General features: G+C 40.7%; 9 protein-coding genes across 13 annotated transcripts; 8 read left to right on the forward strand and 1 right to left on the reverse strand.

Annotated features, from left to right (window-relative positions):
* The first annotated feature begins 9,007 nt into the window (after positions 1–9,007).
* LOC117258533 (aspartate aminotransferase, mitochondrial) lies at positions 9,008–19,322 on the forward strand. Its single transcript, XM_033629541.2, has 10 exons — positions 9,008–9,183; positions 13,502–13,658; positions 14,202–14,330; positions 14,428–14,487; positions 14,573–14,734; positions 15,255–15,359; positions 15,568–15,718; positions 16,574–16,739; positions 16,924–17,074; positions 17,949–19,322. The coding sequence occupies exons 1-10, from the start codon at positions 9,023–9,025 to the stop codon at positions 18,069–18,071; spliced, it is 1,365 nt and encodes a 454-aa protein (XP_033485432.2). The 5' UTR covers positions 9,008–9,022; the 3' UTR covers positions 18,072–19,322.
* A 1,960-nt stretch (positions 19,323–21,282) lies between these two features.
* Positions 21,283–34,782, forward strand: slc38a7 (solute carrier family 38 member 7). Its single transcript, XM_033622136.2, has 12 exons — positions 21,283–21,371; positions 23,589–24,027; positions 24,539–24,592; positions 25,685–25,829; positions 27,403–27,547; positions 27,643–27,741; positions 27,913–27,970; positions 28,089–28,203; positions 29,430–29,577; positions 30,086–30,285; positions 30,380–30,431; positions 31,819–34,782. The coding sequence occupies exons 2-12, from the start codon at positions 23,773–23,775 to the stop codon at positions 31,919–31,921; spliced, it is 1,374 nt and encodes a 457-aa protein (XP_033478027.2). The 5' UTR covers positions 21,283–21,371; positions 23,589–23,772; the 3' UTR covers positions 31,922–34,782.
* On the reverse strand, positions 34,634–40,397 carry LOC117254112 (lysosomal protective protein). The gene is made up of 11 exons (XM_033622124.2): positions 40,103–40,397; positions 38,722–38,833; positions 38,496–38,633; positions 38,264–38,422; positions 37,637–37,728; positions 37,279–37,363; positions 37,032–37,184; positions 36,802–36,947; positions 35,919–36,081; positions 35,742–35,831; positions 34,634–35,633 (listed from the first exon to the last, which is right to left on the reverse strand). The coding sequence occupies exons 1-11, from the start codon at positions 40,270–40,272 to the stop codon at positions 35,550–35,552; spliced, it is 1,392 nt and encodes a 463-aa protein (XP_033478015.1). The 5' UTR covers positions 40,273–40,397; the 3' UTR covers positions 34,634–35,549.
* Positions 40,398–41,804: 1,407 nt separating this feature from the next.
* LOC117251317 (transcription factor E2F5-like) lies at positions 41,805–47,847 on the forward strand. Of its 2 annotated transcripts, none has more exons than XM_033617516.2 (10): positions 41,805–42,037; positions 42,488–42,650; positions 43,724–43,833; positions 43,942–44,097; positions 44,272–44,315; positions 44,469–44,533; positions 44,631–44,934; positions 47,305–47,352; positions 47,466–47,510; positions 47,615–47,847. In XM_033617516.2, the coding sequence occupies exons 2-10, from the start codon at positions 42,492–42,494 to the stop codon at positions 47,728–47,730; spliced, it is 1,047 nt and encodes a 348-aa protein (XP_033473407.1). In that variant the 5' UTR covers positions 41,805–42,037; positions 42,488–42,491; the 3' UTR covers positions 47,731–47,847. The 2 variants fall into 2 exon arrangements, with proteins under 2 accessions (XP_033473407.1, XP_033473399.1); XM_033617508.2 differs by having other exon boundaries at positions 41,806–42,037; positions 42,491–42,650.
* Positions 47,848–50,137: 2,290 nt separating this feature from the next.
* On the forward strand, positions 50,138–55,121 carry LOC117252109 (dynein regulatory complex subunit 4-like). The gene is made up of 11 exons (XM_033618801.2): positions 50,138–50,307; positions 50,705–50,800; positions 52,405–52,602; positions 52,744–52,944; positions 53,066–53,120; positions 53,205–53,410; positions 53,780–53,935; positions 54,096–54,176; positions 54,327–54,536; positions 54,625–54,690; positions 54,799–55,121. The coding sequence occupies exons 1-11, from the start codon at positions 50,305–50,307 to the stop codon at positions 54,886–54,888; spliced, it is 1,362 nt and encodes a 453-aa protein (XP_033474692.1). The 5' UTR covers positions 50,138–50,304; the 3' UTR covers positions 54,889–55,121.
* A 1,093-nt stretch (positions 55,122–56,214) lies between these two features.
* Positions 56,215–79,274, forward strand: LOC117259150 (stereocilin). The gene is made up of 30 exons (XM_033630394.2): positions 56,215–56,292; positions 56,689–56,850; positions 56,951–58,084; positions 58,902–58,926; positions 59,042–59,612; positions 59,760–60,647; positions 60,738–60,800; positions 60,894–61,019; positions 61,251–61,417; positions 61,494–61,680; positions 63,160–63,275; positions 65,018–65,150; positions 65,250–65,432; positions 65,806–65,844; positions 65,927–66,103; positions 67,587–67,730; positions 70,400–70,458; positions 70,619–70,742; positions 70,874–70,956; positions 71,041–71,176; positions 71,649–71,851; positions 73,504–73,594; positions 73,684–73,855; positions 73,967–74,136; positions 74,979–75,134; positions 75,959–76,101; positions 76,499–76,647; positions 76,876–76,973; positions 78,762–78,909; positions 79,114–79,274. Exons 2-30 carry the CDS (start codon positions 56,751–56,753, stop codon positions 79,191–79,193), a joined length of 5,865 nt encoding a protein of 1,954 aa, XP_033486285.2. The 5' UTR covers positions 56,215–56,292; positions 56,689–56,750; the 3' UTR covers positions 79,194–79,274.
* A 4,710-nt stretch (positions 79,275–83,984) lies between these two features.
* Positions 83,985–185,326, forward strand: furina (furin (paired basic amino acid cleaving enzyme) a). 4 transcript variants are annotated; one of them, XM_033623006.2, is made up of 16 exons: positions 83,985–84,161; positions 92,544–92,868; positions 134,852–134,950; positions 145,766–145,861; positions 148,478–148,606; positions 148,872–148,948; positions 159,202–159,290; positions 167,262–167,434; positions 168,675–168,887; positions 172,880–172,980; positions 174,964–175,067; positions 175,318–175,435; positions 179,989–180,168; positions 180,255–180,379; positions 182,305–182,427; positions 183,577–185,326. In XM_033623006.2, exons 2-16 carry the CDS (start codon positions 92,659–92,661, stop codon positions 184,182–184,184), a joined length of 2,445 nt encoding a protein of 814 aa, XP_033478897.1. In that variant the 5' UTR covers positions 83,985–84,161; positions 92,544–92,658; the 3' UTR covers positions 184,185–185,326. The 4 variants fall into 4 exon arrangements, with proteins under 4 accessions (XP_033478897.1, XP_033480558.1, XP_033479695.1 ...); XM_033624667.2 differs by lacking the exon at positions 83,985–84,161 and adding an exon at positions 84,572–84,708; XM_033623804.2 differs by lacking the exon at positions 83,985–84,161 and adding an exon at positions 87,859–87,987.
* Positions 185,327–194,663: 9,337 nt separating this feature from the next.
* fes (FES proto-oncogene, tyrosine kinase) lies at positions 194,664–221,094 on the forward strand. Its single transcript, XM_033621780.2, has 18 exons — positions 194,664–195,044; positions 196,191–196,364; positions 197,601–197,697; positions 197,859–198,042; positions 201,335–201,472; positions 201,565–201,684; positions 201,859–201,981; positions 204,696–204,891; positions 206,496–206,576; positions 209,114–209,323; positions 209,664–209,786; positions 210,724–210,777; positions 213,721–213,839; positions 213,925–214,019; positions 214,233–214,356; positions 219,186–219,343; positions 219,479–219,601; positions 220,781–221,094. Exons 1-18 carry the CDS (start codon positions 194,820–194,822, stop codon positions 220,921–220,923), a joined length of 2,487 nt encoding a protein of 828 aa, XP_033477671.1. The 5' UTR covers positions 194,664–194,819; the 3' UTR covers positions 220,924–221,094.
* Positions 221,095–245,168: 24,074 nt separating this feature from the next.
* Positions 245,169–251,345, forward strand: rhcga (Rh family, C glycoprotein a). Its single transcript, XM_033630821.2, has 11 exons — positions 245,169–245,479; positions 246,206–246,398; positions 247,306–247,456; positions 247,565–247,712; positions 247,891–248,057; positions 248,151–248,288; positions 249,255–249,391; positions 249,615–249,739; positions 250,053–250,126; positions 250,239–250,312; positions 250,402–251,345. The coding sequence occupies exons 1-11, from the start codon at positions 245,251–245,253 to the stop codon at positions 250,433–250,435; spliced, it is 1,470 nt and encodes a 489-aa protein (XP_033486712.1). The 5' UTR covers positions 245,169–245,250; the 3' UTR covers positions 250,436–251,345.
* The last annotated feature ends 24,623 nt before the right edge of the window (positions 251,346–275,968 follow it).

Here is a 275,968-nt window from a genome sequence, read left to right on the forward strand (position 1 = left end):
CTACCTCTTGAAGCTCATGGAGAGAATGCCAAGAGTGTGCAAAGCAGTAATCAGAGCAAAGGGTGGCTATTTTGAAGAAACTAGAATATAAAACATGTTTTCAGTTATTTCACCTTTTTTTGTTAAGTACATAATAATGTGTTCATTCATAGTTTTGATGCCTTCAGTGAGAATTTACAATGTAAATAGTCATGAAAATAAAGAAAACGCATTGAATGAGAAGGTGTGTCCAAACTTTTGGCCTGTACTGTAGATATAAACGGCTCATTCTAAGGTAATGAAAACAAACGATAGTGATTATACACCAAAAAAACAAAACAAAACAAAAAAAACAAGAAAAAAACAACAACATCATATTATATTCAATTTCTGCCAATATATCCTCTTAAATCCTACATACTGGACCTTTAATAAAAGAGGGACATTTCACTTTGGCTTTTTAATAAAGATATTTTGATATATCATATATATACACAGGAGTTCAGGGTCCTGGGCTGCAGTCAAATGGTCAAAAAAATTACATTATATGTCTTTTCCTAAACACTTCTCCTTGATCTCGATGGAAAACGTCATGAGGTCAAGGAAAGATATGACAGAGAATTCATAAGGACTTTGGAGAAGACAGCCACGGTGCTGAGAGAATTCAGCTGCACTTGCACTAATTATGCCACTGCAGATGTTATCAATGTGGGTCTGATGTGATGAAACTGCAATGTTCCAAAGATAAACTACTAAAAGCATGTCGTCATTGTCTAGGTTTTCATACATGGTTTCTATACACATTATTTTCTGTTTTCTTTTAAAACCTGTTGATTTTATGATTTGTCTGATTTGCTCTGTGTAGCACTCTGTAACTTGGAGCTTTAAAAAGTGCTCTTTAAGTAAAGATTATATTATTATTCTGCCCTGTGTGTTCTTACCATAAGGTTTTATGTATTCATAAACATGGACAACCCAGTGAAAAATATGACTTCATTACTGAGGTTGGAATTAAAATTTAAAAAGGATTACGGGCTACCACTAACAAAAGTGAAACAAAACAGTTGTCACATTGAGAATGGTTGCTCATGTTCACCTTCCTTGATTGACATGTATCCTAATAAGTATGAATGTACGGAAATAACTTTATGCATAATGTTGCATATCATTTGCCCCCATCTTCTCTCCAGGAGATATTTGAGGAGACAGTGACGAAGCAGGGCCTTAAAATCACTACTGACTCAAACCATATCCTTCATAAGGAGTGTGAGTTAATGCCTTCAGGCAGAAGGTATAGGTTACCAAACTGTAAGAACAGGTCTAAATTTTCACAAGACCCACTATCAATCAAACCACTAAACAGTAGGAGATGAAGAGTGTGTGTATGAGGGTGTTGGTGTGAGGGGAGGGGTTGTGCATCTGCAGTTACTATATGTGGGGCATTTATGCAATAATTTTGTAGAGGACCTTTGTGGAATCACTTCAGGTAGGTGTGCAACATGTGCCTCTAGGGCAGGGGTGTCAAACACACGGCCCGTGGGCCAGAACCAGAGGCTTCAGAGGCTTTTCCACCCTGACCAGAATACAGTTCTCTGATATAACAATAAAAGATTATTGTGACAATGTTTTGTCAAAGGATGAACGTTTACAGATTTAATTCTTTACACAAAAAAGGGAAAATATTGGAGCTGATGGTACTTACAGGTTATTGTGTGATGGTTTTGTTGGTCTGGTCCATCTGAGATCAAACTGGGCTGTATGTGGCCCATTAACTAAAATGAGTTTGACGCTCCTGCTCCAGGGCATCGTGTAATACTCTTGGGGTGTATGGATCTGGGGGTGATACTGTATGTTAATTGTAATTTCATTGTACATGTGTGTGGCTGTGTTGCCTGTGTTCTCTCAGATGTCCAAGACAAATTTCTCCTAAGGGAGACAATGAAGGCTAATCTTAATCTTAGATAAAATTGCATGACTGAACATGTGTGAGAGCTGCTGTTGAAAACAAAGTGAACAAGATGACATGAACCACAGTGACTGCTTTCGGATGCATACTAATATTCCCCTATTATTCTGAATATGACAATATTCTGAATTTGATGTGGATCATGTAAACAGTATATTCTGTTTAGATATTTTGAACTTTGCCCTTTTCTGAATTTAACATTTTCCGATTAAGACGTGTGGGACATGCTGCTATCATTTGGGTTTTAATAGCATTCTTTGGATATGTGTCCAGCACATTCAGAATATGCATCTCAACTCCTCCTCTTGCCTGTTTACGGTCAGTGTTAAGAACAAAACAGGGAGGCTGTGTTCACATGGGCAAACAAATTGGTGGACAACTTTGAAAAAATCCTGTTTTGATGCATAAACGAGAAATGTCACAAGCTGCTTAGTGGCTCCACTTTTTTTCATATTTTGACATGATAAACGACATGTTAGAGCGTGTTAATGCACAGCTGCATGTAAACACAAGTATTAGTGGAATAATCATTTTCAGTAGCCATGTAAACAGCTTAGTGGGAAAATTGTCTTTTTGTGCAAATAAAAAGGGCAAAAACCAGAACATTTTGTGCATGTAAACGTGTCAGTGAGGGACAGCAAAGACAACACTGTTGTAGAACAGAATCCAGCATATGCCCACACTGTCAAGTGTTATTACTGTAAGCGATATATGAAATAACATGTTTTGTCACAGAACCTATTAACCCATAACCGTCACATGAGTGGGTGGAAAAAATAACATTTACATAATGTACTGTGTGTTTGAAAATAGGAAATCATCACATAAACAGAAGGCTGAATAAGGGGTTGTATTTTTTTTCACAAGAAGCAGTAACAGTAACAGTGAGGACACACTCTGGCACACATATACTGTACAATGGGTATTAAAGAAGCCTGTTCACCCCTTCGTTAAGCTGTGAGACGTCACTCAGCATTACAGTCAGTAACACTTTGCTCTTATCAGTTTTTAGTCTTTTTCTGCTGCGCTTTCATTTTAATGCTTCTCTCAGCTCTGCTCTGTTTGCTCCTCAGCCTCCTCTTGCTCTTGTTATCATGCTGTCATTGTTTCTTCTTTCCACAGAGTAGTTTAAGGACAAATGTAGAATGAATGAGACACAATACAGCTACAACCTAGCCGACTATTAAGGACACAAAGGTGGAAACACAGCACGTTGCTCAACATGTTACTGAGTAAACAATACAAAAAGGTACATTTCATTTCATCTCTACTTCACAAACAATTGTTTTTGAACAAAGCATGTGTGAATGTGAGCTCCCTCTGACACGATGGGTTTGTTAGAAACACCCATATCTCCTCCACACACTGGCAGTCCTACATACAAGCCAAATGTGTGTCCTGCTCTGTCACTCTGTTGGGGTGCCAGTGAGTCCGAGCCTGTCTTGTTGCAAGAAATTGTTTCATGGACTTCCAGGCTCTGATGTTATTCCAGGTTGCTGTTCCCTCCACACAAATTGAGCGACAGTCAGGTTGCTGTTGTAAACTAGTATAACTCTGAAAGCAAAAACATGCCTGGCATCTTCACAAAAAGGTCCAGTAGGATTTAGGGAGATATATTGGCAGAAATTGAATTTAATGTAATAAGTATGTTTTCTTTAGTGTATAATCACCTGGAAATAAGAATCATTGTGGTTTTTTTTACCTTAGAATGAGCTGTTTATATTAAGATAGAGAGCAGGACCTCACCTACAAAGATACTACCATGTTTGTACAGTAGCCCAGAACGGACAAACCAAATACTGGCTCTAGATAGGGCCACCCATGTTTCCTCATCGGCCACATGGCTTCCAACCCTTGCAAAATGAGAGCATCGGAAAAACACAAATGTTTTTAACATGAAACTGCTTTATTCAGTGTTTTTACTGGTTTAAATCACAGTGTCCATTTCTTTTGGAGAGGAAGAGACCTCTGTGGATAATTCAGCTCCCAGTTGAAACCTTCTGAACAATGAACACTTAAGGAATTCAAACCAGGAAATGTTTCAGCTGGCTGCAATCTGCAATCCTCGCCACTAGATGTCACTAAATACCCCTAAATCTTACATACTGGACCTTTAATGCAGCGGGAGCCCCTTAACATCAGGCGAGGCACACTTACACATTACACGAAGTGATTATGATTTGGATTATGATTAATGGCAATGAGTGTGTGTGTGAGTGTGTGTGTGTGTGTGTGTGTGTTTTATGATTGTAATCTGAGTGTGTTTCTAACACAAATCCTCATTCTTCATCTAATATGTTAACTAAAAAGACAGAATTACTACACAAGAAGCAACAAGAGCTGGTGAGTTATGTGGCGTAAAATGCAGAGAAAGTCTCCATCTGGTGGTAAGGTGGAGGTACCAGTGCTCCGGCAAACAGGAACAGCAAATAGGTAATGGTGATAGTTTGTGACAGTCTGACATCTTAGTCAAAACACTTCTTCAGCAGGTACAATTTAGCATTTGATTTTCCTTGTCTTGTAATGGCAACACATACTCAAATATTTACATGCAGGTGGACTGTCAATGTGGCATTAATGCAAATGAACTAGAAAAGTCTCCATGATGAACCAGGCAAAGGCTACTGACAGATGAACACACAGGGACCTGTTATAAAGCAGCTGCTGTTCAGAAGATGATGTATTGTGATGGCTATGGTGTAACACTGCCCTCAAGTGGACAATTATAGTAACTGCAGAATGCTGCTGCCTGGGACAGGCATCATTTCTGCAACTGAGCAGACAATAAAAAAGTAGCTATCATCACCACCATAAATGTTATGTTTTTCAAGAACAGGTACGTCACCTGTAAAGCAGACATGCTGGTAACCTTTTGTCATATTATCATTTAAAAGATCACCGTCAGATTTGAAACTTAAATGGATGAATGTCAGCTTCATTGGACTTTTTTGTTTGTCCAATTTAGAGAGATTTAGTCCGATGGTCACTTGTGACAGTTCTTGCAGCAGTTGCTCATACTGTATGTTTAGCTAAAAACAAGACCCCATCTGTTGGCTGACAATTTTACCATTAAAGGGATAATTTGGCTGTTTTGCAGTGGGGTTGTATAGGGTACTTATCCATAGTCATTGTATTACATACAGTAGATGTCTGGCGCCATGCCCCCACTTTTGAGAAGCTGACACGGAAGCTAAGCAATACTGCTGTGGACAGGGGGAACAGAAAACATATTTAGCAACTTAAAAAAATCCCACTTAAAAAATCTATAGCCTAACAATTTTAATATACACTATATTTGGATTGTTTTTACTGCTTTACCTTTCCACCAGACAGCCTGTTCCGACAGAGAAATCTTTAACAGCTTTAGTTCATTACATCTATGATCTCGTCAAAGCCACCAGACTCCATTGAAAAAAAGAGTAATTTTGGCTTGCTGAATACAGGAGCTGCTGGAATCAGTCAGTGTTATTGTGTGACTTTGGTGAATCCAAACTAACCCTTTTAAATACCAAAGTCACACAATAACATAAACAAAATAACTGTTCCTGTTAACAGTGGACCAGCAGATCCTGTGTTCACTGATGTTAAATCACTCCAAAGAGACTGATATAATGGCTTCATTTCTCCACTGTAAATTGCTGTCTGGTGGTTAGATACGGCAGTGAAAATATTCTAAACATAGCGTACTCTTAAACTGATATTGATTTTTTAGGTGGCTAAACATGTTTTGCTGCTGGCCGTGTCTACAGCAGTAAATTGCTTAGCTCCTGCCTGCCTCTCCAAACTGGGTCCATGAATTACGTCTACTGTAATATACTGACTTTAGATAAGGATCTCATACAAGGGGTTTATCCTGAACTGCCACACTGAGGTGTAGTCTTACTATCTACCACTATCTTTAAAGGGGCACTAAACCCTATATCAGATTTCACATATAAATACTGTAAAACATGTTGGAATGCAATATCTTGTTGACCAAACAGTGGCTTGCTGGCTGTTGCTACGTATTGCTGTTTAGTACCTTCTCCAATGAATAACTGATAAAAAGCACACTTGGCAGCCTGGATCCACATCTTAGAGACCATGATACCTCTATACCTCAATGGATAATTTGACTTTGGACCATTTCTGTTGTTGTGTGCTTCCTCGATCTTCTGATATTCACGGCAGGTTCTTTCTACATGTTTACTCAGAGGACAATAGTGACAAGTTTCAGGCCCTTTTACTTGAATTTAAAATGTTGCATGTGAGATTAAGATTAAGAGGGGTTGTATCCATAGTCATGGTATTACGTACAGTAGATGTCAGTCAGCATGCTCCCAATTTAGAGAGCAGACAGGAGTTCAACATGGAGGCTAAGGAATCAATTGTAGTCAACAGGGTCAACAACAAAACATATTTTAACCACTTAAAAAAAGTTCTACCAAAAAAATGTCAAATGAGTTTAAGCGTACACTGTATTTTGAATATTTTTACTGCTCTACCTTGTTGTCAGACAAGGTAGAGGAGATTTCCAAATGAAGCTGTTATATATAGCTGCTGGCAGGCTACCACTGCCTCCAACAGTTATTTTGTTTGTGTTGTTGTGTGACTTTGGTGTTACAAAGGGTGAGTTCAGATTCACCAAAGTCTAAAAATAACACAAACCAACTGACTGAAGCAGTGATAGATCAGCAACTCCCATGTTTAGCAAGATAAAATTACTGTTTTGTGAATGACTTTGACAAGAGCATAGCAGCGAACTTAAAACGACGGAAAGGTAAAATGACGAAAATACTCTCAATGTCCTCCTGAGACCTGAACTTTTGTTTGGTATACTTTTTGGTATAATGTCTCCTAGCTATTTGGGATCAGTAGGACCCGATAAGTATAAAAACTAAATATTGTAAACAATAATATAGTCCTGATATCCTCAAACAACACGATAATAAAGTCCTAATGTCTTCAAAAAAGTACTTCCTAATTAAGTGTCTTTGCTTGTTACTGTTGCTAAAATTGGTCAAATTTGTGGCCATATCAAACTAGTTTCAAGTTTCAACCAGAACATGTGATCAGGTTTTGGACCTTGTCCACTTTTGTGTCGGGATCAGTTGCAGACTTTCTTGGAAGAGATGGCTGCCATCTTGTTTTTACATGGATTAGTGTAATGCGGTTTTACTACCACTAGATGGCACAAAAAAGTGTCCACGAATGAGGACAACAAGTCTAAATTAGGTGGCTAACATAGGTTTTGTTGCTGACCCCAATTCACTACTGTGCGTTCACACCAAATGCGATGGACGCGATGAACGCCACAAGTTTCCATTCAAAATCAATGTATATGACGCGATGACACGCGATGTCACTTCGGGCGACGTGTTTCAGGCAATAAGAGTGACGCAATGAAGCGATGATGCGTCCATTGCCTCATCGCGTGTGTCGCTTGAAGTTGAAAAATTTCAACTTTTCAAGCTACATCGCGTGACGCTGTGCCGCGACATCCAATCAGCGTTGATATCCAGGGCCAACAGGTCCTCAAACTGGGCCAGCGTCAGCCTGAAGTACCGCTGGAAATGACCGTCATCCAGACGCAGCTCTTGCAGGAGGTGATGATATTCACCCAGCTGTGTGCATTTCTGGAGGATTGATTTGATTTTGATTTTTTAGACGTTTATTTAGTTCAAGCAAAAAGATACATTTTACCACTTAAATCCTACAATAAGTTTTTTTAAGAAAACAAATCCATCATACATGACATAGGGCAATATGTATACACACTCAAATTCATGTATGCACACTCATGTTTACAAAATAGAACAATAATAATTGTGAATAATACAGACCCACACCTTTAGAAGTGTTAAAAGTGGGCTATTTCTAACAGCTTTTTGGATGTATTACAATTTCCTATTTTCCACAGATCTTTGCATTCCCAATTTTTATATTTTTTCTTATCTCTTAACAGATAGTCCCTTGTCAATGTAAGACTTAGATTTGTTGTGGATTCTGTTGACAATAAAAAATTCTTAAAAACCATCACATTTCTACTCCTCCATATGGCTTCTTTAACACAATTAATCACCGCCCACCATCTATCCCACTTTTTTCTATCACTGTTTTGCAACACACCATACAAAACATCAGATTCAGTGGGCACTCTGTATAGCTCTGTTAGCCACACCCTAAAGGAGGCCCAAACTTCCTGAGTGAAGCTACATGACCAGAACACACGCGACACATTTTCTTCACCCCCACAGCCAACTCTTGGACTCAAAGAGCTCGCAGAGCACCTTCTTCTCTTTAAAAATTCCCTAGTTGGCAGGCACTTGTGTACTAGGCTACTTGCCATGTTATATCTTTATATTCATTTAAAAGAAACTGTGCATTAACATTTTTCCACATTTGCATTTCTGGAGGATATTGTGAACCCAGACACGGCGGCGTTTGGGTCTCCGATCCAAATCAGATGTCCACAACAGATAAAGAGCAGCTATGGTAGTTAACTCAGCCATGGTTGACGAGAAAATAGCGGGAGGTGAAGAAAATTGCGGGAGGAGGGTTGCGTCATCGCGATTGAAGCGATGAAGCGATGATCAAAAAGGGGACACTTGTGATCAAGCGACGTGATACTGGCGTTACGGGCGATGCCATCGCGTCCATCGCGTTTGGTGTGAACGCACAGCTAGAGTTTAACTGTTGGAGGGACTCCAGCCTTCAATCCCATCCCTTTAATGTAAACAGGAATAAATTGTAAAAATTATTCGAGACTTTTTTGTGTTGATATGCACCCAGAACGTTGTCCTTTCTTACTTCAGGACCTTCTATGATATAATTGTACATATTTATTTATGGAATATTCTATGACATTTTTTATGTTATCCAACTAAGCCTTGCACGTTGGAAATGTCTTGGACATTTTGTTGTATTTCTATTGTAGGTTATTTTCTCCTATGTGACTTTTATCCTGGCCGCTCCCTCCTCTGCTGCCCCCTCCACACCACACCAGTGGGGATTACTGGTCAGATTATCATCTCAGCTCTGCTCCATGTGTCTCCACTGTACTGATCGTTGGCCCCTCTGACGTCAGCACGTCGTCAAATGGTAGCGTCGTGGTCGTGCCTGCCCTTCACATCCGTCCACATCCTACGAGGCTCTGCTCCCAAGCGCAGCACCACGATGGCCCTGCTCAAGTCAAACAAGGTGATCTACTGTCTGGGGAACATTTCCCCGTCCCTGGGAGTGCTGTCCACCCGCAACAGGTAAACAACAAGAATAGCCTACCCTTAAAGCTAACGACTGTAAAGACATTTACATACTATTGTCTTGATCCATGTTAGCAGCTAGCCTTCATATAGTTACAGCTAACGTTATACTGAGCAGCAAAGCATTCGTTATTTTAATGTTAACGTTAACAGTTCTATCAGTCATCACCGTGACGCTGCACTGCTCTGTAATTACTTTAGTCTCACCTGGTGGCTAGCTAACAGGGGTCAAATGATTCCAATAGGCCCCTGATGTTAGCCTCTGCTAGAGCTAACGTTAACAGTTAGCGTTAATGCCCATATGCAGGTAACCGCTACAGACTCCTGTTTTATGACTTGATAACCTAACAGGTCAGCACCTGTTGTGCTAGACGTTCTCTCCCATTAACACTGACTTGACCTCAGAGGGTAACTCGGCGCTGCTGTCAGTGAAGCTTGCTAACGTTACTGATGAAAGTCACGTTGGTGTGTCAGCGGCAGTTGTTAGCTGTTAGAAGTCCAGTGTGTAGGTGAGATTAACAACGCCAGAGAGGTTGAAATAGTTTAAATTAGTTATAGTAACATGTCTTATAAATTGGCTTGTATTTTCTTTGTTTTTGTTTCAAAGGAAACTTTGTAAATGATTTACACGATCGCGAAGGCTTCAGCTGTCAAATCCCTCGCACAGTTTGAGCTTAGCGACTTGTCGTAGTTGAAGAAGTCGTGCCAGCTGATTGGCTGTCCAGGTCCGCCTGTGATCGCTGATTGGCTTTCCTGTCCCGCCTTTGATCGCTGATTGGCTAATATCTAGCGGTGAAGCTCATTTTGTCAGCGATGTCCTTTCAGGGTCTGCTTGGAGGGCAAAGTCGTTTAGATCTACCGCAGCGCCTTTGTATAAATAAAATAGTTCACATGCAGCCTCCATAAATGTAGACATTGTCTTCAGGCGTTGTGTCCTTGTCTTTGTTCAGCCTCTTCTTCTTTCTCCGCAGGTGTAACTGTGGGTTTCGTTTTGCTAGCTGGTGCTATCATATTCCTGTCTGTGTGGGTGTATTTCAGAGTTTCCGTTCATCGTGCCGTGTCATGTTCATGCACATTGGTCTGGTTTCAGAGAATAATTAACTGACAATAGGGTTTCCCCCCACACCACTTGCAACCAGACGTTTTTGTTTTTTGTCAGACAGTAGTATCAAGAGCAGTTGGTGGTGCAGGAACACCCGTGTAAACTCAGTAATCCTGCACCACTTGGTAAAATAAGCCTTTGGTCTATTGATCACTGATAAGTTGTCAGTCACTGGGATGTTTATATAAACTCTGATGTTCAGCTGTTCAAAGGTTCCCTGTGTGGTTCTCAGAATGATAATGCTGGAACCCATGATGCCCTATACAGCAGGATTCCCAAACTCACCATTTTGTTTGTGTTGAAAATAAAACTACACAAGTAGTAAAATAATGGCAGTCGCTATTGTTTCCAAAAATGCGCATCATTTTGTCGCCTCATTAATGTTCTCATATGTACCCATAAACATTACATTACTGTCTTTGTTAAATCTACTCACAGTTTGCTGCTTACTATATTACACTATGCTGAACTGCACTGCACTGAAAAGAGGACATCTTATGAATGTTAGATTCAGGAAGTATGAAGCATAGTAGAACAGCATTTACAACACAACTGCACCACAAACTACAAAATGCAACAAAAAGTAATACCTCTGAGACACAGTGTAAACATTACAAGCTTCACCAAGGCAGTTTTCATTCAGGGTGTTATTGTTCTGCCTTGTAAAGTGTTGCTCCAATTGTGTTGTGTCCTGCCTGTAGTACCAGAGCCTCAGGATCACCACACCCCATTGTATTTGAATTAATAGTTGCGAGGCCTGACTAAGCAGCACCTACATTATTTGACCCCATTCAGTTCACACTCCTTTATTTTTTATGCAGTGCAGTAGTGTGATCTATTTTATCTTATTGGCAAGGCTTTGGAGACGCTTGCCCTTTGCAAAGTGTTCAGGCCTAAATTTAGCTGCACAGTTTAGAGGCTTCACAAAGTAGAGGAAACCTGAGACAATGTGAGCAGCAGTGCAGTAACAGTTGTAACAGGCAACAACCCTCATGTTTCAAGAAGACATGTGACATAATATATTTAATTTCATAATCTAAAGAACAAAAGATGAGTATTGAATCGGTAAGAATCCGAGATGACACAGTAGCCAGATATCCAGTAGCAAAGCAACCAATAATGCACTGATTTAATCAGATCTTCATCACACAAAAGGTATTTATTGATCTGCTAAAGATCACTTTGGTTGATTACCTTTTTACTTCAATTTACATTTCATACTGTTAACTCTTGTAATGAAATCTTTGAGCTGTAGTTACTATGTACTTGTATGCATTTCTTTCATCTTATCTGCCCCCACATTGGAATTGTGCAATCCACTATCACTGATTATAGACCTTCATTCTGAGTGATTGTTGCATACTATTTGTTTATTTGACAGGGGCAATGCACAGCTTCTTGGCTGTATCAGAGTAAGCTATAAACTCATTTACATCTGTAGTCCCTGTGCAGGAAGCAGAAAATAACATCTCTGTTACTATAACAAGTAGAAATGCTTGCAGAGATAATCACTGCATTCATCTTTGCTTTGTTGGCATGTGTAAACATCAGAGATATCTTAAGTAGATTTCACCTGTGATTGTATTTTCAATGCAGAATGCACATTAAGCACAGATGACTCAGCTTGTGTTTGCAACACTACCACTACATGTATGATGATATTCCTTCCAACAAGTTTTGGATATTTTTGCCTGATCTGCCTGCCTTTCCACTTCCACAAATTTCATTTGATCTAGAAACTCTGTTTTAAGAATTTTCTTCATTATTTATGATGGATAGATGCTTTATAGAGATGGAGGGATGAAGGGCCTGTGATCCTGTTGAGGTTTTCTCGTTGGACATGACACCTACACAGGTGTGTGTGGACATTCAGCTAGACACATTTAAAAAAAACAGTCATTCCAATTTAAATTGGAGTGGTCATTGTTTGTTTCAGAGCTTGATGTGTGTAGGCATACTTTCATGAATTTTATTAGGGTGTGTTGTATGTAATATGTCTGAAGTGTATCTAATACACTGACACAGCCTGCACTACTGTCATGCGCACAATGAGCTGTAGACTGTCAGTCTGAGGTCAAGAAGTCAGAGGGCATGTGCTTTTTACATTTGATAGGCAACTTGCATTTGCTGTTTTTTTGCTCCAAGTCTTTTTATTTATATTTGTACATAGAGAAATAGTGTACAAAGTACATAAATTCAAAGGCATTGATGATTAGAAATAATACATAATACGCCCCATCCCTGCAACAATATTACTGTACCATTCGACAACCTAGTATTGATTGAGTTTGTATGCAACCACTTGTATTACATGCATCACGTACATATCGTACATATTTTATATGAATAAATAAAAGTGATACAGTTAGAATAATAAGAAAAATAATAATAATTAATTAAAACAAAACAGCATGATAAACAAGTAAAAGAAAATCGTAAACAAAAGAAAATCTGCATTTGCTGTTTTTAATGTAGGTTTACTTTCTTGTTTGCCTTTACCAAAAAAAATAAAAGTCTTCAGTATGTGACCTAATGATTAATCAGTCAGGAGTATTTTGTCACACTAGACTAATATGAACAAATCAATAAAAATACAAAGAAGTGAACAAGCGGTAGGCCAAATAAATGAAAGTTTTTTTTAAAAGGATTGTAAATATTGCCAAAAGCATAAAGAAAGATATCAGAAATAACCAATAAAATTAGCACGCTTGTTTGTAACATTTTCGTAAATGACATGCATGTTTATCACACTATAGAGAACCTTGCTGGGTGGTGGGAATAGTCACTTGGTGAACAAGGGAGTTTGTGTTTGTGTTTTAGATCCGTATTAACCATTACTCCTGTTTTTGGACTCTGGACCCTCTGAATGGATTATGTTTGTTTCATGAAACCTGTGCCCACTGAGCATGTGTCGTTCATGTGTCTCTACGTCAGTGTGGTATCCACAGGTCACATGAGGAGTTAAGCTCGGGCATTAGGCCCACAGCATGTTACATGAACAAGGCTAATATGTCCATTACATTAGTGTGACCAGTGTCACGTAAGGCCATGGAAACTTAGGAAGCAGCTCATTTCCTGACCTTGTAAGGGTGCACTCGTGTTTTGGTTTATGAGGTAAATTCAGAGCAGCAGTGCACACAGATGAACTCTCTGTCCCTTCAGTGTTTTTCATCACATCCACATCAATATTCATCTAATTTGGTATCTTTGCAGCTCATGGTGGGGTGGAGTGCAGATGGGTCCCCCCGATCCCATCCTGGGGGTGACTGAAGCCTTCAAGAGGGACACCAACCCCAAGAAGATGAACCTGGGAGTGGGAGCCTACAGGGATGACCAGGGCAAACCCTTTGTGCTCAGCTGTGTCCGCAAGGTATAACTGTCACCAGTCCCTACAGTGAATGCACTAATGCTACGTTTTCCTCATGTTACACACACCTGCAGTGATTTTATTTTCCACATGCAATACCAAGGTTACCATTCACTTAAGTTAGGAAATCTGTTATATCATTGAGTTTTAAAGTCTCATAATAATGAACTCAAAGAGAGCCACAGTACTCCTATTTAGGGACTTGCATGGTTTACATTTTCATCAGCTGCTTGAAGGGTTAAAGGTTGTTACTGGTCAGGGTCTTTCTAATGGGTGCATTGTTGCTTTGTCATCTGAGCTCAGCCTCTGAACTCCCTTGGGAACATCACTTCTGAACATTTTAGCATTCAGTGTATTTTGGGGCAAAACACACGTTAATCATTAGGAGAATTTTTGCCTTGCCACAGTGAGAAGGTGTGTATATGTTTGATTAGTGTCTCAACAAAATGTTAAGAAAATCATAGATGTTTAATGTGCAAATATCAGTCAAGAAAATCACAGTAGTTTTTGTTTAACACCTTTTGGTTTTCACACTATCCTTTCTAGGCAGAGGCTATGATTGCAGCCAAACAGCTGGATAAGGAGTACCTGCCCATTGGCGGTTTGGGGGAGTTTTCCAAGGCCTGCGCCCAGCTTGCTCTCGGTGCTGAAAATGAGGTCTTGAAGAGCGGCAGGGTAAGTTGGGTTGTAAACTACTCCAAACTAAATGAAATTAAAATTGGTTGAACAGTTTGAAGTCAAAATCACTGCAGCAGTTCTCTTTTCCCAACAGAGCATCACTGTCCAGACCATCTCTGGAACTGGATCTCTGCGCATTGGAGCCAACTTTTTGGTGAGTTCCCCTTGTAGTCGTCACTTACCACAAACATAAATTTCAGTCACACTGGTTATCTGACCATATCTTTACTATGTCACAGTCTCGATTCCATGGAGGTCCTCGTGATGTGTACCTGCCCAAACCCTCCTGGGGAAACCACACACCCATCTTCAGAGATGCTGGCATGCAGCTCAAAGCATACAGATACTACGAGCCAGCCACCTGTGGCTTTGACTTCAAGGGAGCTCTTGATGACATTTCGGTAAGACGGTAATGATGAACTGCCTGGGGGGGCGTCGAGGGATATTTGTGATAGCATGGCCCTTAGGGAAAATATTTTTGTTGAATAAGTCCATTTTTGCATCTTTTTTATGTACTCTTAAATCTTAAGTTCATTCAAGACACAGTCACAGAGTAGTGTTCTTTTTTTGTAGAATTGTGGTTGATTGTAAGTTTAATTAGCAACAGAGGTGTTGACCATTACAATTGACGACACCTGTTCTGTGGTTTATTTTTCATTTGTGTGTTATTACTTCAACTGTATTTATGTTATCGCCACCAGGAAGAACTTTGTGCCTCCATTTTTGTTTATAATCAAAATATTATGAGAGGCGACGGCTGATATTGAAAGGCTAGTAATCTCAGAGTTAATTCGATTTTGGTTAGAGTCAGTAATGTATTGAGTTGTGTGTCTGGCAGCCAGTGCTGTGGTGAAAACATTTTCAGCTAAGAAAGTTTATGCTGTAAGTTTACAAACCAAAACCTTTTTGTGTGTGTCACAGAAAATCCCAGAGCACAGTGTGATCATGTTGCACGCTTGCGCCCACAACCCCACTGGTGTCGACCCCAGACCTGAGCAGTGGAAGGAGATTTCTGACATTGTGAAGGCGAGTGTTCATCATCTCAGTAAAGCTCTGTAAAATGCTTACAATGACATTTTGATGAAATATCAGCGCACACATTTATTTATCTCAAAATCAGGAAATCTTTGACAGTTCAAAAGCCACAGCTGATAAGCACTGTAACTGATCCCGCTGTTATCACTTGAAGTATTATTAACAGGTTGTCTGTGTGCCTTTGTTTTTCACCTTATAGAAAAAAAAGCTGCTCGTGTTCTTTGACATGGCTTATCAGGGCTTTGCAAGCGGAGACATTGATCGTGATGCCTGGGCTGTTCGCTACTTCATTGAGCAGGGCCACAACATTCTGCTGTCCCAGTCCTTCGCCAAGAACATGGGGCTCTATGGTCAGTCAGAATTCACTACAAAGTCTTCTTGAATAAATATTAATTAAAATCACATGGCAGATAACAGCACTGACATGAGATAGAACATGTTATTAAAATTTCATCATGTAAAAAAATAGAAATATTACTGGTAAGTTTAACTAGTGCTGAGTAAAGTCTGCTAAAATCTGGGTATATGTCATAATACAAAGAATCTGCTGAAATAAGAGGTGATTAAATTATTCATATGCTCTACTATACATTGATTCATGGAAGCCAGGATGACCGAGGGCAGGTCTGAATGTGACATAGTAACCGATAATGTGAACTGTAGCTTGAGTTTTACCACTGCCTAGTGGTGAAAGGTAGTTAGTGAAACAAATATATATCCAGACTTTCACAGCACTGAATATGATTACATTATAATGTCAGACAAATTAGTTAATTTACACGTTCTCTAAAGCAGTCATCTAGTAAATAGTCATTTAAGAGTAGGTGTTTTTGCTCAGAGTGGTTTCTTCACCAAAACAATGTCTCAGTATGCGAACACAGTGATGCGTCATATTATTAAGACACACTAACAGTGAGATCTCATTCAGATGAAAAATTCTGTTTTGAGAACTGAAATCTGACTAAAGCGAATAATAAAAATTACATGTTTCACATTTTACAAAGACACGTTCTTGATATTTACATATACTATAGAGATGTATTGAGTCCTTCATCATTATATTGTTCTTTAAGTATGAGTTAAGCCTTGATGCAACTGAGACTGAAGGGGTTAAATTGTCAGTTTCAGCGGATTAACACAACTTTCCTGTTTCATAGAGATGACCCAGTCAGACTAACAATCAATGTGTATGTTGGTATTCACAGGTGAGCGTGTGGGAGGCTTCACTGTGGTGTGTACTGACGCAGAAGAGGCAAAGAGGGTGGAGTCTCAGCTTAAGATCCTCATCAGACCCATTTACTCCAACCCACCAATGAACGGCGCCAGAATTGCAGCAACCATCCTCAACACACCAGATCTGCGCACACTGTGGTATGTATATATTCTGTAGTTGCATGTATACACACGTTGCCTGAACTGAATGTTTAGTTTGGACATTTGTAAAAACATTTCAGGTTTAAGTCTCCAAGTCTCTCTTTTATGTTCACCAAACTGTTTAAGATTTATTCCAAAATCCATTTATTGATCTGTCTGACCCGGCTGTCATTCGTCCCAGGCTGGAGGAGGTCCATGGTATGGCTAACCGCATCATTAAGATGAGAGAAATGCTGGTGTCTGGTCTGAAAAAGGAGGGCTCCACCCACAACTGGCAGCACGTCATCGATCAGATCGGGATGTTCTGCTTCACAGGCCTCAAACCCGATCAGGTACACATACACACAGTTTGCCTTTGATAGTTGACAGTAGAAAACAACAGACAAAAAAATATGTATAATGAATGACTATTGATCAAAGCAACAACAAACTGTGTGCAAGAATCACATTATTTTTATTATTTTTATTTAAGTGCATGGCATCAGATATTTAGGAACCAGTCAACACTTCTCTTCTCACAGGTTATTTACCGCATTCCCTGAAAACTGCAGTTATTAGGTCACTCTTAAAAGTGTTTCATATGAATTACAGGCCCCTGTAAAACATCATGTTTTTAATTGAAATAATTGAAGAGGCTGTTTTTGGTCCTAAAAATTGGTAAGGTTTTTTTCAGTCAGGATTTCGACCACAGCACAGAGACTGCTCTTGTTAAGGTCTCTTTAGTGACATCCCCTTAAACACAGACAGTAAAAAAAGTTTTAGTCTTGGTATTATTACTCATTATAACTCATTCAACATGGTCGAAAGGAACATATTACCAGACAGACTGGAAAACTGGGTGTTAAACTGGTTTTAATCCAATATGATAGACAGGACCTGCCTTTTGAACTACCATGTGACTGTACAAAAATGACGGAGTTCCCCAAGGCTCAATTTTTGGGCCTTATCTGTTTAACCTCTACATGCTCCCACCAGCCCAGTTTATGAAAAAACAACAAAATATCTTACCTTAATTATGCAAAAGAACTTATGACTTAGCAGGATTTAGAAGAACATGTTCATGCTTCCATCTTCAGTGGGCCCAACGACCATAACAGTGTCTTTACAGGTGTCTTTACGAGATACGAGAGAGAACAAAGCTTAGTGGGAATGTTTGTTCGTAAATTACAGACGTGGATTCTGAGATGTGATTTATCTTTCCTCCAGGTTGAGCGCCTGACAAAGGAGTTTTCAGTGTACATGACCAAGGATGGCAGAATTTCCATGGCAGGCGTGACCTCTGGGAACGTTGGCTACCTGGCACAGGGGATCCATGCAGTCACCAAGTAGAGTTTGTCCTGCTGGGAGAGCTACGAAATCAAAGCAGCAGTGTTCAAGAGGAGCTTTAAGCGTCACCTGTTTTCTGTCTGCTCCATTCCACCTGTTAGAAAAGAGCTCAGAGTTTAGTTAGACAGTTTCTTGATTGGATTTCATCTTGAATTCAGCTTGGAACGGTTGCTGCTGTCAAACGGTTTAGTTTCTGGTTACCTTTTTTTTTTGTTTTACATTTCACTAAACAGGCTCCCCTGCCAAATTCTAAGACATGTTTTTCCGCACTACTGATGGATCATCCTTCCTTATTTATTATATGGAATCAACTGTTGGCTGTACATTAGTGTTCTCATAAATGTGTGCTGTGGGCCCACTCACTCACAGGAACCAGCATCGGGGTAATGTTAGACTGTGCATTAGTTTCTCAGACAAATGGAGATCATTGTTGCAATCCGAAAGACTCTAGAAAATGTGAGTTCTTTTTTTTTTTCTTAATTTTTAATGACGAAGTCGTAGCACTTTATAAGTTGTAAGGCACTGTTTGAGTTTCAATATTAGGTTGGCATCCTGTTTTTATTTTTAATCAGGTAATCAGTTCACTATCATGCTAATCTGTTGCCGTTAATCTAAACTAATCAGTCATCATTTCATTATTATATCTGTTTGGAGTGTGCCTAGCTATCTCCCTTGTATTCAGTACTTTTCCAGTGGAAATTTGTGAATCACCTTTTGGTTTTAATAGTTGGTGGCTTTCTTTCAGTCTTCTTTTTTAACCCCAGATATAAACAAGCACACAAGCCAAACACAATTATTCTCAGCAAAGAGAAGTGGTCAATACTTTGTATTACACTATACAATACTTTTGATTCAACAGTGGAGATGTCTTTCCCCCCATATTCCATCACAGGCCCAAAATCCATCCCCTCATTCTTTAAATTTTATTTCAGTCATGAAGTCTGTATTTGTTACAAGTACAGACGTGTGGTTGACATAGATGTATGATGTACATGATCGGGGTGAACATGAATATATATATGCACATGCTGCTCATTCACTCAGATGGTCATTCACATCCTGGTGTGCTGTATGTGTACAGTGTATGAATCTATTCATCATCAAAACAGCATTTAGAAATGTGGGGTCTTTTCCCCAGTCTGCTCATACGTCTGAAGTCTCTGGCACTTCGCCTCCATGTTTTGCATTCTGTCATGAAATAATGGATCATTGGACATGTACCTTATTGAACAAACATTAAATCATCATACATGAGTGATCTTTTCTATTGTGTTCTTTAAATAGTTTTTTCCCTCCTGAAGTGATCAGTTAACATTAATCTTTAACAACAGTTTACCCATCTTTCCATGCTTATTAATGCTGTGTGATGGTTTCATATACATGTGTTAGTTATATCACAGTGGGTATACATGAAGATATAAAGATCATCCTAACTGACAAGAGGTGTTGGTGAGAACATGTAATGTTTACAGTGCATCTGGTCTATGGAGGCAAATAAGAGAAAAAAGTATTTGGATTTTAACACCTAAATACCTAATACTGAAAATCAAACACTGCTGAATCCAGACACTAGGAAACATTTTACTTTAAACACATGTATAATGTTCTCATTTCACCTCTTTGAAAGTTCTTGATTTGCAATTTTGAGAGATGGATTTGAATGCTTTGTCTTTCAATGGTCACAAATTCAGATCAAAAAATTAAAACTTCAGAATTAAAAATAAATAAAGTATTCATATTGCTCAATTTCAATTGATCAAATTCAGATCTAAAAATTCAAGTTTAAAATTTTCAAATAGCAACATCCAGGCTACCCAGCCTACCCTGTTGTGGGCAGCCCAGATGTTGCTATTTTAAATTATTCATTTTGAGTTTTTGGATGTGATTTGACCATTTGAAATTGTGCAACCAAATCTTTTTTTTTTTTTTTTTGTTAATATTTGAATCTGAAGATTTGAACATTGCAAAAAAAGTCAAATTCATGAGAATACATCCAGATACACAGTATTCAAAGTAAAATATTTCAATGGTATGAATTCAGTGGTGTTTGAATCGGGTTTGAATTCCATTATTAAGCAATAAGTAGCTGTTTAAAATCCAAATACTCATGTCTCTTATTAGCTTCCATACTGGACCTGCTGCATGACTGGATTAACCCACTAATATTAAGGGTCCTCAGGGCAATAATGAGGTGTGGGCCCTTAAATATTGACATGGGTCCCCTTCACAAAACAGGGTTGAAAGATAACATTTAACGTATTGCATTAAATGTTAAAACCTTACAACTTCATATCCATATATTTTCAAGATAGATAGATAGATACTTTATCAATCCCAAGGGAAATTAAGGCACCCAGTAGCTTTTTACACAACACATACAAAAACACAGATACACATATGGATGGAGAAAATAGGTAAAAAGAAAAATCTATAAAGAAACCATAAGAATAAAAAACAGCAGTGAAATGATAGTCTAGTCCCAGGACTACAACAGAGAGCTGTTGCTACAGTAGATATGCTTATGATGGTGCTGCAAATTTGATGTTGACAGAGCAGGTATTGCAGTGTAAGGTGATTAAAATGTAAGAGCAGTAATGAATACTTTGCTATAGATGATATGAATAAATATGAAGATAAATATATGTACAGATACCAGTGCAGATACAGATTTATTCTAGAATGTGCTTAAAAGATAAAAAATTAAAGACTGTATTAAATAAGGAATGTTGGAAAATATAAAGTATAAAAAGTACAGAAGGTGAAATATGTAATGGTAGCAGAAGATGGATAGTTAATTAAATATAAATACAAATAAGGTGTAAATATCTCAATGCAAATTGTGCAAAGTTAACATAACCAATACTCAGTGACAGCCCAGCAAAAAATGTTACCAAATATAATTTTGTTTATGTCATCATCTGACACATTTCTTTTAATGAATAAGTCATTTTTTTCAATCATGTTTTTGTAAATTTCAGATATTATTCTGTTGTTAAAATGGCATTACATTTGTTTAGAATTCGAAATTCAAAGTTCAGGACTTGAGACTCGAGTGCAACGACTTGAGACTAACCTGTGTGACTACTTTAACAATGACTCTGTCACACCTGTCCTATTTGCCCCTGCTAAATTGAGGCGGAGTCGTATGAACACAGAAAACTACAATACCCACAATTCCAAACATCAAGAGGAAGACCCAGAATTCCAGTCACGTGACGAAGTGTCACATGCTCCTCTGCACTCTATGGGCTGCCAAAACACAGACGGGCTCTGTCATATCCTGGAGGCTGATAATCACTGAAGGTACTGTTCCTCTCAGTCGGCATTTTATCTTCCTCACAGCGTTAAACAGCGACGAAATACAGCGTCTTTAAACGATGTGTAGAAATTTAATTGTCCGGTTCGTTTGGTAAAAAATTAGCTTGTTTGTATTGTGTATTCAGCTATGTGTAACGTTTGCTAGCTAGCTATTGTGTGACAGAGTAACAAAGGGGTTGACTGCGTTCACCAATGTTATTGTTGCGTTTATGAAAAGAAAAGGAATAATCTAATCACATTAAAAGGTGTGGTGTTTAACCTGTAACGTTATCTGGTGCCGGTGTGGCAGCTGAGGGTGTGTTTGTGTGAGATAAAGTTAAGCTAGCAGTGAATTAAACTGAGGTCAGCTGGACAGTGTCAGCACCCTGGTCCCAGTAAGGTTGGTTTGACTTCTACTTCTGTGGTCTCTGTAGACATTGTTTAAGCTTATTGGTTATTTAATGAGAGTTTCACATGACATGCTTTAAGTATCTGCCAAATTATCTTTATTGTTTGAGATATATGTCTGTTTCCCGTCTCATTGTTGGTGTTAACATTACATGATCTTGTTATAGCATATGCCACTAAATACAGTGACTTAAGAGAAGTGTCACTGTCTTTGAAACTAACTAACTAACTAACTAACTAAATAGATAAAATCTAATTACCTCTATCTAGTTTGGCTTTTATACGAGGCTCAATCCTCTTGTGTTTTATTCCTAAGACCACATGCATATCAGTATTAATGGCAGCCAGCATTAAAGGGACATTGTCTAGTCTTTTACAGGTCCCTTATGCGCTGTAATCAGATTATTAAATTGAAGTGAGAGTCTGACTTTAAAGTGTCCATTATGTCTTTCTTTGTGTGAAGGTATGCATTCCTCAAACTGTTAAATTGGTTATCAGGTCACCCACTATGATCCTGACTACGCTCTTCCTTGTTTGTTATCAGGAGATAAGATGGAAACTATTTAGGAAATGGCTCATCAAAACTTTGCATTGTTGGCCCCCCGGGAACCTTTTGAAATACTCAAAAAGACCATGTGGGTCAATAGTAATGTAGGCTTCATGTTAACCAAGAGTTTGAAGGGATAGTTCAGATCTTTTAAAGTGGGTTTATAAGGAGTACTTATCCATAGACCCTATATTACATTACATACAGCATATGTCAGCCAGGATGCCCCCAGTTTGGAGAAGCAGGCTGGAATCCAACATGGAAGCTACGCCATCTGCTATTGTGGAGGGTCCAGCAGCAACGTGTATTTCAGCCAAAAATGTGCCACCTAAAATAGTTTAAGTTTACACTATATATATTGAATATTGTCAGTGCTTAACCTGGCTGTCAGACAGTGATTTCCAACTGGACAATGAAGCGGTTATATTGCTTTCTTCAAAGCTAGAGTCCATTTTGTTTGTGTTATTGTGTGACTTTGGTGATTTAAAGGGTTTGTTCAGATTCACCAAAGTCACACAATAACACAAACTAACTAACTGATCGAAGCAGCGGTAGACCAACAGCTAACATTACCATGTACAGTGAGCTGAGCAGAGTCTGGTGGCTTTGACGAGAGCAAAGATGGGGACTGAAGGTGTTAACCTCTTCCCCAGTGGAATGGGCTGTCTGATGAAAAGGTAAAGTGGTGAAAATACTGTCCGTATAGCGTACACTTTAATTCGTATTGATGTTTTTAGATGGGACTTTTTTTTTAATTTCTTTTGTTGCTGCCCACCATCCACAGCAGTACATCGCTTAGTTTCTGTGTCAGATTCCAGCTTGCTTCTCAAAAACAAAGCGCTCCGACTGACATCTACTGTATGTGATTCACTGATGGTTAGTACCACATACAACCCCACTTCAAAAGATCCAATCTATCTCTTTAACAGCCATCTGTTGCACAATGGAGACAAAAATGTCTAACCTACCTTGACTTTTGACATTATATTTAGTAAGGTTAATTGTTAAGTAAGAATTACAGTTCAGTCACCAGTGATAAGAAAAAGAATTTGCTTGGGAACTAAAGTTTCTTCCACGAATACAGAGAATAGGTACTGTGCTGAGAAGGACTCCTGTGCTTGACATTTGTTCATGATAGCCGGATCCAAACACTGAGAGCTACTTAACACTCATTTACTCCGTATGGTGATATGATATCAGCACTATGCATGCCCAAGTTTTATTTACCAATGCAAGTGTTTCTAAATGCAAACAATATTTCATTACAGATAACTGAATGGCTCCACCATCAAACTGACACGGGTGATAACTTTGAGAAACATCAGCTGCCTCCTGACTGGGACTTAAGAGACTGGACATTTCTGATCAGCATAGATCAGACTGGGATCCAGAGAGGTGGAGACTAATTTTCTGGGGAGCGTGCGGCTTGGCAGAGCTACAGCCTGTTGACTAATGGCGATTAACACTGATGTCGAGGACTGGGGCGCAGTTGGGAGTAATGACTCCGGGGAAAGGGCGTGGCTCTTGCAGAGCCCCAGCGTGGATTCTGTCCGGCATCTTGAGACAGACACAGATAGGAGCGGGGGGGTGTCGTCTTGGGCAGCGGTCTTTATTGTAGTGAATGCAGCACTGGGAGCCGGTCTGCTCAATTTCCCTGCAGCCTTCAGTATGGCAGGAGGAGTGACTGCAGGAGTTATGCTTCAAATGGTGAGGAGATCCCAGTGAGGCAATAAATACTGTATGTCCCTTTTACAGGCCCTTGACCCCACTGCATGGAGCACGTCCGCAAACATTTGGTGTAATATGAGGAATTGGGCAGCAACCCACAATTCTGTTGATTAATGAGTGTGCAAAATGTCAGCAACAAATGTTTATCACATGTTAGAGACCAAAGGAATGTCTTAAAATTATTCACTATGACTACCACCATATACCTGCATTAAACATAACAGGGAGAAGTGTTTGACGTTAAGAGAAGCTGAAAGGAAAAAACGTGTTTCACTTCATTATTGACTAAATCTACTGTGGGATTATCTGTATTAAAGTTTCAGACAGAACCTGGCTTCAACATGTCTGCACACTACTTGACACAGAATTCTAAAGCTGACTACTGCTGACAGTATGAGTGTATTTCTGCGTTCTTGTGACCAACATAAAAATGCCTATAGATGATATTGTCGGGAACTCTAACGTGATGCTTCCTGTTTCTTTGTTTCAGTTTATGCTGATCTTCATAATCAGTGGACTGGTGATCCTGGGCTACTGCTCCCAGGTACGTGTCACTACAGGACTGTCAGATTCTGCCCTCCTCAAAGTCTTTATTCCCATCACTCACAGCTCCACTTGTTTCTCTTTCATTTTTTCCAACATGTTCTCCAGCCCTCTAAATCTGACTACATTTCTTTCACACCAGTATTTTTTTCTTCAGCGGCCTTGTGTAATAACTTTGTTCTGTGGTCATATTTTTGAGCAAATGAAGTGCATTGCACAACAGTCCAAGACTTTCATTTCCGGATGGCTCAGATTTGTGCTAACATGTTAAAACACAGTGACACAAGAGTCCACCTTTGAGTTATTTCAGTTGTTGTGACTGAGAAACGTGCAGAATATTGCTTTAATGTACAAAAAATCAGCCACATTCTGCAGCAGGGTGAATTTTGTGTTAAAGCATGAGGTACCGCAAGAGTCATTGACTCCATCTGTGTAGCTGACTGACTACACTCAATGGCCTTAAAGTAAAACCACCCCTTACTCAATAATCATGCTTTAAACTGAGGATGAATACAGTCAGCAGTGAGGCTTCTGCTGCAGGTTTACTTGGTGAGTTCAGAACACCTGTTTAGACGCTACTGAATTGATTCTGAATAGCTTGAAAAATGGCAGTAATGGATCAGTGTGTTCAGCTGGTGTACAAAAAAGTCAGTTGTCCCTACTGGAAAATGTGAAATTGACTTAGGACAAATATACATGTAACGTTTATCCTTTGTCTCATACCTTATATGGACTTTTGCTTTAATCTCCATTCATGCTGTGTTAAAACTGCATTAAAAGCAGAGCTTGCCAAATTTAAAACCATGTGTTATAGCAGCAGCAGATTATTTTTTACACTTGTCAGCAAAGAAAAGCAGAATGAACCTACTGTGGGCAGATGATTGACACAATGTCAGAATTCGTCATGATGCTGGTGGTGTTTTAACATTGTGGCAGAATGTTTTATTGACTCAGCATTAGGGCTGAACGATACGTGGAAACGATGATGATGTTTAACACACTGGACAGTGACTAAATAACTAGACCACTGTTCCAACACATTCCCTGCTGAATCCATATGTCTAGCCATTAATGATCTGTCTGGTTTCTTCAGGTCAGTAATGAAAGCACCTATCAGGAGGTTGTGCGGGCCACCTGTGGGAAAGTGACAGGAGTCCTATGTGAAGTGGCCATTGCTGTGTACACCTTTGGCACTTGTATTGCGTTCTTTATTGTCATTGGAGACCAGCTGGATCGCTGTAAGTATATTCACACTGATAAAGTGACTCACCCACCAAGCTGCTCTGTTTCTGTCCCATTTTATGAGATTGGTTTGACAATCTTTAATCTTAGTTTTTATTTTTCTTAAAACGATCAGTGTGTATCAATTACTCCCCCTATCTTACCATAAATTTGGAAAGAAAACTCTTTTCTCTTATGGCTCCACGTTGAATGAAGAGTCCAAAGCTGAGAAAATTCTTGATGAAGTAAACAGAGGCCGTCTTTAATAACAGCAAAACTATAGCAAAACATCAGTTTACAAACTCTCACACAACTTGTGCAGTATAATCCATTTCTCATTTATCCAGTTGTATGCTCAGTACTTCCCAAACGCATGCATTTTTGCTAAAACCTTACTGTTTAAAACACGAGTGGCGTGCCTGGGCATGTGTGTGTTTGAGGTCTGCATGGGCAGAGTTCAAACACAGCACTTGCTCAGGTGCTTGTTAGTTTTGCTGCTGTCAAAGCTGGACCCCTATCACTTTATCAAGAATTTTCTCTATTTTTGGATTCTTCATTCACTGTGGAGCCATGCAAGAAAAAAAAAGTCTTCTTCACGATTTCAAGACGGCATGTAGTGAGAAATTGATATAAGGTTCCTGCAGATCCTTAAAAAGTCCCAAAGGGCACCGAATTCATTAATGTAAAAATAATTAATTGATATTAAAATGTCCTATATCAATCCATCAAAGTCTTAAAATGCTCAGACATGGGAAGTACAATTTTATGAATCCTTTTTATCTGACATTGCTTTGTGAAATCTCAATGATTGGTTGCGTGTATTTTTTTAATCAGTTTGTTTTTTTATGGAATGCCTCTTGCATTAACGTCACACAGATCAGTATAGTTGAACCAACAACCCTCAAATTTTGTTTTTGGGCTGGATGCTCAGAGCATATGGGCCACTGTCTGTTAGCTACCTGGCACCATACCGCAGACGACATGGAGAAGTGCACCTTCAATGAAAATTGGCTATTTTACTGGCCTTAACCTGTAGCAACCCTGAATATACAAATGATCACTTTGTAGTCAAAGCATTCCTTTAGGTATATGTAATCGTCATAGTCATTGATCAGTCACCCCAGTTACAAGGACTTTGTCATTTTTGTCCCACATTAAGCTGTGACCTGTGTGTTGGAACAAAGGAAGACGTCTACTCGTATGTTGATAACCTTTATTTGTGCCATCACTGAAGGGCAAAGAGCACCAAGGATGACACCACTCAGCCTTTTCGCTCAGTAAATGTGATCCTCATGTGACTCACTCTTACATTTCCTTACGCTGAGATGCTGACAGTGTAGAAATCCTACTCCAGCCTGTCTCTGAAAGTAGTCCAGGACCTTCCACCTCCTTTGGTCTTGATAATTAAGGAATTGAGTAGTTGTGACTTTAATTATCTACATTGCTAAATCTTTTCCATGTGTCCACCAGTTTGGAGATCATTTCCACTGTGGCACTTTCCACTTTAACCCAGCGTACTTTATACTGCCTCCTTCTGTCTGTCTGTCTGCCCTCGTAAACGTCTTATGCAATTCCTGTTTTTTGTTACAGTGATGGATGCAGTGAATGTTGACACAGCTGATCCAGTCAGTGGCAATTGGTACACTGACCGCAAGTTTACCATCTGTGTTACTGCATTTCTGATTATTCTTCCTCTCTCCATCCCCAAAGAGATTGGCTTTCAGAAATATGCGAGGTACAAAACTTTCACTCAGCTTATTTTCTCACTGAAGATTAAAAACACTTTTCTTTGCACAATGATCAGATCTGAGTTGTTATTTTTCATTTTAGCGCACTGAGTGTGATGGGAACCTGGTATGTGACCATCGTGGTCATCATTAAGTACATCTGGCCAAGTAAAAATATGACTCCGAGCCACATTCCTGACGGGTGAGCTCTGCACACACTTCATTATGCTACTCTTACCCTATGCAGCCAACAGCTTTTTCAGAACGTTTCAGTAATTATTTAAGCACTGTCCACCCACTCATTCATGCAGAAACATCTGCATCCTCGTCGTCATGCTTTGCTTGAGTGGCTAAATTGTTGTGTTTGTTACAGTTCTGCTTCCTGGACTGCAGTTTTCAATGCAATGCCCACCATTTGCTTTGGTTTCCAGGTATCTCTTCATTTGGTATCATTTGAGATCATAAAACTATATGCCTTTCTTGCAAACAGAAATTGATATAAATGCAATATTTTTGTCTCATCTTCTTTCTCCTGACGTCTCTCTGCAGTGCCACGTCAGCTGTGTGCCGGTGTTCAACAGCATGCGCAGAAAAGAGATTAAACCTTGGGGAATTGTGGTCACTTTTAGCATGATCATCTGCCTCTTCGTCTACACAGGGACAGGTATTGTTAAGCTGTGCACTTATTACTCATTAACCAGACCCAAGAGGAGTGTGCAGATTTTGTTGCAGTTTTCAGCTGTGATAGCCGTGGCCGGAGGCATTATGTTTTCGGGTTGTCCATCCATCTATTGCATTCTTGTGAACGTGATATCATAAGAACACCTTGAGGGAATTTCTTCAAATTTTGCAAATTTGCACAAACGTCTACTTTGACTCACCGTGACCTCACATAACATGTTTTTGGCCATAACTTGAGAATGTATGCACTAATTCTTCATACGAATGTCAAACAGGATATAATGATGAAGTGGCGACATTTTATTATTCAAAAGGTCAAAGGTCAGCTTCACGGTGACATCATCATGTTCTGCAAAAACACTTTTCTGGCCATTGTTCAATGCCATATCTCAGGAACAGAAGGGGAGACATTTGGTCAGATACTGAATTGGTTACACTAATCTTGGGTGTCCACCTTGAAAGTCTGCTGATTGTATAGATCTTCTGTGCTGCCAAGGGGACAGTGGGTGTGAAGCATCCATGTTTTCACAGACATTGATCCAAGCTGTAAGTGCAGCTTTACTTGGATCACAGAGGCATAAAACTGTGAGGTGTTAATTCCTCATTGTAAATCTGAATTCTCCAGGTGTAAATTCTGTGTGGGCCCCTATTACTTTGAAAACAGTCATTGTAAACTGTCTGTATTAGTGAGATATCTGTTTCAAAATCCCCACGTTATAACAGGCTCGAGATCATGTACTGTAGCCACTTAGATTGTTGTCTCGTCCCGTGGATCAGATATGAAGTTGTTCCTGATCTTTAACATGTCACCGGTCGGACTGTTTCAGAGTATTTACATGTCAGCTTAGATTATGCTGACAGCACAAGACACCTACTGTGGCACTGTTACGAGTCAGATGGCTCGACTTGCTGTCAATACTTAAAAGTATTTCACTGCTGGAAAGATGGTGTTTTCATAAAACTGGGCTGTCTATGTAGTAGAAAGGCGAAAATACTTTTGAAATCGGTGCTACGTGACCAGAGGAAAGAGGAAAAGGCTAAGGCATTTGCTTTTGCTCTTGTAGCTGGGAGATAAACAGGGAAAGCAGGGTGCTGGCAAGATGGAAGGAAATTTACCACAGATCATTTACACACACTACCCACATTGTTATGATACAAAGCTGTTTGAAAATTGGCAAACTATCCCTTTAAATGCTTGTGATTCATCAGGTGTCTGTGGCTTCCTGACATTTGGCTCCAATGTCAGTCAGGATGTGTTGATGTCGTACCCTCCGGATGATATTGCTGTGGCCATCGCGAGAGCTTTTATTGTCATCTGTGTCATCACCTCCTACCCCATCTTACACTTCTGTGGCAGGTAAGATCCAGTGAAAATATGCATGTTTTATTTCCACGCTTCTGGTCTCACTGTTGTTAGGATTTTTTTCATTGCACACGCCTAAAAAGACTGTTGTGTAATGAATATTTCCACTTATACTGCAGAGATGTGTAGCTACAGCCTCACGTTACCTTATGCCTACCATACATTAGAGGACATTGCAAAGGCTCTGAAAATACTTTAAAAAGACTAAAGTCTGACACCCTCTCATATCTAAATTTAGTCACAGACTAAAAGATTTTTCAAATATGTGGGATCTTGCAGTGTCACTATTTGCAAGACTACAACTAGATGCCTTTTGAGGTTATTTCAGTACACAGTGAGATAAACAGATTTAATAAAGAGCACTGGTATTGGATCAGCCCTGTAAGTACTACAACATGGGATCAGTGCATCCCCAGTGTGTGTGACAAAAACAGCTGTACTGATTTTACAGTTGATGTAGCATTTCCTCACTGCGCTCTGGTGTAATCATGTGACCTTCCAGGGCAGTCATAGAAGGACTTTGGCTGCGTTTTCAAGGCGAGCAGGTGGAGGTGTGTGTGCGCCGTGAGCAGAGGAGGAGAATCCTGCAGACACTGGTGTGGTTTACTGTCACCCTTGTCCTCGCCCTCTTCATCCCAGATATTGGTCGGGTGATCTCGCTGATCGGAGGATTGGCAGCCTGCTTTATCTTTGTCTTCCCAGGTAACACTTCCCTCACAGTTTGCAAGATTTCAGATTTCTGCATATGTCTAATGTCGCACTGAACTGTCCGTCCAATGTCTCTTTAACTTGACAGGTTTGTGTTTGATGCAAGCCAAGCTGTCAGAGACAGATAGCCGAACTGCAAGGTGAGATGCTGCTTACTCCCAGTGTGGGGGAGGAGTTAACTACATGTAGTTCAGTTACTAGTTAAACCACGATTAGCATAGTTGGGTGGCAGTTTAACTTCATTGAAGTCTGAGTAGCTTTTTCAATTCTTTACTACTGTGAGTCATGTAGTTTGTTTAGTTAAGTTAATTATAGACTACATATTTATAGTATTCTCATGAAGTTTTTTGCCATACAGTATGATACAATGCTACAGCTTTTTGGTCACAGTTGTCATTTCATGACAATCAGTTGCCACGTAACTAAAGTTGACTGAATACTATGCATTCCCCTAAAGGTTTAGCATTTTGCCTGATTCCACTCCAACTATTGCTCCCTATCCTCTCCATAAAACACGTCCTTGGGCAGCTGAGGGGAGGATTGACCTGTCCTGGTCCCTAAATCAAACACACCGACACTTTGCTCACTTCTTTGTCAGTTCAGTTGCACCTTTATGTAACAATATGAGATTTCATTACATCATGATTATTTCCCGTGATGTAGTTGAACTACTTTTCCAATCTAATCTGACTTCAGCAAGCTAAAAAAATTTGGGAGTAGTTACAATGTAGATTAACCACTTTTCATTGGCAAGTAGCTGATATTTTGGTAAACTTTGGTTTTCATGTAGCTTCCTGGATGCTGCTTATTCCTGGATGTCTTTCAGTTTCTTCTAAACTGATTAGATTGTAGTGCACAGCAGAGCAACAAGGCCATTAGCTGTAACCCCACAAGAGGCCTTAGAGTGTGAAGTTTGCGCTCTCTTTAACTGGAGTGGTCCTTGAGTGCTGCATTGTGGCTGCCCCTTTGCTACTATACAGTAAGGAGGGGTCAAACACAGAGGATAATTTCTTAACAGGGATTAATGGAGATGCATTATCATACTTTGGCCATTTGGGTGCTGAAAACCATCAAAACAAGCTACCACAATATCACCAGCTTATGGAGTTGTCATGTTTATCCAAACAACTGACTGTAAGACATTCAGCAGACAAATTAACGTAGCTCTCGTAGAGCTGCAATGATAAATTGATTGATTAGAAAATTAATCTGCAACTATTTTGATATTAAATCAATTGTTTGAAGCATTTCTTGGGCAAAAATGCCTAATGTTCTCTGGCTCCAGTTTTATAACAGCGTAAACTCTATATTGTTGAGTTTTGGTTAGTTGTTGGAATAATCAGCAGATTAATTAATAATGAAAATGTTAGTTACTGCCCTAAAAGAAACTTAAACACTTGAATCTGCACAGTTGGGTGTTGTTTTTTGTAATTTTGGCTCTATCACTGAAAATATGTTTCATGCAGATTAAAGTAAACTTATGTCCTTGATGAGAAAGCTTCTTTAACGTCGGTCTCTCTGTTACAGTTGGCATGGATTGGTGATCTTCGGTGTTGTCATGGTTACGATTGGAGCTTTCATCTTTGGTCTCACCACGTCCAACTCCATCTATAAAGACATTGTCAGCTAAAAGGAACAGATTTATCAGCAGTGTTTAAGATGGGGGGGGGGGGGGCGGGGCGGGGCGTAGTCCTGTGCTGCTATACTGAACTATGATGGAGAAGCATCTCATGACACTCATTTTACAAAATCAACTCCGGCATGTCACACCCCTGCCCCATACTGAGTTAAAGCTCCACAGCTCTGTACTCAGTCAGGTAGTAGTCAGAGCCACCCCACAATGCCAAATGACTTCAGACACTTTGCCTTTTATTTAATGTACAGTTTAATTTGCATGTTTTTACGATGGTTTTAACTTGCAGTGAAAACCGTTTGACTGTTCAGGGGCACCGAGGGGCCTCCCCCATCTCTGGATCCGGTATGGGTGACACATTACTGTCCTGTTTACAAGAGCCAAAGGACTTTGTATAAAAAGGTCTACGATCAAATTGATTTTAACAATGAAATTGTACCAATTTGTGTATTTTAACTTGCATGTCAAAGTAAATGATTCTTATTGAAAAAGACATGCAGTGGTTTTCAGGTCTCATCCAGGTCCAGACTATGTTGCCACTGCTGATAGTTTGACCACAAATTAATAACTCAGTCTCAAATGGAATATTCAAGTGAGTGATACAATTGCACGCAAAATCATTAATGAGTGTTGGACAGTTCAAATCTTACTGATTTGTTAACTTTCAGTCAGTACCTCCTAAACGAGCTGGAAAAAGTGAGCTGTTCAACTGTTTGGGCAATGAACGCTAACTGTATTTATGGTTGCAATGATATCAGTATTTTAATGGTACAATAACTGTCTCAGAAAATATCATTCTCATGGTGTCACTGTATATGGTATTATCATTATAATCAGTTATGATTATAAATTATAAAAGGAATAAAAACACGGGATTGTTTTGGTTGAAAAACACTTTTAACACTTTATTATAGTTTAAAATTGAAACCTTTTTTAATGGAAGTCTGAAAAATGTCTGACAGGCAGTTGAGGAGGAAAGGAGATGTTCACCACAGGTTAGATAGTCTGTGTGGCATCCATCAGTTTTCATACCATGGTATACGGTAAATCAGTTAACCGCTGCAACCCTAATTGGACTTATGAGGGGTTTTTTTTAAATATATTTTCTAAAGTTAGCAGTATGATGATCATTTTTAATTGGCTTTGGGGTGAAATCATATTTTTTGTGCTGTTGCTGTACAAAGTTACATTCATTTAAGTCTGAAGGCCGTTAAAAAGGCCAGTCAGTTAAATGTGCAGAACAGTTAATGGGTTAAAAGGCAGCTATGTGCCTCCCCAAACACTGCACAGACCTGCAGAGTGCCCAAGCAGAGCACCACCTCCACAGTGAGGATATGAAAAGTCAAACTCCTCCAAGAGTGCCGGTTCCTCACAGAGTGTGTTTCAAAATGATACTGTCTTTATGAATGTATGAAAAGAACAGATGTAACAAACTACACAGAATTCAGTTTGCACATAATTTCCTAAAAACAGCTGGACTTGTTAATGAGGCTACAGACAGCTTCACTGTCAGTGAGGACAAGCCAACCAGTCAAACCGGGTGTGAAGTTTTATCTACTTGAATCACAAGACTGCAGACTTTGTTTTGAGCTTGAGTATGAGAGGTTAGACATAATCTCTCTTTTTAAAACCTAAAACTAAAGTGTGAGCATTTGTTTTATATGCCCCAATGTTCAAGACCTGGTCTATTCAACACTAATTTAAGATGTTTATAATACATGACAATTAAGTTGCATTAAAGGTATACTATGCAGGATTGTCTGTCACTGCTTGTGAACATGCTGGCCTGTGAAAGTGAAAGTAAAAGCGAACCCCAGATTCACTCTCGTTTGGCATTCACCTCCCTATGTTTTGCTTTTTGCCTGCTGCTTCCAGTCTGGCACCTGGTTGCTACCATTTTATAAAGTCCCAACCTCACCTGAGTGCTGTGGGGTAACAAGCCCATAAACACCCTGAACACAGAAAAGTAAAATACAGGCAGAGGGCAGAGACTCTGCAGAAAAATACACGCCACACGCTTCTAATGGTTCACAAGTGATGAGCGAGAGGGATTGTTTCTATACATTGTTTTTCAGAAAATCCTGCATAGTGTATCTTTAAATAATTTCATTACACGTAATTGTTTTTTCAACCGAGCTTCAGACGCAGCTGATGTACATTTAAAATAAGGAATGTGTTCAGAGGTTACAATGAAGTGGTAATCAAGACCTATCCGAGTGGATTTAATTCCTGGTTTTACATTTATTTAATTAAGGACATTAAGGACAGTAAAGGTAAAAGGGATTTTTTATTTTTTTTACTCTGCTCATGGAAGATCAATTACATTGTGTTAGTCATACTGTTAGACTGGATATATTTACAGTATACTTTAAGGAAGGGAAAGAAACCACAGTCATAACAGGAATGCTGTCTGTGGCCATTACGAAACTGGTTATTATTTTGTTAATGTCTTGAAATCACTGTTGCAATACAAATTGTTTTTATGTTTTTTTTTGGTGTTTGTGTTGAAGCATTTGTGTCAAATGTTTATTTTTTTTCTTATCTTTTTGGTGCTACAGACAAGAGTTAATGTGGTCATGAGTGAATGTCAGGTGCATTTATGGTTTCTGTCACTGATTTACTGTGTTTTCAGGCTGAGGATGTACAAGGCATTTGTTAATCAGAAATCGTGTGTCCCTGTTGTCTCGTACAGAAAGCTGACTTGCACACATGAAGTTCATGGCAAGTTTTATTGAAAGTAACAGAGCACTCTGTGATGCTCCAATAAATTAACTACAATCAAGGAATGTGAATAAATCTGACAATCCAAGTGTCACTGGCTGTTTAAAACATTTAATAAAGAGACAAACGCAAGTGAAGTTGCAGTTTTGATCGAGACAGTTTGAGCATCAATTAAGATTAGAACAATCACCATGTATTACACACATACAATGAAAACACCAAGACTCAGCTTTACATCAGTGCCACAGGAAAAAGCCTCCATTGATCATATTAAGTGCAGTCTTAAGTATCTGGAGAAGGACAGTGTCTGTTGGCTTTTTGTTTTGCACATTAAATATGAAATGAAACTGAGGTCAAAGTTCTGACTTTATGAAGGGGTTTCACTTCTACTTGGGGTGAACAGTGAAGGATTTGTGCCTTGTTTTATACACATGTAGTTCCCCAGTTTCAGGACAATGCAGTAGCACAAACAAGACGACAAGGCCACCAAAACTTTAAGGCTAAACAGAAAGTCGTTAACAGGCCACATCACTCAGAACCTCCATCTAACTGAGCAGGGGCTTTTTACTTACTGAAAACCAGACTTAAGGCACATGTTCCACATTTAAAATGAAGATACTGTATAAAAAGGGTTCCTACATATAAGCCCAATATAGATGCCAACATCCTCAAACGTTGTACTTCAATTGTTCACTTTCAAATCTGATCTAAAGCCAACAACAAATAGTATGTCTCTCTCCAAACACTCAGATTTCACTGAAGGTCATTCATTAACAAAACAGAGGATAAGAATAAGTTCCCTCACAGTCCCTTTACCTCCAAACTCATCTTCCCTGAGAAAAAAATGTACCATCTAACAAGTGATGAGTGCAGGTATATCCCATACAGCAGTCTCCATCATGGCTCAGTATGAGCCATTTGTTAGGAAAGACTGGAACATGTGGAAAGCTGGACCCGGAGCCCACTGAGGAACCATGTGACCTGCACCCTGAAACACAGAGGACAGTGGTATTTCACTGCAATGCAACCATATCTCACACGTGAAAAGGGGCAACCATGCTTCTAATTAGACACTAAACATCACGCTGGTGGTTACCTTGACTGTCAGGAAAGTGATGTTTCCGAACTGTTGGTAGAAACCAGCAATCTGGTCATCATAAAGCCAGGTCTTGTACCTAGTGGTTGCCTGAGAAAAACAAGAGGTGCGTCTGGTTGTAGTTTGAGGGGAGGAAAAAATGTGTGTTTTTATTATTCCCAAAATGAAAGTTCTTACCTTCATGCCAAGGTCTTCCACAAACCACTGGTCTCCCAGGAAGTTGCAGGCCATGTCAGTGTCTCCGTTGTAGACGAGCGCCCTCAGGCCCAGAGAGAGCAGCTTTAGATACACCTCCTTCACTGTTGGGTACAGGTTGGTGTAGTGCTCCCCAACGACATCACTCCGATGAAATTAAAAAAAAAACAATAATTTATTATAATCATTATCAACATGCCCCTGACGTCCTATCTAACCCACACAGAAAAGAGGGAAAAGGCTTCAGATATGAATTACCATCACTCTAATTTCAAAATTTTAAGGTCCAGTGTGTAAGATTTAGGGGCATTAGTGGTGTCAAGCAGTGTGGATTGCAGATTGCAAACAGCTCCAACTTCTCCCAGTTAGATTTCCCCCAGTGTTGATTGTTGATCGGGAGCTGAGTTATCTGCAGAGGTCTCCTCCTCTCCAAAACAAAAACAGACCAGCTGATTGCAACCAGCTACAGTGGCATGGCTAAAACATGAAGGTCCAGTGCAGTGTGTAGGGCCACCGAACGGCTCCTCTGCGGCAAGAGCGTCAGAAGAACATGAAGCTGCTTTATTTCGCGTCTCTACTGGTTTAAATCAACTTGTATGTCTGTTTTAACAATAGAGGAGACCCCTGCAGATAATTTGGCTCCTGCTTAAAAGCCTTCTGAACAATGAACACTGAGGGAATTCTAATTCAGGAGAAGTTTCAGTTGGTTAAAATGTGCAATCTTCACTTCTACACACTACTAGATCTCCCAAAATCTTAATGGGGACCAATACTTTCAATAAGGAGCTAGTGATACACTGGAATCACAGCTCCCTTCTGATAAAATTCACGGTGGCATCACATTCATTATTTAGCTGTTACACACCTGCAGATGTCCCAGGGTGGCAGTGTATCTGGAATGTGTAAAGCTTTCCTCACGTCGCCTCTGTTCAGCCAGTTCATCTGAGCCGTACTGTTGATGCAGGGAGGGACTTCACCCAGAGACACAGAGGAGGGTGTTCCATCTGAAACCTTTATTTAAGATTTTTATCATTAAAGCTACGACACATTAAGAAGAATTTGAAGCACAGGCACATGGGCAAACAAAACACTCACCTCGTGGATGTGAGAGTGTTTTCTGTACTTCCTAAACAGGTGAGTCATGGTCCTCTCGTAGCTTCTGTAGGACCTTCTGCCACCCTCACAATCCAAGTAAAGGGCATACTCATTGAGTCCGCTGTTATACACAATGCCAAAGGCCACCATCACCTGAAGGGAGACAAGGACAAAGTCAAATCTAAACGAGTCATCCAGTAGTACCAAACATGCCCAGCTGAATATTGAAGAAACAGTGCACACATACCAGAGTCGTGCACATGTCTGAACTGGAGTTGTAGAAGTTGCAGGTTCCCTTGTCACAGCAATTTATGTTCAGGTCACGCCACAAACTGCACATAAAACATCGTGTCAAATGACAACCACTGCATCAGCTGCATTTGAGTGATTTATAACCTCTGTTAGTAGCTAGGGACCGTCCCTATATCACCTGTTACACTGAATTCTCTGGCAGAATTAAAAACGTTTGTGTGTCATTTCATACTGAAGGTTATATGTGCATCATTGCTGACTGAACCAGGGTAACACTAACATCTGATGACATTGCTTTTTGACTTTATTCCCTCAAAGTAAACAAACTTCCTCTACAGCAAAGTGCCACTTACTCTTCTCCAAAGAGTCCGTGGTAGTAACCAAAGTAGATCAGAGACTGGTCATTGAGAGCAAAGCTGCTGAGGCCATTTCCCACTGCAAAGCCCTGAAAAGAAACACATGTTCAAGATAAATACTACAAGTTAAAACTTCACTTCTGTTTAACTGCAAATGTCTTTTCTGAGTTTCACAAAATAACATCTCTTCCTTCATGAAACTGCATTCTGCTGGTGGTGGTGCTGATACTGAGCAGTTGATGGTGCTATTGAGCTAAACGTCTGAGGCTGAAGGGAAGTTTAAGTAGTCAGATCTATTACTTAAGAGTTGCAACAACAGTGTAGAAATACTGTTACAAGTAAAAGGCAAACAAACATTCACATACAAAAGCATTAAAATACTTGAAGCACCAAAAGTTAAATTGTTTGTAATACAGAAATAAAACCTAATCTAAATAATCTGGAATCTGTCTGATTAAATGATCAGATAAATGTAGTGGAGTAAAAAAGTACAATATTTTCCTCTGAAACATAGAAAGTACAGAGTTTCAGAAAATTTAAATACTCTAATTAAAGTACCTAAAAACTGTATGTACTTAAGTATACTTGGTTGCCTTCCACCACTGGGTGCATGAAACATCTCACCTTGAAGTTGATTTTGGCGGTTCCAGTAGCCACGCGCAGGCTGAGTGTTGGTGCATAAATTCCACCGTAACTTTCGCCAAAGATGAAGAACTCATTCTGAGTGAAGTTTGGGAACTTGGTGAAGAAACTCTGCAGGGCTTTGTAGTTATCATCAGCGACCTAAGAGAAGAACACATGAAACGGAAAGCCCTTCTTCACATTTCAAAGTGAGCCTGTCAGTTACTGAACTCACCTGGTCATCATCGGTGGTGTATTTCTGGTCATCAGAGTAGGAATATCCCACTCCTGCAGGAGATTCCAGGTACAGCACATTGGCGATCTTGTTCCAGCTGAAATTGTTCTCATACAGTGTGGCCCCATTATCATTTACCTGAAAAGGTGAAAAGGAAAAATGCCTATTCATAGTCACATGTTACTCAGTGAACAGGTGTAGTTGTGCACAAACTTAGCTTGCTCACATGAAATGGTCCGTTCTCTGACAGGAAACCATCCAGTGAGCTGCAGCCTGGGCCTCCATTCAGCCAGAGCACCAGAGGGTCTTTGACCGGGTCCCTCTGAGAAGTCACAAACCTGCAGGAGATCAGGACCAGGGTTAAATGACACTGACAGGTCATACACCTGGTGGGGTCTAAATGTCTAAGACCACTAGCCAAGAAAACTTAAATGAATTTCAGAATATTGTCTTTATGAACTGTCTCTGCTTTCGTTTTCTCACTCTTCTTTAGAGTCCACGAAAGTCACTACTCTTGGTCTCCTAGTAGTTGTTGCAAAGCTTTGAGGTGTGTATCCTGCTGCAGTATAAATCCTTCCCCACACAGATGCAAACCAAAGGTGTCTCTGATTGATGCAGTGGTACTTCTCCTCAGTCAGGGTGTAGTCAGTTCTGTGCTTGTGTCCAACTCTAGAGTAGGCAGAACACCCCCAGACTTAAATATTCTTGCCACCATGTTTTAGCGTTGGTTTGATACACTGCGGTATCATTCTCTCTCCTGTGTCCTTACATACACCCCTCTGTTACTGCCATACATTTCAAACTTGGATTCAGCAGTAAATAGGAGTTTCTGGCCCACCCCAAATGTTTGGCCTTGTTTCCCCTCCTGAGAAGTGGTCCAGAATCTGCTACTCATCCTGCGAGACAACAAGATGTCCTTTTTTTTTGGACAGTACTGTTGCAGTTAGGTGTCTTAAGGTTTCTTTTGGTCTTCCTGATTGTACTTTGGATACAATTAAACCCTGTAAGCAAAACATTTTAGAGCTCTGTGCACTGCCCCCTTAGACATCTTTAGTCTTATCATTATTTGACACTGTAAAAGCCGGTCTCTACTCTGGATATCAAGTTGACTTCAGATGCCTTGTTTCCCAATATCACAATGCTGTTTGGTGAGGAATGACCTGCTGAAAACTTGAGGCACAGCCATATTTTTAACAGTTGAATGCTGGCTGCATTGAATTATTTAACAAGCCTCAGATGAGTGGCTCTAACCCACCTGGGTACCATTTGAACACATGCTCCAAAGGAGGGGATACAATTCAAGGAAATCTGACCTTTTATGTAGTTATGAAGTTTATCAATGCAAAAAAATGCTTAAATGTCACTGCTGATCTAGAAATGTTGCAGGACCATTTTACATGTGTGTTACATGTGCTTTTCAGTGTTTCCGAACCCTAAAACTTTCTGATTATTTCAAAGCTGGCGTGAAAATAGATTTTCAATGTGGTCTCAGACTTCTGGACCCCACTGTACCTCCACACCTGACAAAGTCCGGCTGAATTTGGGTGGAGCATGTAGGTGAGGCTTGTTGAGAAGCTGCAGAAAGCCAGTCGTTGACTGTTTCTTACCAATAATGTAGGAACTTCCCGGGCCGTGCCTGGAGGTATCCCGACCACTGTCGATAGTTGGGTTTGAACGCCATACCTGGCAGGTGAGTGACCTCATCAGGAGCGTACTGAGCCCGCGAGCCGAGCTGAAACACGGCCAGCAAACACACCAACAAGCCTCCAGCCGACATCACTGAACCGCACTGACTTCTTATGACAGAGATAACTTCACGCGACACGACACGGCAGAGACAAGTTACACCAACTTCCTCAACGGCTGTTTCGCGTGAAGAAGACAAACCCGCACGTCATATGACTACTGCCGCGGGCCACGTGACCAGCGCGTGACTCTACACGGAAGTCCTCAACCACAAAACACAAGCAGGTGTGAATTGTAATCAGTTTATCACATTTTTAAAAAAGAAAATGAAAACATTTTTATATGACAAACATATTACACTAAAGCAACACAAATAAAAAGCAAAGACAATGATAAAGACATTTTATATTATTTGTTTTTACAAAGGCAGTGTTTCTCCATTTACATTATATTTTCCCTTGAGAATAATTACTTTTTCCATCAAATATATAACCCATTTGTTTAAAGGTTATTCATGTAATACAGATGGCATCACTTTCCAAAACTGTTGAACCCCTAAAATTTTTTTTTGTTTTTAAAAAGCAAATCAGCCTGAAAAAATGTTTGTTCTTCAGAATAAAATCTATTGAGGAGTTTAGGAGGAGGCTCCTTGATTAACAACTGCACAATGCAGATAACTCCCTCATGGCAAGACCACCAGCCATGGGCTCCAAAACAGCCCTGCTTCACATGGTTTTGTTCATTTCATGAAAGGAACAGTGTGTAAAATTTAGGGGGATTTAGTGGCATCTAGCAGTGAAGACTGCAGATTGCAACCAGCCAAAACTTCTCCTGGTTCGAATTCCCTCAGTGTTCATTGTTCAGGACGTTTTTACTGGGAGCTGAATTATCCACAGAGGTCTCTCCCACTCCAAAAAACAGACCCAGGGATTTAAACTGGTAAAAACACAGAATAAAGCACTTTCATGTTACAAATCCATGTATTTCAGATGCAATTTGGCATGTCACCGCGGGCGGCTACACCAACACATGGTAATGTGTGGTCACCTTTTTTCTCAGATAACATAAGATCCAGACGTTCAGGAGGTTTTCACAGGAAGCCAAATTATCCACAATGTTTTTTTCCTCTCCAAAACAACCCGGTGATTTAAACCGCTAGAAACATGGAATAAAGCAGTTTTAAAGGGGGCTGCAAAAATGAAAATGGCCGGATTTAGAGCCAGTGTTTGGTTTGTTGGTTCTGGGCTATTGTGCAACTTGGCAAACAAGGATCTGCTCCCAATGAAGACATAAAAAGCTCATTCTATGGGACTAAAAACACAAAGAGTATACACTAAAGAAACATACTTATTTTATTATATTTCATTTCTGCCAATGTATCCCCCTAAAGCCCACACACTGAACCATAAATTGCATGTTTATTGAACAATGTTATTGAACTAGTTTTAAAGTTCAATGTAGATGGAATACATTTTTTTTATCAAGAAAGAAAGGAAAAACATTCCGTTAATAACTCTTTAAAAGTGCCCTTTAAACTTTTGGTATCACTTTAACAAGAAAGGATTTTATTGTGGTCGTGCCAAAGTGGACTTTTATTTTGAAGGCAGGCACACACAGCTACCGGAAAAAGTACGCGCCCCTTACTCCACTACAGTAGGGGTTGGCTATCAGTGAAGTTGGGACGCTGCTATAAACATTCGGCTCTAGATTTAGAATAAACTGTGGATAAATGTTTCTGCTCGCCAAAACCTATATCTCGAGTTAAAATATCGTTGGTTGTCGTCGTCTGAACTGCAAACGTTAGCTTAGTATCGTCGGTAGCGACTGTTTGTACCGTTGTTCCCGAAAACACCAAGGTAAAAACACTTTATCTCGTCATTTTCTTGTTTGTCGCTTAAGTTATGTGGACAGCATGTTTGTTTGTATTAGCGTCCCGTCGAAAATCTAAAAGTTATTAAAAAGTGAAAGAAAGAAAAAACTAACTACACACGGATGAGAATATACACAACATTTTAGTGTTTCCGGAAGAAACCTTTCAAAATAAATTTGCGCTATAGCGAAACGAACAGTGGTATACGAAAAGACGCAAACTACATGACAAAGTTTGTCTTCCCCAAAGTGTTCCTTTCACAATATCTAATTAACTCCACATTAACCTACAAACGAGGGCTCATAGGGAAACCCTGACAAGATTTTATTTCGAAGTAAAGGTGTTTCCAGTTGTGTGGAGCGGGCTCTGTGCAGCTGATTCAAATGGCACAGCTCAGGGAGGCTCCCGAGTTCATTTGTTTTCCTCTCACGTCCAGCAGAATGGATCCTGAAGGTAGCCCACACAGTGCAGATGAAGAGACCGCCACCCCAGACCAGATCCCCAAATACCAGAGGAGTATGAGGAGCCTTCATATGCTCGCCACGAAGTTTCTGGTCTTGTTACAAGAAGCTGATGGCGGTGTGCTGGACCTCAAAGACGTGAGTGACCTGACACCAGTATAACAAACATTGATCCCATCACTGGAGATGTTTCATCATATTGGGACACTTAATAAGATGACACTTTAATATTTCTTTTAAACTGTTGAATATAATATAGCTGTTCTGGTCCAGGAGTGCACACACATACCCAATGAATGTATTTAGTAGGAATCATAAAACAGAAAATACATACACATACAGTCAAACCTACAGAATACCTTCCAAATAATGGTTAAATGTAACTTAAAATTTTTATGTTTTGCCAATGCCCACAGTGCACACTGAGGAATAATATTACTGATGTTACCCAATTTAACAAGCACCAACCAGGAGGAGATCCAAAATGACCACAACGAGACCTGAAAGAGATGAAAATGAACAGCAGAGAGACAGAAAATAACTACAGAAATGGGCAAAGCAGCACCAAAAAGACAAAAAAAAATACATCGTAGAGATCCGAATGACTGCACAGTGCACACAACAACCACAATGAGACACAAAATTACAATGAAAGACACAATGAAATTACCTCAAAAAGACACAAAATAACCACAAGGATAAACAGAATGATCACAAATAGACAAAAAACACCATATAGTCAGTGTGTCTTGCTCCTATGTAAGAGAGGTGGTGGGGCCCTCTACATATTGGTTCCCAGGGGCCCATGCTCTCATAATCCGCCCATGGACTTGTGGTTCTTTATTGTTTCTGTTCACTTTACTAAATGTGAAAAAAAGAAGTTTAGTTTTTTTTTTTAAATTTTATTTTAAGTCACATTCCAATTAAAACCCAAAAAAGAGTAACTATTTACGCTGTATTTAATTCATATAGCAGAGGCTGATTTTTCTGAAGGAGCTGAAAAGTGAAAGTAATACACTGACAATTGACAAATACCACAAACAACCCCACTTAGAAAACCTGAGCTATCCCTTTAGTATTGTCTGGAAGTGATGTCTGAGTGTTCCGGTACAGTTGGCTGAGACACCCAGATCATAGACTCTGTGGACATTTATGAAACAAATCCCCATAGGATGACGAGGCTCAGTGGGCTTTTTTTTGTGTTCTTTCAGGCTGTCAAGCTCCTGGCTGTCGCACAGAAAAGGCGAATCTATGACATCACAAATGTGCTGGAGGGTGTTGGTCTCATTGTGAAAATCTCCAAGAGCGTTGTGAAGTGGAAGTAAGTTTCCAACCCTGCTTTGTGTGTACACATTTCAATATGCATGTGTGTTAGGAGTGTGGTGCAAAATATGTTTTACAATATAATGCATATCTTTTTCTAAATAAGGGGTGCGGTGCCAGGAGAAACTGCACACATGTTAACCAACAGAGTGATGGAGTTGAGGGCTGAGCTGAAAGACTTGGAGCAGAAGGAGTGTATGTTGGACCAGCAGAGATTCTGGGTAGAACAGAGCATCAGGAACACAAGGGAGGACTGCAGTGAATATCCTTTTTATGAAGCCACAGCAAAGTGCGCAGAAATATACTGTGTGTGCTTGTTGGAAATGTTTCACTCTTCCTGCTTTAACAGTAAAATGTAAACTGAAAATGAGATGTCAGACATTATTTTGAGCAGATTAAATGTGGTATTTCAAGTTGAACCTTAACTCACATTAACTCTGACCTATGTGAATCATGACGACATCTGCAACTGCTTCAGTGGTAAGTTACAGTTATTCTGTACTTTCTGTTACAGCATAGTTGGTTCAATATAAAGGCAAAAAGAACCACAAGCATTTATTTTTACTTTTAATATATAAAGAACAGACTACATTATTGTCATCTGAAAGAATTTTGACTCTCTTCTCCCTCCAGGCCATACTCTCTTGGCAGTACGAGCACCGCCTGGCACACAGCTAGATGTTCCCATTCCCAAAGCTGTAAGTTCTGCATCACTGGAACCCACTGCCGTTTTTCTTTTCTGCTTTCATTAATTCAGATGGGATGATTTTGTGTGTGAATACATCTTTCTTTCAGGTTCAGGACAGCCCAGCAAAGTACCAGATCCATCTAAAAAGTATTAATGGACCGATTGATGTCGTACTTCTTAACAAACTCTCTGTCAGCTCTGTTCCTGTCGTACTGCCTGTCCCACCACCTGAAGAACTTTTACGGAACGCCAAACCAGTCATACCCACTTTAGATGAGACGGGAAGCAGTATCGCACCTTGTCAGGTTTCAGCTGACACCGGACATGGCACCAAATCTACAATGTCGGCCATGGAGGACATGCAGCACCTTCAGTCATCGTCATTAAAAAACAGACCGGATTCATCTAAATGTGAGTGTTTTAGTTTGAACGCTTTCTGAAGTGTGTTTTTGTTGAAATAGAATCCTAAATTTAGTTTTAGCTTGATACTCAACCCCTTGCCAGATTGATTTTAAAAATGGGGAAATTAATATGAAGTTTAAAATAATTTGTTTAAGACACTTATCAGGTGTACTACTTGACCAAGGTTATTGTAGTTGACTAAAACTAAACTAAAATTAGGTGTAAAGAAACATTTAAGTTACCTGAAGTAAAAATAGCTAGACTTAAGAAAAAAATGAAAACCAACTGAAACAATACTGTGTACTTACGAAACTGAACTAAAATAATATACAGGAAATCTTGTAGGTTTTAGACTTTGGCTGGTACATTTACACAGGGTATTAAGATGCGTCCACGGTGATCGGATCACAAGTAGACAGCTCAAAGTACAGGTGTAAATGCACCAAATGAGTCGTCAGTGCGTTTTGAGATCCAGTCGCTCAGAGCACATTCAGAGGTGGTCTGGGCAGCATGTGGCCAAATTCTGTGTGTGTACACTAATGTGTCCTTAGCCACAGTGAAGGACTGCCTACTCAGCTCACGTCTTTGCTTATCTGACACCCCACTGGAAAAGAAAACTTTCATTAATGCAGTTGCACCGATGAAGAGTTGAAGCACTGTCTCTGGTGCCACTCCTCTTGCGGTGAATGGTCAGTTCACTGTCTGCCTGGTTAATGTGAGTTCACAAAGCAGCAGCTGTTAACTGGTCTCAACAAACTCACACCAACATTGAATCTGCTCAACTCTGTCGTTAAACCCATTAATAACAGTTAAGCCCAGTTCAGACCAAAGATTTGCGACATGACGAGTTGAAACATGCAACTACTTGCAATGTGCCATTCTGTAATGTTCTAAAAACCTGCCCGTTCACACCAATGCAACTAGAAAACTAGACAGAGTATCATCTCTATGCAGCAACTCTCTGTACTTCTGTTTTGATTTCCAGTTTTTCAGGATTATTTTGTGGCTGAATATAATTTGTAGCTAAAACCAGTCGCTGGCGATTTGACCAGCAGCGTTGCAGTTGACACCATCGGTCAGTTTGAGTCGAGCTCAGACAGCCAGTTTACACCGCTGCAACTTTTCTCTGAAATGTTCTAAACCAGTTTCGTCTCGTCCCGAATCTTTGGTCTGCACTTGGCTTTAGGCAACATTGGCCCTGTGATACTAAAAGTTAGCCCTGTCACTGCATGCGTGCGTGCATGTGTGTGGCCAAGGGGTAGTCTTACCAACTGTCCCCAGCATGGAGCACATGCTCCCACAGCAGTTGTCTCCTGGTAGTGCTTATCTCATGTTAAACTGACAGAGAGCAGGGCAGGGAGGGGCTGCAAATCAATACGCCACAAGCAGCTCTATAATTTAATATGATTTAATTTATTCATTTTAAATAATAAAGGCTTTAAAGGTGTGTGCATAACATGACTAACTTCCCATTGGTTAAAACAACACATTTGATCTTTGCAAATAGAATGATTCACATTTGCAAACAGAGCAGAGAAGTGAGATCACAAGTGGTCATACATGTGGAGAAACACTCCAGAGCCAGTTTGCACAGACTGATTTAGAATGGTCCACTTCTGATTGGCTCATACAAGATGCATAATAATAGAGAATTGGAAATGACGTCATTATATTCTGGGTGGTAGCATCCATACTTTAGGACACGCTTTTTCAACAGAAACAAAAAACAAGAACAGAAAGTGACAAAGCAGCGTTCTGAGTAACTTATTAATAACTTGCAGAGACGTGCAATAATCTAATTTCAACCTTCTCTTCCCCTCTCTGTCTCTCTGTGTCCCTCACACAGCAAGCAGCTTTAATGTCAGTGCTGCTGCGCTCAGGCTTACCATTATTTGGCTTTTGACCAGGAAAATATGTCAAAGTCTGCCATATTTAAATCTCTCTAGTCATGTCCCACAATGCTTTGTGTTGCTCACTACCACTCTTGTCAAGATCCTGTTCTCTGAACAAGGCAGAAACAGGGTCTTTGTTAATGTGGTCAAATTTGTAAATGCAAGCATCAGGAGGCACCGTTGCATACGTTTGAGACGTGGATGTCTGCGTTACTTTGAGTCAGTTGACTACTGGTAAACTGGCTTTTTAATATCTCTTTTACTTCTTATCTGAGCTCTGTGGAAGAGATAACACAAAAGTCAGGCTCTTCCTTCACTGACTGATAACAGTTTATCGTTAATATACCACAGTGGTTTCTGCGGTGTCTTTCCTTGTCTTCAGTTTTTTTCTTGCATGCTTACACAATAATATGTTCATGCCTCCTGCATGTTTCTCTCAGTGCTGCAGGCTTTTACATTGACATTTAAAAATCTATTTTCCCCCCAGCACAAGCTTTATCAAAACAACTGCAGGAGCTACTACGCCCAACCAAAGGTAGAGCCTGTATTGTTTTTGTGTCTCTGAATTATTTATGTTCATTAAATTCTTGTCAGTTTATTTGAATGTATACAAATGTATGATTAATTATGTGTTACCTCATGTTGTAGAAATGATAAGTGCAGATCGAATCAGAGAGCTTATTGCCTCTGAAGGTAAGTGAACTTTATTTTATGACTTCATATTAATTATGTTTATATCTGTCATAAATTATTTGTAGTATGTTTGTATTAATCACGTCTTCACCTTTATTCTACAGTTTTTTCTCCGCTCGTCCGTCTGTCTCCACCCCCATCGGAACATGAATATGCCTACAATCTGGACGACAGTGAAGGCCTCTGTGACCTCTTTGATGTCCCGATGGTCAATGTTTGACCGTGACCTCCTGCATTAAGGACTTCAAAAGTAAATATTTTACTCCAGAAATGTACATAGCTGTCTGTTTTTAAATAGGTATTTGATTGCAACAAATAATAAACGAATGATTTTGAATACCACGTCCATCTCATTCATATACTGGGGAGCAAATATTCTTAAAACAACCTGTAATGGGGAAAACTTGTGCTAACAATGCTAACAAGGCAAAAAATGTGTTACTACTGCCAAGAACATTTCTCATCCACGGCTATCACGGGAGTCTGGATCATCTCCAAGGTCTTCATCTTTACCCCTGGACACCCTGAGTCTCCTTGCATAAAGCATGCCAAGTGGGAAGGACTGATGCTTCTCAAACCATGACAGTGCACAAATCATACATTCATTTATGTCTTAATACATTTCCACCACTGCCTTGCAATATAATAAAAAAGATGCATCATGATTAATTTCAACATTTCAGACAATCCATCCAGTATGTGCTGAGATATTTCAGTCAGGACCATCTTTAGAGCCAGCTAAAAAAAACAACCTCTTGTACATGTGTATTCTAGATGGGCTATAAGTATACTGAATGCCCTGCAGTCTGAGGAGGGGGGGGGTCACCTCTGCAGTTCAGGCTGGTCTTATGAAGGAGCCAAACAGCTGGGTTTCTCTCCCTGTAGGTGTAGCACTGCACCACTGCATGCATACATTAAAAGGTAGAGCACCAGAGTGAGGGTGTGAGGTACCCAAATACAGAACAATAAGGTGAAATGAAATTCATACATCACTTAGTACATGTGAATTTTGCAGTGTAAGTTAATTGCTGCAGATGAAAATCAATGAAATGTGAAAAGGTTTTACAATCCTCCAGGAATAATGAAGTAAAACTTTATGTGTCATCTATGTATTTTGGGAAATCTCTACATTAAGTCATTGTATTTCTGTTTGGGTATTTAATTCATATCTGAAATATATTGTTTCTCTGCACACAAGTCTTTGAACCTACAGTCTATGCCCATCAAAGCGCCTTTTCCTGATGTCATCTGTCTTTGTAGCTCCTAACAAAACAAGCCATTTATAATAGTGTAGCACAGATGATGATTTATTCATTTTATCAGAAGCAATAATCTATACTCTATAAATCAGGGTATCACAGCCATAGATATTTAGGTGACACAACATTACTAATAGCCCAGGGTGCTGGTACTGTACACACACAACCAGTGGGTGTTTGTCTCGTACAAAAACAAAAGTTACATTGATTTAAAAATTAAATTTAATGTCATTTTAGTGAATTGGTTGCTCAAAGCTGGTTAAATGTACATGTGGAATAGGAGGAATCAGAAGCATTGATCAGCAAAATGTACTTAAAACATAATGGAAAAGTACTTGTTCTGCAAAGAATATTATAAATGGTTTATAATACACCATAATAGTTGTCTGCAGCCATAAGGCCATTTAAAAATGTTTATTATTGGACAGTATTAGCCAGCAACTCAAAGGTTTTCTATAAAGAAATACATTATTACAACTGTGTCTCATTCTTAACTTTTTATACACCAGCTTCCACTTACAGGTGCCGACCACAGTCTGTTGTGCCCCCAGGAAGAGTTGTAGTTGTTGACAGAAATTAGTGAACATTTACAACTGCTTACAACTACATTTTAATATGTTATAAACCTTAAAGGGTAACAACACCATTTTCAAAATTCATGTGTTACTCCTATGGTCCAAGACAGTCCAAAAATATAAGTAAACATTAACAACTCTCTCCCAAATCCAAAAACTAGAGTGCTAAAACTCAGCTTTGTTTTGTCACAGGGTATTAAGTGTGGAGCTGCTCTGTAGACAATCAATTGGTAAAGATGTTCTAGATGACACTGAGAGCACCCAGGGGAGTGTTCTGAGTAGATGGGTACATTTTCTGTTTCAGAACTGTGAACATTACAATAGAATAAAGCTCATCTGGGTATAGAAAAGAAAGCAAAATTTTGATGGGTTTATAAAATCAGGCTCCCAGTTATTTTCTATGGTGAAGCTCCAGACTTTATACCCAATGACATCACATGTTTAAGACTTATTTCTCTGGTTTTTGGTTTTCATGTTAACAAATATTGATTGAACTTTTCTAGGCTATGGAAATAACATACCGGGATTCTTAATTTGGGTGGTGTTCCCCTTTAAAGTGTGATCTGAAAACCAATATACCTGGCAAATAAATATAGTGTCGTAAAATGTAGCCTACAATATTGCTGTATTCTACGGCTCTGAGACTACTCTGCCTTACTCTGCCTCTGATTGGCTTAGCCTGATATTCCAGCGTAAATCTAACCAATCAAGCCTCTGAAGGCATGAGTACTAGCCAATCAGAGAGAGATAAGGGCGGGTCAAGTCTTTGCCATCCTAGGTAAAAAAAAATCGTTCACATTGTAAAGACCGCGTGCTTGTGTTACTATGACAACGCTTGTTTGAGACTGTTGACTTGAGACAGAGTTCAACACTGAGTGTGCTAACTGCCGTGCTAACGCTAGCTCCTCCAAACGGTTGAAACATTGCCTGTCTTTCCGTGTTGCCTGCACAGTGAATACGATGGTGAGCAAAGCTTTATTTGAATCAGACCATTACATCCATGAGCCGACTACAATAAATAGCTAACGTTAGTTGTTAGCTAGCTATTAGCTTAACGTTAGCTAATAGCTTAGTTAGTTATTTAGAAGCTAACGGTTGGTGTACGAATTTGGTGTTTTAAGTTTGACACCTCGTCTCCTCAGTTTGTGCGTCTCGTGTTTTATCATTATCGTCTCCAGTTTGGGATCAATAAAGTACTATCTATCTATCTATCTATCTATCTATCTATCTATCTGTTACATTTATGAGAGGCACAGACAAATGATAGCTGCTTCCTCACAATAATGACGTTAAAGAAAAATGCTAGGTTGCTAGAATGAAGTAGTTTTAACTTGTTTCTACTATGTTGACTTTTGTACAGCCACCCAAAAAGAAAGACTCAAGTAAAAAGCCTGCAAAGGCAAGGACACCAGTACTGATAGATGGCCGCACCAAGGAGGAGATGTCCAAGGAGCAGGTCAGAGCTGGAGTGTGGTGTGTGTTTGAAAGTGTGGAGTGATGGAGGAGGAAAGAAAAGTTTCCTGCTCAATGATCTGTACATTAATGGGCTTCAGTAAACACCAGGTAACTGGGAAATCCCAAAGGAAAGGTTTAAACAAAAGTGGTTAAAATCAATGCAGCAGAGGCAGAGATATCCTAACTTTCAGTTCCTAATATGTGTTAACAGTAGTAATAATAATAATAATAATAATAAGCCTAATAATAATAATAATAATAATAATAATCATGCATCTAATTTAAAAGGCCAGTGTGAAGGATTTATGGGGATATATTTGAAGAAATGGAATTAATATAAAAATATGAAAAGATTTCTAGTGTATAGTCCTCTGCAGATAAAAATTGTTGTGTTCTCCTTAACTTAGAAGGAACTGTTTATATCTGCATAGGGAGTGGGTCTTTGTTTATGGAGATAACCATGTTGCACCATCACGTTTCTACAGTAGTCCACAACAGTCAAACCAAACACCAGCTCCAGATAGGGCCATTTGTAATGTTAAATTGCTTTATTCCATGTTTCTAGCGGTTTAAATCATTTTGGAGAGGAAGAAACCATTGTGAATAATTCGGCCTCCGGTGAAAACCTCCTGAACGTTGGGATCTTATGTTATCTGAGAAAAAAGGTGACCACACATTAGTGTGTGTTGGTGTAGCCACCCGTAGTGACATGCCAAATTGCGTTGAAAATACATGATTTTTAACATGAAACTGCCTTATTCAGAGTTTTTACTGGTTTAAATCACTGGGTTTGGTTGTTTTGGAAAGGAAGAGACCTCTGCAGATGATTTGGCTCACTGTAAAGTCCTCCTGAATGTCTGGATCAGAAAAAGGTAAGCACATATTAAGGAGTTAGCACACAATAGCATGTTGTGGGCGAGCTGCCCGTCTCTCAGACATTGAAGATACTCTGGTTTGTGCTGGAACTGCTTTATTCAGTGTTATTGCGGTTCTAATCACCTTGTCCATTTGTTCTGGAGAGGATGTGACCACTTTGGATAATTCAGCTCCTGATAAAAACCTTCTGAGCATGGAACACTGAAGGAATTCTGGTCGGTAGAAGTTTTTAGCTGGTTGCAATCTGCATTTCACTGCTAGATGCCACCAAATCCCCCTAAATTTTGCACACTTCACTTATAAAAGGCACCTTTCAAAACACCCAAGATTACTCTAAATACAACCACATGCCAACAAGTTAAAAAACAACAACACACTGGATACTGCCTGACTGTCTAATCTTTCCCTCTCTACCTGCTAAAATGCCTGTCAAGCCCAACCTCCCCAGTTTTTAATGAAGCCCTTTTCTTATAAATTGGTGTTCTTTAAACCCATGCTCAAATAGCCCTGAAGACATAATCAGGGCTATTTTCTCAGACTTTTCTCCAGAGCCACAGAAGACATTATGATTTCACAGGCTGAGTGGTGCCCCCTGTGAACATTAAATAGGACTTTGACATGGACAATGATTAGAGTGCCCTGTTAGGATAAATGAGGCAGTAAGGTTTATTGTCGTCGACATTGTCAGGCTCAGATATGCCCACACAAAAATTCAATTTTGTATTTCAGATGGAAGAGCACATTGTGCGTCTTCGAGAGGAGCTGGACAGAGAGAGGGAGGAGAGAAACTACTTTCAGCTGGAGAGGGACAAGATCCACACCTTTTGGGAGATTACAGACAGAGAACTAGAGAATTTTAAAGCTGAACTGAAAAAAGCTGAAAAGGACATTGAAGAGGATGAGGAGCGCCACCAAGTAGAAATCAAGGTAACGTTGATATACAGACGTTTGGGTTTTTTTTTCACGGATACTAGCAGTAATTTGTCATTTGTTAAGCAGAGATTATCCATGGACAGATATGGCAGAATGAACATTATATTGTACATTTGATTATCTTTTCCTCACTAGGTGTATAAGCAGAAGATGAAGCACCTCCTGTGTGAACACCACAACATGATATCTGAGTTGAAAGCAGATGGTTTAGTCTCCACTCAGGTGGTACAGAAAGAACAAGAACAATTAGAAACTGAGCTTCATAAGGACATGAGGGCCATTGTGGTCAACACGGAGAAGCTAGACATTGAAGACCTCATCAAGGAGCATGAACTGGTTTGTAGTATTTTAATTCTACACTTAAAGATCTGTGTATTTAATGTTTTGCTTTGCTCTGATAATTTCCAACGAGTAAACGTCAATGCTACAAACATCAGTTTGGTTGTTATCTCAACAGAAACATAATGAAGAAATGACTAAAAGAAGGAACAGCTTTGAGAAGCAGCTCGCAGGTAAAAAAAAATCTGAGTTGAATTTAACACCCAGTAATGTCAGAAACTAAATCGGGCCCATGATTTGTGTCACTATTTGAGTAGAAACTAAGGCCAAGTATCAGAAGAAGATGGAGTTGGTGCAGCAAGAGCTGGACATTCAGAGGAAAAATGGGATCAAGGAGTTTGAGCTACGTTGGAACAGCCACAACAACAATCTTATAGAAGAGCACAACAAAGCTCTCAGTGATCTCAGGGAACAATCTGTTAATAACATGCAACAGCATTTGGATAAGAACGATTCAAACAGGGTAAAAGTACACACATTCAGCATTCTTCTTAGGTTGACACCAAAGAAATTTCAGATATTTTTAGGCCTGCAACTCATAATTCATTTCATCATTGAAGAGCCTGTTAATTATTTTTTCATGTAATTTATACAGTGTTTAGTCTAAAATGTGGGTAAAATGGTGATGTTTTTGAATTGCATGTTTTGATTTATAATCAATTTGTTATTCTATTCAAAATAATATGATGCATAGAAAAGTCTTTGATAATTTTTATAATTTCCATCAATGCCCCAAAATTGTTGACAGTCATTTTATTAATTGTTGCAACAGTAGTTCTGATCCGGATATGTGTTTTTTATCTCATGGCATGTTTTTATTGTCTTTTCTTAGAAACAAATTGAAGAGATAAAGAAAATAACAGAGGAGAAAGAAAACAAGCGAGCTCGTGCTTTGCAGGATAACGAAAGTCTCGAAGAGCATCTCAGGAAAGTCCAGAAGGAAAGCGCTGATATTGAGAAAAGATTGAGATTCTACAGACCTGAAAAGGTTTTTTTTTTTAAACTGAGTTTACTGTTGCAACTTTGTGCACTTATATTTGTTGCTACCTCTGCCTTGATTGGTGCCTTGCATAGTGTGTGTCTTCGTAACTGACATGTAGCGTACTGTATATCAGCACAAGGTCATTTTATGACACTGTTCTTGACAGTATGACAAAGAAAGCGCCAAACAAAAGAAGGTTGATGTTTTGAAACGGGATTGTGAGGAGCTGGAGCAGAAATTCAGAAAGGTAAAAGCTTGCACTGTGTCATGTTGCTCAAATGTTAGCTTGATTTCATGTGCACCTTGGATGTGAGCCAGATGCGTCGTGTACTTGTCGGCATTTATGTCAGTGGTTTAGCATTTGCCTTTCATATGTGTGCGTGCACATGTCACACAGGTTCAGCAGGAGAGGGACGAGCTGTACGAGACGTTCACAGAGAATATTCAAAAGGTGCAGCATAAAGCAGGTGTGAAGAGCACACAGCTGGAAGGGAAGGTGAAAGGCCTGACAGACCTTCTGGAGAAGAGGCAGGCTCAACTCTCCTCGGTGCTTTCTGCCTCCAACATGGACCAAACTGCCTTTGATGGGGTCACTCACAAAATTGAGGTGAATTCTCTTTAAAGTAGTGTGTATTTTACACATGTTGCTGTGCTGTTTGTACAAGGTCATAAGAGAAACTTGTTTTTGCTTGTAGGAAAAACTTGACTCCAGTAATAACACCATCAGGAACCTGCAGTATAAAAAAGCTCTAATTTCGCAGGTTGGTAATTTTTTTTATTTCCTGAAAATGCTGTCATGTATTTATCTAACTAATTATGATGTTCATTAATTGTTTGTCATAATATTCATACTTGTGTGTATGTGGCAGGCCCAGAAGGATTTGCTGCTGTTCTATGACGCAAAGCAAAGGGCTCTTGGTGTCCCTGTGGAGGAACTGTGTGTAAAGAAAGCGCTTTGAGAACAGTCTCCCTGGGAAAAGGACTTGGATCTTGGGATTTTTCCCCAAAACAAAGGTTCCCCTCAGATTTAATGGATAAACCAATTCAGTTGCTGAGAAACTGTGTTATTTAAACATGGATGCTACTATTTATAAAACATGCCTAATGTGAATTATTGTATTGGAGAGTGATGTGTGTTGTGCTTTTTTTATTAAAAATTTTAAAAATAAAGGTTTTGTGCAAGTAAAATAAAGTCTTAAGCTCTGATTTCAATAAATTATGGCAAAGACCAACTGATAATTTGAGGTATTAATCATTTCATATTTCCATTGAGAGATAGTGGCGGAAAGTTGGACTCAAACCAACTATTACAATCTCAACAGCTAGTTTCACCAGCTGATTTCTGCCATACCTGAGTTTCCAGCAGAGAGAGGAGGAACGTATGGTGTGGATCCAGTTTCTCATTGAATATTCCTGTGGTGAATTGAGCCCTGCTGCACTGAGTGATCGCTGTTCCCTGCGGTATCAATAATACAGGAGGAAGTTATTGTCCCTGTGCAGGCCACAGTATCATACAGCTCGAGCATGTGGAGGGAGGGGGTGGTCCTTTCACTCAGCCCTCTTGGGTTTCAGGGCCTGCAGACAGTGGTCTGACTCAGGGGAGCCGGCTGCCGTGCCCTTGCACAGGGCTCAATTGTAAGTCTGCCTGGCCGAGGGATAAATGTGTCTAAACACTGACAGCCTGCACAGTCTCTGCTGGGCCGGCCCCGTCAGTAAGACTACACCCCCAACAAACCCAGAGTCACAAGATGAGTCCCAGCTGAGAGATGGCTCAATGGGGAATCAGTCAGTGGGAGACATGGGACAGTTAGAGAGAATGGGATAGATAACCTGGGTGTGATTAACATGATCCCGATTTTCACCTTGTTTGAGCACCTAGCTGAGTGTTGTGACCTTCCTGTATGATGGCCCAAAATACTGGGAACACATAAAGGAATATATTGTACACCCAAATACAGGAGGTGACCTTAAAGACTGAGAGACAACTTATTTTAAGGGATTATGTACACCCAAACTTAATCACGCTGCTCTCTCCTCATATCCTGCACACTGTCATAGAAAACAGCTGACCAACATGCTGTAGCATAGCAAGATAACTCATGAAATATGAAGCCAGGTATCAAACCTAAACCCCAGAGACAGAAAAGCAAGTGCCTCAAACAGCTAGAAGCAAAGAGAGAGAGGACGCAGGTGGGAGGGGTGCAGGAGGAGTAAGTGAAAGGTAGAGAAAGGCAGAGTGATGGTGAAACAGAGAGTGCCACCCAGAAAGAGGTCAGCTCTGAGTGTGGTGACACCGCTGAGTAAGAGATGCTAGTAAAAGCCTGAAAAGGATACCTAAAGCAATGAATGGACTGTAACTGCTGGTGAGTTCTAGATTTCTTTTTATCCATTGTTTCACTTTTGTGAGTGACCACTGACCTTTCATATGCTTTTAATAGGAACAGGCGTATTCTCTGTTACACACGTAAAACTGTGATCTCTTTAAGAACTGTGTATTTAACCTCATAACTTTGGTCACTCTTTTCAGCACTGCATACGGACCTACCTTTGTAGTCTCTTAGTTTTTTATAGGTTAACTACATTACTGATGCTTGTTTTAGCAACCTAGCAGTGAGAGTGATAAGGTGATGTGGTGGCCAGTCATTAAGGTTTAATATCCCCTCTCTGTTGAGATACTTTACTCCTTGAGTCTGACCCATCGCTGAAATAAGAAAGGAACACAGCATCTGTTTAAACACAGGATTTTGTGGAATCAATAGGAGCCTGAAAGCCTGACGAGAAAGATGTGACACCACCGTGTCACTGTGCATGCTGCCATGAGATGAAGATGGCAGAGAAAGGGCCAGGGATGGCCACTCTTATATTCACCAGCATCATAGTTTGTGCTGTTTTAATGGGACAAGGATCCCCTGAGAAGACAGGTGAGTGCACCACCAGAATACGTCCCTAAATTAAATATTTTATTACTACATGTTCATAACATGATCCCAGCTCAAGCTGTCTCTGATGGGACTTTTCTAGGAGGCGGTAAAGAGGACCAAAGAGATGCCATTCTTAGGGAGATCATTTCTAAGTGGAGTACAGGAAGTAGTTGGAATCCTCAGAAAGCTTCCCCAGAAACAAACAAGGACCAGTCTATGCACCCTTGGGTGAGGAATATCATGGGGAGCCTAAAAACACTAGGTCTGCTCCCCAGCAAGAACCTGCCGTCATTGAACAAGCCAATTGACAGGCACCGTCTCTCTGGCTTTCTCTACAACATCTCTATGTACCTCCAAGAGATGGGTGCGGAGCTGGAGGAGGCACCTGCAGAGCCAGATGAGGAGCAGCTCTGGGAGAAGGTGCTACATTACTTTCTCCAGTCTGAAGGGAGTGCTGCAATGAACCAGTGGAATGGCCGGGTGCCACCCCGACCCAGCGTCAGAGTGCAGGACTGGTTTTTGTCCCTGAGGGGCAGCCCTCACTGGGACTGGCTTCTGGGGCTGCTGCAGAGTCTGATCAGTCTATTAGAGCGTCAGCCCCATAGGCCCCTCTTAACTTTCTTATCTCAGAACTGGAGGACAGTGAGTGCTGTGTTTGAAGCTGCACTTCAGGCTTTGCTCAGTGGGACCTATGGTCAGGCCAGTGCAGGCCTGCAGGGCTTCATCTGTGCTCTAAAGGGTCGTAGTGACTGCGCCTTCAGTGTAAGTTGGCTTCAGCAGCTGCTGCGTTTCCTAGAAACACGCAACTGGAAGCCTGTGGTCAGTTTACACCCAGCAGGGGAAGGTGCTGAACACAGTAGGAGCTCGAATGCATTTGGACGTCTAAAGCCATTCAGCTTGCCTCCTGAGGCCATGAGGCAGGATGGGTTGTCTAGGAATGTGTCTCTGGAGGATGCGATGGCCGCAGAGGATGATCCAGACTCCATGCAGAGTTTCCTTCTGCAGGCGTTATCGCGTTCAGGTGGAGGAGAGCGAGGTGGTCACATGGCACAGAAAAATCTAGCTCTGGTGCAGAGTTTGGACGGGCTGAGGAGGGGCCTACTGCACAGAGTGGGTAGTTCTGTCTACGGTAACCTGAGGAAGAAAGTGTCACGAGTTACCATGGCGCTGCTTGATGATGTCAGCAGCCTGGTGGATGTGCCACAGCCCAACACTCGGAGCCGGTGCTCAGTTGGTGAGTATGTAGAGCAGATCAACTCGGGCTGTTTGCACAATCATAATAGATATGTACATTAAATATGTATAGATATTGAATGAATGTATGTAACGTGGAAAATATGATCACTTTTATTTGTATTTATTTATTTACTTTTTATTTTTTGTGAAATGCTTTGGCAGAACATATCTTTGTTCATGCCAATAAAGCTATTTGAATTGATAAGAACTACATTAGACAATAAGCTGAGTTACAAACTTGGCTCATCCCACGGAAAAACAGGTGTCATTCAGTGTTGCACGCAGTCATACACACAATCTGATTATTGCGAAAGAGGATCCTCCAGCTATAGTTCACCTGTCAGATGCTGCTTTATGTAGATATACTCTCACATTCAGACGCCTTACTTCAGAGGATAAACCTGTGAATAGCAAGCATACTACAAGTGTGTATATATTATAGGTAAAGAAGTAAATCATACATTCTTCAGCTTGTATTTAGTGATATTCACAGAGTAAAACCCTTTTTAAAAGCCTGAGCTGCATCAATTTGGCCCTGGTTTCACCTGTAGGATACAGTAGAGACAGTGACAGTGACTGACACTGCTTTAAAATCTTTATAATCATCCTGGCTGGTGAAAGCATCTCTTGTTAGCCCAGCTAATCTCTTTATCCTCTCACTGATGTCGGTAACATTATATCTTGGGCATTGTTAGCTGAGCTGCACCGTTGCATCAGACATGGTTGTGAACTGCAGGGGCTCCCAGTTGCTTTTTACCACCACTTGTTCACTTTGATTTCCTGGTAATATTTGCTTTTCTTTTGTCTTTCTGAAGGTGACCTGAGACAACTGATCTTATGGTGAGATATGTTAGGAATATGGCTCAATATGTCAATGCAGCCTGCATATTTGGTAGTACATTAGCAGCAAAAGCAGACTGACATTTCTACCTTTGTTCTGTCCCCGTATATGTAGGGGGATAAGACATAATGTGACGTGGAACACTCAGGCTTTGGGTGTTAGCTCCCAGGGTCTCCCAAGTTCGCTACCATTCCTGTCCTGCCCCTCCACCGAAGCAGATGAACTAAGATCACGACTAAAATCAGGCCACTCATCTCCAAAAACAGGCCCCTCTACACAAACAATCTCCAAACAAAAACGCCTTCATGACCAACGCTCCCAGCTCAACCAGCCACAATCAGGGAGAACGAGCGAGAGCAACAACCAGCAGAGAGAGATGGAGTTCTCCAGCTCTATAGAAATTCTGGAGGCTGTGTGTAATGAAACCATCCCAGGCTTGACAGGCGTCTCCAACTTCACCGTGTTTCTCTACTGTAAACTGTTTGAGGGGGAAAATGGGTCAGTTAATCCTGCAGAGGCCCAGCTGGGGCTTGACCTGCATGCCACATGCTCTGATGCAGCTTGGTACCTGTCTGCTGCTGAGGATGACTTCCTTTGGGTTCATGTCTGCAGTGAGTACTTTGCACATGAATTCAACAACACCGTGTGTGCCAACTCCTCTTTCTGGCTGCAGAGAGCACATCAGGTAATGGGTCGATTTCTGTTGCGTATTTTGAGAACTTTTTGCTTAGTATTTGTGGCATGGCAAGGCATACCAAGGACCTGCACGGATACCATCATATTTAAGTTTCTTCTACTTCATTTTAATTTATTCTGTCTTTATCATTTGCAGGCTGCAGGGGCAAAGGACTACCATTTTTTTAACCTGACGAATATAGATGACCTGTGTGTGCAGCTGACAGGTGAGACGGTAGAAAGTCCGGTACTTGATGAGAACTGTCTGGCCCAGTTAGGCAGCAGATTGCTCAGTGCCCAGGCTTTCCGACACTGCTTCCTTCCCAACAACTCCGCCCTGATCTCAGCTCTGTGCGGCAGAGAGTCCCCTGACTCACACCAGTCTTTGCCAGAGGGCAGCTGGGCCGCAGCGTACTGCTCAAAAATACACAACTTCTCCCATGTTGAAACCACTGAGGAGACTTGCCAGTATACTACGTGGGCTGTGCATCATTTCACCAACTTTTCTCTCCTGGAGCTCTGCGGGCAGACACATGGATTGAGGGAGTACATTTGTCTAAATGTCACTCTCTACAATCGGCTGTTAAGGTCAATACCCCAGCTTGCTGATATCTGTGATGACCTGCAGGCAGAACTGGAGGGCAGGAAGTGCCTCCTGCAGAGGTTTTTTGACATGCTTCCAGCGCCGTATGAGTTTGACACTTCGCAGCTGTGTGTGGATCCGGCTCCACTGCTGGTGGAAGCTCTACACAAGCTGAGTGTGTGTGAGGTGGAGGGAGGGGAGCGTGAAGGGTTTTTAGTGATGCTGGGATACGTGTTGCGAGTCCTGGACTTCATGGTGGGCCTCTCTTCGGGTCTGGAAGAGGGGGAGAGAGAAGCGAGACAAGGTTTGGGTCAAGCCATCCTCCTCTCCAGTCTCCTTGACAACACCTCCTGGGCCGAACTGCAGCCAGAGGCCTCCATGAGCGTCCTTCACACTGTCGGAGTCTTCCTCCGCAGGGAGCAAAACACCACTCTCAAAGAGGACCTTCTTAGCTGCTTCAGCGTAAGATAGCTGACTGACACACTCGCACACAAACACATTCACCCACACACAGAGCAGAGAGTGAGTGACTTGTTTTTGCTTTCACATCAGCCTGTCCTGTGGGACCTCATTCAACGGGATGACAACTCATCTGCTCTGAGGTTTCTGCTGCAGGTACAGGCCTGTGCAGCTGCATTCACAGTTTAACTTTCATGAGAGATCAGCTCACTGAGCTTTATATTTAGGTGATGCACTTTATCTCACCAGGAGTACCTCCAGATGCCAAGAGACAGCATCCGCACTCTGGTGATGTCTGCTGAAAAAGATGCTGTTAAGAGATTTCTCTCCCATATGCATCAAAGTTGGGACCAGCTACAAGTTGAAACTGACCAGGTGTGTTCTCCAACTCCTAACAACACACTGAGTATATCATTATTGACAGTTTTTATTAAGCTAATTGTGCAGGTAAAATCCCTCAACCATCTGTTGACTACAGTTCTACTCTGTTGCGCTCTGTTGTGCTGTATCTATTTTTTTAATCCGTATCACAACCCATGCATAGTTAAAGAGGGCCAAATTGAATGCACATCAGTTTCTATGCTGCTCTTTTGTTTTCTTTGTCAGGCATCTCAAAAAGAGTTGCAGGCCATGGAAACAATGACCGCTGCTTTCATCCATAAGTTCTCCCGAGTGACCCCAGAGCTGTTCGTGGACCTGTCTCAGTTCATTCCCTTCATGTCTGTCTCTGACATTATGAGCTTCCCAGCCTCCCTGATAGTCAACGACAGTGTGTGAGTCACTGACACAAGAGACAGTTCTGATATATCATAATGTCCTGATGGTAACAGCTTCTGTTTTGCTCTTTAGGTTGACAGCCATTCGTGACCACAGCTCAGGGATGAAGTCACTGCAGAAAAAGGCCTTTGTAAAAAGACTCCTGCAGTCGAGTGTGGTGGGTGATGTCCCTACGTGGCCACCATACTTTCTCAGTTCCATCCTTCCACTTCTGCCTTACCTCCCAGTCAGTCATTTTCAGCAGCTGACATCACAGCAGGTTAGAGACCCTTTCACTAATTAAAAAAATCTCCACAAAACTGTTGTATCTCTTTCACAGATGACCTAGTGTGGTCGTCACTGCCACCAATGTGTGAATGTGACATGTAGTGTGAAAGTGCTTTGAGTGTCAAAAGAATAGAAAGGTGCTATATCAGTATAAGTCCATTTACTATAATGCTATCTGACACCAAAAATAAGTTCTGTAAAATATTTTGGCTGCATTTTGAGGACTGTATAGTTTTTTGCCCTGAGAAATTTACCCATTTTTGCCCCCCTTAAAAAAACTGCTTGGGCAGGAAGTCATTTTTAGGGTCCAATATCTTAAGTAAAAATAACCCCTAGATCCATGAAACTTGATGCGGGGCACAGACAAAACAGTGTGTCATAGATCCAAATCATTTAAAAGCAACAAGTAGATGTCATATTTATCATAACTGGCCCTTGAAAATGGGGGAAAAGGGTTTTAAGGCCCCAGGCAGCAACCTAAAGTATGTACATATGGACATTTAAATACTTCCAGCTAAAATACAGTATTTTATTGATGTTATACCAAAGTTCAGGGGCTGTAACATAAACAGAATGTGATATATGGCAAGTATGACAAGTAAAAGTTGCCTTTTTGAGGTACCAAAATGGCAATGTGGACATATTCCTAGGAACCATGAAAATCTGTGTGAAAAACGGGTTTATATGTGGTTATTTTGTCTGTGAAGTTACAAGTCCCTTTCATGTTGTCGTCATGTTTCGATTAATCAGATACAAGGCTTACTATGCCCAAACGACTGAAAACATTCCCAGGGGCAAAAAGCTATACAATTCTCAAAATATTCATGTTCTTCCTTCTCTTTCAGAGTTCAGGACTTTGATTTCTAACCATTGTGTTTCACATTGCAACTGTTTTACCTGATTCTATTCTATCTACCCGGTCACTGATGAGATTGTTGTTCACAGTGATTATTCTGTACTGTTTTTATTGTGCTGTGGTTCAAATGTGTCTGTAATCTCGACGACATTGGAAATGAGGGAAACCTCAATGTCCTTCGAGACTAAATAAAGGTTTGAATTGAATTGAATTGAATTGAAAAATTACATTTTTACAGAACTTATTTGTTTGTCTCAAATAGCATACACATAAGGTTTGAACAAAACCTAAAACGTAAACACAAACCTCTATCTGATTTGACACGTGATCCAAAGCCATACATTGGAGCTCTTACACAATGTATGTAGAGAAAAAAAGAGAGAACCTAAATCAATCAGAAACACTTCAACACAGGTCACAATGACCACAGCATATATATATATTTAAAAAAGTGAATCATATGCTATGCTCTTCATAGTCATCAGATCTCAGCACAGTTATACCCTTATGGGAGATTTTGGAGAATTGCTCTTGACCATCATCAGACACCAGATGATCACCTCACCTCGTTAAATCTTCAGCCTTCTTCAACATTTTATCTGTTGTCTCCTTTAGCTGACTCCTCTAGCAGAGTTGCTAGGCAACGGCAGCCTGGATGGTGTAAGGGGGCGCCATGTGCTCCGGACCCTCTTCAGCAAGAGGAAGAATCTGACTAGTGATAACATACTGAGGTGGGACCCACATACTTGATCTTTATGTGTGTTTTTCTATCTTTCATTTCATTTCACTTACTCCATTATGTTTCCACGGAGATGGTTCATTTACAGAGCATCAGTCCTGTGCTCGGTGTTGCTCTGTGTTTGGCCATGGTACTGCATTTAAAGTTTGATCATCTGAGGACATACTTGACGTACTGGATGTGTTGCTGTTGACAAGACTCCAGAGATTATTTCTTGGCATCAATGAGCATGACTAATTATACTGATGAGTTCAGTCATAGTTTGTTTAGGTATTGATGTATGGTGCTCTATCAGGTATGGAAAAGCTCATCAGTTCTCTCTCCTCATTTCCTGTCTGTCTCTATTATGTTGCTATAGGGGAGAGCAGGGTGAGCTGAGCCTGTTTTTACTTGAGGTATCTTTAAAGTGCAGGTATGACAGTAATGTCTCCAATTAAAATATGTACATAATATTTCAGGACATGGTGCATCTCTTGGAATAATCACTTTGAATCTGAAATAAATGATTTTCAAAATACGACTTTCCAAAAAAGAGCTCTCTTGGCTCAACTTGCCCCTGATGAGGGGTAAGTTGATCCTAGGGAGAGGATAAGTTGAGCCACATGGGCATAAATCTTATACCCTGTTCTTTTTACTTCGCCCAGTTGTGTCAAACACATGTATTGCTTTAAAGTCATCTTGTTGACATTGTCACCTGAAATATGGACTTCCCATTCTGTACTCTCTGACTGCTATGTCCAAATCCACAAGAGGAGTTTGTCTGTCTTCTTTTTAAAGAAACATGGCACGATGCTTTTTGATCTAAAATTCAAAATGTCACATGTCTTTTTTGTGATCAAATGTAAGAATGCAATGTAGAATTATGGTAAACCAATACTTGAGTAATAGTCATAGGTAGGCCACTGTGGTCAAATACCACCAGACACACAGAGGCAAACCTTTTTCTGCAGTACGAGACACGTCAGGTGCATCAGTTTTTGAGGCAACAGGCAACAACCCAAGTCATCTAATACCACCGGATTGTTAGTGGACGTCGGTGTCAGACTGTCGGTGGATGTCGGCGTCAGATACGAATGCAGAGAGGAACATGTACATATACATGTCATGAGCAGAGACCTCAATCTCCTGTGAAAACAGCAAAGACACAGTGCATGTGACAAGCATCAATTGACCTGCCGTCCGTGAACGTCCAAAACAGACACAGACGGGTTTCTAGCGTGTCATATTTTGACCTGTATGTCAGCTGACAAAGCAGCAGTATTTGACGAGTTGGGATGTAACATGTTGACGTTTTAAACCACCTCCGCCATCTAAACAAACTTGTATCATCTAGCAGTTTAGAGCTCACATCAGGCTGACAGTACAGCCTTATATTGTAACACCCTAAAGCAATAACACACGTGAGATTTTTTCGAACATGTCTGTAAATGTTCAAACACAAGAATCATTATTCCTTGAACATAAAAAAATCACTTTGAATGATAAAAACAGCTTTTTGAACTTATATGTTCTCACCACTCATTCCATGGGTCCCTCTCCATCACAAGGTGAGTAAACTGGATGACTCTTAAATAATTTGTGGTCACATGACCAGTTTTTTCTATGATTGCCTAGAGACAAGGGGTGGCTCAACTTCCCCACAGGCTCAAATCACCCTGCTCTCCCCTACAATAAAGGCAAAAATGAAGAGTGGAGGATGCGATGGCCGCAGTGGCAGCTAATATCCTTTTGCAGGTTAGGAGTCCTCACATGTTACCTGGATCCAGTGGACCTGGGTTCATTTCTTCAGGACTCAGCTGTGTCCTCGGCTCTCTGGCAACAGCTGGCTCAGTGCATGTCCAAGGGGTTCATTAGTGCCAGCGGCAGGGTAAGCAGCACTTGTTCTCTAGTCCACTACAGAAAATCTGCTTTAAACCACTGACATCCTCAATGTCTGACTAACTGTGTTTAACGGTTTCATGGACAGCTGTCCTCCTGGTTGATACCAGCCGTTGAGAGCCTGAATGTCAGCAACGTCACTCCCACAGAGATGTCTGCCCTCAGCGGTCTTCTGCCCCAGCTAGGAGCTTCCTTCTTGCTGTCGCTCTCCTCACAACAACTCCTGGAAATCCTCTCACAGCCAGGATTACACAGATACTCCCCTGCACAGGTCAGCGGGAAATTGTTCTTCTTTCCACATGTGACTTCTTGTCATTCTTATCTTGGGCAAAGTTAATAAATGTTCTCCACAATTTTGCAGTGTTAGATATTATGTAGTTAACTGTAAAAGTTAAGTTTGATTAAAAGAAACGTCATTAGTTTTTACCTCCAAGATGCTGCATTGAACCATGAAGCATCACCCCTTTTTACCAAAAAGAAAAGCTAACCTTGACTGCTGTGTGGATTTTTGTAATAACTGTACATAAAATAAATTAGCTACAAAATTTCTAGAGAAATCAAGAGGATACACTTTGATGAATTATGTGACCTTTACCCAAAAAAACACTTGTATATTTTTGGTAATTTTTCAATACTTTCCTCAGGCTTTTCAAATGTTATCCAAGATTTCAGAGGACGCCACTGTAAGTAGACATTTTCAAAAATAGCTTTTGCTGAATTTCAGCCAACTGCACTTTCATCACTGTGCTTCTTTCTCCCTGCCAGCTCACCATGGAAAAACTGTGCAGACTGAAGCCGTTACTTGCCGGTCTCTCCCCTGCTGTGCTCTCAGACCTCCAGTGGCCTGAGATTGGTGAAGCTGCCCACTGCCAGTGCTGGAGGACATTGCTAACTGAGCTTAAGCCCGGCCATAGAGCCATACTATACAATGCAGTGCAGGAGGTGATGGTGCTATTATCTGTTTTCAGTACAACACTTATCACTTCTCTCATCTTTTCATCCCTCCTTATAACTAGCTGTGGCTCACATTGTTCTCACATAATGTGTTGATTGACACAGTGGAGGTGGAGAGGTTCATTTTTTACTCTTACAGATAAAACCTCTGGGAAAATATCACATTTGGTAAAAACAAAAAACCGAGTTACTTTAGTGCAGCTAATCCGGGCACTATGAGTTTCTATTATAGCAAGTGCTCATTTCACATGCAGAAACCTGCTTTGTGTTGCCTTTACAGGGAAATTTTGCCACCTTTTATGCTAATATCTTAACAGTGTTGATGGTAAAATACTCAGTGTGTGCTATATTGACTGAGAAAGCCAAGTTCTCTTGCCAGGATGCATTGCGTCCAAGCTTCTGACTCCCTTAGCTTCTAGCCTGCTAACCCATAGATTTTACTTTGTTGGCAAAATCATAGTGTAGCTGAGGTTATTAATTGGGCATATACTTCTGCAAACATGGAGGCTGCATAGTCTAAACTAGCATGAGCCAAGACGTTAATTATTTTTCACATTGTCCATGTCAGTGCATGACTGCTTCAGTCCTTCATGATAAAAGCCTAATTTAAATTACAGTATTTTGCTAAGAGGTAATAAAAATAGACAATAATATTGTTAGGTGATAAAAATACTCACTTAACTGTTATCTGTCCTCCTGGCCCTGCTGGTTGTTTTTTCCAGTTCATCTTCAGGATCCTGAAGAAGTTCTCCAGCACACCTTTGTCCAAGTGAGGAGTAAAACTTTAATGCATAGTAAAGCTCACACAGGCTCTCACACTCAGCGGCTCATGCTGGTTGGCAACAGCATCCAACAAAAACTCCCCCGCTGAAATTTATTGCAGCAGGATGATTCAGTTTCTGTTGGCATCTGCAGGCATTTTGAGAAAAGGAACCACCAGTCGGTGTTTGTTCTCAGCAGCTCAGGTTCGGGAGGGTCCCCATCATCTCCTCGGTTTCTCTCCGCTGCATTTTTTCAACCGTGTACTCTGGCTCAAATGAATAGGGCTGAATATTGAAGTCAGCCAAAACACTCTAAAATGTATCCTCATCAGTAACATCGTCACAATTAACTTATCTTTTTGGATGCCATTTTTGCTGTTGAATACAGCTAGTTTGCAATACAAGCGAAGAAAACAAGTATGTTTGTGAGTGGAATCTAGAGCATGGCCCCAGCTACCCAGAGTGAAAACCAGCCTGTAGTTTTTCCTGCATCCAACTATGTCACTGTCATGTAAAATGACCGCTCTGTATGCAGACAAAACAACAGATTTTGCAGCTGTGAACTCAGCACACTGAGAAATTTATGACTTAAATTGACTTTATTTACTATCACCACTGACTGGACATCCACATAAAAGGTGGCAAATTTACCCTTTAAGAGCTTCAAGGTTTAGATTTACTATGTTTTTGTTGTTGTTATGTGTCAGCAGGCTCTACACTTGCAGAACATCACTCAGCAGGTAAACTGTCTATTACCATTCATCCCCTTGAGGAAGCTGACGGAAACCTTAGATGGGGAAACAATCCTGAGAAATATCAGCCTGTACAGAGACATATGCTGGTCACCACAGCAGGTGCACATTTTATTTTAACCTACCTTTGTGTGCTGTTTAACAATGCATTGATATGACAACAATAGGTTTGCAGTTCTCTGACTAAAGAAGAAAATGTTACCAGCTTCGGTCTTTGGTCCCATTAATCTGCAACTCATTGGATATGCTTCACATGAGCCTTTCAGGATATTAATACTCCACACGCATCAGCTGCCATCAAGCTAATTAGTTTGGATGTAGTACAATGGTGTGGAGGAGTGTAGCATAAATTAATAATGGCTACCTTAAAGGGATTTTGTCACAGCCAAGAGTGTATTTCACCTCCTGCTCTCAGCCTAACAAGACCTGAGTCAAATCAACAAAGATTGCCCTTTTCAGTTGGTAGCTGCACTGAAGCCTTTGGTGGCACAGAATACCAAACCTAAAATATTGTACTTAAATCACCCTAAAGTTGTTTCAATACCCCGTGTTAGTTGTGTGTGATTTAAATATTCAACTCAGTCCAACTCCCAACTTATCAAATACCAACACTTGGTCAGTCGACCTCAGCATCAGACACCAGCGCACCAAGGCACTTTTAGAAACAGTATGAGACACAACGGGTGAGAGCATTTTTTGACACTTAGGGCAACAAAGATAGTATAAAGAGTAACAAAGTCCTCATCTGGCAGGTGGGAGAGGAGGTGGATGAATCAAACAAACTCCGGACCTTCACTAGGAAGACTGCTGTTTGTGTCCTGTGTAAGACAAAAAGTCAGTGTAATCATGGGTGGATAATGAAACAATGGGCCCTTAGACACTGATATGCAAAGGGCCCCACCACATCTCCTACACTGGAGCAAGACACACAGATGGTTGTAGTGGTTTTACATCCTTTTATAGTCATATTTTGTGCAGTTCTTTTGCATCTTTTTGTGTCTCTTTGGGGTGATTTTGAGTCTTCTTCTGGTTGGCACATGTTAATTTGAGTGACATTTTGCAAGGCCCATTCTGTAATCCATTCATGAATGGAGTTATGTACAACATAGTGTGCTAGTATGTGTAGCATGCTATGCTACTGACGTTACATTACGTTAGTAACAAATGTACTCATTGTAAACCATACCATGGTGTATATTTCTAAATCTTACCATGTACTTTTGTTGCCTAAACCTAAGAAAGTAAACTTAAAAGTTTTTTTTTTCCTACCTTCTAAGTTGTTGTTTTTGATAGACTATATGCATTTAAGGAGCAGGAACTGTACATTTCTGGTGAAAATGGAAGTTTATTTTTGACAAGACACGATGCATGTAACGAGCGTCCAAAACTGACGCTGGAGTGTACCTAGGGCGTCATAGTTTGATGCCGAGGGCAACTGACTAAAAGATGATATTTGATGAGTTGTGAGTGAAAATGTGTTGAAATATTAATAAAATCCTTATATAGTCAGTTTGAGAAATATTTTGTGAGATTGGAGTGTCATGTGTAATGTATAATTTTAAGCAACATGCCTGTGCTGTTCCTCAAATCAATCATGCAGACAGTTATGACTTTAAGTGAATTTGGTTTTGACCTAAAACAGATGCCACTGTACACATATACAATATAATATGTGGTACAGTCATGTCAGTGTTGTACCACCGATGTTGCATTCCAGATCCAGTCTGGAGATTTTTCAGTGTGTAAGGGAGGTGAACTGCTTTTTGAGAAAACTTATAGTTTTAATGTTCATTACACACTTAAGTATAACACAGTTGGATTAAACAAACTGTGTAAGAGTATGCAATCGGTCTGATGCTCAACTCCTGTTTTATCTACCTATACAATTCTGAGATGTTTTGTGTACAGTACTTCATTCTTGGTCTGAGAGTGGCACAAAAGGGAAGCTTTAAAATGGAAAGAGTTGATCCTCTGGGAAACTGTAATGTTTTGGCCAAATGCTGGCATTAAAGGAAGAGTGAAGGGATCATCCAAAATATGAGTGGACAACAGGATCCATCATCTGTGATACAGTATCTAGGATGCCAAATATAAGGAGTATCAACTTGCACAGAAATTTGACCGTAACGTGATTTTTCACCCATCTTTTAAGCATCACCCATGTTTGAGCCACAGTAGTGATGTTCTGATTTCTTACCACAGATGGTATCAAATGTTTGAAAAGTTGTATCCCAAATCATAAACTATCTTCAAAGTGCAAACATGACAACTGTACATGTTTATTTAGACATACAAGAATTCTGTGGTTACAACAATTTGAATACTAAAATCTGTTACTAAAAAATAAAAATTTACAATTGCAGAAATGTATTTGAAAATCCAGCACCACCCAATCAAAGGAAAAGAACAAGAAGGCCATGCTGTCCTTCACCACTGGGTCTCATGAATCTATGTTCAGTGCCAATGATCTTAATGGTGCCAAAAGTATCAAAACATCCTCTGAAACTTCTCTCACACAGCGTAGCCAAATTTTTTTCGTAGTATGTTCACTATATTTTAATACTCGCACACTTTTGTCAAAATATACCAAAGTATGAGTGTGAGTAGTGAGAAAACAAACTTGTCAAAAGAGGCTTAGATATGTAAAAATAAATAAATATACTGGAAAATAGTAACTAAAATTTAATTTAGCACCTTTGATTAAAATGTCATTTGTTTTAAAGTATGCAGTCAAAATGCTGAGACTGACACTTTTTTTTTTGTCTCTACAGGCTCAGCTTTTGTTCAAAATGATCCACAAATTTAAAAACATTACCAGCAACATGGTAAGGTAAGTTGGATTTATTGCTCCAGAGCATTCAGATCTATAATTTCAATCATTAAGTAATTTTACCTGCAAACTGAACTAAAGACTCAGAACCTGCAGTCATTTCCAGGTGAGATACTCACTCAATAAACAATTTAAATAACGACCTCTCTCTTGCTTGTAGGGATCTGGGTCATATTGCTGGTGGAATGAGTTGTGACTTCCTGAGGCTTTGGAGCAACGATACAGATTTTGCAGAGCTCCTCCAGTTTGTTAGTGAGCTGCCTGGAGGCATGAGACCTGCTCTGGTGAGGAACACATGCTCAAACCCTCCTGATACCCTTAACCCTTCTGATATGCAGCCATGATTCATTAGTTTGTTGTTGTGATTCTGTAGCAAATTCTAACAAGTTCAGATGTGTTTTGGCTGTGTTACCAGCGAAAATGTATTGTAGACGAACTGAGGAAACAACCGGAATTCGACCTCAGTGCTTTGAGCTCTGGGTTTGCTGCAACTTTACCGTAAGTATCTTGTTATTAAAGGTCATTATTTCTCTGTTTATCCAAAGATAACTACATTTATACCTCTGCTCTGGTCTTTTCCAGTGTGACGATGATAGAGGGCTTCTCTAATGCCTCCTTCAGAGCCATTCTGAGCCACATTCAGGCACACTTTGCTGAGTTCCTCAGACTGCCACATTACAAGCAGACAAATTTGGCAGAGAAAGCTGTAACTGAGCTGGTAAAACACCAACATGACCAATACAAATGCTGTGTTTATTGCATATCAGGAGTTGACACATTGCTGTATGTTGTATGTAGAAAAGTGTGACTAGAAACCAGCTGCTGTGTGTAATTAAGAAACATCTTTAAGTGAAAATAGAAATCATAAATTAACCTCAGGGTGATTAAGATGATAAAAACCCTGAGCATCAGAGCACACTGGAACTTAGATTCGCTATTTCTGGTTAAATTAAGTCAGGGCCCGCATCAGTGATGGTGACTCATGTATTTGATTTGTATTATCACATTAATGGGGCAGAAAGAGCAAACTCTATTTGTTGGTTCAGGCTTCTCAAGTGAGCACATAAGAGAAACAGATAAAGATAGGGATTCAGAACATAACCTGCTCAGCTGCTTTTCACTCCAGTGAATCCATATTAGTGTGAAATCCCTATAATCCAGGCCCACTGACTGTCTGTGGTGCTCTGCAGGGCTCCTCTCAGACTGATGGGGAGATTGATGGCACCACTCTGGACATCCTGGGGCCTTTACTGCCTTTCTTGGACCGGGACAGTTTGGCTCTGGTGGACAGAGGAGCTCTGGTTCTGCGGCTGGAGGATATGAGAAGTTTCTGCCTTCCTAAAGAGGCTCTGAGAGATATTAGTGCCCTGCTCACTCAGAAAGACCTATTTGGGTAAAAAGAAACACATTTACTGTAGAAAACATGACATGTCCTGGATATGACACCTGGATCAATACTATGTTGAGAGCTTAATTTAAATAGTTATTTTAATAAAGGAATTTATTGGCTGCACACATATAACCAAAAACAGTTGGGAATTTGCAAAGCATTTAAAATGTTATTAATATATATATATATATATATATATATATATATATATATATATTTTATAACAACTATATGACATGTATCTTTCAAAAATATTTTGACAAGTAATTTAACTCAATAAAACAGGAAACTGGAAAGACTTTGATTTCTTAATAATGCCAATAACTATATTTTTCAGCTACACACATACAACCAAACAGACCAGACAAAAGTAATGATTCGGTTTCACAAAATTAAATGTTTCTTCCTGTGTTTAATCATCAGCCAGTCTATAATGGATTAACAGAGTGCTGCAGGGATTACATTTATGTAGGGTTAGGGTTAGACTGGATTTTTCCACATGATTTTGAATTATTGTAGAATGTGGGAAACAAGTTTATGATACTTATGATTTGTTCAGCAACAGAATCTCCACAAATGAACATTGCTTTTATCATTTTTGAAGCGTGAATGCAATCCCCAGAGCTAAAAAGCAAATGTTAGGCTATAAACAAACTACACCACAGTCGCATGACTTAATGTTCCCACCACATCGAGGCTGTAAAGCTGTGCTCGGCATGATGGCGTTCTGTAGTCTTATTTAGCCACTTGTTAGCAACCGCCTTTTTTGAGATACATAACAGCCTCTAAATTCATGAGTGTGGTATTTACTGACGTATTTTATGTGGTTGAACAAAATGGAAAAAATCACTTCAGCTTGTGTCAACGACAGACCTTATTTCAGGCAGCTTAAACCGTTCACTAACCCACTGACTTTGAGACGAGAATTGTAGGTGCTAAAATCATTTCCATTATTAGGGCTCATTCCTGTATAGCACTGTGTGCCTGACAACAAAGGTTGATTTGGGCATGGCGCTTGAATGCCTGGAAATGTTCTAAACTCTAAACTCATGTCTCTAACAACACTAAGCGTCTACAGGTAGTGGCTCTGTGAGGCTGTACAGTGGAGCTTTGAGCTAAATGCTAACACGAGTATGCTAACATGCTCACAATGACAGTGCTAACTTGCTAATGTTTGCCATGTTCACTGTCTCAGTTTGGTGTGTAAGCATGCTAACATTTACTAACTAGCGGTCAACTCAAAGTCCGGCTGAGGCTGCTGGGAATGTGTTTAGTTTTGTAGGCAATTGGTCAAAAACCAGATGGACAAATTTATATTTCAATCCAATGATGGTGCTAGATGAAAATTTAAAAGATACCAACTTTATTTAAGCTCATCCTGAAGGGAACATGAAGATCTGTGTCAGATTTTATGGCAATCCACCCCACAGATGTTGAGATATTTCAGTCTGGACCAAAGTGATGGACAACTCGATACTGCTTCTCGTATAAGTAAATGATTTATAAGTTGTTTTAAAAAGACAGCCTCAACACCTGTTAGTGCAGAGTGGTAGAATAGGCTGTGGTCTGAATTCATAAAATGCCTGAAAGCAAAACATGCAAGCAGTAAGACATAAAGCAGCAATGATGGTAAGATGTGTGTGCTTGTTTGCCAGGGAGCCATCTAAATGGCAGGTTGGGGATGTGGAACATTTGGGCAGGCTGGTGTTTTCTCTGTCAACAAAGCAGATAAACTCCATCCCACTGGTAAGCACCCAGATGCATTTACCTAAGGAAATATTTGATTTCATTGCACTTTCCTGACAAGCCTAATAATACGTGTTTCCCCTGTGCAGACAGTGTTGAATAAAGACACGGTGGAGCAGGTCCTGGTGGGTCAAAGTCGCTGGGAAGACAGCATGGTGGGTGCAGTCTGTGTTACTCAGTGTATGGACCAGCATCGCCAGAGACAGCAGACTCAGAGTCTCATTCGAGGGATTGTCAAAGCACGGAGCAGACGAGCAAAAGGTTCAGTAAATGCTTCCTATAACTCACAGAGCCATGGTGATACTGTGTCTAACGCTGCGTTAGTTTATATTCATATCAGTGTGCTGAATTCACTGGCATCTCTCCGAGCAGTGCCAGTTCCAAGCTGTGCAGACATCAGAGGGACGTTCCCTTCAGCTTGGACCTCCACTCAGCTCAGCCGTATGTCACCAGAGGATCTGAAACAGTGTTTAGAAGTTTTTGCTCAGGACGCTTCAATGAGCTCAGAGCAGCGCCGGGCACTGTGGGTGAAACTAAGACAGGTCAGTAAAACTGTGAAAAGCCACGGGAAGTTTAGAGTTTGTCTCAGATCATTATCTCACTCAGAGTCTGGCTTGTAGTGCAGCAGTACTGTCCAACTCCCAGTTAGGATCTTGTTCCCATCAGGCATATCTAAACATCAGAGCACAGTTCTTGGTAAAAATGCATCATCCCCAAAAATGTAAGAAAAAGAATTGATTTGTGGTGCCTGAGAATTACTCTTTTTTTTGTGGCAGGCAGCAGCGGAGTATGGTAGTTAGTTTATGCTATTATGACAGGCCCTTGAGCCTGATTTTGCATCTAAACTAGCAACTGTATATTGTATCGTCTTGTATCATCGTATTGTATCAACATACATATCACCCAGCAATCATTATTGCAAATTTGTATATGACAAAAATACCAAATTAAATTTAAAAAAAATGATGCATTTAATTGAATATTTTTATAGTTTATTTATAGTTTTTATAGTTTATGTAGAATAAACATAATTTTGTTAAAGATTGCAACTAACTTTTGTGCAATCCATGACGGAGATGGGTTCACCTTTCTGAGGGCGTATATAGCAGATGTCACCATTTTTATTTTAATATGAGCTCTTTTTTGAACACGTGCATATATCTGAGGTGGCAATCTGAATCACTTGTAAGGGCCAGTTCTCGGTCTAACACATTGTTGGACAGCGTGCTCTCTCTACAAGCCCCCCTATATTTATATATAGTCTATATTTATGCCCCTGGCAGGCAGTCACATCCTTGCTGATACTCTCTAACCCTGACAGAGAAGGACAGCTGAGTAAAACATATAGTGTTTTAACATCAACATAATTCTTCACTCAATCCAGTCCTTCAGTCCAGTGAGAGAGCTGAGAGCAGATCAGGTGCTGGCTCTGGGCCCAGTGGTGACTGAGATGGGAGAACGAGAGCTGCACGACGCCACTCTCACTGATCTGGGTGTGTTGGCACATCTGGGGACGCTGACAGACTGGAGCCCTAAAAAGGTTTTAAATTTTTCATTTTGATGTAAGACTTAAAGTAAATGAAAGGATCTCCTCCTGAAGACTTTAAACATGCCCATTAGTGCGTGTTTAAAGGAATACTTCACCACAAGATGATGATTTGTATATCAGTTACTCACCCTGCCTTACCTTGAAGTTGTGAAGAAAACCTTGTTTTTCTGGCATACCTCCACAGCGAACGAAAAATCCCAAAACAGAGAAAACACTTGATGAATTAAAGTAAAAGAGGTCCAAGTCAAAGTCCGATGCAAATCTCATTTATCCAGTCGTACACTCAGTACTTCCCAACCACATGCATTTTCTCTAAAACCTTACTATTTAAAAGACTTCCGCATCAACAGTCTTACCCATGGACAAGTAGCATGCCTGGGTAAGCGCCTGCGTTTGAAGTCTGCTCAATGGAGTGTATGAGCAGAGTTTAAAGGCACGCGCTTTCCCAGGTGCATTACTCATATGCAGAAGTGTTTTTGATATTAAGGTTTTAGTGAAAATGCATGTGTTTGCAACGTACTGAGCATACGACTGGATAAATTAGACATGTATTATACTGCACAAGTTTTGTGAGTGTTTGTAAACAGATGTTTTGGTTCAGTTTTGCTGTTGTTAAACACGGTCCCCAATGACTTTAATTCATCAAGAGTTTTCTCCATTTTTGGATTCTTCCTTCACCGTGGAGGTCTGAGAGAAAAAACAAGTTTTATTCACAAATTCACCATAACACAGGGCGAGTAATTAATATACATCTGATCAGCTTGTGGATGGAGTGTTCCTTTAATGTCTCAATTATTTATTTATTTTTTTCCCAGATGAGAGCAGTAATTTTAGGAGTGATGCGGAAACGCAAACTGAAAGTGGAGCAGTTATCAGCTGTTGATCTGGCAACCTTTGGCCATCTGATGTGTGGTCTGTATCCCTCAGAGATGAAAAAACTGAACCCCTACAACCTCAGGTCAGTCAAAAACCTAACGTATAAACTTCCTCCATCGCCATCAAAATAATTTTGACATAAATAGAATACAGGTAAATGACATCAAAACAAAGACAAGCATCCACAAAGATGGACATATACAGTCCAAATGGTTTGACAAACATTGCTAATTTGTATACAAGGTAGTACTTACATTATATGCTGACATACAAGTACTTAGCAGCAGTGAAAACAGAGCCTTAACAGAATTACTTGCTTTGGGGTTTCAGAGAGTAAATACTTGATTTCACATCCACCTGCTAACAGATGCTAACTAACAGGAGGCTGGTGCACATTTCCTAGCAGCACAACCCTCATAAAACATACTGCATACTCCCGAAGGAGGATAAGGTCCTAAATCTTTTTCCTCACACTGCAGTATGGCTGTCCTGTTCCTACGGGAGACATCCCTTCCATGCACGGAGCAGCAGATGGAGGCGTTGACAAGCCTTTTGTCCAGACCTGAGGCCTTTGGTCAAGTCAGTGCTTGGGGACCAGAAGTTTTCACTGAAATTGGGACACTGGCAGGTACAGTAGAACATAACATCCCCGGGGGTATAAACTTTTTGTGATCACTTTTTTCCAAAGAGTGAGTAGGGTGGGAGGAGGAAACGGCAGGTCTTGGATGGATAGGTACAATTAAAAACACCCTTGAGGGCATAAAACCTTTATACTTCCTGCCTTATACTTACTACCTTTATACTGATATAGGGAACATTAATTATCTGACTCAACAGCGTTTGTGTCTCTGTCCAGTGGGCCTGGAGGACATGGTGCTGTCAGCTCTGGTACAAGAACAAGTGGAGGGAATCACCCCTGAAGCCATCACACTGATGTCACCAAAAAAGATGGCAGTGAGTTTCACCCATATCTTTAGGGCTAACCTAAAGAACAATGTTTAGCCTCAGAGGTACATCCGTAGAAAAATAATCTCATTGTATTTCCTAGGGGTACAACTATGGACTGTTTCAGTGCTATTCTGTTGCTAGGGCAACAGCTTCTGTCCCTGTTTACTTCCTGTCAGCTACCAAGGAAAGAATAAAAGAAGGAACAGTGACAGTGTTGGAGAAGTCAGACTTTAGTGTCAGTTCTATTGGAGTCAATGGGACAGGCACTGCAAATCACACTTAAACCCGTCATATCTTTGTTGTTTCATCTTTAACTGAAAAATCCTTTAACCAGATGTCGTCATGACTGTTACGTCTTTTCTATTTTCTTTGTCAGCCCCTGCATTTACAAACACTCCAACAGGAAATACAAAGAAACCCATTTAGAGTCTCTAAGCAGCACCAATGACAAATGTGGCGAATTTGTTTGAATTTGAGTTATATTACTTTCACTTCTACAACAATTATAGTCTCATTAGATGTAAAAGAAAGTCATCATTAGGCCTTCTTCATGAACAGCAATCTGACATGATACAGTAGAAAAGGCACAGGTGTGACAAATAATGACATTAATGTCAGTTGAATTCCAATTAGCTGCCTCAGTTTCAGGGTTCTTGTACTGTGCATACTGGCTGACTGTCACACTGTCATGACTCACTGGGACACTTGAACAGAACAGAGCCATTGTAGATGTTATTATTAAAACCTGGGCTTTGTTTTTACCATGACATGTCAAATTTTTTTTGCTGTGAAAAAAGATGTAACAATTGTGAACAGATGTTTTATTTCAGTTTTTTTATCGTAAAATTAGCTGCTTTCATCAACTTTGTGGTTTTCTGAAAATGATAAAGTTTTCTTTTTCAAACAGGGAATTTGTAGATGAGGCAACCAAATTTTATATATTTTTCCTCACAATAAGTGCTATATATGTATATACAAATGTATATATATATATATATATATATATATATATATATATATATATATATATATATATATATACTTTTTAGATTATTTTTTTTGTCGGACATGTTTTAGAAATTTTGTTAATTTTTTAGGACATTTAAGAAAATAAATTGTCTTTGTCATGAAATGGCACACACATTTATATTTCTCCTTTACCTGTAGTGCTATTTATCAATCTAGATTGTTATGGTGTGAGTTGCAGAGTGTTGGCAATATGGAGATGTCTGCCTTCCCTCAAATGTAATGGAGGCAGAAGCACCAAAAACATTTGAAAACCTAAACAGTGACGCCTCTTTCCAGAAATCATGACCGAATACTCAAGATAATCCACAGACTATGTTGTGAGCAGTTTGATGTAGGAACTATTTTCTTTATATCAAACCACACCTGCCAATAATATCACTGCGCAGAAGGAAGCGTGTATCTACTGCTAGTTCACTTAGCACCACTGAGCTAGCTAACAGTACAGCTCGGCTACAGAGGACGCTATTAATATTTACAGCTCACACTGTCACAGGCACAAGCATCTCGTCCATGAATAGATGCATGTGTCCTTCCTCAGAGTGATACAGTTTATATAAATACATATATACTGTCTGACTTGACTATATGTCATACCAATGTAAAGAAACCATAGTATGGTATATTTTATGGTACATCTGTTCAATAATCATAAGAAAATTAAAAATATATGTCAGGGCGACAAAATACATGCAGAGTGCGTCCTCTCATATGACAAGGTGTGCTGTAGCAGTTAGTCAGTATTTATGTTGGGTGTGTGACTGACAGGTGGTGTTCAGTGCAGTTCAGATGTCGTGGCTGAGCGCGGAGCAGGCGTGGGCGGTCACCGAGGAGCAGTGGGCAGAGCTGGACTCCGAGCAGAGGCACGCTGTCAGACTTGCTCGCTATGAAGGAGACGTCCTGCTGGAGCAGAGAGGTGTGTCTTGATAAAAAATGATGGTGATAAAATGTCCTTTTAACAGCCTCCTTCATAATGAGGCCATTACAGCTATTTTATCCCAGGAAGACTTTGTGAGTGCATATACTTTTATTATGGTAATACTTGTTTTCACTAACCAATATGATTTTTATGTTGTGTTTTTACGGTGATGATAAATGCTCTGTTTGTCTTCTCCCACAGGGAGAAATTCGGCTCCAGCGGCAGACAGCTTCACCGTACGCTCACTGGCTTTGTGCCTCTTGTTTTGGCAACTCATGTAACATGCTGGAGCGAATGTATTTGTCCCTTGACCTCCCTTGGTATCATCATATTTGTACTTCAAATAAATATTTTGAACTGTTCTGTTCTCTTTGTGCATTGGTCCTTTAATTCAAAATTGCTCTTGATTTGCGCTCTGCCGCACGTTTCAGTTTTATGTGAGATATCAGCTTGACAAAATGTAGATAAGTGTATTTATATATACCGTTTTGTTGGAAAAATCAAAGGACACAGTGTGATGATTAATGTTTATTTAACAGAGAAAAGGGCTTTTCAGACTTCACAGGATGTGTGATCAAGCAAACACACTTGAGATTATATTTTATTTAATTAAATAGAATTAAAATAGCTTGAATTATTTCCCTTAAACTTCAGACACTGGTGTTTATAAAAGACCTTTGAAATCCTTTCCCCGATTATTTATAACGTCTGTTGACACACTAACCTGCCTACCATCAGGCCCTGTGGCCTCTGTGGGACCTTCTTCCATCTATGAGGACCTAGTTTGCTAATTTCATTCCAGATATGCTGAAGCTTTGATTTATGAATCCTTTCAAAGTACAATACCTACACTTTCTGCTAACATCGTTTACACTACCTGACTGTTTGATCAAATCAAAGACTCTTTAAACTTTTATAAGAGATTATATGTGTTATATTCAAGTGAATAACACTGAGATAATGTGTGTTTTTTACTTGTTGGCATAAAAGATGCAACAGTAAGTGGTCAGACTCATTTATTGACTGGCCTGCTGTATCTGTAAATCTGAGGATCCACTAATCCCTCCAAATACTGCTGCATGCAGGTATTTTTCATTTCTCGAGCATGGCACTGCATCCCAGATGAGAGTAAAATGCAAAAACTATAGTCATCCTGTGTGATGGTAATACTGAAGTGGTTAACTACAGAGTGAAACTTTTAAGCTCCCAGGATTTTTGATGTTCGGAGCAATACAGCAAATTATCGCTGACCTGGCTGTTCAGTAGAAGCACAAGTCAAGTTACAATGTCAAGGCAGCGAGGAAACTGTTTGTTATATTCAAGTGTATTTATATGTTTTAATAATTCAGAAAACTACTTGAACAGTTAAACAGAATTTAAATGCACCCACTTACAGGATGCTGACAGACTTTGGTCTAAACCCCTTTTCTATCATTGAGTAAACTGACAACCACTGGCTGAGTGATATGTTTGATGGATATTTCACATTATATTCAATCCATAACAATAACAGCACATAACAACTGATAAACTGTACAATTCATCTCAATAATGAACACAATAACTGCAAGAAATTTGCATAAAATGAGCCATTAAATTAGTTTGGAGCAAATTACGTCCTGTTAATATTTCATCAGAGGGGTTTTCCTGATATTTTTAGGATTTTCTTACCTCTTTGGTTGTTTTAACTGTTTTCACTCTTTCAGACACCGGACGTGGCTGTTTAGCAGAGACTGAAGGCTCTGAATATAACTTGTGTTCAGGTCTTAACTGCGTCCTTATCATGTGAGATGTTTGTAGGTTAAAATTTCTTAAACTTTAAAAGCAAATACGCAACAGTGGTGCAGTGGTTGGCATTGTTGCCAAGGGCTGTGCGCACATCCAAATACCGTATTAGGTACCAGGTGCAGGACAAACAGGTGAAATCAAAAAGCTTTGAGCCAAATAAAAGTGGGAGCTTAAACTCAGTGTGCGGACACTTTCCTTCTTTTTTGGCTCCTGGTTTGAACCCAGGGTGGGGGGCATCTACTCATGTGGAGTTTGCATGTTCTCCCCGTGTCACCATGGGTTTTCTCTGGGTACTCCGGCTTCCTCCAACTGTCCAAAAATATGTAGGTTAACTGGTGACTCTAAATTGGCTGTAGGTGTGAATGTGAGTGTGAATGGTTGTTAGTCTCTATGTGTCAGCCCTGTGATAAGTTGGCGACCTGTCCAGGGTGTACCCCCCCCTCACCCAGTGTCAGCTGGGATAGGCTCCAGGCCCCCCGTGACCCCTAACAGGATAAGCGGTGATGGAAAATGAATGAATGAATGAATGAGTTCAATGAGTCACTGAACTATAGTTATCTTTACTGTTGATCAATATTTACTGTTGTTGTCCATCTAACAAGCATTCAAATAATGTTTCCAAGAAGTAGAATTTTATGCAATACAGTTTCTCATCATAGACACCAGGAGAAGCGGTTACGGGAAATAAATGAATGAATGAATTTATTTTAGTTTTCTTCACAGGAATAAATGAAATGCTGGGACACATAGGTCTACTGTATGTTTTTGAAAAGTTCTCTTCAAGAAGGCCTTACCAGCCCCCTGTGAGGCTCTGGCGACCCTAGGTGGGGGTGGGGACCCCCAGGTTGGGAACCAGGGGTTTATATTATACTGTAGCTCAAGGTTTCTAAATGAGATCTAGAGACTACAGGTGGATTCAGCTTAATATAGGAGGATGTAGAAGGAAAGAGGCCAGAATTTCAACCAGGCAAAGCAAGCTGCTGCCCCGAGGCATCACACCCCAAGGGGCTCCAAGAGCCTCAGGTCAACTGCATGTCAATTGTTTTTTTCTTTTGTTTATTTAATTCATTGCACATTTGTTAAAGAATCTAACCCTCTAAAGTACAATATTAACAAAGGCAGGAGTGTAGTGTATTTTGTGGCCATGTGAATATGTAATGCTGATCATAATATCATATCGTATCATTTTAGTAGGTATTGTGCTCACATGGTGCATATTTCTTCATTTATTTTGTTTTCTTTTTACTGTTTACGTTTCTAACTTTATGCCCTTACATTGTTAGGGCCAGTAGAGAGATCATAGAGAAGGGGAGTTAGCTTCAATCAAATTATCACAAACTGTCTGACACACAGGAAACCTGGGACCAGATAGTGTTATTCCAGTGTAGGAGTAGGCCACTGGATGGGTCAGGGTAAATAAATGATGAAGCTGCTGTTTATAGTCTGCATTGTGCTCGGTGATAACTTGGAGGTGACAGGGCACACACACACACACACACACACACTGCACAGTGGGTGGCATGAATGTCTGGAGGTCAGTAGGTGTCCAGCAGCTAATTTTGCCTGGGGGCCTCCAAACAGGCTATTCTGACCTTAGGAAAGATGTTCATTTATTGTGTGTGTAGCAGCAACAACAATGCTCTCAGGGAAGATGGCACTTCTTGACATTACACCAGGCATGGTTTAAATGGCAGAACACCCCAGGTGAAATTTTCAATTTTTAATAATTAGTTTAAATTTTTACCCTAGTGTCTTATTTTTTGTCTAAAAATGCATAGAATTTTACATTTGACATCTCAGAAGGAGTTGCTCTGATACGTTCAACTTCAGTAGCACTTCCATATATATAACTTTCCAGTTTAATGCCTATCTATATTCTGAAGGTTTTGCACAAAGGGGTTCATTCATTTGGCATTCCTAGTCTGATTTATGAAACATTTTATTCCTGAAAACATGGGGAAAATGGATTTTTTTTTATGGCTGTTGACAGTAGTTTCTGATTTATGGAGTAATAAAAAGAGATATCCAAAACCCCGTCTGTAAGAACATTTGACTCTGATATGACAAAAATGTGAAACAAGAATTTTGATCCAGGCTTTATCCAATATACAGATTGTTGTTCTAGAAATATACAAAAATCAGTATATATTTAATTAGATGAATATGTATTCTGAGATAGATGCATTCAGAAAAAACAATAACTTAAAAGAATTTGCACATTTGTTTTATGTGTACTGGTAGTAGTTAGTTAGTTAGTTAGTTAGTAGTGGTTTATTTTGAACATGTAAGTAGCAAATAAACAAAATAATCATGCAGTGATTAACAGACATACTGAAGGAAGCATTAAAACTGAAAACAACATATAATGATTTGATTTACATGTCCAAAAAGGAGTGGGAGGAAGTACAACCTTATTTATTTCCACCCCTTCTCCATAAATTAACAATACTCAAATATGTAGCTCCCCATCAGTATAAAGCTGTACAATAATTAATTCTCCTAGACCTATTGTAATATATTAAATTAATTACCAATTATATTTGTCTTACAGCGAGATATAAATAATTACAAAAATAAAAATTCATATATATACCTAAGTCAAAAAGTAATCTCATCTTTATATCCTTATCCAAACATGACATATATGTTATGCTTTGTCAAACCATGTATGTACACACAAACTATGCGTATACATGTTATCCTATGGATATATTTAATATTTTAGTATATTAAGAGTGTATTATAGTGTATTCTTACACTGTGTATTCTATAGATATTTTATAGATATATATCTTATCCTATATAGAGTATGCTATGGTTTTCTTTATACATTTTCTATTGATCGATATTTGTCTCTCTAGTGCGGTATGTGTATTACTGTGTGTTTACTGCTTTTAATTTTAGTCTGCTGCTGCAACAAAATAATTTTTCTAATTCGGGATCAATAAAGTACATCTATCTATCTATCTATCTATATATCTATCTATCTAGATAATGCATTAAATGCATATTCAAACGTACAATAAAAAAAACTTTTAATATAAAAACTTTTTTTGTTAGTAATAAACGGGGGGAGTTTCATGGTTGTATGGTTTTAAGTGTTACTCTGTTCACTCTGAGGTGTCTCCATCCATCTCAGTAAATAGCTTGTGTGGCAGCTGTCAGCCTCACTATGAGGATCAGGGTGCAATTCCGCTGTGGACCAGCAGGTGGGGGTGTCGCAGCGCTGCTGGCTGCTAAGTAGGTGTTGCTCTAACGTCTCTACTTCGTCCACGGCCGTGACGTATTTCCTGGGGCTTGTACGGACCACTCAGCGGTACACCAGAGGGGTATCATGACTATTTATAACCAGCAATTCTCTCTTATCAATTTTTCAGTCGCTTCACCGATCCGTCGTCGGTTCTAACACCGCGGTGAGAGCCAACAACCCGCCGGGTCGAGCAGGATGTAAAAGGAAGCTGGTAAGTTGAGCGGATTGTAAGTTTCCTGTGGGCTCGCGCTGGTATTTTTACTTGTTTGGGCTGCGTGCTCGGCGAGTTTGCCTCTGGTACCACCGGGACCCTGACACCGGACAGCGCAGGACGGCATGTTGTCTTATTGATCCCGGTTGCTGTCAGTTTGTGTGTGTGTCGGTTCGCGAAGGGGGGGATCTCTCACACACACATACACACTCACGCCGAGGTGACGTCGACTGCGCTGCGTCCGGTTTTCTGTGGTTGTTCCTGCGAAGAAAAAAAAACGTGTTGTTCGTGTTCCACACTGCTCGGTCGGTAGTAAAATGTGAGGTCGGAAATGTTCGTCAGGGGTGGATGAGAGAGGAGAGGAAAAGGGGAGGCACCTGTGAGAAGGAGCAGGTCAGCCTACCGCGGTGTCAAGTTTACGTTAATCACGGCGCGGTACAGTTTCAGACATATTTGTCAAGCGGAGGAGTCATCATCCGATCAGCTCCAGCCGCCGCTCCGAGCCAAATTATGACTACGTGTTGTTGTCACGGACTTCACGCGTGAGGTGAGTCAACCGACTGCAAGCCCACCGCGTTACTCTCATCAGCTGATGCATTTAAACCTCTTAACTTGAGCTCAGAGACATTACAGTGTTTGGCGTTACAGGCCAGGGCGAGAGAAGTTTTCTTCCTTCCTCAACTGTTAATGCAGTTAATCTGCTCCCCAACAACAACCTCCTTTTATGTGACGCAGCTCTAAGGAAACTTTTACTTTAGTTTTAGTGGTATGCTCTGACATAGCCATAATGGAAGCTACAGACTCCGTCGGGACTGAACTTTGACATTTGGACTAATCAATGCAAAACACAGCTGATGTTGTTGGGTAAGACGGGGCTGCCGTGCTGTGGTGTTGTGTACTGTGATCTGATGAAACATAACCTGCATTGATATAAATACTAACGTTATTTTCACATGTGTAACTAATCTTCAGCTTTATTTAGTGTCACTACTGTAGAAATAAATGTTCTTCTTTATGTAAGCTGACCTCCATGTGCTGTTTGTGCAACACTGTCCACTGAGGCAATACTGAGCTGCCCATCAGTATGGATCAACTCTAAAACAAGGTTGTGCAGCCCCTTGCATGCAGTTACATGTGCCAAATGACACTAAGGCACCTCAAACACACAATGCACATTGTTCTGACATGCCAGGCAGCTCGCTTCTACAGTGTGATGAGATGTTGCAGTGGTGTCTGGTGAAAACTCTGGAGTTAACTGTATGTGTTTGTATTATGCATTACTGCTGGCCATTTCTGCAGGAGGTCTAAAAAAGTAGATAGACAATGTAAATAAATGTACCAGAAACAAAGAAGAACAGGCAACAGAGGCTTCTTTCTTTTTCTTTTGGTTTGCAAGTACTTTAATTAGGCTTGCTGAGCTCAACCCATTAAACCTCAAATGGGTTTTACATTTGCAAACTCCCATCATAAGACTAAGACTTACTCACAGAATGATCGCAAACCACCTTCAGTACTTTGTGAACAGCTACACTGTGTGATGATGGCATGTTCGGACATGGTTGAATACTTTTAAAACACTGAAACTAAGCAGCAGGTATACATTTTCATTAAATAAAAAGAAATGGTGAAATGTTACACCATCGGAGAGAGAGGTAGAAATCCGCTCCTGTTATTAAAGTTTAGGAGGGGAAATAATGTGGCGAAGGAGGTGTTAGTTGAAACACAAAGGTGTTTTGCTGCTTCTCAACACCATCCAGAATAATGACAGGATCTGGTTTTATACAGTCCTTATTCTCCAGAGGTGTCCATTTTCACTATTGTGCTCCTGTGTATGATCTCATCAGTGCCACTTTTTGGTCAATATTTCAAATTACAACACATTGAATCTGATTCAGTAGCAGTTTCTATGGAAGTGCTTAAATGGAAATGTTAAAATATCAAGACTCCTGCTCTCTGTGTGTCATCCAGAGGCTTCATTTAATGTCCACAAAGAGCCTTATGCAAATAACATTGTTTGTGTTCCTGTTTGCACAAAGCTTGTATATTACATGTTAACGCCCTTTAAGAAGACATTAAAGTATAAATCTTTATTCGTTCACTCAACTTCAACATCTAAAATACTCACAGCAGTGTAGAGGACAGAATCCAAAGCTAAAGCCACTCACTCTCACTGTTCCAAATATCGTCCAGGCTACTTTCTAATTTCAATCTGTGCACAGAGCAAACATGTAGATTGTGTGAGAATACCAGGCAACATGGTTAAGATTCATAACGTTTTCTTTAAAGGTCAAGTGTGTAGGTTTTAGGAGCATCTATTGGCAGAAATTTTATATAATATTAAAATCTATGTTTTTATTAGTGCATAATCACCTGAAACTAAAAATTGATGTGCTTTTGTTACCTTAGAAAGAGCCGTTTATAGCTACATACAGAGTGGGTCCTCATCCACAGGTCTGCCATGTTAGTCTACAGTAGCCCTGAAAGGACAAACCAAACACTGGGCCCTTTGTGTTTTTGTGTTAGCCACTGTAGTGCCAGTACACGCTTGGCACAGGAGAAGTTTTAATTATTCAACCTCTCCGTTAGATGCTGCTAAACCCTACTCACTAGACCTTTAAGACCCTACTCTTGTTGTGATGCAGATTTATAAGATGTTATTTATTTAAACACAGATTCAGATGCAATCTTAAGCACAATTTTGAGGGCAAACATGAGAAACTGAATCTGGAAACAAGAAGACCAAACTATCAAAAGCATTCTTTGTGATCTCAGTGTTGTATTGCTGCTGGTAATTACACCAAAGACTCTACTTTGTAAGATAGAACCTTTGTGAAGTGTTAGCCCAAATACACTCCTGTGATTTCCTTTAAAAAAGGTTTTTGTAATTAAAGGTAGTGATAATGGAATACTGCCACATAGTGTAACACTGAACCAGAGGAATTAAGGCGTTTGCAGATAGATAGAGTAGTCTGCTGCCTGTGTAACACGTACTCACTATGTACAGGTGATGATGTTGGTGCTGTAGTGGAAAACCCAGTTTTATACTGGCGATCTGCCATGAGCATTCCCTTTGCTTAACACGATTTAGAAACTGAGGTTCACAAATGTTTTGCACGATTCAGCTGCAAATGCAATGTGATTCTGAGTCTTGTTAATGACATATTGAATTAACCAAATATTATTATTATTGCTGTCAATTCATCAGTTTGCCACTCACACACAGCTCATTTCCAAATTCTCTGTGGGCTATCTGAGCCTTCCTACGCTGAGATATTGTTTTCATGTGTGTCACAATGAGGGAAGCGGCAGTAATTACAAGATATTTGAGTGTGAGAAGAGGGTCATATGGGTTAAACGCATTTGAGTTCATTTTTATCTCATTAAAATGTAAATAATAAACTGATGAGGTGTAAACTGTTTCCTTTTTAAAGCGTTCTGATGAGTTCGGTAATGAGGCTGGTATTATCCTTTTGGGTTTAATGATACTTGGCTAATTATAATTTGGTGTAGTGTTATTTTTTTCTGTTATAACCTCTGTTATCACAGTCTAGCATATGGTATCATTTACTGTGGTACCACTAAAGACCACTCACAGCGTGACGGTCAGCTTCTCCTTTGTCCCTCGCGAACAGTAAAGTAGCTGAGCATTGTTGCGTCAGGCGTGTGGTTTACCCGCTGACGTTACAGAAACTGAGTGGTTGATCGCCCAGATGAGGTCACAGGTGTCTGTGCTTAAATGTCAGCATGTGTCTGGAAATCAAACAGAGGTCTGAAAACACTGACACTCTGTGTACCTGTTGCATCAAAGGACAAAGGACAAAGTTGAGTGAGTCATGCCACCAGAATTATCTCCCACTTTCCTTATTTTTCTTGTTAGCTTATTTTAATCGTATGCTATATTTTGAAATGTTGATTAATTTAAATCCAATAAATATCTAAGCAAATGTTGGCTTTAATAACCAGGAAGCACTTTTTGTTTGTCTTCAATTTCAGTAGGAACCGAGCAGATGATACAAAATGTCAACATGTAATTAATCTTGGGTGTGGATCCTTGCTACTTAGTCTAATTTAGGCTGATTTGTGTGTGTTTATGTGTTTAAATAGGCTTAGCTGAGCAGGAAGGAAGAATTAAATAGGTGGTGGCGGAGGGATTTGGGTGCTACTGAAGGTTGGCACATTAAAAACAGTTCTACTTTGAGAGACACTTACGGCGCCCAATTTGTTCTGCGTGGTGTGATACACATGGTGCTTGTTTTATATATAGTAGTCTCTGTTTTGCACTTAGCTGTTATCCAGATATTTATGAAATGGAACATCTCCTGTTGAAATGCCTGGCACGGATTAGCAGCTTGTTGTACTGACTCAACAGCCAGGCTGGCCTGTAAACTATCTTGCTGGTTGCTAATGATACAGTTACCTGTGGCTTCACAGCACGTTGAACCGAGTCTGTCTTAACCCTGTAGACATTTACTTGTTACTGGCTGTTAAAGTAAGCTGGCCGTCAAGTGTTTCAGCAGTTTAAAATCATGTCTTTTTCACTTTACAGCTCCTAATATATCTCTCAGCTCCACACATGTGTCACCTCCTTGCAGAGGGATTTAAATATTGATCTGAATTGCCACTGAACCAACAGGGCTTCTTTTATAATACAAATCTGAGGGTTTTCTCAGATAAACATGTATAGATGAGAGAAATATAATACCAGCACAATAAATGTAATTAAAACAAGTGAGAGAGGATTTACAGGAGCTGTATTTGTTTTGACATCGATGCAAAAGAAGATGTGTTATCATCTAGGGAGCTCCTAAAAAAACTCCCGAGGAACCAGCCAGATGGGAAAATCAGCCACCAAAGGGATTTTTACAGCAGCAAGAGTAATTTTTCCGTTAAAGCCATTTATACCAAATTAATGAATCATCTGTGACTGAACTGTTGCTTTTTCAGTACACTTGAATTAATGAACATTTTTATCAAAGCACAGTGTCAAAAAATGCTGGTTTTTAACCACATTAGTTGTTAATTAATTGTAAATGTACAAAGAAGAGTAACACCTCTCCAACAAATAAAGCATCTATCTGAAGTTGTACATGTAGTTCAAATACTTGTAAATTGTCACTGCGCAGTCATGGTGGCCCAAAGAGTTTATGATAATTATATTATTACAATATTTAAAGAAATTCTGAAAAAAAATACCATCAGTCAGATTAATTTTGTTTATTATGTATTTGTCTCTTTTGGCAAATTAATTTTACTTAAAATACGAGCGTAGGGAGGTGGAGAGTCCCGTCATCCCAGAGACAACAGAAAACACGTTTGAGATGAACAGGGATCTTCTCCGGGATGCTGTTGAGATGAAGAGACGCAGTAAACTCACTATTGACCCATCAGGGGATGCACCTGTTGTTTCTCCGATATATTGTGAACAGCAAATCCATGTTGAAATCGGCAGAAGGAGAGCTTGTTAACATTAGCTGTTAGCAGCTGGTAGCTTGAACTAATCGCTGAGGTACATTATGATGTGTTTTAAGCTCTGTTTGGTAGAAATGATTATATGGCAAGGTAAATTATAGTGTTGTTGTGATGTGTTCAGATGTAATCTTGTCAGAGAAATTTACAACATAAAGTAGATATCAGAGAGGGAATTATGATGTAAATGTAGTAAAAGCCTTTTGAAGCAGTAATAAAAGGTGTTTTTCATGTGAAAGAAGGTTGAATTAAATGTTTTATAAATGTGTATAATTGAATTTGTGCTCATTCAGAGATAGTGTAATGAAGTGAATGGCTTTAAAACAGGTCAGCTGTCTTTTCAAAATGTAGATTTCTATGTTTCTCTGGCTCTAAAGAGGTAATAAGTAACAGCAAATATAAAATTAACAAACAAACAAACAAAAGAAATTGTCAATTGTTATTTTAAACAATGGTATCGGCCCAGAATTTCACAATATGTGCATCCCTACCTACCATAAATGTGTAATGAAATCAAACAAATCTGCTTATATATGTTATACAGGAACATTTAACAAAGTATAATATGATTTCGAAGTGGCCTTATGGTAATTGTATACAGCTGAGAGAAAAACAGAAGCGCATATGAAAAGGTTCATGAATGTATTGGGGTCCAAGTGAATAAATTTGGTCCAATTATAAAATGCATGCGAAATTAATAATTAAGTTATAATGATGAATGTCCCAGCTACCTCTAAACACATCATTCTGGCTTCACAACAAACTGTTCAGGGCAAATTTAAGACACTTGTTAGTTCATATGAAGTGTGGTATAATGGCACAGTGAGTTAGATTTATGTATTCTGTTTATCAGATGGCCAACACAGGAGAGGGATTGATTTATAGGAGGCTTTAACACTTGCAAATAGACAACACACCCTGAACCACAGTGGATTTGAATGAGGAGAACAAATGTGGCTGCATACAGTAGGAAACACAGAATAGGAGCTCTGTATTCAGTGCGGCCCAGTCAGCTCAGGGGTTACAATAGAGTTAGCACTTTGGATAATGATCTCAATAGACTGAAGGAGCAGCTGACCCTTCTGGCTTGAAACAACAGCTTAGAGGCAAAACTGTATCTGCAACATTACACCATGAGCTCTGGCTACTGTAGCTATACTGTCATATGATATATTACTTTGTCTTATTCAAGATTGGTTTTTTTTGTGTTTTTTTTAAAGATGTTTTTGTTTTTTTAATGTCTTAGTGATAACATATGAGTCAGCACACTACAATGAAATACCCACACTCGGATCAGTGTGTTGTGGGCTGTAGTCAAGCCTTTTTCTCTGACACTTCAAGTGTGTATGTTCTCTCCTTGGCCGCAGCCACTGCCGGCTGCCTCAGGTATTTAAACTCCACCCTCGAGTGGCTACTTCACCTCATAGTGAGACCAACTGTGCTGTGATCCCTCAGCATCCAGGGTGTAGCCTGGCTTTTCCAACCATACTCCTCCACCTCTGCTGGCATCCCAGCACACCTAAGCATTTTCCTTTCGTAAGCTTCATCTACCGTATCCTCCCACGGGAGTGTAAATGCCCAAATTTGCTGCTGTGAGCCTGACCACAACATCAGGCCTGGCCTTGGCGTCCCGCTCACTACTTCCTGTGGGATTATCAAATGCCTGTACTTAGCTGGGCTGCAGGACATCTGGCCCAAACTGCTGTTGAGATGGCTGCTCTTCCTTGTGAACAAACAGATTCATATATTATTTAATGTGTTTAGTCTTTGTTTGACCTATCTGCATTCAGTTACAGCACATTTTAGAATTTGAAAACTTTCACACCAGGTTTTTTCCTCTGTTCCTGTTTCTGATCCTTATTCCTTGAGCCCTGAAGGAATTATAAAGGAAGAACAAAACCAGGGCTCCATAGTAACCTTTGCCACGTTGCCATTGGCAACCATGTTGAAAAATTGGTCTTTGATTGACACTGATGGCAGCCACTTTTGAACATGAAGAATAGACATAATAGGTGATAAATAGGTGGAGGCTGCAAGAGCTGGGACACCCGTTGACAGACTGATAAACACCGCCATTTACAAGATTCATGCCGCCAAACAGAAGATCCTTCTAAAACTTTTTAAGACTACATATTATCCTCGGATACATTCTGTAACTTTTTAAGAGATCCTGATTTTTCAGACATGCAGGAGGTAAATGATGTTAGCTAGCCGGGACACTGTGTTTGTGAAGTTAACTTAGTAAACAACATGATGTTTGTTTCTGGGATGCTTGTTGTCAGCTGTCAGATTGCAGAACAACTGGCTGAGCTATTGTTAACCTGACGGCGCTGTCATCTCCTACAGAGACAGCATCACACCAACTCAGATAAACAAATGGTTTTTAAGTTGTTTTTTTTAAAAGTTGGGCTGAAATTAAATGTACTGCAAAGTGCAGTGTGATATTTCTTGTACTTTAACAAACTGTTCTGTTTAATTTGATATGTCTCGTAGTGTTGTCAAAAAAACACAGCTGGAGTGCCCCTATAGCTCCACCTCCCTATTACTCCCCCAATTAACACAAGGCTGTCAACAAAATTAAGAGTTGATCTCAAAGTCTCTGGCTGAATCTCTCAATGTAGTTTGGCTTTATAACATTCTTTTTGGTCACCCTTCCATTTAAAGCTGATGTATAACTACATATAAGGTGACTAAAAATGGTAGCTATATTTTTTGTTTCAGCAGCCAACAAATGATGCATGGTTGCCAGCCTGGAAACCACTTTTGAAAGTTAGTGTTGAGCCCTGAAAATCTCAAATTTAGACCAAGTGTTTTTCTTTAGCCACTTGTGAATAGTCTTTAGGTTATACAGTCTTCACAAGGCTTTCTGAACTTTGCAGATGTGTAAACTTGCATTGTTTTCTTCTTTCATGTCAGGTGAGCTGTGACTGCCCCCCTTCTTTGTCTCTCCATACACCTGCATGTACCGTGGGCAGCCCCGGCCTGAAGGAGAGGCGCTGTGCTCAGAGACCGTGCTGCACTAGGAGAACCCATGGCTTCTGGCCCTCCAGGTCCCTCTGTAGGCCGCAGGCTCAGGCTGCTGGAGTTGCTACTCGGGCCTCTGTTGGTCCTGCTGGTTTCTGGGCTGGAACCGGCACTGGGTGAGAAGGTCTACACCAACACATGGGCTGTCCGCATACCTGGAGGTCCCGAGGAAGCTGATCAAATTGCCTATAAACATGGGTTCATTAACCACGGACATGTGAGTAATAAGCTGCATTTTTACCTGCATTTTGCAGTGGTGTAATGTTTAGATATAATGAGAAAGTCAAATAACTGAAGCATTTCTGACCGCGGGTAATACAGGGGCCATATGTGAAAAGAAAACCCACTACATTTCAACTTGGCAAATATAGGATGAATCAGCCTCCTGAAAGGTTGCACAGAAGCAAGTTAGCTTGCTGCTGTTACACACAGTGGGCCCTCGCCGTTTGTCTTACATCTGACTTGTTCATTTAGGTGTTATTATATCCCATCAATGTCCAGATGTGAGTCATTTATGATTATTCATTTTCAATTTTAAGTACATTTTATTGGGTATTTGTGTTGGCTCAGCTGTCAGAGAGCATAGTGCAGTAGGAGTATGTCCTCGCTTTTTCCCACTGTGTATTGTTGCTTTCCATTTTTACATCCAAAGACAAAACACTAGACTCTTGTATTTAAAAGTATTAATAATTCCAGATCTTATTTCTCTGATTAATCAGTTTCAGTGTATGCCAACATTTAACCTACTGTGTGACTGCAGTGTGTGATGTGACCACCTGGTACTTAACATCGTGTCACAGTCATAAAAAGGATCTTTTACAGCTCATTCAGCTGTGTATATATTGTTTTGTGGCAGTGGTGTTTGCACTGATCAAACATACAACAATGGATTTTTTCCCATCCTTGTTGTATGGTTATAACCCAGCTATTACAATAGTCTAAAGCTCTGAGAAAGAATGCAGATCTAAGAGCTAATATCATTTTTACATTTCTGATTTGTCACTTCCATACTGCCAACTTTAATTGTGTAAAATAAATAAAAATGATACTTAAAATAATATTCAGTTTGAATCGTAGTTGAACCCTCACCAAAATGTTGGGGGCACCACAAACCTCACCATAGTGAAACATCTCCCTAAGCAACAAATTTCACACCATCGTCTCCGTCGCCTTTGTGATTGTCGTGTCTTTGTGTGTCACTGTCACTAGCATGGTGATCCTGATTCGACCTAACCAGACTTGCTACTTTCTTAGTTACGTCATCCACATCAGATTCAGAATGTTGATCAAAACATGAATTAACAGAGTCTGAGTCCATCAGCAACTCCAAGGCTAACATAACTGTATATCTGTTTGTGGGCACAGGGATTGTTTTCTCAGTAGCTGGTGTGCGATTCACTTTCTGCAGCATCTTTGGCACCAGTGTTACTTTTGCGTGAACTCTGTCCTTGTCTTTATGGTTGACTGCAGAACTTCCTGTTGGCTTGTTTTTGGATTCGGAACTGCTATACTATTTGACAAGAGCCGTAACAGCGCCCCCTGTCTGATAACAGTGCAGAAAGGATTGCTGGAACATGTCGTTAATGATGGGAAAGTGTTCTGTCATAAATGATGGAAAATCTTGCCAATGACGGGGGTAGTGTTCAGCCATTGAGTATGAGTAATGGAAAAAAAATTGAACAGTATGTATTGTAAGATTAGAACTTGAGGAACTGTGCCCCCACTTCTTGTGTGAGTAAGAATTCCGACATGAGAATGGACGGAAACATTAGTGGACGTCTGTCAAAAAAACTATTTCCTTGCACATTTATCCTGAAATTTGCATATAAAAGCCAAAAAGAAACAGATGAAAATGCCAGCTTTGTGTGAAGCGGTGGATAGAGAGACATGGCCAACAGGGACTGTAATGTAAACTTGGCAGAGAGAGCGGTTTAGGCGAGTCAACTTTGGATGAGTGAGGTGAACTGTAGTTGAGTCGTGGGTGTACGCTAAAACTGGATGACCTGGACTTAAAAAAAATCACCTTCTCCCTCAATGCACAGCACCTTATTTCTCTGTTTAGAAATTGTACAGTTCAGGCATATTTCAACTAATCTTAAACAAACTGACAGCGACTGGATCAAAACGATTAAAATTCCAGAGCACCACACACTGTGTGATTTCATCTCCTGACTGACAAGACTTGGACTGATCTTACATAAGTTTCAATCAGTTGCTGCTTCCATCTTGAAAAAGATTTCAATTATTAAAATCTTATAAAGCCCATAGCTTTTCAGGCACATGAGGTGCGGGAAAGATGTACAGATAAATATTTCCTGTGTGTTTCAGTATCGCGTTCCTCTTTTTATCACTGCCTTTTTGACCTCAGTGCAAAATCAAGTTATCATGTAAGATTTTTTGGTTTTTGCTTTTTATAACAACATTTTTGGCAATGCATATCTGTTGTGTTGCTGAATATACTTACTTTTTACTTACTGGGAAGAAAAGCAAAACTGTAACTCTACTGCTGATTTTTCCTTCAACCACAAACTCTTGAGAGTAACTTCTAAAAGAGGAAACCACCCAAATTCAGAATTTCAGTATGTTATTTCCATGGCGTGGGAAAGTTTAACCAATATTTGTGAACATGAGTTACTCTCTCTCAAAACCAGAAACCTGAGAAGAAAGTCTCAAACTTGTGATGTCATAGGGTGTAAAGTCTGAAGCTGCTCCATTGACAGTAAATGGGATCCTGATTTTGTGGACCCACAGAATGTTTTTCTTTTTTTATACCCAAATGAGCTTTATTTTATTTTAGTGTTCTCAGCTCTGAAACAGAAAATGTACCCATATACTCAGAACATTCCCCTGGGTGCTCTCAGTGTCATCTATAACATCTTTCCCAATTCTTTGTCAGTGGAGCAGCTCCAGACTTTACACCCTGTGACATCACACATTTGAGTTTTGGCACTCTACCTTTTGTATATGGAAGAGAGTGGTTCATGTTTACTACTATTTTTGGACTGTCTTAGACCATAAGAATAACATGTATGTATTCTGAAAATGTGTGTAGCTCCTCTTTAAAGTCTTTAAACCTAAGCACCTATTTTGTACTTTCTGATGATTCATGATCAGTGACTCCAAACATCATTTTATTTTCAACAAGTGACATCTGTTCCTCCCTGCTTGTTTGTAGAGGAAATGCATTGAAGTCATAAAGCTGTAATTTGCAGATTGCACAGTGTACCTTTTAGATTTTCAGACATAATCACAGTAGGTGTGACACTGCACTAAATGAGGTTTATGTACAAAGTGTAAAGTAAGAAAGTGGGTCCTTAAAGACAGCAACAAGTAGCTCACCACGCACATGTTTGATTTCCATAGCCTCAGCACTTTTCCAGGGAACTGTGTTCCCCTTTGCACCATATGGTCTTATTGGTCATGACCAGGAATGTTATTTGTGCTGTGAATCACAGCATGCAGACTAATGAGTAATCCTACACACTTAAATCCTTAAACTATGTATTGCCCACAGACAGCGAGGACTCCAGGCAAAGCAGTTACACCCATGTACTTACAAAACTGCGCCTCTGAAACGAGGAGTTGTGCGTTTTGGCTGCGCTCAGCAACTTGCTTTAAAACCCATTTTATGATATTTTGAGGCAAGGAAAATGGACTGTTGTGTTTGACCAGAGCTAGCTTGATGAGTAAGTCTTGACACAGCATTTAAAATGGAAAAATGGCAGAGCAGGGGGCCTGTCTCACGAAGCAGGCTTAATAGAGTTAGCTGGATAAATGCTGAGTAAAGCCTTGAGCTCTCTCAAATGTGAAACATGGAATGAAGAAAAAACAGATGTTCCAGGTTTTTACTCAATTCTTCTTATTAAACCTGCTTCACAAGCTGGATTCCTAGGCTGGTGTACATACTTGTGCTGGTTAAAATAACCCCCGTTACGACCCACCACATCGCCAAGGAGCCTGACCTGACCCGGCATGTGTCCTGTAGAAATAACCACAGAAACCATCCTGTGCTTCTAAGGCATCCAATCACTACCTATGTGTTAATGTGCATGTGTTAGACTGCTGGTGCCAAATGAAAAAGTCAGTTTGAAGTATCAAACAGAAATTCATGAGACAGATACCTATTCGTTGTTACAGTGAAGAACCACTTTATGCATGTGCAAGTTATGCCTCAGCTTAACGAGTCTCCGGAAGTGTTGAAATCAAAAGTAGAATGATAAATGAAAGAAGTACATCAGTTTAGATACCTTATAACATTGTTATAACGGTTAGTTGATTAATTGATAAGTTGATTGACAGATGACTAATTTGCAACAACTTCCCTAATTGATTCATCAATTTGAGTCTTTTCTCTGGTTCCAGCTTCTCAAATGTGAATGTTGTGTGGTTTCTATATTCCTCTACAATTATGAAACAAACATGTTTTGATTTTGGACTGTTGTTGGAACAAAATAAGACATTTAGAAGGAAAACTGATAAGCATTTTCCACCATTTTCCGACATTGTATTAGAGATCAGTATTGTTTTGACCAGTTAATTGGCATTGGTAGGGTGTTTTACAAACTATCGTTTCCAGTGGGACTTGGCTCAGATAGTGCTCAGTGGCTCAGAGCCTCCACTAGTCATGCAGGGACATACATCACTGACCAGAGCTGAGGAGGGGAGGGTTGTGTTGAGTGGAGCAAAAACGAGCTGATCAGTGAGTGCAGCTCCAGAGAAAGCAGGTTCCCTCTGCTGTGCAAGTGAGTCTAAGAGCTTTGTTCTTCATTTTAGGGCTGCACAGTTAATTGAAATATTATGGAAATCTCAGTATGTCTATATTTTATATATTTTTTGCATGAATATTAAATGTAAAATTGATGTTAGCCACTAAAATTGTGACTCATAATGCAATTGCAGTATGTAAAAATAGTGCAATATGATTATTTATTTATTTATTGCATATCATGCAGCCCCACTCCATTTTAAGCTGTATTTACATGAATTTCATGGCTAGACTGCAACAGTGGTACCAAGCAAGAGCGCGAGTTTAAGTCCATGAGTCTGTGACTAGCCCTTTTTACACAGAGATCACTTTATAAGGCTGTTACAAAGTCCCTTATTTATCCCTCCTTTGCATTTTTACACAGACCCAAACGTCAGTGGCATCATCCGCCGCGATTCCAGAATCTCACTGCATTCCCATTTTGCAGACGTTTACAGTCACTGTTCTTCTTCTTCTTTGAGTTAGCTGCTACCCGCTATCAGCTGCTTTTTAAATTTGTCCCCTCACGTCGTGATTGTACCATATACACAGAAGGACGAGGCGGCACAACAGTGCAACATTGCTGCCTTGAACAGGCTGTGAAAAAGAGGCTAATGAATGCCACCACTTCCCTTTTCAAAGTTAAAGCCCTTTAGGATTTCATACACAGTTGAGCCATGTACTAGGTTTTGACCTAGTCTCATTTTTTTATGTTTCATGCAGAAAGAATTTTGACTTTTTTGAAAATACAGAATTACTCCACTCTAAAGCACCTTGTTTCAAATTACATTTAATTTTTTCAGCCCTGTCAAATATCGGTCACAATATACTTAAAAATAGTTGAAATACAGGTTTTGCATGGAGGTTCCATACATGAAGTCGTGGTAATATTATTGTGTACCTGAGAATCTCAGGTTGAATTGGGGGAAAATAATAGCTCAAAAAATAGAAATTACTCCCACCTAGATTTTTTGTGGTAAGTTTGATGTTCAGTTGCAGTTTTATTTACTTGGGTATTAATTGTTTTGAGTCAGATGTTTAGTTCAACAGTTCTCCAGTTTCTAATATAGTCAATGAAAAAGTCAAATTTTTTCTGTAGGGGGCTGGGTAGTGTGATATCGACTGATTAATTGGCTGTCAGCTCCTGTTTGATACTGCTGTACTCCACTGTCAGTTGATCTCTACATTGTATAGACCAAACAATTGATTGTTTTATAAAATAATGGACAGACTACCCATCAATGAAATTAGTCGTCATTTGCTCCCTTACAAAATTGACTGCTTTAGACAGTGGCTTCAGGAGACTGTCTGTTGGATATAGAGCATGGGAACCGGCCACATGACATCGACATGATAAATGCTCAGAACAAATGACATGGAACAGTCACATCTGTTAAGCCCTCGGCATGTTATTAATGCATTCTCTTTGCTCATTAACTTTGAAAGGTGGGGTATAACCACGAGTGATGAGTGAAATAAAGACGCTCCTACATTCTGCGCCACTCTGACTGCATTCCAGTACGTCACTGCTCATTGATTAAAATGAAACCATTACTTTAGAATTGGGAACAAACAAATCTGTTAAGCTTTTTATTTTGCCTTCAGCTGAGGGAGGAATGAGGGCTGCATTGTGAGCTATGTGTGGCCAGGCATGGTGAGTCTGAGCTCTGTGTCTGACTCTGCGAGTGTGTGCAGGTGTTGGAATTAGGCAGCAGAGCTCAAGGGGAGGATCAAAGACTGCAGCTGGGCAGGTTTTACAGCTCTGATGATGGTTATTTTTATTTCGCCTTCACTCGTCATCCCACTCACACTATGGCACCCCTATACCCTAAACATGTCAGTTTGTTGCTCCATGTTGTCATGAAGGTGTGGATACATTTTGCGAACACAATAATTAACACATCTTAAAATGTACTCATCATGTGCTGCACATGTTAGATACATCATCCTTTTTTCCCTTGATTTTCTTACTGATGATGAGATAATACAGATTTTCTTTAATGTAACATAACTTCTTCAGTGCTTTGAATTATGGATGCAGGGTAATATATGCACATCATCTGTATCTGCAAATAAAGGCTTTTAAATGAAATATCAGCATTGGTCTGAAGTTAAGATTTCTGCCAGTATGACAGGCTGGTAAGATGACCCTTTAATTATCCAACTTATTAGTCAAAATAGGTCTAATGTGCCCTCGTTGTGGCTGTTGTCAGGCAGAGAGAGCATCATCCAAGCCTGATAAAGTAGGATTCATTTCACCGTTTTTTTGTTGAAATAAGTTGCATAAAAAGAAATCTGCCATGTTTTACATTTAACCTGAGCTAAAGCAGTTTTCTTATTTTTGCCCAGTAAACGTGTACCTTTTGGAAAGCACTGTATTTTATGCTGGCATCTGCCTGTGGGCCATCACAAAAAGAGCAGGCATAATAATATGCTAATTCCACTACAGGAGACACTTGATGTTCCCTTCAACTAGGTGAAAAAATATAGGTGCATATATCAGCATCTGTAATCAGCCAAAACAAGTTGGACAATGTCAGCATAACCGATATCAGCAAAAATCCAATTTTGTGCATCCCTACTTAACACTGCTGAATTAATTTTACTGCTGTGTGATGTGTATTTATCTGCTTGAATTATAAATTTGGCCTACAGCTAATGATTAATTTTTACTTTTGATCAGTCGTTTGGTTTATAAAATGTCAGAAAATTATGATAAATGCCTGTCAGTCAACCACAACAATCCGAAACCCAAAGATAGCAATTAATCTATAATTTCAAGACAATGAAAAGCAGTAAATCCTCACATTTTTACTTGGAAATAAACCCCCAAAAAGTTGACAATAGTTTACGATTAATGTTAATATTAACTGACTGATCGTTGCAGCTCAGACTTTTCACAAATCCATGAATTAATTTGTTTAAAGAGTACTGGATTAACTAATTTTCTCCCTTGATAATCACATTAAAGGGGCAGTGTGTAGGATTTCGCCGCAGCTACCATTGAGGTAGTAGACTGCAACAAACTAAAAACCCCTCTGCTCATCCCTACCTACAGTGGCCGTCAGGTAAGGTAAAGGTGTAAAAGGCCCTCTCTAGAGCCAGTGCTTGGTTTGTCCATTCTGGGCCACTGTAGAAACATGATGGTGTAACATGGTGGGCTCGGTGGAAGATGACTCGCTCCCTTTGTGGATATGAAGTGCTCATTCTAACCCAACATCTCTTGATTTCAGGTGATTATAACCTAATGAAAATGTGAATATCATATTTCATTTCTGCCAATAGAGCCCCCTAAATCCTACTCACTGCTCCTTTAAGTATAATTACCTCCGCCAAGGAGGTTATGTTTTCGCCGGCGTTGTTCTGTTTGTCTGTTTGTTTGTCTGCAAAATAACTCAAAAATTCAGGAAAGGTGGATAATGGGACAAGGAACAGATGATAAAATTTTGGTGGTGATCGGTTGAAGCAAAGTGGGTAAAATAATAAATAAAGTCTATCGTCTGACAGCCTCAGCAGCAATTCCAATTTCTAAAGACAGTGAAAATAGCGCCATCTGGTGGCTGGAAAACACGTCTAGTTCTACTTGCTAAATATTGTTGTAATTCTAAAGTTGAAATGAATGTTTTGTGTTGGAAAAAAAGAAAGTGAAAAATACAAAAAAACATTATATTCTGTGTTGGTACAAAATAAAAACAAAATAGATACACCACAGTGTCTCCATGGTGAAGGCATATATAACCTGATAATGATAGTGATGCAAATAACGTAATTGTGATGCAGGCTGCAACATCTGATGCAGAGGGGGAGGGAATATCACCTACTTGGCGGAGGTCTGCACTCTCTGAGTGCTTTTCTAGTTATATAAGGTTATTTTGGTGGCAAGTGTGGAGCTCATCAATAAATACATAAAGATAACTTGTCAAGTGCAACCCATTATTGCCAACCCAGATCCGAAGGCTTTGCCACATCAAGCCAACAGTTGTCCAGCGGTTGCTGTAGGGCTGTCTGGGGCTGCCTGTTGTCTTTAGTTATCACAGTGTGGCTCTAGTTGGCCCTCAGGATGTTTCCCTACATGCAATTAGAAAACTAGTTATGTTCAACCATTAAGTGTGGTTTCTCCTCGTTTTACTGCTGCTGCCACTAGTAGCAGAAGTAGTGCCTGTTCAGTGTTTTTACGGTTTAATCTCACTCACTGTGGCTTGGAAATGATTGGCTGGATTAGTTTCTTTGTCATTTTTCCATAATGTTTTCAATATGAGGAACACAGACAACTGGACAGTCATCTGGCTGTCTTGGCAGATGCTGGTTCCTTGTGGTTGGTTTGATGTGTCGGGGCCAAAAGTCAGTGCTTCTTTCTTTTTCTGTCACTACTAATCAATCAAGACCAGCTAGCCAATGTGACAGTGGAGCTGGTCGTTTCTCAGTGAGGAAACTTTAAGGCAACGTTGTCTGACAGCAGCAAATCTTGTAAAACCCTCGATGCACTCAGTGCATCGCACTGTCTCAGCTGAGGTACACTTCCTCTGCAGTATCTCTTACTTAGCTTTCATATGGCTTTAAGATTCTTTCCTTTCTTTCTCTTCACAATAGATGAGGCCAGCAAGGGGTATTAATATAAATGTACCTGAAATGAACCAGGCTATCAGTTTTTTTAAGTAAAAGGTTGCCGTGACCAAGTGGTGTGCAAATGGATTACACCTCTCACTTTGACTTCACTTATACATTATAGGGCCATTTTAGAACAAGGGGAATAATTAAAACTAAGTTAAAGTAATAAAATTAAGAAACGGCTGACTCACACTGTGGTAAATGGGCATTAACTGCCAGCTTGCATCTCCGGATGGTTATTTTACATTTTAAAGACCTTTTCTTGCCCACATCATCAGGCTTGCACTGCAGTTTTTCAGGGGGAACTCACATTTTTGTGCTACTCTTGGTTCAATTGCACCTCCATTATGCCAGTATTTAAATAAAAAGTGAAATGGGATTGGAGGGACTGCTATTAGTAGTAAGAAGTGATTTGATAAGGAGGACTGACACAAGTTAAGTAAATCTTAAGAACCATTACAGCGCAATCTAAAATGGATCAAACGGCCACAGGATCAAAGGTTTAATTTGAAAATATATCAATTGCGTTCACTGCTGCAACAAAAGCGGCCCATTTTTATTTGATCTATTAAGCCTGACTGCTGGTTAAACTGCTAGATAGCTTTCTTTTTTTATTTTTTAGGTCAGTCATGTGTTCTGTTACATTGTGTCTCTGTCTGTGGCCTTAGGCTTTCACCATCTCGTCCATCTTGTATGCAGCTCATGAAAGTTCTCTTACAGACGATGAGGCACAGTGTCTCAATATTTAACTCGCTCTTTGCAATGTTGCATGACTGCTTTCTGGGCCTACCTTGTGTTGAGCAATTGACAACCTTTACATCAATCTTGTTCTTAAAGAAACCCTATTACATCACCGTCATTGTCGAGAAGTGAGGCTGCAGAGTCATGATTACTTTTAACTTCATTGGTTAAAGGAATACACCTGCAAAATGACCATTTGTATATCAATTATTCCTTGAATTTGTGAAGGAAATGTAGTTTTTCCAGAACACCTCTCCAGTGACCAAAGAATCCAAAAAATTCATTCATGAACAGCAAAACTCATGCAGTATAAGCAAGTCTTATTTATCCAGTTGTATGCTCAGTACTTCCCAAACACATGGGTTTTCTTGAGAACAGTACAACCACCAGTGCGCTCAGGGCATGCTACTCGTAGGCGGAAGGGTTCGGTTTGTGACCTTTTAGTGAAAATGCATGTGTTGGGGAGCACTGAGCATCCTGCTTGATAAATGAGAATTGGATTATCCTGCACTAGCTGTGTGAGAGCTTTTAAACAGATGTTTTGATATAGTTTTGTTGTAATCGCGGTCCCTATTTAGATGTATTTATAAAGAATGTTTGCATTTTTGGGATTCTCCATTCACTGTGGAGGCAGGAAAGGAAAACAACATTTTCTTCATGACACGTAGTGAGTAACTGACATACAAATGATCATTTTGCAGGTGAAGTATTTCTTAAACAACATAAAGGTAAGTCTACCTACACAGAGCTTGTGTCCCAAGGATGTGTTATATAAGAAGTGTCAGTGTTGGCACCATTTCCGAGGAAGTCTTTTTGTTTCCTGCTCCCTCCTCCTGGAGTTTGAAAGACAGTATTGATACTCATTCATGAAAATACAAAAATGTTGCAAGATAAACCGCACGCTATGTTTAGAGGATGCAAAATAAATGTCTGATTTTCCTCACAACCTGTCTTTGATTTTTCACAAGAAGCAGAGGTGGAAGAAAAAAAAAGGTGATAAATAAACAAGTCATCTAGTCCCACCTCACTTCAAAGTAATGTGTCGCTCTTCTTAGAAGCGTGCCACTTCCCTTCTTGTGAGCAGTGGTTTCTGCTTAGTGGATAAAACCGTCTGTTCATATTTGGAGGCCAAGTGCCTTCATAGCTCGTTCTACTGGTCCACCCCAGGGCTTTGCATGTGAGGGAGGATTGTGTTTGGCATACTGTGCCCTCACTGTACTCCGTGGCACCATCTTGACCTATTTCTGCTATCTAATGGGCAGATTTCTTTTCCTCCTGTCTGAAGTGGTTAGACCCCTTTTTTGTGAAGATTATTAATATTCTGTTCAGCAGAAGATTAAAGAAGGCGCAAAAGAGATTGATATTATCTGAAGTTGTGATGAAGTACATGAAATGACACTTTCCTATCTGTAGCTCATGACACAGCACTGCACTTAGCTGCTGTAAGAACTTTACTTTAATCTAGCCCACAACAAAAAGAAAAGTAGTTAAAAAGATACGGAGGAGGGATGAACTTTTAATCTTCTTCTTTAACATTTGGTTGGGTTTCCCTCATACTTTCTTTTACAGGCTAATTTAAATGAAAACTTCTTCCCCATAGGGCCTTGCTAAATCGAATATTACTGTATCTTTCATCACACACCTTAATGTTGACATATTTTGCAGCAGCGTTTGGTGCTTTTAGTTCATATTTATCTGTGAGAAACATATGAGAGGTAATTCTCTCCAAAATGTTAATCAAGTAGAAAGATTCACCCTTCATTTCCTGTGGTTAACACACTCAGTACACCACGGCACCTCCGCTCAAAGTTCATAAAACACATTTTAGGCGAACATTATTGAATTATCCAAAATCCAGGACAATAATGCGTATTAGTATCATTTGCCTTGCCCTACTTTTTCACTTTTAAGTAGTTGATCTGCTCACACAAAGGAAGCAAAAAATGTCCAGATGTATGTTCAGATCAATGTCTAACTTAGCTTTAACTAACTATGCTAAGCTGAGGCACAGTGACAGCAATTCATTATGTTTGCATGCAGACTAATACTCCACTATTATTCCAAATATGATTCTTAATTTGAAATGGGTCATGTAAACAGCATATTCCATGTAGATATTCAGAATTAGGCCTTTTTCTGAATATAGCATTTTTTGATTAAGACATGTGGGACAGGCTGGTATTATTTGTGTCTTAATAGCAGTATTTTGGGCACACATACAGCCCTTAAGGAATATGCGTTTCAATTTAGGTTGGGATTATAAGTGGAATATTCATTTTCTTCAGCCATGTAGGAATATTGTCTTTTGCAGAAAGGGGTAAAAACCAGAATACTTTGTGCTTGTAAATGTAGTGATTGTCTCTTATGTAGTAAACAAAATCACACCAGACATCATTCTTTCACTTCTTTGTGTCACACTTTGCTCAATATTTGCTGTAACATAATTACAGAATTCATACCCCATGGACATGAGTAATATCTATATTTATGTATTAAGTTGTCAGCACTGAACAGTCCAAATAATTGTATTTGCACGTTTAAATAACATGGTTTGTATGTAGTTTGCAGAACAGGGTGGAGGCACGTTTTGTTGACTTACAACAATTCATCCTTGTCGATTCAGGAAAGTGGTTGATGGCTTGTTTGAAAGTGTTGGCGCAGGAAGCAATCACTTTAATCTCTGTTCTCTCTACTTTGTTATGAAGTTGTTGCCCATTATCTCACCTGCAAAAATTGGTAATTGTCGGAGGTCTCACCCCGTCTCTCCCTCTGTCAGTCAGCATACTGTGGAGATATAATTGTGTAAACTGGAACACCTCAATTTAGAGGCTGTGCTAAACTGTTGGTCCTGCTCCGCCTGATAAGGGCTAAATTGTTTCTCACCCATCTCTCAGTTCAAACTTCCACCGCAAAGTACAACTAGACTGAATTGGAAAATACCAGAAATGAGAGGCTGAAGGTATGTAGTCCATAATTGGACTCTGGAGAAGTGAAGCAATTAACTGCAGGGAAATAGGGGGGTTGAAGAAATTTGCTGGAAAATCTTCTGACAGGATATGATTGGCCCAAAGATGATGGGAGAAGCAGCTGCCTGCTGAGCGTTGAAATGAGCTGCTCTGCATGATTTGTGCAATCCCACGCAGGTGTTTCCTCTTTCTTGTGCTGCATTGCCACCAAGTCACCTGCCAGGAGCGAGACTCCCCAACACCTTCATAAAGCCTTTTCAGGAGATCTTTGCTTCTACACCGAACTTAAACTCCCAAACGGGATTCTAGCACGTGTTTCATCTGACTTTGTAGCAAAGTCTGAAATGAACTTCAGAAAATGTCACAAAATCTGTGACTTATTTGTGTTATTGCAGCAGCTGCATTGACATGATGAATAAGAAAATGCAACAGAAATGCAGCCGTGTCAGTAAACACGCCCACATGAAAAATGGAAATCGCCTTTGAGAAATTAATTAATATTGAGAGGGTTATTACTCACTTATGTCAGCTAATATTTGCATTTACTGTATGCTCTGAAGGTGATTTAAAAAAAAAAATACATTTTTTTTATGATATTCTAATGTAAACACAAAAGGAGCCATAAACTGGGGAAGCACAGCCCATTTAATATATCTGGGAGATGTGGTGGACAGATAATTTAAAGTCAGCCTGTGGAGCAAACATCACTAAATCATAATGAATAAGACTAATGCCTTTTCATCGCTCTATGACAAACACTTCCTCTATTGACAAAAGAACACCCATAGCGAGCCTAAGAACATTTTTGCAATATTAATACATTTATGCAGATTCTGCCCCCTGCTCATATATGATTTATAGCGTATATCACACTGACTTGGACAGAAGCCAGCTATTGAAACGGCATCACTGTTTCTATTCATCCATGATCTGTTACTATACCCTGAGGGCCTTTCCAGGGTCCTTGAGTCAAACACGTGGCTCAGACACACCAGCCATATAGATTGCCACCTTTAAATATTTTATTATGCTTAAACATGTTTTGTAAGCTGGTTTACTTGTGCAATATCTTCATTAATCTTTAACGCACCCCTCTGTGCACTGTGGCTCTGGCCTACTTTAGCCAATGAGAGTTGATGGCTCTAACGGAGTGTGCAGCCCTATAGAGCCGGCGTAGCATGTCCCTTTGGAGATGGTGCCGCTTTGAAGTGCAGGAACGATAACGCTGCAAACATAGTTCACAGTCAGAGTAGTTGGATGTGGGCCCTCGTTTTGGTGCGGACCCATTAAGAGGCTGGGCTTTTCATCCAGAGGGAGATCGTTTCTCATCTCGGTACGGTTGATCAGCAGCAGAGTGGTGCATCTCTAAAGCGTCTTTGGTCCGGCTGCCTTTGGTCCGGCTGCCTTTGGTCCTTGTGTTGCTGTCAATGAGAGAGCCTCCCTCTATTCGACGCACTGGCCTCTCTCTCACTAAGCAGACCCAGATCTAACTTCATCTCAGTGAAAGCTGCTCTTCTTTGGAAGTTAATGAACTGCAGAGATTGACTTATCCTGTTTGCTCTGCCAGAGACTTCTGTGTGGAGAGGAAGGACTTTGGTGCCCATATACCCAAAATTAAATTCTGAGCCATTTCCACCACAAAACAATGTTACTGATACAGTGTATGTAAAACTGTTATTTTTAATCATTTAATATGTTAAGTAACTGAATTGTGAAACTACCCTTTACAGAAAATAAACATCCACATTCATTTATCTTTACAGTATTTATGGATCATGTCAACAAAACTGTTGTTTAATCAGTCAGCAGGTGCACATGTTGTGTTCTCTTACCCTGAAGTTTCATAATGCAGCTTCTAGAGGAAATCTTTGTAAATAGTTTAAGTAGAGAAAAAGATGACATTGCATTTCGGAAATTCAATAATTACTCAAGGTGAACCTGATTTTCTCGTACATTATATAACACACTGCAGTATTTACAAAGCAGATGTTGCTGTAGAGACATCTACAGGAAACTTGGGCCATGATTATGATACATGACCAACCTCTTTGTTTCTGAAGCAGTTCATAGATTAGCCACAGTTTCCAGAGAGCAGATCTAGAATAGGACAATGGATCTGGTCCTGAAAGACATGTATGCCACACTTTACAAGATGAGTGCATGAATATATATCAGCAGTGGCAAGCTTCTTAATAACAACAGCTAAAAAAGACATCAAGACAGAGAAATAAGTACCGAGCAGTGAACATCAGTCTGTCTGTCGTTATCCATCAGTCGCAGCTTCATGGAGTCATGGAACAAAATAGAATCACGCCCACGCACTTCTCACTGCTGCAAAACAAGTTTTGAAAATTGTCTTTGGCTTATTTGATCCGCCTTTAACCGAGTTATTATTGTGCATAGAGGGTGTTACGACAATGTGGGGAAAAAGCTAATAGACTGATCTTAATTATGTCCAAGCGTGAAGCTTTTTTAAAGTTAATTGTGTCCCTGAACCCTCCAGATGTTACGATAAAGGGGATGTCTGGCCGCTCCTTAAGGTTTTTTATTAAGCAACATTTTCAGGCAGCAGACATTTATAGTCTGCAGTTACTGAATGTGTAGACATGTCTGTGGAACAAACTATTTTTCACTCCCAAAAGTTAGGAAAACAATCTGTGATGCAAATAGCCTGTAACGACTCTTAGTAAAAGAGATTTGTTCTCTCACCTCTGGTTGTCAGCACTTTAATTACAGCTCAACCACTGATAGCATTCTGTTACCCTGTATGTGTTTATCTTTTTAGATTAGCTTATTAATCAAAAGGGCACTGCATCAGGTCAAACCGGTAATTGTTATCTTGTTAAAAACCTGCCCCACAGTGATAGCACTAAAGGCCGACATCCTGAGAAGACAAAGGCAGTGCATGAATCAGTGTTTCTGGAGACGTAGCCTGGGGATGACATAAATGTCTGGCTTCACTCGTTCCCCTTGAAAAAACATCACTCTGAAGACAAAGATGGAAAAGAAATAACAAACTGGTCAGCAGGAGGCCATCCCCAGCCTAGAGCAAAGCAGTGAACACCCATATTGCCAGGGGTCCTGGGAACTGCAGCAGCAAAGGCCCAGCAGCACTCAGTCATTACTCTGCTCTCCCACAGAGGAACGATGGGGGCTGGGATGGAGCAGAACCACACACAGGTCACAGGGGCTATAACAAGAGCCAGATGTGCTGAAGGGACGTAAAAAAAAAAAAAATACATGGACGCGCACTTCTCTCTAGCTTTTAAATATGAGCACACTCACATGTGCGCACACCCACACAAACACACAGAGAAGGTCGAGGTATTTGAAGAATGTCAGCACTGAAATGGAAAGAACTACTTTCTGTTACATTCATATGAGATAATAATAGTGGTTGGAATAATAGCAGTAGGCTGCAATCGTTGATCATCACTCTTTTGTGCCATTTCTCTAACAAAAAATAACAGGAAATCAAAAGCCTTCACGTAAACACTTCAACCAAACAAACAGCCTCTTGTGGCTAAACTGTCTACTTGTTAAATGCATTATGGATTATGCCTGTTGTGAAGCTTACATGCTCACACCTGCAGGGGAGGTGTGCTCTGCTGAGCAAGATGTCCTGATAAACTATTGGTGGCAAACAAGTAGAGCTGAACTGACAGAAAAATAATCGATTAATTGCTTCAGTTGTTTTATATAAGCAAAAATAGTGAAAAAAAATGCTGTTGCAGCCTCTCAGATTTGAGGGTTTGCTGTTTTTCTTTTTTCACTGTGAACATAATGTCTTTGGGTTTTTAACTAACAAAGCATTTATAGATCCCACTTTGACTCTGGGAAGTTTTTCACTATTTTTCTTTACATTTTATAGACTCAATGTTTAATTGACTTAACTATTAATTGAATAAGGAAAATAATAACTAGTTGACTAATTCATGAATTAATTAAAGTAGCATGCAAAGCAGGGCCAGTCATTTCAGATGGGTGCTGTAGGCGCATGTGTTCCATGTGCTAACATTAGTTCAGTAAAGTTTATATGTAAGCGACAAGTACAGAGAAACATTGACGGCTGCAGTAGCAGCGTCCCATGTACTGTACACATATTAAAAGCCAAAGCTAATTTCCAGTATCAGTCTCCTGATGGCCATCGATCGTCCAAGTGATCATTAAAAGTCTAAAATCAATGCAAGCTATTGTTAGGCTTATGTGAAGTTGAGGGTTACGAGTTGGGCCCATATTTATGAAGGTATGAAATAATAACACGAAGATAGCAAACTATTTATTCCCTCCCACATTGTCAGCGTCACGCCTTCCCTTTTACCTTTCACATTATACTGTAAGCCCTTTACATGTACACTGCATTACTGCTTACCAGAAGCGAACTTGACTGGTGATGACTGGTTCAATGTATTAGAACAATTTTGCCTAAGATTTCTCTCTGGTCTTTTCTGTAAGTTTATATTCCAAGCAATACCTTATTATCACAATGAAAAGTACTGAAACAAATATATAGCCTATGTGACAAAATGGCAGTTTATTGTTTTCGCCGGTAAAAATGTGTTAATTTCGGAGACTGCCTATGCAGTGACGGTACGTCATGACTGAACGTCGTCATTTATTCGATGAATCTGTTTCCAGTGTACTTCGTCATGTTCACCTTTATATTGATACACCAACTTTTCCACCTCCCCAAAGTGTGAAAACTTTTTATTGCAATGTTTTGAGTTTTAAAATTATAATAAAATAAAAAAGGGGTGAGGGAATGCACCTCATGTTACTTTTTATTTTGATAGAGATTTGTAGGGCATGATCTCTCTCTAAGGCAGTTTATTTTTCCTGGGTTTTGCTTGCCGAATCTGTGTTTATACTTCTTAATAATATTTTTTAATTGTCACCGTGAGGTTATTGCAGCAACTATTAAGTTCATCATATTTTAATAGGTTATGTCTTTCCAGTTAATTTGCTGAAACTCTGAAATTGTGCCCAGTTGTGTTTTGGAGTGCATTTTATTGTCAGTGAATTTCTGGCACGGGTTGAGAATTTTTTCGGGGTTAATTTGTGAGCAAATAAAGTCAAGTTATGATCAGATAGACCTGTGATTAAATTAGATGTTTTAATTACGCTACATGGATTTCAGCCACAGCATGCCTTTGTTCAGTAGTTTAAGCTCCTACTTTCCTTGCAAGTACTTGTTTGTTACCTAAAACTAAAAACAATTACCTCCTTAATTTCCCTCAGGATTAATAAAGTATCTGTCAATCTATCTAAAGATTATGCATTATATGTCACAATAAATTAAGATAATGATTTAATCAAAACTATCAGATTCAAGATTTCTTAACAAGAGGTATTAAATATATAACTATAGTATAGTATATATGAGTATAAGTTAGTTGAGTCTAGTGTGCCAACTATATCTTCACATTAAGTGCTATTAAAAGCAATGTCTGCATGTTCTGGGGGTCTATGCATATTAATGAACTGCAGCGCTCCTGGTTTAGTTCTGTACAGGGAGCTTTGTAGCATGTTCAACTCTCTCCTCTGTTTCCTATCATTTTGCTTTTACTTAACTACTGAAAAAGGCAAAATGCCAAATAGAAAGCCAGGAAAAGCACATAAAAATACCTGTTAAATTATCTGTATTGGACTTAATACCAAATAAAGAGTTTACGATTTCTAATGTCCACAGTTAAGATACCATAGAGTACCCTAAAGAAACTAAAACCAAAATAAGTTTAAACTTATGAGGAAGAGGTTGTGAATTTGGTCCCAGGACTAATGTTATAACTCTGGCTGAGGAAATGAACACATCACCTAATGGAAAGGAAGCCAATTCACAGGGTCGTTAAACAATGCTCTTACCCATCTGCTCCAGTGGCCACGAGATAAGACTGTGGTTATGTTGGGCAGCTTCCAGGTGTGAATGTGTCATTGTTGCTAGAAACCAGGATGTTTGCCAAATACATTTAAACAGGATTTATATAGGTTAGTCCTTCACGGTCTCTCATTAAATTTAATACGAAGCACCTCAGCTCTAACACATATTCCTCAGTTCAGTGGCTGAACAGAGAAAGTTAAAGTTGCTGGCAGTCGGAGCGAGCCACATTGTTCAGCACTGTGTTAGAAGTAACTGATCTGTCTGTGGAAACAGTTGGTTTTGGCTTGTATCTCATGTCACGGAGCACGTAACGAGGACAGGATGCTCCTGTCTTTAACCGGACCTGCGCAACCCAGCCTCTTTCCTCATGTTGTCCACACACTCGTGGACACGCATACACAAGCTGACCCGGGAGGCGGAGCGGTCGTTTGTGGTGCAATTTAAAGAGGGGTAAAGGCTTAGATCTGATAAGCCTTTTTACAATGAAAACAATGAGGTGAACGTTTTTAAAGCCTGTAACTAGTCTAATGGAGAATGCAGTGTGGGAGGAATGCAGCATTTGGGTGGAGCTTTTTTTCCTCTTTGTAACAGGAGTCCTGCTAAGTTGTAACAGATCTGCAGTTTTTGAGCTGTTTGGTTGTGCTGCAGTGTAGCAGAGATGCTGGATTTAGATTTCAGATCAGGTGTCCTTATCACTTATAGAGGTAGTTTAGCTACACATGACTGGCGGGGGTGGAAAAACAGGTTTCTATGCGAGAGGATTCTGCTTCTGTGTTGCTGGAGGATCTAACTTTAAATAGTTTATGATAATTATACTGTTTCCCTGTTGTGATGTACGTGATGTCGTCCACAGTGTACAGACACAAGCACAGTACGTTTCGTGTGCCTGCAAGTTCACTTTCTTCTTTGTGGCATAACTAAATTAGAATCTGAGGAACGTCTTGTTTCTCTCATCAGTTGTGTCTTTCTCTTTTTTAGCCTGGGTGACCTCGAGATGTCGATACAGTTGCTTTTATTCACATGCCTTCAAAGAAATCTTGTCAAAATATTGTTTGGCACAAAGTGTCTGATAAGAATATCAAGCAAACAAACAAACACCTCTCTCTCTTCCTCTCTCACTCTCTCTCTTGCACCTTTTAAATTCATTTTTCGGAGCTTTTCAGCTCTTCCAATCACGCACCAGGCTGTTTCCTCCTCGCAGCACTGCACTCTGAGTAGGTGCTTATTTGTTTTTGAATGTTTCCAGTAATGTTTTGGTAACCTGCCAACTTGGCAGAAATGGTTCCTAAATGCGCTAGATGTATTTTTCCTTTGTCATTCCTTTGAAAAAGAAGTGTTTGTTCTTCCAGGATGTTATATCATCTGTTTTATTGATGTGAAAGTCAGGTCTCTCTGTGTTCTTCAGTTTCCACGGAAGTCCTTAGAGTTGGGTAGATTGAGCTCGACAGAAGAGTGACACTCCAAAAAAACAGACAATTCTTTCTAGGTCATCTTTCCATGTTGCAAAGGAAGAGGAATTTACCAAGTCTGTGTACAGTATCAGTTGTTGGTGTGTGTGTGTTCGAGTGTTCATGAATATTTTATTGCTGATGTAAGCTATGCATCAATGAGTTACAGTTTTCCCCCCACCTCATCAGATGTTTGTGAAATTGAATCCCTGGTGCCTGCTATTGAAGACAGAGCTCATCTTCTTTATTGTGTGTGATGATTTTGCTGACTGAAGCCATACTGATTGAATTGGATGCCGTATGCAGTCAGTTTTTAACTAAGGGGGTTCTTGTCACAAGCTTGTTGGATTGGGAATGATGCAGTATACAAACCTGTTTGTTGTTGTTTTTTTTTTGTTTTTTTTGCTGCTCGGAGCAACACTGCACAAGATCATTTGTCACCTAGGTTAAAACCAATATTACAATGAGGATGTTTTTTATGATACTGATTTATATATGCATTAATGGCAAATGTACTGAATGCAAACTAAAACTGCTTGTTGTGTCAGGCCAGCAGACCAAAAACCAAAGGCATTCAGCACATAGTGATGTGAAATGGGAAGCGCATGTCAGCATATTGCCTATAAAAGTCCAGTGTGCAGGATAAAGGGGGGTAAATTGGCATAAATGGAATATAATATAATAAATATGTCTTATTTGATGTATAATCACCTGAAAATTAGAATTCTAGTGTTCTTCTCCTCTCAGAATGAGCTGTTTATAGCTACATAGGGAGCAGGTCCTTGTCTACAGAGATTACCATATTGCACTGCTGTATTTCTACAAGAGCCCAGATTTAATGAACCAAACACTGGCTCTAAATAAGGCCATTCGCGTTTAGTGTTGGCCACTGTAGGTAGCAGCCCCTTCGTGACAAACAGTGTCTGAAAAACTCCCATTATTCAATATAAAACTGCTTTGTTTTATGTTTGTGCCTGTTTAAATCACCTAGTCCTTTTGTTGTAGGAAGAGACCTCTGCAGATAATTCGACTCCTGGTAAAAATCTCCTGAACAATAAAACCTGAAGATATTCTAATTGGGAGACGTTTCAATCTGCCATCTTCACCGCTAGATGCCACTAAATCCCTCTAAATCACACACACCAGACCTTTAAATAAATGACTAGCACTATAAATCGATAAACAATAGGCCTCTTAATGCCTGTACATCTCCTCCATTTGTTTTATTGATCATGGAAGGTGTTCTTACTGAGCACACATGCATGTTTACAACAGAGTGCCCTTTTCCATTACATTCATATACATTCATCTGAATATTCATACCCATTGTTAGAAAATGCGGCTTTATTGCCCTGCATTTAAATTGCAACAGAGTCCATAAATCATGATGCAAATATAAATGTTATTACGCACATGGAGCGCACTAGAGCCGATGTTGAAATTGGCTCAGGAGGGAACTGAGCTCTCAAAAAACCTGAAATGTCCAGATTGCTGCCATATTTACCACAATATACAGGAAACCAACTGCGCAGGAAACACTGAAGAGGCTGTTTTTGTGAGGAGTGTCCATCTGTTTGGATGTGTTTCTCTGGAGGCTGCTTCAGCTCAGGGAATGTTACCAATGTTTTGGACAGGATACTGTGGTGGCTATAGTTGATGAGCCTCAGTGACTTGCTCTCATTCCCAGGGCACAAGTCCAGATGTACTCTGCTGTGGCACAGCGGAGATACTTCAGCTCCCAGGTTTCCCTGAGAGTCTGGTGCTGCCATTCCTTGACTTTCCAATACACAAAGTAAAACCAGGAGAACTGCAATTATGGTGCACTGGAAAGAAGCCGAGTCCTGTGCGGTGTTAAGCTCCGAGGGAGCTTTCCCAACAAGCGGGTTCATGTGTTTAGTCCACAGAAAACAGTCAACCTCCCACTGCTTTTCAGACCTATAATACTAGCTGTTCATGAAAGAATCTCTCTCTCCCCCCTCTACACACACAACACAGCCTGGAACCTTTTATTATCCTTATTTTGGTACCAGGTCAGCTTGTTCATCTATTTTGGGACTATTCCTCATTTTTTTTCCCATCTTACAGTAACTCTCAGAGACTGGTATTACTTGTTACTGTAGGTTCCAGGAAACATGCGTTGCTTTATGCAGAGTCAGAATGACACCCTGAGAGAGAAATGATGGGCAACCACAAACCAACGTGTATCTTACAGTGCCTTTGTTTGATCCACTTTAGTAATTTTACAGTATGAAATATATTTATACCAAAATGGATTAATGTAGAAATAATTAGAATTCATTATTAATATCTATCTAATGTGCAAGCTGAAGAAGTCTGACTAATATAGCTTAAAATCAGATGGATCCATCCAGACCATCCCATGAATAACACGTTGAACTGAGATTTTGAGAGTCTTCATAGGACCGAATATCGTCAGACTCTAGGAAATGGCTGCGGCCAGCCTTCCTGTCATTGTCCCAGCTACCATGCAGCAGCAGCAGCAGCAGCAGCAGCAGTAGTGTGGTTTGGGCAGCCAGAATGCTGAATCCAGCAGTTGTGGCAGTCAGCTGGACACAGTCTGTGTGTTCAGAGCTTCAGACTGGACTCTTCAACAGAAAGGAATGTTCCCATCTGTGGACCAGTGCAACCTGAAATGCCACCACAGAGCACACACACGAACTTAACGGGAAACAGGGTGCACAAAGAGGACAAAGAACAGGACACAAGATTGTGTCAACATCAAGAAGATTCAAGTGAATGATGTGCCAGTGTACTGGGTAAACAGCTGGGTTGAATAAACCTGTTTGGTTTTTTTTGTATTCACAGTCATGCGTTTTGAGCCAACATGAAAAGGCGTAGTATTTTTACCCTCCCTATTTTATTGTAGATACATCCCTGTATGTGTCATTATGGACAGTGGTGGTGTGTAACCAAGTGCATTTACTCCAGTACTGTATTGAATTACAAACACACATTATATTCATCTGGCAGCTGTAGTTAATTACTTTATATTTTACTTTACAAATTAAGATTTATAGATATGTCTGGAATTTTTTGATGCCACCACAACTCTGAACTTACAACAATTATAATGGTGTAAATTGTCATACCCTAACAGGTGCATTAAAACTAACACAAGAGTGAGAAAGCTGTTACTTCATCACAGTTTGTACACGCCCATGCAGACTTGAGAAGAGATCTAATCGGGAGACATAAATGAAAACAGCTGTGTGGGTGGACCATGGGTGTGGAGGGGGTTTAACGGGAGTCCTGCTATAAATGCCTGCTGCGTGGGTTTTGAGTTCACTGTCAGATTTCATCTGTTGTCATCACCACGGCATGGCTAGACGCATGTACTGTTGGTGATCAGCCTTTTGTGTTTTAATTACATTCCACACAGTAACTGAGTTTACATTTGGCTATTTACTTTGTGATGTAGAACATGTGGATAACTTCTGTATCGCCTTGTCTCATTACCAGGTCCACAGGAAATCTGTGTCCGCAGAATTCCAACCACACCCCCGCAGATTTAAAATGAATATTGTTGATCACATTACTGTTAAAAAAAAAAGTCCACTAAATTCTGCATATTTTTATTCTGGATCACTGATTCATTAATTTTCCGTAACTGCTTATCCTGTTGGGGGTCTCAGGGAGGTTGGAGCCTATCCTAGCTGTTACTGGGCAAGAGGCAGGGTACACCCTAGACGAGTCGCCAGACTATCACAGGGCTGACACATAGAGACAAACAACCATTCACGCTCACATTCACACTGTTTATATTTGTTTATTTAAATGTGTGCAGCAAAATATAGAATGATCTGAAGTGGTGTATTTTTATATGATGTCACGATGGTATTGCATAGTGGAAGCAGCGGAGTTTCGGACTTTGATTTGAGGTTTATCTGTGCATCTCTATATTGCGTTGATGCTGTGACAATCTAAACTCCCTGTGGGAAAAATAAAGTATCCGCAGGATGAAACGATGGCGCTGTAAGGTCTCTGCCAGTACCCAGTCATTGTGTTATGCTTAGCTCTGTTGTTTTCACTCTCGCCTGCTGCGAGTGAGATTGAGGAGGAGGTAGGGATGTGGAATGGCTCAATGTCTGTGCTCAGACGACTTGTAGCACATCCCGTTTCATTGAGGACCCATTCAGCAAGACAGTTGTGTCTGCTATCCTTTACCAGTGTCCCATTTAGACCTGTGCCAAACACACTAGAGACTTCTCTCATTATGTTGTTGTGAGTTGTTTTGTCCTTTCAAGGTGTGTTTGACATAATATCTAACAGCCAGACTGTTGTCACTGAAGAAAGACCATGAGCACAGAGGATGGATTAAGTTACAAGAAGTTTACTGCACTTCCCAGTCGAGAGTGTGGACATTTCGGAGACAACAACATCCAAACAGTGCTGTATATCCAAAGTGCAGGGGCTGATGAAACCGCTGGGAAAATGAACATCTGTGCATTTTAATTGATCGAATCAGGTCAAGCACAGAGCCGCTCCCAAACTGTAAAAAGTCATTATCTGTGCTCACTTTTATGAGAACTTCAGTCTCTCTAAAACAGCTGGCTCCAAAGATTGTTGGACTGAAATATACCCCAACAAGACATTCACTCAAAAATAGCTCAGCTCAGAGGTACACAGTTTGCACGCATCTTGCGAGGGCCTGTGGTCTGACATTGAAGTTAGTCAATTGAGCGAGATGCATACTGCGGTCATAATCGCTTTTGGTAATTCATCTTGCACGCACAGCTCTCTCTGCGCTCATGATATGTTACATAAACTGTATTAATGTAGGGCTTAAATATAATGCTTTTGTGTTTGGTTCACATACAATATGCAAGGCAACAAACTGCTTAATGTCTCTACACCTTCCACTGTCTGGAGTGTGTGTCAGATTGATATTATTTTTATGCTGGACCCAGCGCAGCTTTATTTGACAGGGAGCTGAAATAAAGGCAGCCATGTCATATGAGTTTAATGTTCCTTGACAAGGCAGTGACTGCTTTTCATTCTCATAATGTAGAAGAGGGCAGAGTTGTTTTGCTCTGCGCTGCTGTCTACTATGAATAATTCTGTGTCGTAACTGCATTCAACATATCTTCACCCGATTGCTGAATTATTTGGTTGGAGGAGCTCATTTGTTCATACTGCCTAGGGAATGGAAATTATGAATAATTTTGTTGGTCGACATTCACCCACATAAATGAACACATCAATTTCAGATAAGGAGGAACAAAGCGTTACGGCGTGTACGGCAGCAGCTGGACCCAGTTTGCGTGCGACTTCTATGTTGATTTGCTTTCATAAGATTAGAGAATGATAGGGGAAATAAACCATGATGACCCATTGAAAGCCCAATCCAATTTCTCTGAAATGGACTCAGTGCTTTCGGCTAATTTCGGTTCCACTTAATTGCTGTTGACAGTATTTTCACTCAGCTTCATTGTAAGTAAAAGAGTACCATACTGATTAACGTTAGCTCATTATTCTCAGGGCATTACCTGCATTACCACGCAGCCTTGATTCAAGCTGCAAGGACAAACTGCACCTTATGTTTCATTAACTCATCTGTTTCACTGCTGCACCCATTTTGCAGATAGCAACTTGAAGGTGCCCTGTGGAGGTTTTTTGTAAACAAAGTTTGCCAAGTTTTTTTTCTGTTTCACATTGTGTTTCTCACAACAGTGCATTGTGTGTGTACCCTTGAGGTCTAACAAATGCGACGAGTGATTCCCCCCCCCCCCCCCAATTAAGTGTCCTATATCGTTTACATCTGTGTTTACATGTAGACAGTCTTCTTCTTACCTGCCTTTGCATGCACGTTGCCATGTTTGTTGGTTCATTACAGCACCTATCGATCAGCTAAATAGTATTAAATGATTGGCAGGACTCTATATTGTGTTATCCACGTGCATGTGCATCCTCAACACTTTCTCATTCTCAACTCGTCAAATATGGCAGCTTGGTCAGGGTCCCTATGCTTTAAACTATGACATTCTAGATACCCCTCTAGTGTCAGTTTTGGATGCTCAGGGATGGCGAGTCAATTTCCACTTGATACATGCATAGTGCCTTAAATAAACTTTAGTGTTCACAGGAAACATGTCACCAAAACTGCTTTAGGTTTAGGCAACAAAACTGCTTAGTTAGGTTGATACACAAACTTCACGTGACAAACGTGTTGCATATGTATGGTGACACATCTGTCAAGTGACGTTAACTACGTAAGGTAGTTTAGAAAAACCCAAAAAACAACTCAACCTTTCACACAGGACAGGAACAGCAGCCTCCTGTTTGAAAGTCTTGTGTTTGTTTGACCCTTCCCTTCCACCACTCCTCTGTCCTTCCCACCCTACTTGGACTTTCTCGCTCTGTATAGTACTTTATTGCCGTGAATGGGTTTATAATTGGAGTTAGTTGACAGCCTGATATGTCTCATACAGACGCTAGAGAGAGACTTCTGCATTAGAATTAGATGCCGACAGCCACTGACCAGGCTTCTGTATTTGATGCTGTGGGAATGAGAACAGGCAAGCATTCCCATGTACGTGTGTGAGAGTAAAGAAAACTGGGACCCACATGTACATTTACATTTTGTATGCAGCTGTGATTATTATCCGTCCTTTAAATGTCAGGGCGTCAAAGAGAGATTCTAGAAATTCCAGGCAGCCATTACATGCCACATCAGACCTGGGTATGACATGCTTTGCCTGTGATAACGACTTTAAAGATGACTGAGATATTCAGGGAAATGATCCTTTACTTACAGGATGTCCTTTGGTTTCTTTCAACAGATACATATCGAAAGTGCTTTCAGAAATGGTCTGTGGCTGTTTCATGGTGCTGTTCACAGTTGTGATGCAGTTCATTTATGGGAAACTTTGATGTGTGCGCAGAGCTTAAAAACTGTAATCTCTACCAGGTAGCTGGGAAATGGGTGTGCCCGTAATGTGCGTTTATGCACTGCTGATGATCCGGCTCATTGTGCTGATCACATTGTGTAGACTACCCTCCCCTCAACAAAGGGCAAGGACAGGTTTTAGGAAGTATTGTTGAAAAATATATAAATTTCACAACCTTTTTTTGTGTGTTGGCATATTTCAGTACTTTTCTGTGTGAGCAGTCGCAGGATCAATTTTTGGCGACATCAATTTCTCGCTTATTTCTGCACATTTATCTGTGAAATTGATGTTGGAACAGATTTGTGCAGGAGGAGGAGAAAATGTCTGTGTGTGTCTGTGTGTGTGTAGTGGCCTAAAAGGCACCAGGTACTCATTATTGGATCAAATTCACCATTAAGTCTGGGGAAGAAGCGGCAAAAGGATTTTGTCCAAATTAAGAGCTTTGCGATAACGTTATAGAAGCAGAAAGCTCCAGCTTGTAGTCTGTCCTCGAGCAAGACAATAGCAGCACAGATAAGTGGTGACTGATGAGGCAGCCGGTCATTCAGCCAGGATGACGTGCTTTACAATTTTTCCATAATAACCAAGTTGAGGTGCGCTATGCATACCATACCAGATCAGCTATGTCTGGTTGGTGTCATGTTTTGAAAAGGCTTGTGGCGCTGTAAAAGAATACAGGACAGAGAATAATTTGTTTTTCCTTCCTGAAGATAATCTCTTGCACGAATCACCCATTTTATTTTTGCTAGTTTAAAAAAACAGCCCGTAAAATCCTTGTCTTTTTTGTGTGAACCAAATACTTTATCACAATCTCTTGCCCTCCTGGCCCTCCTACAACATACCGCATTGTCAAAACTGAACCTTAACTTATCTCCGTGGAAACAGCGGTAACAAACAGTCTTGGAGGGCTTCCCCTCTTCCATCTGTGCGGTGGATCTTGTTTTGTGATCCGTCTTTCTTTCACCCCACTTCACCTTCAGTGCGAGAGGAGGAGTACAATGAGTTGGAGGCTTTTTGTAGAGTGAGGGGGATCACAGACTGTAATGTGTGCAGCCTCGGGCGTTGGCAACAGTAGGATGAGGCTGTGGCTCAATTTCATGTGAGCGGTGTGCAGCAGGGACATGTTGGAGTAACCAAACCAGCAATGATAAGAAAAATACAGTATTTCTACAGCATAAAGTTGACAGATGCACACTATCTTTGTCAGTTTGATCTATCTCTTTCCTTTTACCCAACAAAAATGCCAAATACTCTAAAATCTCAACTACAACAAAAATGGAAGAACTTTTCTTTTTTTTTTTTCATTAAAAGGAAATGCCCTTCGCCTACCAATATGAGACCACTATGTCCTCTTCACAATTTTCTCAAAGTCACTCTTAAAATGCTGCTGCTGTGCACCTTCGGGAGACCCTCATGACAGTCCATTAAATCGAAGTGCAGAAGGGTTGGCTACCTGTGGTGGGTGCAGAGACAAAAGTGCCCAGTCCTCGGTGGAGGGAGAAGACAGTGATGGAAATGTTTTAGATGGAGAGTTGTTAGGAAATTAAGAGAGTGCAGCTTCTTCAAATGGCCCCTGTGGCCCTTCATTGAGGTCGGAAGAGCCTGTTTGGTATTTCTGTCCAGTAGCAGTGCCCTGTCAGTGCTCTATAGGAGCAAAGAGGGGAGATAAAATTAGACGCCAGAGTTAAATCTTATTAGCTCCTGTCCCACTGGCAATCACCTTTTGCACCGTCTTCATTGTGTGTGTGTGTGTGTGTGTGTGTGTGTGTGTGTGTGTGTGTGCGCTAGAGTAAGAGAGAGAGGAAAGGTGGGGATAAATGCAACAGATTATTAATGAGATGTTATATTTGAAAAGAAGCCTCTCACAGTTACAGTACATGTGCCCTCGCACTCTTTGCATTAACAGCCCAAGTGCTCTTACCTCAGCTTAAATGCACCGTTAACTTTATAGAAAAAGCTCCAGATTCGGCTGTCAAACTCATCGTCAAGGACTTTACCTCTGTGTATATCTCCTAAAGTGAAACCTCTTAAGTGATCAATTTTTAAAGCGAAACATAGAAATCAGGTGATGTGACTGAAAAATTTCAGCCTAATCATCTAATTCAGTTCTGTAATCTGCGGCTCTGCTCGTACTTCGAGACTCACCGATGTATTAATATCACTGCTCATGCTTATTCATCAGTGCACATTAATTCTGTCCAGCCCAGGATTTTATGCAGCGTGCTTTCATGTCTACTTATATAATGACGTTTATTCCAGCGCTCCTGGCAGGGGGCCCTGGGGGCTGAGAAGCAGTTAAAATGCCAATGAATTCATGGTAAATCTTTTCTGTCTTTCCCATCACTGTCGCTCTGTACTTACCAAAAGCAAAAACAACTTTGAGGCAGATCCATCCCGTGGATATACTGTGTGCCATATATAAGTGCTGTTCTTTGATGTTCTTTTGATTCCTGTCACATTCTTTGATTCCCTTTGATTTTTTTGTTTTCATTTGAGCATTATCATCTTCCACTAGTCAAAGTGATTTTCTACAGTTGCTACATGCATACTCACAAACAACGGTTTAAGGGAGGAAATTAAACATGTTTTACATGCATTGCGTTTAACAGTATGTTGATTTAATTGTTTAAAGTTTACTCTTTGCAAATGGTCGCGCTCTGAAACCTCAAAGAAATAGTTTGATATTTTGGGTAGTGTTAAATTTTTATAAGTTAAACAAACACTTTATTAGATATAAACAGATCTAGTCTTTAGACTAAGCTAACTGCAAGGTGTAAATGTGTTTCCCGAAATGTTGATCAACCTCTTAAAAGAATCATTGGGTTGTTATTGTATTGGGCACATAGCAGCTTGGCACCAGCAGGATGTTGGTTGTGTAAACTGGGATTTCTTTAAACCCCCAGTTTGTTAAAGGTGTGGACTGGGAATTTTTTGAAAGCAGAATCATGCCAAAAGTGGGTAATAATTAAATCAGCACACTGTGAAAACAAAATTAAACCGGGAGTGCAAAATGCCTCCCCGCTATCCCCACTTTAAAAGAGTAGATTTTTGACTTTTAAACTAGGTGTTGGTCATTTTTACTGTACTGTTTAATACAGATTCAAAGCCCAGATTAGATTTAGTATTCCCTCATGGCATCAAAAGCAATCATACAGTTTCCACTCTCAGTGATAGAACTGCCTCCCTCGTGATAAAAACCTGCTTCCTCCCTGTCCCTCTCCAATTTCCTCCATCTTAGTTTAGCTGTCTCTCCTTTACACACACACACACACACACACACACACACACACACACGCATACACACATACACACACAAACTGGGGTAACTAGCAATGGGTGCAGTTGAATTCCTCCACTAATGAGGATGAGCTCATCAAGGCATCTGCATGAGAGTCGACGATGTGTTTGGAGAGATTATCTCTTCACCGTTCATATGACTCTAATGGGGCGACCTTTGATTTCCAGCAGACTGGTCATGAAAAGTTGTTTGTTTCCAGCTCCAGCAGAATTATCAGACAAGTGCGATTAGAGATTCTGTGACACTGATTACACAGCAGACCATTGGACCATTTACTTCTCATTTTACATTTATGGTAACACTTTATATAAGGTACACATACTCACCATTATCTATTTTGCTCATTAGCATGCACATCAGAAGCATATTGGTTCTTTATTGTTCATTATAAAGCACCTTTTAATGTCTTATTCCACATGACCATATCCTACAACTACTAGACTATTTAACTTAGCGTTTTCCCTCAATAACCTCATAATTACTGCTTGTTAGTAAAAAGTAGGGAAGCTGTTAAACATGAATTACGATCTTAATATGCTTTGCTTAGTATGGGCCTTAAAAGGTGGTAGTGCTACAAGAATTGTCACTCCCCTTAACAACACTTGATGAATATGGTCTATTGTTATGTAACAAAACAAAAACCTTGAAGTGTTACTAGTGTCCAAAAAACTCAAATTAAGGTATTTCTAACTCAGAATACATGTATATTCACCATTGAAAGTGACGTCTTGCTGACAACTAATTCACCAGTAGTTTAACACGTACTAACCGCCGCAGCTTCGCTATTCTCAAGTTGCATCCTCTTCAAGCTTCGTAAATCCACTATAGTACACAGCTGCTTCGCCGACCCCTGTTCTTTAAACTACACTTGGTAACTTTTATGAAAATAATTTTTTGTCACACACATTCACATTCATTACGATTTCAAATCTCCTTTCCAGGATTGACCTGGCCAAGAGGGCAGCCTAAACATTCTTACAACAATAAACACAAGCAGACTAGCAAAACTGTCACACACCACGAGTAAGCAAGCACAACATCCAGTTAAAAAGCAACACAAAAAATAGTTAGCTAGAACGATTTCAGTTAGAATTTGAGTAGCAATTATACTGACTAAGAGTGCTATTTTCTTGATCCTTTATACTTGACTTAAATTCCACCATAGTAATCTTCTATGAATTATTCTAAGAAGAAGGGCAGCATATTTAAAAGCTTTTTTTGCCTAGTTCTGTTTGAACCTTGGGGACCAACATCAGTAAAATACTGTGAGAATGTAGGCCAAATGTCTCTAATGGTTTCACTAACACTGTGTCAAGAGACAACAGACTCCTCATCCGAGTCTGGGTCTGACTGAGGCTTGAACATGTATGGCTGAATCTCTCCTACATTCCCCATTACGCTAATTTTAGCCATCTTAATGCACACTGCTCTTTCGCTGGTCAACCAGTTGCGAGTTTATTCCCTAGGATGGTGAAGGTATGACTGTCCCTACATTGCCTTACTCTGCTTCTAAATAGCTTACCTTGATATTCCTAACCTAACCAATCTCGCTCCACATTACTAAACCTAACCAATCCAACCCAACCACCAAGGGCAATGAGTATGAGGGAGGGAAGGAAAGGTCATGCCTTAGCCATCCTGGGAAAACAGTTTGGCCAATTGGCACTGGTCTAGCCCCAGTAGCGCTGTACCAGCACAGGAGAAAGCAGAAAGCAAAACCCAGCTCAAGCAGCAATGGAATGGCAGGTCGAAGGTCAGCTCCAGAATTTCTTAATGATAGATAAAGGGTAGGTCTGCTTTCAGCCCCTTTCAGATTTTTTTCCCCAAACTGTTTATGTCGGAAAGTCAGGTTAAACAAAGTATTAATCATATTTCAGTATTTTTACATACTTTAAAACGAGTCTGGAGGGCAACTTAAAGGTTAAAAGGTTTAAATACATCAAATCCCTTTAGAGGACCACAAGTTAGATCATCTGTCGTTCTCTGAACAGGTTATGCCTGAAGACTTTTGCAATTGAAGGACATGGCATTAGATTATTGCAGTGGGTTTTCCATGTGTGCAGAGGCAATGCAGCAGCCTGGGAGGTGATTACAGAAAAATAAATTACAGAGTTTTAAATATTAATGAAAATAAAATGCTGCTTGGAGAGTAATGAACAATGTTACTGCTACCACCACTGCCTTAAGAAATAAATAAATTAATACACACACAGAAAGGCAAGCTGTAGCAGAAACATGGATGTACTCTGTTTTTGACTGGGTGAGGAAGGAAAACATCAAGTGCTGTTGGTGACTCACATTTTGCAGACTTGCTTTCCTCTTTTTCAGGGCAATGTGATGTCTATCAAGACCAGCAGACTAATTCTTTGAAAGCAACATCAGTTATAGTTAAAGCCTAACTACACTCTTACAGGGTAGACAGTTTTATTGGACCACCAAATTGCATAAGATAGCTGAGGAATTGACCCTTTCTTGAGGAATGAGGGGTGGGGAGATACTTAACCGGCAAGCATATAGATGCTTAACAACACTCATATATTATAAAGGCACAGCTTGGCTTTGCAGAGTGCTTGTACACTGTCTGTGGTGCTGAACACCATGGCAACAGTAAACAATGTGTCATAGTGGATGTGGACATTTTGGATAGTGAGGTCATGTGAATAGCATGACACAAACTGTTACTGTCATTAATGGCTTACTGTTACATTATTGTTTCCAATGAATGTTAATTAATTTTCATCAATTTGTTTTTGGGGGGCAAATCCATGTTTGGGTGCTACTGCGCCAACAGCACCTCTACATCTCATGGCTGTAAATTGATATGATGTCAACCATAGTGAATGAAGCCACTGAGTCGATGTAACTACTGTCTTCTTTCTTCTAACAGCTCTGTCTGAAGTCATGTAAATGATATTTCAATTTATGTCAGGCCATGGTTCATAGAAAGTCCATGAGTGCAAAGCTAAATTACACCATGATCAAAACTATGAAGACTTTTTAAAAATCTCTGTCTTGTGTTGAAATAAAGTTCGTGAAAATGATTACCTGTTCTGCAAATGTGACCCAAGCACAGGAACGTCCTACTCAAGCTTTAACAAACGAGACTTTTACCACTTAGACACATATTGAGGCGAGCAAAATGATTTTTCTAACAAAATGTTGGAAGAGTTCCTCCTGGTCACAGTTGGCTCTTGTCTAAAGGAGCACGTCTCTGCTTCTAAGAGGTTATTTAAAAAAAAAAAAAAACATGTCAGACTGAGGTCAGACCAACTCTGTCAGAAACCCTTTCACTCCACCACCTGCTGATTGTAGCTGTGCTCAGGATAGACCGATTCTTCGGGATGACATCTGACTCCACCCTGAGGCCAAAGTTCATATCTCACAGAGTTAGTCAGTTCTGGTCCAGCGGGGGAGTGAGAGTGTTGGATCACAGGCTGAAGGGTCGTGACTATTCTCTCCTTTACCACATCAATATGTGTTTCACTTTTCTCAAAGATGGATTTTGAGGAAAAAAATCATTGGAGACTAAAAAAACTAAAGGGAAAATATCCATAACCATGATTGAATACCCATGACCACGTTGTCTTTTTCTAACAGTGGAAAACAACTGAGCACAGAGAGATTGCCTGTCTGCTTCTCGCATGTATTGATGTTTCTATAATTGTTATTCCATACTGAATCTGTGCAGCCATGGCTGTACTGTTGTAAGGCCTACGTAACTGCGTATGTCTGCTGTCTTTTGCTTGTCTGACTTTACCCTCACAGCACCATAAAGACCTTGCAGTGAAGAGTTAGTCATCTGAGGACCGCTCTCATCGACCCATGAGCTAACAGCCCTGCAGCTGTTCTGCCATGACACTGTAACTTTTTATATGCTCATCCACTACATAAAGTAGAGGTGTGCTGCAGTGGATGAGTCGTTGAATTAATGCAGAGACCCAAGGAGGACGGAGCATACCGTAGGCTTATCAGTAATTATAGGCAAACAAATAATCTACTTTTTGGCCCATTCCCATTTCACGTTTCTTAGCCCTATCCCCTATCCTATTGTTTTCGAGTGCCACCTTGCCCCGCAGAACACCGTTACTAGGAATAGTTGAACACTTCCCCTATGAAATGGGATAAGCCGTCAAAACCCCAGCTCACTGGTATGCTGGCGCTTATGTAAACAGACGCGAATGCCTCTGCCTGCTCGACACTAATGCGCATGTCACGGAGCAGTGAACAAACCAAACAACACAATGTCAGGAGAAATTGAAAAGATATACCGTCCATGTAAAGTCAACTTGCTAATTAAGGAGCCATTACATGTTAAAGAGCTTTATAAAGCTTCTTCTTCTTCTTCTTCTTCTTCTTCTTCGACACCAGCGCCATCTTCTCTTCTTGTCTTCTCTCCTTGCCACGGCGACGCGTAATGACCGTGAATCCCTGCGTGGTCATACTTTGTGGTAAAACTGTTGAGATATAAGCTTTTGAAAAAACATAGTTAGAAAAACTACACAGGAGGCGGTCGCGTATGTGACGTCATAGCCTTTGCTCGCTTCCAGCAGCTTGGAGTGACTGCAACCTGGCACAAAACACAGACATCTTCAATCATAAATCGATTAATCATAAAACAGTGGAATTTCAGCGGGGAGGCGAAGCTGCAGGAAGTGAGCGAAAGCTATGACGTCACATACGCAACCTCCTCCTGTGTACTCTTGAGTCTTTCTAATTAAAAGGCTTATATCTCAACAGTTTTACCACAAAGTATGACTTTCTTGACCTTAAAATTTATGTTTTAAATTCATTAACAACATATTTAGATTTCATGTCGCAACTCAAACGGGAACAAAAGATAATATTGCTCTGCCCATTCACTGCCATTCATATTTTTTCCGATCTAAGGTCCCATGAGCTCTACCGGAAGGGGCGTGACTTCGGCACTCTATGGACAAGATCGCCCAACTCTACAATATTAGCTAACTAGCTAGTAAGCTACCAAGACATCGGCATACTAGCAGTTTCTTTCACTATGTTCGTTATAAAGAAAAGGACCATAGTACAGTGCAATGGCATCAAACTAAGATAATACAATGGTTCTATTAATTTTTAAATATTTATTACCAAAGACAATTGTTTTGGCTTGTACAGCCATCTCACCAATGATTTCTCATAACATAACCTCTAAAAACTAGCCCTTACACTTAGTCCTGCCCCCCTATCCCAAGAAGAGTTGGGACACCCTACCCCTAGATCTGAACAAGCAAAACGGAGAGGTAGTGGCTAAGTGGTAGGAACAAGGAGTGTATTGGGACAGGGTCTTACATTGTAAGCTCATTTTGAGGTTTGCCATAAATATAAGCAATGTTTGTCTCAGTCTTGGTGCAACATTGACATTTACTGTGTACCTACAAGTTAATAAGTAGTAAAACATCACGGGCATTGCCAGCATTGCATCACATCACCGTATAATTTCTGTCAACAGTGATGCTCTGCCAGTGCTGCCAACAAGTAAACATCCTGTTTCCCTGGAATTATACAGGCAGAGTTAACAGGAAGCATGAGCATGAGTCTTCCCATAACCTGAACCTGTAAGAATCTGTAAGGTTGAGGTTCTGTCCTGTTTTTCCACTTTGTTTAACAAACCAGAATGTGTAGGATACACACCATTGAAAAGTTGACACTGTATGGTGACACTGACAAACTTGTATGTTTGTGCAGTGTTAGGTAGGCGAATGCAGTTTGAAAAAGTTGAGGGTTGGGTTTTTTTACATTTAAATGTGGTGACTTTTAAAAGAGCTCTACAGCACAGTGGGAGGCCAACAGATGAAGCAAAAGAGAGAATATGACACTGGTATGAATAAAATATAGCCATTTAGCATCTGATTTAGCATTAGCAAACCCCTCTCTACTGGAAATGTTACATGATTTCAAAAATTCTACCTGAATCTTTTTGGGAAAATATCAATGCATTTCTCAGAACTTTGCACACAATCTACAGTTTACATGGACAAATGATCAACAAGGCAGCAAACATATGTTTGACATTCTGAATCAGAACATCGCTTGTATGTGGAAACAAAGAGCACACCAAATACATGTCAATGAAGTTTTTTAACTGTGGAGTTTCCCATGTTGCAAACTAGTTGTTGCATTTCTTTTCCCCGAGAAAACCTTGAACTTTGGTATAGATTGTAATTGGTATCACTTCCAGAGAAGTGCCAAAATGGAAGTTCAGGAACCTTTGCACAAAGCCAGGTGATTACAGTCTGTAGCAACTGAAGTGTTTTCAGGACAATGGTGACTAAAACTTTCAAATTGGTCAACACAATGAGTGAAAATTGAGTTTAGAAAAGATTGTTGAGTCCCTATTCATGAAAAAGTAAAGAAACAGAAGCCTTTCTCTAACATTTTTTTTCTGCAGACAAGAACAAGGTCAGGTGCAAGGAGAAGAGTGATAAGTGGCACTTAAGGGTTTTGCTGAAAGAGAAAGGTCCTCAGGCTTTGCTACTCTACAGTCTTGACCTAAGGGGGAAGGTTATTTCATTGGGGAGCCATGATGGTGCAGGAACAGGGAGTGGGTGACTGGTAGCAAGCTGAGCACATGGCATAATGCAATGTGATATAAGCAGAATAACTCATTTTCTGTGCAGATCAACAAGGCTGAAGAAGAGTTCAGACTAAAGGACATTTAACATTGTCAACCAAAGGACAAAATTTAAGCATCTGTTATGGATAAGACCAAGAAATCACTTTGCAAGAAAATATAAATGATGCATTGAAAGTTTTAGACTGTCTGTCTGTTTTATTGTCTGGTGATAGAGACATGATGATCGCATGATACTCAGTGACCTCCCAGAGGAAGAAATGGCACTGAAGCCCTCAGTCAGCTGCAAAACACTGAACAAGGTTCTCCTTCTCCACTGTATGTTATAGGGTCTTAAACTGAGGCCCTCTGGCTGAATTATGAATGAATGGCTGAATTATCACGAAGTCGACTCTCTGCCCCAGCCGTCCTCCACACTCAAATGCGCCATATTTCACCATCCTATTTAATCCACTTGTTTTTGTCAACACCATTTAATGGACTAATCTAACTTCCTCAGAACAATCGAGGTAAACGGTGGACTGTGCCAAGAATCATAATCTGTGTTTACTGTATAAACACAGGCGAGGAATGTGGCTGGCGGCTTGTTGAGAATGGACGGAGTGTTTATAAATAAGGTAGCTTGCGTTTGCCTTATACGGCTTCATAAATGTAATAGTTTATTCCTACATGATTAAGATGTTTTTGTACAACATTCTGCACACTCCACCGACACCTGTGTACACCTCTGTAGTGTTAAGGTGACCAAAATTGTTGATTTTGCTCAGCTTCTAATCAAGTACACACAACATAGATTCTAAATAAAACTCAGGGATAATCAGTAAGGAGAGACAGAGAGACTGCTGTGGGATGAAAAAAGAAGAGAGGGAAAACAATGAGAAGAAACCATGTAATGACTAAGTGTAGTTTGGCAGAAAGGCAGACCAGCTGTGCAAGCCCATTTTTCAGGTGTGTGGGCAGCTCGGTCTGCTCTGCCCTCCTTAAAAGAAACTGCTGGTTATGTCCAGCTGCCGCTGTGGCAGTCTGTGCCCCTGTCCTATCCATTCTCCGCACTGAGTAATTAGACTCCAGCCTCATTATATAAACAAGTTGCTGAACTATTTTAGGAAGCTATATCGCCTGTGCCTGCGTAAGTCTCATTTTCTCAATTTATCTCAACCTGCTGGTGCACCAAAAAATATGGTAATGCCCTACATCCCGATGCCCCTAAATCAAATGCAGTTAAGCGTCAAAACTGAAAGGAAATGTGTCGTGATTGATGTGAAATGTGTTGTGATTGATGTGTCCGTAGTTAAACGGCGTTAATGGTCTCCTCCAGTGGAATTTCCAAAATCGGCAGGCTTTGTTCTTGACACTCACGGCTCCATATGGAAAACAATTTCATATCACTCTATTGCAGCCCTGAAACCTCTCTCCCACTTTGTCTCCAGACATTGTTTGGTTCTTTGTAAAACATAATTGTGTCAACAGTCACTGGAGATGAGACACCAGACCTTTTGATAAGTGCTTTCCCACAAGGTAAATTTGGCAGGCAAACAAACCAGCAGACAGTAATTTTCCACTGTCTGTTACCACGCATTTTAATGAGGTTGATGGATTAATGCCTCACTTCGGTAATAGGCCACTCAGAGAGCACCGGTTAAGCCTGTTCTGCTCTATCAGTGCCCAGCTTATCGCATCAGTAATGGTCACTCACAAGTCCTGATCCGTTTGTTTCCACATCCTTTTTTCCATCTGAATGTCTTTGTTGTAAATGGCCCTTTTTTTTTCCAGTGGAAAGCAGTTAAGCCTCGCTGAAACATTGTAGTCCTGAGATTAAATGCTCCAAAACATAAGCCCTTAAGTGTTGTTGCTGATTGCCAGATGATGATTGAGCTGCAGGGGTAGACATTTAGCAGTATTGGAATGGACTTCATGTTGCTGGGTGAGGTTAACTGATGTGTGTGTGTTCGCATATGTTTGAAACAGTTGAGCTGTTTTGAATGTGAGGTGACCTCTGTCCCTGTATGTGTACATCCATGCATTTATGCATAGGTACAAGGGTTTTTTTGGTCTGTCTTGGAACAGATCTCTGTCCACTTGGTCGAGACTTGTGCTTATATTGAGGTTGTTTTAGTTGTTGCAAGTGTCCATTCTATTGTAGAAGTGTGGACTTAAAGTTTTAGGAAGTAATCATGTCAGACAAGCGACGAGTACTGTGTATAGTTGTACATCAGTATGTCCTGTGTAAAACATTTCAGACATTATTTTCTAATGCACCCAAATTTCCCGTCAGATCATGATTTGCTACATTACCCAACATTACTTTGAAAGCCTCCAGATGTTTGTGAGCTTGCCGCACTTTTCAGATTGCAGTATGTAAAAGCAAAGACTGCAATTAGCATGAAAACTAAATGTGGCCCTTTTTTTAATGAAAACGCAGCGTGTGTTGTGGCTTCACCACAATCTGTTGATTCTGCTGCCGGTGGACATATCGGGGTCGGTGTCTTCTCCAGTGAATTGCATAATGCAATTTCAAACAGATTGATGAGTTTCAAATGAAGTTGTTTCGCTTTGATTTAATTTTCTGACACCGAAACCCTGATTTTTTTTTTCTCTTCTTTTAATTCTCTCAAAGTGCTTTGTTGCAGCTTAGGAAAACTGACATTATGTTGTCTGTCGGATATCACGTCTAAAAAAATAAAATACCTCCCATCACCAGAATTGGCACAGTGATGCATCATCTTGGAACACACTGGCCAACCGGATGAATCGACCATCAATGCTTTTGTTTCAAGTATATCTTTTCACTGGTGTTAGTGTTATTTAGAGTTGCTTAATGAACCCCGTCACTCTCCACCCATGTCTTTGATCAGTGTCCCACCTCCCAGGCTCTTATCTGGGCTAACACAATGGTCCCACTACCTACTCTTATTCTTCTCTTCTTCAGAGAAGCTCCAGTCGGCTTAGCTAATGCCTCTGAATGTCAGCATTTATCCCCTTTTTGTATCCTGCATTTTCTTTTTGGTCTTGTTCTTTAATGGTTTTAACTCACTCAGTCACTCTCACATACACACGCGCGCACGCGCACACACACACACACACACACACACACACACACACACACACACACACACACACACACACACACACGCACGCACATGCACACGCAGATGGTTGTGGTGGTGGTTCCACTTCTGATATCACTGTAAAGTGTGTCTTCCCTCTTGGTTATTGCCTCCCTATTGTCCACCGGCTTTGTGTGCAGGGGCTTTTTGTGTCAGCCCGGCTAGAATCGGCCTGTTTACTGTGATTAAATGGGAGCAGAGGAGGTTGGGGAGACTGAACCGTGACTCTTTTTAGAGTGAAGGAATGCGGTACACATTGTAGTACCTCAGCTCTACAACAACCTTTGCCGGAACACAAAGCGTCCCAGTCTGTTGAAAACAAATATGGATAATTTGTTCTATTTTCTTTCACCACACCCTCATATATGTTCATGTTGCCTATAATTCATGCACAACTCTGCACAGAAAAATCCGTTGACTCAGTCTAGCTGCATTTTCCCATTTTCTCTTTAGTGAAAATTTTAACAATTCAGAGCATATGGAGCTGTTAACGCCACCTGAGTACCTCATAGAAGTTTGATTGGTCAGCTGCTAAACACAGTATTTAAAAGTAAAAAATGTTTCTTTGAACTCTGTTTCCCTTTATCTAGATTGGGGTTTGATTCAGTTCAATTTTATTTATGTAGCACAACTGCTGCAATTTGCCCCGGAGGGCTTAAAAACCTTTAACAGGGAAAAAATGGAAGAAAGCTCAGAAAGAGCAACTGAGGACAAATCCATCTTTCAGGACGGACAGACGTGAAATAGATGTTGTGTGTACAGGGTTGCAACTTACATTTTTTCCACTCTCAGTTAATCTGTTTTTTCAATTGAATAATCAATCTATAAACACCCCTAAAGAATTTAAATTTGAGATCAACTGTTGGTCTTTTACTTGATAAATAATTAGAATTATGAATGGTTTATTAGATTGTTTTCTCTGTCAATCAATGAATTGGGTAGTTGTTTCAGCACTCGTGTAGTCACACCACCTATTTCAAATCCCCAGCTGTGATATGGAGCACTTTTCTTTGCTCACACAATATATTCTTTAAAGTAAAGTGTGTCACTGCTCACTGCTCTATTAATGGCCTTGATTACACAGTGGTAATAACTGGACTGAGCACAGAGGATTATGGGTCCTGTATTGGGTTTCCCACAGGGGAATGTGTAAGTCAGCGTGGTGGTATCAGGCGTTGGAGAGGGTTATTGAGAGGGAAAATGAAATAGGTTCTCTAATTCTGAACATACCTTTTACTGACTAATGCAGCCCATTAGCTTCACTTGGCACCGCAAAATGCAGAGAAATGAAGAGAAAATGATTTGCGGCGGCGAGGATGGGGAGAGATTTTTTAACCCCCTACCACCTGAGTAGACATTTGCTATAGAGAGAAAAGGGCAATCTAAATGTCAAGGTTTTTACACAGGGCTTACTGTAACATGAGTCCAATATAATGATACCTCTAAAATCTTTAATGCTGCTGCTTTTGGTCATTTGATGCCGTAGGATGCTGTAGTTAACAGTGCTGTAGACTTAACAGGAAAAAAAATCATAAATAATGGATTTACTGTATGCATCTATTCATTTATTCATTACACGTTTCGATCCAGGCATGTAAATCGGCCCAATTTTTCTACGTAACTAGTGTGAAGGTTTACATACTTGTTTCTGGGTCTCCATTTTTATTGCATCATGAGCCAAGTATCCAAACTGAGTACAGCTATCTAACTTGTTTAATTCATGGCTTTGTGTGTTATTGTCCCCTGTCCTCAACCACTATGCCATTTTGACATAGTGGTTTAGCGGTAGAGAGCTAGCGTGACCACAGTAATTTCATACTTCATTTAGGCTATTGTCAGATGTGGGGGTATTATCAGATTACAAAGTCAAACACCCTCATGTGGTAACTTCTCATATCTCTTTGTCTTTTCAGGTATTTGGCGATTATTATCACTTCCGGCATCGTACAGTGGTGAAGAGATCGCTGTCGGACCACAGGGGGACACAAGTCCGTCTTCAAAAAGATCCCAGGGTAAGGAGTTTGGACTGTGTGATTGACAGACTTTGTGTTCGTGGATGTGGATGAGGTTTATTGATGTTTGCTGCAGGGAGAAAGTGGAGGTGCAGTTGCTGTATTTGTAGTGTCAGCCATGAGTGGTGGTTGTGGTGTAGCTATGGAGAACACGGTCAGAGCATTTTTCCTGCCACTTGGGAGGTAAATGTTTCTGAATCAGGTATTTGGAGTGCTTGTTTATATTCAGCGTTTGACCCAGTAAACACTTATCCTCTCTCTAGGCTCTGAATGGGTTTGACATGAGCTTGGAAATACTACTTTACATATAGTGTTTTTTTCATTTATCATCTTACAGTCACTAGCTGTTGTGTGTTGTCAGTATAATCATGTCAGATGTCTCCAGTATATCTTATACAGTAAGGAGCTTGAGCTCTTGGTTAAAACTTGAAACTGAGGCAGTGATTGTTTAGCCACATTTTAGCTTTTTAACTGAAGTGTTTGGAGCATAATGAACATTGCAGTGGATATTGTGATATAGAAGAAGTGAATTATGCTGATTTAACGTCCAACATTATTTCCACAATAAAAATGCAAGGTCACTTAAGTGTGGCAAAATGCAAAACTTGCAGTATATCATCCAAGCAGATAATGTAGTACCTTCTCTCGATGGGGCTTTGAAAAAAGGTTTTTCTGCATGAAGGACTTATAACTTCTCATTATTTAAAAACCCTAAATGTACTCTCGTGAGTCTTTATGTGATCCTCAAACCAAACACCTTAACATCCTCTTCCTAACTCATGTTATTACTGTTAAATACTATAGCTATGTATTCACCTGTTACTATTATACAGTAGAATATCAAGCTTGATCTTCTATATTGGATCATTATAAGGGATTCATTCATCACTTAAAGTCTCTAAAAGCTGTTGCATCTAAGCTGAAACTAATTTGATAAGTGATTTGGGTTTAATTATTCAGTCAGTCCACTTAATGATCAGTTACAGTCACTGTGTTAGTAGAAACAAAGAAGAAAATAAGCCAACAGCCACGGGGCAAAGAACCAAACCCTTAGTCTTCATTTGTCACCTTCTTATTTAATGGCTGTCTCAAACGAACCAGGGCGTTCACTCTGCCGGTTTTCCTTTCACCTGAGTGCTCAGAGGTGTGTCGGTGCTCCACACTCCTCTGTAAAATCCTTCCTTCTCCTTGACCTATCTAAATTGAAAGTTCATATGTGTATTTTCCCCGCTGTTTTGCAAGAGAGTTTGAGGTTAGTTTGAAAATGAGTCTGTGTCCTACCCTGTAGGGAAGGACAAAGGGAAGAGTGTGAAATTAACACTCATAGCTGTGGGAATACAAGGGAGTGTGCGCCAGAGAAAAAAAGATGTATGAGCACTTTATAAAGAACCTTCTATCAGCCTTTCAAAGCACTTTTCTGAAACTGATTGACTGAATACAGCAATATAAAAACCTGAACAACAAATGCGATACTTTTAAAGGCCAAATGACGTTTTGTTTTTGAGTTTACTTAACTATTAAATTTGCTAAAAAGCTCAAGGCATCAAAGTAAATGTCCAGAGTGCCGAGCAAAAATATTTAAAGTTGAGATGAGTTAGGTAAGAGTCAAAAATATAAAAATGCAGCAGGTAAAGGGTTTTTGTAGTTAAGGAAAAAATCTTTTGAGAACTACAGGGGTGGATCTGGCCTATTACATAAGAAAACCGTTTAAAATTGACATTGTAATTTCCTAGAGCCCAAAATGATGTCATGAAGTTGTTTTGTTTTTTCCAACAAACAGTACGACCACCTCAAAATATTTAATTAACTAGAAGGCGAAGACAAGAAAAAGCAGCAAAGCTTCACATTTAACAAATTAAACAGAAAATGTTTGCATCTTTTACTTAAAAGTGACTTAAATTACCAAATTTCTTGGGTAAAGAATTGCATTTATATAGCACTTTTATCCAAAATGCTCTCCTCAGTTTGCCTCTCGTTCACCCATATAGCAGTGACATTGCTTCAGTAACAGAGTTATTTCACTAGTTTTCTATAGTATTTTGTGTGATGTCCCTTTCTTCTATAGTATCTCTGTGGACAGGGGAGTGTCAGTCTATTTTTGTTATGACAGGAGGGTTTGTTTTCAGACAGCTTCTCTGCATCCTCAGTAAACTCAGCTTACACGTAAGTTTCAGTTGACAGCAGCACTTCAGAGCAACTGCATAGCTGTTACATGTCGCTGAAACAAAGACAAAACAGTCACTTAAAAAAAAAACAGCAGCCTTTTCTTGCATCGCTGGCTGACACCCGCTGTCAATGTGAAAATTATTAATTGGAACTGCCGGCTGCTTTTTATTTGTTTGTGCTCCTCCGTGGTTCACTGGCTGACAATGCCGTGCGTCGGGAGAACGTCAAAGTGTTTTAACAGAGTGCAGCAGGGCGCTCGTGACAGCTGGCGTACCCAGAGCACAATGGGTTACAATGAACAATGAATCTGAAATGGCTCAGGCTTTATATAGCCAATTGTGATCAATTGACTCCAATGATGATCCTGCAGGCTGGCTCAGGCTCTTCGACTCGAGTCGTCATCAGGTTCTTTGTTTTCCCCGCTGATCTGACTTCATTCTTGTGTTATTTTTTCCTCCTTCTTTTTATGGTGGAGTCTACAAGAAACTTGAATTGTGAGAAAATGTTTCACGTTGTTCCTCATTTCTCTGCCTTCTCCTAAGACTGTCTCTTCTTTCTGTCTCCGTAATCTCAGGATGCATTTTGAGCATATTTAATATAGGGAGGAATGTGTCCCCCACTAATCTATATTATAATTGCTGTCTTGGCCCAGCTCATTTCAGTAAGGAGAGAATTTCAAGCACAATTATAGCAATTTAGATAAATCTCCATGTAAATATATTAAGTGCAAATGCAGAAGCATCATATACATCAACACTAATCTACTGCCTTTAAAAAAAGCAAATGACTTGCCATGCTGTCATGCTGTGCAGCTACATAGCACAGGTGCACACTGGGAATAGCACAACTTCTGCTGGGTTTGTTTGTGTCCATGTTAGAAATCGTCCACCTCCCTCTTTGGGATTTCCTTGAACAGTGCGGCTCCATTTCCTGTTGTTGAATTCCTTTTTTCCCACAGCACCTCAGAGAAAGTGGAGCATTACAGCTCCAGATCCTCCTGTCTGTGCAGGAGGGGCCAGGTCAGCTTGTCAGTACACCCACAGGAATTTACAAGATTTTGTTTATCTATTTGTTTGTTTATTGAATCAAGGGAGCTTTGTAAATGCTGCAGTAGCTTGCAATTTTTTACCAAATCCCTGCGGTTTGTATGTATAGATACCCTCGGATCTAAACTTTGATTCATTTTTGCAACTGTGCTGCAATTAATAGTCTGATCAAAGCATAGCCAGCAATTTGATTCACATTTGCATTAGTATCAGCTGCATTTTCTTTCTAGAAAAGAAAAACATTGCAAACATATTTCTAATGGGAGGAATTTTGAATTCTAGAGAGACTGTCCTTTTTAACCGGTCGAGATGAGGCCTGAACAAAAGGCTCAGTAAACTCTCTTTGAAGAGTGTCTAATTACTGACAAAAGCAGCTGGACTTCTGCCAGATCTCATAGACTGGCTAACAGAGCCCTGTTAATAGGGTCTATTGAAGATTTAAAGCTCGGGTCTATCTGCTACCTCCATGCCTTCTACTGTTTTCTGTTTTATACTGTTGTTGCTTTGTTGTTGTTGTGGGCAGCTTTTGCTTTGGTGTTTTTGTTTGGTTAGATGAAAAGAAGAGCAGGAATAAGACAGACATAGCAGAGCAATGAGTGGTTCACTGCTTTTATTTTCAGTATCATAATTACAGCAAGAATAGTAGCAGTTGTAACAAAAATATAAAAAAAAAAGCTCGAGCATAAATGTAAATGACAGAGCCGCTGATCTGTGCTGTAATTGGGATTGTGTTCCTTTATTTTAATGATGCTTCATTCGAGGTTTCCATTTGGCCTCAGAGGGAGGATGCTATGTTTGTATAATGAAATAGGACAAAGAGGTGGGTGGGACAAAATGAGCAGGGTGGGGAATATGTTTGTTGGACAGATAAGATTCTCCACCTGAACACCAACTCAGCAGTCTGCGAGCATTTGGTTCTGCATTGAATCGGTCTGGACGCATGAGATAGACACCGTTTTCCATTTTCAAAGCCTATTTATAATGAAAAATGCTGTTTGTCAACTTCTGGGCTCTGTGTTCTGTCACAGACTATTAAAGAATTTTTGAAACACCATTCACATGAAAACTGCAAAATAGAAAAATGGAAATGTTTTATTCTAACACTCTTGCCAAAAGTAGGAGATCTATTCAATATGAATTATGAGGTTGGAGCTGAGAAATATGACTTGTATTGTTTGTTGTTCCTTTTTTCTCTGAATATGGAGAAGAAGGAAAACATTTTGTTGGAAACAAGGACTTTGACCTAAAGTATAGTTTAATATTCACATTTATTTTATTTTTTTTTATCATTTTACAGAATAGTTATACAGTATATTTTGATAATGATTGGGAAGTAATGTAAGGCTGCTATCAGGTAGATAGATCTCTAGAAAACTTAAGACTGATTAAGAGCTTAATGATTAATTTCAACTATCTGCGCATTGAAATTATGTATGTCTTCCCACAAATGGGACAGAAAGTACTAAAATGAAGGTAATTACTGTACAGTTGTGTTTCAGCTTTCAGGAAGTTTTTTCCCCCCAGAGTTTACTGATTCAGCATCTTCATGATGTTTTGTGAACACACCCAAGCCACTAATGTGTGCATCATTTCCTTATGGCTAGAAATCAGGTCTTTGTTGTGTTTTCCCAAGAACTGCGTTTGACATTAAAGGGGACCTATCATTTGTAGTTTTACACTTGTATTTTAGGTTTCTACTAGAACATGTTTAAATGCTTTGTTTCCATGCAGTAATGCTTTGTGTATGGAGTAAATCCCTAGTGGTCACTGCGAAGAAATGCATCTCTTTATGGATGGATAAAAACGCCACCACAGAGATTGGCAGAAAAGTTAATTTTATGTGTTTTTTGCTGTCCAATCTTGTGGAATGTGTGCATGGAGCTGTACAAAGACAAAAACAGGGCCACTAATGCTTGGTGACAAATAAAAAAGGAAGTTGGCCTGTCTGGTGTGCAGCCAGTTTAGTGAAATATTTTATTGAAAGATGTACGATCCACTATGCATGCGCTTCATATCAGTTTCAGTGCTTGCCTGCTACCAATGTTAGCTAGCTAAACATGCCGTCAAACTTTTCAAGTAGAAAAAATGTAGAGGTGTGTTACATACATTGGTCTGTTAGCTAATTTGTTTTTAAGCTAATGTCCTCTGGCTCAGTGCATAAAGTCTGTCCGAAATCTGTTGCAAAAGTTTGTGTTTTTTTTCACCATACTTGAGAGAAGAAGAAAAAAAAAAAACAGAACAAGGAATTTCTCAAACACACAGAGGTTCTCATAGGCATTAATGGACTTCTAGTTGACTCACATACATACACAGAGCTATGTGGAAACAAGGTGTTAATGTTCAAAAAACATTCTATTTTCCTCATATTATTTAATCTTGCAGAGAAAATTGCTATTCCAACATTGGTAACAACTGTCTATTCTGCAGAGCAACCCAAACAAAGGAAGGGACCCTAAAAGAAAGTCTGACCATAAATTAAATAAAACAGTCAATATCCGTGAAGCGTTTCAGAGATGGAGAAATTATATATTCAATAGTTTAGCCTTCTGCTAAATCAAGCCAATGCGCATGGCTGCAGCTTTAGGTTCACGTTTATGTAGCTAACGTTAGCAAGAGCCTCGAATCACTGTGTGTCCTTGGCGTCATTCGCCTAAATTATAGGCCACCTCGCTGGGAGGAATGCAGGCAGCAGCTCTGGAGACGGAACCCTAGTCAGTATCCGCAGTACCCCCAGCTCCAGGGAAGTGGATAGCCCTAACTTCCTACCAGATCAGAAAACTTTCTGTTGCTGCCGTTACACAGGTTAGACCAGGTTCTGCCACTGGCTACCAACCCACTGTAACACCCAGGTGCAGGGGAGTTTGCACTGGCTGAATTAGAGCCGCTCCAGCTGCTGACTGAAGGTCAGTCTCTGAAGCTGCTGAGCACTCTTCCCCTGGCCAAGCAGGCCAGGTAGTGGTGATTAAGGTGGAGGAACCATGGTATGGTTGGTTTGCTAATTCTTATATTAACTGAGAGAGAGAGCAAGACAAGGAGGATCTAGGCAAATGTGCTGCGCACAACTCTCATATTAAATGAGATTTAATAAGTCAATATGGGAAACAGTGGATTACTGTATGAAGCATGTGCATATGCTGGTGGTCGTCTGGTTGGAGGGGCTTAGGACATAGAGGGCAGATTTTACAGATTTCTTCCTGCCCCAGCTTCAAGACAACTGGATGCACAAATTAGCACCAATTAACTGGTGTCACCGAGGAGCGAAAAGGAGCAGAAACTGTTGCTACTGTACTGAAGCTAAACTGCATGCTTGCTGAAAGTATGAGTTACGGTTGAGCAGTCTTGTTATTTCCTTGTTTTTATTGGTGTGTTAAAGTCGGACCCTGTGGTTTGACCATAATGGGCATGTGAAAAGATTTACCTTTTTTGGAACAAAAATATCTTTACTACTGGTTGCTGAACTGCAGTTTATATTTATATAAAAATTGACAGTGTGAAACCTTTTTGGCTGCTGTAATCAAATATGAACAGTTTTTTATGGTCATAAAAACAAAACCCTTAAGGAAGGAATCAGGTGTTTTGGATTGAATTTAAAGCATATACAGTCATCAGTTAATGCACTCCCAGTTTTACACATTGGTGTGGTCTTTCTACAGGAGTTGTTGTACCAGTCTGTCTTGTTAGACCTAGTAGCATTACTGTAACATTTCCTACACATCTCAAGTGTGAATACAAGCTGTCACTTTGTCTGGAACAGCATGCACAAGATTATAAAGGGACTTTCATACAATGGTTTTGTGTAGCCTATACTATGCAAAACATTACCAAGGAATTAAAAGCTACACCGTGCTCTGCAGTGATACTGAGATGATTTAAGGAGCGGATTTGATGTATTGCAAGCTACACTCAGTGCAGTAAACAGTTTGTTGCCATGTTCATTAAACATAACTTCCTGTGTTGCCCCAGAAAACAAATATTGTGCAAGTACTGCGTCCTTTTCCTGAGGAACCCTGTCATGTTTGAACAGAATCAGCATGGGTGTTTCCCACAACAGAGAGCTACCATACGTATGTGAGAAATACAAGTTTCATAAAGGATTTAATGTGCGGTTAAACAGCAGATAAGGAAATGGAGGAGGGGAAGCCACACACCGCCTTATGACGCAAGACAAAATAGCTTGTGTCTGTCTGACAGAAAATCACATGGATTAGTGTAATGATGATGAATATTTTCCCCTGCATACAACTGAGTCATTGTCACTAACAGTGTAGAGACCCTTTTAAGTCAGTACTGCCATTTTCTTTGAAACATAGAGCCAATATTAAATCCTGACTGAGAGAACCGTGTTAACGACTGCCTTTTTATCTCAAACTAATTAGATGTAGTAAAAATGTCATGTTGGAATAGGCTTGTGAAACTCGAGGGATCTGAATCTGTTCTTCTAAAAGTTTGATAGTGATAAGATACATATTTATTGATTCACTTAATAGAAGATTGAGTAGCTGATAAGATGGAATTCATATTAGATTTGATTTAGTGCTACAAGAGGCAGTATTGGATTTTCTGTTGTTGTCCTCATCTTATCTTTGCGTAGGACCTGCCACAGGGCACAACACCTAGTAACTAGTTTAGAAACAGAAATGTCAATTTTGACATTATAATAAGTGGCAAATATAGATAGTGTGGGCACAAAAACGTTAACAGCTTCTGACCAGTTGTAAATATTTCTGCGACATTATGTACCACCTTGATTTATCTTTTCATTGTGTTTCTGCAAGGGAATTTACCAGAATACAGTGCAGAGGAGGTCTGCATTTATATTTTGGACGTGCTGCATAAGATTTTGTCTTCCAAAAGCAAAAGTCGTCAGGCTGAAACCATCAGTACAAAGAAAAAGTTAGGAGTGTGTGGAAGTTTTGATTGGACTTAATTTGTTGGAACCCACAAAAGACAGTCTGCAAACTACAGCTGACAAACACAGATGGAAATGTCAGCAAGTGTGGGAAATGGATAAACAAAACAAAAAAGTCGACTATTTTTACACTACTGAGAATCCATACTGCATATGTTCAGATTATACAGCAACAGTATGTCTACAAAAAAGGAACCTTGCTCTGTTATTTAAGTTTTGATTGTGCTTTTAATAGTTGTAACGCACAGAAGACAATCCACAATATACACAAACATGTATTTTGGTATCATGTTGAAAGTTTCACCATAACAAATTGATGCAGTGGATCCATTTATACATATAAAATGGGTTTCGCACATTGTGGATTACTTCCTGTCAGTTTCTGGGCCATGTGACATTTGTGACTTCCTGCAGATATGTTTGCAGACTTTTGTTCAATCATACCACAACAGATCTGTAGAAAAAAAATCTGCATATGAGAGGTGCAGTTACTAATTACACCAGCAGATGGTGACATTTCACATGCGCTTACAGAACCACAGTCTGTACTGGAAGAAGGCTAAAACTGGAGTTGACCTAACATCCGCATCTGAACAACAGGAGACAACAAAGAGAATGGCAGCAGCCTGGCTTCAACCAGGTTCTGTAACCAGGAGAATCTTTATTTAAACCAATGGTTGTGATTCACAATTGAGTTTATGATCAGCATGTCAGAAGAATGAAGCGTTAGCTTTGATACGATGAAAATCAAATATCATGATATTTTTGACCAGATACCTCGATATTGATATATCAACAATATTGTAGGGTTTGCCTTCACAAAATATTCACACAGTGAGATTTTTGATAAATAATCATCAGTAATGTGGATATAATGTCCAGGTAAAGGCAAATAGTAGAACACCAGTCTGGTATGTGTATGTAGTTGAAAACTGAATCATGATTGTTGGGTTGAATAACGCTGCTCCACTTTGTCTTTTACCTCCTAGTTGTGGTGTTGTCTCCTTTGGTTCAGATGGGGATGTTAGGTCAACTAGTAATTTAGCCTTCTTCCAGTACAGACTGTTGTTCTGTAAGCTCATATAAAGTAATGTCTCCACCTGCTGGTATAATTAGTAACTGCACCTCACATTTTTGTTTTTTTTTCCCACAGATTGGCCGCAATACGAATTGGACAAAAATCTGCAAAATTTATCAGAGGGAAGTCACAAATGTCTTATGGCCCACAAACTTACAGGAAGCGATCCACAAATTTGCAAAACTGGTGCACATGTTCAAATGGATCCACAAATCTGTAAATACAACTTTACATGTATTTTGTGGTAAAACTATTAACATTTATAAAACCTATACATCTTTACATGAAATTTAAAAAATGCATTTACATAATAAGTTATGCATATTTGCAAATCCATCCATATGTTTGTATTAGTGAGACAATACAAAAAAAACATGTCTGTGCATTGTGGAATATTGTTAATTTATATTCTGAACATATATAGTAAGGATTCTCAATGGTGTGAAAATAGTCGGCCGCTTTGTTTATTTTTTATCTCACATTTCCCACGTTTGGCGACATATCCATCGATGTTTGCCAGCAGTGGTTCTTTAACTTAATGTGTCAGTGCCCATGATTGTATCTCTCCCTAAGTGAACATTTTCATCATGAAAAAGCTGTCACTGAGGTTTGTGTGCAAACTGCCACAGCTGCACCTCACGGTGCTGACCTCATCATCCCAGTAAGAGTCAGATGAATCCTGGTGGAAACGTCTCCTCCACTTAGACTGATTGAGCTTCTCAGCCGTTAAGGGAGCGAACACAAACAGGAACCGGCACACAAACCTTTCTGCTCCTTGAAGTGAAATTATTCCATTATGGCGTTATATTATGGTAGTGTTGAATTGACACCGCTTCAGTGTAACAGCTAATGTGACCTTCATTACTTCTTTCCTTTTTTTTACTCTTGTGTCTCTGGTGATCTGCAGAGGCGGAGAGACAGAGAGAGAGAGGTGCACTGTGATTTGGTTGTCCTTCACATCAGGTGCTCTGTCCTTGCGGCAGGCAGTTCTCTGTCTTCCGTCTCTGACATTATTCTTTCTGTTCTCTCTCATCTACCCGGGCGTTTTTGCTGTACAGGGAACACAACTCTGCAGAGCGAGTGAGATGCAGGCTTATTTTCACTGTATGCATTCTGCTGCTGTCAACACTTTCTGCCAGAGCTCACACATTATGAAAGCCTGCTGCAGACTTTTGTGTCGGTAGACTTGTACTGAATTTGTACCTCTGTCTGTATATTGTTAGCATGTATACATGTTTAGATGTACCCATAAGCATAATAGATCCTGATGGATCCAATTTTACACTAATCCAGAAGTTTTAATGAGTCCCGGGCTGCTCTGGAGTTCATCAGCAAGTCTCATTAGTGAGGAGTCTGCGATACCCCTGTGCCTCTAATCTCACTCTGTCTGCTGTCATCCCGCTGAGAATGTGGATCTCTATTAATTCATTTGACATGGCGACCCTCATGTCCGGCACATAATTAATTCTTGTTCTGTTTCTTTTTTTTTCCCTTTTTTAAATATGACAGTGAGTAGAACCTTTGTGGCTGGAGTTTTTTTGTAAACTGAGCCTCCCCTTTTTGTTAGTATTGCTGATTTCTAAATGTGTATTTCTGTTTGTGCACTTCCTGTTCAGGTGACTTGGGCTGAGCAACAAGTGTCAAAACGGAGGAAAAAGAGGGATGTCTATGAAGATCCGTTAGATCCCAAGTTCAGAGACCAGTGGTACCTGGTGAGTATGAGCATTCCTGAGCAGAAACAACATTGAACAAAAGGCTGTGCTGTCTGTTTTGTGTGCATCTGTTGAACATAATTCAGAGCCACACACTGGTTGAGCTTTTTATCCACCCCAAAGTCAATACACGTAATTAAATTTGGGGCTGTGATGTTTCCCCTGAGTCAAAAGACAAGCTTGTATGAATCCAATATGCCGCCTTTGTGCGAAATGCTGTTATGTGTCTTGTTTGCAGAACACGAAGCACAAGACTGAGCGACTTCACCTAAAGGTTTTAGCTTGAACGATAGCATACATGCACACACACACACTTTTGAATCCTGAATTGCATGCTTTTTCAAACTGGTGATTTACTTTTGTCCGTATAGCAACAAAGACAGAAAGCAGAGGAGTAGACAGAGGTGATTCACCTTGAGTCGCTCTTGTTCTCAGTTGATTGATTTTCACGTTTGACTTGAAGAATGTCACTGATACATCGGCCTGTTAAAAGCAGCTGTAACAACCCCAAGATTTTCTGTTCGGCTCCACTCTTCCTTCAATTACTGTGAGGGTGCTTGAGGTGAAAGGAAATTCATGGTGATGCAAAACAGACTTGCATCACCAGTTGTTCAAAATGTTTTTGCTTTAACAGAGGCACACTGACTTCCCCTGTGTGTTGGAGTGGTTAGTGGCAACTTGAAAGGCAAATGAGTAGATAAGAGCCTGCTGCCTGATTGTATTAATGTGACGAGATGTAACTGATTCTGCCATATGTTCACAGCAGTTATTCGTATTTAAATGATATCACAACCTGTCAGCACTACATAAGGATGTGGAAAAGTTTTGTGCAAAATTGAATAGCATTTTTAGTGTCTCTTTGGGCTGCAGCCAATGAATATTATCACTGTTGATTATCCAACATTTATTTTTTCAATTTATCCTGTTGTCTGTAAAATGTGAGAAAAATGACCATCACAATTTTCCATATTCTGTAATCAAAACAGTTGTTGATCAGTGTTCTCGTAATCAACCCTAGCATCTTTGTTGGCACATAAAAAAATGACAAATGTTCTATGATAGGAAACTGTTATTATTACTGCTAAACCTGCTATGCTGGTGTTTATGAACATGATGCACTCTTTTTAAAGAGGTGCTGATCCTGTGTGAGTGGAAAGCACAAAACTAAAGATTGATTTCTATTTATAAGTCTGTGGGCGTCCCATGAGGATGTAAAGCTCATTAAACACCAAAAGACATGAAAACTGGAGCAACACCTTGGCTATTCTCGGATCCATTCCATTATTGGGATCAGCCGAGCTTTGAGCAGAACATAATTGTCACCATTTCATAAAGAGCATTTGAACATATTAGCAGTTAACAAACCAAACAACCTCTATTTGCATGTGAGGTTGGTGTTAATTGAGATGAAGCTGTTGACTGTGGACAAGTCATGTACTGTGTGAATATCGACACACTTCTGTGATACAGGAAAATATACCCTCAGTGTATTTTAGATAATAAGGGATCGTTTAAAAGTGCAAAGATGTAGCAGAGGTTTTTGGGTTGCAGGAATATGCTGTCGCTCTCGCCCGGCAGGAAATAATTCTGTGCCTCATTAAAACTGAACCTGGCTGGCCAGAGGAGAGTGTGGGTGGGTTTGTTGGCAGGATGTCCTCGGTGGACAGATGCTAATGGTCAGCATCTGCTGTTAAAATTAATATTTAATATTTTTCTGATATTTATCTAAATGATGAGATGCGATAAATCATGGTCAAGCCTCGAGGCAGAGATCTTAAGCTGTACATACTGTATGCTCGCAGGCTCGAGATGTCAGTGTGGAGAGCCAATGCTGAGATTAAGGAAGATTAACTTGATGAGCAATATTCAAAACGAAACCTTGCACATGCCTCTCACAGATTCATTATGCATCCGGTGTGTCAGCCACAAAAGGCCTTTTTCAGTTTGAATCAGCATTGCAGATCACAACTTTCAGCTTTAATTGATTTTCTCCTTGATGGTTTAAATGTCAATGACGGTACAAGGCTGAAGAACAATCCCTATCCTCCTGATAGACCGCATTTACAAGGGTCTGATATCTAAGGGGAAACTATGGTAGCGGCTACATCAGACACATAATATTTAACAGGAGGTACACTTAAAAAAAGAGGAGCTTTGAACTTGATGAAAGCCAGACATGGCTTTTGACCAAAGGTCAAGTTGAATGTCAGAAGCACATCAAAAAGCATACAGGATGATTACTATGTGCCACGAGCCAGTTCATAGGTGCTTTGCTTGGTATTAATAATAAATGCAATAATTGCAATCATGGCATTGATGCTTTTTCGAATAGAGGTACTCTTTGTAACCTTGCAATACAGACTTCACCTCATTGAGGAACTTTATCTTTTCACTAAGGAAGAATGACTGAAATTCAATAAGCCGCACCTTTTCCCTGGATGCTTCAGTCAAGAGCTCAGTCTTCATCAAAATGTCTTAAATGATTGCCTTTTTTTTTTTTTTTTTTTTTTTTAAAGTAAGCTCTCGAGATTCAGTTAAAAGCACATTCTTGTCAGCGCTCAGGTGTCTCTCAGATAATTAGATTCCATCTAAGTTATTTGCTTTCTCCATCCTCAGTACAACAGCAACCACCGTGACTTGAATGCCAAATCTGCGTGGCAGTTGGGCTACACAGGTAAAGGAGTGGTGGTGTCCATCCTGGATGATGGAATAGAGAGGAACCATCCTGACTTGATGCAGAACTACGTGAGTATAACTCCTAAATGAGCTGAAAGGTGTTTTCCATGGAGAGGCTATTACTGCAGCAGCAAACAGAGTGAAGATAAGAACAGAATAAATAGAGTAGATTTTGAATTAAAGATAGTGTCTTCCTTTTGGTGAAACTGAGCGGCTGATGGGTTTTAAGAATCGTTTCTGTGAAGATTTAAGGTTTTAAATTTTGCAGAATTTTGAATACTTGAGTGTGGCAAACCCTAACAGACTCTAACAGCTTATCTGTGTCTTTATTTAGGACCCAGATGCCAGCTACGATGTGAATGATGGCGACCCAGATCCTCAGCCTCGATACACGCAACTTAATGACAACAGGTAGGAATCTACGCAGATGATTTAATTTCCACTCTTCTCTCTGTCGGTTGGTCCGCCCTTGAACCACCTACCTGTGTTTTCTCAATGCCGGCTGTGAGGGGGACATGTCAGGATGAAATTGCACTTGTTCATTAATTTGTCCCCCTCACTGTCTGATAGCTGACAGCTGATGTGTAAATAGCCCTATGACAGGGGCACTTTATATGGCAACAAAACTACCTAAAGGCCACAGCCTATGGGGTTTGTCCAAGACATTTTGATTTTCCACCATTTAACGGCTTTACTGTCCAAAAATGGGCGATTACTAATATGAGTCCTGTCCCCAGCTCGGAGTGTGTGGATTTGCTATGGCCTCTTAAATCACACAGGCGCCACCAGGGCATTTCTATAGCCTGGGTAAGTTGAGTAAATCTACACTAGGATTAAGGTAGTGTGTGAGGAAAACGGCTCTATTGCAGTGGCCTCTGCAGATGGCATTAGGAGTTGTTTACCACCACAGTGATGTCTTGCAGAGAATTGATTGAATTAAGTTCATCAGCATTAATGAAACAGAGCAAATCTCCTGGCTCCAGAGGGCCCTTGCTCATCTTCCTTCATTCCCACCGCCTGCCACATGTCTGACTTTAATTTCTGATTCGCTGTAATCTGCTGTTTGTGGGCCACTGGCCTGAGAGGCTTTTTTATCCCGAGGCTCACCATGATTACTGGTGATCGGCAGGGAAGATTATAGTTAGCCAGGGATGGAAATCAGACGTCCCCAACTGAGACGGGGCTAGGAGCGCGCACCATGAATATGGAGGCCATGGGGATACAGTCAGAGCTGTTGAACGGCCTGGACATATATATAAGAGGTGCAGGCTGATTGTAGAGGGTGTGTAATTGTTTTCATACTAAAAATAGAGTAAACTTCTTAAGGGCAGAACCACATACACACATGCACAGAATTATCAGTAGAAGTTTTTAAACAAGGAAACAGTGCAAACAATATGCAGTTCCTTTCTAATTCAGCCTAATGTTTTTTAGATTCTGTGCCAGAGCCTCAAACTGTTTTTCACCACTACCACCAACAAAACCTTAAATGGTGGAATTTCTTGTGGAAGAATGTGGGAGAACATCCCTCCAGCTCCACAGATCCACAATCTATGCCAAGGCACGCTTAAGCTCTTCTGGTGGCTCATAGTGGCCCAGAGCCCAGCTAAGACACTTAGTATTGATGTTTCCCTCATTTTGGCTGCACCTCTTTCCAACCCTTGCTCACCTCGGCCCTTATCTCTTGCCACCCAGCTCTCCGTGTCTTCCTTGTGGCGGGACCAATTGAGAGGGAGCATATTTGTGTGTGTATGCGTGTCTCTTACTTTACAGTGGGTCGGTGCAGATGCATGTGTAAACAACCTGTGGGCGGGCATGAAAATGCGTAAGGTTGTGTAAGACTGTGAGTGTCTGTTCCCTGCAGAAAGCCCAACTCTGTTCAGCTCCATAAGGCCGTCTTTCTTTCCCAGCATACGGGAAGCAGTGAGGATGGCTCAGCAGCAATGTGACCATTCACCCTCATGTTTACCTAAGACAGCATGTGATCTAGATGTTTCTCTTTCCAGGGTTTCCTTCGACTCCTATCAGGATGGTTTCCAAATGTGCATTTTCTGGATTGAACTTGGCTAAACTGGCATAGAGTCTTTTTTAGAAATACTCAGTTTATTGCTTCCCAATTTAGATTAAGGTTGGTTCTCATCACAAACTATGGAAGTCAGAATCACACTGTTTGACATGTGCAGTGAGCACGCAGAATTTTTCTCGATCGTGCTTGTGCACAGGAAAAACAATGTAAACTTTGACTTAACAAAACTAGGGCTGCAACCATAGACTGTATAAAATCATGGACGTAGCTGCCATGACATCACTCATTGGTTTGCAGACTCCTGTTTTGAATCCTCCAGTTTGGCATTTTACCCATCGCCAGTTGTTTTGTTTGTTTTTTTGGAGCCAGAAGGCGATATTTGAAAAAGCGGTTGGGAGTTGTGGTGGATATGACTCACAAACCGTGGTGATGTCTTGCAGACAGCCTGTCACTCAAGTAACCACACCCTTAAATATGAGTAACTTTGCCTTAATAAAACATAAATGGGTGAGTTATATAAAAATTCCCCCCCTGTGAATTTGTTATGAATGTTGAAATTAACTATAAAAACCCAAACTGTTTTTGTACCAGGCTGTAAACAAGTTTATTTCTGTTGTATAAGTTAGATTCTCTGCCCGAGCCCGAGCCCGCGGGCCCAAGCGGGGTCGGGCCGGGAGCCCCCCTCCCTCTGACAGGCCCAGGCCGGGCAGGTCAGATATGACGTTTTTTTTTTGTTGTTGTTGTTTGTTTTAAAGCTATGATTTGATAATGTTATCGGCTATGTATTGTAGTGACCGGCAGTAAATGTTCTGTTATAATGTCAATGTTCTGTGAGTTAATGGTATGTTTGGGATTGAATGAGGTGCGGGGTGCGAGTGTGACAGGGATGAGGAGGGCTGTGTGAGTGCGCATGCTAGTGTGTATATGAGCGAGCTGGAGGAGAGAGCAGGAGTGCACAGATGGAGTTACAGCTAAGTTGTTGTTTGTTGGTTGTTTTGGCGTGGTTACGGCCAGCAGTAACCTGTACTGTTCAGTAATAAACGGTGGTTTAATTGCCGAATAACTGCGTCATCCTTTCCACACGTCCAATGTTGCAACATTGTGCGCGCACAGCCCTTCACCACCTGGATCCTAAAATAAGCACCTGTTTTATTACATAATCATGCTTACGTGTTGCGCCATTCATTAAGATCCTATATTTCTGTCATTCAAATAACAAGAATTGTGGTTTAATACTCTTAATTATAACAGCCAACTTATTGAAAAATGTCGGGTTTAAATCGGGCTCGGGCCCATAATTACAGTTAATTGGACGGGCCGGGCCTGTCCCGGACATAACGTGCACAAGCTCGGGCTTGGTCGGGCTGGATTTTTTGGGCCCGATCTAAGCTCTAATGTGGATTGACTGGCTTCTTGAGCCACCCTCAAGTGGCCATTCGAGGAACTGCAGGCACAGCAGTCAGTGTTAGCTTTTTTATTTATTTTTCAGTCTCAAAGGTTTCCACTTGGCTGCAACTAATGATTGCTGATTAATATGTCAATTATGTTTTCATTGAATCAATTAGTTGTTTAGTGTATGAAGTGTCAGAAAATGGTGAAAAAATGTCAATCAGTGTTTCCCAAAGACCAAGATGACATCCTAAAATAAATTGTTTTGTCCACAACTCAAATATATTTAGTTTACTGTTATAGAGGAGTAAAGAAAACAGAAAATATACAAATTTCAGAAGATGGAATCAGAGAATTTTGACTTCTTTTACTTAAAAATTACGCAAATTAAGTAACCGATTTTCAAATTAATTGGCGATTCATTTAATAGTTGATAACTAAAGGATTAATTGTCGCAGCTCCATACAAAACAAGTATATTCAGAAATATTTTATGCATAGCGATGGGTGGAGGGACCTATTTAACAGTATTGCAAACAGCAGGCTGATTAATTTTCACCAGGCCCTACATTAATCTCTCTCCAGACATTTTCTTCATATTCCTCTCTTAACCATGCTCTATAAACATCAGCAGACCTTTTATCCTGAAGGCCCCCTCATTAGTAACCTGGCAGAACCATTAACAGTCTTAAGAATGAGCAGAGCAAAACAGTTGTTCAGATTTACCTTTGAGGTTCAGTGCAGCCCAGAGACTAATGAACAGCAAGCGCCACTATCCGTGGCCTCGAGAGCCTCAATGATTTTTTTTTTCCAAGTAATTAAGCTAATGCGAGAGAGAAGGACCAAGTGAATGAGAGATGTTGTGAGCTAGACTCTCGGCGAGAAGTGGGGCTCGGAAGATATAAAAAAAGATCAATGCGATGTTGGACAAGCACATACAGTATGTCACAATATGTCATTGCAGTTTCAAATCTAAAATGCAGAAATGGTTATTCTGAGATTGAGCTGTCAGTGGAGTTTATGCACAACTTGGATGTTTTACTGAAATCCTTTTGATAGAAATGTTAATGAAATGTTTGAGTGGGCTTAAAATGTTGTTGCCAAGAGTCATAATAATTGTGCAATCTCTTTGTTTTTCTTGTTTTTCTTTTTTTGGCTGCTTGTCCTTTCAGCCATCTTGTAGTAAAATAACTAATCTGTATGTATCACAAACTGCAGGATCCAAATTTAGAGTTTGTCAAGTGTCACCTATCACACGTGGCACCTTAGAGGATTGCTTTTAATGCAGCACAAGAAAACCTGCAGCATCAGTGGCAGATCTTTAAGCCAAAAAGCTGCTTTTGTGCCATTTTTTTCATAATGCACAATTGACCATGCAGCTTTGGGTAAATACTTTTCCCACCTTTGGACTACATCCACAGAGCCAGTTTGGACACATCTGTATGACAATAGCATGTCTCTTTAGCAAGCCCCCAGAGAGAGGCGGTTTAGGTTTTGCACAGTGATAATGGTTCTGCCAGCTGTGGGTGTGAATACTGATCATGTTGTTGGCCTCAGGCCCGCAGCACACTGTAGTTGCTGTAACCTGAGTTAGTCTCTGTGCCTAGAATCTGCCACGGGGCCTGTTCTCGCTGTAATCGGAACAAGACTTTACTGAAATTGCTCTTTGTTCACCTTAATCTCCTATTATCACCATTACGTATGACGACAATGTATCAGATGCAATAGGTGTTTTGAAGTTTTTAAAGACTCTCCTGTTTCTTTTATCCAAGAAGTGAGAGACTTTTGTCCAATCGGTTTTGTTGAGAAGAATGCATGAAGGCGTTAAGGTTTTTAAATGAAAAGCATGTGCTGTTTACACTGTAACTGCTACTGTAAGTGGACTGAGATGACAACTGATGCTGGAAGCAGGACAGGTATACACCACTTAGTCTTTAAATGGACATTTTGCATAATGTTGGTAATTTGACAGGCACCCACACTAATTGACTATTGCTTCATTCAGTTTTGTTTTGGTCTGCTGGAAGCACATCTAAATAAGATTAGTGGGGTATTCACTGTACCTCTGTGTTGTGTCTTCTAATCAGAAAAACAACATGACAGTGTTTGTGAAAAACTGAAAGCTTGTTTCTATAGTGATATTTTATTTAAGTGAAAAATAAATAGGAGTTTGCAATAGGGCTGACCTGAATGCTTCATTCGTTGCCATTCTAATCAACGACCAAATCGGTATTCGAAGTGTTTTGTGCTTTTCACCAGTAAACTGGTGGAGGAAACTGAAAGGAAGTAGTAAGTGTCAGACATGGATGAGACCAGTGTTGTCAGCTCAGGCATTGATCCCCACTTCAAGCAGTTAAATTGACTGTCTGATGAGGAGAAGGAACAGGTGAGATAAAGCATGGACGGATATCCACAGCTGGCAACTGTAGTTATGCGCTTGCTTTGCATCTAGTGCCAACCTGCGGTGTTCCAAGTTATTAATATCTTACCAAAACATCACGTGTGGTAGTCCACCTTCTCTTCCCTCTCTTTGTCACGCTCTCTCACACACGTAGCAGCACTCGATCCTACCGAAGTTGGGTCAGGGTTGGGTTGTTGATTAGTGTATATGAATATGATGGATAACTGTTACCACCACAACCCACACCCCACCCCTGGGCTTCCCTAGCATCCTGCAAATCTGCATAGCCCTAATTTGCAGTTTCATTTGTATGTACTATATAACTTTCCCTAACAAGCGTATCTGAAAGAGTCATACTAGCCAATTTACATCAAACAAAAAGCAAAATGTGTTGAGGTGTTAAGAAAAAAACGAAACTACTTGCCAAGTTTTATGTCCAGCAAGTTTGCTTTGTTTTAAGATCATCACATGATCATTACATGGGATAAAAATCAAGTAAAACCCCTACTATGATAACTTCTTGACTTAATCATTAGTCACATAGTTGTTGAATGATAACGGGTATTAGAGTGAGCATCTTTGCAATTAAATGGAGTTGATTTTCTGAGTGCAGCTGAGAGTTGACTCCTGTGTTTTCCAGTGACTGAAGGTTGAGAGCCCTCTAGTGTGTCAGGGAATCTATCAGGTAGATATTACAGCAGTGATCATTAATCTGTGCGACTTGTTAACAATGCTGTGCTTGTAGTGACAGACGGCTCTTTGTCCCTGCAGACACTGTCCGCGAGTGGAGCACTTCACGTGATGAGCTCCAGCGCTGTCGCTTCGTTAGCCTCCTCTCTAAATCCGGGCCTGGAGGTTGAACCCAGGTTTTTGTTTCATGTGATGTCAGTCTTGTTAGGACAGCAGATCAGTAAAAATGTGTGCGTACAGACAAATTAAGGACTTTCAGTCGTGCCTTGTGCTCATTGTCAGAAGACTGGTAGCTCCCTCAGGCATCTTATCATGGCCGATCATCCTGTTGACAGATGAACTCACAGTCAAGGTTTCTAATTAGCTGTGGTGTAATTTTGCATTTAGGGATTTGGGCTGTAAACTATTAAAATCTTGACCTTGGGTGCCATTTGTAATATTCTAAATTAACAGTAACTAGTTTAATGAAGCATTATAATAGGTTATAGCTGTGTGTAGGCATGCATGTAATGATAGTGTGATGAACATTGTCTTGTTTTATTTTACAAACAGACATTGAAAACTCTTAAAAAGCCCTATAGCTATCACTGCATTGCATACAGTATATCAGGGTATTAGTGGGCGCAGATAATAAATATTCTTACACTTTCTGTCCTTATTAAAGAGAGCAATGCAGCCGTACACCCTCTGAACTTTAGTTTCTCTCTTTCACCAGACTAAGACTAATGTTATCTTAACTTGTGCAAAACACACTTTTTTTAAACTCCTATAGAAACAAAATAAACTGAACCTCAAACAAGACCAACCAACCAGGATGGTTTTGGTGAGATCTGTTAGTCCGTTGTTCCAGCAACCACCACCCCTGCTTTGGTCAAAATAATATCCTTTCATAGCTCACATTCAACAGGTCAGATAGTAATGTTCAGGTGGATGGTGATGACGAGAGGGAGGACATGGACCGCACACAGAACGTGGAGGGCATAGAGGGAGGACAGCTCCGCCTCTTAATGTAGCTGTGGTGCCAAATGAAAGACAGGGAGGGAGTAGTAACAGCTGGATAGGTAACTGTAGTGGAGAGAGGTGAAAGAGGCAATGTGTCTTTTCATTGTGTCACGTATTGTGATTTTTTGCACCAAATAGAACAATAAAACCCATCAGAAGGAGGAGGTGAACTTCTGTTTCCGACTTCCGTTTATGTATAAGTAAATATGCTGAACCATTGAGATGGATTCAGAGTTTGCAGTGACGCCAATTATGTTCCGCCTCGTTAGTTCACCGCACGGAGTGTTTAACGTGGCAACAACTGCAGCCGGCCCAAACGTGATTGATCAATATCACGCGGACTACAAACAGCCTAAAACCGGAAACCAGGGCTCTTGCGCTCTGCTTCCGGAGGCAAGATCTCCGGGGTTTGCCTACAGACTCTACATTCACTGAATGTCTGTATATAGAGACTAACCCATATAGTACAAAAGTACAATCTATTGATTTCTGATAGTTTTAAACATTTTACAGCTGCTTGCCTCATCTTCTAAGTCTCTCTTGGCTTACCCCTCCCATACTGAGTCGTTTGTAATGCAGAAGGATAGTGGTGGTAGGGAAACAAGGGCAACTACTAGAGGTAGTTGAACAGTGTTGAACAATACAGATGTTAGGGTTAGGTCAGTCAGAGCCACCCACTGCTGGAATAGTGTTCCTGCTGTATTAATAGAGAACACTGGTTATCTAAACTTAAAACATGCAAACATACAAACTTGCAATCATCAGTAGGCACAATACAGTGCCTCATCTCTGGCACTGCTTTTACATACTCTCATTGTTTTTACATATATCTGCTACTTTTTTAATTGTGTCTAGACATGAGTGTGTAATTGTACTGTGTTGTAGTGTAGTGCCTGCTGAAGCATTGTATTAATGAAAATGAAGCCACAAAATCTGCCCAGGGACTACAAATGAAAATGAGCTCATTAGCTAACTGTGGCACAGTTAGATTTAGGTGGAAATGTTGATTATTGGGTACTGTCCCTGGTAGATAGATAAATGAATAGATGATGGAGCAGGAGGTTCAAGGTTTCATTTTGTGTAGATCATTGTCATGTATGTGTTTTCACACTATTTTGTATTCCTGCTAATTGGCTACCAATTTTGGTTTGGCAGAACAAGACTGGGTTATCATAGGTAGAGATGAAAGATTAGCACATTAATCAGTTAGGTGATAGACAGAAAATGAATCTGCAACTATTCTGGTAATCGTTTAAATCTGTTTTTAAGAAAAAGGTGCCCAAAATAGTGTTGCTGTCTTTTTTTAAATGGTAATATGTGTGTGCCTCTTGGTTTTCTTTGATGCTGTTTGGAATATGTTCTGGTTTGCCTTTACACCAGAGACTCCTGTAAGTGATGTTGAATAAATAGCAGGGAGTAGGCTGCTTTCACAAGAGAATTTCACAAAAATGTTTGACCCACCGAGGCACTCTTCTTCACACTGATTGACCCAAACAGTGTGTGGGAGCAGTATAAGGACATCATCTTGTATCCATTTCATCACTCCAAGGAAGAATCACTCCCAAAAAACCTGGTTATTCAAGCAGCTCTTGCATCACATGCAATCAGATTCAGAAACCAAGAGCTGTACCTCGGTAACAGCATTTGTATGCTGAGAATCAGTCTACCATATAAGTGACTGTAATGAATGTGTCAAAGAAAGATTTGTTAAAGGGCTCGGTTGAACACAGGAGGTATAAGCCTGTGCATGCCTGGCATCTCATCTCAGACACCTGAGCTGCTCCTTATCATCGGCTGCATCACAAACACGGATGCTTGAGGACATACGACTCCCTAAGTCAACAGGCCAGCACTTCTAGGAATGCTGAGATAAGGTTCTCAGGAAATTTGTCCAGATGACATTTGTGCATGTGTGTGGGGGCTGGAGGGGAGGACTGCATTGGACTGCATCTCACTGACGTCCGGTGACATGAGAGATGTGGTGCCAGTGTTGACTGTGGCCTTGACATTACCCTGCACCCTCTCAGCTCATCACTCTGTCTGAAGAGATCTTGAGAGGCCAGTAGATGAATTACAAAATTCTGACCTCCTGTCATTACACCCGTGGCTTTAATGAAAGCAGACGTCTTAACGGTTATTAAAAGCAGTTAGTCAAATAAATATGGGTTATGGCTTCTGTGACCTCCGATCTCTCTATTGTGAACGGTTTAAACTGCACTTCAATTTAGCAGATTAATGAGTTCTTTAAAATTCATTAATAACTGATAATGACCGTTTTGGCAGGCTACCTTCAGACTGAATGGTGATATCCTAACATCAGATAAAGCCTGTCATATCAGGGGAGGATGTCTGCTGCTGATGTGGTTTTTTGATTCTGGGTTTGTTTGGCTGGATACCTGGAGTGCCTAATGGAAGCCTGCTGGTGTAGATAGTTCCTTCAGTAGTGAATGCCCACTGTTTCTGTTGTTTCCTGATGTGGCACAGTGTTGACCTGGCTCCAGCATTCCTGTCTGGGAATGGCTGCACTCCAGTGGGGATTGCGCCATGGTTTGAAAGACATTAGGAGTGCGTATCCATCTGGCAGACCAGGGGAATGCACCTGACTGGAATGTGATGATCAGCCCATCTGTACTGGCTACTTGGATTGCTACACTGCAGTGCCTGGAGCTGGATCTTACTACAGAGGCTTAGGCCTAATCAAAGACCCATTGTGAAAATGGCAAATCTAATTCACAATTTCCTCCCCTGTGTGAAGGTTGTATGTCGTCTTATTTCTCTTTTACCTTGACTGGGTTCAGGCCCTGTAGGCATTTCAAGGTTACTAATGCTAGAAGGCCACAGATAATGTACGTAGGTCTCCACTCATTAGCTTAAAGTTTCCTTTTGGACAAATGGGAATTAAGATTTGTTTAAAGGAGTGAAGGCCAAGAACCATGAGTTTGTTTTGCCTCAGTCTACACATTGACCTTGGTGCAGGAGGGAGCATATTCTCTCACAAGCAACCGTTGTTAGACCATGTACACTACCTAGGTGTGTGTGTGTGTGTGTGTGTGTGTGTCAAGAGTAGAGTGCTGTGTCATTAGGTGAATGACACTTTGAAGGATAAGATGTTATCTTTGAACATGCCTCTCACTTTCTCATTCTTCCTCCCCTCCAGGCATGGAACACGATGTGCAGGAGAAGTGGCAGCAGTAGCCAACAATGGGATCTGTGGAGTCGGTGTGGCCTACAATGCCAGGATTGGAGGTATGGTCAAATAAAAACAGATAGATGATTGATTTGATCTCACAGGGCCAAACCGGAGTTTCATCTCAGATTTCTTTTTTTTTTTGACTGCCAGAATAGTTGAAATACTTGTTACGCTGCGCCAGTGTTATTTTCAGTTCATTTCCCAGGCGCAGCAGGCTGCTGAATCTTTCTGAGCATCACCACAGTTGTGACGTGGGTTGCCATTTCACTGTAACTGTATTGGTTTTGTATGGTGACAGGATTGGAAAAGCACAGTGGGTATGCAGTTTCTGATGGGATTCAGTGCTACAGCTTTTGGATTAATGTCAAGTTTACTGCTCTCGGCTTGTATACAAGCTAAATGTAACTGATGTAACTCTCTTCTGATGTTCCATCCCCTAAATATCTGTTGTAAATTGGTGCATGCAAAACATTATATACACGCTAAAATATACAGTACAAAATCTACCAGATACACTGCTAACTCAATGTATTGAGAGACATCTCCACTTTGAAAAGACTAAAGTGTGACACCCTCTCATATCTAAAGACAATGAGAGCTTTTAGTCACACACTACAAGATTTTACAAAGACACCAGATCTTGTGGGGTCACTAAGTGCAGGAATACATCACATGGCGACAGAATTCTTGTCAATTCAGCATCAATATAATCTGTAAAGGTAAACAATAAAGGACTCACTACCAGCTTCTTTTGGTTAGCTGCATCATTTCAGTGGGAGAAGACTGCCTGAATTAGATGCAAACTGTTTCAAAAATTAAGATTTTTCACTAAAATAAGTGCCAGTTGGCGGATCAGATACACGTCGAAATATACACAGACTCGTGTTCACTGCACAACTCCACCAGTTTCTCTTCCTTTTCCACAGCACAAGAGAACTGAGACTTGTTCATGTTCTTGTGCCTCCCTAGAATCCCCGCCATGTTTTATGACTACCTGGTTTGCTGCTTCTTGTTGGGTGCTGGAGAGAGCGCACATATTGGTTGTTGACAATGTTCACGTCATTGACTTCACTAATTGCATGGGCCAAAACTAAATCCTTACAGTTATAATAAATGTGTTTGATTATTTTGGAACGTCAATACAAGACCAAATGACGGGAAATCACGGGAGTGCACACCAAGGTAAAATTCTCGTGATTTTTTCCCAACATTGTAAATTTGTCTGCTACAGTGAAGTCGTTTGAAAAGTTGTGTGGTGTGAAGATGGCAAAACGGAGTGAGTGAAAGAGATAAAGGTGACCCTCAGAGTTTGACTGTGGTACTATAAACTTGAGAATGCTGTCTTAATAGTTTGTTGAAGGCAAAATGGCCAGTATAAGGTTTAGTTTGACGCCATGTCAGATGGGCTGACACAATACTTGTTTGGCAGTGTCTCATTGATGCCGAGTTGTGATCTCAGCCCCTTCTTCTCTTGAGGGACACATGCTTGATACATGATTGTGTTACTCTGGCCAATAAAGTTTCATCACCCAGTGTCTCTCACCCCTATTATGAGAATGCATAGGGCCTGTCTGTAGGCGTGTAACGCTGCATCTATCTGGATTGATACATCAATTCAATGACCAACGAACCAATATCAGTGACACAAAGTGAAAACATTGATCGATACCATCATCTTAAAGATACACCTTTATCTTCAATTCCCATGCCACGTCTGTGTCACCATTTCCGTACAAGCACACCTCCTGTCTAAACATTCAGACAGTGCTAGCAGCCTAGTGCCATGCAGATACTGGTAAACAGCCAAGAAAAAGACGATGGGGATATTTACTGATATCATTTCATATTGATTGTATGCCCCTGAATTAATCTAATTGTAAGTGTACTGTGACAGACTTTGTGATATCACTAAATATTGTATTGTTGTCCAGAAAAAATCAGTTTAATATTGGACTGTGATGAAACGTGTGATTCACACCAGTTTCACCTTTCCCTATTTAATTTAAGATGGCAACTCCAATGAAATGAAGACCAAACCAATTTTTGTGTCAGGTTCTCTCTCTCTCAATTATTCTGAAAATTGAACATCGTTTGTCGTATCTCTGGTAAAAGCTTCTCAAATATAAGGATTTACTGCTTTTCTGAAGACATCACGTGGGGTTCTGGAAAATTGAAATGGGCTTTTTTTTAATTATTATTACTCAGACTGGATTCTCTCAATGATTGATTAATCAGTTAACTGAGAAATAATGGCAGATTCATTGATACTTAAGCTTGTTACAATGCAAATGGGGAGATTGATAGAGAAAGAGGGAGAGAGAAAGGGATCATGGCTGAGCTAAAACATGATTTTTTTTCAAAGAGCCTGCACACTCTCTTACTCACTCACTGTGTACTTTAAACAAGCTGCCTTGTTTTTAGTGAGCATACAGTTTTGGTGTCAAGGTGTGAATACGCTCAGCACATGGGAAATGGATTAAGAACCAAACCGACATCAAAGAACCAGCGGCGACGAAGACCAACTGTTGCGTGGCCTCACATCACGTGTGTCTCAGCCAAAAAGCTGCTCTTGAACACATGCAGAGACCACAGCCAACAGCCAACTAGCATGAATGTTCTGTGCCTAGGTGAGAGGAAATAACTCTTCATACCAGCAGGCGGTGGTAGTCTGAAGATGTCATTTAATAAAGGAAACTGGAAGGCCATCATGATGGGCCCAAGATACTAGTTAGCCAGTAAGCACTGTACCAACACAACCCGATGTAGAAGAAACAAAGGACATTTACCATGTACTAGAGAACAATAATGCAAACAATTATGAACTGTTTCTACTGAAGAGCTCAGTGGCTAAAAACATAATTTAGTTTATCTGAACTGCCAATCAAAGTGATTTAATTCACTTCACTTCATTCCGCCGTCTCTAACACAGATTCAAAATGCTGAATCAGCCAGAAAAAAGATGACAAGGGCCAGCTCTTGTCTGCAACTCAACAAGGGCCAGTGGTGCAGGACACACTGCAAAAACTGTGGTGCCGTGTGATCAGTGACCCAATGCTGACCAACCGTAGCTGTTGGCTCAGTGTGTCAGGGCCCTTACGCGATGGCATTTGGCCTTGTAGGGGTCAGACTTTGACTGCAGTGCCACAATGTATGGCACTAATATTAGAAAACATAGTTAACGATGAAACTAACAGTAAAGTTTAAGATTATTTCTTTGTGTCAGAGACACACAAACACAGTAGAATCTGCTCATTTATGAGAAGACACAAAATATGTGAGTGGCAAAATATTGTGAAATATTTATTTGTTTGTTCTAAAAAGGATTTTGCACCCTGATGGGTTGTTTTGCTTCCGCCTGCGGGGAGGGAACAGTTTTTGTAGTGTTTCTTCCCATTCTTCAAAAGAAGCTTTTTGATATTAAAAAAACAACAAAGTTGATTTGTCTATTTTTCCACTGTAAACAGCTTATTTTATTATTTAATGATGTTTTATTTTAGCTTTTTCTCCCAGTGTGATTCTAAATTTGAAGCCACGTGTAATCTCAGGATTAAAGTTAGTTGCTGTTTTAGTCACTTCACTAGTATACCTGCATGTGTTTGATATTTGTGTTTTGTTTGTTTTATGTTCCTGTGTGAGGATACGTCGTAATGTCTGACACCAGGATGTAGCACAGCGATGTGTCGTCTTTATTACGTGTAGGAGCTCCTTTATCCCAGTGCATGCTCTCATCTCATTACCGATTACTCTCATCTTATCTCAATAGCCTACTGCCTACTTCTGGCTCTCATAAAGTTTGAACCTTGTCAGAATAGTGCCATAACTCTTTATGATCATTCCAGATGGCAAGTGGGAATATACCACATGGCATTCAGCTTTTCTATCATAACAAGTGGGCTGTGTGTGTAGGTGGAGCAGGAGGCACGGTATTGTGAAAACCCTCACATGTGCTTTTATCCACACTCAAGGCTCTTCTCCATCAGAAGAGTCACAAACTACAAAAAATCCTTGAACGTGTTTGCTCTTCCAAGTTTAGCTAAAGCAAGACAATTTTGTGGTTGAAAATTGTGTTTCAACTTCCTGAGTTGCTCCCGGCACTGTTAGCTCTACAAAATATGTTTCAAGATAAACTTCGGAATTAGAGTCCAAAATTTTGTTATGCCTCTCCATCAGTGCCAGCCATGCCTTGAGGCATTATGTTTTCAAGTTGTCTGTCCATACGTTCCATTCTTGCAGACTTGATATCTCAAGGACGCCTTGAGGGGATTTTTCAAATTTAGCACTGATTAGATTTTGGTGGTCAAAGGGACCTGGCAAAACATGTTTTTGGCCATTACTTAAGAATTCATATGTTAATTATAACAAAATTTAACACAAAAGTCTAACAGGATAAAATGATAAAGTCATGATGTTTTATATCCAAAAGGTCAAAGGGCAACTTTACTGTAACACCATTCTGTTTTCTGGCCACTATGAGAAGTCATAACTCAGGAACAGAAAGGGAGACATTTGGTCGGATACTGAATTGGTGACACTAATCTTGGGTGTTCACCTTGAAGCTATGCTGACTGTGCAGATCTTCTGTGCTGCTGGACTGAGGATGTGAAGTGTCTACATTTTGCCAAAAAACACTCTTAATACCTTTCATCAATTTCCTTCAGAGTCCTTACTACATAAATTAGATGAGTCTGGAAAGACATAGATGTAAACTGCAACTTGGCGGGTTGGCAGAGGGGTACAAATGCAAGGCGGTAATTCTAGTTGCCTGTGAGGTAAGATTACTGTCAGATATCAAAACAGTGAAACTAAGATTAGAAAGTAGTAAGTATCAAAGCTTTGAAGACACTGATTTGTAGTGTAATTGAGAACATTAGAAACATTGTAAGGGATGCAACCTTTCATTTTAATCTTATTTTCAGATGCTGGAATCCTGTTTTTCAATTTTTAAGCCATCATCTACACTTTCAAAACTTCTTTCATCCTTTCAAATCTTAGGGTGCTTTCACACCTGCCCTGTTTGGTTTGGTTCAATCAAACCCAAGTTTGTTTGCAACCTAAGTGCGGTACATTTTGGCAGGTGTGAACACAGCAATCACACTAGGGTACGCAACAAAACAACCAGACTAAGACCTTCTTGAAGAGGTGAGCTCTGTCTGGATACAAAGAACTCTGGTGCGGTTCGTTTGTGCAGAGAATGTATTCCGACCTCAGTCGGAACCAACTGCAGTCACATTACACATTGTTTGGGTTAAACAAGCATGAGCATGTTACAGTCCTGGAGGATTATTAATGTGCACCTCCTCCTGTGCTGCGTTAATATGCGTATTCAACACATCCAATGCATCAAAACATTGTTTTCTAGTTGGAGCAGTGTCTCGTTTTCAAACTGTATGATTTGCCTTAAGTGAGCAAGCAATATAGTACATGATGACCAGCGTTAAATCAACCTGCGTAGTTGTCCTTCCATTGTGACATTAGAAAGTGTTGCATTTATCTTGCAAGTAAACAGGAACCAACTTACGGCAATTATGCAGCTTTTGACAAAATAAGTCCCTGGTTCGGACCAAAGCAACCAAACTCCAGGTCTGAAAGCACCCTTGGTTCAGTGACTTGATATGTGACAGTAATCTAACCTCATGATCACCACTATGAGGTTCAAGTATGAAATTTTCCTCTAACACGATTTGCAGTTACATGCCAAACATTAACTGAATATTAAACTGACGCACACACAGCACAGCAACACAGCAGAGTCCATATTGTGCAAGTCCTACAATAGATCTGAACAGCTGGAAACCCAACAGACAAACTGCATTCTCCGGAACATCAGAATCAAAAGGCAAGAACCCACATTGTCATGTTAAATCCAAAGCAGCAGGGCTTATTCAGACCAGCATATTCATTTGGGAGCAGTGCAAAAAGCTTCTGTGGCTCCTCTGTGCTCAACATCACTTGCCCACTTGACTCCATGCCACCTGCTGTACTGTAGCTCATTATTCAGCCAGGAGACACTTGTGTGAAATATCTCCACAGTAATTTCAAACACATATTAGCTGGCTCAGATCTTTCAGTATGTGGGGTAATAGTGGTCCTTCAGGTCAACCAAAGAAAAATAGTTCCAACAGAAATACAATAAATTAGGCACTACCGCAATGGTCTATTCAGAGCTGATATCCTTGAGGGTCACCGGCCCAAACTGTCTGAATCTTGTCAGAAATGTTTTTTTTTTCTTTAGTGTTACATATAACATCTCACTGCTGCTGTTTTGTTTCGGTCAACTCGCTCATGAAATTTAAAGAAATAGTCCAAATATGGGAAATATGCTTATTGGCTTTCGTGTGGAGAGTAAGACGAGAGGATTGATACCACTCTGTCTGTTAAGTATTAGTCTGCAGCTTCATATCAAACTTCATCTAGTGTTTTGTTTTTGATTTGTTATTGCTGGGAGGATGCACTAAATCTCTTTTTGGGGGAACTCTGCTAATGTCTTATATAGAGGCAAAATCTGCCACACAGCATAGTATATTTTAAAAACGTTAACTTCATTAAGAAACGCAAAAATGTGCTTGATCTTTAATGTGATGTGAGAATTAATCATCAACCTGCACTGTGCATATACATGGAAAAAAAACACCTTGATGCATTTTGAACCTTGGTCTCTGGTTTTTGGGATAAACGGATATTCTGGATGGGGACTGAAGACACTTGAGCCTCCTCAGCGAATCACATAGCCCTCCACAGAAGTGCATGCTGCCATGGAAACACTAGCAGCCCAGTGCCTGTTTGATGCTTTTGGAAGACTTCAAAGAGCCAGTGCTTGGTTACTTTAACCCATATAGAGCAGCATGGAGTAACCTGACCCGCAACGCATCAAAGGGGGAAATTAGTTTGTTTTTTAGGCGTCTTTGATTTCTCACCGGTCGCTCTGTAGAGGAACGTTAAGATATGCAACCCACTGTGGGTATGCCTTTCCTGCCCTGTTGTGCATGTGTGTGCGTGTGTGTGCGTGTGTGTGTGTGTGTGTGTGTGTGTGTGTGTGTGTGTGTTTATCTTTTATCTTTGATATAGCACTTCATCAATAAATACCTTATAAATAATTCTTAGTTGAGCCCTGCTGCTGGACATTGCCCAGTTGTACACTTCTCCTAAAATAAGAGCACGCCTGGTTCAATTTACACTCGGACAGTTACACCAATTTCATCCACACACGTAAAGGAAGATGACTAATGTTGACTTTCATCTTTTTACCTGAATGTTCAGTCTCTGAAGTCTGCTGCACACTTCAGGAGGCAGTTCCCCCACAATGCAGTTGATCTCGTTCCATTTCTGTTTTTTTCAAACCAGCTCAAGCGCCAAAGCAAATCAATAGAGATGGCGTTGATGGGGGGGGATCACAGTGAATGCACAAATAATAAACACCAACAGCATGTGCTGCACCGCTGCACGAGCTGTTCAAATGCATACAGACATTGTACAGCATTGCGAACAAGCATGTAAATATATGCAAACAACGCTACAGCAGCGCTGCACGTGTCAATCCCGGCTGAACGTGAGCACATAGTCAGTTACAACTACAGAGCTAACGATCTAAAGCACTGAGCTGCAGACTAAAGGAACAGGAGCCTGTAAGGTTGTCATCACCTGCAGCACTTTTTGTGTAATTTAGCGTAGTCCTTTTTTGTGTTATAAAAAGAGAGTACTCCACTGATTTAGCATTGCGCTTTTAGAAGATTGTTGCATTCATAATGGACAGTTTAAAAAAAAGGATCAAAATTGATGCAGCCAATTCAAAGTATCTTTTTTATTCCACACTTTTTTCTTTCTCGTTAAAACCAGTTGTACCTACTTTACCAAAAGCGCAACTTGACTTAAGATAGTGTTGCGCTAGTTGCTGGTAATGTAGCCTCAAGCTTCTAGTCTTAACTTCATTTTGGTTCTGTCTTTATTAGCCATGCAATTTTATATTAACTTTCATTTATCATGAAGAAATAGTATGTTCTTAGAAAACCTTTCTGTGTGTTTGGATGCAGGTGTGCGTATGCTGGATGGAGAGGTGACTGACATGGTGGAGGCCCAGTCTCTCAGTCTGAATCCCCAGCACATCGACATCTACAGTGCCAGCTGGGGCCCAGAGGATGATGGCAAAACTGTCGATGGACCTGCCAAACTCGCCAAAGAAGCCTTTCTGCGTGGAGTAACTGAGGTGTGTGTGTGTGTGTGTGTGTGTGTGTGAGAGAGAGTGAGTGTTTGTGTGAGAGAGAAATTATTTACTGCCTGTGTGTGGCTTCCTTTCAGCAGTCAGTAATTGAACTGTTCAAGCATGAGAGGACACAAGCGAGAAGAACAAAGCAATTTTTGACCCTGACAATTATGAATGGAAGGCAATGTCCTCTAAAAGCCACCAGGGAGGAAAATCTTGGAAAATGAATAGAAGCAGCACTGACAGAAACCAAGTATGAAAAGTTTTTCTTTGAATATTCATTGTTAGTTGAAGGGCGCTTTTTAAACTGCCAGCTCATCTTTTATCTCTCAGCTCTCTCTCAGTCAGTCGGCATGCGGTCTCTTCAAGTTTCAGTTGTTTTAAGAAAAAAAAAAAATCAAGTTTTTTTTTTTTTTATTCTAATCAAACAGTTACTGGAGCTGTAAATTACTTGACAAGTATTTCTAATGAAAGGCTTCCAAACACTAGAGATTTTAAGGCGGGGGTCATTATGAAAACTAGTCTGTCAGCTTTTAACAACCTGGCAATCTGAATAGTAACCAAAAGGCACAATGCTGTCACGTAACCACTCCTGTTGTCGATGGCAGCGCTTGTGTTAATGCCGTGTCAGACATGTAAAACGAACAAGTCAACAGATTAATAAGCATACAGATCACACCCCAGGCTCTCACATCTGCACTCCATGAATAAACACATCCATCCAGCTAACACTGACTCTTGTTATAGTGCAGTTGGATTCAAGGCATGTGCCATAAAGCTGATTGGAACCACTGACACTGACTACTAAGATAATTGCCACAGTGACAGTGCTGTCAGATGGTGGTGTGGGTGGTGCGTAGCTGGGTTTGATCAATGCAGAGAGAGATGGTTCCACTCAATACAATAAAGCAGCTCTTAGATGAAAATTATTGCACTTCAAAGGCTGAGAGGTTGGATGATTTATCACAATGAGCTGTTGTCATATAGTGCCTTTTTTATTTTTTTATTTACTGAGTGACCATCCCGGCCCCTGTGATGTACACTGAGTTTTAATGGGCCCTTTTTGAAATGAGCCCTGAAATGAATTTGCGCTCCTATAATTGGGATTCCTATTAAAGATTGAATGAGATTTTGTTCTTTTCTGGTTAGTGGAGGTCCAAGGCATGAATGAGTGAATGAATCAAAGGATCTATGGTCGGGGTTTTTTTCTTCAGTTGTCTGAATGGTACTGTATGTCCCCTAGGGCCGTGGTGGTTTGGGCTCCATTTTTGTGTGGGCTTCTGGGAACGGAGGGAGGGAGAAGGACAGCTGTAACTGTGACGGCTACACCAATAGCATCTACACCCTGTCCATCAGCAGCTCCACCCAGAACGGCAACGTCCCGTGGTACAGCGAGGCTTGCTCCTCCACCCTCGCCACCACCTACAGCTCGGGGAACCTTAACGAGAAACAGATAGTGAGTGTTTTGCTTTTCTCTTATTCGCTTTCTCCTTATTCGCTTCTGCTTCCATGTCTGCGGTAAAACCAAAGGGAGGATATTTATTTCCAAGGTGAAGTTTACTTGATCAGCACCTTCTTCATACATTTAAATTACAAACACTTATCCAGGTTGTATCCTTGAGGTCTAACAAATGTATTAAACCCATTTCCTCCCTCCAAAAACATTTACAAAACCTGCATTTTAAAACCTGCAGTAACTACGTTTACATGCACAAAATATTCCAGTTTTTGCCCTCACTCCAAAAAAGACAATATAACTACTAAGCTGTTTACATGGCTTCTGAAAATGAATGAAAATGAATATTCCACCAAAAGTACAAGTAACATAAAGCCATGAACATTTCGATTAATGTGCTCTAACAAGTCGTTTATCACATCAAAATACAGCTAGAGATGCGTGTCGTTTTGCTTCTTTGCATCAAATGGGATTTTTTTTTTTAGTTTCCTACCAGTGTGGACTTGTTGGACCGTGCGAACACAGCCTCCCTCTTTCATTCCTCTAATCACTTTGTTGAAAAGGTCGGTGTTGCGATATTTGTGCATATCCAAATACCTGTTGTGTCCACGTCTTTTGTAGTGTTTAAAAATAGATGTATCTCTTCTGCAAACCAGAAATATGGGCTTTTCTTTTGGTTATACATTTCTACACCAGCCACCACCAGTGCGTTGGTTTATGTACAAAGTACAGAGCTCTCTGTAAACAGATGAGAGGCATGTGTGGCAAACTGCGCTAAAAACCCCAATTGAGACATATATTCTGAATGCACTGTATACATCAGAAAATGCTCAAATTCTGAATATCTCTCAGGAATATGCTGTTTACATGACCCGTATCAAATTCAGAATATTGTCATATTTGAAATATTGTGGAATATTAGTGTGTGTAACCATAGCCATTGTTTGCAACCATATTGACTTGCTTTCATTTTTCATCTTCCCTGCCGTTGCTGGCACATTGCTGTATTTCAGCTCGTTACACCCGTCTGTAGATGACTGGAATGGTGTGAAACCATTGATGACACTGTATCTTGTCACCAAAGTGCATGTGTATGTGCATTCACATGCGCGAGACAAACACGGACACCCACTGATATAAAACACAGCTTCAGCACTACTAGTGTTCAAGAACTCTGCAAGGTATCTTATCAAAGGATAAAAGTAAAATATAAGCTGGTTTCAGCTGGTTTATAGAGATGGAAGACGTGACAGCTCCGCATAAGTGAAGCCAAAATCTTGATCGCCCCCTGATGGCTGGCTGCAGTACAGGTCATGCCCTCCCATGTTAGTAGGTGGGACATGGGCCAAACTTAAAACTCAAAGTATGCGTCAAACAAATTTTTCCCAATGATGGTGTCTGTCATTTTGTGTCGTTCTTATCACTCTGGTGTGTGTTCAAGTGTTCATTTTTCTGATAAGTTTTGTTGTATCTAGTTATTTGATGCTATTAAAAGGGGGGTTGATATCATGATTGACAGATGTGTGCACCAACCGGTGTGCTCACAATCAGTGGCAGTGGTTGCGATTAGTTGGTCGGGGGTATGGGTGGGAACTTAATACTGCGGAGATCTCTACTGCGCAGACCTTAGCTCCAAATGACCTCACTAATGCAAGATGGCAGAAGCCATATCCAGGATATTTTGGCTTCATTTTAGTGCAGCAGGAGGAAGTGGAGACATGTCATCCATCTTCATATAGAGTCTTTGGTTTCTTCCTCCCATATTGGAAGATTCTGACATGATTTGCAGCTTTTCTCTGCTTTTTTATAATGTGTATGTGTCATTTTTTATGTGTCAGTGTTTGTTAACCCTTTAGGAATACAGCTTGATCATGCTGTCTGATAAATACATATCAATTTTGTACATACACATCTGCAACAATTATATTAATTATTGATAAATCTTGAATGATTTCCTTGACACTGATTATTTTGGTTTTTAAATAGACAAAAAATAATCAAGTTTGACTCCTTAAATGTCTCAACTTGTCCGACTGATAGTCCAAAACCCGAAAAAGCAGCTTGCTATCACAGAAGACTAAGAAACCCAGAAAATGTTCATATTTGAGAAGCTGAAACCACAGATTTTTTTTATTTTCTAAGTGACTAATTGAGTAATTGTTAAGTCCCATACATTCTGCAGCATTATTCTGAACCTGCTGTCTGAACCACAGCATGACTTCCTTGCTTTTTCCTCCGTTTCTTCCTCTTCTCCATTCATTCAGTCTTGGGCCATTAAAATTATTATGAATAGTAAACGGCTAAAACTCCGTCTGGCAATCTGTTGCTGCTTAATATTCTTGTCACAAACACACACACATGCACACACACACAGAGTCTTTCTTTTCCTAGCATACAGTCTAGCAGCCAGGCCAACTGGACGGACAGCTTATGACATCTCCGTGACATGTGGCTGGTCCCTTAATGCCTCAGTGCTGCACTCATTTAATTGTGCTGTCACTCATGAACCCAGGAATGAAGAGATGGAGTAGAAAAGAGAGGGTGGGACCTCTAGGGTTATGTAGGAGTGAATATCTTAATGTCTGTTTAGGTTTTTTTCACTTGTATTATCATTCTCTTTCACTTTAAAGTAAGAGGGATATGGGAAGCTTCTGAATGCATAATCACAGCATTAAAGTCAGTTCTGCCAGTGCATTTATTATTCTGTTTAGTCCGTTAAAAGATTAGTTTCTAGAGGCTCTGCACTGGTCAGCACATAGAGCAGATTTTTGATTCTAACGGCTTTTGTGTGAGTCTTATTCAGTTACATAGATTGACCTCCACTTTATACCTTTATAGTGACTAGGGGCTTTTTGCAAAGCAATGTTTTGTAACCTTTATCCATCCCGAGATACACTATTCTGAGTATAAACATGCTGGTTCTGCACTGCTTTGCTTTGTATTCATGTAGCTGCAGAATTTCACTTCTGGGAGCTGCCCAGTACAACCACAGCCCTCTGCTGTGGGTCACCGTGTAGATTTCTGCTGGAGCAGTTGATCTAAAAAAGAGTCTTGCTCAAAGACACCTCACTGGTAGTTGTTGAGAGAGGCTGAGCACAAGTTATTCAATTTTCCCACTTTGATTTTCCAGCTTGTCCTCAGAGCCATGCTGTAGACTTTCTTGCTCTTCAGCTCCTGCCTCTCCAGCTGTTAGGTGATTTCTGCCTCCAGCAAATACATATGAGATAGTAAAAGAGGGAGTAATGGAGAATAAAGTTTTTTGCCCACTTGAAGGAACAGTGTGTAAGATTTGGGTGGATTTAGTGGCATCTATCAGTGAGGATTGCAGATTGCAACCAGCTGAAACTTCTCCTGGTTAGATTTCCTTTAGTGGCCATTGTTCAAGATGTTTTTCCCAGGAGCTGAATTATCCACAGGGGTCTCTCTCTGAGGTGATTAAAACGGACCAGGTGATTAAAACTGGGAAAAACACTGAATAAAGCAGTTTCACTTAAAAAATGTGTGTTTTTCTGATGCTGCACGTTGCAGAGGAGGTTCTAATTAAGGTGGCTGACATGAAATGCAAGTGGTCCAATCTAGAGCCAGGGTGTGCTTTGTTTGGGCTACTGTAGAAACATGGCAGTGCAACATGGCAGTCTCCATTGACAAGGACTTGCTCCCTATGTAGATGTAAACGGTTCATTCTAAGGCAACAAAAACACTTCTATTTTCAGGTCATTATAAACTCTAGAAAACATACTTATTATATTATTTTCTGTCAATGTATCCCCCTAAATCCTGCACACTGGACCTTTTAAAGGAGGCAAATTCCAAGTTATCAGGATTTCTTTTAATGTGAATGCACAAAAGCAGTTCTGGGGTAAGTTTAGGATTTGTGATACTGTGAAAGGACGGCCCAGAGTTATAAAACGGAATTGGAAGAACAACTTTTGTGTGAATGTTTCTCAGGAATATTTTCCAACTTCAGCTTTTGCCCTGTTCATCCTCCGCAGGTGACTACAGACCTCAAATCAAAGTGCACAGACTCCCACACAGGCACCTCTGCGTCCGCCCCGCTGGCTGCTGGGATCATCGCTCTTGCCCTTGAGGCCAAGTAAGTGCTTATCACCACTTTTCTGAGTCTTACGCAGCGTTGCAATTCTCCTCAGCTTTACAGCCTCATCCGAACCTTCCCCATCTGCATATTTCCCAGACTTTTGTTGATTAAAATCAGTTTTCTGCTATGGAGAAGAAAAGTGTTAAAAATATAATTTGCACAGAACAAACTCATGATTAGACTGTGTTGTAATTATTCTAGCGGAAGATTAGTCATTTTCAGTACCTGCATGTACACTAAAATATTCAGAAAGCCAAAGTAGTTTGAATTAATGCCCCACTCTTATCAGTTTCTAGCACGTGGTTAGACGTTTCCTTACTGCAAAATGGTTATTTAGCGGCAACAAGTAAAATAATTCCTACCCTTGTTTTTCCTCAGACTTTTAGAAGGCCCATTATAGATTTAACGCTCTTGTATTTGAACAGGCTTTAATTGCTGGCACTGCGTGCTGATGCATCAATTGTGCTTGATTGTCCCATTTTATGAATTACTTTTTAACCCTTCTGCCTGACAGACTCTTACAGTGCATTTACACAAACAGCTCTAATCACTCTTATCCAGTCACGCAGCACTAATGAAGGAACAAACATGAACGTCAGAACAGTCCTGAAAATGAGTAATTAGTCTTGGTGCAAAAGAGAGTGAAGTGATAGCAAAGGATTCCAATTAGGACAGATTTGATGAGAAAGCCATTGAGCGAAGTTACTAAATCATATTCCCCATTTGACCAAATCCACAATATGAAAAGTTAAAGGGACTGCGTTCTATGAGGAACTTATCGATAGTCAGTGTATCACATATAGGAGATGTCTTTTCAGCAGCCCCCATTTTGGACTAGCAGCAGGAGTACAAACACCAAAGCTGAGCATTACACTGCTGTGGACAAGGGCAGCAGCAAAACGTATTTTAGCCACCTAAAAAGATCTGTAACAGTTTTAGTGTACACTCTATTGAGAGTATTTTTACCGCTTTACTTTTCCATCAAGTAGCCCTTTCCGATGGGGGAGCCATTAACGGCTTCAGTTCCTCATTTATGCTCTCGACAAAGCCAACCAAACTCCATTGAGAAAAACAGTAATTTTGACTTGCTGAACACAGAAGCTGTTAGTGTACCGCTGCCTTGATCAGCTTGTTAGTTTGTGTTATTGTGTGACTTCGGTGAATTCAAACTAACCCTTCAAACACCAAAGTCACAAAATAACACAAACAAAATAACTGATCAAGGCAGCAGTTGACTAGCGGCTCTCGTGTTCAGCGCTGTTAAATCATTGTTTTTATTAATGAAGTCTGGCTACCAAGAGACCGATGTAACAGTTACCTGTTGCAAATCACTGTCTGACGGTACTGTGAAGCAGTGAAAACATTCTAAAGATAGTGTAAACTCAAACAGATTTTTTACAGGTGGCTAAAACACATTTTACTGCTGCTCATCACGTTGCTTAGCTTCTGTGTCAGGCTCAAACCTGCCTCTCTAAACAGGGGGCGTGCTGACTGACATGTACTATAGGTAATACACTGACTATGGATAAGTATCTCATACAGCCCCACCTTAAAAGATCTGAACTGTCCCCTTAAACACATCTGTGACCTCCTCTAACCCTTTTTGTCCATTCAGACCTGTGTGGCTACAGGCAGAATAATCACTTCACACATTTTCAGAGTGTTCTCTTAATAATACATTTTGCCAAAGGGCAGAAATTGAGTTCAAAAACACGTTGACTGATGATTTGCTTTAATTCAGGAGAGTACGTGACTGGTACTTCTTTGTATTTAATCAGCTGTCCACCTGCAGGTTAAGACTGTAGGATGTATTGTCAGCGGTGTCTGTTTGATCTGTTTGAGTGCCTCAACTTGACTTAAAGCCAGAGTCTTACTCCGTGTGTGTGTGTGTGTGTGTGTGTGTGTGTGTGTGTCTCTTTCTCTTTCTCTTTATGTGACTGTGTGTGTCTGTGTGTGTGCTTGCACATGCACACATTCCAGTAAAAACCTGACCTGGAGGGACATGCAACATCTGGTTGTACGAACTTCTCACCCTGCCCACCTGCTCACCAATGACTGGAGAACCAATGGGGTTGGGCGGAAAGGTACTGCAACTCCTTCCAACTTCTCCTCTGCCCTCTGCAGTTTGCAAATGCCTTTGAGGCTCATTAACATGTTATGCTTCGAATAAACCAAATTGTAACGAGAGATGTAAGGCCCTGGAATTGGACGTGTGAAAGCTTTAAACGGGACACACACTGTAGCTCGTCTGTAAAGTTGGAGCTGGGAGAGGATGCTGCTCTCAGCAGGCCAACATTCATGTCTGTTTCCTCTTTTCTCTCCTGGTCTCTGCAGTTAGCCATTCATATGGATATGGTCTGCTTGATGCCAGTGCAATTGTAGCGCTGGCACAAACATGGACCAACGTGAGGCCGCAGCGGAAATGTGTGATCGCCATGCTCTGTGAGCCAAGGTTAGTACACCACACATGCACACACAGCCCACTGAATTTATCTCAACACCCTGATTACAAGTGTCTACACTTATTACAGCTGTCACTTAAAAACCTACTTCAGACTAATTAGAAGTAGCAAGTAATTTGTTTGAATTAATTTGAATGCAGCCCACGCAGCCTAATCCTAAACTACATTTTAGAATTGATGTTGTTCTGTTCAGTCGAAAGTGGGTGCCTCCATTGCGACAAGCTAACATTATTGTAAGGCAGCGGCATTGTACGAGCTCAGCAAACAGCCTTACCCATGGTGTATGTATCAACTCCAAAATCTTTACTCACTTTACCTCTCAGATGGTTTTGTGTCATGATTATTTGTTCCGCATGGCTAGCTAGTTGTCTTCGGTTTGAGCTAGCAAAGAGAGGACCAGTGGCCTAGTTTACTGGACGACAGTCTAAACTTCAAGCACCATATTGACATTCTGACTTCTAGAATGAGAATAATACTTTGCTTTCTGTACAGACATAAGAACTGTTTCCCCTTTCTACATAGAAAAAGAAAGGTAGAAGCTGTATTTTTATCTGTTTTGGATTATGGGAATGTTATATATAGAAAAGCTGCCACCTCTACATTAACATCACTGGATGCTGTCTACCACTCAGCCCTAAGGTTCATTTTTAGGAACGTCCCTTGCTATAATACAAGGCTGTGCCACTGTGGTCAAATATTTAATTTTTCACACTTTGAAACAGCAGTTTGGATTTTTAATTGAAAAGCATCACCCCAACATACAGCATATGATTCTTTATTTATAGGGCACTGCACTGATTTAACATACACTTGCCTCGTGGAGGACAGTTTAGCTTTTTTAAACAGCTGTCTGAAGTCATCTGTGGCTCTGGAGGACGCTTTCTAAAACTGTCTTAATCCGTCTCGTGTGTCTCCCAACTTTATGGAAGTGCATAACTTAATCACTGTATACCCCTTTTACCAGAAAAGTTCCTCCCTGACAAAAAACTAGCTTGACAGTAGTAACCTGGCTTAGATAGCTGCAGCACATAGAGCACAGAGGTAAATAACCATCTTACAGAAACGCATGATGCAACTGATGAAATATAAAGTGATGAATGTGATCTGAAAGATAAATAGAGCCGATAGAATAATGGTACTCAGTGTGCTATAACAAGAAATAGAGGAACAGATGCACCATAAATACACTGTTATGCACATTGTTTTGACATAAACTCAGCGTGTGATTTAAGCACCATGATGTTTGAGCCACAGTGAGCCATAAAAGAAACTGACATTAAACTGGTCCATATCAGAACGCAGGTGAGGAAGAAGGAATAACTGAGCCGTCATGCTTTGCTGCAGTGACACGTTATGTCTTCATCTGCAGCTCGGCTCTGTGCGCCCGGTGAAATGCTCCGTGTCGTTGTGTGTGTGTGTTATGTGTGTGTTTGCGACAGGCACTCAGCTCGGCTCGAGGGGGAGCATTTAAAAGAGAAATAATAATTTGTCAATTCATGTGTTGCTTTTGCTGTTAAGACGCTAAATTTCTCCTCAGCCATTTTACTCCTTCTCTTCCTGGTGTCACAGTCTAAACAGCCTGACATCTCCTCTTCATTATGCGCTCCCTGTCACTTCCCTCGCTGGGTTTGAGGTTTCTCTCTCTTTTACTGCAGCTATGAGATGCTCAGAGCAGATGGTTTGAGCGTCTGGGAGCAGCAGTCAAGGCAGGTTATTCGATTTACATTTTAGGTGTTTAGCTGACTCACTTATCCAGAGTGACTTGAAATAAGTCGGCAGGTAGGGGTTCAGTGTCTTTCTCACTGTCAATTATATACAGTGATTACATCTAACGGAATCATGACAGTGTCATCAAAAGGGACACATTTCCTGGGACAACTACAATACTGTGTCATTAGGAGCATAATGACAGCAGTTAGATGATGAATGAATAATTCTGGAGTTTTAAGTTTCTTGTTGTTCTGTGTATAGAGAGATTTGTCCATGGATTTCAGAGTTGCAGATCGTTGAGTTGAATTGTATTGTTTGGCCTAACCTTGTGTTTACATTTGGAAAATGGATTTTGCCTTTAAGCCTGAAGTCTGTACAGGAAAGCTTCTGTAAGCGTGTCTCTAACCAAATAAATGAGCGTACAGGTTTTGTTTCTAATAGGCATCAGAGAGATTTCGTGTGTACATCAGCATTGAATGTGATAGTCACCCAGATTTGCATGCACACTTTGGAATGCTAGACTTTTGAAAGAGGAACAAACTTAAAGGCGCTGTATTTAAGAATGTGGCCAAAACGGTTACTGCACTCAAATTCAAAATACTGCCGCGAGTCATGTCCGCCCCCGCTCCCCTACAGATTCGAGGTTGCTGGACAGTGGCACGCTGGAGACTGATTTGTTTGCCCACAGGCGGCTGCCGTGGCAGGGCCGCGTCGCCGCATACTTGATCTTCAGTTTTCCAGCGGACCGTTCGAGCAAGTCCGGCTTCTCTGCTGCTAACGCTGCTGCCGGGATACAGCTGAGGAGGAGCCGGCTGCTAATGCTATGTACTGGGACGCTGCTAATGCTGCTTGCCGTGCTGCTGTAGCTCAGTCATAACTGTAACTGATGCTGAGACTCTACTGACTGCATGACTGGTTAGGGTTAGGGTTATCATCAACATCATACAGATCTGTTTAACATTGTAGTCTGAACATCCACAAGGTCCTCATCTGACAGTATCTCAACCTTCAGATACCCGGGAGCCTCCTCACATTGCTGCATGCAGACAATAAAAGACTTTATATTTGTGAAGTCTTAATTGCCATGGGTATTTTATCTAATTTTATTTATCCATCTTTAAATTGTTTTTTGTCAAAATGAGTCAAGCTCTTCTGCATGAAAGTCCACATTTGTGATTGTACAAATCTTTAAATCTACCACTGACCCTAATACTTTTTACTTTATACTTCCATATGGCTGTTGGCAAAATGTAAATCATTCCAATAACCAGATTGCTACGTAAAACCTCCCTCAGTACGGGACTAAATATATACTACTTACTTTCATACTTACTGGCAAAGCTTGAATAAGAAAATGATGATTTGTACAAAAATCAGTCTTTAATTTGGCATTAAGTTATCTTTAAAAGCATTAAATCTAAATGTCTTATATCTGTAGACACCCTGAAACCAGGACTATTACATTTTGTAATACTGCAAACTGGAGTTTGGCACGACAAAGCTTTTTAAAAAGATTTATGATTTAGAAACACTCTGAAGCGTGCTAACCACCAAATGGATAACAACTGGTTTGGCTGCCTCCCTGAATATTTGTTGGTGGTTCTGCAAAGCTTTTTAAACACAGGATTTAAATACATATTTGTGTCTCCCCAGGATTATTGCTGTAAACAGATTTAATTTAAAAATAGTTTAATAAAGGATTTCCAATATGTGGTAAGTATGTAATTGGTAGATGTCTCATAATGCAATGGACCAGATCTGCTGTGAGCTGCTAATGCCAGCGGGGAAACACATTTAAGCAGAAGGCAACTAAAAAATAGAATTATACCATTTGTGTTGTGCTTCAGTGATGCTGAACAGAGAAATCTTATGTTAATTTTCAGACATATTTTAATTTTCAGCAATAGTGTTCATAGTCCTCACTGCTGTGATTTTCACCTGTAGCTGCTACTGAAATGTAGCTTTCTTTCCGTCTGTCTTTTTCTCATTTACTTGTTGATTTTCCACAGGTTTGTAGCATACCCCTCCCTCTGTTTTGCCTCTGTGTGCTTGTAAAAGCAAATGCCGTACCTACAACAACACCACACATTTTGCTTCTCCGTTACCTTAAATCACACATGCCTGTGTCGCAGTGGTTAAATGGCAATGATAAATCAACTTCAGCAGCCATTTGTATAAATTTCCATTTCCTCCCTCATGTTTTCTGACTCTACCTCCAAACACCACAAAATACATGTTGCAGTAGCCCCAACAAGCAAATGTTGAAGTGCTGCATTGCTTCCAGTTTGCATCCCAGTAATAATGTGGACAGTCACTATATGGCTCATTGGCAGCTAGAAAAGTGGTCTAAATTAGCCTTTTGGACTGTTCCCATGTGATGCTGCTACAAAGGTCAGAGGCATTTATGTAGTTCTTTAATACATCATAAAAAATGTATCAGACTGAACTTGGAGAGACTTTGTCTTAAAGCAACGTGATAGTTTAGTGATCACCTTGTATCACTTAAAAACGTAATCGTCCCCCTCCTCCTCTGAGTTGTTGTGGATGCGTGTAATCTCCTAAGCGAGAGAGTAAAAAAGAGGCGCTTTTTCCACAGAGGACACTGGGGCTACAGGTTGTGAGACGCTAATCCTGTTCAAGGCCACAAACTCTTCACCCTTCACAGGCTTTCACACTGGCCGGGAGCCAAATGTCACACTCACAGTTATCTGGAGAGTAGCTTATCCCAAGCTCAGAACGACCCAGTAATGATTTCGGCGGCACACAGCCCATAAGTAAGGTCTACCTTTGTCCTCATGTGTCTTCTTCCTACATTCTTTCTTATGTTCGACAGCAACATCGGCAGCCATTTGTCGATAAACAAGAGCGTTGACGCCTGCTTTGGGACAGACAGTCACGTGACCTCATTAGAGCACGTCCAGGCCCGGCTCACCCTGTCCTACAACCGCAGGGGAAACCTGGCGATCCACCTCATTAGTCCTGCCGGCACACGCTCCACTCTGCTCCACCCCAGGTACAAACACACAAGTATGCAGACAATACAGCACAAGCTGGTAAACACAAACTGTTAATACTCCTTGCTTGTGTTTTTTCCTGCAGGCCTCATGACTATTCATCAGAGGGGTTTAATGACTGGGCTTTCATGACCACCCACTCCTGGGATGAGAACCCCACCGGGGCGTGGACGCTGGAGATTGAGAATGTAGCCGGTGCCAGCGACTATGGTAAAACATCTTTGTTGTGAATAAATCCAAGAAATGAACATTCCAAAAAATGGTGCTTTCCAAATTTTTCTCTATTTTGGCCATATTTAAAATAGGGTTGCAACTAATGATCATTTTCCCTATTGATTCAATTTTTTGACACTGTTATTTCATCAAAATTTAAAATAAACAGCAAAAGATGCCCATCACAAATCTCGAGAGACATCCTCATCCTCACAGACCCAAAAATATTCTATTTAAAATTATACTGAAAAAGGAAAAGCAGTAAATCCCCACAATTGAGAGGCTGGAACTGCTTGATAAAATGACTTCAATGATTAAAAAAAACTGTCAGTTAACTTGTGGTCAATTGAGCGAAAGATTGAACATTTTATTAATCATGAGTTAAAAAAAGCACAACAAAAAACAAAGAACCCCCAAAACAAATAAAAAAAGAAGTAGAAAGTACTAGGCTTGGGTGTAGTGCACAGTTTGCACCACCAGAGGTCAGTATCTACTGGTGGAACAAGGACCTGGGCTAAGACAGATGGCGCATGCAAGTGATGAGGATAACGTCTCGGGACTACTACAAAAGAAAAATCCTTCGTCCTCGTTTGGGAATATTGCCACATACAGCTTTATCTTGAGATAATTCTTTCCAACTACAGAAGCAGTGTATTTGCCACATCATTTTATTCAACACTTCATCCTCATTCAGCCCACTCATGTGTTGGCATTCGCTGCAGCAACAAGTCTCATTGGGCCCTTCAGCGAGCAGGGCACTTATTTTCTCTCTATTCCATATTCAATGGGACATAAGTATTTAAACCCAGCAAGACCTTTCTCAGGAGGCTAATTGTATATTAGAAAATGTCATACATGCTACAATGACTTCTATCACCAGCAGCTCAGCTTTTAATACTTTTTTTTTTGCACATATCATATACCTTATGCCATGGTGAAATGACAGGAAGGTATGAAAGAAAAGATAACGCCCAGGCCTAGTAAGAACATAATTGGCTATAAAAAAGACATAAAACAGAATACTCAATTCTGATTCTTATATGCACAGTTAATGACATTATTATGTTGAAATCTTGGGGAAAAAAACCTTCATGGTATGTAATGTAATGTTACAATATTAACAGTAATTTTAAGAGACTTTATATCTATCTTGACAACACAGATACAAACAGGAAACAAGGGCATTTAAATTTGAACACAGGGTGTTGTGGTCATGTGCTATGTGTCTTAACAACTAGGCCACCAGAATGTTCTCACATTAATGTTATTCAACACATGCATTAATCTGTTGAGTCTAGCACAAGGGTTAAGTATTCAGTGCCAGTAGATTAGAGATCAAGTGTGGCTCCTGTCTCCAAAATGTCTGGGCTTTTGTTCTCGTTATAGGCGCTGTGAAGCTGACTCTGTGCAGCTCTGCAGCAATCAGTTTTCTTATAGCAGGGAGCGTGATAAAGCAGTGGTGTGAATACTGCACTCTCTCTGTTTGCACTTGGATCATCCACCAACGACCGTCTGCATCTGGACTTATCAGGTCCACCCACAGCACAGTATTCAGAAGCCAAGGAAACCCCAGAAAACAGATCTTGATAAATGCCTCACACCTCCCTTCTCAGCAAGAAGTGATTTACTAAAGTGGAACCTCTCACAAGTCCCCACACTTGAGTGCTTCTTTTAGAGATGTGCACTTTATAACACTCATATTAGGCACGGAGTGAAATCATGCTGTCTTTAAATTGCGGCTCATTTCAACGAGTCATTTTCTGTCACTTTATGCAGAAAATCCAAGAGTCTACTTTACAGTGAGAGGAGGATACATTTACCAATTCCACCCCAGGGAGTGCCAGAGCCTCACTGTTTCTGACAGGCCCACTTTGTCTCCCGCTTAATTTCAGTCTTTCTATCTCCTTCATCTCTCCACTCAGGCACTCTGACCCAGTTCGTCCTGGTGCTGTACGGCACCGGCTCAGCAACTTCCAGCTCCTCTGACAAGGCTCAGCCTGGCAATGACAACTGCAAGACCTTGGACCTGAGGCAGATATGCATTGGTAAGACTGGTATCTCTTGTCCCCAGTTTGTTCGGCGCAGGAAGTTACTGCCACAACAGCCGAGGGGAGATTGTGTAATTACTGAGTCATGTTGAGATGTGACGTGAAGTAGCGGGCGAGGTGAACAGGATGAAATATCCCATGTGTGCTCAGCTGCCTCCGTTTGCATTGCATGTCTCCACGTCAGCTGAGGGCAGACTCATCTGAAAGTCACACAATTACCTTATTCAAACTCTTCCTGCGAATGTCACGCTGTTACAGAGCCTCAGTGTCAATTTGAAATGAAGATCTAACTTCTGATGAGATCAAATGAAATTTTACTGCAGGTCCCTTTTTAATAACCTCATTTAAATTTAATGACGTCCATACTGCCTTCTCATACCTAATCCAAATACTGCTATAGGCAAGGTCTCGAGATACCACTGACTGAGCACCCAACACAGTGTGAAGTCCACCTACATGTTCTCTGAAACAGTGACATTCTGACCCCTACAGGCTGTCAGAGGTACTTACACACAGACAGATGAGATCATACACAGTCATTAGAAGGGGAACTGAATTTAATTATCATATATTTGATCATCGTATCATATGATTATCATGTATCATGTGTTAATTGATGCTGTCTGACTCGGGGCTCACAACTCTAGTCTTCTCTGTTTCCGTAGAAGTTGACAAGACCCTGCAGTAAATTAGATTCCCCTCCTTCTGTTGGCTCACACTCCTCTTTTCAGCACTGTTACCCCCAGCACCCACAGTCTGTTAATTGCCATTATAGGCAATGGCCTGCATCTGGACCTGCTGCATATGGAAACAGCTCTGTTGACTTAAACATGCTGCACTCAGCATATAAATTGCAAATCTTTTTTTCGTCATCAGTTTTCTTAGTAAGCGAAAGCAGCTCTAAAAGTGAAAATGGTGACGTGAAAGCAAAATGCCTCGAAACTTTGTCCCGCATTTTCCAAGATACCAAGCGACCTCACTGGTGCATGAACACAGAAATGTTTGACACAAGGTGCTTTAGTGTGTTGACGTGTGTCCTCTGAGCCTCGACTGTCTGGGCGGGAATCTTGGTTCTGTTTTTGAGTGATCTGACTCATATGAAAAGGTACACGCTTTGTGCTACAGTTTTGTTTCTCTGTGTTACAGAGTGCGACACCGGCTACTACCTCTTTCAGCAGGGCTGTGTGAAAGAATGTCCTTCAGGCTTCTCAGTGGGCTCCCAGCCCGTCAACTACACAGTGGGAAACTCTATACCACCAGCTTCCGTCCCAGCCTGCCTGCCCTGCCCACCGCCCTGCCTGACCTGCAGCAGCCTCAGCCCTCAGGCCTGTCTGAGCTGCCCCCCTCACAGCTCCCTGGACCCCATCTCTAGCACGTGCCTGCACCTGAACCAGTACATGCGCGAGTCCCCTGGCAGCTTCATGGTGGGCCCGGGGAACCAGGGAATGCAGCTCCAGCTCAGCTCCCGGCTGCCCATCACCATCGCCGTACTCAGCTGCATAGCCATCATTGCCACCTTCGCTGGCATCTTCCTGCTGCTGCAGCTGCGCTCAGGCGCACTCATCAAGCTGCCCTCTCTGGAGGCTGGCGGCGGCCTCGGGGGCAGTTTCAGCCTAGGGGGAAATAGGGTGGTGTCGTACCGCGGCATCCCGACAGTGTGGGGGGATGATGGGGTAAATACAGACTCTGATAACGAAGAGTTTGACGTCCAAAATGAGAGGACTGCCTTTATCAAAACACAAAGTGCTCTTTAATGCCTCCCCCACATCCCTCCCTCTCTCCTGCTTTTAAAGTCTTCTCACCCTCATTTGTCTGATAAATCAGGGCTGTGGTAACTGCCCTCTCACAGTCTTTTCTGGTTTTATCTCTCATCCTTTTTTTCCTGTCTCTGTCTTACCGGGTTCTCATCTGAGTCCTGCTTCGGGATTTGCTGTGGGAGTCCTGATGGGAAGCCGCTGTCTCTCAGAGCTCAGGATGGCCCGAGCTTTGCTCTGTTCACACTTGGGCGCTTTTCTATTAAACTGGCTCTCTCCCTCCTTTTGCCCTCAATCACTAACAGTGTTTGTCTGTGCGGAGTCCATTTTCCTCTTCAGCTCCAGCTCCTCTTTGTTACAGTAAACAAATTATTATTATTTCTTTTCTTTCTTTTCCTCTTTCTTTCCATCAGTCTCAGTGCAGTAGCCAGATGAGATTGTTGAATGTGAGGAGTAGAGTGTGTGTGTCTGTGTGTCTGTGTGAATGTGAGCGTGTTAATCTGATGAATAGTGTACTGCCCTTTATAGAGAAGCTAAAGCCGCTCCTGTCACATTTAATACTTAAACTTAAAAGTGATAACAAAAAAATTGTATTACAAAGCATGAAATCCGATTTGGAAACATTGATTCTCTCTGAAGTGTCGTTTAGTGACATCAACATCCAAAATGTTCACAAAAGCACCATTTATCTGTCGGGAATCACAGCGTAATTTAAAAACGCACAAATCAGAAGCATAATAGTTGTCAAGGAAATGTCCAGACTCTAATGGTTTGTAATGACATGTCACCAGTCAGACAAACAAAACAGACTGTCTGAGTCGTCTCTCTTTATGATGAGACAGCGTTTTGTATTTACTTAAAACAAAATCCATCTTTCACACAGTCTTTATTTTATCTGTATGGTTATTATTCTAGGTGTGAGGGGGGCTTTAGTTCTCCTATTGTACACACAGTCTGGATCTCTCTCAGCTCTGGCAGAACAAAATGTGAGTCACACAACCAGCAAAGCTTCCTCCAGCCTTTTGGGATTCAAGATGGACTCAATTTATCCCGGTTTTGGAGACTATAAATTCTCCTGCGCTCATAACCTCCCCAACCATTACATGGAAGGATATCAAAAAAGTAATATGAATTAAAAGAAAGAAAGAAAAAAACACACACAGGCTACTCAATCAACCCTGAGGCACAGTCCCTTCCAGGGATATTTAATTTCTATGTTTGATGTGTGCACATCCCGGGGCTGAGAGAGAAGCAGCTGAAGTGCTGATGGGACCCAGAACAATATGTGACTGTAGAGCACAAGAGCTTCTCTAAAGCAGCTGGCAGGTGTTGAGTTACCTGTGATTGATTCATTGACAGAGCAGACGCAGTTAACAATACATCAAGGCTTTCCCTTTTGTCTGAGCACATTAGCACTACAAATGTACATTAGACACACCTCATATCATAATGACTAAAACTTTGTTTGTGTGTGTGTGTGTGTGTGTGTGTGTGTGTGTGTGTGTGTGTGTGAGTAATTTTTCTGCTTATGAGGTCGAAGAATGTTTATCGGCCCTCTGAAGTGAAGGTTTCCTTTCCTATTTCGCCTCTCTGCTCTCTTTAAATCTTGAATGCTGTTTAGAAGTCCCGCGTAGAGACTCCACATCTCATCAGTGTCTCTGCACTCACCCTCCAGTCTTCGTCTAATCTGAATTTCAGATTATCTCTTCAGCGTACTTGCCAATTAATTATATTCTGAATGATACTGCAGCAACTATTTATTCTGAGAGATTTTAATCATACCTTTAGGGAAGATTGTTTTAAAGTGATTCCTTTTTTTCGGGCTGGCTATCATTGAAAAATGTGCATCTCATGATTTAACCCAGTGTAGCCATTTTGAATCCATTGATCTCCTTTTTCTACTATGCTGAAATTATGATTGTGTTGTTGGTTTTTTTTTTTCATTTCCAGTACAAAACGGTGGAGCTTGCTGAGAGAGGGTTGTCATGGTGATGACATGCATACAAAACTGCAGCTGCTCATCCTTTTTATTAATCTACCTCTCATATCATTCAGCAAGGTTTCAAACGCCGTCAGACGAGCTGTTAAATGATTATAGAGGTCAAATTATATGTAGGTCAGATATGAAAACGCTTGTCGAAAAAAGATTTAGGAGAATAGGCATTTGAGTCAAATTTATGTTTTAGAAGAGAAACAAGCAATTGCGATTCAGAAACTGTAAAGCTGCTGTGTAAATTCTAGTCCACTGAAACTCCTATATCTCCTAAAATTTATTGCCTTTAGGATCAGCATTCATGGGCAGTCACACCTGGGCTTTAAAACCTGTTATTGAAAATAGAATGGGTAGAAGGATTGTCCATAGATCTTGTTGGCCAGTGTTTAAGTGCTAAATCAACTTGAAATTGTTAGGGGTGTTGATTTGCCTCATGTCTCATTCCACTGTTTCTACCCAGGCGGCTCCATCTAGGGTGAAGACCTATTTGTTCCTAAGTTCACGTCACTGACAATCAAATCATCTCCTTGTTTTAGGGCGAGAAGGTGCACAAGCACACAAAACTAATCAAATTAAATTTAACCAGTTGTGTTTGGAAAAGCTTTCTCAGAAGGTATTATTCATAAATATTTAGAGCTGCGTGTGATTTAAATTGCAAATTGTCCAGGAAGAAAAAAAACCCATTAGTGAATAAAGAGTTTTAAACCAGAACCTTCCAAACATCCTGTTCAAAAGGATGGAGAGAGATTGGTATGTACGCTCGCAGACACAGCACCGAGCCAGGAAGCCTAATTCATCTCAGATGGCAAGTGCAGGTGTAGCACATTTGGCTTATCGCTGCAGTTTCAGCCAGGAAGCACTAAACTGGATTGGAAACCAACCCGAGAACGTGGATTTAGAGAAAGTGCCCTGGAAAGGAACAAAGCTAATGTGGCTGCAGAATAACGAGTGTGTGCTGCATCGCTTTGTGTGATGCACATTAGTGCCTACTGCCATTTAAGTCTTCAATTAGCCCCAGTTTAAGGCGGGTGCTAATTTAAAAATGTAATAACTACAGCCTCAGACTTCAGCCACAAAATCTTATTGACTTGCCCAGCTTAGTGCAAAGTGTGCAAACAACAGATAATGGGCAAATGCAGCACCCAAATTTTCTTCCCTATACTATTTCCTGAACTCTGGATGCTGAGCGTTTCCTTCTAAAGAAGAACCAATTTGTTGCAATCACTATTGATGCTCAGACTCATCAACATTATCTATCGAGCATCTTCCCTTACAAAAGACAAATACTGCTTCCAGAAAGAATAAAGTTTCTCCTCAAGTGCAACGCTTTGTGGGTGTACAGACAAGTTTCCGTGGCCCCTCAGTGCACACACACAAAATGATTTATTCATCTTAGCTTGATGTTGTATTCACTACAGCTTGAAAACTCAGAAAACTTTAAACTGATGAACTCAGAGCTTTGTGCATTCAAGTGTTCAACTTTTAAGAAAATCATGAATGCGGGCAGCATTAAGTAGCTCGTGCTTCCAAAGCACAGGGAGCTGCTGAAATACCATTAGCAGCCAGCTCACTTCTTTCACTGCGAGAATGTGATGGAAACTACACACTAAAAAAAGAAGAGGTTCTCTAATTGTGCCAGAAAGCAGCTCATCATGATAAGGCTGCCACTTCACCGGCACTAAAGTGTGAAGCCTTTTAATGTAGAAAGTAACAGGAATGTTACAAAAAAAAAAACAAAACAGAAATCTGGCTGCTTGTTGCAAATTGTCTCCTCTGGCTATAAAGAAGAGACTCGCTCATGGGAATGACGGAGGCTTTTTTCTTTATACAGCTGATTTATTTCACGTGGAGCTCGATGTTGCTTCAGTCCTGCCTTAGGATGTAGTCTGAAGTGATCAATATGAAGTCGGATGGAGTTAATAGGAGCAATATCTTTGGCATAACCAAAGACAATCATTTTAATGCTGTCTGTTTAGTGTAACGACGTGTTGCTTTCAGGTTGTCACAGTCCATCGACCCCCTTCACATGTGTTCAAAGTGTTTTGTTGACGTCATTCTGTCATCTCTGCTTTTTTTTTTTGTTTTGTTTATTTTGGAAGATCTGCGGGGACACCCTGTATGTTCAGCAGCTGTGGAGGGAGGAGGTAGAATGTATCCCATCTCCATTAACTTAAGGGCTGAATCAGATCTACGTGCGTCCATGTGTGCACATGCTTGTTTAAGTATAAATGAAACACTTTGTCATGGGGGAGCGGGGGCCGGTTAGTGGAGCAGCCTCAGACGTCTCTGTTGACCTCCCACCGCCTCTTCATGAGGTTCCTGGCCTGTGGCTGCACACAGTACCTTACAGATTTGTGACCTATGAATAATGTACAAGAATGACTATCTTACATGGGACATAACTCTAAAATAAGGCCTATTTTTGTACTATATGAATGGTGCAGTGTAATTTTCTTGTAATTTAAAGATTTTTTTGCTCTTGTTTTTCTCCTTTTTATTTAATTGATGTCAATTATAGATTCTACTAAAAATAAAGATCTATGCAAATTTGAATGTGTTTTTATTAACTTAAATGTCCTTCAAGTGAACATGAGTTGATGTAGGTTGGTGTATGAAAACAGCAGAGTGGTACTCAGCTGTCTTCATTAAAGAAAAAGACCATTAATTTATCAGTCATGCCGTGTTACCTTGAATTTGTGTAGAAAACTTTTTTATTCTTGCATGCCTTCACAGAAAACAGCAAACATATTGGCTTATTGATTGGGTACCACATTTAACAACAGCAAAACTATATCTAAACTCTCTCATAACTCGTGCGGTATAACCCAAGTGTCACTTATCCAGCTGTACACTCTGTACTTCCCAAACATTTTAGCTAAAAACCTCAGTATAGGAGTCTGGCTTTGACTAGACAAAAGATGAGTTTCACTATCAGTTCAGTTTGGAATACTAAAGGGGTTTTTCTTCATGAAAATGCATGTTCATAGGAGGTACTCAGCATACGACTGGATAAATGACACTTAGATTATACGGCATGAGTTGTGTGAGAGTTTTGATATAGTTTTGCTGTTGTTAAACATGGTTCCCAATCCATCAATATGTTTGCTGTTTCCTGTGGAAGCATGCAATAATACAAAATTTTCTTCACAAATTCAAGGTAACATGGCTGACTAATTTATTTACAGATGGTAATTTTGTAGGTGAAATATTTCTTACAGTGTTGGTGAAGGTTCTCAGTCATGCAGGTCATGGTAATCATCATGGCTTCATCAGTTCAGACCTGAAGAAGTCTCTTAGATAAGGTGAAATATCCTCAAGAAACTCAAGCAAGTCCCATTGCCTACGATATAGCACTTAGTATTTCTTTGAGTGAAAGGACGAGAACAATGATATAAAAATACTCTGTAACAAGCAAATCCCATTCAGAAAGTATTTTTTTAGCAAAACAAACATCAAGAATGAAAAGAAAAGGTGCTCATCCTGCACAACATTGGCCCCTGAGATTCATATAACACACCACATATTACATTATTGGAGTGTTAATACTGATGCATCACTGTGGAAACAGCATGATATTGTTGTAGCTGTTTAGGTGGAGCTCATTTTAACTACTTCTTAAGTAGTTAGTACATTGTCCAGTGGCTCCTAAGGTAGTGGGCGTTATGCTACACAAATTACTATTATTATAATTAGTAGTAGTAGTAGTATCAGTAGAAGTATTCAATTACTTTTCTTTCATCTGAACATTTTTGTAAAATACTGAGATTATTTGACTCAGTTTTCTAGATATATTCTTCTGAGAGGTTTAGATGAAAAATGACTCCTGTGATGGAAACATGACATGAGGCTCCGAGCAGAAACTGCTGTTTTTAGCAATGCCAGTGGTACTGCACCAGAGATAGCAATGTCTGTCTGACTGTCAGTCTGTCCAAACAGAAATATCTTGATAACTGTTTGATGGATTGGCATGAAATTTTGTCCCCAGACAAAGATGGGAAGTAGCTGAGTACATTTACTCAAGTACAAGTCTCTTACAATGTTAGGGCACATGTACTTTACTCCACTACATGTATTTGACACTTGAAGTCACAGATTAAGATTTTGCATTGTCTACAAAAACATATGATGCAGTTGTTCAGTGCACAAAGTCAACTCATCAAATAATTTTAGTCCTCAAGTCCTATAGTCTTATTTTAGTCTATAATAATACAGAATTTATTTGTTAATTATAGTTTGTATTATTAATCAGAATCTCCAAAGCAACTAGTAGCTAAAGTTATAGAATAAAAGTAAAGTAAAAGTACAACATCTCCCTCTGAAATGTGGTAAAACACAGCAGCAGAAAATGGAACGTACAAGTACCTCAAAATTGTAACTGAAGGAACAGTTCAACCCAAAATCAAAAATACTTATTTTCGCCTATTACCTGTAGTGCTATTTATCAGTCTAGGCTGTTTTGGTGTGAGTTGTTGAGTGTTGGAGATATTGGTCACAGACATGTCCGTCTTCTCTCAATTATAATGAAACTAAATGGCATTCGGCTTGTGGTGCTTGCCAAAAAAAAAAAAAACATTTAAAAAATAAACAGCAATGTCTTTTTCCAGAATCAAGACCCAGTTACTCAACATGATCCACAGACCTTGTTGTGGGCAGTTTTATAAAGGAACTGTTTTGTTTTTTTCCTACCAAGCTGCACATGCCAACTGTATCACCGTGCAGGAGGAAGTGTGCATCTACTGCTAGCACTACTGAGCTAGCTAATGTTACAGCTCAGCCGATGAGGACGCCATTAATGTTTACACCTCATGTTGTTACAAGCCTCTTGTCAGAGAGTAGATGCACACTTCCTTGTGTGTGGTGATTTGGTTGGTGCATGTAGTTTGATAGAAAGAAGATAGTTCCTACATGAAACTGCCCACAAGGTCTGTGAATTATGATGAGTAACCAGGTTATGGTTACTGGAGAGAGACATTGCTGTTGAGCTTATTAAAACTTTTGAGATTTATAAGTCCTAAATGGAGGGCAGGCTGGCTCTAATGATTTGTTTCTGCAATCCTGACTGTCCATTGTAGTCTGCTGCTGTACTTTTTGGTGGCAGATCCAAACCAAACCAAACAGTGATGTACGTGCAGAGAATAGACTGGATGATTGCAGTGTACAGCAGAACTGGATCAGCAGCTCCTGAGTCAGTCTGAACTTTCAGAGCGAGTGCAGGTGTACATCCTCTGCTGGGCCTTTTTTTCTGATGGTGTTGATGTTGGAAATCCAGGTCCTGAGAGATGGAGGATCACAGAAACATAAGGGATTCCACAGCAGACACGTTGTTGTTCAGTATGGTGATGGGTGGCAGTGTTGGGGGGCTCCCTCTGAAGTCCACAGCTCTCAGCGTGTTTGGCTCCAGATTGTTCTGACAGCACCAGAGAGCCAGCTGTTCCACCTCCCGCCTGTATGCAGACTCATCACCATCCTGGATGAGGCAGATGACTGTTGTTGTGTCGTCTACAAATTTCAGGAGTTTAACAGACGAGTTTCCTGTGGTGCAGTCGCACATGTAGAAGGAGAAGAGCAGCGGGGAGAGCACACATCCCTGGGGGGTGCCAGTGCTGATGGTCCAAGTGCTGGGTGAGATGCTCCCCAGCCTCACCTGCTAGCTCTGGTCTGTCAGGAAGTTTGTGATTCACAGGCAGGTGGGGGCTGTTTGGAGCGGAGGATCTTGGTTTTGAGATGTGGTAAAGTGAAGAGGACTGAAGTTCCCTCTGCGGCCGTTTCCACAAACATTCTGAGAATACTCTCCTAACTTAGGCTAAAAATGTCTAGCAGGGAGTCCTAACTTACAGGTGATTTAAAAAAATTCTCAGAGAGTAACTATGTGCCAGGAAGAAACAGAAACGTTTACCTTAGTGAGGCGGTGTGGCTGATCATGTTGCTATGTAACAGATGTGATTGGTTGTCCTTTGGTGAGCTTTAAGGTTTGGACACCCGGTGGAAATGACATGAACTGCATCACAATATGAGACTGAAAGTGTTGTTTGTGTGATAACTAAGAGAAAGGTTGTGACAGACTCAAGTCATCACTGCTGCCCTGTTGCATTTTTCCAGCTGCCAAATATCTTAGTGTTTTTATTTCTAGTGTTACATTGTTATTGCATTGGGTGGAAGATGTGAGCGCATCTCTATTGAGATCGACCACAAGCATTATCCCTGCACAATCTAATCTGTAGCCTTTCATTTACTCACTGTCATCCAGAGTTTGGGGAATATCTCTGCGACCTCTTTGTCTTTCCACCATTTTCTCCTCTGCTTAGGAAACTATTAAGCCTCTTAAAAGTCCTCCTCCCTGCTTATGACAGTTTTTAACCTCAGGAGCTGAGGCTTTGTGAATAACTCTTATCTCTACCAGGACCCAGTCTTAACGTTCAGGGGAAATTCTTAGAAGATTTTACCCACACCTTTAACTGCAACCTAGACACATCATCAGTATTGTAACCTAGAGTCATCGGGTGTTTAGGGTCCTTCAACATCATACATCCTCACCCAGGTGACCCACCCAGGGTTGATCAGACCCCAGCCTGTGTCTAGGTAGCTAGTGTGGTCCAGGTATGACCCCTTTAGATCCACAGCCATCTTGATGCCCTCAGTGATGTTCCTGATGGCTCTCTTGCTATGCAGTCCTCTGATCCCCAGCAACTTGGTCTGTAGAGCGACTGGCCGGCAAATCCTTGGCAGCTGACCTCGATGGGGTAGCATCAGGTCTTCCATCCATTGCTTCAGCATTCGCCTACAAGCTCCTCATACTGGGCCTTTTTTTCTGTCATAACTAGAATTTTGTCACAAGGAGCAACGTGATGTATGAGGACGCGTTTTGAATACGGCCCCTGAAATGTGACAGAGCAGAAGAATGAAGTAGCAGAAAATGGAAATACTCAAGTATAGTCACCTCAAAATTGCATTTAGGTGCAGTACCTGAGTAAAGACATCTCATTTCTTCCCACCCCTCAAGCTGCAGTAATGGAAAATAGTTTCTTCAACATGAATGCTACCACTGACAAATTCTTTTTGTCAACTATAACTGTGACATTTGGACATCGTTCAGTGCAGCATGATACTCTGTTATTTATAGCTACAGTGTATGATTGTATGATAACATGAAACTCTTTTGTAGATACTGCACCGTACCAAAAAAAAAAAAAACACGTTTCCTCTGTGGTCTGAGCTGCACTGCATTGTTTAGTGTATTTTTGTCCCTTCTCCCCATTCTGTATAATGAGTGCACTGGATGATGTATGGCTGGTGTAATTAAGCCAATGAGTTTACAGCAGAGAGGTTGCATCCAACACCAACCAAGTCATAAATACAAGTAATGAAGTGAGACTGGGTTCACACTGTGGTAAAAAGAAAATGAAAGCTTTTTTTTGTTTTAATTTTTTTTATTTCACGCAACAAACACCATCAGCAGTTTTTACAGTCTGTTCTGGTGTAAAAGCAATAAGCAATATACTTCAGAAAAAAACAAAACAACAACAACAACTAGAGAAGGTTTCATCACACTGGCCATAGCTCAACGTTAAATAGCATTGGGCAGTATTTTTAAATTATTATTATTTCCCCATTTTATGCACAGTAGCAAAAACCTGCACCTGCCTGCATCAGACATTCACTGCAGGGAAATGTTGTCGCCACACTGCTCCAGTAACCTGCTCAGCTGTTCATATGATCATGTGTAACATCAAGACATTAAAATAACCTCCACTGAAAAATAAGAAAAAGAAAATATTCAGTGGTGGACGTAATGTTGAGATCATTTTCTGTAATAAAGTACCAATAAAATAAATAAATACAAATACTCATTACAAGTAAAAGTCCTGCATTCAAAAATGTACTCATTTACAGCGAGATGTACTTAGAGCATCAAAAGAAAAAGAAAAAACTGGCTCCTGTGAGTTGTATAATGTGGCAGTGTTTTTACTGAATTGTTTTTACTGTTGCACTGATGGAAAAGCATGATTTCACTGCTGTATTTGGCTGAGGCTGGGTAGTTTAATCCATGTACATAAAACTCAGAAAGTAACTACTTACTCCAGCTGTAAAATAAAAGTAGTGAAGTAAAATGCACAATGATAATGCAGTGAAGTATAATGTTAGTAAAAAGGAACAGAAAATAAAAGTAAAAGTACTTTAAAATTGTACATTAATCCAGGAGCTGAGACAACTGTCCTCACTTGCATCCTAATATCTGATGTTTGTGATGTGTGATGTGAACATTAGTGGCCATAATGTGAGCTCAGTCTTCAGCTTCCACCTGCCTGTGAGTTGTTTCTGCATTTCAACTGGATATTCTATATAGCCTGTATTTGCAACAGTGAATGACACATACATTGTTCCTAAATTGAAAGAAAAATCATAATTACAAGCACAACCACATTCAAACAGACATGAGGAAGTGCTGCCTCGCATGAACCACTGTACATTTTTTTTGCTCTCACAGGGAAGTGAAAGCTGTCTTTGGCCACAGACAAAATAACTACTCTTGTTTCTGAGCAGCTGCTTCAGATCGCCGCTCTGTCCCACTCATGAGAACATAAAGCTGCTGTAGGACACTGACAGTGAATCCTCAGCAGGGAGGAGAGTTTAAATATTCAGAGATGGGCTTTGGAGAGGACCTGCGGTGCCCTCAGGCACATACGGCTGTCATGCGGCTGCTGGACTCGGAGCTTCATCTGATGGAGGTCATGAAGAAGTGGATGGGTCAGCGGGCTAAGAGTGAGCGGGAGTTTTCAGTGCAGCTGCACCACATGGCTGCCATGGCAGAGAAGCTGGAACGGCCTCAGCCCGGTACAGGACTGGACTACATCAGCCAGCTCAACCAGGTGAGGTGTTGTAGATCACTCTGTAGCTGAATAATCAACTGATCATTAATGATCATCAGTCAGTCAAATGGAAGAAATCCACTTCATACTTAAATACATGTAACTTCAGTTTAACTTAAACAAGCTGGTGAGCATCAGTGCTTTCCACATAAAGCACAGACAGAATAAAAAATCTGACAGAATAAAGCACTGATATGAGGTCATACTGGGTAAAACGACTTCCCTTATCAGACTTTAGCTGTTTTGCTGTGATGTGTTTCATTTTCAGAGCTTTTAAAACCCTCCATAAAACACCTATATATTCTAAACAACATGGGCTATGGAGTCATTGTGTATATCTGGGTACCAGGGTATTGATAACCCTGAACTAAACCTTTTGTTTCCTGGTTGTCATAGTTTAAAATGATCTAAATCAAAATGTTTATATATGTTCTCAAAGCCTGATAAGACAGCACTAAAGAGCACGAACAGTGAATCTCCACTAGAGCTGCACTGTCCTCTTATTCTGACACTTTAATAAGGAAATAAATGCTTGGAGGATTCAGGATTCAGATTTCATCATCACATCTGCCATACATCAAACTCACAACCACTGAGTTTGTCATGCTGCTGTTGAACTTGTAGATGAAATGCCAAAGTTGTTTTACTTTGCTAACAATCTATCCTCAGTTTGGTTGCATTTGCCCGATGCTGTCTTGAAGTATTTCAGACAATCTAAAATGAGCCATGCAAGAAGCACTATGACTTTGCAACTTAAACAGAAAATGGGGCAAAATGCAGAAGTCACCAGATGTCTAGTAAAGATGGCAAAGATCTGATAAAATTAATTTGAAGAATGGTGACGGACAATTTTGTGCACAGTGGATGTGGACAATATTAATAGGTGCAGGTTGGACCAACAAAATCCTGGTGATGTATTTTATCTCTGCACCTCACAGTTCAGGAGTTAAGAGCAAAAAACGTGAAGTATGTTTATTTTTTTAATGGCCCCAGGTCTGACTTTCATCAGATTTTACTGAAATCTAAAGCAATATGTTGGTAGTTATTGAACCAAAAGACAGATCCAAATAGAGGTTACAACATGGGGAGGACTGTTGTCTTGTGTGAATAACTTTTTCCCCCTGACTTTTGTCTCCTGTCCGTCAGTCGTGGGGAGTGCTGGTCTCTCAGACGGACTTCCTCAGTCAGGTGATGAAGAAGCGCTCTGAGGATCTGCTGGATGGTCCCATCAGCAAACTGACGCTGCTCATCAGAGACAAACAGCAGCTCCGCAAAACCTACGCGGAGCAGTGGAACCTGCTTAGGCAGGAGCTCAGCAAGGTGTGAGACTCCAAACACACAGACACTCAAATACACCACTATTTATAGACGGTCATGCCAAAGCACAGATAAATCACCCTTACACAGTCAGACCTCCGACTGTGATCAAACAGCTCACTGCTGAAAGTGAGCTGTTGATTTAGTAGGTATTGAACTTTGATTATTGTTGCTCTTTTGTCCTTATGGTTGAACATTTTTACCCTCTTTTGTTTTTGTAAACTGACACACACAGACAACACACATACACACAAAGTATATATTCATGAGGGCAGTTTGTAAGTGAACCCACACTGCTTAAATTTTCATTTCACTTTTGTACGTTTCCTTTTTTTGCATTTTAAGCAATAATATACTTGAAAACTACTAGCGATATCTCAGCTGTTGTAAAGCAGTACTTCATTTATTTTGAAACCACTGTGGGGCTTTTGAAATAGCACGATAAGCAGCAGTATATCACGTTCAAGAGTCCAATGTTATGTCAGAGCCAGTGTCATAATTACCACTACCTGCTCCTTTTTCTGGACCCTGTGGTTGTTTACAAGAAGTCACAGTCATGGTGATACAGTATTTACATATGTTGAACGATTCTTATCAGAAAAAAGGCAGATGTCGTTGCTTTAGAGTCTATGTGTTGATTTTTGCGCGAGTCTATCATCTTGACATGCAGTTGAGCATTGCAGTGGAGGCATTATAAATAGACAGCAGTCAAATGAAATGAGGTTCAATAGACTGGAAAGAGTGTGTGCAAATGCATTTTGATGCAATCTCAAACCGTTGGCTGCTCCAACTGTTTTTATTACCCAATTACATCAGGGAAATGATGTGTTCATTTTCACTGATCCATATTGGGTTGCAGCTTGGCCGTCTCCAGCAGACAGTTTGTTTATTTTAATTTTCTTACTTTATTATGCAGATGACGGCTTTGGTTTTGTGCAAGTCATTGTGCGGTAGAATAGATTTTATGACTGAGCAACAATGTCAGAAATGCTATCAGGCGGAGGTCTGAAGTATCAGCACCAGCAGTATAACAAAGGTCGAATCATTTCCTCTTATGTCTTTTCTCATGTTTCGTGTTCCTCTGCAGTTAAACATGAGAAGGCCACTGTCCACTTCCTGTGTGATGTAGTTCTCACACTCAGTTAGGCAGCTTTAAACCACACAAACAGCTCCCCTGAATGACGCCCACCCTTCCACCAAATGTTTTCCATCTGTTTGTGTGTCTGTGTGCTGCTTCAGGTAACCCAGACAGAGCTGGAGAGGCTGAAGAGCAGCTACAGACAGGCGGTGAGAGATGCAGCTCAGGCCAAGAGGAAGTACCAGGAGGCCAGTAAAGGTGGGAATTTTTGGCACCACTTACTTCTCTGAACAGAATCGGTTTTACTCTGAAGGCATGGACTGGCCTTTCTTTGTTTCTGTTTTACTCTGCAAAACCTGATATGTATATTTACACCATGAAATGTTGTGTCATCCCCTTTCTTTCATGTGTGTGTGCAGATAAAGAGCGAGACAAAGCTAAGGAGCGTTATATAAAGGCTTCAGTGAAACTCTACGAGCTGCATAATGAGTACGTGCTGTCTGTGCAAGCTGCTCAAGTTTACCATCAGCACCACTACAGTCAGATCCAGCCTGCCCTGCTCAGTGCACTGCAGACTCTGCAGCAGGAGATGGTGCTCATACTGTAAGATAAAATCTACTACAGTGTGTGTCTGTGTGTGTGTGTGTGTGCGTGCGTGCGTGCGTGCGTGCGTGCGTGCGTGTGTGAGAATGATGTTGCTTTTCAGTGGTCCTGTTTTACTGTTTTTCTGTTTGCATCCACTCAGCTGATTTCTATTCACACACACACACACACACACACACACACACACACACACACACAAACAGTACATATAAGAGGAATGCTGACCTCAAAAGCACATTTTAATTGGCTATACCACAGTGTATCCATGTTTCCCCTACACAGTGCTGCAGGATTGAGACTTAGTGTAACAAAGAAATGTGTTAGCATTTTTGCACTTGCAGCTTCCTCATCTTACAGTCAATGTTTTTTTTCAATGGATTCTTGGTTAGATTTTCAATGGATTCATGGTTAGAAATAAGTTCTGTGGTTAGACTTAAGATATTTTCACATTTTGTTCTACGACATAAAATACATTAAAATACATCAGTAAATACCCTGCTGGGGAATTTTAAAGATTTAACATGTCTTAAAAAAGACAATTGCTAACAAGTGTCTTAAATTAGACAACAGAATGTCAACATGCGGAACACAGCTTTACAGCCTCTCTGTGATGGTGATGATAAAATCAAGTGACCGCGGTGAAGTTTGTTCATAGCCTAACGTTAGCCTTTTACTTCTGGCGACTGCATTTATGCTTCCTTTGTGAAGACTATTTTACTGAACAAAACATGTATGTTTCATGATATTTTGTTTGCCACAGAGCTTACCTTCTGCAGTAATCCAATTTTTTTTTTCAATAAAATCAGCTTCCAGGTTGGCTTGCAAAAAAATCATCATCCCTGCAGCAGTGTTTTAAAGGTCCAGTGTGTGACATTTAGGGGGATTTAGTGACATCTAGCAGTGAGGATTGCACATTGCAACCAGCTGAAACCTCTCCTGGTTTAAATTCCTTCGCTGTTCATTGTTTTACCAGGAGCTTAATTATCTGCAGAGGTCTCCTCCTCTTGAAAACAAACAAGCCAGGTGATTAAACTAGTAAAAAAAAAAAAAAAAAAAAAACACTACATAAAACTGTTTCACGTTACAAATCAATATTTCTCCAACACCGTTTGGCATGTCACAGATGGCCCGCCAGCCCAATGCCCTCTAATGTGTGCACACCTTTATTATCTGATAATTTAAGAGCTAGATGTCCTGGAGGTTCTTATCAAGCACTGAAATATCTACAGAGGTCTCCTCCTCTCCAAGACTTACAGATGCGGTGATATAAACCAGAGGAGCTGCTAACTACGGTGGTTGACACAAAAATACAAATGGCCTAACCTAGAGCCACTGTTTTGTTTGTCCACTCTCAGCTACTGTAGAAACATGGCAGTGCAACATGGCGATCTCCATAAAGGAGGACCTGCTCCCTATGTAGATATAAATAGCTCATTCAAATGAAATCATGATGATTCTTATATTCGGTGATTAAACAATAAAAGAAAACTAACCTGTAATATTCCATTTCTGCCAGTATATCCCCCTAAGTCCCACACACTGGACCTTTAAATGAACAGGGAACATTAAGTTGGTTTCAGTTTTTCATCAGTGTCAATATTTGGTCATGCAGTTGAGAAAAGTGACTGTTTTGACACTTCCTCCTAGTTTATGCATTCAGAAAATGTAGATATAAAAAAAGAAAGCCCCAAACTTTGATAATAAAGATGACAAAGGAAAAGCATCATCTGAATGTGTTAGTTTCATGCATTAAATGTTTGACAGTGAGCTGTCAGATCTCAGATGTCACAGCTTGTTTGCTCAAAACAATACAAATAATGTGAATTGGAACATGTTGAAATATTTACTGCAATGGACTGCCTATCTCAGGCAATGTCTCTCAAACTACATTTTCATAGTTCTGATATGAATCGACCTGCAACTAACTTACCTGCATTGTTAAAACAAACCCATAGAATGTCCCCGATAAATGTGAGGTAACAACTTGCACTGAGTTTGTTTGAGTAGATTTCATCTCATGTCTTAAGTAAAGAGTACCTAAAATTCACAGCTATGACACACTAACATTTATTAGGTAAAGAATACCTTAAGAATACCTTTTCAACACATTACACCAGTGTTTCTCAAATGGTGAACTGTGATGCCAGTCAAGTTGTGCTGTGGGATTTTGTGATAACCACACATTAGCCTATTAGTACAATATTCAACTGGACCTACACAAAAAAATAGGAGCACCCATTTCCAAGTAAAGAGGCAAACTCTAGATAAAAAATGTAATTTAATATAATTTAATCTAATGAAAAACCCTCACAGGGAACCTATTTGTCATTGTTTGCGTGTGGGAATTCTAAATGTGTGACACATCAAAAGCCCTGATTGGCAGCCAGTGTGAGGGATGATAACAACTACAAGGAGAAAGCTGTGTGTGGGACAATGAATTGCTTTATTGTATGGAGCAGATCACAACAAAGCACCAGCGAAGACGACCTACCACCAAAAGAAAAGATTAAAAAACAACTGTCAGTAGACAGTAGCACGGAACCTACCTGTCTTGTCTTATATTGTCTTATCTTATGTCATGATGAGAGTGATAGCACACGTTATAGAAGCTATTGTGCACAGATATAAATACAGGTGTACCTTGAGATTTTGGGCACAGAAAAGTTTGAAAACCCCAACTTTACACAACTGATAAGTGAAAATGAGTATTATTAACTCTTGGCCCCAGCCGGCAGTGAATTCAAACCCAGATCCCTTCAGCCGAGCGTCAGTGCTAACCACTATACCACTTTGCCACACAGAGGCTTTACTGATCATGTCATTCTTTCAGTTGACTAATTGACCATGCCTAGCTCAAATAAGTAATTTGTGTCCTCTGAGAAACAGCGACCCAAGAGAGATACTGTATGCATTGAATGCAGCTCAACACTCTCTGGTCCCACGAATGAAACTGACTTTGGCGTTGCTGACACACGTGCATATTGCAGTACAAGGATTACACAATATCTTGGAGTGTATTTTATAAGATTTTGTTATGTTGCAGTTATTAACACAGTAGGTATAATTTACGCATTATCTCTTATTTGACTTGCTGACTTATATACTTAATTGAAATGTAAATGATATGCATGTGTTTATTTACCAGCCCCCACAATCCTTATACAGTGAGGAAATTCTTATGTTGTGCTTTGGAAACATGTTCTGTACTGTATCTGTGGTTTGACTCTGGCTAAAACTCATAAAATTGGTCCTTCAAATCACTAACTTTGTTGTCATGCGACCTCTAACCCAGAAAGGAGATCCTGCAGGAGTATTTCGACATCTCCACTCTCCTCCATCATGAAGTGGTGCGGATCCACAGAGAGATATCCTCTGCTCTGACAGCCATCGATCCTCACAGAGAATATGAAAGCTTCATCCAACAAAACAGGTAGACTGAGGGAAAACTTCCTCTCAAATCAATCAATGCAATCATGAAAGCTAACCCTGCAGAGCAATGACACTGTGTGTTTGTACTTGCAGGTCTGTAGGGGAGACTCCTGCGTGTGCAGAGTTTGATTGCAGCCTTCTGGAGGACAATGTACAGCTAGATCCCAGAGGGATTGAACTGAACGACCTCACGCTTGAGACAGTGCAGCACAAGTGAGAACAAACGACACGATCGTCCAGATGACTAAAGTCTAATTTCCTTTTTTAGTGTCCCAACTACTTCCTCCTCCTCACCCTCCTGGTCCTTTTTTGACCTCCTATTTCCTCTGAGTGCTTTGCATCAATTACTTCCTCCTTTCAGGATATTTCTCCATCTCCTTCTCCCAGACTGACTGCAATAGAGGAGGAGCTGTTAAATCTGGCTCGGACTCTGGGCTCCCAGCAGACCTCTGTGGAACAGCTGGAGTTGGAGCTGGATGCAGAGCGGGAAGGTGTCAAGAAGGGCCAGAGGTGAGCGGACCACAGACACAAGGAGAATCAGTGATGCTGTGATGTTTTATTCAGAGGTCACAGAGGAGGTTTCACAGCAAAAACACACAACCTTTGAGGTAGCAGTCCTCCCCAATGGGAGAGTTCAATGTGCTCTTGGCTGGCCAGCAGCTAATAACCAGTGTGGTCTCATGGGACTCTAAGTGCCTTATGAATTATAATACAGAGATATGATCAGAGCTATGGCACTCTATCCCCTCATTTATCTTGGTTGATGAAGCTGTCTGAGAGTGTTAGAGGTTCACCGTCTTTTGGGAGTGATCGAGTCGAGCTCCTGGAGGACAGCTGGAAACAATGTGTTTGTTTGCAAAATGTTGATACCTTAAAATGAGCAGCTGGGGAGCACATATGGTGGTGGTGTTAGTGAGGCAAGTTGAGGTTATGCTGCCCTTTGGTTTGTATTTTGAGAAAACATTTTGTAAACCAGCAGTGACATGCTGTATGAGGTCAAACCCAGTGTGACCTCTCGTAGCTGAGAACCTGCTAGCTTGAGGAAGTTGAAGACTGAGTGTACTCACCTCTGTGGTTCTACTCACATCACTCTGAGATCGTACAGACATGGGCCTGGGCTCAGATATGTAAAGGGTCCTACACCTCTCTGACATAGCTGGTTTTCCATTTCCTTTTTTTGTTTTGTGTCTTTTAGAGTTGTTTGGATCTTCAAGGTTATTTTGTGTGTTATGGAGGTACTACTTGAGGTACTTTGTTGTTTTGTGTCTCTTTGTGGTTCCTTTGCATCACTTTGTGGTTATGTGAGTCTCTTCCTGGCCAGCATGTGTTAATTTGAGTGACATTTTACAAGTTAAGGCCATGGGGCCCCCTTGATACTTTGGGCCCCTGGGCCTGTGCCCAGTTGGCCCTGTCAGTAATCCATCCATGCATATATGTATATATTCACTTTGCTATCATATACTGCAGTGGTTCCCAACTGGTCCAGCCACGGGGTCCAGATTACTCCTCAATCATTAGTTCAAGGTCCACATTCAGCATCACACTTGAGTTTGGCCATGTCATCGAGCTAGTTTGCTGTTTCTGTCAAGTAGCTGTCTGTTAGTCACTCACTCTACAGCAGGAAATGGCACTTCAACATAACAACTCTGTGCTGGAAATTCACTGTACTTAGAAATGGAGTGTGTGTTTTACAAACTTGACATGCTTGCGAGTCACTTGTGGCCCATTCAGAATGGACCCGTGACCCACTTTTGGACTATGACTGACCAGTTGGGAGCCGCTGATATACTGTTTATGTACAAGGACAAACAGTGAATCCTTATATCTGAGAGGCGTTGGCAGGTTTGATTGTAAAATGACTGCAATAAGTAATAATTATAATAGCTGCCGATTAGTTTCCTGTCAATCAATTAATCATTTCAGCTCCAATCAAATGACCCAAAATCAGGGGTGTAAATATAAGACAGTGTGGGCAGTGTGGTTTCACTGGGCTCCAAGGGATGGGGCAGCCCATAGAGAGAGCAAGCCCTCCAACAATGTGTTTGTCAGAGAACAGGCCCTTGCCAATGATTCAAATTGTGACCTTGAAAAATACACCTGTGTTCAAAGAAGAACTCACATTAAGTTAAAAATGCTGTCATTTGCTATATGTACCCTTGAAAAGGCAGACCCATCTCCGTCAGGTATTTCTGATTTACTTATTTATTTGATTATTGTAAAATGGTCAGTAGCAATCTATAAAAAAAAATATGTGTATTATACATAAACTATAAAAACTACAAATAAGCTATTACAAATATTCAATTGAAAGAAGATGTTTTTAATTTCTTGGTGGGTCATGTACAGATATGCAATGATGGTTGCTGGTTAAAATGTATGTTGATGTTTTTCAGTGTCAAGTCTCTGTTGGATCAAGTGATGATACAATACATGGAAGCTAGTTAAGGCCCAAAATCTGTCAAGACTGACAAGCTGAGCACATCTTTTAAGCCGAGTGATGGTGTGTGTGTGTGTGTCTGTGTGTGTGTGTGTGTGTGTGTGCGCTTCATAACTAGTGACCATGCAGACACTGAAATATGTTATGATGGGCCCCATGCACTGGGGCCCATCATAACTGCTTTACCCTGCTGCCCCAAATCACAGAGCACCTGGCTCAAAATAACATTCTTGCAGTACAGGTATACTTGCTGTTTCTGGGTCTCAGGGCAAATAATGGAGCTGCCGAGTACTATAGTGTGTGCACTGTGCTTAAGGGTAACGTGGAGGTGACGGGGTACAGGCACAATTCACAGAGGGAGGTTGGGGTGTTCAATAGGGGTCCATCAGCAAATTCATGCCCTGGTTAATCAGGTTAATCCAGCTGTGCACTGGCCATTTAAGTTCTGTTAAAAAAGCAGCAAGGATCCATGCAATCAAGCCCCTGCTCGTTTTTTAGAAGCCTCGTTTCACTTCACTAGCAGAACTCTTGGGTCATTTAAAGTTCACTGGTCTGACATGCTGAAAATCCAGGATGGACTAAGCTGTCATTAGAAAAGCCTCCTTATTGACTGTGTTAGTCAATAGGAGGCATCTGCAAACCTATTTGCTCAGACCTCTTATCGATGTCTGTGTGTTCTTGTACTGCCTGTTTGTCTCACCTGTTGTGCAACCATCGATGTTGCTCTCACTGAAAATGTCCCACACAAATATAATTCACCTGGCCTGCTGCTCTCTGCCTTGTCCAGGGTCTACCAGTTCAGCAAGAGACATGCGATGGAGGAGTGCCGGCAGCAGGTTGCTTTGTCCCAGGGTGTGAGAGTGAAGCTGGAGGTTCAGAGGCTTCTTCTGAAGGAGAAACTGGACCAGCTGGGCTCCAAAGAACCTCCCTCTGCTCTGAAGTTGGACCCAGACGCCGTCTCAGATTCGTCCAACTCAAACAATGTATGTTTCTCTCTGCTAGAGTCTCTCCTACCTTTTTCTTTTTCTTTTTTTTTTAAGCTCCGAGAGGATGAGGAGGATGAAGCTTGCTGACTTTGGTGATCCTCTGACTTCCTCTACCACCACTAGCAGGTTGAAGATTTTTTTTCTAGTGACATGTCTCAACAGCTATTGGATGAATTACTAAGATATTTAGCACAGATATTCACACTCCTCAAAGGATTACTGACTTTTCACAGAGCGCCACCATCAGGTTGAAAATTTTCCAGTATTTTGGTTTATGACCAAATACCTACAAAACAGATGACAATCCCATCAACTTCATCTGGAGTTTTTATTTAGTGCTAAATAGCAAAAGTTACTATGCTAACAGGTGAGCATTATAGCTGCTAAACTCCAGCATGTTAGCATTGTTATTGTGAATATGTTACCATGCTAATATCAGCATTAAGCTCAAAGCTGTGCTAAAATAGCCTACGGCCTCACATAGCTGCTAGTGTGGCTGAAGACTTTTAGTCTATCCATCCATCCATTTTCATCTGCTTAACCCAGGGTGGGTTGCAGGGGCAGCAGGCCAAGCAAAGCACCCCAGACGTCCCTCTCCCCAGCAACGCTTTCCAGCTCCTCCTGGGGAACCCCAAGGCATTCCCAGGCCAATTGAGATATGTAATCCCTCCAGTGTGTTCTGGGTCTGCCTCTGGGCCTCCTACCAGTGGGACATGCCCTTAATACCTCTAACGGGAGGCGCCCAGGGGGCATCCTAATCAGATGCCCGAACCACCTCAAGTGAGCGCTTTTGACGCGAAGGAGCAGCAGCTCTACTCCAAACTCCCTCCAATAGTCTGTGCTCCTCACCCTATCTCTAAGGCTCTTTATCCTGTTTGATTTTGTCAAGTTGAGTTCAAAGTCACCAAATTTGGGACTGGGAAATGACTCACATCCAACTCACATGACTTGAGCCCATGCTTTTGTTTTGAACTGCAGCTATTACTGTAGCAAATATAGACTTTTTAAAATAATAGAAGTAGCTAATGGGACGTCACTCAATGGTTCGTGGACTCCCGATTTGAAGCCTTGCCATCTTGGCCTTTTGGTGTCAGAGATGACCATATTTGTAGGAGAGGATGGAGCTGTGGATGAGCAAGGGGTTGATCTAGCTCATAGACTGTAGTGATGCCTCACAGACAACAGGCCCAGCCCTCAATTATGTGTACTTTTAAGCCTTAAGAAAATATCAAAGGGTGGGATATATAACGTTACCCCCGTACAGTTGTCATGAACAGGGAAAATTTGTTATAGAGACCAAAGCTGTTTTTTGTACCAGGCTGTAAACACATTTATTTCTGCTGTAAAGTTTTAACATGAGGGTCTGTGGGGATTTACTCAGTGTTGGAGCCAGCCTCAAGTGGCCATTCGATGAACTGCATTTTTTGACACTTCTGCATTGGCTTAACTTTCCAGCCTTGGAGGTTGCTGCTTGTAGCAAATCAATGAATAATGACTTAACCCATAGACCTGCATGTTTTCCCTTTTATTGGTAGTAATTATCTTTTTTTTTAAATTTATATGGACCAACATGATTTGCTCTCAATCTTTTCTTTTTTCAGGATCACAGCCCAAATCCTTCCAAACTCCTCATGGACGGGATCAAAAACAATCTGAGTGGCCTGTTTAAACCCAGATGGGAGGTAAGTTAAACACTGAATTACAATCCAGGCACAATAATTACACACAGAATAAAGATAGACAGATTACAAGTGGTTATACAAAATTGTTTGGCGTCAGATTAAACATAGCAGAACAATATCTGTCTCACAGTATGTTGCAGAAGGACATTTTAAAAGGAAGGACACTTGTTCCAGTTGAGAGACACTTCCCCTCCTCGCTCTTCCACCTCCCTGCCCTTAACTTTAACTGCAGCGTCTGTTTTTGTACACTCATAGCTCTTATCACACAGCAAACAATTCATCATGTTTTGGAGACAGTGTAGCCACTGCACGGCTGAGCTAACTCAGGCCCATGATCTTTCTTTGGGGTCTCGTGCTCCTGAAGGCACCGTCGAACTTAATTAGGTCAGCTTTGACAGTCAAGTTACTACTTTGGAAATTCTGCCTGACCTAAAACTAAGTTTACCTCTCAGGCAGCCAGTTTACCTTTCACGGTTTTATCACTGCTCGCAGATGATAGCACAGATGGAGCCATGAACCAGCTGTGCTGCACACAAACCCTCAACAGGAAAAGGCTTTGTGCAGCTGGTTTGTAGTTTTTAATTTGTCAGAAAGATAAAAATCACCGTGTGCATGCTGTAAAAGATCAATTTGAGCAAATATTTCAGTGTCTCTAATGTGCTGGACTTCAAGCTCAAATTATTCTTTAAATGTGAACTACTTCTTGCTCTCCAGCTCCCTGCTCTGTGGTTCCCTGGAGGCATGGAAGGTGGTGCGGTTAGACTTTAAAGTATTACAGACTTTTCTTTGAAGTATCTCCATGTACAGTACAGGCCAAAAGTTTGGACACACCTTCTCATTCAATGCGTTTTCTTTATTTTCATGACTATTTACATTGTAGATTCTCACTGAAGGCATCAAAACTATGAATGAACACATGTGGAGTTATGTACTTAACAAAAAAAGGTGAAATAACTGAAAACATGTTTTATATTCTAGTTTCTTCAAAATAGCCACCCTTTGCTCTGATTACTGCTTTGCACACTCTTGGCATTCTCTCCATGAGCTTCAAGAGGTAGTCACCTGAAATGGTTTTCCAACAGTCTTGAAGGAGTTCCCAGAGGTGTTTAGCACTTGTTGGCCCCTTTGCCTTCACTCTGCGGTCCAGCTCACCCCAAACCATCTCAATTGGGTTCAGGTCCGGTGACTGTGGAGGCCAGGTCATCTGCCGCAGCACTCCATCACTGTCCTTCTTGGTCAAATAGCCCTTACACAGCCTGGAGGTGTGTTTGGGGTCATTGTCCTGTTGAAAAATAAATGATCGTCCAACTAAATGCAAACCGGATGGGATGGCATGTCGCTGCAGGATGCTGTGGTAGCCATGCTGGTTCAGTGTGCCTTCAATTTTGAATAAATCCCCAACAGTGTCACCAGCAAAACACCCCCACACCATCACACCTCCTCCTCCATGCTTCACAGTGGGAACCAGGCATGTGGAATCCATCCGTTCACCTTTTCTGCGTCTCACAAAGACACGGCGGTTGGAACCAAAGATCTCAAATTTGGACTCATCAGACCAAAGCACAGATTTCCACTGGTCTAATGTCCATTCCTTGTGTTTCTTGGCCCAAACAAATCTCTTCTGCTTGTTGCCTCTCCTTAGCAGTGGTTTCCTAGCAGCTATTTGACCATGAAGGCCTGATTGGCGCAGTCTCCTCTTAACAGTTGTTCTAGAGATGGGTCTGCTGCTAGAACTCTGTGTGGCATTCATCTGGTCTCTGATCTGAGCTGCTGTTAACTTGCCATTTCTGAGGCTGGTGACTCGGATGAACTTATCCTCAGAAGCAGAGGTGACTCTTGGTCTTCCTTTCCTGGGTCGGTCCTCATGTGTGCCAGTTTCGTTGTAGCGCTTGATGGTTTTTGCGACTCCACTTGGGGACACATTTAAAGTTTTTGCAATTTTCCGGACTGACTGACCTTCATTTCTTAAAGTAATGATGGCCACTCGTTTTTCTTTAGTTAGCTGATTGGTTCTTGCCATAATATGAATTTTAACAGTTGTCCAATAGGGCTGTCGGCTGTGTATTAACCTGACTTCTGCACAACACAACTGATGGTCCCAACCCCATTGATAAAGCAAGAAATTCCACTAATTAACCCTGATAAGGCACACCTGTGAAGTGGAAACCATTTCAGGTGACTACCTCTTGAAGCTCATGGAGAGAATGCCAAGAGTGTGCAAAGCAGTAATCAGAGCAAAGGGTGGCTATTTTGAAGAAACTAGAATATAAAACATGTTTTCAGTTATTTCACCTTTTTTTGTTAAGTACATAACTCCACATGTGTTCATTCATAGTTTTGATGCCTTCAGTGAGAATCTACAATGTAAATAGTCATGAAAATAAAGAAAACGCATTGAATGAGAAGGTGTGTCCAAACTTTTGGCCTGTACTGTATTCTCTGCAGAATCACCCTAAAATCCATCCTCCATCACTTCTTATTGTTTCATTATTCATGTCAGCTTTAAAGGGTCTGCTTTTCTCTCTTCCTGCCTTCAGGTGCTTCCGGCTCTCACCCCAGTGCTGGACGTGGATCGTCCTCTGGGACAGCAGGGCTGGTACCACGGAGCAATTCCCAGACCGGAGGTCCAGCAGCTGCTGAAGAATGACGGAGACTTCTTGGTGAGGAAGAGTCAAGAGAAACACGGTTATGTGCTCTCTGTGCAGTGGGAAGGATCCTGCAAGCATTTCCTTATTCAGAGCATGGATGTAAGTAAAGAACAAAACACTTTTTTAGAGAGTTGAGGGGCATTTTATATTATATGTAGATCCTCTGTGTGTGGTTTAAATCATGTGTTTTGAATATGTATGCTAGTTTTAAATGATCAAGATACTGCTAAAAAAATTAGATGTACAGTACTGCTCTCCTCCCAGCTCTATTTTTTCAATTAAACACAAGAAAAACTTACACAACTACAACTCATTTAAACAATCTAACAATTTAAAAGGCTATTTTCATGTATAGGTTTTTTCATTGTGTCTTTTTCCTCTGTCAGTATGTTTGCACAGCAGTTAACTTCTGTAAATGCTTTTCCATCTGTGTCAGTAGAATCTGTATCGTCTGGATGGAGAAAGCTTCAGCAGTATCCCGCAGCTGATCCATCATCTGCTGTCCTCACGACAACACGTCACCAAGAGGTCTGACATAGTGCTGAAGAAACCTATACTGAAGGTACTGCTGTAACACATAGTCTGCTGCAACCTGATTTCACTGAAATATCTGAAATGACCACGACCTCTAAACATAACATTACTAGGTGTTGGCACTGAACGGTTGCAGTTTCCTTTAGGCACCAAAACTACTTGGTTAGGTTTAGAAAGAGATAGTGGTTTACCTTAAAGGTCCAGTGTGTAAGATTTGGGGCAGGGCTATTCATGTGCTTGTGTAAACCGCGATTGTAAACCATAATAGCGGTGACTGAGAGACCGTGGACTGGGCAAACTGAAATAGCGCTTTCTACATGCTGAACACATGTATTAATAAAGCACTGGCTTTTACTTCTCCAATGTTGCAGATGGGCTTCTAAGTACGATGGCCGACACAAAAATGCAAAAATGTAAATGGGCTTATCTAGAGCAAGTGTTTGATTTGTCCATTCTGGGCTACTGTAACATGGAGATGCAAGTTTCTGTATGTGACAGTCATATTCACTAATATAATGAGTTAGTACCATTAGCTGCTAGCTGCCAGCTCAGCCACCTCTATGTCAACAACAGTGTACAGACTATCCTGCCCCAGACTCTGAGTCATAGATATGCTCTGAATGTTGCATACAGCTCCTTTAAATAAACAGGTGCTAAAACAAAGCGTCTCACAGAGAGCTCAAATACAGGTGCTCCAGCACTGACAGTATGAGAAAAATAAAGTATGTAAACATGTTCCAAAAGAGACCCCAAGTATGAACCCAAAAATGGCAACAAATGGCAGATGAGCACAAAAGGTCCCCTTTAACTGAAGTGCTTCCACTGTTGTCTCAAATGAGCACACATGCAAATGTGATGATCTTTCCTTCAAATTTTATTCCTCTTTCTTGTCTCTCCTCTTTTGCTGGTCTCACAGTTAACAGAACCACTATGCGTCTCTTATTGTTCATTTTTAACCCCATTAGGACAAGTGGGTCCTGGAACATGATGATATTATCTTGGGACCCCTCATTGGACGGGTGAGTAAACTGAATATCTGTTGACAGAAATTTAGAAGAGAAGTGAGAGAAGCAAAACCAATTTTTAAAATGATTTCTTTTTTTATCATGCCCATTACAGTAAAAACTGAGCCATAGTGTGCCCATGTGTTTGTCTCGCTCTGAGTCTCAGATACCTCAAAATGTTGAGAACATATTTGTGTAAAACTCAGTGTGAAGTTTGGTTGAAGAGCAAGAAAGACCTGGTTAGTGAGTCACAATTCTTTTTTTTGGCCTGTCAGATGACATACTGAACAAAAATATAAACGCAACATTTTTGTTTTTGCTCCCACCTCACAGGTGTGGCATATCAAGATGCTGATTAGACAGCATGAATATTGCACAGGTGTGCCTTAGGCTGGCCACAATAAAAGGCCACTCTGAAATGTTCAGTTTTATCACACAGCACAATGCCACAGATGTCGCAAGTTTTGAGGGAGCGTGCAATTGGCATGCTGACTGCAGGAATGTCCACCAGAGCTGTTGCCCGTGAATTGAATGTTCATTTCTCTACCATAAGCAGTCTCCAAAGGCGTTTCAGACAATTTGGCAGTACATCCAACCGGCCTCACAACCGCAGACCACGTGTAACCACACCAGCCCAGGACCTCCACATCCAGCATGTTCACCTCCAAGATCGTCTGAGACCAGCCACCCGGACAGCTGCTGCAACAACAGTTTGCATAACCAAAGAATTTCTGCACAAACTGTCAGAAACCGTCTTGAGTGGGCAAATGCTCACATTCGATGGCGTTTGGCACGTTGGAGAGGTGTTCTCTTCACGGATGAATCCCGGTTTTCACTGTTCAGGGCAGATGGCAGACAGCGTGTGTGGCATCATGTGGGTGAGCGGTTTGCTGATGTCAACATTGTGGATCGAGTGGCCCATAGTGGCGGTGGGGTTATGGCATGGGCAGGCGTATGTTATGGACAACGAACACAGGTGCATTTTATTGATGGCATTTTGAATGCACAGAGATACCGTGACGAGATCCTGAGGCCCATTGTTGTGCCATTCATCCACGACCATCACCTCATGTTGCAGCATGATAATGCACGGCCCCATGTTGCAAGGATCTGTATACAATTCCTGGAAGCTGAAAACATCCCAGTTCTTGCATGGCCAGCATACTCACCGGACATGTCACCCATTGAGCATGTTTGGGATGCTCTGGATCGGCATATACGACAGCGTGTTCCAGTTACTGCCAATATCCAGCAACTTCGCACAGCCATTGAAGAGGAGTGGACCAACATTCCACAGGCCACAATCAACAACCTGATCAACTCTATGCGAAGGAGATGTGTTGCACTACGTGAGGCAAATGGTGGTCACACCAGATACTGACTGGTTTTCTGACCCCCCCAGACCTGAAAACTGAACATTTTAGAGTGGCCTTTTACTGTGGCCAGCCTAAGGCACACCTGTGCAATAATCATGCTGCCTAATCAGCATCTTGATATGCCACACCTGTGAGGCGGGATGGATTATCTCGGCAAAGGAGAAGTGCTCACTAACACAGATTTAGACAGATTTGTGAACAATATTTGAGGGAAATGGTCTTTTGTGCATATAGAAAATGTTTTAGATCTTTGAGTTCAGCTCATGAAAAACAGGAGCAAAAACAAAAGTGTTGCGTTTATATTTTTGTTTAGTGTAGCTAGCCAGTCCACAAGAGTGCTCTGGAGACCTTGTTGCCACTTTAAAGGACAGATTCACATTTGTCTGACTTGCATGAACACAAGTACATGTAAGAGTTTTATTGTTCATTGTGATGTTTCTCCTCTCTGGCTGCAAAGAGATTCTGTCTCTAAGAGATTTCTTAAAACTAATATGAGGCTTCATCAGTGTAAATTTGTCCAAAGTTCCAGTACTTTTAGAACAAACTTAGCACTTTGCATTACTTTCCCTCTGCTGTGGCCCAGCAAGCAAACACTGTCCTTGGAAATACAAGTGACAGTAACTGTGGAAGATATCCACTTGGTCTGTGAAACCCAGACTGCTGAAGTCTCACATTAGCTGCAGAAACTATGAAAGTAATTTTTCCACCAGAGCAGGACTGTAGATGTAGTCCCCCATCACACACATTGAAATCACTTTAAGAAAGGCTGTCTTCATAACCAGTATTCACAGGAGGAACAGTTACGGCAATGAATAGCCCTGTCTTTTAACCTGTCCTTCAGATTTAACTTACCTGCCAATTTTAACATAGTTTCCATAGTTTGAAACAAGCAATATTATATCAATGTCATCATATGAGACTAGGTATTGTCTTAGATTTGGGATATAATATACAATAATATATAATATAATTGTCTTTCCCTGATTTTAAAGGCTACATTACAGTAAAGTGATGAACTTTCTGAACTTACTCGACTGTCCCAGCTGTTCTGTTTTTTTTTACTTTACCCACCCCGTCTTTATATCCACATTACTAATGATTATTGATATGATAATATCAGATCATTGTGTAAATATTTTGTGTAAGCACCCATGGTCTATACTACAATATTGTTGAAAGATCGATATCGAGGTATTTGGTCAAATATATTATGATATTTGATTTTCTCCATATTGACCAACCCTTGTTTAAAATTGTGCACATGTGGTTACAGTTCATCAAGGAAAATCGCTCATATCGCACCTTATTGTCAGCTAACTGTTATCTAGTTTATATTTAGTTTATATCTGCTATACATTTTTCAACTTTGTTTTTTCAGTCATTGTATACTGCATGCTCTGTATCTGCACTCCTCTAACTTTGTACTGCAACTGCTGCACAAGTTTCCCTCATAAATAAAGTTATATCTTATCTATCTTATCTTATCTCATCTTAGTAGATACATCAAGTCCCCTGTTGAGTTAGAAAATACACTTAAAAAAACCCAACAGTAACACATTATGTTGGTGTTCGCACTACACAGGGCAACTTTGGAGAAGTGTACAGCGGCCGTTTACGCTCTGATAGCACTCCTGTAGCAGTGAAGTCCTGTAAAGAGAACCTGGCCCCAGAGCACAAGAGTAAGTTCCTGATGGAGGCCAGGTCAGTATGTACACAAACACACACAGACACAGACACATGCATATATACACGTACACACACACACTTCCTCTCCTGTGCTGTCCAGGATCCTGAAGCAGTACGACCATCCTAACATTGTGAAGCTGATAGGAGTGTGCACTCAGAAGCAGCCGATCTACATCATCATGGAGCTTGTTCAAGGTAAACATGATCCTAGACTTTACCTTACCTTACCTTACCTTTACAACCCTCAGTGTGTTTACCCAAGAACTTCAAGATTTATGCTACCATTATTGCTTTCCTTTGTTCCTACATCATCATTCTCTCCCTCTCTCTCTCTCTCTCTCTATATATATATATATATATATATATATATATATATATATGTGTGTGTGTGTGTGTGTGTTTCATAAGGTGGTGATTTTCTCACCTTCTTACGGCATGAGAGTCACAATCTGAGGCCAAAGATGTTGGTCAAAATGACAGAAAATGTAGCAGCGGGTATGGAGTTCCTGGAGAGCAAGAAGTGTATCCACAGGTTGGTCAAACAGTTAATTTATATTTGCACAGTGTGATAAGATTTAATACATTTTATACAAAGGTAATATTTGTATAGGTCTTATCATTACATCAGGAGCAGGTAAGATTGTGACTTTGTCTAATTTGTCTGAGGCACTTGTGTCAAGGAGTTAAACATTTATAGTGAATGGTAATGCAGTTAGATTCAGTGCCTGTCGATGAGAGAGCTCTCAAAGAGTCAGAGCAGCAACAAGGGTCCCCACTTCACAAAATGAATCCATGTGAATGCTCCACATAATCTTCAATTTTGTTGATTTAACAAGCTGTTGTCTGATGGTAAGCCCTCTTAACACTGCTGACCTCTGAAGGACATACAGCTGCGGAGACCAAAAAATGGAGGAAGCTATTGTAGCTTATTGCCCCATTTAGTTTTATTTAACCTCCGCTGTCAGAATAATAACTGTCCTACAAAAGAGCAGTGGTCTGCAGACAGTTATGAGACAGGAAGTGATGGTGCAGATACATATTTTGAGTAAAATGTGTGAATTTATTGTCCCGTTAGTGTTGGGTTATCAAATTTTCAAACCCCCAAACCAGGACTCTTAAGTGGACCTTGCATTCACATGCATCCATTTATGTGGATGGGTGTTTCATCAGGATGGGGGACTGCTATTTCGACACTTAGCACACTGAGCGAATATTTCAACACCATGACCCAGTGTTTTCGCAAATGTTGTGCTGTGATGCCAATCCAGGTGTGATGTGGAATTTTGTGATAACCACACATTATTACTGCAATATTCAACTGGACCTATACAAAAAGTTATGACTGAATTTATAATTGACTGTATCAGTACGTTGTGTGCACCCATATCCTAATAAAGAGGCAAACTCTTTTTGTTGGCATTTGTGTGTGGGAATTCTAAGTGTGTGACACATCAAAAGCCCTGATTGGCAGCCAATGTGAGGGATGATAACAATTAACAGGAGAAAGCTTTGAGTGGGACAATTGATTGCTTTATTGTACGGCGCAGATTACAACAAAGCACCAGTGAGGACGACCTACTGCCTAGATCTCAAAAACTAGTGTTATTTTTTTCTTGTTTTTATTGTCTTATGTCATGATAAGAGTGATAAGACATTATAGAAGCTGTTGTGCAAAGATATAAATACACGTGTGCCTTGAGATTTTGGCTTGCCCTCTGATTGCCTTGGGCACAAAAAGTTTGATAACTACTGCCATAGCCAGTGCCTCAGCAGTAGAAACATTAGGTTTGGTCTCCCATTTTTGTACCAGACTGTAAACATGTTTATGGGAGTCCATGAGGATTGCCTCACTGCTGGAGCCAGCCTCAAGTGGCCATTAGAGGAACTACGGTTTTTGGCACTTTGCCTTGGCTTCACTTTTCAGCCCTGGAGGGTGCCACTTGATTCAGACGAGTAGTGCATTACTGTTTTTGAGTCAGGTAATGACTAGTAAGACAAAGTATGACAAACATCTAACTGAATGTTGAAAAGAATAACTGGGACAATTTTGTGTTTCACAGATATTTGTTGGGACTCAGGGACAGGTTTATATGGAGGGCTTTCAGCCTGAAAGGGATTTCTTGGTTAAGGTTAGGAAAACAATCATGCTTTAGGTTCAGATGAAAAGATTTCTGCCAGAAAGGGGTTTCTGCAGAACTTTAGCAAGGTTATTCACTTGGAGAGCTTTATTTTCCCTCTTCAGTGATTTTGTATTGAATGAAATGATGTTTAATGGTGAACAAAATGACAGTGGTATAAAAACAGAACAGCAGCCTTGAACACACAGAGAGAGATTTTGACTGACTATAGCAACTTCAGTGCTCCGCCTGAGCTGATGCTCCATATTGAAAACGTATTTTCAGATACAGATACACAATCTAAGACATAACAAAGATATAAATAATAAAACAAACATAACACAAGAAAGCATTGTTAGAGCAGAGGACAGTGTAGGCTGCTTTATGTCTAGGTTTCTCAAGACTGAGTGTGTTATCTAAAGTCACCATGAATTTAACACACAGAAAACGTGATGCACAGCAGAGCATGTGTGTGAGACAAATGAGGGGTCCAGTGAAATTAATTAGTTGAATATTAAAACATGTTCATTTTGCATAAAGTGAGAGTTTCCATGAGACCAATTGTGGAACAAGCCACAGGCAGATGGATCTGAAAACCTTTATGGTGCACAGGCGTAATAAAGGACATAATTTACCTTCCTAACATTTACATCACTTAACTGTAAACCAAACTGCACTTTCCTCGCAGCAGCACTTCCCCATATGTTGATGCAGCTCTCAACAGTCGATTAAAAGTGAAGGATAAAGTTTTCTTAAATAACTGATAGCTGTTGTGTCCTTGAAGAGGAAGCTTAAATGCACTGCTGGCTGACCTACATTTTTTTTTACTTGAATTAGAAAGACAGCAGAACCATTAATTTAACAGTGCATTATAGTGCATTCATTTGGCAGACACATTCATCCGCAGCAACTTACAATAAGTGCATTCAAACTCAAAGAACCTAAATGTCATTAAAGAAGCTGGAGATTTTCCAAATAAACATCTAAAAGTGTGCTAAAGTGCTGTTTGGTAAATCGTTGTTGTTTTTCATAAGAAATTAGACATAAGTAAATGCCAACATGTTGTGGAAGATGACTGATGTCCTGCTGTCCAGTTGGAGTTTAGTCCACAGGAAAGGGCCTTGACTGTACTGGTAATATAGGGATTTGCGTAACTGATGAACTGCAACTACAGCTAAACAGTGTGTAAGGTTAAGGAATCATGCAGTGAATTATCTGCAGAGGTTTCTTCGTCTCCAAAACATACAGACTAGATGAGTAAAACCGGTAAAAACACTGAAAAAAGCAGTTTCACATTAGAAGTCAGTGTTTTTCAGACACTGTTTAGTATGTCACAGACAGGCCGTAGCCCAGCACCTGTTAATGCTCACTTATTTTCTCTGATAACTTAATGTGTGCTCTCCGCATTTCCGATCCCGATGTTCAAAAGTTTTTTTTTTATCAGGAGCCGACTTATCCACAGAGGTCTCTTCCTCTCCAAAACAAACAGCCCAGGTGATTTAAACCGGTAAAATAAATAAATAAATAAATAAAAAAATCTTTGTTTTCCCAAGTCTTTCCTTGCAAGGGGCTGCTAACTACGATGGCCAATGGGCTACTGTAGAAACATGGTGATGCAACGTGGCAGACAAGGTAGACAAGGACCAGCTCCTTGTGTAGATATAAATGGCTCATTCTAGGTTAATGAAAACATAACAATTATTATTTTCAGGTGATTATACACTAAAGAAAACATACTTATTATACCCCCCCTAAATCCTACATATCTGACCTTTAAACACGTACCTTCTTTTCTCTGATAGCTTGGAATAGGAATAGCTACCAGGAAGTGAATTATCTGCAAAAGTCTCCCCCTCTTTAAAACAAATGGACCAGGTGATTTAAACCAGTAAAAACACTGGATGAAGCCATTTAACATTAGAAAAAAATCAATGTGCAGAAGGGCTGCTAACTACAGAGGCTGATACAAAATCTGAATAGAGCCAGTGTTTGGTTTATCCATTCTGAACCTCTGTAGAAACATGGTGTTACAGCATGGCAATCTCTGTAGACCAGACCCGCTCCCTGTGTAGACATAAACGGCTCATTCTAGGGTAACAGAAGCATAACAATTCTTATTTTCAGGTGATTATACACTAAAGAAAACAACAATTTATACTATATTCCATTTCTGCCAATATATACCCCTAAATCCTACATATTTGACATATCTTTATCAAGATTATCTGTTCATTAATTGCTGATTTCTCTTTAAAATAAACCTTTATTTGTTATTGCAGCTCAAATGCATAAAACTGTGCTTTACATAAGGTTGTATTAAAAACACATTTTAATACTTAAGCAAATGAAGTTTGCAAACAAACACTTTAAAATACAAAAAAACAGAGTAGAGAGTAAAAACTGTTTTTCTGGATATTTTAATGGACACAGGTCCACAAAAGGCTGCCTGTCTGGTATCGAAGGAGAGACAGTCAACCTAATATGGAGGTGCTAAACTATTTAGAGCCTCATACAGGCTTGTACACTGGTAATACGATTTTAGAATCAGCTGTAAAAGAGACAGGGAGGAAATGCAAGGACGCTGAAACGGCTGATATTTTCTTTTTGAACATTTTGTACTAAGCCAAGAGGAGAACTGACTCGAACCCTCTAAAGACTGTGGATCTCAAAGTGAGCAGGAACTGATTATAAAGATTAAACATTGGGTTTTATACATAATCTACAAATATAAATAAATCTTGCTTTCCAGGCATTTATTAAAAGAAGAGTGAGGAAAAGCTGAGATCAAGAGTGTGTTGTGAACATGTTTGAAATGATGCAACCTAATATGGAACTATAGGGTTTAAGGGGATCAGTTGTTGAGTGGGAGTGATTGTGGTGCTTTGGGTAAGGGATCAGTGGAGGCTGACGGCGCTCCGGAGAAGACATGAGGTTGTGACACCCAGCTCATTACAGGAGCACTGTGTGATTTGCCCAGCGGGGACAGATCAGAGCAGGCAGCTGGTAGCTGCTCAGCCTGTAACGCTGCATGTCAAACTATCTCACATGTAACACCAGAGACATGACAAGAACGCCTGTTCTCTTACTCTTTTTAGTCCCCTCTTCTCTTGCTGTATCTCTTTTTTTTTTTTTTTTTAAATATAACGCATGATGCTTTTGTGTCTCTTTTGTATCCATTGCTCATCAGCCCGTGCATTAATCCCTCTTACATCTTCCTCTCCCTGTCTTTTTGTCTTTTTCTAAGGGACCTGGCAGCGAGGAACTGTCTTGTTGCAGAGCACAACGTGGTGAAGATCAGTGACTTTGGGATGTCCCGTCAGCAAGATGACGGTGTCTACTCTGCAGAGGGTGGCCTCAGACAGATTCCTGTCAAATGGACGGCTCCTGAGGCCCTGAACTATGGTACACCGCAACTGTTTCTGCCCTGCAGTCACAACCACAGACACTCCTCTTGTTTCTCTCTGCCAGTAGTCAATTAAAAACTGACAGACCTGTGCCTGTGCCTTTGCTAATGCTGCCCCCTGCTGGTGTGTTTAGGCCGTTATACCATGGAGAGTGATGTCTGGAGCTTTGGTGTCTTGCTGTGGGAGACCTTCTCCATGGGGATGACGCCCTACACGAGCATGACCAACCAACAAACACGCGACGAGGTGGAGAAAGGTAAAGACTCATCTGGCAAGATAAGCCAACAGTCAGTGGGCCTCATTCACACACAGTGCGTACACACCAGTCTGGGGTTCATCCATAGTTTTTCACCTGAATTTGTTCATACTCTGCAAATTTAGATCAGCCTCAGACTATGTGTAGTGTTAGGGGGTTAGGGTTTAACCTAATAATGAGGTCCAGGCATATTAAATTCACATTTTTAAAAAGGCTTCAATAGACAACAACAATATTTAAAAGATTATGATCTCTAACTCCAAGCAGGTGTTAAGATGACATCATATCTAGCCTGGCTGGAAGTCATTGCAGCCCATGCCTCCAGGGCAGAGTTCCCCTTCAGAGACCAGCAGAACATGTATCAAGAGAGAGATGAATGGCTTATTGTCTGCGTACCACTGCCAAGACATTCACTAATACAGCTCTGAAAAACAATTAAGAGACCATTCCAGTTTTTTCCTTAATTAGCATCTCATTACATAAGGTAGCCATTCCATTACATTTCAGCACAAGCACGCCTCATTCTACTTGATGAGGTAGCTACTGATTAGGTGATCACCTGAACCAAATCTTATTTAACGAGGTAAAATATAAAAACCACAGCTGTGGTCATCACTATCCTCTTGGAATAGGATCAGCTGGATAGTAAAAACAGTGCTCATGGTAACTCAAATAATAACTACTGACCATGACAAAAGAGTTGAAAAGAAAAGTTTTGAAAAGAGTGGTTCATTTCTGGCTTTGCTGGCAGAGGGATACAGTGAGCATCAGGTTGCTTGCATCCTTAGAATTTCAAAGATTGCGGTTCATAAGAACAAGGTCAAGCAGCAGACATTGGGGGCAACAAAGCTACAGACTGGCAGAGGGCGAAAACGACTCTCCACTGACTGAGATGACAGCCAAGTCGAATGTCACTCAACAACCATAGGATGACATCAAGTGACCTACCAAAAGAATGGCAGACATCAGCTGGGGTGAAGTGCACGATGAGGACAGTTCAAAACAGGCTCCTAGAGGCAGGACTAAAGTCTGGCAAAGTGAGAGAAAAGCCGTCTATATGTTAGCCTTGTGATAGTCTGGTGACCTGTCCAGGGTGTACCCTGCCTCTCACCCAATGTCAGCTGGGTTAGACTCCAGCTGATCTCAGTACCTGTTTTGATGGTCTGTGATGTCTTTCAGGATACCGTATGCCTGCTCCACACGGCTGCCCCGTGGAAATCTCCAGGATTATGAACAGCTGCTGGCAGTACGAGCCCAGAAATAGACCGTCCTTTAAGAAACTGCGCGCTGACCTTAGTGCCATATACAACAAAATTACATAATACAAGCCTGTTGACTGGGGTTTTTATTATTTGTCTGTTTGTTTTGTAATTTCTGTCCTTCAGAAAATATGTTAGTCATTATGAATACTGGAACATATCTCCAAAGTGAGAACAAACTATCATTTGACCCTTTTATGTTGTGGAAATAAACCTGGAGTTTTGTAAATATCATTGGGCCAGCTGATGGCAGCATTCCTGTTTCTTTCTATCTTGCCTTGTGTGTTTGTCATTCCTCCTCCTTCTGAGAACAGATGGTTGTCTTAGATACATCCGTCTTCTTTCTGACAGCACAGATGTGTAATACTATACCCACAACAAACAGTTCTATACATGAATATATCATAACTGGTTCCACTCAGAGAAAGCACAGAGAATGTTCCCACACCCTCCCGAGGCTGCCAACTACAACTCTTGGACAATAAGGTGTCAATTACTGGCAATGGTTATAGTTTTATTTATTTTATTACATAGCACATGTCATTACACAAAACTTTAAGTGCTCTACATTGAGTCCTGGAGTACTCTGTTTAAATTTTTTGTGTATGTGACAGTACGCTGGCAGCTCCTGTTTTGAATGCCGCCCAACTGATTTTTTGAATTTTGGATTGGATCCTGCTAATGGAGCGTAACAATAGTCTAAGCTGTTGAAGATGAACACATTAACCTGTGTCTCTAGTCTGAGATATGATTGTTCTAGGTTTTTACATATTTTTTAAGTGACAGAGAGCTGTTCTTCTTATATTGGTAATGTGATTTTCAAAATTGAAACCGTGTCCAACGTAATACCAAGGTTTCAGACTTGCTCACTGTATGTCAGAGACATTGATTTCCACTGTGAATACATTTTCTGCCTCTGACTTTTTTCAACCAACTATGGGTATCTCACTCTTCTCTGTACTGAATTGTAAAAAGTTGGACATCCAGCAATTAATATCATCGATACAGTTTATTACTTTAGGAGGATGATCTCAGCACAGCCTTATCAGCTGTTTGTGTTGTGTGTTTGGTTTTCAGGATCCAACTGCAGGCCTCCCTCTCTGGGATCTTCCTGTAAGTCACCAGGAAGCATTTAGGTGTAACATCACTACCTTTGATTATACATAACTATTTAAAATAAAATGGCAGGCATATTTGAGCTGCATTTTTTACTCTTTTTGCACAGGATGTTAAAGGAACAGTATTAGGGGAATTAAGTTACATCAAGCCATGAGCACTGTAGATGGCAACAAGCTGAAACGTCTTCTGGTTGGGATCCTTCAGCGTTCAGGAGAATTTTAGCAGGAGCCAAATTATCCACAGAGGTCTCTTCCTCTTCAAAACAAACAGACCAGGTGATTAAAACTGGTAAAAACACTGATTAAAGCAGTTTAATCTTACAAATCAATGTTTCTCCTTTGCTGTTTGACAGGCTGCTAGCCCCGCACCTGATTTCATTCAAATAAACACAAGAAGTTTGTGCTCTAATTAAAAAAAAAAAAAAAAAAGGGATCAGCGCTCAGTGAATAATCCTCCTAAGCCCTACGATAAGCTATTATGGCAAGGCTTAACTATACAGACCCATGAGCAGTGATAACTAACATGTCTTTGGGGTCATCGGGTGGGAACCTCCTTTCACCGGTGTTTCGTCTAGTTAGTCCCACGACACCTCCAGGAGGCTAGACAGTGATCTCTGGCGTCCCAGAGACACTCCCCTAATGCCAGGTCTCACTGCTCCCCACACTAACCGAACAACCTCCTTTACCTTACCTATACAACCACAGAGGAGGTAGACCCAGGGAAGGAAGCCTTGTTAGGCTATCACACTCCCCCGCCGGGTTAGGCTGTACAGTCTACCTCCCCAGGACGAGCCCTCACAACAATGACACCTCCAGGAGGCTGGACAGTGATCTCAGCCCAAACAGCACTGCCAACTTCAACCAAGCCCAGGCTCCGTTTATGCGAGCTCCAGGCAGAAGCAATGCTGATACTACCTTTACTAGCACATTCACCATACTCTATTTCACACGCTACATAGCATAACTACAATGTAAGCTAAAGTTAAAGGAGATACATGAACTCACAGGATCAGCAAACACACTCACTTTGCAGCATGGTCTCAAACAAAATGGATTCAAATAGGCCACTCCCACACTTAAATAACCTTCCTCTTCCTGGATTTCCTTCTTACTTACACATGGCTTTCTCAGCCCAAACAGCACTGCCAACTTCAACCAAGCCCAGGCTCCGTACATGCGAGCTCCAGGCAGAAGCAATGCTGATACTACCTTTACTAGCACATTCACCATACTCTATTTCACACGCTACATAGCATAACTACAATGTAAGCTAAAGTTAAAGGAGATACATGAACTCACAGGATCAGCAAACACACTCACTTTGCAGCATGGTCTCAAACAAAATGGATTCAAATAGGCCACTCCCACACTTAAATAACCTTCCTCTTCCTGGATTTCCTTCTTACTTACACATGGCTTTCTCAGCCCAAACAGCACTGCCATCTTCAACCAAACCCAGGCTCCATACATGCGAGCTCCAGGCAGAAGCAATGCTGATACTAGCTTTCCTGTCACATTCACCATACTCTATTTCACACACTACATAGCATAACTACAATATAAGCTAAAGTTAAAGGAGCTAACTGGACTTACAGGATCAGCAAGCACACTCACCTTGCCGCATGGCCTCAAACAAAATGGATTCCAATAGGCCACTCCCACACTTAAATACTTCCTCTTCCTGGATTTCTCCTGACAGGAAGTGGATCTCTCCACCTGATCTCAAGGAGTTATGTGCCCTGCTTAGTAGTTCCCCCTGCTGGCCCCCAGCTGACATTATTTCTTCTGTAATAGATAAACTGGCTGCATTTAATTGCTTCATCTGACATTTCCCTCACTGTCTTCCTCAAATTCTGTCCCCGCACTCCGAGTTCCCCCAGGAGTGAGACAGTTGATCTTGCTATGAATCCCCTACACCCCACTTCCACTGGACAAATCCTAGTCTTCCATCCTCGCTGCTCAGCTTCTGCTCCTAAGTCTGCATATCTAAGCTTTTTTCTTTCATAGGCTTCTTCCACTGAGTCTTCCCAAGGAACTGTCAGCTCAATGAAATAAACTATCTGTTGACTCACTGACCACAACACTAAGTCAGGCCTCTACCTGGTACAGACTATTTCCTGAGGAACAACAAGCTTTCCCCCTAAATCTACTTGCATTTCCCAATCACGAGCACCTTCTAGGCGGCCACACCCTTGCCTCCTCACTAACTTATCCCTTCTGTATTTCTCTCCCTCACGGACAAACTGAATTACTAAGCCCCTATCCTTAACACCTTCTGAATTCACCTGTCTTCGTTTCCCTTCGATGCCTGCAGCTAAACATTTCAACACCTGATTATGTCGCCATGTATATCGGCCTTGTGACAAGCCAACTTTACAGCCTGACAAAATATGCTTTAAAGTTGCGGTACGTGAACACAATGGGCATGATGGGTCCTCATTTACCCACAGTTTTAGGTTCTGGGGGGTTGGTAACACATCGTATGTAGCCCCTACCAGGAATCTAATACGATAATGTGTGCTCCCTTTTTTCTCTGATAGCTTGAGATCCAGATGTTCAGAAAGTTTTTACCAGGGTCCAAATTATCCACAGAGGTCTCTTCTTCTCCGAAACAAACAGATCATTTAAACAAGTAAGAACACTGAATAAAGCAGTATAACGTTTAAAAAAATCAATGTTTTTCCAACACTCTTGAGATGGAGTGAAGTGAAAATGCAAATAGAGCCAGGGTTTGGTTTGTCTGTTCTGGGCTACTGTAGGAACATGGTGGTGCAACATGCTGGACTCCATAAATGAGGAATCGCTCCCTTTGTAGACGTAGACGGTTCAACAAATTCTGAGTCTAATCCTGAACTCTGAGTTGATCTACTCTGAGATAGGAAACTCTGAGTTTCCGGTTCCAGAACAGCTGATGTGAATCAGTTTAATCAACTCAGAGTAGTATCACCTGGAGTTAAGCGCGTGCACCACAACTAGCTATAAAAAGCCAGCATCAATGGAGCCCCGATTCGACGAGTCACCATGGCAACGGGGAAGAGGAGGGCTGCGTTTTTCACCCCATTAGAATTAGAAATCTTAATGTGCTCATACGGCGAGTTTGCACACGTTTTCAAAAAGAAGTGCAACACCGCTGCAGCTGCAAAAGAGAGGGAGACGGCGTGGGACAACATTGCTGCTCTGGTCAATGCAAAGTTTAAATGTAGTCCTTTGCAATCACAATAATATTACAGGGGAAAACTGCTTGAATGGTAGCCTATTAATTTATTTCATTTAGGTGCAATCCCGCGGGGGAGAAGTGCACTTGGCAGCAGTTTAGGATGAAATATAAAAACATTGTTCAAACAGGTAAGACCTCGGCATAATCTCATGGGGGTACCTCATTTTGATCATGTTTTACATTATAAAGTAAATATTAAGTGGCTATTTGACTGTGCAGTTGTTTTATCCCCAACATAATGTTCTGTTAAATAATTAAGCCTATTTAAACTAACACAGACTTCTACTCAGCCAACAGAAAGAAGGCAGATGCCCATAAAACGAGCACACTTTTCTGACCGCCCTGCATACAGTTGCCTTACTCAAGTGCTCAGCATCTCCGACATTGTACAAAAAACTTCCATTTGCAAAGAAACGCAGCGCATTTTTATACAGTCTATGAGCACAACACACAATATCTGCTGGGATGTGAGAGCATGACTACGATTGGTAATGTTGCAAATAAGGACGGATTAGGTTGTGTAGATGATGGACTGTGACGTGAAATGGTACAGCTCAAAAAGATAATTGTGTGGAAATGTTAAAACATCAATGCGCGGTCTGATAACCATCTCCCGACGAATAGGCCCATTTCATTCTCTGCGCAGTAATGCTGCACCTTCATCCATGGGATCGTTATCAAAAGGACATGCCATGTTAGTGAAAAAAGTCGCCACCTACTGTGCCTAATGGACTTCTAATATACTGACTCTGATTTTTTAAATGACAGACGGCAGAACTAGGCTACGCCAAAACTCGCCTGCTGACTGAATGAATGAGGAAATCAAATGGAGCGTGTGGCTCTGAAAGAGGGCGGAGACAGAGAGAAACTCGAGGTTCACTGAGAAAAACCTGGTCCCAACCAGGTTAGGTTCATAGAGTCTGTTACTACGGTAACTGACCGAGAGTTTAAGTTACCTCTCTCTCTGAAACAGGCTAGAGTTACCCCTCTTTCTCTGGTTTGAGTTACCTCCCTTTTTGAAACGGAAAACTCAGAGTTTCCCTCATTTCAGGGTTAACAGACTCTGAGTTTTCACTAAACCTGCTTTGTGAAACGGACCCCTGGTCTATGATGTCAAAACAACCAGTCAGCCCTTTAAACCACATACAGGACCCCACTGCAAACAAATAAAATGAAAAAAAGACCAGCTCAAATAAATACTCCAAAATATCGACTCACTACAAGAATGAGGTGCAGTGTCTAGCCTAGAGGTTTGCATGTTATTGTTTTCGGGTTTGTGTTTTTTTGATTTTTACATCTTTTCTGTATTTGCAGGATGTTTGCTGTTAATGTGTAAATGTTTTTGGCACTTTTTTTTCTTATTTGCAACACACTTCCATTGTTGTATTTGTTTTGGAATTGATAATTGAAACATTTTAAACCGTCACATTTGCCCTCGTCGGCCACCTTGCAGTAGAGCCCATTATACAGCACATGTATTTTACCATGACACAATGTATATTTTGCAGGAATTGCTGCTCACCTGGTTGACAGGTAGCATTTATGACCTGTGACAACTTGAAAACAGTTTGGTTTTCTGATTAGTCTAGGCGGAGTCAGAGGTGCACGGAGGATTAACCCCTTTCGGTTGATGCAAAATGGTGTTGTTTAGTCATTTGACCAAAATGTCACCCTCTTATTTTTTTTACAGCCTTGTCAGGAGAAAATGAAACCATCAAAGTGTAAGCACTAACCCTGACCTTGAGTCTCAGACTTTTGTTTAGACAAGGCAAGCGACATTGTTAAGTGACAGTTACAAGTCTCATCATGATGGCTGCGTGGGTGTGTGATGTCATGGAGAGGTTAAATTGAATGATATTCATCTTTGTGCATACACTGTTGCTACTGTCTGGACGGTCTGAACATCCTTGACTCAGTGTCAGAGTGTGAAGAGATACTGTAATTGTTCTTGCAATGATGTGCAGTTTCTGTCACTTAAGCCGTATTTGATGTGGATCGGCATCATTAGCGTGGATAATCCTTTTCATATTTTAGTGATAAGACGTTTCGCTGCACCCATTTGAGATTAATCCCACAGAGAATGAAAACACAATATTTTCACTGCAGAGCTGCTGAGCTTTGAATCAAAGTGGCTCAAACTCTGTACTGAAGTTGACTTAATGAAAGTTTTTAAAAGTGTTTTGTGCAAGTTGAATGTATCAGCTTCAGCCATCACGAGACTGACAGAACAAATTGAATCTTATTCACACACACTCAGTAAGGCCTTGATGTTCCTTTTAAGTCTCATCTAAGATGAGAAATATCCACAGTGAGGAGGGTGTGCCGCCTGTCACTTGACGCTCATCTGACTAAAGGTATGTCTGTCATGTATGAATCATATTTTTTAGCTCCTCACACTAAGTACATAACCATTTTATAATTGGAACCACCTGACCGGCCAAGCATGTTCAGTGGCTTTCAGCTGTCATCTGAGTGTCTCATGATGTTGAGCCCTGTGTTTGTCTTTATTTGGCTCCAACATAACAATACCTAAATCTAAGATGTTGCGCAAGTAGTACATGTAGATTTCCAAAGAATGACGTCTTGGCTTGACTCTTTAATGAGTGCCCTTGTCCAAAATGCACACCAAAATGTCCACATTGCATTCACGACCACTTAGTATAGCTGTTAACTCTGACAAAAAAATAAAATCGAGGGGCCTTTATATTTACAACCAAACTCTTCTTATCAAAAGACAGTAGAGGTGCAGTTACTAGAAAGCATCATAGTAAGTTATTCCCAAGTATAACCAATGTCATTTAAATTAAATTTCATGCATTTTAAATTATCCATACACATTTTAAGTGCAAGGAACAGGCCTATTAACTTACTGCAAAACTGTAAATATAATCTGTACCTACGTCAACCTGTAAATTTGTTAAATATTCCTTCCAAATACTTTCCGTATCATTGAACCATGTAAATTGAATTATTACATGCTATTCAAACATCAACAGACTGTTTTTAACTTAACGTGTATTGCATCGTGAAGGACCTCAGTTGACAAACAACCCCTTTTTATGTCAGAAGTTAAGTGAGGTATGCAAGGTATTCTTTGCTCCAGCAATTCCGGAGCACGTTCGCACCGGACGTGTCTCCAGCTGTGGTGAGCGAACTGGTCGTCCTTGTTGAATACTCCTGGTTGTTACTCAGGTTTTGAACTTCAGAAACACCAGAGGCTTGTTCCACGAAGCCAGTTCAGTTTACCTAGAATATCTTGTCGTTATTTGGCTTGACTAACCCGTCACATTGGCCATCTGGATAACTGGTACTACAACGCTGGTTATTAACTAGTTCAGTTGACTCTAGGTTTTCCTATCCTGCCACAAGCTTGTCATCATCAGAACCATTAATGAAGTAGGCTACTACATATCATATGAAATGAAATGACACTGAGAGTGCCTGCGACTGCGAGACAGTATAAGGTCAGTGGTGTGGGATATGAATAATACTCTGTAATCTTATAATGAAAAATGCAGAAACATTGAAAATACTATCCAAAAATTCCCCACTGGCCGAGAATTCAATTACGTGTAGGTATCATTAGGCTATAGGGAACTGGAGGGTCACCAGTTCAAATCCCCGTCCTGACAAAATTTGTGGACTGGTAGCAGGAGCGGTGGCAGTTCGCCTCCTTGGCACTGCTGAAGTACCCTTGAGAAATGCACCGAAACCCCAACTGCTCAGGGCATCTGTCCATGGGCAGCCCCCACGCTCTGACATCTCTCCATTTAATGCATGTACAGGTCCTGTTTGTGCATGTGTGTGTATTTTGGGCCTGTGTGTATATGACAACACAATGAAAAAATTGAATTTGTATATCTTCTTCTACCATTCTTTGATCGATTTCTTCAATTCACTGTCAGTTGACCGGATGTTGGTTCCATTATCTGAGTACATGTCTATGATTTGTCCTCCTCTGGAAAAAAATATAATATGATCTTTTATGATTTTTTTTTAATGCATGTTTTCATGTTATTTGTTGTTGTTGTTGTCGTGTGTTTTGATACCCATTTATGCCCCTTGGGGCAATAAAGGTTAATTAATTCATTCATAATTGTGTTGAGTCAGGAAAACCTAGTCAAATGTCAATAAAACGCATTTAGGTTCCTACAGTAGATGCACGTAAAAAAAATTAAATTTAGCTATTCTAGTTTGACAGTTTTACCAATTAATGGGTCAGTAGGAAAATACTTCATTCTGGATACTTACTGCAATTTTAATTTTATCTACATTTGTCTTTTAAATCTCAGATCTTGCTGAGAGTGTGTTGATGGCATGTGATGTTAGTAGGGTTTATGAAGCTGCTTGGTGGCGTTTGCAGACTGTGATGTAATTTTTCCTGTCACGTATCGTACAGAAAGTGTCAAAGTCTCTGTTTGTGTCAGTTCATTCAATGCACTGTTCACAAATATGCAAATAATATTAACTGATGTTAAAATGTGCCAATATTCTTCTGATATTAACTCAGTGAGTCTGTTTACTGGAAATCTGATGAATGTAAATTCATGAATTTGATACAGAATAAGTTACTCTGATAGTAAGCATCAGTAGCATTTCAAAATAAAGAAACAAAACCTGAGCCAGGTTTTCAGCTGACACTGGGGTCAGTGGTAAAAAACAAACAAACAATAAATACAAATACAAAACAAAGTGTGATGAAATAATATTAATCCTCAGACCTCCACTTCACCTCCAAGTGTGTCCTGTTTTTCTTAAACATTGTTTTGAAACAAATCTGCTTGTGTAAAGAAATCATTTAATCAGAAATTGCAAAACAGCGTCATGTCTCAAAAAAGATGTAATGGTTGAGCAGCTTGGAAATAGCAACGTGCAAGAGTTATCAGTCTCATCTACTGTGCATCTACGTATTTCACACACACATCTTAAACAAACAAACACAATGACTGTGATCAGAGCCCCAACAGGGACCACTCTATACTGGAAAGAGAGAAATTAAAAGGGGGGGGGTTAAACTGTGTTCATAGACTTACTTACTTACTTATTACTAATTATTTCAGCCTTCTTTTTGCTTCTTCGTTTCCCAATCTCACGTGCCATCAGTTCACTTGTATTTTTGTTCACGTGCAGTGACGTCATAGAGGTGAAATACAGTTGAATGTTATGGAGTCTAGAGCGAGCCACTGGAATAAGGCTATACTTATTCCAGTGTTGTTGTTTTTTTGTAGTGTGTCAAATTAACACAATCAACATAATCATAAATTGATTAATAAAGGTTAACCTTACATTTCCAATTAAAAAACTTTTTAAAACTGGAAGTTAATAATTCTACTTTTCTTAAAATGGTGAATTAATGATTGACATTCAAAATAAAATTGCAAAATCATGCTGAAAAATTATTTCAAATGTTATTTACATCAGTGAGCTCCTGACAGCCTGTGGCAGTACTTGGCAGCGTTGGATGCACCGATACATAACGTCCCATAGGTGCTCAATTGGATTTTGGTCATAGAAACGAGGGCCGGTCAATGGCATCAACGTCTTCATCATCCAGGAACTGCCTACACACTCTGGCAACATGAGGCCGGGTATTGTCCTGCACCAGGAGGAACCCAGTGCCCACTGCACCAGTGTAAGGTCAGACAGTTGCTCTGAGGATTTCATCCTGGTACCTAACAGCAGTCAGGGTACCGTTGGCTATAACATGGAGTTCTGTATGAACCTCCAAGGATATGCCTCCCCAGACCATCACTGACACACCACCAAACTGCTCATGCTGGATGATGTAACAGGTAGCATGACGTTCACCACAGCATCTCCAGATCCTGTCATATGTGCTCACTGTCAACCTGCTCTCAACTGTGAAGAGAACAGGGCACCAATGGTGGACCTGGCAGTTCTGGTGTTTTCTGGTGAATACCAATGGAGCTGCACAATGCTGGGCTCTGAGCACAGGTCCCACTAGAGGACGTCGGGCCCTCATGCCACCCTCATGGAGTCTGTTCCTGACAGTTTGGTCAGAAACATACACACCAGTAGCCTGCTGGAGGTCATTCTGTAGGGCTCTGGCAGTGCTCCTTCTGTTCCACTTGCACAAAGGAGCAGATACCGGTCCTGCTGCTGGGTTGATGCCCTTCTACAGTCCTGTCCAGCTCTCCTCGTGTAACGGCCGGTCTCCTGATATCTCCTCCATGCTCTTCAGAGTGTGCTTCTTACGACCTCACGTATGGATGTGCCATCCCAGAGGAGCTGGACTACCTGTGCAACCTGATTGGGCTGCAGGTACTGCCTATGTTCTGCTAGTGACAAGGACACTAGCAGAACATAAAACTAGAAAAGAATCAGTCAGGAAGGATAAGGAGAGAGCAACTGTCTGTGGACACGTGTAAAATCATTCCCTTTTGTCGGTCGTCTCGCTCTTGCCCCTCTATTGCACCTGTTGTTACTTTCATTTGCATCAAAGCATGTGAAACTGATTCACAATCACTTGTGCTTCCTAAATGGACAGATTGATATCCCTGATGTTTAACTGAGTTGGTGTTATAGTGTAACGATTAAGTGTACAATTTTTTTGAGCAGTGTATTTATTTTAGTAATGCACAAAAAAACTGTAATGTAATTACAAATTCCTAAAGCATAATACAAATAAAAGTTGTTCTTGGAAACACCTAGGAATAAATGAGGAAAATGGGTATTTGCACAAGTAATGTGCTCAGAGTCACCTGTGGGGATGACTGAGGCACACGAGACAATTCGCATGTGAATGAAAATGGAGTCACATGATAACCCATGTGAGAGACAAAGTTGTTGTGTGTAAAACTCCTCTTCCAATCACAATACTGTGGACAGGGGTTATCTGCATGTCAGATGTGTCACAGGGTGCAGGAGTTCTCTGTCACCAAGACGCAGCCGACTGCCTGACGCTCCTCTATCTGTGTGGCATCAAGCTGTGTGGGCTGCTATGTTCTAGGAAATTCTTATCTGGTTAGTCACACTTCTCAGACTCCTCCAGATGGATAATCAAAGTGCCAAAACTAATCCTACCTTAACTGGCTTTTATTACCTTGAAATAATGATGCAAGACACCCACCGCTCTTTCTACGTGCTGGAAACATCAAAAAGTCCAAACTGGTAGAAAAGATTTCCGCACACTCACATCTATACAGTGTTTTACTTCATTGTTGAGCTTCCTGTCTATTAGACCTTCATCAGAGCAGAGATGTCTGCTCTGATGAAGGTCTAATAGACTGACAGCTCAACAATAAATTGAAACACTGCACAAATGTAAGTGTGCCGAAATCTTTTCTACCATTACCTTAAAACAATACAAGGTATCATAGGAAAACAATTATGTAATGAGTTGTGATGCAAAGATAGATTTCACCTGCCTTACTTGTGATCGATCTGTCACAGACCGCACAATAGAACAGTGATCGAGTTGTAAACGAGATGAATATGAGATCAAAAAATCATTCCAACAAAAACAGGCTATCATTCATTCGAGAAGGAACCAATCATTTGATGCCTTTTCACTTTTTCAAGCTTTGATACTAATAGAGGTGCTCAAAGGCTCAATTGTCCTGTGGTTTTCGTCCAAGTGATGCCACGTGGCAGGCCTGATGGGATGCCATAGTTACGTTGTTTACCATCTAAGCAATGCTAAAGCAAAAAAAAAAACTGGAAGAAACCAGGAAAAAAAATAAGCTTTGTTGTCTGAATAGCTACAGTGCACTGATCTGTGTCTCACTTACCTGTAGATTGACAGGAGCTCATAATCTCTTCAGCTGCATCATTCCATGGCCCTGTGCACCCACAGCAGAGCATGACACACCATGTGACAAAGAGAACATCGCTGAAATGCCTTCATCAGATAAGATCTGAAACCTCCATGGTGTCCCTTTGTCACATGTCTATCCGCTTCAGGGCTGAGATGTTTTAAGCATATCACACTGTACTGTGTACTGTATCGTTTCTGCATAGATTAAGTTGAATGGTCAACTTTTCAACTGCCTTAACTCTTTTAAAACATTTTTAAATGTAGACCTATTTCTTTTTGAAAAGATAAAACAGCATGATCCCTCTGGGCTTTACTCTCTGCAGCATTGATTTATTGCTGTTTGTCAGATATTCCCCAAAGGCCGAATGTCTTCCTCTGGGTGGATCTTCATGTGGAATTGCCTCGTGATCGAACAACACTCTTCCTCCCCTCAATTCCACCCTGCTGCCTGAGCTCAACATCTTAAGGCGCAGACACACAAAACCGACATCAAAGAACTAGTGGCGGCAAAGACTGACAATTACCTCACCTCACTTCACCTACATCTTGGCACAAAAGTTTGAACTGAACATACCATAAAGATGACAGCTGCAAACTGGCACATACGTTCTGCACCTGTGTGACAGAAGGTAACTCCAGAGCAGCAGGTGGTGGTAGTTTAAATGGGGATCAATGGATCCCTATGTTTCCCGGGTTCTATGTTTCCTGGGTTCTATGTTCCCCACTTAACCCTGCAAAAAAGGTTCTATGTTTCCCGCTTACACAAAAAGGGTTCTATGTTTCCCGTTACGGCAGCCCTCGGACAGTAATACCCCCCCCACCACCACCACACCCGACGACTGGGAGAAGTGGAGTAAAATCCTCTCCTCCACTCTCGTTTGTCTGGTGAACGCCTCTCCTCTGTCAAAACACTCTGCCAGCAATTTAATAATATTGATGCCAGTTGTAACATTTGAATGTCTTAGTAGTAAGCCATGTTCTAAGCGGGATAATGTATAGTGAGCCAGCGACAGTTGAAAAATAACTCCACTGCGCGTCGGGGTTCCATTCCCCTGTCGGGAGTTATTTTTCAACAGTCACCGGCTCACTATAGATTATCCCTTACGTGTCTACTGTTGTTTGTACTGATACTGTACATATTGGTATAATTTACTGTGAGTTGATTGTACTGGTACTGTGCATTCTGGTATAATTATTTGCATTACTATTTGTTTTTTCTTCAGATAAATCTGATAATTGTTGCTCGGTCTCTTTACTCATTTATTTAGTATAGTGTCCACACACCTTCTCATTCTACATAGAGGTATAGTACTGGTGGCTTTACAGCCTACGTTTTATTGATTATTTCTGATCCCCACAGTCAATTTGGTCATTGCAACAGTGCGAGCAACACCGCTGATGCTAGGTGGCCCCAAGCTAAAAAAAAAACGAATCCTATTTGTTGCCTCTTTAAAAACACAACCCGATGTTAAAAGAACAAAACATAATTATCGTGCACTAGCGAACAATAACACAAACAATTACAAATTGTTTCTGCTGAAGAGCTCTATGGCTAAACAAATTAGTTTCTGTCTCACACCCTCTTGACTTTAGCCATTTGTTTACTTTCCTCACTTTAGTTTTTCATCAGAGAAAGTCAAAACTGAAACCTAATCACATCTGAACTTTAACTAGTAGTCTTTCTAGTTAGTCTTGATCTAAGACAAATAATAATTATGACAAGGAATTTACTCTGGCACATGTCATAGATGAAACCGACAAGGCCATCCGTGGGAGTCCTTCATTGGAAATGAACCAAATACATGAGAGTTAATAGAATGAGGGCTGTGTTCAGTCTCCATTTTGGTCAGGCGAAGATGAAAGTTTGTGGAGGCAGATTGGCTCTGTGTGAAGATCTGGTCAGATCCATTGTCTCGTTCAATGATGAGAGAAAACAGCATTTGAAGGCAGATTATCACCCTGACTGCGCTGACTTATGTGCATATTATCAAGAGTCCACAGGAAGAGTGTCTCTGTCATGATTGATGTTGTTGTGTTAGTGTCCTCCAATTGTGTTTTGTCACTTGGCTGGGCATTGGTCCATGTCATCATCCTGTGAGGCTGTTTATTTCTTAAGTGCAGACTGAGGCCCAGGTGGGACATCTTTCAGACTTCACAGCAGTGTTGGTGGAGGTGACCGGAGGCCGTTTGTTCTCTTTACAACAACATGTTTTGGTGCGACAGACTGGCAGGCACTCTGTGAGCCACATGGGGAGGACATCGACGGGCTCACAGAATGCATCACGGACTACATCACTTTCTGTGTGGACTCCACTGTCCCAGCCAGGACTGTCCATTGTTACCCAAATAACAAACTGTGGGTAACAAAGGACATCAGAGCCATCCTCAATGCAAAGAAGAGGGCCTTCAGAGCTGGTAACAGGGAGGAGGTGAGAACAATACAGGGGGAGCTGAAGATGAAGATCAGGGAGGCTAAGGAGGGGTAGAGGAGGAAGCTGGAGAGGAAACTCCAGCAGAACAACATGAGAGAGGTCTGGAGTGGAATGAGGACCATCACTGGCTTTAGGACCAACAACCACAGAGGAGTTGAAGGCAGCATGGACAGGGCCAATGAACTGAATCTGTTTTTTAACAGATTTGACACTGCTGGACCTGCCCATCTCCCCCCTGATTCTTCTGCTGTCTGTCTTGGTCAACCATCTCCCACTCCGCCCTCCTCCCCCACTCCTCCCTCTCACACCTCAACACCCTCCTGCTTGACCCCCCCTCCTCCTCCTCACACCTCCTCTCCCCGTGGTCAGACTGACTGCTTTCTCCATCATGAGGACTACACCCCTCCCCCACGTGTCGTCACCTCCACAATGTGCTTCACTGCTGACCATGTGAGAAGACAGCTGATGAGACTCCACTCAAATAAGGCTGCAGGCCCTGATGGTGTCAGCCCCAGGGTGCTCAAAGCCTGTGCCCCCCAACTATGTGGAGTACTTCAGCATGTCTTCAACATGAGCCTTAGTCTCCAGAGGGTCCCCTTGCTGTGGAAGACATCCTGCCTCGTTCCTGTGCCAAAGACGTCGCGTCCCAGTGGCTCCAAGGACTACAGACCCGTGGCATTGACCTCCCACATCATGAAGACCCTGGAGAGACTCGTCTTGGAACAGCTCCGGCCCATGGTCAAGCCACTTTTGGACCCCCTCCAGTTCGCCTATCAGCCCTGACTTGGAGTTGAGGACGCCATCATCTACCTGCTCAACCGCGTCTACGCCCACCTGGACAAGCCAGCGAGCACTGTGAGGGTCATGTTTTTTGACTTCTCTAGTTCAACACCATACGTCCAGCTCTACTGGGTAACAAGCTGACAGCAATGCAGGTGGATGTCCCCCTGGTGTCCTGGATTGTAGACTACTTGACTGGCAGACCACAGTATGTGCGCTTGCAATGCTGTGTGTCAGAGAGAGTGGTCAGCAATACCGGGGCCCCGCAGGGGACTGTCCTCTCTCCCTTCCTCTTCACCCTCTACACCACAGACTTCAGCTATTGCACTGAGACCTGCCATCTTCAGAAGTTTTCTGATGACTCTGCTATAGTTGGATGTATCAGCAAGGGTGATGAGGATGAGTACAGGGCTGTTGTGGATAACTTTGTCACATGGTGTGAGCAGAACCATCTGCAGCTCAACGTGGCAAAGACAAAGGAACTGGCTGTGGATCTGAGGAGGACCAAGACACCGCTGACCCCTGTTTCCATCCAAGGGGTCAGTGTGGACCTTGTAGAGGACTATAAGTACCTGGGGGTACACACTGACAATAAACTGGACTGGGTTAAGAACACAAACGCTCTCTACAGGAAGGGCCAGAGCCGTCTCTATTTTCTGAGGCGACTGAGGTCCTTCAACATCTGTCGGACTATGCTCAGGATTTTCTATGAGTCTGTGGTGGCCAGTGCTATCCTCTATGCTGTTGTGTGCTGGGGCAGCAGGCTGAGGGTGGCGGACGCCAACAGACTCAACAAACTGATCCGCAAGGCCAGTGACGTTGTGGGAACGGAGTGTGACTCTCTGATGGTGGTGTCAGAGAGGAGGATGCTGTCTAAGCTACGAACTATCTTGACAATGTCTCACACCCACTCCACCATGTGCTGGTCAGGCACAAGAGTTCTTTCAGTGGGAGACTCATACCACCAAGATGTACCACTGAGCGCCACAGGAAATCATTCCTGCCTGTGGCCATCAAACTGTACAACTCCTCCCTCTGAGTGGCCCTGAGACCTTTTCACACACTGCAATAATTTAACTTGTGCAATAACCCCATTCACCCTGACTGTATATATTCTGTTTGTGTAAATAATCTTGTTCATGTTTACAATATATATATGTATATTTATATATATATATATATATATATATATTTATTTACGTTTATGTTTGTTAATAATTCCTGTTTATTTAACTATATATTTGTTAATACTATTGTTTAAATTTCTTATATTTTCACGTATCTTTCCCCTCTTGCAAGGAGCACCTGTAACATAAATAATTTCCCTTCTGGGATCAATAAAGTATTTCTGATTCTGATTCTGATTCTGATGACGTCGTCACAACCTATCTGCATACAACTGTTCATATGATATATTAATAAAATGCACATACATTGGTTCACATGATATCTCACAAATTAACGCCCCACAAATGGCATTGTCACATTATGTACTTAACATAAAGTTATGTAGGTTAGGTTTCAGCAAGTGAAGTTATGAAAGTTAGGTTTAGGAAAAGGCACATGGTGACTGTACTTTAAAATAACTCAAGTTCACTTGGTTTCACATGGGCAGTGGTGGGTGGAGCACTGGAAATCTATACTCAAGCAGAAGTAAAATTACTCCCCTAAAAAATGACTCAAGTAAAAGTGAATACTTAATAAAGTACTCAAAGTTCATGTTACTTCCGTGCAATATATGCAGTAGAGGTGCTCCTCGCTTTGCTCTCCACCCTACGTTCAGTCCCTGCCAGGATTTCCCCAACAAAAGTTGTTGGGCCAGGTGTCAAGAGGGCTATCTTTTGACAGGGCTGGCAGCACAATGCGGGCCAACACCAGACTTAGTTTTGATGTTATCAATACACCTCAGTTAAATTACAAGTTGTGTTTTTTACGAGTAAAAAGCAGCATTTGGTCTCATATACATGTGGAATGTAACGAGATGTGGTGTGTATTCATGAGTGACAGAAATACAGGAACAAAAGTTTTTCATAGGGCCCAAAAAAAGCCAGAAACAGCCCTGCCATGTGATGTGTCTGCTGGACAAGATGCAGCCATCATGGGGAAAGACACAGCATGTTGACAAGGACATAATGAGAAGGAGAGACCTCATACCCTTAAGTCCCACAGGGGCTAAAGAGGAACCAGTAAATTAGTAAGTGGTTACGTTAGTATCATGATTTGTTGCGGAGTTTTGACTCCTTAAAGTAACGTTAATGTATTGTCAGCTCACTCATTGTAAATGCAAACATTAACATTAGCATCAAGCTTACTTCATTGATTTGGGTTGAATTCTTTGTTGCAGCTGCAGCTGCCGTGAGGTCAGAGGCTGCCTCTGTGCTGCGTGTGTGTTTATGCAGTCAGTTTTTTTTTTTATCGCTGTTCATTGTAACGTTTACAGGGTGTTTTCCTTCATTCTCTAGGCTACTGTAGTTTAAGAAGCATATCAAGGCCCCAAGGCATTCCCAGGCCAGACGAGATATGTAATCCCTCCAGCGTGTTCTGGGTCTACCCCGGGGGCCTACTACCAGTGGGACATGCCTGGGACACCTCCAGCGGGAGGTGCCCAGGAGGCATCCTAGTCAGATGCCCGAAACACCTCAACTGACCCCTTTCAACACAAAGGAGCAGCGGCTCTACTCTGAGCTCCCTCCGGATGTCAGAGCTCCTCAGCCTATCTCTAAGGCTGAGCCCAGCCACCCCACGGAGGAAACTCATTTCCGCCACTTGTATCTGCAATCTCGTTCTTTCGGTCAGTACCAAAAGTTTATGACCATAGGTGAGGGTTGGGACGTAGATGGACCAGTAAATCAAAAGGTTCACTTTCCGGCTCAGCTCCTTCTTCACCACAACAGACCAGTGCATCGCCCGCATCATTGCAGAAGCCGCACTGACCCGCTGATCCATCTCACACTCCATTCTACTCTCACTCGTGAACAAGACCCCGAGATACTTGAACTTCCTCGCTTGAGGCAGTAACTCTCCCCCAACCCAGAAAGGGCAATCCACCGGTTTCCGATAGATAACCATGGCCTCAGACTTAGAGGTGCTGACTGTCATCCCAACTGCTTCACACTCAGCTGCAAAACGCCCCGGGTCGTAAGCCTTCTCCAAGTCCACAATGCACATGTAGACTGGATGGGCAAACTCCCACGACCCCTCCAGCAGCCTTGCAAGGGTAAAGAGGTGGTCCATTGTTTCACAGCCAGGATGGAATCCGCATTGCTCCTCCTGAATCTGAGGTTCAACAATCGGTCAGAGCCTCCTTTCCAGCACCCTGGAGTAAACTTTACCCGGGAGGCTGAGCAGTGTTCCTCCGAGAATCACCACCTTAACGTGGTGGAGGGGTTTGAGTGTCCCTGTGAACCTGGGAGCTGTGTTGTCCGGGGCTAATAGCCCCTGCTAGGGTCTCCAAAGGCAAAGTGGTCCTGGGGGAGGGACCAGACTAAGAGTGATTCAAAGACCTTGATGAAACAGACTTTTCGGGAGCTGAGTACCTCGCCCAGTATGGGGACACCGGGGCCCCCTCCTGGAGCCAGACCTGGGGGGAGAGCTCGCCAGTGAGCGTCTGGTGGCCGGGCCTTAGGCCATGGGGCCCGGTCGGGGGTCAGCCTGAAGAGACTACATGGAGCCATCGCCCTGTGGTCCCACCACCTGCAGGGTCAGAAATCGGGGGCAGGTGCATTGGGTGCTGGACAGCAGACAGGGGCGGGGCCCCTGGTGTGCTGATCCCTGGCTTTGGGAATGTGGAATGTCACCTCTCTTCCAGGGAAGAAGCCGGAGCTGGTGCAGGAGGTGGAGCGGTACCGACTATATATAGTTGGGCTCACCTCCACACACACAACTTGTTCTGGAACCAAACTCCTGGAGAGGGGCTGGACTCTGGCTTTTTTGGGAGTTGCTCAGGGTGAGAGGCGCTGGTGTGGGGATACTCACAAGCCCCTGGCTGAGCGCCGCCGTGTTGGGGTTCTCCCCGGAGAACGAGAGGGTCATCTCGATGCAACTGCGGGTCGCAAAGAGAAGGTCTCTGATTGTTGTTTGTGCTTATGCACCCAACAGCTTGGCGGCATCCTGCAAGGAGTGCCGGCTGGGGACTCCAAAGTTCTCCTGGGGGACCTCAATGCTCACGTGGGCAATGACTGAGAAACCTGGAGGGGGTGATTGGGAGGAACGGCCTGCCTGATCTGAACCCCAGTGATGTTTTGTTATTGGACTTCTGTGCGAGTCATGGACTGGCCATAACGAACACCATGTTCGAGCACAGGGAGGTTCATAAGTGTACCTGGTTCCAGAACACCCTAGGCCAAAGATCAATGATCGATCTTGTGGTCGTATCATCAGATCTGCAGCCATGTGTCTTGGACACTCGGGTGAAGAGAGGAGCAGAGCTGTCAGATGGTGGGGGAGGCTGCCGGACAGACCTGGTAAACCCAAACGTGTAGTGAGGGTGAACTGGGAATGTCTGGCTGAGGCCCCTGTCCGTGGGGTCTTCAACTGCCACCTCTGGCTCTGGCTGGCCCAGGGGTTTCCTGAAGCAGCAGGCAGGTACCGGTTGGCCAGAAGGGCTGCAGCTGTTCGAGGAAGCTATGGCCTTGCAAGGCTGCTGGAGGGGTCATGGGAGTTTGCCCATCCAGTCTACATGTGCATTGTGGACTTGGAGAGTTCGGGGAAGCTATGGCAAAGGATTTTCGATTGGCCTCAAGGAAGTTCTGGCAGACTGTTTACTGACTCAGGAAGGGAAAGCAGGGATTGTCTCAGGCTGTGCTCAGCAGAGAGGGAGAACTGCTGACCCGAAATGGGGACATCATTGGGCGGTGGAAGGAGCACTTTGAGGACCCCCTGAACCCGGCCATAACGTCCACTGAGAACGAAACAGAGTCTGAAGACTTGAGGGAACTCTCGCCCATATCCCTGGCAGAGGTTGCTGAGGTAGTTAAAAAGCTCCCCAGTGGCAAGGCGCCGGGTGTGGATGAGATGCTGAAGGCTGTGGACACTGTTGGGCTATCTTGGCTGACACGCCTTTTCAGTGTCGCATGGAGGTTGGGTACGGTGCCTGCAGAGTGGCAGACCGGGGTGGTGGTCCCCATCTTCAAAAAAGGGGACCGGAGGGTGTGCTCCAACTATTGGGTACTTGTAATGTGTAACCACCCATCCCTGCACACAGACACAAACACCAGTCTCCAGGCGGAAAGTCATACCACCTGCCGCTGGCAGAGGAGCTAAACGGCTGCTTTGCTCACTTCGAAACATCACAGCAGCACTCATCTGCTCCAGCCCTGCCCCCACCTCCACCTGGTTCCTCCACCACTCCACTCACTGTACAGGAGCATGATGTCAGACGGGTGCTCCTGGCAGTGAACCCCAGGAAAGCTGCTGGCCCAGACGGAGTACCTGGCAAGGTGCTCAGAGCATGCGCCCACCAGCTCGCCCTCACCTTCACCAGGATCTTCAACCTCTCCTTGGCCCAGGCAGTCATCCCGTCCTGCCTTAAAGCAGCAACAATAATCCCGGTGCCGAAGAAGTCTCCCGTCACCAGCCTGAACAATTACCATCCGGTGGCCCTCACCCCGGTAATCACGAAGTGCTTTAAGTGACTAGTTCTTAAGCACATCAAGGACTATCTCCCCCCAGACTTCGACCCCCACCAGTTTGCGTATTGGACCACAGAAGACGTCGTCGCTGCAGCTCTCCACTCTGCGCTGAACCACCTGGATCAGCAGCAGAGCTACGTCCGGATGCTCTTTGTGGATTATAGTTCAGCCTTTAATGCAATAATCCCGGACATCCTCATCACAAAACTGGACACTCTTGGCCTCCCCCCTCTCACATGTGCCTGGATAAAGGACTTCCTCACCAATCGGCCCCAGACTGTGAGACTTGGCCCCCACCTCTCATCCACCAGCACGCTGAGCACCGGCTCCCCACAGGGCTGTGTGCTGAGCCCCCTCCTGTACTGCCTATACACCCATGACTGCAGTTCGACCCACAACAGCAACCTCAAGTTTGCTGACGACACCACAGTGGTCGGACTCATCTCGAAGGGAGACGAGGTAGCCTACAGAGAGGAGGTCCTGAAGCTGGCAGCCTGGTGTTCAGAGAATAACCTCGCTCTGAACACCAAGAAAACCAAGGAGATCATCGTCGACTTCAGGAAGCACAGTACCGACCTAGCCCCCCTTCACATCAACGGCGAGCGTGTGGAGAGGGTCCACACCTTCCGGTTTCTCGGCGTCCTCATCTCTGCCAACATCTCATGGACAGACAACATCACAGCGGTCATCAAGAAGGCTCAGCAGCGGCTGCACTTCCTGAGGGTCCTCAAGAAGCACAACCTGGACTCCAACCTGCTGCTGACCTTCTACCGCTCTACTCCCCTCAGTGCATTGGTCATATGATCCCAGCCTTCCCAATCTTAGTGGGTTATACACAAAATACTGGCTCATGATTACGTGCGCATTACTTTTCGTAGGTATACACATGAACAGCGCATAAGAACAACCTGCTTGTCATCATCAGGGTACGTAATATTACAACCAAGTACAACCAAGCTGGCATAGTAATTCTTGTCCAAGAAGATTAGTATCAGTTGCCATCAAAGAGGAGTGTTCTCTAGGTAGAATGCCCAACTCAACAGACGTGTGCAAGAAAATGTGTTGGTTTGCCATTGATAGATACAGTATGCATATTCATGATCATGTGACTTGGCACCCAGCAAAAGGCTGTCCAAGACGCAGAGTTAGCAGGTGGAGCATTCTGTTGACACTGGTTAGGACATTGTTTACCCTAATGTCTCAACTGATTTACATCTACGGTCTGTGTCAGTGGGTCTGAATGCCTGCTGCTCTGATATGACTTTGACATCTGATAATTTGCTACTACCATACTTTGTTCTATAGAAATATCTCATGATACTGGATTTAAGTTATTGCCTCTGACTGCAGTAAGTGCGAGAACAAAGGCTCTGTCCCTGCTGCAGCGGCCAAGAGTTCAATTGCGACCTACAGCCCTTTACTGCCTTTCATTCCCCCTCTCTTTCCATCTTTCCCACCAACAACTGTGCTATCACAAAAGAGCCTTAAAAATGTCTTTAAATGCAAGAACAAATAAATTTTAATAACACTCTATAAAGATCACACCTGTAATGCTTTATGAGGGCATTCATAGTGGTGCCAGACTTTAGTCTTTTCTAAATCTTTTCAAAGTCTTTCAAAGTATTCTAGTGTTGGCAGGCATTCATCACTTATGATGCAGCATAGATTCTTTCAAAGGAATGAAAAAGCATCACACTACAATGAAACATTATGATGAAGTATGCATTATTATAGATGCCTTATTATGTACCTGACTTAAAACCTATTTACACAGTGATGATTTATGAGTGTGCATTATGTGTGATTATAAGTGTAGTCATAAAGCATTTAAATGCATTATAATTCACTATAAATGCCCTCATAAAGCATTAGAGATGTGGTCTGCAGAGAAAATGTTACTGAAATGTTTGGAAAAAAAAAACAGGTCAACTTTTGTCATCAAAGAAATGTGTACACATTAAAAAAAAAAAAAAAAAACTTTTTTTTTTTTTAAAGCATTTACCATTCTAGATCACTTGTTTTGTGCTATACAGGACTCTCAACATAACACAGTGCAAACATCCTAAAAATAACAAGGCCATGAGTCAGTGTGTCATGATGACAAAAACGCTTTTCACCCCACCCTGTGAGCACGGTTTATGGGCTATTAAACCTAATGTATTACTGACAAATAACAATCCAGTAAAATAATGCAGCCGGTCTATTGTATCTATCAAGAATCTTAAATCTCTTTTATATTTTTCTTTGCAGACCCGCTCTTGTCGGCTTTTCAAACCTACTACACCAAGTGATACATATTTCATGTGATATTGGGACAATAAGTGCAAGTACAATAAACATCACATTGAAATATTCCCCATTAAGGCAGACCTGCAGTGAATACTGTAAATCATAGTTGAACTGTTGAGCACAAGCCGTCACACTATCAGAGAGGCGGATCTCATCAGTGTTGCATTCTGTGTTATGTAATCATTTGAAGAGATGACTGTGTTGAACAGGGCAAGCAGATATCATCTGGAATGTTCTTTGTGTCACAGAGATGCATATGATGGATCCTTCCACTGGAATCTCTTAGGTAAGCATCAGGTTTGGATAAAACAATGAGAACACAAAGTACACTTGAATTGTAGGAGGAGGACACAGATAACCTGTGGGCATGTGATGCAGCCAGTGGACTTGACTTGAAAAGTTGTTTGTTTCCGTTTAAAAGGTTATAATAAAGCATTAAAAAATATTGTCAGAGAAAGACTATTGGCAATTTTCTGATTCCTGTAATCTGTTGTGTCTTCTACAGAAGTACACACATAAATTCAGTTTACAACTCTGGTGATGATAATGTAGCCTAAGCCTGACTGACAGGTGTACTCACCCAGGAGCAGTTTAATGCTCTCACAGAGCGGATGGCTGACACTATAAAAAACATTTCCAATACAGGACCAAGTGAATAGTAAAGTCATAGTAAGTCATTATCTCAGCTGTAGCTGCAGACGTTGGTTTCTGTGGCTAAATATCTTTACCATCACAGCCTGATATTTACCATGTTTATGATTGTGTTGACCACATGGAAAATGTGAGAATTTGGAATAATGGCCAGAAGTGACCACATAACAAAATGATGCCATATTAAGTTATTCTGTAACTGCGTCATTTCTATCACACATTAATGCAGTGGTAACTTTATTTCCTGGTGACAGTCTATCTGTTGTAGGAGGAGTATTGCCAGGTTGCAGGAGGAGAGGTGAGCAGGTAAGGAGTGGTTACTTGGTGACAGCTGAGGTGCGTCCAGCCCCCCCTTGATGTGTGTGTGCATGGGAGCACACCCCCTCCAAAGGTCTCTATATATAAATATAACTGCTGAAAAGCAGCTGGAAGTCACAGCGGAACAGAGAGCCTGGCTTAGGAGTGATCAGAGCATCATCAGCAGAAAGTTATCAACATGGGGAACTGTTGTGAGTGCATGAGGAATTTCTTCTTAGGGCATAAGAACACCAATGTCCGAGTTAGCCTGCCGGCTGTCTGCTTTGTCTGGCAGATTGCTATGATTATATTGTTTGGAGTTTTCATCCGGTACGATGAGGAATCAGACGTACGGAGATGGTTAGAGCACAAACATAGTCACAACATCACCAGCGATATTGAAAATGACTTCTACTTCAGATATCCCAGTAAGTACAAAAAATTCTCCTTGCAGTAAAAGTTACATTTTTAAATGCATGTGTTGTTTGATTATCCTGTGATAGTGTAGTATGCTGTGAGTAAAATATAAATGTACAAATGAAACATATTTCCAACAGCTGCAATTATTAAGAACCAGATTGTAGCCATTTTATTCTAATTTTACTCTCATGTTTCTGTCTTTGGTTTACGTTTACGGGTAAAAATACTGCACTGAAATGTCAGAGGTTCATAAAAACAACATGAATTATGATGTAAGGAGGCTGTTTTTCCAACTTGAATCTAGACTGAGATTGTGGCGAAGGCAAACTTATGAAACTATTTCAAAAGCTGAACATTTTATGAAAAGTCCTCTCCTTACCTTGAGTGTGACATTAAAATTTTAGCACTGCACAATGCTACATATCACTTTTTGGAAGCTTACTTGTGACACTGGCAGCAAATGTGTTCCCAGTATGTTGTAACCTTTCACTTTAATTCAATCTCAACGTGCAAAACACAAATTACAAAAATAATTTTAAAAAAAACCCAAAAAAACCTTTGATTCAGCCTTTAAATTACAAGTTAATTGATGTTAAGTAGAAAATGAAAGTGCAAGAGTGACAGGTGTTTGTCAATGCCAGATATGCTTTTGTTCTAAGTATTGTACTTAACATTCTACAAAAAACTCACTGCATGCCATTACACAAATGTGCTCATCATTTCCCTCTTGGCAGGTTTCCAGGACGTCCATGTGATGATCTTTGTTGGATTCGGATTCCTCATGACCTTCCTGAAACGCTACAGCTTCGGTGCTGTGGGCTTCAACTTCCTGATCGCCTCCTTTGGTCTGCAGTGGGCTCTTCTCATGCAAGGCTGGTTCCATTCCCTTGACCACTCCACCGGGAAAATCACTATCGGAGTAGAGAGGTGAGTCTCCATTGCAAGCAAATAAACAGCTTCTTGTGCATCATGAATCATTCAGTAAACTGGAGAGGCGCAGGTGCGGACGCACAGGTGTGTTATGTAACTCAAACAGAAAAACACATTCTTTAACCAGTCAAGGTAATCTGTGTTTGAAGATGGACATGACAGTCTCACGTTTTTTTTCACGTACTTTGGTCTTGTCATGCTTCGTGGAGTCCTTGAGACACAGCAGTCATTCTTGTCATAACAAACTGAAGGTAACTGCTCCTAATGTATACAACCATAAAATGACAGATTTAAGCTCTAGACATTCAAGTTTGTCCACTGAAAGCATGGTTAAATGACAGCTGATTAGCTTGTTTGGAGGATCTTCATTCACTCTTAGGATCTGTTTTTTTTCCCTAAACAGTCAATTTGGGGGTCCAACATCGTTATAGAAGTGCAATGCTAAATCTGTGGCAGCTCATTATACAGTCACCCAGACAACAAACAGTACTCCTGTGCTGGAATAACACTACCTCGCCCCAAGGTTTCTGTGTATACACAACTTTAAATATGAATACACATCATGTGTTATTATAAATAGTTTGGTTGTGAGACAAGGATCCTCGACATGACTGGGCAACATCATTAGGTATTAATGCAGGACCCACATTATTTGATACTGTACTTTAGTGGTGCTAAATCCCAAACAAATTTGCCATTCAAATCATATCACCAAAATCATCTGACATGCACTGAACTTTGGACTTTTGTGGCCTGTGGGGTTCTGGGACCTTGGGGTAGTCGCCCACTTTGCCCAGCTGACAGTCCAGCCTTGCTTTGACTCCTCACAGTAATTTGGTGAATCAATCATTGCTAGTTTGGTCGTCAGTCATTCTGACCCAGTCCTTTTCCTTGTCCCCCACAGTCTGATCAATGCAGATTTCTGTTGTGCTGGCTCCCTGATTGCCTATGGTGCCCTCCTGGGGAAAGTAAGCCCTGTCCAGCTGTTGGTTGTCACCTTATTTGGGGTCACGCTGTTTGCTGTGGAGGAATTCATCATCCTCAGCCTCCTTCATGTGAGTCTCACCAAACATGGTCATCCCACAGGAAACTTAATTATTGCCCAAGGAGTGAGAAATCTCCTTCAAACATTGCAATGTCTTTTGTGCTGCTTATTCCCACAGTGCAGAGATGCTGGTGGCTCCATGGTCATTCACTGCTTCGGAGGGTACTATGGATTGGGCATCTCCTGGGTCCTCTACAGACCAAACCTACACCAAAGCAAACGCCTCAATGGGTCTGTCTACCACTCTGATGTCTTTGCCATGATTGGTGAGCAATTTGTTTTTTGCACTTCAACACTTTTAAACCTCACCTCTCAGTGTTTTCATTAGGACCCAGTTCATCTGGCACAGTTTATATTTTTGCATTAGTCACTGTCAGACCTGTTTGATTCATTGTAAATGTGTCAATCTAACTTTGTTTTGATTGACTGCCTCTCACGTCACAGGTACACTGTTCCTGTGGATGTTCTGGCCCAGTTTCAACTCAGCCATCACTGACCATGGTGACGGACAGCACAGAACAGCTATCAACACTTACCTCGCCCTCGCTTCCTGTGTTCTCACCACTGTGGCCATCTCCAGCATGTCTGACAAGAGAGGAAACCTCGACATGGTAATTCTTTGTCACTGAAAAACAACAATTAGTCATGCAACATGCATGGATATCTCAATTTGCCCATGACTAACATGCTGTTTTACCTGACAGGTTCATATCCAGAACGCCACTCTGGCAGGTGGTGTTGCCATGGGAACAGCAGCAGAGTTCATGATCACTCCTTATGGTGCTCTAATCGTGGGATTCTGCTGTGGCATCATCTCCACCTTTGGCTACCTGTTTGTCACAGTGAGTCTTCGGTCTTTCACCACCTAACTTTTAATCTGAGAGAACTCCTGAAGCATGTGTTGTGGCTCTCATCACTGCAGATGGAAAGTTACTGAAAGTGAGAAAGTGAAAAACTCATAAAGAAAGTGTGAAGGAAGCAGCATGAAAAGGAGAGGCACAATGAAACCAGTCATCGATTGTATTACAGGAAAATAACAGAATAATAGAAAGTGATGATTCACTTAAGTGACGGTTATGAATGGAATCAGTCCAGTGAACTCATGCAAGGTGCTGACAGGCACTAAACAAGTTACTCAAGGTGCTGATGACTTTATGCCAGCCACTGTATAGTCATGGACACGTCTTGGTTTTACAGTAAACTGGAACATGTGACTTAAAATACAGTTCAAAAGGTTGAATTTGTGAATTTCCCTTTTTAAAAACCTGAGGAGGATTTTATATTCCATAATTACATATAAATTACATGTAATGAACTCTTTTTAAAAGCTGATTCTGGGAGGTTTTAGAGTATTAACCTTATATCTGGCTGTTTTAAACATGAACTAAAATAAAGGATTTTCTACACAACAATTTGTTCCTAGTAGCGTTGAGCAGAGTAATCGAATGCAATGATTATCTGGTACAAAAAGTGTACTTTTTACAAGTATGAGTATCATCCGAGTAAAATGTGCCAACATCTGTACTTTAGTCAGGACCATGGCTCTGTTCTGGGGCCTCTCTGCCTTTCCTCAGGCCTACTGAGAAAGTCTAAGTTGGAGAACACACACTTCTCCACCCTTCCACACACCTATGTGGAATGCCTAAGGTGGGGAGTACACACTTCTCTGCCCTTCCACGTGCATACGAGGAAAGCCTAAGGCAGGGAGAGCAGCAGCAAAGACATATAAAATATTTTCATTAACTCCTGGCTACAGTCCAGGTTACAGATCAGTAATTAATGTATGACTGTATTTTTTTCATTCTCAGCCCTTCTTAGAGAAATATCTCAAGCTCCAGGATACATGTGGTGTCCACAACCTGCACGCTGTGCCAGGGATGCTCGGCGGCTTTGTAGGTGCCATTGTTGCTGCAGCCGCCACTGAGGAGGTCTATGGCAGAGAGGGGTGAGTGACTGACACACACACACACACACACACACACACACACACACATAGACATGCACACACATAATACTTTCAGACCTGTTTGTTGACTCCAACACAGTTAATGAAAGCACTCACCAACATGGAACACCCACCCGTCAGATATCAGGCATGGTCTTTGTCTAATCCTGCAGACTGAACACTTGGTTGCTTGGATTAAAACTTTTTTTGGTTGTTTGTCTAGGTTGATCTCGGTATTTGACTTTGAAGGCAGTTTTGCAAACAGAACCGTAGGGACCCAGGGAGGCTTCCAGGCTGCTGGCACATGTGTGGCTATTGCATTTGGACTTGTTGGTGGAGCGCTTGTTGGTGAGTTTGTAAAATGCCGTTTCAGGGCTATCTGTTTTAGTGATTGTGATGAGGGAATCCAGAGGCATGATGTTAATTTCTCGAGCACTCAAAAAGTATTTTACATTTAGCTTTTAAAACAACTCCACACGTAGTGTTTAAAGAAAACTTCTCCAAGCAAAATATGTTAACAAAAAAATGATAAAATGAGAAATGACGTCCCTTAAAATATTATCTGCCAGTGTCAGTGTTTCTGTGTGTTACAGTCAGGGAACATTAATTTTTTTTAAAAAAAATGGTATTAAAGCTGAAGTCTTGCTTAATGTCATTTTAGGGATCATTCTGAGGTTCCCTATCTGGGGCGACCCTGCTGATGACAACTGCTTCGATGATGAAGCTTACTGGGAGGTAAGAATGCTTTTCTACCACTAGATGGTGTTCTCGCCCTTTGTTTTCACTGAGGGGAAAGATAGACTGTAAAATTTCTGGCTCATGATCTGATCCTATGTGTCTGTTTCAGGTTCCTGAGGATGAGGAGAGCATCCCTCCTGTTCTTGAGTACAACAACCACATGATACACAAGCACCAAGACATGTAAGCTCACTAACACCGAGACATCATCGTTTACTCCTTGCTCTAAAGAGTTGTCATTAAATGTGATTTTCTTATTTCTGTTTCGACAGATCCGAGTCAAACTTCTCTGTGGAGCAAAGTTAGAAGGAACACTTCAAACTTAATACAGCTGTGAAATTACACTAATTCATCAAGGAGTCACCCTAAAAAATGTGCAATTCTCCATTTGTCAGTGATTGGAATCTTAAGGTTATGATAATTGTGACAAAATATCTTATTTTTTATTATTGTGTTTAAAAACTGTTATTCTTGAAGGGAAAACTTCATATAATTTGCACATGTTGCAGATGATTGTAAAATATCAGGTACTGAATCCAAGCAGCATGATGTAAAGTCAAAGACACTTTATGTTGTGTAAGAAGATTGCTACGCACGGAAGAACTGAGGAACATTTTCCCAAATTTGGAAATGCATCACTGTAAATCAGTTGTTGTACATCATTTATCTTAAACCTCTAAATTTTTGGCTTTAAATTGTTAAATATTGCCATAATGTTTGCCTTTTGTATTTCATCTCATCTCTTTTTTAGTTGTGTGTGGGGAAAAAAGAAGGTGTTAAGTGAATAATCGGAGGTATTTGTGAAGCCAGATTAGATAGTTTTTTAGTTGTATATCTTACTTACTTATGTATTGGACTTTATAAGCTGTGTGTATATATAATTTTATGACTCACTGTTTTTTGTTGCACTTACTTGGTCTTGAGGTGGAAGTTATGAGTAACTACTGTATCTATGATACAATTTCTACAGTTTTGCGATTTGGTTGCTGTAGTGTTGACTGTTACCTCCAACACACTTTGTGTGACTGTATGTGACAATCTGCCTGTTCTATTGTTGACGTATTTTTAGATGTACACATTAAAAAATCATATGTAACTGGAATTTAATTAAAAAAAAAGTTATGTATTGTCTTTACAAACTAATTTCTCGCATTTTTACACACACCTATGATAAAAATGCAAAAATGTCTAAATAAATAAATTATTACAATGCTGATATTGAACTCGTACCTTGATTAACTAGAATAAATGACTATCATGATGTGAAAATTTTCCTCTGTGCTTACAAGAGGCTCAGATACATGAACAAATGTGCATAAAAAGCATTAAAGGAATACTTCACCTCCCAAACCATTTGTATATCAATTAAGAAAACATTTTTCTCCCATGCCTCTGGTGCACAAAGAATCCAAAAACTGAACCTAGAGCCTTTAAAATAGCAGCAAATCCCCTCTCTGCTTCGTAAAGAGATGATGTCCTGAGCAAAGAATGAAGTCACACCACCTCTGTGTGTGTTGTTAATCTGAGCTTCTCTGTGGTTTGTCGTGGTAAGCCGGTCTGGTCACATGTGCATGTTAGTGCATGTGTATATCTCAGTAGTTCGCTGCATTTTTGCACTATGCGTATATCTGATATCAGGACTGCATTGTTGTGGAAGCAGTTCCCCTGTGGTTAACTGTTAGCTCTGTCAGCACTGGTGTTGTAGTTTAACGCTGTTTATGGAGATTCATACTAACAGTCAACTCATTTTTCACCAGTTAATGCTTTTAATGTGCACTTGTAGCTGTAGGAAATGTTCAGTTTGCATTAGCAGTAACTTAAAGGGGAACGCCCCCTAAATTAAGAATCAAATGTTACTTCCATGGCCTAGGAAAGCTCAATCAACAATTGTGAACATAAGTTACTCTCTGTCAAAGCCAGAAACCAGAGAAGTAAGTCTCAAACTTGTGATGTCATCGAGTATAAAGTCTGGAGCTGCTCTATAGACAACAGAAATAGTATTTATGAATTTTGAAAATGGGATTGTTCCCCTATGATGCAGCGTTTCTGCGTGAATGTCACCCTCGACACCTAGTTTAAAATACTGCAGACAAATGTTATGTTGCAATACTTTCATCAGTGGGCCATTGTGTTACTGCACGCAGTGATAGATAGTGATTTAATAGACGTAATCTTTGCAATTATTACTTTAATACTCTCAGTTTTCTTTGAGGTCTACTTTGGTGGTGGACTGTGATTCTACTGTGCTGATGGTAGCACACAAGAAGCTTTATTCATCCATGAGATGTCAAACTAACATCACCTGACCCTGTTAGTAAAAGTATTTTCCTCTTCATTACAATTCCTCTAACACTCCACAAGGTGGCGGTATGAGGCAAAAAAAATTTGAGTCAATATTGTATCACTTCTCTCATGTTAAACTCAACAAAAGCTCTCCAACTTATTTAAATCAAATCTTCTGTCCAAATCCATTCTCCTGTTCAAGGGTAAAGACATGCATATGACTGTGTGTGATATGTCTGGAAGAAATTTGAGGATGAACAGTAGTCAGTGTTTTAGTTTGTCAATCACAGGTTTTAAATGAACAAACTAGATAAAAAGTTGCAAGCAGACAACAAAAACAAAAATTATAATGCATATATATGTTGCAACATTACACATCAATCTTCCTTGTGTGGGGGCCAACTTTTCTCTCCAGCTGGGGACCAAACAGCATCCAAATTTACATTTTAGGAAGCTTAGTGACAGTTCAGTCAGGAGGACTCTGTTCACTCTCATCCACAGTTCTCTGCTCTTCTACGGGTTCTACTCTATCAGCTGATTATGGGCGTCACCCTGAGTAATCCAACCAGATTCTGCCACGATCTTCCGAAGCCAATCAATTACTGCTGTCAGGTTTTTAAAATTGTTCTCCTCTCTGCTGCTGTCGGTTGTTTGTGTAGGATGAACAGATTTGACCCTCCTCCATCCCGTTCACTCCAAGTCTTCAGCTCATCCACTGCACAGTCCTGCTCCTCATCCCATCATCCTCATCCTTCAGCCATCACTTTCTCTCCACCTCCACCACCAGTGTCTAGACTCCATTGGGGGAATATTCCTACCCCCTAAATATACACATCACAATGGGGTCTAATCACCAAAGAACTTTTCATCATTTATCATATTGTGGTTTTTGTATCAAATTATTGCTCACTCTCAAATAAGTCTCTCCTGATTGAACAGTTGTTTGATCCTATGAGGACACCTGCTGGACTCATCTACAGTACACTGACAGATTGGTTTCAGTATTTGCACAAGACAATGCCAGCATTTAAAGTAAATGTTTTAAGCATTTGTACCAGTTATTGACAAATAACAACACTCGAATTATCACCTGGCATGACACAAATTTTTTGAGGTGGAGGACCAGAAGAGAATAAACACACTAAAAAAAGGAAACTGTGACTCTCAGAATTTGCTTTAGTTTACCTTTAATTACCAAAGTATTTATTTTGATAAGCATTTGATAATTGTGAAAAAAACAATAATAATAAAAAATTTAAAAAAAATAAAAAAATTAAGTTGTTCTCTATTGCATACACACAAAAAATTAAACTATGCACACAATTCTGACAACTTGTGGCTCATGTATCAACAAAATTCCAGACTGCTAACAATGAGCACAATTTCATTATTTTCACTCAAATAGAAACTCTAAATCACCTTTTTGCAAAACTCTAACCACAAACTGCATCACTGAGCACATTATGTTCATCTGGAAATCAAAACAACACACCCTAATAACTAACACATCTGACTCATGTCTCACCTGTTCAAAGTCATTGTGCAATTTCCCCAATTGTTTTAACATGTTTCCTACTCAAATAGCTCAAATTCTTAAAACACAAAATTAAAGAGGTAACCATTTTGTCAAAACTTCACAAATCTTTTCCAGAATGAAACACTGCACTCAAAACCATGTTCTCTCTTCTTATAACAAATTCTTTCCACCAAAACAATAAACACAGCTATAATATGAATATCTCACACAGTACATAAATTAAACACTGGTGAAATAAATCTAAGACACTACCATCAAAATATTGTTTTTATATGTTTAACTTCATGAGGCCTTGCTACAGATTTACAGTTTTTCTCAATTGTTTACACGCAATTTTGAAAACAGGGCTCCTTTTTTCAAAATATTCACACAATTATCCAAACACCACACTCAATTTGCATAACTCCTAGATTGTTTGCAAAATGACACACTTCAGTCAAAACATATACACTTCAGTCAAAACATATACACATATTTATAAAAATGCTGTTTTGTTTTCATTTCACTAACACAGTTTCAAATGATCAGACACTATTGCAGTCAGTTACACACTACAGTGATAAATACAAAATACATTTGTAAAAACCCCTATTTTAGGAAATAGCTGGTCTAGTGCTAGACTTTTTTGCCAGACATTTTTATGTAAGGGATAATTTAGATGACAAAAAGGTATTGTCAAACCCACAGCATTCTTCATGATTACTTTGAGGTATACAGAAAAAGTACACAAATACAACAAACAAACACAACACTGATTGCAGACTGCTGAGACTGAAAATATTTATTTCTTACCATACTCAGTTACAGTAACAGATCAACAATGAAAATCAGAACAAAATAGTAGTTTTTCTTACTACTGTAAAGTGTAGACAAATAAAAATTCCTCTATTGGGTTTAGGAATGGGGAGTATGGTGGAAGGTATAAGACTGCAAATTCAGGGTGCTCATGGAACCAATTGTGGACCAGAGCAGATCGATGGAAAGATACATTGTCCCAAACGACAATGTACTGCATGTGGTCCACTTGGTTTACAGTAAGCACCTGTGTGCTTCCATACCAGGTGGATGTGATTATCCAATTCGTTCATTAGTGTGGTCGTTGGCAAGCAGGGGCTTTGTAATGAGAAGGAAGTAACCTCACAATCCTTATCTGTGTCTAAGGTGTGATAATGCGTGTAGAGTTTTGCAAATCACTGTGTGTAATGTTTTGCAAAAAGTGTGAAGCTGAGTCTGTGCTTATTGTTGTGCAACTATGGACAGGTGTTCTGCTTCTTGAGTGTAAAGAGCTGTTAACTGTGTGAAAATTTTCATTTTAGTGCGTAAACAACTGTAAAAAACTGTAAAGCTATAAAAATGTGTCGAAATTGTTTCCTTTTTTCCTTTTCAAAGTTTAGGATTTTTGTCCAAAAATAAGCTGCAATTTTTTGGTACCTTCAGTATGTTGTAAGGACTGTTACCATATTATGATACAATATTGTGAATAGATCAGATAAATATTGATTGACACAATCATTGTATCAGCATTATGGACAATGCACATTTGTCTATCCATTGAGCTCCAATTGGACTGAACTTGCAACTCAGCTTCCCAGAGTCACACTGTAAACTTGTAGTTGATACTGCAGCACTGTTAGAGTTCTAAGAATACACAAATGTTACCTATTTTGGCAAAACTCACAGTAACTGAACAGATACTGTGGGTAAAATGAGAAACACTATAGTAAAAAATGTTTAGACTGTCTTTCTGGAGATGTAACGATGAAATCAGTGCACTAATGAAAAAAAAAGGTAACAAAGCAAATAATTGTTATTGTAGCACAATAAAATGTTCAGCTGAATGAACTACAGTTTTACACTGTTGCAAAAACACAGTTCCTGAAACTATGGCCCTGTATGTCAAAACTTCACATGCAAAAAAACAAAAACATCCACACAAAATACAAAACATCTTACATCTCTGGCAAAAGCAAGTGCTACATTCAAAACTATAAACTCTTCTCTATAAACTATAAAATCATTCTTTTGCCTCAAAACGTTGCACACAAACACTTATGTAATAATGGATCTCTCCACTGCCAACTGCACACAGCTGTGCTAAATCTAAAACCCTTTTAATATTTCTACTTTTCTAATGATACATGCTAAGAATTAAAACACTATTACTGTACGTCTTTGGTATTTTCATTAGTAGCATGCTGTAAATATGAACACAAATCCAATGGTGAAACAAAATCTGTTTATTGTCAATACTGAACTGAAGATAACATAAAAAAATAAAGCATGTTATTATTGTCCATCCTGTCTCCGATGTGCATCAGGCTTCTTCAGACATCTCTTCCTCTAACCCTTTCTCCAAAATTGTCCTTCATTCAAAGAGCAAACCTGAGTGTGGTGTTTCAGTGCCAGTGTTTAGCAATTACTGTAACACACACAGACTGTCAGTTTTTCAATGATGTGTCTAACTTAAAGAAGTGTGTTCGGCGTTTTACAAAAAGTGTGAGGCTGAGAGTGTGTGTGTAGTTGTGCAAATCTGTGCTGATGTTTTGCTCCTTGTGTGTCAACACAGTATTAGTCACCTGAGGCCTCTGGTATGCTCTGACACACGAAATTTTTCCACCTGATGTTGAACAGGTGAGATGTGAGTCGGACCAGTTGGTAATAAGGGTGTGTCTCTTTAAAGGCCAGTGATTTTCAGGTGAACACTGTGCTAATTAAATGATGCAGTTTGTGCTCAGAGTTTGGCAAAACTGTGATATATAATTTCTTTTGGAATGAAAACAATAAAATTGCGCTCAGAGTTTAGCAGTCTGGAGTCTTGTTCTTGATACATGAGCTTCAAGTTTTCAAAACTGTGTGCATAGTTTCAGTTTTTGTGTGTATGCAATGGAGAAAAAATATATCAGTATGATTTTATGAGTTTTGCCAAAATAGGTAACATTTGTCTTAATGAAACTCTGACGAAGCCAACACTTTTCATGCTCAGGCTGTAAGATTTCTTTTCAACCCTGCAATTCAATTCATTTCTTGCATGCATGTTCACTCACTATGCCTAGGTGTCATTGTCTGGGGCTGTCAATTGAGTCATCAACCGTTTTCAGCTGATTCATAATCAACCAGTAGTACAGCGACACACCTTCTCTGTCAGCCCATCATGTTACTGCGCCTCATTTTGAGTATGGTTCTTTCTCTGCCATAGTTCTTTCCTGCTGCAGTCATGCAGTGTTTATGCATTCATCAGCCTCATCCACCTCAGCAGCCATCAGCCTCAGAGTCAGCAGCCACCAGTTTTAAAGAAATTGAGCTATAGTTTCGGGAAAGATGTTGAAATGATTAAGAAAAACTGTAATTTTAGAATTAAAATAAAGCTAGATTAGGAACACCAGTTGTGACTCTGATAACTCAAGGACTCCCATGTGGCATCAGGTTTAACTGCCTCTCAGCTGATGCTCCTTTACAGTAATAAGTGGAGAAATAACCTCACCTCTGTAACACTAGTCCACAGCTTCATTTTCATTTGACTGAGAGCATAAGTGTGTAGAGTCTGAGGGTTAAACCCATCAGCCAGTGGACGTCCGGCTCCCTCAGGCCATCGGGGGTTTGCTTGTTGCCTTCAGGGCTCTGGTCACATTGTGATGGTAATGAGGCCTGGACAGGCCTATAGGGTCATTTCCTGACCAATCACTGTGACATTAATGAACTCTAAATACACTGGGAGGGTGGACATGAGCTTTGTGTCGGTCTTGTCAGGTTGGCTGGTGGTGGAAGCTTTATTGAGTGAAGAGGTCTCTTCATAGGCCTGATGGGGTTAAACAAGTTGAATGAGGGGTTATTTGTTAAAACTCTCGAGGGGTCAATGACCTCAGAGTCTGTGTTGTTTGTACAATGATAGACAGCATTTACATGGTGTCATACATTAACCTTAATATTGTATTCAATGCACTGCTTTGCTACAGATCTGTTTTAATTATAATAATTATAGAAATAATAATCATTATAATACAGAAGTGAGTTTACCAGTCCCCTGTCTCATCTCTGTTTGCAACACATTCTCACTCCGGCCTCTTCACAAATCCACATTTGTGGCTCGAGGCCACATTAGCCACCACTTGTATTTGTATGGTATCATAATAATAGGAAAAATGTTTCCCCACGGAGAAAATTAATGTGAACGCCTCCTCAAGTCAGAACAACTTGGAAAGTCTGCAAAAACTTTGCTTCAGGAGTTGCCAAGTTGACGTCATATTTGCAGGAACATGGCAGACAAAAGTAAATGTTTGGTTGGAGTACTAAACTTTTTGTTTATTTACATATTGCATGTCAGTTTTTTTGCTTGCATATAATTTGTAACACGGTATTAGGTCGTAACCGTTTATTGCTCTTAAGGAGCTGTCATCTGTTCGTGGTTTCTGTTCAGTTTATGTGACGTATCTTCCGCTGTGCAGAGGACCCTGGCTTGCATAAGCAAAAGGCGACCGGATACAGTCGAGCATCATGGTATTTCTGGCATACTGCATATAACCTACTATGTATTGGGACATGCTCAATCTTTTTCTGGCATACTAAATAGAATCTTATTTTGGGTACTGGAACACACAGATAGTATCCTCCAGCAATGAATCAGATGCTTCCTACAGACTTCAGAGGGAAAACAAGACTGGAGCACACTGGCTGATTTGTGGCCTTTAATGCTGGATATTGCAAATGTTTGAACACAGCTGTAGCTCTATCAGACTCAAAATCTTTTCACAATAAAACACAAAATTGATCAGATCTGTGACTGTGATGAAGACTCAGTGGTGTCAAAATGTTTGTCAGCAAAGCCAAACGCTACAAATCAATCCAAAAATACAAAGACAGACAGACATTTTGGATCTTCACTTAAATCTAGTCCAAGAAAGTGCCACAGTTTGCTTTGATTTTTTTTTATGGCAGGGTCCAAAAGGTGAGAGATAGATTCACTGTAACAGAGATGTTTCTCTTAAATCACCATGTAGACAGGCCTTGCAGCGACCTGATGCCGAGGAGAGTGGACGCAGCTCCTCTTGTGAATCATATGACCCTGGGGAGAGTGTTTGTGAAACCACTTGGTCTGCCATTGTCCTCCTGGGACTGGCCTCCTTTGAAAAGCTGCAGAAAGCCTGTAATCAGATTAAAGGTTGCTGGGAAAGGGAGGGGGGATTTTTGAGGGATAGCGAAGAGGTCGTGGAAGTTCTCTAATCAGTACCCGCCATTGAAGTGCAGAAGAGGGGCTAAATAACGCAGCAGGAGGGGAGGCGGGAGCCAAGCTGGAGGGACAAATTGGCCTGTTGTTGGAGGGAGGATAATGGGACAATGAGGGAGGGGAGTATAATCAGTGAGCATAGAGTGGGAGAGAATAGGTGCAATGGGAAAAGGAGGAGACTGAAGAACTCCAAAGGCGGTGGCCTTGTCCCATCCTGCCCTGGCAATTATATCACCTTTGTGAGCTGATTGGAGCAGGCTGCAGAGTCCATCTGGGTTGTTAGATGGACGTAACAACCTACATTTTCTCACTGTCCTCTCCGAGGGGTCTCACCGGGCCACTCAGCGAGATATCAGAGGGTCTTGTGGTCTAAATAAAACTCATCAACACACTCCTGAAAAGCGCCTGCCCTTCTAGAGGTCCACAATACCTAACTGCCACATGACATTGACAATCATTAATCACATCTCCATGCTTTCTTTCGGGCTATTGTGTTAAATGAAAAGGAAACCCACAAGGCTGAGGATGTTCTCATGACCAAAGTTTCTTGTTTGTGTAATGAGTTGTGTTGAGAGAGAACCCAGTAAGTTAACCAACAGACTTAACCTCCTCACTGTCCACAGCTTGTAATGCCGATGTCATATCACAAGACATCCCACTGAGCACTGAGCTCCACCAATCTCCCTGTAGGCTCCTTTCTGTCATTGTGATTACTCATCAAACGTCCATTGCCCAAACAACAGGCATCACTAAAGGCCAATCACTACTTCTTCATTCAGCTGACAAGAGTCCATTTGTGGGGTCAAAGGGGAAAGTCTCATGGGGGAAGACCTCTCAGGCAGCACTGGTGAGGAGGAGAACCAGAAAAATCACTATTCATAGCAGGGGAGTGCTTTGATTCGGGCACAAAGGCCACCAGCTCCCTGCCTAGATTGAAAGAAGTAAAAATCAGAGCTGCTTTAAAACATGTGCAAGGAATCCAAACTGAATGGTTTCACTAATTAGGAGCTCCACCTGCACCCGAGCCCTAACTGGAGTGGAAGAGATAGTATTAATTATAACAGAAATAAAGAGCTTCACGTTACATTTGTTTTCTGCTTATATATTGCTTATTGCGAAAAATGTACATACAAGTAAACACAGCTAAAACATTTCACATTTTCTTTGCCAAATGGTTCACATGCAGAATAGATTGAGTCACCATGAAGTCGCACATACAACGACGACCTCTGGGTAGACAATTGATTTAAATTGCGGAGATGTGTGAAATCGTTAAACTTGTTTATTTCTGCTGTCATTTTAAGCTTTAACTGCAACATTTAAGGATATATAGTTAAAAACTGTGGTCCGTACTTATTTTATGCGCTGTGTTGCTTTGGTGGCATCTTTGATAAACCAAATCTAACAGCACAGAAGCTAAGTGATGTACTGCTGTGGACCGGGCTTCGGGTCCCTCTGTATTTCCTGTTGGAATTTTTGTTAAAGCAGTGGCCGACAAAGATACTTAAGAGCACAAATGTGTTCGAATTTTGCATTGGAGCCAGAGTTTAGAGCACTAACCCATCACATCTGTCCTGTTTCACTGTTGACTGAAATACGCTTACATCAGGTTTAAAAACACACATTATGTTTACTGACATTTTTTATTTAAGTGTGAAGAATGGGATCAACATAGTTTCTTTGTTAGCTGACAGGAAGTAAGCAGAGACCAAAGTTGCCCTAACAACAGAGTAGCAATAAACCTGTCTATTGACTGAATCATCATGATGTCAGGCTGACAACAATAAGAATAACAATCACTGCCAGGTAGAGAACTGACACCGACTTTGAGTTGTGGAGATATGTAAAATCAGCGAACTTGTTTATTTCTGTTGTCATTTTCAGCTGCGACTGTAACACTTTGTGTCATTGATGAACCAAAGCCACTGGTACAAAAGCTAAGCAATGTATTTATGTATGTATTTTAGACACTTAAAACGATTGGTTTGAAGAGAGGTATTCACACATCCAACAGTCTCAGGTGCAGTGCGATATCACTTGAGTTGAAAACTCTTGACGAAGGTCCAGGAGGACCGAAACCTTAGTGTTTATGAAGAAACTGTGAAACTGAGCAAGAGCAATGTGCAGGATTTTCTGTTCAAAGACAACTAAAAAGACTTCAGTTATGTTTTTTGTTTCATTCTTTCATGTTTGCTGTTTTACTTTGAAACTCACATCTCCTCTCGTGTCAGATCACTTCACTTCCTGCCCCTGTGTGTTTTCCCTCCCTTTTGATGGCTTCACCTGTGTCTGATTGTCTGTGCCGCCCTGATTAGCCTAACCTGTGCCTTGTCAGCCTTCCCCTCACCAGAGTATTTAGTGTGTGTCTTGTTTTCTCTCACTGCCAGTTCGTCTTAGCCCCTTGTGTGTATAGTGTTCCGGCCTTTTTTTCCCATGTCCTGTGTTTTTTGGATTTAGCTTGTTGATTGACTCTGCCTCTGCCTCATCCTTATTGGATTTGTTTGCCTCCGCTGATTGTCCTTATGTGAATCAAACCTACTTTTTGACCAGTAAAGACTGAGTATCTTACCTGAACTGTTTCCAGAGTTGTGCATTTGAGTCTACTCTCACCTGGTTCACCACTTGTTACAAGCAGTAGCCCAGATATTCCCATTTTCTCGATGCAAAATGACTGTTTTTGTCAATGTAGTCTGGTGGTTTTCAGATAATGGCTTCTCTTCTCCATTGACAAGGCTGTCTGATGGCAAGGTATAACAGTGAATATATTCTGAATATAGCATACACTTACACTCATATTCATCTTTTTAGGTTGGCTGTTTTTAGGTGACTAAAAACGAAACAATTGAGGCAGAGTTTGCTCAGTGCCATTTCATTTTATGCATGTGATGCATTTCACAGTTTTCTACCCGAAAGTTATTGAAAACCAACATTGTTATTTGGTCTATAGCAGCAAATCTGCTTGTTTTTGGGTCTGCAAAAAAGTGCCTGATTATTGATTATTGGTTACTGGTTACTTTTGGTTACAATATGCTGTATTTTAATTATCAGTACTTCTGACAGAAGGTGCACTCTAATTCACAGGTAATATTGACAGAATAAAGTTTACTCTTCAATTTCTGCATATGCCAGAGTTTTCACACAAAGTGCCCTTGTGCACCTTGAAAAACATAATGGTATTTTACAGAGGCTAATCACATAAAGAGATGGGTTAAGTAGTAATGGAAATTTAAAAAAATAAAGTAAAAATAGTAAAAGTAAAAATACACAACATCAAGACAGAGAGGAAGACTGTAAGAAGTAGGCCTCTTGGGGCGTCGGTGGCTTAGTGGTAGAGCAGGCATTACTGTTAATACATGCAAATACATGGGTTACATTAGCCTATATAGTGACTTTTGTTAGCATATATGTTATTTTCTGTGGTTGATTTCACATCATAACCCTTTGGCTGTTCCATATAAATCTCCATTCTATTGGTATGTGTAGGTAGGTGGTTTTGACATCCGTCTTATGTACTCTAAACAATATTTAAATGCACAGGTTTAAGTTTAAGATCTAACACTTCTATGCACAAAAAAGACTTATTTCTCTTAAATTTTGATTGAGATTTTGTTTAGATTCACATTAGTAAGCGCTTCTTTTTTTCCAAGATAACCCATTATTTGACAGGTGTGGCATATCAAGATGTTAATTTAACAGCATCACTAGCACACAGGTGTGCCTTGGGATGGTCACAATAAAAGGCCACTCTAAAATGTGCAGTTTTATGACAACACAATGCCACAGATGTTGCAAGTTTTATGGCATGCTGACTACAGAAATGTAGACCAAAGTTGTTGCCCGTGAACTGAATGTTCATTTTAATACCATAACCCATCTCCAAGTTGTTTCCGTGAATTTGGCAGTTCATCCAACTGGCCTCACAACCGAGGACCACGTGTAGCCACACCAGCCCAGGACCTCCACATCCAGCGTGTCTACCTGCAAGATCGTCTGAGACCAGCCGGACAGCTGATAAAACAATTGATTTGCACAACCAAAGAATTTCTGCACAAACGATCAGAAATGCTCATCTGCATTCATACTTGTCATCCTCAGTAAGGTTTTGACCTGACAGCAGTTCATCATCATGACCAACTTGAATGGGCAACTGCTCACCTTTGATGGCGCCTGACATTTTGGAAAAGTGTTGTCTTGACAGATTAATCCCTGTTATGGTAGGGCTGGCATAAGTTACAGACAACGAACACAGGTGCATTTTATTAATGGAAATTTGAATGCACAGAGATACCGTGACAAGATCCTGAGGCCCACTGTTGTGCCAGTTATCCACTGCCAACTTTGCTTTGTGTCACCTATGCTGTATTTATGTAAAAAAGACTTAAAGAGTTCATTTTAATATTTATCAAATTTAGTTGGTAATGGACAACATACACATCAAATCAATTAATTGCCAAACAAACCAATAAATTAACAAATTATTTCCAGTAGATTTATTTCAAAAATATACTGACAGAATTGATATGCAAATTGTGTAATAAATGTTACAGAAAATAAGCGAATTAACAAATCAAAGACATACCATCCATTCCTGGCACTTTTTATCAATAATCTCTCTCTCTGTTTCTGAGTCACTAAATACTAAATGAGACAAATGTGATTACAAATAAATTCAGTTAAGAAATCCTTGGCTACAGGTTTACTTTGAAATTACTTTTATAAAATCAAGATGTCAAAATGTAACAGCAAATAAAAAAAATAACAACACCAAAGACAAACTTTGTCTTTTTATGCTGACACACGTGGGGTTCAGCTACTGTGTGAAGCAGTTAACTACTGGTATCAATGGTTACAGTCCCTTCTGGTATAGACCTGGATCTCCCCACTATCAGTGTCAAGCTCCTCTATCCCAAATCTTCCCACGTCTTGTCCTTGTACATCCATTTCTTGCCAGTTCTTTACTTGACAAATACTCAACAAGCACCATGCCAGTGCAGTCTCACAGGACGTTGACAGCAGTGTTGCAGCGATCTAGCAGCAACTCCACAACCAGCAAAAGGGAAGGTCCCCAAAGACCGTCAAAATAAAGAGTGTGGTGATTGATCCTGTAGCTGCTTCTCCAATGCTGGACATTGCTTCTGTCACACAGAGGGTAATTAACTTGCTCCAGTTCAGATTGATGCCACTGAGTTGGGCGATGAACACTACTGCAGCCATGTCATAAGGGTCTGTTTCATCCATGTTGACATTGGTCCCAATGGGCAGCAAACATTCTTTCTTCTGTCAAATATGTTTATGTCCTCAAAGCATTGGAGAATCAGCATGGCCGCAGAGTTGCGTGACAAGAGTATGGCTCTCATTCTCTAAATGATAGGAAAGGTTCTCTCTCAAAAACAGGAGATTGATCCACAGAAGGATTACAGCTCCATGATAATGAGCCTACCAACAGCCATTCCCATTAACTTGCAGAGTTCGAAAACAGTCTCCCAGTTGTTGCCAACCTCAGCAACGTATCTTGCAGTCATGAACTAAACCCCGTCAGTCACTGTCAGTCACTTCTGGGTAGACAACTGGCAGTTGATACAAATCCCCTTCACCCCCTTATCTTATACCCTTAATAACAATTCCCTCCTTGATAAAAAACCTGTAAGGTCAAAAACTGCAATATGTTTGACTAAATTATGCTTTAAATATAACCTTCTCCAGTCCTGTGGCCAGTTTTTAAATCATGAATTGGCTTCTTCGCTCTTCTTTGTCTTAGCAGTTTTGTGTAAAAGGGCCAATGTGGCATCCTGACACTAACTATTTGAAAATGAATACATTGCACCAAAAAATCCTCTCCTTCACTCAGTGATGGCGTCCAAAATGGTAGGCCTGCAGTAGCAATCATTCCTGTAAAGACAAGCTTTGCAAAGGAAGGAGGGAACATTTAAAACTGAAGAATGTACTTTTGTGAAAGCAAAATTACCTATTTCATAGGTGTAGGTGCTCTTTGCAGTAACGCGATTGGATGTAAATGCAGAGTGTTTCAGGGTGGAGACTGCACTGGTTGCACGAAAGCATTTCTTTCCTCCTAATATGAAGATCCAAATGACTCATTTCTGTATGCTGACTATGTGCCAGGTGCCAACATACTTACACACCCCAAGAGCACAACACAGGACTTGGAGGATAGTGTGTCTTTAGCAGAGACCCCAAGTTGAAGCTGATGAGACACGCTGACAGAGAGGGGGCAGTAATCTCACACTCCACATTACGACAAGTGCAAATGAAGGAGGGAAAGTCATGGAGAAAAAAGGAGGGAAAGAGGGGGACAGGAAAGGAGGGGAGAGGAATGATTCTCTTGGGAAGGGAGGGTGTTTGGGTGAAAAGCAACAGCATATGTATTGTTGGAGGCCCTGACTCGCCACCCTGGAGAGCTCCCTGTTCCCACGGTTTGCTCAACAAACAAACGCACCCCCCTCTACACACACACACACACACACACACTACCATGCACCCGCACGCAGTGGTGATGTCATTAATTACCATCAAAATGAGCATGACAGCAAGCAAGTGTGCGTGCGTCTGCCAGCAAAGCTTTGTGTGTGTGAGTGTGTGTGTCTGTCTGTGTGTGTGTGTGTATGTGTGTGTGTGTGAGACAGAGAGAGAGGGAGATGTAGGCAACGAGAAAGAAAGAGACCATTGTCCATTCTGAAATAAAGAAATCTCCACTGAAGCATTGTAAATGGAAAAGGCAGAAAAATGGACCAAATTTGGGGATCTTTGAGTGAGAGCTGGGCTGTCACATCTCGTCAGAGCCTCACAAAACCTGATGCGCACACATTGCCCTGCCTGGCTACAGAGACACACTGTGGCCCTGTGATTGTGTGCTCTCCTGATGAAATTCAGCCTTTTCCCTCTCAGCCTCACAGGCACAGGGATCCTGTTTTTGTGAGCACTAAGGTTGTGTATTTGTGTACATGTCTCCACATATGTATGTGTGGGATCTGTCTTTTTTTGGTTGAGAACAAACACCTTATAATTATATATATATAATTTTCAGGTCTTCCTTACAGCAGGCATACTGTAATTTAGTATTTAGGTTTACATGCCAGGATAGAACCACTGAGTTTGACCAGCCTGTCTCGCTCGGCAAAATAAGCCTCGTGGGCAGTGCCATTAAGCGTCTGTGTGAGACACACTGGGCTCTCCACCAACTCCAATATAAACCCATTTGCATCGTTACTGGATGCTCAGAGCAACGAACATGGTTTAAACAGCATGAAAGTCCACTTAAGGTGGGCAGAAGGGGAGATGGATGGTCCAACAAACACCAGACTTTGATCTAGGAGGCCGGTGTTCAAGACCAACAAACAACGTCAGCTGTGGTGTTTGTGCAAGTCAAACCGGCCTTTGGCCACTCAAAGCCATGTCTTTATTAGCAACATCCGCAATCTTTTCCCAACCATAACCAAATAGTTTTGTTGGCTAAACCTAACCCGATCCAACCAACCCCTTCTGTGTCAGGATACTCTGCAAAAGGTTGCCCCAAACATCCTTTTAGTAACGCTCAGGGCTCCTGCCCAAATGGCAAATATGGTAGGGATGAGAAAATGTTGGGTAAACCTTAATTTTGGGTGTGATTCCACGTTTGGTTCATGTTTGATGTATTGTGCATGTCATTTGCAAATTAGGGCAGCACGGTGGCATAATGATTAGCATGGTCGCCTCACAGAAAAAGGGGTTCCTGGTTCTAACCCTGGCGTAGGAGAGTCCTCCTGTGCTGAGTTTTCATGTTCTCCCCGTGTTGGGGTGGGTTTTCATTACATACTCTGGCTTCTGTCTGTCTCTATGTGTCCGCCCTGTGATAGTCTGGCAACCTGTCCAGGGTGCACCCCGCCTCTCGTCTAATGTCAGCTGGGATAAGCTCCAGCTCCCCCGCGACTACTAACAGGATAAGCGGTTATGGAAAATGAACGAATCTGCAAATTAGGAAAAACTGTTGGCCTCAGTCATTGCAGTGGTATCTGTCAGCATCTTTTTCTATGGTCCAATATGTTTCTCCTGGGTTCATCTCCTCATACTGAGTTACAACCCTGGCAGCAAAATGTGAGCAAATACACTGCTGTTCTTGCTGGTACATATTTGGCACATATCTGTATGTTTCATTTTTCCAGTTTTTTGTTCAGTATTTCCCAAACACATGCATTTCCACTGAAAAAACTTAGTTTTAGAGTCTGGCTTTGAAGAGAGCAGAGTTTTATTTTCTGTCCGGTTTTCAAGAGTTTAAGGTTTTAGCAGAAATACATGTGTGAGAAGTACTGAGCATACGACTCGATAAATGAGACTTATTAGTGTATTTAGACCTGTCATAACTGAATTATACTGCACAAGTTATGTGAGAGTTTTTAAACGGATGTTTTCATATAGTTTTGCTGCTGTTAAACAGGGTCCCTGACAAATAAACAAATAAATAAATTCAGTATGTTCGTCGTTTTCCGTGGAGAGAAAAACAAAGTTTTTTTCACAAATTCAAGGTAACAGTGCATGACGAAGTGATTTACAAATTGTCATTTTGTTAGTGTATTAAGTATTTCTTTAAACCCCTGCGTAGCCTCCAACACCCCCCACCCTCTCATAGCTGTTGGGACTGAGAATTGTATATGTAACTGTATATATTTCCCACTTTTATGAACAATGAACACTGCATTTTGCTTACTGTATAATACAATGAAAGATGGTAGCTAAATGAGCTAACTGCTTGATAAGGTTAACATGCTGAGGTATAATGTTTACCATTTTTAGCTTCTTGGTTTGTTGTATTATCATGTCAGTTGCTAATTATCGCTAAACACAAAATATTGCTTATGAGAAGTCAGGGGGTCAAAGTTATTACAATTCATCTTGAGGGGGTGAGTGAGTTTGGCTACCAAGTACATGGAAAGTCACCCAACATATATTACTCAAAACCACAAATGTGAACCTACTGGTGGCACTAGAGAAAAAGTCAGGAGATCACCTAAGTCAGTAGGGTTCATCCTCTGGGAACCATGAATGTCCATTCAAAATTTCATAGCAAACCATCAAATAGTTGATGAGCTATTTCAGTCTGGATCAAAGTAGTTGATGGGCCGACACTACAGTCCCTAAAACTATGATCCCAGCATGGCTAAAACCTTTTTCAACACTGTGTTCAGAAGAAGAATACTTTCAACCCAAGGAACAGAGATGACCATCCTGAGTAGTTTGGCTGAAACACAGCAGAGACGCTCAGTTATTAAGAGTGTAAAGTTTAAAGTCAAGTGTAAAACACAACATTCCAAACTCTACTCAAAGTCCTGCTGTTTAACTAGAACATCCATGTTGCTTTATAGATCTATGATATTCTCAAACCTTAACAAAACCAAAAGTGATTACTGAATCCAAAGAGTTTGCAAATCATTATCAGAAACAATGTGTGTCAGTGTGTGTATGTGTATATGTGTGTGTGTGTGTGTGTGTGTGTGTGTGTGAGCTCTGTGTCCCACAATTTTTTGGCACGGCATGGATCATTGTATGGACCTTCATTAGAGATCAGAGTGGGCCTCACTAAGCTCTGGTTGTGCAGTGAACCAGGCCACGGACCAAAATTATTGTCGAATGTGCAGCCATGAATGCATGGGATTCCACCTCATCAAAGTTTGCACAGATAATTGCTACTATTTGATCTCCGCTATCTGAAAAGAAACCGTGTTAATTAGAGGCTTTGATTGGGATGCGAGGAGAAAAGAAACAAACGTGTGCTTTGTTGTCCTCTACACATTTCTCCTCTCGGGGGTTTATGTATCTGCAGAGCTGGAAGGTTTTTGTGTCCCAAACTTTGATGAGGTCCAAGTTTCAGGACCAGTCCCATCCCTGTGTTTGGGAAAATACCCATGTGTGCCCCATCCTCCAAGCTCATCAGCCATCCCAGTGAACTGAAACAATGCAATGCATTGAGGACATGAGTTGGATGGCTGAGAGTGCTTTGCCTATATGTATAATTTACTGTTTTAGCTCCTTAATTTCCACCAAGATTAGCATGTATACTCAGTTTTTTTAAATGAGGGAAAGCTCACTAAAAATAGACTCTTTTGTCTAATGGGATAATGTGTTCAGTCAGTTCACAATACTTCAGTCATTTTTATTGCTGCAAAATGTATCTTGTGGACTGAAAAACAACAGATTATATCATTCTATAAAGGTTTTTTTTTAAGTTAATTATTTACACTTAAAAAAGGACTCTGTGGCATCTGTGCATCAATATGATATTACCACACAAAAATATCACAATACTATGCTGTATGGATTTCCCCCACACACCCTTAGAAAACAGGTTAGTAAACAGTAGAAAGCAGCATGGAGGCCAGTGAAAATGTCTTGGTTGTAACTTCATTTTTATATCAGTTACTTATTCAGTCTCTTTTTCAAACTCTGTGCTGACTCATTTTCAACTGCTTAGACATAGATAGACGTAAATTGTTGAATCACATCGTTGCATCATGCAGCAAAAGGGCAACAAGTAGTATGTCCACCTGGGTATCATGTTTCCATCACTGCCGATCCAAGACAATCTGAGCTTGAGCCGATAAATACTGCTGACAACTGCAGAGTCATTTGTCACCTTTCTCCCTAAAGACAAAACCCAGATGTTAGTAGGTGTTAGGGGGTTTCTTTGTCCAGTAGGAGAGGGGCTTTAGGTGCATCATTTCATTTTCAAAAAGGCTCTGACAAGGCTTTATCATTTGTTAATAATGTTGATAATGTGAGAAGAGACTAGCCACAGCTTGTCTCTTTCATATAGGAGTTTTATATTTGAGTCACAGAGCTAAGCACCTATTATTTAGAGAGATAAATCCCTGGCAATCTGTCGAAAACACAAGGACTTGTTCATTAGCACATTTTTTAAATGTATTTCCAGAATCCCCAAACATGCCTCTTCCAATACGAATGCAAAAAATATATATATCTATATGATAAATATGTATATCACATGCTTTATGTGAACCAAAATGTCAAAGTTTTATTTATTTTATTTTTCTCTTTTCATTATGAATACATAATACATAACACAAACATATTTTTCTTGTGTAAAAGATACTTCCTTTCCAGTGGTTATCAATTTGGGAAAAGAAAAAGTTGTGTCTTAATAGAGAAACAAGATCCTGCATTTACCTATTTCTGTTCTGTGGCTCCAACCTTACAGAGGCAGACACAAACGTAACTTCAACATACGGCCTGGATGTGAGTTGTGTGTGTAGGTCTGCATGTGCGAGGAGGTAAATGCAGGTGAGCAGGTGACGAAAGAACGTTAAGTTTCCAGCAGGTGGTGCCACAATGACGCAAGCTGTTCATGTATTCTGTCTCACACATTCCTTTACACCCAGGTTATTTTATTTTCTGTCACTCTGTTTATTTAGGCTGCATGTTGGAAGTAACAGTGTGTGCATCTCTGCATGTTCAGGCAAGCTGACAGGGCTTCTCTGCTTTTCCGCCATGATGCTCTTCAAACTCACACACTGTTTGTTCACACCATCCTGCCATGTGGTTACAGCCACAGCTCATCTCCACTGAAGCACCAACTTGCATACAATTTAACCCTTACAAGAGGTTGTCATACTTGTTTCTCTTTTCTGTCATCAGCAGCAGTCGTCACAATGCAGCAGAAGATACTACCCCACTGAACATTTAGACCCTCACACAGTGGACCCTCTCAGGAAGATGTCACCACAACTTGTCTTTTTCTGACAACGATAAAACAGGAGATTTGTTGCTGAGAGGTAACCTGACACGTTTATAGTTATTATTTACAGGGAGCATTAGTGGGAGTGAATGCGCTCTCTTCTTCTTTCACAACTCCAGCTTCATTTCATTCATGCTGCTGAATGAGCTCCACTGTTGGACACGCTGTGACTCTGACTACAAATTGGGTTCACTTTTATTTTTGGTGTCCTGGATGCTTTCAGTACCAGAATGTAAAACCTCACATCAGAATCAAGTAGCTCATCATGATGGATGGTCTTCAGTCTATGAGATCAACAGCCTGCTATCAAAGAAAAATATTGTCCATTTAAAAATGTAGTAGAAAGTAAAATCTGGCCTAATTTTGATGATAAATTCACTAATATGCCATCTAGTATTTTCATTTGAGTCTTTGTATACAGATAGAAATGTTCACATTGTAATGGATAAGAGGATATATATTTTTCTTTGGACAAACACACATTGAAAACTCACTGCTACAATTAGAACATTTACAAATAATCTAGGATGCAGGGCCTGAAATTCAATTTTTCCAAATGAGGGGGGATTCCTTCATTAAATGCTTCACATGGGGAGATCTGCGCACTTAATTTCTTTTCGGCCTTTCCCTTTGACAAGTCGAGGGGTGGGGGTGGGGTTGGGACAGGGATGTAAGTTGGACTTCCGTTGATGCACCTAAAATAATGTGACAATTAACCACTCTGTTAGCATGCAAATTGCACATTAGCAATAATAGCTAGAAGAAAGAATACTTTGCAAAATAGCTGTTACTTATAGTTTTCAGGTGATTTGCCAAACTTGCTGTAGATTTGTTATATGCCAGTTTCCTTTGACATTTGGTGGTGAATTTATTTAGTTTTACTCCTTGTTTGTGAGCTGAAAACACATTTAAATGTCACCACAGTCTTTGTTGACTTGACAAATTCTCTGAACTACATTGCTGTAATCTGTTGTCTCCTTTCTTCTCTCTTAATGGTCATCTCTTGGAGCTGGTCCCTCTTCTCTCTCTTCTCGATGCCCTGTTCTTTCCCTGTCATCTGTCTCCTCTTCTCCATCTCTTTCTACTTGCAAACAGCTCTGTTTAAAGCAAGCGGCTCTCAGGCAGGGCCAGGCTCTGAGAAGAACATCAGATTGGTGAGGTTTGCATCGCTCTGTGAGTCTCTGACTTTAGTTTTGATTCTATTTTTGTGCTGAATCCATGTTCACACGACTCACTTGCAACTGGTATGACCAGAGATATCTTAGTAAGTTCAGTGAATACACCACTATGTTCATTCAACCCCCTGCAAACTGTTGAATGGAAAATGAAACATATGACTAACTGGAATACATGACTTGCTTCAGCATTGCAAACACTGACCAAGCTTCCACTGCTCTCGCATTACACGAGAAGTGTGTCAGTAGGTTTTCAAGTTTCTCTGTATCAAAAAGAGAGAAATTCTCAGAGTACTGTTTAACCACAGCGGCTTTTTTGGTTCCAAAACAGCGAATCATGATTATCCATGAATATCATATAATATCATGAATATCCATTGTGTCAGCAGGGACTCTTCGGTCAGTTTCATCTATCAAGGATGCTACATATCTGCTCTTCATGCCATCAAAGCCTGTTTTTGAGTGTGGAAGTAAAAAAGCTTGTCTGCATCCCTATCAGTACTGAGTTAAATTCCTCTATGAGTTTTTTAACAACTCCTTGGCGGCATCCTGTCATAACAGCAGCCCAGCTTTGTCAACATCCTTCTGACAGACCTCTCTCATTAAAGTGGATTCCATAACTCACTGTGCCTGTGTTCAGTTTTTTGAAAGGAGACTCCATCTCTTTCATGAATTTAACCACATGGCCAAATTTTGAATTAGGCCATTTGTTTCCTCCTCACACTGTTCTGTGCAACTTCAATAGGTCTATCATTGTTAATGTTGACATCACTGGTACTGCTGTTTGTGCCAGTTCTTTTGGGGTCCAGTGCTTTTTTTCTCAGCAGGTTCCACTTCAGATGATGTAGATTTGCATTTTAGTCAGCAGTCCTTGTTCACATCACTGAAACTTGTCTATATATGCTGGTTATTGATGCTGTATCTGTAGAAAGAGCTTGGAGCCCTGCAAAGACGGAAAGAGAGTGCACTGTCAAGTCTGACGCAGCCTTCCTGCACCTTGTGCACCAGTGCCATTGTTAGTTTAAGATCATCAGACATCACTGGGTGTATCCCAAGTTTCTTATTTTATATTTTCTCGAGTGAATCCTTGCTTGAACTGGAAGTACTGGAAGTCATTCTGTTGCGCCATCTTAAAGGCCGTCCCAAAGCTCTTATTTCTGCTTCAAGGAGCAAGGATCGAGGAACGAGAAGGGATCCTTGAGGATACTCGAAAGCAGCCTTCACAGAAGTATTTTATCGGCAGACACGCCCATTGATTGGATATAAGTTATTGACTGGACATGTGCAGTGCTGCAGCTGATCAGACTGATCTGATATATCACAACATTGGTGACATTTCATACCAGAGCAAAGACAGATAGATTACACTCAGTTAAAATATTTAATGTTTCATATAAAATGTCATAAATATGGAACTGTATAGTCTGTATGAGGCCAAAGAGCTTCCAGAACATTTTCAATTTCAGATCTGGACATTATGCATCATTCATGTAAAGTAAGAAATTGTGTATATACTGCTGTAATGCACATGCGCAAGTATTTGGCCAGTACAGCTTTGAGTAGTTGAAGGCAAGGGCACGATGCAGCCAGGACCTGCAGAGCGAAATGAAGGAGCTGACGAAATAAATACGAGTCTTCATGCTAACGACATACTTTGGAAGTACCTGTACTACTTTATGCAGGCTAGTCTGCTCATTCTCGCATGTTAGCTTGGTGTTAGCATGCTAGCATGCACCGAGTGGACCAACAGTAAACATAAACATGATGTCACACTATTTTCACCGCACAGGTGTGTGTATAATGTCAGCTCTGTTCAAGGTTCAGAAGTAATTTTTACCTTACACATAGAGACGTTGACCAAAACAGCTTTTTAATCACTTAAGAAACATTGCCAGAGTACAGCCATTCCTATACTATAAAGATCCTGAAAAACGTATATATGTTTTTATCTTTTTTTTTTTTTTTTAAAAAAAAGATACTTGCAATGCTCTTTTTACTGGGCTTCGGACACAGTCCAAAAGTTTTTAGCTTATTCGGTATTGTGCTGCTAGACTTTTAACCAAAACAAGGAAGAGAAAGCATACCTCAGTTTTATCTACACTTCATTGGCTCCCAGTGTCAGTTTACATTGTAAATTATGTCGTTTTGTAATCCTTAACAAACTCTTAAGTGGGTTTTTAAATACACACAATTAGATGCACAAAAATATAAACAGCACAGTTTTTGTTAACTGTGCTTCAAAATTATGGAATACCCTGCCAGAAGCTGTAAGAGATGTGGGCTCTGTGAACATGAACATGAACATGAACATGCATCTACCATTATATCACATACCATTATATCTGGGATGCCTGCTTTAATAAACTCAGCAGAAGTGCTTTAAGTTGATGCTTAAAACGCTGTCACAAAACCTCACAAGGACAGAATAGAGAAGTTGTCTGACATGATGCACTCCCTCTAAATGCAAAGAGTTTGAGGAGGAAAGAAAAAAGAACCACTTTTGGACTCTCAGCTGCTGTCAGTCGAGACGTTTAATAATAATCCCTCTGGGTCCAGGTTTAATTTGGCAACTTTCTATGCATTTCTTTTTTCTTTGGTCAGCACCTTTTAAACTCTCCTTATACCACATGCATGGTATTCTTTTTTTTTCCGGCACAAACTCCCAAAATTCAAGAAAAATGGCACAGGTGCCTATAAAAATGTACAAACCTTTAGCAAAAAAGGTCACAATAGTGGAAATACATTGTTCTATTACTTATACACCCAAATACAGGAGAAAAATATGAGAATTACATCTATGATAGAGTTGATTTACATGTAAAGTGATTTTATCACAATTTGTTAAATTTGTTGCCTGTAAATTCCTAAAAATATCAATAATTCACAGTTTTAAAAGGATCTAGATTAGATTATTTTTCTCATATCGTCTCTACATGATATGTAATTACAGCTCTGTTACTTAAGATTCATTGATGTCGGACTCCGCATTAGTGGACGTAAAGCTGCCACTTGTGAGCCGCTGATGCATTTGAGACAGCCTCAGCCTGTTTCATCATGTTGCTCCTCAGCTGTATTTCTTTGGTGAGATTTTCCTCTTCTTCTAAATCAAAAGACTGAATAATAATAAGAAAAAAACTTTTACTAATTATATGGAATCTGGGCTTATTTAGCTGCTGAAAGGGAATTTGTAGTGCCACAGCAGCCCCTTAAATTTGCCAAATAAGGAGCGGTGCTGATGAGGTGAGAAGCAGAGAATGCCTAAAACAAACTGTAGAGGGGCTCCAGCAAAACAGCCAGGGGGCTTAAGATATATTAAATTACCATGATTGGGACTTAAGGCATGGTTAAAGCCTGTTTGAGAGGCTGGGGAGCCTCATAGCAGAGCTATTCATGTTGGGGGAGCTGGGTCAATAGGTTGGGGAAGTTCACAGGACCTGATTCTATTCTTATGCAAACGCAGAGTACAAGACCTAAAGCTCACTCAGTTGGAAGATATAAATGACTAGACAATCATCCGCAGTCCTCCACAGACACAAACCTGGTACACAGCTGCCTACTCGTCATTCATGACAAGGTAGAGCAGCAACGTCTTAGTTCACTCTGATCCTCTCACTCCCTACTCCGAAAGTGTGATGCACATCATGATGTTACTGAGATCCACATTTTGGCACCTTCACATAAAAGCTCTGATTAACACTAAGTATTAACTCCAGTCTGTTCTCCATACTGTAGTTTGAGGCAGTGTAATGAATGGGACATGATAAGTATTAGTTTATTTACATGTAATAACAGTACATAATAAAAACATGCTTTGGTCTTTGCAGCACAGCCTGAAAATTAATCTCCCAGCTTTGGTGAGTGATGTGACTGTTGACTCCTACCA

The sequence above is a fragment of the Epinephelus lanceolatus genome, chromosome 2 (genome assembly GCF_041903045.1).
Source record: "Epinephelus lanceolatus isolate andai-2023 chromosome 2, ASM4190304v1, whole genome shotgun sequence".
In the NCBI taxonomy this organism is placed as follows: Eukaryota; Metazoa; Chordata; class Actinopteri; order Perciformes; family Serranidae; genus Epinephelus; species Epinephelus lanceolatus.

Bases quoted from the DNA above. Each gene is read 5' to 3' on its own strand.
- LOC117258533 (XM_033629541.2), top strand. From the start codon at position 9,023: ATGGTAGCGTCGTGGTCGTGCCTGCCCTTCACATCCGTCCACATCCTA. The intron at 14,735-15,254 runs GTAAGACGGTAA...TGTGTGTCACAG, and splicing joins GAGCTCTTGATGACATTTCG to AAAATCCCAGAGCACAGTGT. The intron at 17,075-17,948 runs GTACACATACAC...TCTTTCCTCCAG, and splicing joins CAGGCCTCAAACCCGATCAG to GTTGAGCGCCTGACAAAGGA.
- slc38a7 (XM_033622136.2), top strand. From the start codon at position 23,773: ATGGCGATTAACACTGATGTCGAGGACTGGGGCGCAGTTGGGAGTAAT. The intron at 25,830-27,402 runs GTAAGTATATTC...TTTTTGTTACAG, and splicing joins TGGAGACCAGCTGGATCGCT to TGATGGATGCAGTGAATGTT. The intron at 27,971-28,088 runs GTATCTCTTCAT...GTCTCTCTGCAG, and splicing joins CCATTTGCTTTGGTTTCCAG to TGCCACGTCAGCTGTGTGCC.
- LOC117254112 (XM_033622124.2), bottom strand. From the start codon at position 40,272: ATGTCGGCTGGAGGCTTGTTGGTGTGTTTGCTGGCCGTGTTTCAGCTC. The intron at 38,423-38,495 runs GTGAGTTCAGTA...TTCTTCTCTTAG, and splicing joins ACACCACCGATGATGACCAG to GTCGCTGATGATAACTACAA. The intron at 37,729-38,263 runs GTGAGATGTTTC...GTTTCTTTTCAG, and splicing joins CCGCCAAAATCAACTTCAAG to GGCTTTGCAGTGGGAAATGG.
- LOC117251317 (XM_033617516.2), top strand. From the start codon at position 42,492: ATGGATCCTGAAGGTAGCCCACACAGTGCAGATGAAGAGACCGCCACC. The intron at 44,316-44,468 runs GTAAGTTACAGT...TTCTCCCTCCAG, and splicing joins CATCTGCAACTGCTTCAGTG to GCCATACTCTCTTGGCAGTA. The intron at 47,353-47,465 runs GTAGAGCCTGTA...CTCATGTTGTAG, and splicing joins GCTACTACGCCCAACCAAAG to AAATGATAAGTGCAGATCGA.
- LOC117252109 (XM_033618801.2), top strand. The intron at 53,411-53,779 runs GTAAAAGTACAC...GTCTTTTCTTAG, and splicing joins ATAAGAACGATTCAAACAGG to AAACAAATTGAAGAGATAAA. The intron at 54,691-54,798 runs GTTGGTAATTTT...TGTATGTGGCAG, and splicing joins AAAAAGCTCTAATTTCGCAG to GCCCAGAAGGATTTGCTGCT.
- LOC117259150 (XM_033630394.2), top strand. From the start codon at position 56,751: ATGAAGATGGCAGAGAAAGGGCCAGGGATGGCCACTCTTATATTCACC. The intron at 59,613-59,759 runs GTAATGGGTCGA...TATCATTTGCAG, and splicing joins GGCTGCAGAGAGCACATCAG to GCTGCAGGGGCAAAGGACTA. The intron at 76,102-76,498 runs GTCAGTCAAAAA...CTCACACTGCAG, and splicing joins CTGAACCCCTACAACCTCAG to TATGGCTGTCCTGTTCCTAC.
- furina (XM_033623006.2), top strand. From the start codon at position 92,659: ATGGCTTCTGGCCCTCCAGGTCCCTCTGTAGGCCGCAGGCTCAGGCTG. The intron at 180,169-180,254 runs GTACAAACACAC...TTTTTCCTGCAG, and splicing joins TCCACTCTGCTCCACCCCAG to GCCTCATGACTATTCATCAG. The intron at 182,428-183,576 runs GTAAGACTGGTA...TCTGTGTTACAG, and splicing joins CCTGAGGCAGATATGCATTG to AGTGCGACACCGGCTACTAC.
- fes (XM_033621780.2), top strand. From the start codon at position 194,820: ATGGGCTTTGGAGAGGACCTGCGGTGCCCTCAGGCACATACGGCTGTC. The intron at 214,020-214,232 runs GTAAACATGATC...GTGTTTCATAAG, and splicing joins CATCATGGAGCTTGTTCAAG to GTGGTGATTTTCTCACCTTC. The intron at 219,602-220,780 runs GTAAAGACTCAT...GATGTCTTTCAG, and splicing joins ACGCGACGAGGTGGAGAAAG to GATACCGTATGCCTGCTCCA.
- rhcga (XM_033630821.2), top strand. From the start codon at position 245,251: ATGGGGAACTGTTGTGAGTGCATGAGGAATTTCTTCTTAGGGCATAAG. The intron at 247,457-247,564 runs GTGAGTCTCACC...TTATTCCCACAG, and splicing joins TCATCCTCAGCCTCCTTCAT to TGCAGAGATGCTGGTGGCTC. The intron at 248,058-248,150 runs GTAATTCTTTGT...TTTACCTGACAG, and splicing joins AGAGAGGAAACCTCGACATG to GTTCATATCCAGAACGCCAC.